General features: G+C 43.3%; 4 protein-coding genes across 6 annotated transcripts; 2 read left to right on the top strand and 2 right to left on the bottom strand.

The window, feature by feature from the left end:
* The first annotated feature begins 73946 nt into the window (after positions 1–73946).
* On the top strand, positions 73947–79155 carry DEGS1 (delta 4-desaturase, sphingolipid 1). The gene is made up of 3 exons (XM_054997034.1): positions 73947–74129; positions 76179–76921; positions 78080–79155. Exons 1-3 carry the CDS (start codon positions 74048–74050, stop codon positions 78224–78226), a joined length of 972 nt encoding a protein of 323 aa, XP_054853009.1. The 5' UTR covers positions 73947–74047; the 3' UTR covers positions 78227–79155.
* An 8185-nt stretch (positions 79156–87340) lies between these two features.
* On the bottom strand, positions 87341–217304 carry NVL (nuclear VCP like). Its single transcript, XM_054979806.1, has 23 exons — positions 217222–217304; positions 214919–214992; positions 195406–195458; positions 185435–185531; positions 183843–183891; positions 177411–177647; positions 175840–175966; positions 175567–175643; positions 174597–174731; positions 172663–172764; positions 159965–160082; positions 156207–156351; positions 149802–150072; positions 144628–144846; positions 141504–141608; positions 139767–139829; positions 139145–139264; positions 132101–132200; positions 129493–129599; positions 114415–114491; positions 105873–105961; positions 92558–92628; positions 87341–89925 (listed from the first exon to the last, which is right to left on the bottom strand). The coding sequence occupies exons 1-23, from the start codon at positions 217282–217284 to the stop codon at positions 89881–89883; spliced, it is 2544 nt and encodes an 847-aa protein (XP_054835781.1). The 5' UTR covers positions 217285–217304; the 3' UTR covers positions 87341–89880.
* A 321-nt stretch (positions 217305–217625) lies between these two features.
* CNIH4 (cornichon family AMPA receptor auxiliary protein 4) lies at positions 217626–225936 on the top strand. Of its 2 annotated transcripts, none has more exons than XM_054976348.1 (5): positions 217626–217987; positions 221059–221127; positions 223108–223220; positions 224043–224183; positions 225711–225936. In XM_054976348.1, the coding sequence occupies exons 1-5, from the start codon at positions 217919–217921 to the stop codon at positions 225736–225738; spliced, it is 420 nt and encodes a 139-aa protein (XP_054832323.1). In that variant the 5' UTR covers positions 217626–217918; the 3' UTR covers positions 225739–225936. The 2 variants fall into 2 exon arrangements, with proteins under 2 accessions (XP_054832323.1, XP_054833049.1); XM_054977074.1 differs by lacking the exon at positions 217626–217987 and adding an exon at positions 221561–221725.
* A 2355-nt stretch (positions 225937–228291) lies between these two features.
* Positions 228292–275898, bottom strand: WDR26 (WD repeat domain 26). 2 transcript variants are annotated; one of them, XM_054979793.1, is made up of 14 exons: positions 275084–275898; positions 273283–273382; positions 273072–273128; positions 258112–258248; positions 256663–256760; positions 255607–255763; positions 243551–243689; positions 239749–239889; positions 238969–239088; positions 238359–238504; positions 237956–238034; positions 237324–237453; positions 234216–234401; positions 228292–232720 (listed from the first exon to the last, which is right to left on the bottom strand). In XM_054979793.1, the coding sequence occupies exons 1-14, from the start codon at positions 275419–275421 to the stop codon at positions 232695–232697; spliced, it is 1854 nt and encodes a 617-aa protein (XP_054835768.1). In that variant the 5' UTR covers positions 275422–275898; the 3' UTR covers positions 228292–232694. The 2 variants fall into 2 exon arrangements, with proteins under 2 accessions (XP_054835768.1, XP_054835759.1); XM_054979784.1 differs by having other exon boundaries at positions 228292–232717; positions 275084–275517.
* Between the last annotated feature and the right edge of the window lie 12460 nt (positions 275899–288358).

The raw sequence follows: 288358 nt of genomic DNA, 5'->3' as shown, positions 1-288358 counted from the left end.
AGACTGACGTCTAAATCCTTTGAGCCACTGACTACTTGTCCTTTAAAATTACTTTCAATCCAAATAACTTTTCTGGTAGCTATCACTTCTGCCAGGAGGGTAAGTGAATTAGCAACACTACTATGCATGGACCGTCCCTTCCTGAAGATCCATGCAGAAAAGGTGGTACTAAGACCTAGCTTGGAATTCTTACCTAAACCAGTTTCCAAATTTCATAACTCATGGGAGTTAATACTACTGGTATTTTTCCTTTCTCCTACATCCGAAACAGAAAGAACACTAAATGTTCTGGACGTAAGGAGGGGTATACTCTTTTATTTAAGTTGTGCAGCATCATTTAGGTCAGATATCCAAATTTTTGTTTGCTATGCAAGCTAAAATAAGGGCAAAAAGGTGACTTCTCAAACCATTGCCAGATAGGTAGTTCAGGCCATTAGGATGTGCTATGAACTAGCTGATTTACCTTGTCCATTGGGAGACCTTCTACCAGGTCACAAATGTCTTCTGCAGCTTTAATCAGGCACTACTCCTTAGAGTAGTATGGCTGCTTCCCTCCATAATAGAAGGGAAGCAGCCATAGGTCAAGCAGTCCTGCAAATGTTATTCTCATGAAGAGCACACTCCTCCTCCATGGGTAAGTGGCTTGTTAATCTCGCATGTGGGACTGCACAGAAAACCAACAATGAAAGAAGGGTTGCACCTACCTGTAACTGTTGTTCACTGAGATCTTCTGTAGAGGCACACATATCCTCCCTCCTTCCCTGCTGTGTGCTGTTCACTGCTTATCTGGAGAGTCTGGAGACCAAGGTGAAACTGGGTATCCTACCAGAGAACAGGTTGTTTTGGTGTGGAACAAGCCACATCTGTGCTCTGGGGGAGGCAGATGCCCCCCAGAAGAAATTTTAGCAGTAGAACCCACCCATGTGTAAGAATACCTCAATTAACAACAGTTACAAGTAAGTGCAACCCTGTTTTCCTCCCTAATTCTCTTACCTCTAGAAGAAATCATCTAGTCTCTTCTCTCCATGTTGCTGGACAAAAGTTCACAAAGCTATGCTCTGTAAAAATTCTCTCCCTCACCCTAAATGGCAGCACCTGTCATTTCTTTAAAAGGCTTATTTATGCAGCAAAGAACAAAGCAAACCATTCACAGAGGCTACAACTGGTGATAATTACTAGCTATGCTATGCTAATTTAACACCTGTAGTAAGAAAAAATTCACAGCTCAAGTTGTCCAATAAATAACAACAACAACAACATTTAATTTATATACTGCTCTTCAGGACAACTTAATGCCCACTCAGAGCAGTTTACAAAGTGTGTTGTTGTTATCCTTATGACAATCATCTTGGGAGGTGGGTGGGGCTGAGAGAGCTCCTAGAAGCTGTGACTGACCCAAGGTCACCCAGCTGGCTTCAAGTGGAGGAATGGGGAATCAAACCCAGTCCTCCAGATTAGAGTCTTGCTGCTCTTAACCACTACACCAAACAAAGCCATTGATGTCTATCATAAATTAGTCACTAACTCAGGGAACTGTCCCTCAACCACTCAAACAGGTGGATCTTTAAAAACCATCTTCAGACTGAAATGTCATAGCCAATTATCCCTCAGTCTCCCATCTGCCCTTTCTAGACAAAGTCACTGAAAGAGCAGTAGCAGATCAATTCTAGGTCTTCTTGGATAACTCTTGTGCTCTGGACCCTTTTCAGTTTGGTTTCAGACGGTGATATGACAGAGAGACATCTCTGGTAGTTTTAGTTCATTACCTCTATCTGAATATAGACATGGTTCCTTTTGTTCCTCCTGGATCTGTGTATAGCCTTTGATACAGTAGACCATGCTAACCTGTTGAGGCATTTGGAGACAGAAGTATTGATATGGGCCTAGGACTGGTTACTGTTGGAGACCAGCTATCTTCGGTGTAGAAGTTGTTTTGTGGAGCTCCACAGGATACAATCTTATCTCCCATGTTATTCAACCTCTATGTAAAGCCTTTAGGAGAAATCATTCATAGATTTGAAATTGGATGTTATCAATACGCAGATGACATCCAGCTCTATATCTCTCTATTCAAGTCTCCTGCTGATGCAGTAGAGGTCTTGAGTTGCAGCGTGACTGCTGTGGTCAAATGACTGAAAGTGAGCAAATTGAAATTGAACCCAGACAAGTCAGAAGTGATGTTGGTTGGGAAGGTGGAGATACTGAAGATCTTGAAGGACACTGTACACCCCACTTCTGATGGGGTTTAGTTGACCCTTGCTAACTTGGTTAAGAGCCTAGGGCTTATACTTGAAGTTAATGCAGCTGTAAAAATGCCTTCTTCCAACTCAGTCTGGCCTGGAAGATTGCCCCCTACCTTGACAAAGCTGATCTGGCCAGCTGGCGCCATGCCATGGTAACATTGAGACTGGATTACTTTAATGCATCCTCCATAGGTCTTCCCTCAAAGTCAACTTGGAGACTCCAGTTCGTGCAAAATGCAGCAGCTCAGTTACTATCAGGAGGTGAATGGAACATGCATATCACTCCCATTCTAAAGTCACTGCATTGGCTGCCCATCAGTTACCAGGATTATTTTAAGGTACCAGCTATCACACTAAAGCCCTTCATGGCTTTAGTCACTCATATCTGCAGGTTGGCTTCTCTCATACTCTGCCACGGCACCTTTACTCATCTGAGCAGTGCATTCCACAGGTGCCACCCAGCAAATGGGAAAAATTAACAATAGCAATAATATTTGATTTATATACCACCCTTCAGGAAAACTTAATGCCACACTCAGAGTGTTTTACAAAGTGTATTATTATCCTCATGCCCCTAGAAGCTGTGACTGACCCAAGGTCACCCAGCTGGCTTCAAGCGGAGGAGTGGGGAATCAAACCTGGCTCTCCAGATTAGAATCTTGAAAGATTCCTACTCTCCGGGCTTTCCACAAACTGTGCAAAACTGTATTATTCAGGAGAGCTTTTTTTGAAAGACAAAGTTCTCTCCTTTTCCAACCAACATCACTTCCATCTTGTCTGGGGTCAATTTTAATTTGTTTGCTTTTAGCCAATTGACAACTGCTGTTAGGCAGCGATTCAGTACCTCTGCTGCATTGTCAGGGGATTTGGATAGCAAGATGTAAAGCTGGGTGTCATCTGCATATTGATGGCATCCAATTCCATAGCTACAAACGAGTTCTTCTAAAGGCTCTACATACAGGTTGAATAACATGGGGGATAATGTCTTCCTCTGTGGAACCCAACAAATTAATTCCCAGACTGAGGTTTGCTGTTCCAATAGCAACCCTTTGAGTTTGTCCCATAAGGAATGATTTAAGGCACATCCCCTGACGCCTAGTTCTGCCTCCAAACACCTCATCAGGATGGTTTGGTCTACTGTATCAAAGGCAATAGATCCAGGAGAAGCAACAATAAAGCATGGCTTTGGTCTACATCCAGGTGGAGGTCATCAACTAGAGCCATCAGGTCTGTCTCTGGCCTAAAACCAGATTGAAAAGGATCCAAGGCATAAGAGTTGTCCAAGAAGGCCTGGAGTTGGTCAGCTACTGCTCTCTCTACCACTTTACCCAGAATTTTGATGAGGTATGGTGATTTTGAGGTCAGCAGCAAAGTACTTTGGCAAACCACTGGTTTCTAAGTGTTGCTGATTTTTGTGTTAGTTTAGCATTCATGTGTTTTATAGAAACCAACTTGCTTATCCTATAGAAATAGCAGAAGGGCACTGCTGGCAGGCTATCATGTCTGAAGATAAGCAGATGAATGAGCCTGTGATGATGTTCAATCCTGTAATAGGGATACTGAGTGAATATAGGATCAGAGGAGACTGAGGTTTGTTGCAGGGTTCAGTGCCTGATTTGTATAGCAACAAATGTGATTGATGAAGTGATTTGGGAGTCAATCTGGCTCAAAACTGAGATACAACTGTAAGAAATAATAGATACTAGGTAGTCCATTTTGGTGAGTAGTTATTTACTTTGGGGAGCTGTGTAAGTTAGGACAGGTCTTAGGAAAGTGGGAAGGGGTATCATTGTCCAGAATGGATTGTGTCTCAATGATACACTGAAAGAGTTTAAGCTTAGGATCTCTGGGTGGGAAAAGAGATTCTGTCACATCTTGTAGCACACAATTCTTGAATCGTAGTCTGGCATTGCCAGTGTTTCTTCTCTTTATTGAGTGGGCAGTGTGGTTTTAAGAATACCCAATATAGATCTTTCAAATGAGTGTTTTTGTCTGAACAGCAACTGAGATTTTGATTTTGAAAGCTCATATCTTGGAAATCTAGTTGGGCTTTAAGGTGCTGTTGGATCTTGCATTTCAGCCTACAGAGTGGATTGTAGTCCATGAATGCTTATGCTATAGTGTATGTGTGCCTTTCATCAGGGAGTGCCTTCTTGTAATACATCTTGTTTCCAGGAACTGCTGAACTGAGAATGCAGTGCCAGCAGTAGACAGAATCACTGTGAGGCGTATGAATATAACTGTGCTCTGAGATGATGGCATGATAAGCTGAAGGAACAAAGGAGGCAGAAAAATGGAGAACAAAAGTAAAAGAAACTATTTACATGAGAAAAAATCTGAAAAAAATCATCTTTGGATTAGATGACCTGAGTTGTGTTTCATTTTCTATTACAAAAAATAAATTCATGAGAACAAATGTTTACTATTCAACAAAAGTGGAAACAGTAGGGAAAGTCCTGGGCCACTGACAACCCAAACAGCTACAGTAGGCAGAGGTTGGACTAAAAACCATGCCTCCCACAGCTGGAACCCATTAACACCACCATAAGGCATCACGTATCTACCGCTAGCCCTACCAGCCATATGAAGTACAGAGGAAAAGTACAGAGACAGATATTATGCAGAAGAATGACACAGGAATAGCATACTGAAGGAGCCTGGTTTGATTCCTACATGGGGAAAGCCCTAAGGCAATCTAGCTGGACTCCGGAGCGCAGCTGAAGTTTTGCCCCATTTTACATATTTATTTTATACTTTTATTGTCTGCCTTTTCTCACTAAGACTTGAGGTGGATTACACAATTAAAACAATTCAGTCAGAAGAGTATAAAATGTACAATCAAAAATGCAATAAAACAGGATTACAGAACACTAAAACAATATACTAGATAAGTAATATAATACATACAAAAAACAATTAAACAAAACTGGATTGCAACATTCGAGAAATAGTATAATGTACAAAGAACAAAACTATGAGAAAACTACCTACAATTTCACAGACATTTACTAGGACTCTATTCAATAAAAGGACTCCTGAAAACTCTGTTTTACACGTACTGCATAATGGTAAAAGTGTGGGCTCTTCAGGCAGGTCATTCCACCAGATTGGAGCCAACAGAGAAAATGTAGCTTCATCATTGTCAGGAGCTTGCTGATGTTGGTTCTGAACTCTTCCTCAGACCCACCTATCTAAAGAACCATCTCTTCTCATAGGTCCCTCTGTGCCGGATGCAGTTCTCAGTTGGTCACCTGCTAGTTGTCCCCATGCTTAGGGTAGTCTACCTAGCATCAACTACAGCTTCCACCTTTTATGTTGTAACTCCCACTTTGTGGAACAGGCTCCCTGAAGAGATGAGGGGACACTGTCTTAGAAATTTTGGGGAGACTGCAAGGCTATTGTGTTTTCCAATGAGTTTAATGGGGCTATAACCTGCAGGTATTTTTTGAGGGATGGGTCCTTTAGGACCTAAGGAAAAACTGCCTAAATCAGTGACTGATTTGTAATGGGCATCAGGATCTCATTAAACTGCTTTTGACAGGATTTCAACAGCTATGATGGACAGGGATCGAGTATATATGGTGGCTTTCACAGATCCCAAGGACATGTCAACATACATGATGGTAATCTGAGCAAAGTAAGCCACCAAGGGATCAGAAAGTGTACTAGATGCTTCTATTGCCTCAACAATATCCAACATGACTGTGGCGAATGAGCCATTAATGCTCCTTGTCTGCCCTACACACTCATAATTTGGGCTTGTGAGCCCTCATGTACCATTTTCCTCCTGTATTCAGAGGGCTTATTACTACTGCCTGCTCCCATTCACCCTAGTGACCTTCATACCTTTTCCTTCCCTGCTTGCCCCCCTTATGGAAGCTGGACACATGGATACATGAAGCTGCCTTATCAGACCAATGGGCCTCATCAGACCAATGGGCCATAAAGGCCAGTCTTTGCTAAGACTGGGACTCTCCAGGGTCTTTGGCAGCGGTCTTTCACACATCATGCATCCTTTAAACTGGAATTATCAGGGACTGAACCTGGGACCTTCTGCATGCACAACAGATGCTCTACTAATGAGCTATGGCCCCTCTCCCAAGCTATAGTTATTGGGTATCAGCAGTTAAGTGGGGAGAGGAGTGGACAACCTGGATACCTTTACCCTGCTCCTTGCAACAGCTACCAGTCTCCCCATTGGGCTACCCCTCAGCTCCCTTGCAATGTGTACTGTAGGCTGAAGACAACTGAAGTAAGGGATAAGAACAGAGCCTAATCTGCTGGGCTCCAATCAAGCAGATATAGCTATATAACAATTCATTTATTGGACATTTATTGGGAAGCTAGAACCAAGCCACATGAATGGGGCTACCACCTCCCTTGTTCTAATGAGGCATCAACGCCTTTACAAACTGTGAATAAGTGTCTAGAGGCAGTTTTGGAGTGGGTGGGGGCTAATGAGCTGAAACTTAATACTGACAAAACAGAGGTGCTACTGGTGGGGTAAGGGCCTGCCCATGTTTACATATGGACATGGCAGTTATAATGATAAAAACAGTGTTGCACTTACCTGTAACTGTTGTTCATCGAGTATCTTCTGAGCAGACACACATTGGGACTGTGTGCGCGCAGGCCAGCCGCGGAGGAGTTTGTATAGCTTTAAAAAACACTAAGGGGGTGCTCTGCCTTTACTGCGCATGCACAGAAATTTCCCATTAAAACAAGGGTATATAAGCTGAGCAGTCCCACACATTCCCTCAGTTCTCCTGAGCCACCGGAGATATAATGTCTTTAAATAACACTCACAGCGGGGTTGGAGGGAGGGAATGTATGTCTGCACAGAAGATACTCGAACAACAGTTACAGGTAAGTGCAACACTGTTTTTCGTTATCGTCCTTCTGTGCAGCCCCACATTGGGAGTATAGCGAGCTCCTCACCAATGGAGGCGGATGTGAGTTGTTACTGAAAAATTGATTGCAGAACTGCAGTTCCCACTGCAGAATCTTTTCTGGCATCTGTGTCCACCGAATAATGTCTTACAAATGTGTCCGCAGACGACCAGGTGGCAGCTTGGCAGATGTCATGGACAGGGACCCCTCGAAGGAAAGCAGCAGAAGAAGCCTGTGCTCTAGTCGAAAGCGCCCTTATTAGGAGAGGGCACTGTAGCCCAGCCTTTCTATAACAAAATTTAATGGCTGAAACAATCCATCTAGATAAAGTTTGAGAAGATGCGGATTGCCCCACCCGATGGCCAGAATAATGGACTAACAAGGATTTAGTTCTGTTAATGTTCTTTGTTCTGTGTAAGTAGTACAATAAAGCTCTTTTAACATTTAACGTGTGTAAGGTATATTCTGCTTCTGAGGAAGGAAATGAGAAGAATACAGGCAAAAAAAACTTTTTGTTGCAGATGAAACTTTGATACTATCCTTGGCAAAAGCTCAATACCTGTGTGTAACACAACTCTGTGAAAAACTGATGAAATGGAGGGTCAACTCTAAATGCAGTGACTTCTCCTACCCTTCTCCTACCCTTCTATCTGACATTACAGCCACTAAAAATGCCACTTTCCAATTGTGGTCTTTGGATAGTTGTTAAGGGGAGATAGAAACTTACATAAGGTTAAAAGGGGGTATATTATTATGTTTCAATGGTATAGTATAGAGTTAGAGAGTTACAGTGTTGTAGTAGTATAAATTTAAGAGAAAGATAGTATAACTATTTGGGAAAGTATAAGATTGAATAACAAGATTGTATGGGTAATAGTAAGTATATATGATATTTTAGGGATGTAATAGAAGTAATAGATTTATAATACAGATAATAGGGAGAAGGAATAGTATATTATATATATATATATATATATGTACTTATTATATGGTTATATAATTTTCATACTCTTAATTTAGATAAGTATTATATTATGATAGTTAATATAAGTAAATAGACTAGATATATATGATATATATTATTATAGATTTTAGGATATGATATATTCTTTAGATTAAGTTGGGGATGGAAAACTGTTGGGAGTCACCAGAAAAAGGGGGGGGAAGGATGGGAAAAATGTAATGGGGTGGAAAATGGTAATGACTTGTATGTTTATATTTGTTAACCCATCTGTCTGGAGCAGGACCTTCCTGCCCCGGACTGGGCCCGACCAGGACCTCCCCCGGCCCGGGGCCCAGCCCTGCCGACACCCCCTCCGCTTGCCGGACCCCCCTTGCTCACCTCACGGCCCCGGGGAGGCCGGTTTGCAGGAGCGCTGACGGGCGTGGCGGCGGAGCGGCACCTGGGCGCGGCGCGGGCTGGAGGAAGTGGCGGGGCCAGGGAATACCGAGCCGCCGCTGCCGCTACGGCCCCCGCTGATGGGCCCGAGGCCGACGCTCCCGACGATGCGGGCGGCGGCGGGTGGAGAAGGCCAGGGAGGCCCCCACCGAGAGAGCGGCCAGGCGGGGACATGGCGGCCGGGCGGGCGAGGCCCGAGCTGGGAAGGGGGAGGGCACGGGTGCGAGCAACAGAGGCGAGGCGGGAGCACCGGACAGCACCGGGCCAGATTGGGGAGCGGAGGGTTGGGAGGGCTCCCCAGTATGAAGAGGCCAGCACAAGAAGGGGGAAGGAAAGGGGAGTGGCAGAGAGCTGGAGAGGGAGGGAGGCGAAGGAGGCAAGCGAGCTGAGGGAAAGCGTGTGGGAACAGACAGGGGAAAGCACCAGTGATGGGGCAGACAGCAGAGCACAAGGCGGGGCGAAGAGGGAGCACGGTGACAGATTGGTAGGGAGGTGGGGAGCTGGTTAAGGTGGTGGCATAAAAGGGAGGAGCCCGAGGACGCCGAGGAGGAGAAGTTGGCAGGGACAGCGAATACGGCCGGAGTGAGGAAGCGAGAGAGAGAGAGAGAGGGAGAGAGAGGGAACAGCCATAGGCTCTCCAGGCAGCTGGTAGGAGGCAGAGGCCAGTGGCTAAACTGCTGCCCCTGCCCAGTCTGAGGCCAAGGGAGCTCCTTTGCCACCACCCCAGCAGGGCCCAAGGACACGGCGGAGCAGGTGAAGGCGGTGGTGGATAGGGCGGGGCCTCACACCATCCAATAAATTTTTTTTAAATAAAAATAAAAATAAAAATGCCACTTTCCACAAAAGGAGTGCTAAGGAACTAAGGCTATGGGCTCAAACAGAGACAGCATCAACTGGGTTAGGACCAGCGGAAGACTCCACTGTGGAACTGGAGGAGCTTTAGGTGGAAATGTTTTCAGCATGCCCCTTAAAAACTGCTTAGCAAGATGGTGTGAAAACACAGTTTTGCCATCTATTCTATTGTGGAACGCGGATATGGCAGCCATATGTACTTTGATGAAACTGACAATGCTTGTCTTTGTAAGGATAGCAGATAATCTAGAATAGTTGCTAAAGAGCAACAGAAAGGAGAAACACTCCTCGGTTGTAACCAGACTGTAAAACGATGCCACTTATGACCATAGGACATCCTGGTCAATAACTTCCTAGCATTTAGGAGTATCTGTATTAGGTCATCTGACAGCCCTGGTTCGGTGGATTGAGTAATCATGCTGTCAGACGTAGAGTGGCGATATTGTGGTGCCATACTTGTTTGTTGTATAACAGGTCTGGTTCCATAGGGAGCTGAATGTATCTGCCTTGAGCTAAACCCAGTAGGGTCGGGAACCACTCCTGACAAGGCCAAAAAAGGGGCAATGAGGATGGAATGTGTATTGAAATGCCAAATCCTGCAAAGTACTCTGGTGATTAGTGGCGTGGGTGGGAAGGTATAGAAAAGACCTTGTGTTCACAGAATTTGAAAAGCATCCCTTATTGATAAAGGGTCTCTGCCTGCCATGGAACAGAATTTCTGGGCTTTGGCATTGAGTTGTGTAACAAACAGGTCCACTGAGGGGAACCCCCATCGTTGGAAGATCGGGGTGAGGTACTTCATATGTGTTAGAAACACCCTGCTGAGTGAATCTGCTCTGGTATTTTCCACTTCAGCTATGTGGATGGCCTGGGGAAATATGTTGTTCTGGATTCCCATATGGCTGTGGCTTCAGCTACTAGTGTGAGTGATGCTGTTCCCCCTTGCTTGTTTAAGTAGTAGAGAGCTGTTGTGTTGTCGGTCAGAATTTGAACCCTCTTGTTGTGCAGAAAACCTGCAAAAGAAGCAAGGGAATAACAAATCGCTCTGAGCTCTAACACATTAATATGTAACTTCTGTTCCTGCGGGGACCACGTGCCCTGTACTGATGAATTCCCACAATGTCCTCCCCATCCTACATTAGAAGCATCCATTGACATGGAGGCATTTGCACAAGGACTGCCAAAAGGGAATCCCTGAATCAAATTCTCAGTGTTGATCCACCAATTCAAAGACTTTAGTACAGGCCAGGGAATGGATAATCTAACTTGTTGGTTGGTGGTCACGGGTTATAGTGTCACACAAACCAATTCTGCAAAGGCCTCATTCTGAGTCTGGCAAAGAACACTACAGAAGTAGTAGACACCATCAGGCCCAGCAGAGTTTGATTAAATAATGCAGTTTGATACCTATGTGCTAAGAATTTTTTTGCCATAGACTGTAATCTAGATATTCTCTCCAGGGGGAGAAATGCTCTTCCCTGTGAGGAATCCAAAACTGCTCCAATAAATTGGATGGTTTTTGAAGGGACAAGAATTGATTTATCTGAATTGACCAGTAACCTCAGGTTGGTCGTGGCTGATATTGTCATTTGCATGTGTTCTCTAAGCAAATCTGGGGATGCGGCTACAAGGAGCCAATCATCCAGGTAAGGATATATGGCACAGCCTTGCACCCTTAGAGACACTACCACTACAGCCATGCACTTTGTGAAAACACACGGTGCTGATGACAGCCCAAATGGCAATACAGTATATTCAAAAACCTCATTGCTACATGTGAAACTTAAGTCTTTCCTGTAACTCTCATGAACAGAAATGTGAAAGTGTGCATCCTTTAAATCTATGATGCCAAACCAAACATCATTCTCTAACAACTGAATGACAGCGGTTAAAGTCAACATACAAAACTTTTCAGGCTTAATGAACTTAAGTTTTTTAGATCAAGGATGGGGCGTGCGCCTCCATCTCTTTTCTTGACTAAGAAGTATCTTGAATAAAAACCATAAGGGGAAGAGACAGCAACCGCTCTTCGAACAGCTCCTTTATCTAACAATAGAGAAACAAGAACAGGTGAACAGCACTCCGAACCAAACGAGGGTAGAGAGAGTGGTGGCATATTGGAGAAAAACATTCGGTAACCAGACTTGATAATAGCTAACACCCACGAATCAGTGATAACATTTTCCCAAGCAGGGATAAAAGGACACAATCTGTCCAGGAAAGGAAGCACAGAATCATGTCCTCTTTGGGCTAGTTGTAGTAACGACACGAGACAGGGAACTGGATGCAAAGTCTGTCCCTCCAAAGATGGAGGCGAGAGTTTTATTAGCTTGTATTCAGGAAGTCCCGGATACCCAAATATGGTTATAGCAACAGTTACAAGTTACACATTCCTTTCTCAGCCAACTAAGCAAAATATGCTGTGATCAGACTTTTGTCTTATCTAGGAAGCATAACGGAAAGAAAGGTACATCATGAGCTTCTGAGCATAGAAGAATATTACTTAGAGTGTATGGGAATGTTGTGCTCTGTGAATGATGAGAGAACAAGATGAAACTATTCCCTGATTCCTGTTGTGGTGTGCCAACTGACCAGAAATCAGGGATGTAAAGAGTTGACAAGGCAAACTGGGTGGTTTGCCAACTCCAGCTAACCTACAATAGTCAGAACAGTGGTTTTTGTCCTTGGCTGGAAGCTTTAGGAGAGTGTGGTTGGTTCTGCTTCCCCCTAGGCCTGGATGGTTTCTTAGACGAGGGGCGATAAGATGAATATGATCGCTGCCCATATGGTTGCTGATATTACTGCTGATAATGGTACTTTCCAGGACGGTGCTGGTAGACCTGGGAAGTATGGAACCGAGATCTGGACTGTTGAGGGTGTTGTGAAGCAATGACACCCAACAACTTGGCTGTCTGATGGTTCTTTTTCATTTGAGTTAGTGATTCATCTGTTTTCTCAGTGAACAACAGAGATCCCTCAAATGCAAAATCTTCTATACAGCTTTTCTTGTCCAAGGGTAACACCATGGAACGTAGCCATGCATGGCGACGCATAACAATAGCAGATGCAATGGATCTTGCTGAACAATCAGCGGCATGTTTGCCTGTAGTCATCTGTTGTTTTGCAAGGCACACTGCTTCCTCTTGCACCAACTTAACCATGGCTTTCTGGTCCTCTGGTAGATCTTGTGTAAAATTAGAGAGTTTTTTCCAAAGGTATAGATTATAAGAGCCCATTATGGTCTGGTAGTGGGCAATTCAATAGTTAAGAGAAGCTGAAGAATAAATCTTTCTTGTTACTGCATCCAACTTCCGACCTTCCCGGTCTGCCGGAGCTGAGGGGGAACCATGGCGATAATAAGCTTGGACTTCCTCAGCGACCAGAGATGACGGTTTCAGGTGAGTGAACAGGAAAGGGCAGTCCTGCTGCTTAAGTTTGTAATATTTTTCAATCTTTTTGGAAGTAGCTGGTATGGTGGCTGGAGTTTGCCAAATTGCCAGCACAATATCCAATAAGTAATCTTCATTTGGAGAGGATGAACTGGACTCCCCCACTGCCTCCTCAGGCGAAGGGTCTGAAGACAACTCAGATGCGACTTCTGAGAGAGATTCTAAGTCCTCCTCCTCGGAATCAGAGAAATCAGGTACCCGCTGCTGTGGAATTGTGGTTGGGGCCGAATGAGTTGTCGGAGCCAACATAGGCGGAGCCAATGAACTGCTTGGGCCCAGGCAATACGGAACTGGCCCTGGAGAAGTAGACGCCATTGGGACCAGTTGAGGAAAAGGAGTTGATTGCATCGGAGGAAAGGAGGATGGAGGAGATGCAGACTGCAACCAAGACAGGAACTCTTGCCATGCATTTGTTCCTCCTGCTCTCGGAGCTGGCTGCAGAGTCGGAACCGATGCAGGAGGTTGTAGTGGTTGCTGTGCCCAAGTCGATAAGGTTGGTACCTGTGGGGTTATGAGCTTGCTAGCCAGAGGCATTACCACCGGAACTGGAGGTGGAGGGGGAATTGAGAAGCCCTCATGCGGGTAATCCCCCATTTCAAGAAATATCGGTGTGGGCAGTGAAGATGGAGTATGTGTGAGTTCCAAGCCCTGTCCTCGGAATGGAAGGGATGTGGGCGATCTAGGTGAGGAGGGCAGGTTTTGACTGTTGCTTTTTACAGTGCTATGTCTTGGTTTTCGTCTTTTTAGGTGGCAGCTTTGAGGCAACCTGTTGTGATTGAGCGACTTGAGTTACTTGCCTCTTGCATTTTGAGGCTTTAGATACAGGGTTGCTTGCAGTGGAACCAATGGTTGAAGCTGGGGCTGGAACCAATGCAGGTCCCTTATCAGGTTCCGAAGTGTTCCCTCCATGAATGGAAGGCGATTTACCCACAGCGGGAGGTAACCCTTTCGCAGCAGATGATTTAGCTGCCGGTGTTGGAGGGCCCTCTAAAACCTTCTGCCAAAGGCTGGCCTTAAGATGGGAAGCTCTGTCTGGTTTCGCCTTGTGGGTAAACTTTTGACAAATCCGGCAGGTGGAAACATGGTGACCGTCACCGAGACAGATGAGGCAAAGGTCATGTTCATCAGTGCGAGTCATTTTTGTCCCGCATCGAGAGCATTTTTTAAACAGATATTTTGAAGACATCACTAAACTAACTTGATTACACTATGAAGGCTAGCTATACTATGAACGTCTCTCGCAGCAGTGAAAGAAGAACTGAGGGAATGTGTGGGGCGCTCAGCTTATATACCCTCATTTTGGCGGGAAATTTCTGCACACGCGCAGTAAAGGCAGAGCATCCCCTTAGTGTTTTTTTTAAGCTGTACAAACTCCTCCGCGGTTGGCCTGTGCACACGCAGTCCCAATGTGGGGCTGCATAGAAGGATGATGACAAATAATAACATTTGATTTATATACCGCCCTTCAGGATGACTTAACACCCAGAGCTAAGCTACAAGAGACGAATTACACAAGGAGGAGCACATGAAGGGAGTCACAGTGTTAGCAGGGAAGCTGAGTTTTAAAAGAGATTGGAAGGTTTTTTCCATTTCCCCTCTCTACAGAGCCAGGGAGATGGTTGTTCAGAGGCTTTGTTAATTTCTTCTTTGCCTCCTAGAAGGGGAAGTGAAACTGACAGAGCCTTCTGATCTCTTTTAAAACTCAGCTTCCCAGCTAACATTGTGACTCCCTTCATGTGCTCCTCCTCGTGTAATTCATCTCTTGTAGCTGACCTCCCACTCAGAGTGGTTTACAAAGTATATTATTATTATCCCCACAACAACAATCACCCTGTGAGGTGGGTGGGGCTGAGAGAGCTCCTAGAAGCTGTGACTGACCCAAGGTCTCCCAGCTGGCTTCAAGTGGAGGAGTGGGGAATCAAACCCGGTTCTCCAACAGTCCCACACTCTTAACCACTACACCAAACTAGTCTCTGCAGTTCTGCTAAAGATGACAGTCACAGAAGAACTAGCCTCAATAACTACATGCCTGTCAGAGGCCAACTGTGCTGAACAAACAACAGTCTGAACAAATTGACTGACTGCAGATTTGGTCAGTATCCTAGACTGAACAGTAGATCGATTACTACCTATTGGTTGAGTGCTGCTATTTTATGTTTTTAAAATATTTATGTTGGACCAGTTGTTATTGTTATTTTAAACTATTTTAAAGTGTAAATTATATTGTAATGTTTTATCTGAGTGTAATCCGCCCTGAGCCTGCCTGTGTGGGGAGGGCGGAATAAAAATCGAAAACAAACAAACAGAGTAGGTGCTTAGGGGCAGAGTGAAAGGTTTGGATGTAAATTTAATTTTTAAAAGCAACCTTTTAATCTCTTAAAAGTTTTTATTGTTTAAATGTTAATAAGCTCATTATGTAGCCCACATACATTGTTGTTGACCCTTCACTCAGCCAGCTCTGTTTATGCCTTTGCAAGAACGTGAGGCAATTTGCCCACCATCTCCTCCCAAGTATTTTTAAAATGTATTCAGGGCAACCATGAGCTCATCTGCCTCCTGGTATTGGCAGCCATCCATCAATTACGGTGTGCCCATGTTTATATCTGGGCATGGTAATAATAACAACGATAACATTCAATTTATATACCACCCTTCAAGACAACTTAACTCCCACTCAGAGTGGTTTACAAAGTATGTTATCCCCACAACAATTCCGTTGTGAGGTGGGTGGGGCTGAGAGACCTGTGACTGACCCAAGGTCATCCAGCTGGCTTCAAGCAGAGGAATGGGAAATCAAACCTGGTTCTCCAGATTAGAGTCCTGCCAGTCTTAACCACTACGCCAAACTGGTGATTCTGCCAGGAGTCTGAAGGGGCTGTTAGCTGCTGGTGGGTCATCTAGTGATTTTCATTCCTGTTTTCTAGTTACTGCTACCCAAAAAATCTAATCCTAACTCTTTTGTAGTTTCTCATGTTGCACACTCATTTCAGAGAAGGGACTGTCTTGGAAGAAGCATTCTTTCCTGTGCAAGAGAGAATATGTTTCTTCTACAATAGTGCCCACTACCAGTTTCTTTTATAAGCATGTGTGTGTACACATATTGTAAAAATCTGCTACCAAATAAATCATGGAAATCTTTTCACTGACCTAAAAGCTTTTAATTGGTTACTCTATTTAATCAAAATCAATTAAACATTGCAACTCTTCTTAGAAATAAATACCACAGCTTTGCTTCCCAGAAAGTATGTTTATGATTAGTGTTCATATTAATAGAAATACAGTAACCAAAAGTTCACAGTAAATTAAATGTTGGTGCTTCAGAAACAAATCACATTGTTGAAAGGACTTTAGCCTTCACTCTTAGCTACAGTGGTATAAAGAGAAGATCATTTTTTAACACGTGCATTTTAAAATTAAGCTTCAGTTTGGACAAGTAATTTAACTTCAAAGGAAGTCAACGGCACGAAAAGATGCTAAAGATATTAAAATTGCCAGTAGGTAATAAAATTTACTGAAAGTTGAATTTGCCAGAATTACTTCAGAAGCACAGATCAGATCTTATTGGCTTATCTCATTGACTTCATAATAATAAGTAACATTTGAATTATTTCATAGTTGTAAAGTGACAGTGCTCAGGTACGTTCAAGAAAACAGTGTTTCACTTGCCTGTAACTGTTGTTCTTCTAGGTCTTCATGCAGGCACACATTGGGACTGCACAGCCGCAGGCCAGCCACCGGAAAGATTTTTCAAGCTCTTAGACACTAGAGGGAGCTCTCGCCCCACAACACGCATGCGCGCCATTTCCCGCCTCGCACCGTGTTGCTGGGCGGAGCAATCCCTCTTCCCTCAGTTCCTCCAAAGCCGCCGCAAGTTAGCCATTCGCTAAGACTCACAGTGGGGTAGGAGGGAGGGAATGTGTGCCTGCATGAAGACCTAGACGAACAACAGTTACAGGCAAGTGAAACACTGTTTTCGTCTTCGGTCTTCAATGCAGTCCCACATTGGGAGTATAACAAGCTACTCACCAATGGAGGAGGGTGCGAGTCTCCTAGGCGAACAATGAATGCAGGACAGCAGTGCCGACAGCCATGTCCCTTCTGGCATTCACGTCCATCGAGTAGTGGTGGATGAACGTATCCGTGGAAGACCAAGTCGCAGCCTGACAGATGTCTCGAAGGGGAGTCCCTCTGATGAAGGCTGTGGAGGAAGACTGTGCCCTGGTAGAGTGAGCCCTGATGGACACGGGGCACGGAACCTTAGCTGCTACATAACTATGCCTGATAGCGGCCACAATCCACCTGGAGAGGGACTGGCGGGCAACCCTCTGTCCTTTACGAGGGCCTGAATAGCAGACAAATAAAGCCTTGTTTTTTCGGAAGGGTCTTGTCCTGTCCAAATAATATAATTAGGCTCTCTTGACATCTAGTTTATGTAGAGTGCACTCCGATTCACAGGTTGGTTTTGGAAACAAGACAGGGAGAGCGACCTTCTGCTGCAAATGGAATCTAGAGACCACTTTGGGAATTCAACACTAGGATAAAGGAGAACCTTCTCCTCAAAAAACTGTAGGAAGGGCGGGTCTACCCGAAGTGTCGTAAGTTCCCCCACCCGTCTTAGGGAAGTAACAGCAACCAGAAGGGTTACCTTCCACGAAAGGAAGTTAAGGTCACAAGTAGCCAGTGGCTCAAAGGGTGGCAACATAAGGCGACTCAAAATAAGAGAGAGACTCCATTGAGGTACGGGGAGAGCCCTTGGAGGAAAGGTGTTTTTAACACCCCTCAAGAATTGTTTGGAGGCTTGGTGGGAGAAGAGGGTTCTACCATCCACAGGCTCATGAAATGCCGAGATGGCCGCAAGGTGAACCTTAATGGATGAGGCCAACAAACCCACCTTCAGGAGGGATACTAGGTAATCAAGTACTAAAGGAAATGGACACGAAAAGGGGGAACACCCTTTGTCTGCTACCCATGTAGAGAACCTAGACCACTTCTGAGAGTAGGATAAACGCATGGATGGCTTACGGGCATTTAAGATAATATCTCTTACTTCTTGAGAAAAGGGGCAGTCTAGGGAAACAGGGGCCATGCTGTAAGCCTTAGGGAGGCAGCAATGTGGTGAAGTACTGACCCCCTGTGGAGGAGGTCCGACACGTCCGGCAGACACATGTGCCTGCCCTTGGACAGTTCCCACAGGATCGGCAACCAATCCCTGTGTCAGAATCTGTTGTTCTAGAGACATGCAACCTGAGTAAAGCCATACTTACTTCTGTAGTTGTTTAGTCTTCCCCTCTCTCTAGGCCCGTGGGATGCCAGGAGCCGTTTCCATGGGAGAGGATACTGCATCTTATCTGTTCTCTTCTCAGCCAACCTTGGCTGGCCAGCGTTCCCACCAAGAATTTTCCTGAACTCTGGGGGGAGGCTGGGCTCTGAGGGTTTGATGTGTAACAACTTTTGTTCTGTATCTCATTCCTAACAAAGCTTTGCTCAGCCAGGATCTGCTTGGTCCTGGAATGTGGACACCTGGGCCTGAATGCTGTCTTTCTAATAAAGCCTTTTGAAATCAAAAGACCTTGTCTTCTTGCAGAAGGGAGGAAGCCAGACTCTAGCCAACTGGGATGCCATAGTCTGACATTTTGTTAGGAATCCTTTTTATTTTCCCCGACGCCTCATCCAGGGAGGATGGATACCAAGGGCGACTTGATTGATCTGTCTGAACTTGGCATTGAGGATGGGGGACTTCCTGATCAGTCTCAGATGGTACCCGACGGTGGATCCGAGACTGTACCTGATCCTGTTCTTAACGTCGTTCCTACCCAAGGAGTGGAGCCTGTTCCTGACAGCAGGACTGAGACCGTGCCCAACAGAAGGGGGGAACCGACTGACCCGGCTACAGGAGGCGCCCAGCGAAAGGTGCGCGGAGTCGCCGGGGAGAACCATTTGATTTCGCTGCTGACGCCGCGGCAGTGGGGCTCCCGACCTCGAGAGGCTAGGGAGAGACGAGCGGGCACCATGTTCTCCCGGTCGATGATAGATGTGAGGTGAACCGTCGGGTCAATGGAGCAGGAGGGCCCAAGCATCGTGTGGGATTTAACTAGGGCTGCCTGCACTCCGGAGGAGACTCTGGCCAGCACTCAGCCTTGGTATAAGTGGGATGCAGAGGCTGGCCGCCTGGAAGAGTGGGACCCACGAAGGAGGACCGAAGATACCCAGGACTGAGAAACCACACATCACGAGCTCATGAGCTGGGATTATACGGATATGAATTCAGCCAGGGCTTGGGAACAAGGGCACACACAGCAGTTGGAGTATCGAGCCCAGGCAGTGGAATCCGGAATTTTGGCCATTACTGGTTTGTCTAAAGGAATACTCACCAGCATGACCATTGAGGAGGAGCAGTCATTGCAAGGTGGAGGAGAGGAAGGTCCGAAACGTCCTACAGGGAGTTTTCATGATTGGAGGTCGGTTGGAGGTGCGGAAGGGCCAACAAGACCCTGGCCCAGGGAATACGTTCCTCCGAGGTCGAGAGAGCCGTTAGAAGTAAGTGACCGTGGGGGAAATGGAACGTCCAACGGAGTTCCGAACCACTATCGTCGGTTGGAAGATAGAATGGGGGCTATGGAGGAAGACCTAGCTCAGGCCATCTCTCATTGGACTATTGGTAAGGGAGCAGCGGGAGGCGCGAGCAGCAGCGGGACAAGCAATAACCCCGCTCGCTCCGTCAGTGGCACAGGGCCAAGTTCCAGCACCGACCCAAGTTCCGCCAGGAACTCAGTCTACTCCAGGGTCAGGGGCTGGCCCATCACCGATTCTTCTACAGCTATTGCCGGTCCAGACAACGCCAACAGCACCAGCTCCACAACCACTGATCCCATCAGTACTACCGACCCCTCCGCAGCAGCCGCAGCCTCCACCTCAACTGACGCCTGGCCAAGTGGCCCCGCCACTGCCACCTCCACAGCAAGTGCCTCCACCACCTCCTCCTCAGCAAATTCCGCCTCCTCCTCCTCCTCCTAGACAGGTTCCTCCACCCCCCCTCCTCAACAAGTGCCCCTTCAACAGGTGGTATCTCAGCAACCACCACCGCCGAGGCAGCCGCCTCTTGTGCAGCCTGCACCGATCCCACAACCGGTCCCACAGCCAATCCCAGGACCCCTTGCACAGGGTCCACTGGGGCAAGGCCCAAGAATTCCACCCCCTGGAGCACCCCGGCCCAGGCCGCAAGGGATTGTAGGACATATACCCCTTTCCCGAGGGCCACAGGACCATCCCCGAGGACTGATGCAGAGGCTCCTACCAGCTGGACCCCCTCCGGCCCCATGGCCAGCACAGCCGGATAGGCAAGGGGTGCCTGAGTTGCCATGGGGGTGGATTAAACTAGAAGCCATGTTTGACAGGGATACGCAAAAACTAGGGTTCTTCATAGTCCAGGCACTTCAATTTTTCAACCGGTGGGGGCATCTGTTCCCGGATGAGGAAAGCCGGATTGATCACTTGGCCTCTAGGCTGGAAGGCAAAGCAGCTGAATGGTATGTGACTTTATATGATTCCCGAGTTGGACACGCTACAGAATTTTGTCTCCACTTTACGAGTCCAATATGAGGATCCGTTAGAAGAAGACCATGCCCGCACAGAATTGCAAATGCTCCGACAAGGTGCGCAACCGATCAGAGAGTATGCGGCCAAGTTCCATCAACTAGCGGCTAAATGTCCCCATTGTGAAGAAGGGACTAAGATAGTAATGTTTAAAAGTGGCATGAACCCTAGACTCCTAGATCGTTCTTTAATGCAAGATGACCCCCCAACGCTGTTGGGCTGGATACAATTGGCCTGTGAAGTGGAAAACCGCATCCAACAGGTGAGATTAGTGGAACAACCACAAGCCCTAGGAACAAGAAGAACTCCAGTGATACCCAAGGGGGGAGGAGCAGGTCCGCCAAGCCACGGTGCGTGAGAAACTCATTGGCGACAAGGACTATGTCTTCAATGCGGCCGCAGCGGACACTTCGCTGCTCAATTCCCCTTTTGTGTACCCACTTCCACCCCCGCTATCCCTTCTCGCCCTATTCCAGCGCCGAGGTCTAGCCACGGATGGGGAATCCAAAAGCGCACTCAACCGGAGAAGGGCCTGGAAGCGGAAAAGGTGTTAATGGACTTAGATATGCAGCCCACCGAAAGCGAAGAAGAGGCACCCAGTCCCCAGTCGGGAAAGAAGATGGATCTGTTGTAAAGGGACCCAACTGGCAGATCGAAAAAAGAATCACTCAGAAAGAGGTGAGAGAAAAAGGGTCTGTATTGTTTCTTCCAGTTATTCTATTAAATCCCAAAAGAGGAACTCATATCTGTGTAGAAGCCCTAATTGATTCCGGTTGCTCCATAGACATTATAGCACCTGCGTTAGTGAACGGCTTGGGATTAGAAACCAAAGAGTTAGACACCCCCATCATTTTTGAACAGATGGACGGATGTAATATGAACCCAGTAACTCTGGAAACTGAACAAATACCCACTGGTATGGAGGAACATTGGGAGAGCCGAAGTTTTGTAATCAGTCAAGCAGCCAAATACCCCCTTATCCTAGGCAGTCGTTGGCTATGGGATCATAACCCTAACATAGACTGGGCTAAAGGAATTGTAATGTTTAACAAAGAATATTGAAAACAGCATTTTTGGCAAGTAGATTGCGGGAGAGACAAACCACCCCTAGTAGATGTGGCTCTCTTAACCCAAGAAGAAATCAATTGCATTCCAAAGGAATATAGAAATCTCAAACAAACCTTCAGTGAAGAGGGAGCCGATAGCCTCCCCCCCCCATCGGGCCACGGATTGCACCATCGAAATAATTCTGGGAGAAAGTCTGCCCAAAGGCAAATTATACTCCATGAGCCCATTAGAAAGAGAGGAGCTATGGAAATTCATCGACAAAAACTTGGAAAGAGGTTTCATCCATCCTGCAAACAGCCCACATGCAGCCCCCATACTTTTTGTCAACCGACTTCAGAGGGACTTTTTGTGCACCGACTTCAGAGGGATCAGTGCTGTGTCAGCAACCAATGCCTATCCTATCCCACTAATACGAGATCTACTCAATGCCGTGGCTCAAGGTAAGATCTTTTCAAAATTGGACCTTAAAGATGCTTATTTCCATGTAAGAATCAAGGAAGGGGATGAATGGAAAACGGCGTTCAATACGCCCTTGGGACAATATGAATACGTATGCCATTTGGCTTATCTGGAGCTCCATCGGTATACATGTCCATGATCAATGAAGTGTTGCACAAATATTTATATAAAGGAGTGGTCGTTTACCTAGATGACGTGTTAATTTATTCAAAAACAAAAGAGGAACATGTAAAATTAGTGCGAGAAGTGCTGACCACTTTAATGTGCCACAAGCTCCCTATCAAACTCTCTAAGAGCCAAACTACAAGTGACGTCTTACACAGGTTGGACACTAGTCAGCTTCCCGCAAGTTTTGATGGGAAATGTAGGCATCCTGGTCTTGCAGCTGTAATGGAGAGCCAAGCTGTAAAACCAGGGCGCCTACATTTCCCATCAAAACTTGAGGGAAGCCGACTAGTGTCCAACCTGTGTAAGACGTCACTTGTAGTTTGGCTCTCAATGTGAGTTTCATAAAACAGAACTGGATTACTTGGGCTACCGTATATCTGGGCAAGGGCTGAAAATGGATCCCGCCAAGATACGGGCGGTACAAGATTGGCAAACTCCATCTACTCGTAAACAATTACAATCCTTCCTGGGTTTTGCCAACTTCTATAGAGACTTCATAGAAGGATTTGCTCAAATTGCCCTTCCTCTGACTGAGCTCCTAAAAACTAAAGATAAAGGGGAGCAAGCAAGAAAACCCACCTCCAAATTAGAGTGGAGCCCACAATGCCAACTGGCCTTTGAAAAGCTCAAAGCTAAATTCACTTCAAAGCCAGTTGTACAGCACCCCGATGAACATCGCCCCTTCATAGTGCAAGTCGATGCCAGCGATACAGTGATTAGGGGGGGGTGCTTTTGCAGAAAAGGGACGATGGCAAAGCCAGGCCATGTGCGTATTTGTCCAGAAAATTTTCGGAATCAGAAAGAAATTGGAATGTTTGGGGAAAAGAAGCTTTTGCCGTTAAAACAGCTCTCACAGTATGGCGGCACTGGCTGGAGGGGGCGCAGCATCCGTTTGAAGTTTGGACTGACCATAAAAACTTAGAAGCCCTTAGAAGCCCCAGACGTCTTAATGCCAAACAGCTCAGATGGGCAGAATTCTTTTCTAAATTTAACTTCACACTCAACTTTCTGCCGAGGAAAACTAATTTTTTGGCTGACGCACTATCACGCATGCCGCAACATCAGAGCAAGAGGGAGGAAACCATTGACACTGTATTCTCCCCCCGTCAGCTAGGAGGTGTGGTCACCACTCACAGCCAAACAGCTAAAAGCCAAATGGAGGGAAAGGGGTGGAGATCAAAAGTGAAAAGCGAGGTGGAAAAAGAAGGGGAGGGAGCGCCCAAAGCAAAAATGTCTCAAACGGAAGAAGGAGACTGGGTTAAAAATGACCGATTGTATATACCAGCCAGCCTTCGAAGGGAAGTCCTGCACCGTTGTCACGATGCCCGTACCGCTGGTCATTTCGGCTACTTAAAAACCCTCCACCTGATACAAAGACAGTTTTGGTGGCCAGGAGTCCAGAAGGATGTATCCCAATACGTATCCTCCTGCCCAACTTGTATAAGTGCCAAAACACGGAAAGGGAAACCACCAGGACTTTCACAACATTTAGAGACCCCTAATCGGCCTTGGGAAGTAATATCCATGGATTTTATTACAGATTTACCTCCCTCTAAGGGGTGTTCCTGTATTTTAGTGGTGGTGGATTTATTCTCTAAGCAAGCACATTTTATTCCATGCACAACCATTCCAACAGCCAGAAAACTAGCTGAAATATTTATGAAACACATTGTGAAGCTGCATTCTTTTCCCTCTAAGGTAATTTCGGATCGAGGTGGGCAATTCGTTGCCAACTTTTGGCGGGAGCTTCTCCAGATAACTGGAATAGAACAAGGAATTAGCTCCGCTTTCCATCCGCAAAGCGACGGACAGTCAGAAAAAACAAATCAAATTTTGGAGCAGTTCCTACGCTGCTATATTAACTTCCAACAAGACAATTGGACAGATCTTCTTCATTTCGCAGAATACGCATACAACAACGCAGTCCATAGTTCAACAGGTGAAGCACCTTTCAAAATTGTACATGATGGCAAGGCATTCCCCTTTGAAATGCAGCTGGGAAATCAACCCACCGGGGACCTTCAGCAATGGTGGATTGCTATTGCAGAACAGTGGGCAGCCATTCAAATAGCTTTAAACAAAGCCAAAGCAGACTATAAAAAATATGCAGATCGCCACCGTGCGGCGCAGTGGGAACTGCGCCCTGGAGACAAAGTTTACATCTCCACAAAAAACCTCAAAGTGGAGCAATCCAGCAGAAAACTAGCTCTGAAATATCTGGGACCATTCCCTATCAAACGAGTAATCAATCAGGTAACAGCAGAAATAACCCTTACAAAGAACCTACGCCACATCCACCCAACGTTCCATATCAGCTTACTGAAAAAGGCCCCTGCACCGGATACATGGCATCCTTCAACAGCAAACCCCATTCCCACCCTGATCAATGATCAAATACATTATGAAATTGAAGAAATCTTGGACTCCAAACTTAGATATAATAAGCTGTACTACTTAGTTGGCTGGAAAGACTTTGAGGTATAGGGAGTGGGTAGAGGCCATCCATGTTAGAGCCCCCCGGCTCCTGAAACAGTTCCATCAACGGTATCCTGAGAAACCGGGTGGAGGAGGTGGAGGGGGGCCTTTCGGGGGGGCAGAATGTCAGAGTCTGTTGTTCTAGAGACATGCAACCTGAGTAACGCGATACTTATTTCTGTAGCTGTTTAGTCTTCCCCTCTCTCTAGGCCAGTGGGATGCCAGGAGCCGTTTCCATGGGAGAGGATACTGCATCTTATCTGTTCTCTTCTCAGCCAACCTTGGCTGGCCAGCGTTCCCACCAAGAATTTTCCTGCAATGTGAACTCTGGGGGGAGGCTGGGCTCTGAGGGTTTGATGTGTAACAACTTTTGTTCTGTATCTCATTCCTAACAAAGCTTTGCTCAGCCAGGATCTGCTTGGTCCTGGAATGTGGACACCTGGGCCTGAATGCTGTCTTTCTAATAAAGCCTTTTGAAATCAAAAGACCTTGTCTTCTTGCAGAAGGGAGGAAGCCAGACTCTAGCCAACTGGGATGCCATAGTCTGACACCCTGCGCGGCCAGAAGGGAGCAATGACAATACAGTGGGTTCTGTATCGTTTGATTTTTCCCAGTACTCTGGGGATCAGTGGAATTGGTGGGAAGGCATAGAACAGCCCCCCCCCACGGGATTTGGAAAGCATCCCCCAGGGATAGAGGATCTGACCCTGCTAGGGAACAGAAGGCCCTGGCTTTCGCGTTGTGTGTGGTTGCGAAAAGATCTATTGATGGAATCCCCCAACACTGGAATATACTGTGCAGGTAAGCAGGATTGATTGCCCATTCATGGTGTGGCTGAAATACCCTGCTCAGGTAATCTGCCCTGTTGTTCCTGATTCCCTCTATGTGGATTGCTTGTGATGAAATGCTGTGATCTGTAGCCCAGTGCCATAGCAACAATGCCTCTGAGCAGAGCGTCAAAGAAGCTGTTCCTCCCTGTCTGTTCAGATAACAGAGAGCGGTAGTGTTGTCCGTTTGGACCTGGACCATCTTGTCTCGGAGAAGATCTGCGAAAGAGATAAGAGAAAAACGAATCGCTCTTAGCGCTAACACATTAATATGCATGTTTCTCTCTATGGCGGACCATTCTCCTTGTGCGGAGAGATCGCCACAGTGCACGCCCCAACCTAAAAGGGAGGCATCAGTGGTAATAGTGATGTCAGGTATCTGTACTCCAAATTGCACCCCCTGGAGTAGATTTGCCTCCGATTGCCACCATGTATGGGGTCTAAGAATGGTCCTCGGGATAGAAAACTTCTTGTACTGAGGGTCCCTGCTCAGGTTAAAAACTCTGAGGAACCAGTTTTGTAGGGGCCTCATAAATAGGCGAGCAAGGGGGGTTACACTTGTGGTAAATGCCATATACCCCAAAAGTTTCTGAATTGAATGTGCAGACTGAAATCTGTTGCTGCGTACTTGGGATATCAAGCCCTGCAGCAACCTAACCCTAGACAGGGGAAAAAAGGCTCTGCCTCTCACCGCATCCAACGTGACCCCAATGAATTGGATCACTCGTGAGGGAGTAAGAGAGGATTTTTTCCAATTGATTATGAGACCTAAGTTGGACAGTGCCTGAACGGTAAGCGTGATGTGGCTCTGAAGAGCCACTCGAGATCATGCCACCAGAAGCCAATCATCCAAATATGGATAGATGCTACAGCCCAGGGTCCGCAGGTGGGCTACCACTACAGACCGCAAAAAACAGGAAAGGCTTCCTCTGACAAGCAACAAAACAAAGGAGAGCCAGATGCTCGAGGAAGTGCACCAAAAAAGCAATAGACACCAATTTTATGAACCGTGCAAATTATGTTATTAGTGAAGAAGCAAGTGCTGTGTATGTTATGAACATAAATTATCAGATAAGTTCGCACAAGTAAGTTCAAAGAAGACAGTTCCAACATAAGATTACGCTGCTCGGTGGTTGCAAAGCGTCAAAATGTTGACGAAAAATATTAACAGCGTCGTCAGCGGTTTCCAAGATCAACAAGTCAATACATTAAGCTCCAAAGTCAACAATATAGGTAACGAGCCGTGCCAGCCTCGATTCTTCACTCGTTTCAGAGAGTTTCTCTTTCTTCAGGCCAGTTATGTCTAAAAACAAACCACAATGCAATAAGCTACAAACCCCCATTGCAGTACATAAATATTTTACATAAATATTTTTCAAGATAACCAACTCACAATAAATATCCATCAAATTCAAACGTCCAATTTCTGTCCATAGAGAAGCATCATCCCATGCCTTGGAAGGGAGGAATAACTTCCCTCTCCCAATTATATATAATGACCAATAAACTTTGTTGGTCAATTAAAGGCACCACTCATTTCAAAGAAGCCCTTTGTAGTAACATTGTTTAGGGACTATACAAAATCATAATTATAAACCCTTATTGAGTACTTACACTGATTACAAATACAGTACAGTTCAATTTGCGGTACATAGACAAATACTTAGGGGGGATAGATATACAAATAAATAGATAAATAGCAATTATATAAATAGTAATAAATAACGATTATATAAATAGTTACAAACTTTAAAATAGTTCATGCTATTTAAATACATCTAATTTAATTTAGAATCTATAAATAATTTATTTAAAAACCCCATAAAAGCATTGTCCTCCCTGTAAGGGGTGTTGTACAGGGCTCAAAGTATATTTTACCCTAGGATATAAATATAACTAATCCTACAAGGACCTTTAGTCTAATTTCATAAAAAAGAGGAATAATCCAATTCATTATTAAGACCATGAGGACACATGGTTTGAAGGCGGAAAATCCATCGTGCCTCTGCCTGTAGCAAAAAACGGTTTGCGTAGCCCGGCTTGTCTATTATTTCCAAGACCGAAAAATTTAGTTCTTTCTCATTTTTATGATAGACCCCAAAGTGCTGTGTGAGAGGAGCCTCTTGATTGCCCGTTCTAATTTTTGAAAGGTGCTCCTGAATTCTGAGTCGGAGTGGCCGCAACGTGCAGCTCACATACAGCAAATTGCATTTACACTGTACGAGATGCACCACATTGGCAGTAGAACAAGTCGAAAAACCTTTTGAGAACAGGGGAATGCCTTGGGCAGGGTGGATGATGGTTTTGAGATCTACACTCAGTGGGCATACGCTGCAGTGGCCACACGGGAAATGACCCCGTGGAACATTGCTAACGATGCCCCTGTCAGATCTGTGGCTAAATAATAGCTGTATCCAGACTACCTTCTGCAATCAGACAAAAGCCCGTTGTTTCCAAAAGATTTACTGAAAAATGCAACCATTATAGTCCACTGGTCCAGATGCAATATCTGGACTGGTACACGTGTATTGTTACGAATGACAGGCAAAGCATAAGGTACAAAGTATCAGATCCCAGCAGACCCTACCTCCCCCCACAGTTCTCAAAACAATATCTTTGAAGCTGAGAAAGCGAAAGTTTCCCAAGGCTGGAAAAGCGGTAGCCAAAACAATCCTCTTCTGTGAGATAGCTGCTTGGATCCTCTTGGCACCTGTGAATAAAGCACTTAGAATACTGAAAGGATTAAAATGGAGTCTCTTTGGTTACATGCACAGGAAAAACATTCTAATCCTGACAGCCCCGATCTTTTAGATCTGAATGTACCAGGATATCTTTCAAACTCTTTGTTTTTCTGAACCCAATTTGTGGGGGAACTGCACATCCTGGGATGTCTAATAGAATGTGCCAATTTCTCCTAATGATCTCTGAAATTTTCCCAGAAAGGGGGGAGAAATCTAAAGCCCATGAAATCCCACCATCTGCCTGGGTTTTACGTTCCCTATATGTTTTTTTTTAAAAAAAATTTATTGGTGAGTTTAAATTTCCAATTTAATACATACATTCCCTTTATATCTCATTTATTCTAATCCCCACCCTTTTCCTCCCCACTCTCTATTGACTTCTAACAGCTTTCCAACCCTTACCCCCTCTTATTACTTAGCTCTATTTCACTTGTATTTTTCTACAACACATATATCATAATATCTCTTACTCTAAGCATATTCTAGTTCTTTTATACATATACTCTATCAAATATACTATCAATATAGTATTTTTTGTATACTATACCATACAATATAGCATAGCATACATTATAATATAACATAAAACAGCCCAATATAGTATACTGCATGATGTACTAACACCATACACCATAGTACGTTGTATATAATATATAGTATACATCCTCTAATATATCCGTTTTACTCTTCCTTTGTTAAACTGTATGTTCTAAATCAGATTTTCTTAAACATAATACTAGCTTAGATTGTAATAATTAAATTTCCCCCTTGATGGTAAAGTCACTTCTCTCTTCAATTTACAACATCACACTTTAGAAATTCTCAAACTGCCACAGTTCTCCTTTTACATCCCATTTTTTCTCTAAGTATTGTTTCAGTTTCCCCCAATCAGCTATATATTGTCCTAGGTCAAGATCTTTAAGTTTCCTTGTCATTTTGTCCATTTCTGCCATGTACAGCAATTTATAAATCCAGTCTTCTATGGTTGGTATTTCTTGTACTTTCCACTTCTGCGCATACAAAAGTCTTGCTGCTGCAGTCATATAGAATAACAATGTTCTATACTGCATTGGAACAACTTCCATTCCCAAATTCAGTAGCAACAATTCTGGGTTCTTATTTATTTGGATTTGTAAAATCTCATTGATTACTTCAATTATTTCTCCCCAGTATTGCTTGGCTACCTCACAAGTATGATACAGTGATCCTTCATGCTTTTTGTATTTCCAGCATTTGTCTGACATATTGGTATTCCCTAGCGCTATTTTCTTTGGTGTTAAGTACCATCTGCAAATCATTTTATATACATTCTCTTTTATATTTGTACAAGTTGAAATCTTCATTGTATTTTTCCACAGGTGTTCCCACGCCTCCATTGTTATTTCTTTGTGAAAGTTTATTGCCCACTTCACCATCTGGATTTTAACTGTTTCATCCTCCATATGCCATTTCAGAAGTAATTTATAAATCTTAGATATTTCTTTCTTGCCTTCTTGTAGCATCACTTCTTCTAGTTCGGAATTTTCCATTCTTATACCTCCTTTTAAGCAGTCCGAATTGTAAAGACCTCTGATCTGCCTGTATTGAAACCATCCATAACAAGGAGACAGCTCTTCTTCTGTTTTTATTCTTAACATTGAATGTTGTACTTGTGTTATCTCCTTGTAGGTTAGACATTGCTGCTCATTATCGATAGTTCTCGGATCTATTACTTCATATGGAACCACCCATGAAGGGATTCCATCTTCCATATAAACCTTGTATTTTTTGCAGACTGTGAAGAGGTGTCTCCAAATGTAATGGTGCAAGAACATCGAATCCGCTTTTACTTTATCATACCACATGCATTCCTTATATGTTAATAGATCTCTGCGGGGAATCAATTCAGCTCTATGCTGGGCTTGTTTAATTACCTGCTCAGGGTAACCCCATGATTCAAAAGCCCAGCTCATAGTTTTGGCTTCAGTGAGGTAATCCGTATATTTTGTAGCATTCCTTCTGATTCTTAGGAATTGCCCATAGGGTATATTTCACTTTAAAGCTGAGCAGTGATGAGAAGAATAATCTAAATAAGACGCTCTGTCAGTTTCCTTTCGATACGGCCGCACACCGAGTGACATGGTTTTTTTTTAATAGATAACAACGTCAAGAAATGTGACGCGTTGTAAACTTCCCTGATAAGTGAACTTAATAATGATGATGATGATGATGATGATGATGATGATGATGATGATGATGATGATGATGATATGTTTATTGCTTTTCCGGCCAAAGCCATAAGCCATACAAACACCAACAAAATATGAACTGTACACTTGAACATACCCAATTCACATAGACATAACTTGTCATTATCACTTTAAACTATCTAAACTCATGAAAATCTCGTTTCTTTATCACCGTGGCTAAAAAGGAAGCCGCTATAGCAGAGGTTTGATTGTCAGGAAAGTTATCAGACAATAACACTGAGATTGCCCAAGGAAGGAAGGGAAGCTTTTCTTTTAACATAATAGGAATAATAAATCTCTCTCTTTCCTTACTAAGTGAACTTAATATTGGGGTCTAGAGTGTTAATCCAATGCATGAAATTCCCCAATTCCTCGGCACTTCTCATGATCACTATAATGTCATCAATGTACCGCCTTATGCAAATTAGTTGGTCACAGAAAGGGTTGGATGTTTTATCAAAAATATATCGATCCTCTAGATGGGCCATGTACAAAATCGCTATGCTGGGTGCAGCGGAGCAGCCCATGGCCACTCCTTTAACTTGGTAATAGAATTGAGACTCAAACTGGAAATAATTACGTTCCATGATCAAATCCAAGAGGTCAAGCAAGAAGTGGGTAGGTGGAAGTTTGGAGGGTCTCCTATCTAGAACATCTCCAATGATTTGCCTAGCTTCAGAATGTGGTATCGAGGTATATAGAGACTGCACATCCATCGTGAGTAGGAAGGCATCATGAGGTACATATAAAGACTCGACAAAGTTAATAATAGCCATTGTGTCTTTAATATATGACTTTGTCTTGACCACAAATGGTTGTAAAATGCCATCCAAGTAAACAGCCAAGGGCTCTAAAATCGAGTTCGAAGCCGATATTATTGGACGTCCAGGGGGTGGGTGGACATTTTTGTGAATTTTGGAGAGACAGTAGAAAATGGGGACTCGTGGATCACGATTTAACAGGTCCTGATGTAAGTTCTGACTGATATAACTGTTCCCTAGAGCCTCATCCACAACAATTTTGATGATCCTGCTGTAGGATCATGGTCTATCGGGTGATAGTAATTTCTATCAGCTAATTGACGTAATACCTCATTTCTATAGACCTCCCTATCCAACAAAACTATACCACCTCTTTTGTCGGCTGGTTTTAAAACCACATTAGAGTCCCTCTTTAAATTGTCCAACGCGCTTTTTTCTGACTTAGTCAAACTCTGCCAAGTTCTATATGGCTTACTTTCTAATGCTGTTACCTCTCTAAGGACAAGTCTTTCGAATGTCTCGATCTGAATATCAGAGACCTTTGGTATAAAAGTAGATCTATGTTTCAAACCAGTATTAATGACACCTCCAGTTGTATTACCAAACAGTTTTTTAAATTTCAATTGTCGAAATAACTTAAACAGGTCAACATGAGTGTCAAATGGACTATATTTCGGAGACTGCACAAAACCCAGTCCTCTATTCAATACCTTATGTTCCACTGCCGTAAGTTCTTTAGAGGATAGGTTAAACACTAAGTCTTGTGTCTCCCTCTTCTCGAAAGGCGGCCCCTCCCCCAAAAAGATCTCCTAGGTTGCATGGGGGGAACTGTACGATTACGGAGGGTACGCCCTCCCTCATCTCCAGATAATTCCATGTCCAAGGGGTCCGTAGTATCAAATTCTACTCCCCCTGTAGTGGAAGGAGCCCAAGTAACCCGCTTTTTGGGCGTTTGTTGTTTCCAATTATAAATGTTGCCTGTATCATAATCATGCGTGTCTCGGTTCAGTTATTTTAATTTCAATTCTTTGAGCCTCAATTCACAGTCTTTAATAACCCTATTCACCTCATTTAACTTGGTGGTAAAGTCCTCCTCGGTGTAAGTGGTCTTTAAATTCTCCTTGAGGGATTCAATCTCTATCCCTACTTCGTCTTTTTCTTGGGCAATTCGTTCTATCAATATAACATCAAATCGAATGAGCATTTGTTGAGGATTGATGCCCAACGTTTTTTAAAAATCTCATCGTCCTTGTACATTCCAGGGGGCTTATGCATCCACAGCCCCCGTGGGATCATATTCTCTTTACTGTATTCAATTAATGATGCAGCATGAAGTGCTCTGAAGGGCCACTCGAGATCGTGCCACCAGAAGCCAATCATCCAAATATGGATAGATGCTACAGCCCAGGGTCCGCAGGTGGGCTACCACTACAGCCATGCACTTCGAAAAGTGCAGGGTGCAGAACATAAGCCAAAGGGGAGAATAGTGTACTGGAAAACCTCTCCCTTAAAGGAGAACCTGAGATACTTCCGGTGATCAGGGTGGATCGCTATGTGGAAATAAGCATCCTTTAAATCTAGGACAGCAAACCAATTGTCTGGTTCAAAGTACTGCAAAACACCAGTGAGAGTCAACATTCTGAATTTCTCAACTTTAATAAACGTATTAAGATAACGCAAATCCAGTATGGGGCGAAAGCCACCATCTTTTTTCTCTACAATAAAGTATCTTGAATAAACTCCAAACAAAGAGTTCTCCGCAGACACCCATTGAATGGCCCCCTTAGAGAGCAGTTCTTCAATGACCGGGGTGAGAACCTCTGCAGGGCATGTAGAAACATTGGAAGGGAGAGATAACTGGGGCAACGGGGTAAACCTTAAACGGTAACCATTTTAAACAATACGGATAACCCAGGTATCCGAAGAGATTGTAGCCCAGGTGTGACAAAAATGGGACAACCTGTCCCGAAACAGAGGCTCAACCTGAGCAGGGGCGGTCAGTCAGAAAAGTTGTTTCTGTCCCTGTGAAGGCTTAGGAGATTGAGAATGCTGCTGACGTGGCCTGGTCTTAAAAGGTCTCTTAGTACCCCCACGAGGGTAGTTGGAGTAGGATCGTTGCTGGTAAGGCTGGTAAGAGTACCTCTGACGGTGGGAAGAAAAGGAATGATTCTGGTAGCAGTATTTCTGGGAATGCTGCTGTTGATGTTGTTGAGGAACAATCACTCCCAATGAGCGTGCAGTTTGCTGGTTCTGCTTCATTTGTTGCAATGACTTGTTGGTCCGTTCCGAGAACAAGGAACCACTCTCAAAGGGAAAGTCTTCTATCTTGTTTCTCTTTTCTTGAGGCAGCGCAGTGGATCGCAGCCAAGAATGGCGCCTGAGCACTATTGCAGAAGCCATCGCTCTAGCTGAGCAGTCAGCAGAGTGTTCACCAGCATACATTTGTTGTTTGGCCAGTTTGGTGGCCTCTGCCAAGAGGGCCTTAATGAGGGTTCTCTTCTCTTCTGGGAGGTCCCGGGTGTAAGTGGACAAGTGCTCCCACAAGAATAGGCTGTATGAGCCCATTATGGCCTGGTAGTTAGCAATTCTAAACTCCAATGCAGCAGAGGAGTAGATTTTCCTGCCCAGAGAATCTAGCTTACGGCCCTCTTTATCGACTGGGGATGAATGAGAGCCAAAACGCTGTCTGGCTTGCGTCTCCTCAGTCACCAGAAAGGAGGGACGTGGGTGAGTGAAAAGAAAGCCACAATCCTTCTGTTGTAGTTTGTAACTATTCTCAATTTTCCTTGAAGTTGCAGGTGACGAAGCAGGTTTTCCCCAAATATGTCCAGAAGATCCTCCACAACTGGGAAGGCTACTGAAGCTGGGGAACTGTTATGCAGTGCCTGGAGAATCTTGCTCTTGGGCTTAGGAGTATCAGCCGCTGTATCTAAATCTAGAGCCCAAGCCATTCTCAACATTTGTTCAGTAAAGAGACATGAATCCTCTGAAGGAAGAGGGGAAGAAGAGTCCCCCACAGTCTCATCCGGTAGCAGTTCCGGTACGAAGTCTAAGATCACCTCCGAACGGGAGCAGAAATCATCATCTCCCTCCAACTCCGAAGGTGGTGAGCCATGGAGGTGAGATGAAACGGACAGAGCGTCGGAGGACTGGTACGGAACCGAAGGGTAGCGGGACAGAGCTGTCCCCACTGAAAGTTGAGTCGGCTGTCCCAGAACCGGTGGAAACATAGGTGCCGATTGCAGCCATGTAAGGAAATCTTGCCAACTAGGAGCTGGAGCTGGCACGGCCATGCCGTAGAAGTGCTCGGAACTGGGGGACAGATGCTTGTTAACTGCGTCTCTCTTGGGTCTGCCCAAGGTGTATTGGCAGGAGCTGTAGGGACAGGAAACAAATCTTGCACCGGTTCCGGTGAGAAGTGTTGGAAGTCCCCCGAGGGGCTACAGTCCTCCCAGTCCTGCTGTAATACCGGAGTAACCGGCAGAGACGGAGTCAAGGGTTCCCGTCACTTATCAGAAGCAGGTTTACGGTGATGGTGTGAGGATCACTTAGAGTGCTTGGTCTTGGACTTCTTAGCTGGGGTTTCATCTTTTTCTCCCCCATTGGTAGAGTGGCGCTTCTTAGAATCCGCCTCCTCGGTTCCGAGCCTGATACTGAGGGTGCGGAACTGGTGCCTCGGCGAGGGTGCCTGAAGGAACCGGTATTGGGTTCCAAGTCGGTTCCAGTGTACTCACCCTCAGAGCGGAGGGCGTCTTGTCGGGGCGTGGTTTAGACTCCTGCTCGGTGGACGGTTTAGCAGCCGGTTTAGCGGAGCCAGTGAGGGCTTGTTCCCAGAGAGCGGCCTTTAAGCGCGTGGCTCGATCGCTTCTGGCCTTAGGGGTAAAACTCTTACAAATCTGGCAAGCCCCTACATTATGCCCCTCACCTAAACACAGTAGGCACAGCTCGTGGCCATCGGAGTGGGTCATTTTAGTCTCACGTTGTGAACACTTCTTAAAATGGGCTTTTTGAGCCATGACGACATCGAAATACCGGAGAGCAAAGGAGAAGAACCTTTCACAGTGGCAGCAAGAAAGGAAGTGAGGGAAGAGGGATCGCTCCGCCCAGCAACACGGCATGAGGCGGGAAATGGCGCGCATGCGTGTTGCGGGGTGAGAGCTCCCTCTAGTGTCTAAGAGCTTGAAAAATCTTTCCGGTGGCTGGCCTGCGGCTGCGCAGTCCCAATGTGGGACTGCATTGAAGACCGAAGACGAACAACTGACTTCTAGTAATGCCAGGAGATATTGAAGTAGGCCTTCATTTTAGGAAAGCCAACTGATTTCTCAATAAAGTAGCCTGCATTAGAGTTGCCAACCTCCGGGTGGTGGTTGGAGATCTCTCAGAATTACACCTGATCTCCAGGTGACAGAGATCAGTTCCCCTGGAGAAAAATGGCTGGCTTGGAAGGTGATCTCTATAGCATTAAACCCTGCTGCGGCCTTTTCTCTCCCCAAACCCTGTCCTCCCCAGCCAAATCCTCCAGGAATTTCCCAACCAAGAACTGGCAAGCCAACATGCACAGCATACTTCTTTTCTTTTTAAAGATCAGTTTAAGGTTAGATTCAGTGATATAAAAGGCAGATCATTTTTTAACATGTGCATTTTAAAATTAAGCTTGTTTGGACGAGTAAGTTAGCTTCAAAGGAAGTCAAACTGCAGACAGACTTTGAAGTTTCACAGATCAGATGCCAGCAGGGCACAGAGACAGACTAAAGGCTTAACTCAAAGTGTATTTCCTCAAAAGCCAGCCTGAGTGAGATCCAGGCAGATTTCTCACAAGCAAGCATGCAACAGAACACACTCTGCCCCACGTACAAAGCAACACTCTAAGATAGACTCTTAAACAGGAAACCTGAGCCAGGCTCTCCACTGCAGGACTGCTGCAGTTAGGCCCACAAAAGCATTCACCAAAACTAGAAATTCACTCTCGTCACAAGTTGGCTTGTCGTACTGTGAAGCGTCCATTGCTTTTTCTCTTATTGGTTGCTGTGTATTTCCTGTATTTCTGTAGCTGCACTCACAACCTTGAAATCAGGTACCAAGACACCAGATAGGATGGGGAAGAAGAACACTGCTGACTGAAGGGATGTGAAAAATGTTTGGTGGGGCATTGCCCTTGTTTGCTCCCTTGATGTTCTTATGTTAAATCAGTTGTGTGAAATGTATTTCAGCTGTGTGTTGAAGAAGCTGTTGGCCTGGGCACAAACTATAAGTGAAAGCCAGCTTAATTCATTGCACAGCAGTCCTGATCATGAAATACTTCCAAGGATAGTTTCACACAACCATGGGCTTATTCAATCCAAACAAACAGAATAGACACCCAGGATTGACAAACATACTTCAAAGGGTCCATGTGAACTGTTAGTTCACTGTGCAACAAAAAAATTAATGAGCAATCCTTTTGCTGTAGTCATTATTACTAAAATTTAACATAATTTAAGTACTATGGGAAAAACTTAATTTTAAAACTACTTTTACCTGGCTCATGTTTATGACAGGATAGCTAACAGTGCAATCCTAAGCAGAGTTATTCCAGTCTAAGCCTATTGAAAACAATGTGCTTAGACTGGAGTAACTATGTTTAGGATTGTACTATAAAGCATGCAAAATGATCTATGAAAACCTCCTACCTCATTCTTATCCAAGGCTGCTACAATGTTTTTCTCCCCATAGCTTTATTATTTAAGTATTTATATCCCACTTTCTTCCAAAAAGAACCCAAAGTGTTGTTATGCCAATATAGATTAAAATCATATGCCAATAATCAATACTGAACAATACTAGGCCTAGCTTCTGTACTCTCTAGATGAACTTTTAAACTTTGCATGAACTTTCAGTGTATTTTTTCTGTGTAAGGTAATTCAGCAGGTATGCTTTCATCCTTTGACAATTAATTAAAATAGTGGACTCTACCGAGATTGATGTTCCTCTATCAGAGATTCAACCAATGGTGATCGCCCAAACAACCAATCAAGCAACCAAGGAAAAACAGTCACCTACAGGAAAAGTGTTTTTGCCATATATCAAAGGAATTACTGATCAGATGGGAAAGCTTATGGAAAAGCATAACCTTCAAGCAGTATTCAGACCCACCCGAAAAATACAACAGATGCTACGATCAGCAAAAGACAGCAGAGACCCCCTCACCTATGCAGGAGTATACCGTATACCCTGCAGCTGTGGACAAGTTTACATCGGGACCACAAAGCGTAGCATCCAGACAAGAATAAAAGAACATGAAAGACACTGCAGACTTGGACAGCCTGAAAAATCAGCAGTGGCTGAACATAGCCTAACTCAAACAGGGCACAGTATCTTATTCCAGGACACCAAAATACTGGACAACACTTCCAACTACTTTGTCAGACTGCACAGGGAAGCCATTGAAATTCACAAGCATAAGCAAAACTTCAACAGGAAAGAAGAAACCTTAAGAATGAACAGAGCATGGGCTCCAGTTCTGAAAAACACCAGGCCAACAAAACACTCCACACCCGACAATAGCCCTGCAGAGAAGATTAGCACATCAAGCACCAATCCATATGCAAAAGAACCTCCTCAGGATTCAGTGAAGCCTCCCGCCATTAGCATTCCACACCCTGGGAAACTCTTACAGAATGACTCAGCTCAACCCCACCCCTCCTGAGTAGATACAAATGACCTACATCTTTTCCACACTGTGACACTGAGAGATCTCTGTCTTTTGGTGCTACACCTCTGAAGATGCCAGCCACAGCTGCTGGCGAAACGTCAGGAACTACAATGCCAAGACCACGGCAATACAGCCCGGAAAAACCCCAACAACCATAGTGATCGCCCAACTTAACTTTTCTTGACACTTGTCAGAGATTTATAGTATTCTCTTGCAGATCAGACTGACATAATTTTTTAACTAATTGGAAGGCTGTACTATGAAATTATGAATATTCAGTGAAGTGTCAAACCAATCAATATTTGTTTGTGCTATCATGTGAATAGACCCTAAATATTTGCATATGATTAGGTATATAATTGCAAACACAGAAAGAATAAGCAGGGTACTGATGGAAGAGATCTCTTGGGAGAATCTAGGTGAGAACCTATTTCTACCTATGTATTTCATAGAAACTTTGAGCAATGTTAAACTTAGGATTTATTGAGAAATGTTAGTGAACTTATTTCTTATTGCCTTTCTATGTTCTGTTGTTATAGGATTCATATTAATAGCCATTTATATTTTGATTACTTGCTTCATTAAAAAACTAGGGTGTATTTCAATAAAGTGAAATAAACTCTAGACTGCTGTCTGTGTGTTTGATAAGGAGTTGCAAAGCAATATTGAACCCTATATAAATAAATGTACTGATAAACAGCTGGTTCAAAGAACTTATCTGTCTGACAGGTCTAAAGACTAACTGCTTTCGCCTTCCCCGGAGAGAGATCCATCTTTCTCCTGGCAAGTTGAAGCTTGGTTTTAGACACGGGCGACCGTCCCGTTACAGTGTCTTACAGCAAGAAAAGCAATAAATAAGTCAGTGGACAACAAAGAAAGTAAAAAGTACAAAAGAAGACCAGTCCTCCTGGGCTCATTGGCTACCTTGACTGAAGGTACAGGCTGAGAGCCACAGGTTAAAAAGCTAACTAGAATTAACTGAAAACAAGAAAACTTCCTCTTTATTATAGAAGGACCTGCCCAAGTCAAAAGGGTGGAGGAAAAGCAATCTTGGAACCAAACACGGGTTTTCATCTGTGCTTCTGAGCTCCACCACACCTTCCTCTTGCTTGCTGCAAAGAAAGGTCGTTGGTAGCTGTATTGGTCCAAAGAAAAATCAATAGTTTTCAGTTCCTTCTACTACAATCAAACAAATTATCACAAAGTGAGAAAGCTTTTGAGATATTAAGAACTTTTCATCAGGCTAGATATTCAGTACAAAAAACACTAAAGACAACTGGAGGAATATCATCTTCCAATGGGATTTTTTTTTAGCTCCTAGGTAATATTATTCAGTTTGACTTCCATCAATTTTTTAGCTAGAGTATAACTTAAAATTTCCATCTTTGTTAATATATAGCATGCCTTTTTCGGCTCTTTGGATTACAAGCAGCCTCATAGAATCATAGAGTTGGAAGGGGCCATACAGACCATCTAGTCCAACCCCCTGCCCAGTGCAGGATCAGCTTAAAGCCTGTGTGATTAACCCCTGACTTTTGTACCCTCAAAGAAAGAATGCTTTTTTAAAAAATTATTTGTCCCAATAGCCTTTGGTGCAATTTGTAAATCTGTTTTGGAGCTGGCTAGAGAGAGCTTTTTCACCTTGTCCCATCATACAAGAACTCAGGGGCACCCCATTAAATTGATGGACAATCGGTTCAGGACAGATAAAAGGAAACACAGATACATTTTTCTGCAGAGGGAATTCCAAAGTTTTAGTGCCACAACTCAGGAGGCTCCGCCGGGGGCGGGGGAGGATTCCCCACCCCCGCCCCCCACAACCCGCCCCCACTTACCTGGCCAGCGGGGGAGAGTGCACCTTCTTGATGTGTGCTCCCGTGCAGTGCAGCTGCCCGGATCCGGCCCATTTCGGGCCACTGCAGAATGCAGGAGCATTCCTGCACTCCACAGCAGCCCAAAATTGGACAGATCCAGGCCAAAATGGGCCTGTTTCAGGCCTCTGCAGAGCACAGGAGCACTTCTGTGCTCCACAGTGGCCCCAAACAGGCACAATCTGGGCCAAAACGGGCCTGAAACAAGCCCGATCCGGGCTGGATCAGTCTGTTTTGGGCTGCTGCAGAGCTCAGGAGCGCTCCTGCGCTCCGCAGTGTTCAGAAACAGGCCTGATGAGGGCCCCTGCAGAGCGCAGGTGTGCTCCCAGGGGCCGCGTGATGATGTCACTTCCCAAAAATGATGTCATCACGCTTGCGAGATCACCCACACGCACTGCGTGAGCTCCCCAAAAGTAAGTGCCAGGCCCCAATCCACCGCCAGGAGGATGAGGGAGCCTGGCAACCCTAGTTATCACACATCTAGCTTCAGCAGCAGGGGCATCCAAACCAGGACCTCCAAAGATATCTGGAGTGAATGTGTAGGTTCATATGGGAGAAAGTTTCTGATAATGATAGTTTCTGATAATGAGATAACCATTCATAGTCTCTATTCAATCCCAGCCTGACTGAGTCAAATTTACATATGAATTCCAATTCAGCAGTTTCCCGTTGGATCCTGTTTTTGAAAGGTTTCTGTTGAACTACAGTGACCTTTAAGTCCTTGATGGAATGTCCTGGTAGATTGAAGTGCTCTCCCACTGGTTTCTGGATGTTGCCATTTTTAATGTCAGATTTGTGTCCATTTATTCTTTTGCGCAGAGGGTGGCTGGTTTGTCCAATGTACAGAGCAGATGGACATTGTTGGCACATGAGGGCATATATCACATTGGAGGATGAACAGTTGTAGGAGCCAGAGACAGTGTAGTTGATACAATTGGGTCCTGTAATTGTATTTCCTGGGTAGATATAAGGGCAGAGCTGGCATCTGGGTCTGTTGCAGGGCCTGGTACCTGTGCTGATGACTCTGCTAGCAGATTCATGACTGTAATTGAGAAGTCATTTCAGGTTGGGGGACTGTCTGTAGGCAAGGAGAGGTCTTCCACCCAGGGCTTCTGAGAGAGAGGCATCATTTTCCAGGATGAGTTGTAGATCACTGATGATACGTTGGATGGGTTTGAGATGGGAACTATGTACTATGTACTATGGGGCAAAATCTTTCCTGCCCAGGAAGTGCCACTGCTGGCTCACCACCAGCTGAAACTAGTGAAAACACCCCTGGCAACCACTGCTATCTGTTTATCCAACAAAAAGCCTGGATTCAGCAGTACTCCCATGCTACAAGCCTGCTCCTTTAGGGAGTATGCAACCACATCAAGAAGAGCGAACCCATTTCCTGGTGTTACGAGGCATCCCTTTCCCAGATATACACTGTCTGCTCTGACTCCAACTTAGCTAGATTCATTGTGGCAGCCATTTCAGGAGCTAGCAATAGTATACTTTGGAGAAGGTAAGGCCAAGGCTCTCCTTAGACTATACTAATAAATGGCCATAACTTTGGGCAAGAGACTGATCCGCTGATGGGACATCAGCATGCCTACCCATTGCCACAGGGGCTTGTGCCCACCTAGATGTATCAATGTAATTTTATTTTCAAGGACAAGTCTTCCTGAGCACCAAATCTGATTACTATCAAGTACCCAGATGGGCTTGGTTACTTGTATTGAAACTGCCTGAATGTCTCCTATCCACCTGTTACAGGCATAGGTGAAGCCTCCATGCTGCCAGCCCCTTTTGCATCCTTCCAGTCTTTTTGTCTGCTCTGCCTAGAGGCAACCACCCTTTTGTTACCTTTCTGGGAAACCTTCCTAGTGCATTTAAATTCAGGAAATGTACAGATTCACACCCAGGGCTCATTCTGAATTCCTGGACTTTATTTCTTTGATATTCTTTTGTGTGGGCTCATATAACTATTGTTTTTTGGCTAGCCCAAGGAAGGCAGCCAAATCACCTCTGCTGGCTCAGAGGCCGCCCACTCCACTTTTCTCTTCTGGAACTAGAAGCCCTGCCTGAAGTCCTCCTCTCTCAACCTCTGGATCATCAAGGCAGGCAACTTACTCTACACAGTTCAGCAGACTGAGGATAGGTAAACTCCAAAACTACAAAGCACCTGTTCACAAGTTACACAGTATTTCTGAGATCTGCTAGTAGTGTGAGATAGAGCTGGGTGTCTTCTGCATATTAGTGGCAACTCAGTCCAAATCTCTGGATGACCTCTCCCAGTGGCTTTACACAGATGTTGAAAAAAGTATGAGGAGGACAGGATGGAACCTGGGTCCAGAGTTGGTTCCTCTAGGAGTGGATGTACCACCGCCTGCTTCAAGGCAGGAGCAATCTCCCTTTCTCTCAGAGAGGCATTTACTGTCTCCCAGACTCAGTTTCTCTGTCTCTCACACACAGCAGATTTAAGCAGCCAAGAGGGCCAAGGGTTGTACAAGCAGGTGGTAGGCCTCAAACTTCCAAGAATCCTGTCCACATCCTCAGACTGTACAAGCTGAAAGTTATTCCACAGAACTGGACAAATCAGCACCCTGGGAACATCCAGTCCTGTCACTGCTAAAGTAGTGTCCAAGATGGAATGGATATGAGAGCTTTTGTCTACAAAATGCATAGCAAAATGATTGCAGTGGACTGCAGAGCAGTCCTCCACCTCCTCTTGTAGGCAGGAACCCAACAGGGCCCTGACTAATGGGAAGACTTCCACAGGTCTATACTGTGTGAATGCAGTGGTGGTGCTCTAGCTCTAGCTCATGCCTTTTTGGATTCATCCTGAGTCTGTCTCCACTGTCAATCTAACCATCTTCCTTGTTTTTTCACCATATGCAGCCCCTAGGTAAACCAAAGAGCTGCTTGGGCTCTTAAACCTGAGAGAGGATGCATAGGTGCAATTGTGTCAGTTGCCTGGGTCATTTCCTCATTCCAGAGGTCAACCAGGGCATCAGCAGGAGCACTGACTATATCAGCTGGAAAAACTGCTAACATCATCTGAAAACCAACTGGATCCATTAGGCTATGAGGGCAGATCATCTTAATCGACCCCTCACCCCTGCGGAGTCTTGGTATCCTTGTAAGCCTCAACCCCAGCAATTAGTGATCTGCCCATGACAAAGTGACTGCCTTCAGTACTCCCACCATCAAATCACCTTTCTCTGGCCCAGAGCAAAACACTAGATCAAGTGTGCCATGCATAGTGTGTGGAGCCAGTTATCACCTGAGACAGGATCATGGTTGTCATGGAAACCATGACATCTTGAGCCACTTCAGACAAAGTAAGCCTCAGCATGGATGTTGAAGTCCCCCAAGACAAACAGCCTAGGAGTTGTCACCTCCAAGACCATCTTCACCAGCCCAGGCAAGGAGACTGTTGGGCTGCAGGGTGGGCAGTACAGCAACAGAAGCCCGGTCCCGCCTCACACTCCCAACTGTATTTATTTGTTTGTTTGTTTGTTTCAACTTCTATTCTGCCCTCCCTGCACAGGCAGGCTCAGGGCAGATTACGCTCCATAAAACATTTCAATAAAACGTATGTATAACAATTTAATACAATATCAAACAATATAATAAATGTTTAAAAAATACAAAAGTCAGCACACTGCCACCCATCAAACTGCCACCCACCGTCACTTAAAAGTTAATTAAAAAGTTTAGATGGTGGATGCTTCAAGCAGAGAGGGACTCGTTCTCATCTATTCAGCCGGTGGGGGCCCAGCTCAGCCTCAACCACATATATATCTGGATGATTGTAATGGCCTTTGGCCCAGGGCCGGTGCCAGAGGTTCTGGCCCCCGAGGCGGTGTGCGTACGCTCTGCACGCGCACGCCACGGACTCCGTGATGACATCATCGCAGATGTCATCACGTGCCGCAGGGGGGCTGGGCAGCTCGCGGAGCCCCGAGCACAGAAGCTTCAAGCTGCTGCTGGGGCGGCGCACGGAGGCTGCTCCGTGCACTGCCCCAGCAACAGCTCACGGCTTCTGCGCTCGGCTGGGGCAGAGGAGTGCATAACGGAGCTGGCGTGGCTGGCTGCAGCAGCAGCTGCAGCCAGCCAGACCCGTGCCACCGCCGCCACATGCCCCAGCCAAGCGCAGAAGCTGCGAGCCACTGCTGGGGCAGCGCGCGGAGGCTGCTCCGTGCGCCACCCCAGCAACAGCTCACGGCTTCTGCGACTGGCTGGGGTGGAGGAGCATGCAGCGGAGCATGCAGCGGAGCATGCACCCCAGCTGGACGCACAAGCCGCGAGCCACTGCTGGGGCGGCGGCCAGAGGCTGCACCTGGCTGGGGTGTGTGGTGGCAGCGGCGGCAGCAGGAGGGAGCTGGCTGGCTGGCTGCAGCAGTAGCTGCAGCCCACTCATGCCAGCTTCGCTGCGTGCGCCTCCGCCCCCAACACCCCCTCCGGCACCCCTCCAATGCCCGCGCGCCCGAGGTCACCGCCTACCTGGCCTCCATGGGCGCGCTGGCCCTGCTTTGGCCACAAACAATAAATTTATCATTCATTCATTCATTCATTCATTCATTCATTCATTCATTCATTCATTCATTCATATGCCTGGTGGAACAGCTCTGTTACACACAAAATGGCTGAGCAGGACGGTGCTGGTGGAAAGGTAACAGATTGGAAAGTTGGAGCTGGGGTTATTCCCTGATTTCCAGAGGAAAAATAACAGGTTGGACTTGAGTGGGGACAGCTCTCTGTCCACTGGTGCCTGGCTGAACAAAATTGGCAAGGAAATTCTGAGCATCCAGAATTTGGCACACAAACTGCTACACACACTTAAGCTAATACAAATGATTTCTCAAGACAACGTTCCATTCTCACAGCAGCTTTCCCAGTCAGATTTTCAATGTGACCAAAACAAGCACCTTCTCCACTCAAATGACAGGAATGCACACACTGAGGTAAACGGGCTGGATCAGAGACCAACAATTTCAAAACAGATCTTAAAACAGGACTTCAGAACAGAATAAACAGTTGCATGCAAACTTCAGGAAATTCCAGATACAAAGGGTGCTGACGACTTACCAGCAAGCTGGGATTGGCACCGAGTGCAAGACGGAGTAGAGGCGGGACTAGAAGGAGAAGGAGGGTCCATCCTGCGCTGGTCCAGCTGCATGGTCACACCTGAGCATCTGCAAGAGCAGTTGGCGGGAGTCGGGCCTGTGGCCTTCCTCCTGTGGCGGTTTTGAGGCATTGGGCCGGATCCCAATAGGGTGAGTGGGCCCTCGGGTCTGCTCACTCCGACGGATCTGGAAGCAAGGGCACCAGGCAGGGCCGGCGACGGAACAACGTGAGCCGAGGTGCCGGCGGGAGGCTAGTGGGTGATGCATCGGTTGGCAGCCAGGCCTACAATGCCAACGGGGATCCATGCCCAGATGCCAGGCTGTACTGTAACCACAGCTTAGAAAGCCTCAGTATCTGTGTAGTCAGAACTATGTACTGTCCCTTTAACAATTGGTACTCATGGGAATTGTAGTCCCCCTCCAATATACAAGTTTTATTGTAGGCTTCCTGTGAAGGTGTTAAAAAGTTTTATGGTCCTCTTCCCTCCTTTGTTCGGACCCTTTCCCTCAAGGATGCAACGGTCATAATGAATTTACCGCTTGTCTGCAACAAATCTGGACCAATAAAGATGTATCTTGCTTATGTTTGAACCATGCCGCGTTCACTGGCTAAAACTGTGAGTAAGGATCCCTTTTACGATCTGGGTTGAGAAAGGCAGCGCGTTAGAGCTATCTGGAAGCCAGCATCTTTCCCAGCTGCTTCCAGAATAGTAAATTCATTAAAAGACTCGTCTTGCTCCTTCAATATCACCATAGTGAATTCATAACTACAGCATATTTTGCTCTTGCAAAGATAAAAAATAACATGTGTGCATGTCTGCATGAAGACGAGAAACAAAAACAAAATCTTAGCTCTCTCTCCTCTTGGCTGCACAAGGCTTCAAGGATTCTCCTTTGTTCTGTAAATACTTCTATGGGAGGCTTTCAGTTGCTAATTCGACTGATCAGCCTGGGAGCTCACCTTCCCTAGCCAGAGAAGGAGACGAGCAACTTAAAAATAATAATGTTTCAGCCACCTGCATGCTTTATTCTCAAGCAGAGGAAATGTTTCATGCCTTCAACCTGTTGTTTGTGATTTGAATGCTTCTTAACTCAAAGTGGAGGAGAGCTCCAGTACGGATCACCTCTCTCACACCGCTTTGAACGAACCTCATGCCTTTGAATTGCAAAACAGCAATATTGCTCAGGGCTATGCTACACGCCAGCCTGCTCTTGTAATCCAGAACGCTTTCTCCACAACCCCTAACTGCTGAGCACACAAAGGGATTCAATCTATGATGAGCACACGCGTTTGAAAAGCAACCCCAAAACCTAAGCTGGGAAAAAGTTGCTGAGCGCAAACAGCTCCTCAATTCAGAATCCTGATTTGCAATAAGCTACCAAAGGGAACTTGCAAGGCTTTTAGCATAAGAAGAGTAGGCACGGCTAGGGAGCACACCCACACCCCTAGTGGTCACTTAGAGCAACTACAACTGAATCCTTATAAAGCTCACTCACTGCGCCTCCGGTGGCCAACCTCGGAAGTGCAGCCAACAATTCTGTTCAAGCTATACAGAAGTCACGTGCTTGCGCTACCACAACAGTGCCACCGCAACACCCTAGTGGTCTGAAGTAGTACTGCGGCTTCAAAAAAAAATTGTTTTTTAAATTTTTTTTTGCCGAAATGGAAACTCCTGTGGGACATCCGGCAGGTGAAGAGGATATCACTGATCCTACCAACACACCCACTACTCCCTCCAATGGCAACAATGAAGCTGAGTCCAAACGTCCACCACGGAAAAGAACACTCACTCGCAAGATGCGAGATTTGTTATCTGCCAAGAAAGCAGAAAGGCTCAAGGAGTCTGAAAAACATTGGATACGGATACAAGAGTATCTGGAAAAACTGGATACGGCGGCTGATGTGGACGATCTGCACGATTTGGGAAGACTTCTGGCTAGCGAGTTTGTGCACTGGAAGGCTCATATGGAACGCGTGCGTAGCATCTTGGATCAACTGGACACGGATGAAGCATTGGCTGAACAGCAGCAGCTTCAAGAGGTGAGTGACGCACAGGAAAAGCTCGTTGATGACGCCGTATCCAATTTGGATAGGCGCATCAAGGAAGAGACTGCGAAACTTCTTGATTCTACCGGTAGTGAACCACGTTCTAAAGCCGGTTCTTCATGCAAGTCCAGACATCCGTCCTCCACTACTTCATCGTCCAAGCACAGTAAGTCAGCCTCAAAACGCAGTAGCTGTTCTCATCGTTCTAATACCTCCTTGCTTGCCTTGGAGGTGGCCAAAGCAAAGGCAGAAGCTGCTGCGGCAACCAAGAGGGCTGAATTTGCCAAGAAGGAAGAACTGATGAAGGAAGAAGCTCAGCTAAGGAAGGAAGCTGCCAACACGGAGGCTCAGCTACGGACACTCCAAATGGAAGCAGAAGCAGCAGAATTACGCGCCAAGGCGAAGGCCCTAGAGGACGGCTTCCAGGATTCGGATTCAGATCACAACCTGCCACAGCTGGAGGAGCTGAATCCAACTCTACGGGTACTGACCTATGTAGAAGAACAAAGAGCCTTCACTAAGGGCCTCGCCGCACTAGCGCTTGACCCCGCTGCTCCGGAGTTCAAACCAGCGGAGCCTACCCAGCCGGTACCTTCCATGCCAGTCCAGACCTCGCTCGGGCTTGTGGAGCCTCCGGACACCCTGGATCCAGGCGTTTCACCCCGGGCTCCGACGGCTATTGCTGCACCCCCGTTGCCCCAACCATCTGCTCCTGGCAGCCCAGCCTCAAAGCCCACCGCTCCTGTTCTTATGCCTGTGTGTGCGCATCGGTGGACAAAGCGGGACCTTGCTGAAAGAGGCATGCAGAAGTTTTCAGACCACCCAGAGGACTACTTGCTCTGGAAATCGAAGTTCCGTAATGCTACTAAAGACATGGGACTACAGGCAAATGAAGAACTCACACTTCTAGCTGCATGGCTGGGACCTGAGTCTGCAGCCCAGGTGGACCGCATTCATGTAGCTAATGTCGAGGATCCCGAAACAGCCTTGCCGCTAGCGTGGGACCGGCTCGACAAACGTTATGGCGACTCATCGGAGCTTGAGGTCTCACTCATGAGGCGCCTGAACAAGTTTCCCAGAATACCCTACAACAAACCACGTAAACTTTGGGACTTGGCTGATCTTCTTACTGAGTTGCAGGCTGCTAAGAAGAATCCAGCACTACGAGGGTTAGCTTGCCTCGATCAGTACTACACACAGAGGAGCATCATAGAGAAACTGCCACGCCCGCTTCAAGATAAGTGGGGTGACACGGTGAGCTCCTACAAAAAAGTACATCGTGGAGCATACCCTCCTTTCTCAAACCTCGTGAGTTTCATCACCTCACTGGCGGAGACACGTAATGATTCCCAATGCGGATATTACGCACATCCCAATGAGCCTATTGATGAGAAGACTCATTCTCGGGACATCAGGACTGTACCTTCACGGGATACCAGGCACAAGCCTATATGGGACTCCAGAGCCAAGACAACTGCTTCGGTGCTAAAAACAGGGGTCTCCATGACGCCGGCTGAAGCCACCGTAAGTAAACCTTCAACATCAAAGTTGCCAGCGCAGCCATCAGCACAGAAGTCGACGGCACGACCTACGTATTTCTGTCCACTCCATATGGAGGGACACTCTGCGAACAGGTGCCCAACTTTCAGGAAACTGCCACTGACAGTGAGGAAGCTCACAATTTCAGAGCTCAAGATGTGCTCCCGTTGTTGCCAATCTCGAGAACATGCCTCAACTGATTGCAAGACTTATATAAAATGCTACGAGTGCGGCAGCGACACACATGCAACTGCCATGCACACAGATGCCACGCCAACACAGCCAGTTGTGCCTGACAACCCTGCCTCCCAAGGGGAGAAGCCTGTTTCGGTCCACTGCACTCAAGTGTGCGGCGTTGGGAACAACAACCGGTCCTGCCATCAGATATGTCTCGCCAAAGTCTTTCCTGCTGGCCAACCTGAACAGGCCATCAAGATATACGTCATCCTGGATAGCCACAGTACCCGGTCCCTGGTCGACCCAATATTCTTTGAGCTCTTCAACATATCAGGGGATGAGCTGCCATACACCCTCAGAACGTGTGCTGGGGTCCAGCGCACAGCGGGGAGGAGAGCCGCCGGGTTCCAAATTGAATCTCTCGACGGCAGTATCCAGTTCTCTCTGCCTCCACTGTTGGAATGCGATGCCATACCAGATGATCGTGACCAGATTCCGACACCAGACGTAGCGCTCCATCATCCGCACCTACAATCAATAGCAGATCACCTTCCTGCCCTGGATCCAGATGCACAGATCTTGCTTCTGCTAGGGATAGATGCTACTGATCTGCTAGTTTGCCACGAGGTGATTGTTGGACCTCCTGGCACCCCACATGCCCAGAGGTATGACCTAGGATGGGTCATAGTGGGGAATGTGTGTGTGGATCGCTTACAGATGCCAAACCAGATGAGCGTCTTCACCACAACCATTATGGATAACGGACGAGCCTCGCACTTGAAGCCATGTCCAGAACACTTCACACTAATGGAAGAGGACTATGGCCTTGGAACTACAGTGTTCCGAACAACCAAAGATGATAACATGCTCGCCCCATCTATGGAAGACAAGCAATTCCTACAACTAATGGAAAAGGAACTTCAGCAAGATGACTCTGGAAGTTGGATTGCTCCACTCCCTTTCCGCACTCCTAGGCAGCGATTGCCCAACAACCATGAACAAGCCCTATCTCGACTCAACACCTTGCGCAGAACCCTGACAAGGAAGCCAGAGATGAAGGCCCACTTTGTGGAATTTATAAACAAGATGCTGCAGAATAAGCATGCAGAGCTTGCACCTCCACTGCGAGAGGGAGAAGAATGCTGGTACCTGCCATTCTTCGGGGTATACCACCCCCAAAAGCCCGGCCAGATCAGAGTGGTCTTCGATTCCAGTGCCCAATTTCAAGGATTCTCGTTGAACAAGGCCCTCCTAACTGGACCGGACCTAACCAACAGCCTACTTGGTGTACTCATCTGCTTTAGAAAGGAAGCCGTAGCCGTCATGGCGGACATCCAGCAGATGTTCTATTCCTTCCTCGTCAGAGATGATCACCGCAACTACCTACGCTTCTTATGGTTCAGTGATGAACTGCATAGCCAGAAGATTACCAAGTATCGCATGCGAGTCCACGTGTTCGGCAATGGACCGTCCCCAGCAATTGCCAACTATGGGTTGCATCAAACTGCACGCATAGGAGAAGGGAAGTACGGCCTGGACGCAAGGCAATTTGTGGAACGGGACTTCTATGTGGACGATGGACTGAAGTCCTTACCCACTCCAGAAGAAGCCGTGGACCTGCTAAAGAGAACACAACAAATGCTGGCTGCAGCTAATCTTAGGCTGCACAAAATTGCATCCAACAGCACGAAGGTGTTGGAAGCATTTGCTCCAGAAGACCATGCCAAAGGACTACAGGACCTAGACTTGGGTGGCGATACTCCCCTCCTCCAACGCAGCCTTGGACTGAGTTGGGACCTGAAGAAGGACACCTTCATCTTCCGAGCACCAGCCCAAGAGAAACAGTTCACACGACAAGGAGTCCTGTCAGCAGTGAACAGCTTGTTTGATCCCTTGGGGTTTGCTGCACCAGTGACCATCCAAGGAAAAGATATATATATCTTTTAGTTAGTATATGTACCTATTATATCTTAGATAATTTTTATACTCTTAATTTAGATGTATTATATTAAGATAGTTAATACAATCAAATAGACTAGATTTGTATGTATTATATAGATATATATTATATATATTATTATAGATTTTAAGAATTTATAGTATATACTCTTTAGATTAAGTTGGGTATGGAAAACTGTTGGGAGTCATTAGAAAAGGGAGGGGGGGAAGGATGGGGAAAATGCAATGGGGTGGAAAATGATAATGATTATTATGTTTATGTTTGTAAACCCATCCAATAAAAATTCTTTTTAAAAAAAACAGATTATGTCACTCTTTTTTTTTTTTTGAAAATTTTTTTTATTGGGTTAGAATCCATTATTTTTACATTTACATTCAATTTTCCCCAATTTTTTCATCTCTAACCCCCTCCCTTTCCCCCCCTTTTGTTGACTTCCAACAGCTTTCCGACCCTTTGTCCCCTTTCCCTTACTTCTATTAGATTCCTCTATCTAAAACAAATATATATTCTCCATTAATCTAAGCAGTACATCCTTAACTATTTTTAACATTGTATGCCCAAACTGTAAGTCTTTGTTTCCATCTTAGATAAACAATTTATCCCATTTTTCAATTTCAAATATTTCTATATATCATAAACCATGTAAATCATACATTCATTTAGATCAAACAATTTGACTTATTCTCTATATATTACTCATTCTATCTTTTTGTAATAATTCTATATATCTCTCATCACGTAGTCAATCAATTTGACTCATCTGTATCTTCAGACATTCAGTTTGGTACATTTTACAAAACTTACCAAAAAAAGAAAATATTGTTAGTTAATCAATCCTTATATTTAATCCTTATAGTTAATTATTTTCTATCTATATTCTGTTTAACCTATATATATCTATATATATGTCAATCTATTAGTCTAACTGCTTATTAATTCACATTTATCTCTTCTCCCCCCGGTAAAGTCTCCCCCCTCTACTTCAGTACTTCAGTAGTTCTCAAACTGCCACAGTTTTCCTCCCACCTCCCATTTCTTCTCCAGGTATTGTTTCAGCTTCTCCCAGTCTGTGTTGAACTGCCCTGAGTCCAGATCTCTCAGTTTTCTTGTCATCTTATCCATTTCAGCCATATACAGCAATTTGTAAATCCAATCTTCAATAGTTGGCACTTCTTGTACTTTCCATTTTTGCGCATACAAAAGTCTAGCTGCTGCTGTCATATAAAATATCAACGTCCTATGTTGGGCTGGAATTCCCTCCATTCCCAAGTTCAGTAGCAGGAGTTCTGGGTTCTTATTAATTTGAAATTGTAAAATTTCACTCATTTCTCTTATTATTTCCCCCCAGTACTGCCTGGCTACCTCACACGACCACCACATATGATAGAGGGAGCCCTCATGCTTCTTACATTTCCAGCATTTATTAGAAGTATTTAAATTCCCTAGCGCAATCTTCTTTGGTGTCATGTACCAACGATAGATCATTTTGTAAATGTTCTCTTTGATATTAGTACATGTCATTGTCTTCATTGTAGTTTTCCACAAGTATTCCCATGCCTCCATTGTTATTTCTTTATTAAAATTTATAGCCCATTTCACCATTTGTGTTTTAACTGTCTCATCCTCGGTATACCATTTCAACAGTACTTGGTATACCTTGGATATTCTTTTCTTGTCTTCTTTAAGAAGGGTCTGCTCTAGTTCCGAATTCTCTATTCGTATACCTCCCTTTACAGAGTCCGAATTATATAAGTCTCTGATCTGTCTATACTGGAACCAGTCGTAATTAGGTGATAGTTCCTCTTGCGTCTTTATTCTAAGTTTGGATGCTTCAGTTTTAGTTATTTCTTTGTACGTTAAACATTGTTGTTCATTATCAACAGCTCTAGGGTCTATCACCTCATACGGAACCACCCACAAGGGAGTTCCTTCTTGTAAATAAATTCTGTACTTCTTCCAGATTATGTATAGACTTCTCCGTACAAAATGATGCAGGAACATCGAGTTGACCTTTACTTTGTCATGCCATAGATATGCGTGCCATCCGAATATTTTTTTATATCCCTCTAGGGCTAATAGTTTCTTGTTCTTTAATGTCATCCATTCTTTCAACCAAACTAGGCAGATTGCATCATGATAAAGTCTCAGATTGGGCAGTTGCATTCCGCCTCTTTCCTTTGCATCTTGTAAAACTTTCACTTTCACTCGAGGCTTCTTGCCTGCCCAAACAAAATCTGATATTTTCCTCTGCCATTTTTCAAATTGTTTAGAGTCTCTGATGATTGGTATTGTCTGTAGCAAAAACATTACTCTTGGTAACACATTCATCTTAACTGCTGCAATCCTGCCCAACCATGACAAATTCAGTCTGTTCCATTTAATCAAGTCCCTCTCTATCTGAGTCCATAGTTTTTCATAATTGTTTTTGAATAAATCTATGTTCTTTGCAGTTAATTCGACTCCCAAATATTTCACTTTGCTTGTTACTTCACAGTCCGTTGTTTCCGTTAATAATTGTTGTTTCTGCTTAGTCATATTTTTACATAATATCTTTGACTTCTTTTTGTTGATATAAAAACCTGCCAAGTCTCCAAACTCCTTGATCTTATCTATCACTCTTGGCATGTTCTCCAATGGGTCCTCTACAATTAACATTATGTCATCCGCAAATGCTCTGACCTTATATGAATAGTCCTTTATTTTTATTCCACGAATTTCCTCATCTTGACGTATTTGTATCATCAGAATCTCCAATACTAGAATGAACAACAATGGAGACAACGGGCAACCTTGTCTTGTTCCTTTACTTATCATCAATTTCTTGGTCAATTCATCATTCACCACGATTGCTGCAGTCTGGTCTCTGTAAATTTCCTTAATTGCTCTGATGAATCTTTCTCCCAATTGTAGCTTTTCCATAGTGGCAAACATAAAGTCCCAGTTTAAATTGTCAAACGCTTTTTCAGCGTCTACAAAGAAGAAACCAACCTCTTTGTCACAACGCTTGTCATAATATTCAATAGCATTGATCACTGTCCTTAAATTGTCTCTTATTTGTCTGTCTGGCAAAAAGCCTGCTTGTTCCTCCTCTATAACTTCCGAGAGCCACCCCTTCAATCTCTCCGCCAATATCTTCGCAAAAATTTTATAATCATTATTAAGTAGCGATATAGGTCTATAATTTTTCACGTTAGTCAGGTCTTGGCCCTCTTTTGGGATCAATGATATGTTCGCTTCACTCCAAGTGTCTGGAATCCTTTGATCCCTTAAAACCCCATTCATCACCTCTTTTAGGAATGGTGCCAGTTCATTAGCCATTGTCTTATAAAATTTAGCCGTAAGTCCATCTGGCCCTGGCGCCTTTCCTAGATTTGCAGATTGTATTGCCTTACTTATTTCCTCGTCACTTACTTCACTGTTCAACTTATTTCTCCAAGCTTCCGAGATTTCTGGAAGTTTGGTTTTCTCCAAATATGACGCTATTGATTCTTTATTTACTTCTTTCTTATTATACAGCTTAGCGTAGAATTTATAAAAGGCTCTACTAATGGTAGTCTGCTCCAAATACGTTTTGTTGTCTGCACAAATTTTATTTATTATTTTCTTTTCCCTTTTCTTCTTCAATTGCCATGCCAGGTACTTCCCAGGTTTATTAGCGCCCTCAAACGCTTTTTGATTCAGTCTTTTAAGATTCCACTCCAATTCTTTATTACTCATTGCTGTTAGCTGTTCTTGAAGTATTTTAATTTCCTGGTATACTTTCTTTTTCCCTGGTCTCTTTTTTAGCTGTATTTCTTTGGCTTTTATTTTCTCCTCAATCTCTTGTCTTTTCTCCTCTTTCTTCTTTCTTGCTCTACCATTTAAGTCCATTAGTATGCCCCTTATAACCGCCTTGTAAGCATCCCAAACTTTATTGGTTGGTACTTCTTTATTCACGTTGTATTGTATAAAAAACTTTGTCTCTCTTCTCAATATTTCCATATTCTCTCTTTCCTGTAACAAGTCCTCATTTATTCTCCATGCTTTCCTTTTTCTCCTTTTTCCTAATTTCCACATAATTGGGTTGTGATCTGAGCCTACCATCGGCATTATTTCTACCTCCTTAGTCCATAACGCTAAGTCTTTTGAGGCCCAGATCATATCAATTCTTGATAATGTAGAATGCCTTGCAGAATAAAAAGTAAACTGTCTGCTTTTAGGGTATTCTCTCCTCCATACATCTTCAAGAGTCTCTTGTTGAATCAACTCAAAAAAAAGCTTTGGTAATAGTCCTCTTTTCTTTTGTGCCGTTGTAGTCTTTTTATCTAGTTCCAAGTCTGTCACTCCATTGAAGTCTCCAGCAAGAATTATCTGGTCATATACAAAATCGTCTAAATGCTTCCTCAAGTCCTCAAAGAAGCTTTCTTTTGCACCGTTAGGTGCATAAAGTCCGACTACCAACACTCTCTTTAAATTCCAAATACATTCCACTGCTACAAATCTAGCTTCCACATCTCTCATAACAAATTTTGGCTGTAGCTCCTCTTTTATGTACAGCACCACTCCTCTTTTTTTCTTATTAGAGGCCGCTACAAATTCTTTGCCCAGTTTTCCAGATTTTAAATATTTTACATCCTGTTTTCTAATATGGGTCTCTTGCAAACAAACAATGTCACATTTTTGTTTTAGTAGCCAGTGAAAAATGTTTTTCCTCTTATTCGGTGAGTTTAGTCCATTTACATTCCAAGATAATACTTTACACTCCATACTCATAATCTTGTTGGTAAGTCTTTTTCATTGTCCTTAATAAATCGCTCCATCTCTCGCTCAGATCTGATGCGTTTTTTGACCCCTCCAAACTCAAAGGACACTCCTTCTGGTAACTCCCATCTGTACCTGATTTTCATGTCCTTCAAAATCTGAATTAGCACTTTGTATTTTTTCCGATCTAATAACACTGATCTGGGCAGTTCCTTCATTATAATGATCGTCTTGCCATCAATCTCCAATGGATCTTGAAACTGTTTTGTCACAATCCTCTCTTTCATATTTCGTGTTGTAAACTGCACAATCACATCTCTTGGTAGTTTCCTCTGGGTTGCAATTCTTGAATTCACACGGTATGCCACATCTAGGATAGCCACAACTTCCTCCTCCTCCTTCCCCAGGTATTCAGCCAACACCTCAGTCATCTGTTCTTGCGCTGACTTTCCTTCCACTTCTGGCAAGCCACGAAAACGTAGCTGCTTCTCCATATGTTTAGTTTCTGCAACTGACATTCTCCCCTTCACCAATCTCATCTCTGTTTGTTGCATGTCTGCTAAATTCTCCATCGCGTCTTCTACTGTTTTAACTCTCTGCTGCGTTCCTTGTAATTCACTTCGTATTGTTTCCATACCTTTTTTCACTTCTGACAGCTCCGATTTTACTGTCTGTGTAACCTCTTTAACCTCTTTAATCAGCTCCAATTTCGTGTCCTTAAGTTCTTTAATCATATCTAAAAGTTTTTTGTCCAGGTTTTTATCCAGGTTTTCTATTGCCGATTGCCACTCTTTTTTTGACATCGTGGGGCTTGCTTTAGCTCGCTCCCACGAATCCGCTCTCTTCCTTAACTCCGTGGCGTAAAATTTAACATTTTTCTGTTTTAAATGTCCCAGTCTTCTTGCAAAAATTAAATTTTAAAGAGTCCAAAATGTCGGGCGTCTTTTCTCTATGGTTTCTCTATAATTTTGTAATCCAAGATGGCCTACTTCCTTTTCCGCTGAAGCCGCGACCCTTCCCCTTTCAAAAATGGCGATTCCCTACCTCCTGCCCTCCAGCAAGGGCCGCTTCTCTCCAGCCGCTCTATTGTTATTACGCACTTCCTGTCTCCCGTCTTCCCACAGCAGATCTCGCGATGGTGTCTTTTTCTCACAGCTCCAAAGCCACAGGTATTCAAAACAATAGTCCGATTTCTTTAATGACTTCTTTAAACTTAGTCTCTTTTCAAATACAATTCCTGCCGAGTCTTCCCCTCCTTTTCGCTAGCCTGTTGCAGTTTAAAAATCTACTTTTTTTCCTCTCTGTTTTTATCAATCTGTCCCGTATCAGAAGATAATGATCTTTACCTTCTCTTCACTTTTCTCGGGTTGTAATCGCTGTTTCGATTTTAAGTTCTCCTCTCAGCTTCTTCCCCCAATCGAAGCTTGGGTATGTAGGTCTTATGCCAGCCGAATTGGCCCCAAAACTGCCGCAGAGATTGTAGCCGACCCGTCGCAAGGTGGGACCTCAAGGATCGGGAGGGGACCCGTTGTGTAGAGCCCCCCCTCGTCCGAGATCTGGCTCACCCTAGGGTCTTGAGCGTTCTTTGCCTGCTCCCCGCCTGAGAGCAGTCGGCCGCGGGCTATTTTCACCCCACCGGCCGGTTAAAACGGCAGTCCGGTCAGCTCCGCAAATGGAGCTGTGTTAGACCTCCATGAATCCCAAACCGGAAGTCCAGATTATGTCACTCTTGAATTCATTTCGATTGACCGCTGTTTTAAAATTTGTGATTTTTATCATCTTATTGTCTGTAACTCTGAAAAACAAACTACTGGTAGAAAAGAGACAGAAATTGTATAAATAAATACAAATCAATAATGTATAATGCCAACAGAGTAGCGCATGATATATTCTCATTCTACTCCTCCATCCCATGATGCTCATTTCTAAAAATGACTTCAGTGGCATAAATAGTAAATTTATAATATTTCAAGTACAGTTTGGGGCTTAAATGTGTTCAGTGATCATCTTATTGGATGGAAATTATAAAATACAGCATTTCAAATATATAAATCAAGTTTTGTGTGTACTTCAATGAATCATTTTTATAGAACAGAAATAACAGAGAATCAGAGGGAAACATTTTATTGCTGTGACTGGCCCTCAGACAAGGATTACTTGATAGAAAACACTGGTGCCAAAAACAGAACAGCAAGAAGATATTGCCATATTTCAATGGGCTAATTTTAAGACTTTGTACTTAGTTCCACAAGCTGATTTCCCCTTCAGTTCTGTTACAGTGTAGGCATCTTAACATTTCTGAAATTATACATTTTCTGAATTATTAAATATTTAAATATAGTGAATAATATTGATCAAATTATTAAAATAATATATTAAATGCATAAGAGAAACGTTGAAAAATAAAATTTAAAAACCAACAAAGATCAGTCTAACTTCTTTTGCAAGACTTTTTAGCTTCTGGGGAATATTTTTCCAAGGCTGTACATTTTTCTGTAATTGCCTGAACTGTGTTTCTCTTGGGTGGATTATCTTATCTGAAACTCATGACAATCCATCACTCTTTGTAACTGAGCATGCCCTAGGTTACATTCTTTTTCTTCTTCGTATTTGCAGAAGTTTATGACATAGTAGCAGTATATTCATTATCAGGCCTATGTATTCACTGTGACTTTTCCATAAGACCACCACAGTACATAATCTTTATCTGGAGACTCTTTCTGGGGAAAAAAACACTTTCATTTAATCTTCTATCATCATACGTTTAGGGATTGTTGAATTAAGAATATTTCTATGGGTCATTGTTTCCATGATGAATTCAGGGAACTATTTTAGAAAAGTTAACAAAGACTTGTGAAACAAAGTGCTATTTTACTTTTAACTTATTAACAACTTCAATAATCAAAATTATTTAAATTAAATTTAAAAATATTCAGTACTTTATATATTTAAATGCACAACAAATGTTTCCCCGTGACTATATATGGCTTATGGTCTTATGTTCTACTGTTATTTTAATGTAGACATTATTGAGCAAAGGAGTTGTACTGGAGATGGAGTATCATTTCATAACCACTGAGGATTTGAAAATATTAAAAAGAACCTTAAGAATGGCTTGAAGTCATGATGGAATATGAGAAAGGAGTGGAATGTTAAGTGCTTGGAAAATTCATGTGAGTAGTGATGGAGGAATTATGAAGCAGAAATAGAAAACATTATGTGGCCATTGTTTAGCACAGGGGTGGGGAACCTTTTTCCTGCCGAGGGCCAACTTTATGTTGTCCCGCGTGGGGAGGGCCCTTTCTCCCATGTGTGTGATGTCACTCCCAGAAATGACATCATGACGCAGCATGCGCGATGACGTCATTTCTGGGAGCAACGTCATGCACACAGGAGAAAGGGCGTTTGTGTCCCCTTTCTCCTTGCTGCCACTGTGGTGGCCTGCTTGTGGCGGCGGCAGCAGCTCTGTCGCCAGTGCCAGTGCCCCCTGCTGTTGCTGCCGCCACCGCTTGCTCTCGCCGTGGTGGCACAGGCCGCTTTCGCCAGTGCTGCAGGTTGCTCTTGGTGGCAGCGGCAGCAGCAGGCGGCACTGGCAACAGCACGCGGTGGCGGGAGCAAGAGTGGCCTTCTTTCGCCGCTGCTGCCTGCTCTTGCAGTGTGGGAGCGCCCCCCAACCAAGTAGGTAAGTGGGAGTGGGGGGAAGGGTGGGATGGGGGGGGAATTCGCCTGCTCTCCACGGGCCCGCTCTCCATGGGCCAGTCCAAATGACTTCGTGGGCCATATGCGGCCCACGGGCCGGACGTTCCCCACCCCTGGTTTAGCACGTCTCTTATTTTAAAGGGCACTTTGCTTTTAAAAATGTATCTAGTTCTACTAGACAAAAAGAGGCTTATCTGAATTTAACTGAAATAAACAATGTATATAAACAGTTATGCACTTAACAGTTTTGGCATGATTGATTTCCTCCTACATAAACAATTTATATGCTGCTTGTTTATAGCTAACATACTAAAAGCCATTTAACATGTACATGTGTATTTTTTAAAATGTCTATGCCCCTTCTCCAGAAAAACCGTACTAAGGTGGCTTACAAAATAATAATTAAAGTTCTTAATTAAATTCCAGCATTTAAAAAACCATCTAGGTCAAAAATAAAATAAAATGCTGAACAGCTTGAAATGAGTTTTAGTTTCCAGGCCAAGCAGACTGTAAAAATCTTGCTAAAAGATCAACTCCTTAATTAAAAGCTAGATAAACAGAAATGTTCTGGCCTCATGCATAAAAGTGAGTAGCATAAGAAACATGTAAGCTTCAAATGGAAGGTGCGGTACCACTACTGAAAAAGCCCTGTCCCTGTTGGCCATCAATATTACCTCTGATGGAGGGGGTGCAGAGAGCAGGGCTTGTGAAGAAGGTGGTATTGCTTTCTAACATCAGGCCTTCACAACTTATGACCCATCAAGTCACAAACAGTCCACCAGCCATGTATTATGGATTGCCAACATGTCCTCTGTCACATGTAGAGAGTATACAGGTGTCTATTTTATTATATGTAGTGGTGACAAATGGGGCATATATGTATTTATTATATGTGACCTTTATTTATTTAGGCATTTTGACCTGGAAGTCCTGCCTTATCTTACTGCACAAGCAAGCTAAGCATTGGCTTGGGGCAGCATTATTTGTAGGGACACTAAGAAAAACAATATACAATTTGGGACATGGTCTCTAGGATCCCTTGCAATGTCATCAAAGGTTCTGGGTGCAACTCTCATCATATTGTACAGATCCTTAAACAATGAATTGTATTGGTCCTTCCTGTTAGTATATGTGAAGAAAAGGGAACTTTAGCAGATGCAACTTTTCTTGCCCATGTATGAAAAACTCTCAAGCCAGAATTCCCCCTTTTTGATAAAGTGCAGGATGACTACCTTCCTTTGTCATCTGTTCACAAAAAACCCTATTCCTTATCCCAGTTAGTACTGAAAGTTGTACTCTTGATTTACTATTACATATGATGCATTAAAGACAAGTTCAGTACTCAGAACCAAAGGTGTAGACTTTCCAATTTCCCGGGGGTGGGGCTGGGGCTGGGACCAAGTGACCAAGGGGGAAAGCCAGTGGCATCACAGGGAGGGGCCTCCATTGCCGCTATCTATGGAGGCAGGGCCATGGGGATTTAGGGAGGGGCTCCCCAAAAATATGGGGGCCCAGGCACCTCTAGGCACCCCCTAACAACACTCCAGGCCTGGACCAAACCTAGGAAAAGGTGGGAGTTGGCCAATGGTTATTATGGTATCTCAGCAATCTCCTGCTGTGTCTTCTTTTTGAAATTCACTTTTGGATAGTCACTTTTGGATCCGCAAATATGCATACCATGTGGTCACAAATTTGACACTAAGAAAGAAAACACAGAAAAGCCTGTTGTGGAAAATTTATTAAGTTTTCCTGGACATTCATTTACAGGAGTCTTGTTTCTGCCTTATTCATAAGGGTGAGTTACTACAGAAATTTACTAAATTATGGCATTGCAGATGTTTTCATTTGGTAAATGCAGGGTTGATGTCTCTGAGCCTGGGCAGAATACAAAACAGTTGCTGTGCTCTCAATTTCTGAGCAATGTACAGAGTTCAGAGTAGTAGCAATCTTCTCACTTCAAACTCATATCCTAAAAGTGAGATGAAGCACATTTTCAAATAATATATATACTGTATTATTTTATTTTGAAATAAACGTGCTTGTTATTTTATTTTGAAATAAAATAAAAAAAGAATCTTGGATGTAGTCTGAATATTTTGGCCTGTACACATGTTATATTTAGGTCCTTAGCAAATATGTGCAAATCTCTGCTGGGACAGGCTTGCCTGGATTGTGCAGGCAGGGTGTAATCCCTGTAGCTTCTAACTTTTTGTAATAGCATTTCAAACCTTTATAGTCCCAAGAACAGACAATTAGCTGTGAGGCCTTTGCTAAGTTTTTTGCTGATAAAATAGCACGAATATGTTTGCTTCAAACAAGATAGAAGAAATGCTTAATACCCCATCTAGCTTATATTTAGACTGCATTGAACAAATTACAATGACAGACCTTAACAGGATCCTAGCATCTATGAAAGCCACTACTTCTGCGCTTGATCCTTGCTCATCTTGGCTGTTAAAATCAAGTAAAGATCAGATAAGTGAACCCAGATAAGTGAACTACTGAGATCTATTGTAAATCAATTGCTAACTCAGGGCACCTTCCCCCGGCCACTCATACAGGCAGCTATTTGTCTGCTAAATAAAAAAAACATCCCTTGACAAAACTGATGTGGCGAATTATCACCCAGTCTCTAATTTGCCCTTTCTGGGCAAAGTGATTGAGAGGGCAGTAGCTGACCAACTCCAGTCCTTCTTGGATAACTCTAGCGCTCTGGACCCTTTCCAGTCAGGTTTCAGACCAGGGTATGGGACAGAGACAGCACTAGTGGCATTAGTGGATGATCTCCGTCTGAATATAGATGGAGATCATCCTCCTTATTGCTCCTCCTGGATCTGTCTGCAGCCTTTGACACAGTAGACCATGCCATCCTGTTGAGGTGTCTAGAAACAGAAGTGGGCATCAAAGGATGTGCCCTGGACTGGTTTAAATAGTTTCTCATGGAATGGACTCAAAGGGTTGTCATTGGAGATCAGCTATTTCCAGAATGGGAAGCATCTTGTGGGGTTCCGCAGGGTGCAATCCTATCTCCCATGTTATTCAACCTCTACATAAAACCTTTAGAAGAACTCATTCACAGCTATGGAGTTGGGTATCATCAATATGCAGACGACACCCAACTCTATATCTCACTATCCTGGTCCCCGCAGGATGCAGTAAAAATCTTAGATCGCTGCCTGACAACCATGGTGAAATGGCTGAAAAACAACAAATTGAAATTAAACCCAGACAAGACCAAAGTGATGTTTGTTGAGAAGTCACATATTCTGAAAGACATTGTACTTCCCACTTTCAATTGAGTTTGTTTGACCCTCACTGACTTGGTTAAGAGTCTAGGGGTTATACTGCATCCAGTGCTACTACTAGAAAAACAAGTTAAGGCACCTGCAAAAAAAGCTTTCTCCAATCTCACTCTAGCCTGGAAGATGGCTTCTTATCTTGACACAGCCAACCTGGCCACCTGGATCCATGCTTTGGTAACATCAAAACTTGACTATTGTAATGCACTATATATTGGTCTTCCATCTAAGTTAACTAGGAGGCTCCAGTTGGTGCAAAATGCTGCAGCTCGACTGTTAGCAGGTACAAGCAGGAGTATGAACATCACTCCCATCCTGCAGTCACTCCATTGGCTATCTATCAGCTACCATGCTCAATTCAAGGTACTGGTTATTACATACAAAGCTCTTCATGGCCTTGGCCTTCATGCTGTGGAGGGACCGCCTCCCTCTCTATGTCCCTCCACGGCAGCTTCACTCATCCAAACAGGATCTCTTGCAGGTGCTAGCCTGCACATGGGCAAAATCAACCGTCGCCTGTACATGGGCCTTCTCTGTGGTTGCCCCTACCCTATAGAACAGCCTGCCTGAGAGCTCCCATGCTCTTGGCTTTCCACAAACAATGTAAAACTGAATTATTCAAAAAGGCTTTTTTTTCTCAGATAAGAGGGCAGTATTGTAGGGAGGGGGTCTCAGATGTTTCGCCAATGATTTGGGAACCATGGGCTCCACCATTATGTTGCTTTATGTATTATCTGTTGCTTTGAATATGTACTTGTATATACTGTTTGTGCTTCATGTTGTCTAATGTCAATCCTAGAATGGATTATGTTCTGTTTCAGCAGTTCTTCAACCTTGTATTGGATCCTTGCTAATGCTATGGCTCTGTAAACTTGTATTCATCTACCCTATGACACTGTTTATGGAAATATCCTTGACACTGTATGGAAATGCCTACCCTTGTCCTTGCTACTGATTGTACTGATCTCACACTATGTAATCCACCATGAGTCTCAGTGAGAAAGGCAGACTATAAATAAATAAATAAATATTTGCCAAAGTGTTTTATAGCTTTTTATCCAAAAAACCACCATGCAGTGCAATAGTACTATTATATATTTGAAACCAGTTCATGTTAGCTGTAGCTATCTAGGTGGTGAACAATTGTCAATACACACCTACTGGCTACTTGACCAACTCTTTAGAGTGTAGACATTTTAAAAAGAATGCTTAACAAGCTTGCTTGGGCCATTAATTAACTTTAAAAAGGAACTGGTTCAGCATCCACTTCAGCAAACATGGAAAATCACAGGTTTGAAGAAGACACAAAATATTTCCCAAAAGAATCCTCAAATCCTATAGCAATCCTCAAACCCTATAGCAAATCCTATAGCAAAACTACATTTGTTGTAGTTTTGAAAGTGCTACTCAACTGTGTTTTTCAATTTCTTCTCTAAGCATTAGCTAGTTGGTTGCTCCTTTGAAACTGTACCACACCATTTTAGGTAACAACAAAATGAAGCACATGAACATATACAGAGTGCACATTCATTGCCAATGTTCTCTCTGGGCTACACACACGGCAAAAGGGAATTTTAAAAAGGACTCTGATCTATTGTTTCCTTTTTATAATCAATATATATAAAAAGGACACTGATCTGCATTACCCTCCCCCCAAATCTTGTTAATGCAGATGGGGTTTCTCATTGCTTTAAAGATACAGCACCCAGGCTGCCATTTTAGGAATTGTCCTTTTCTTCAATAGATAATGACCTCACCATTTAAAAATAGAATGGAAATTGAAAGAGGAGCTTAGGAGTGGCTGAAGCAGCCCCCTTGCCCACACTACCGTGAAAAAACTAACTGTTCTCAATCAAGGATATATAGAGCCATCCCATATCCAGCAAAAAACAACAGCAGCAGCAGCAGCAAGCAAACAAACAAAGCTATTTCAACAAGGAAACATAGTCCCTACCCTTTCTCAGTGTTCCATCCATTCCCAAAATGCAATGTAATGATAATGTAACTGCAAAGTAAAATAAAACAGAGATTCACTTTTCCCCTAATAAAAGGAATAGAAACTGGCCCTTAACAGGGTAGCATTGATTGCAGAGAAAATGTGATGGGTGGTTGTAGAGTGCTGGCTGGTGTGTGTGTGAGAGAGAAATAAACTTACACTTGCCTTAGGTTTAGAAAAGAAGTAAGAGTTCTTATAGGAACTCCATACTTTGATAGGGAAATGGATAGATTCCTATCTACCTATCTGGTCTAAAGATGGATATGGATGGCACGACAAGTCCTGCATCCATGGTGCAAGGAGAGAAAATATAGTTGTATGATAGAGGGAGAAAGAGAAGGATGTAACAGGGAGGAAATCCAGAGCAGTCTACAAATCAAAGGATAGATCAGAGCAATAAAGGAGTAAACAGTAAATAGATGCCCTGACCTGTTTATCTTTCTCACTCTCTAGTTTGTACCCCTCTGAAACCTGAGGGAAGGGACAGCATCAAGTCCTCCTTTTCTAACATTCCCCAAATGTAAATTGGAGCCAAGCAAGTATGTTGGGCCCAACAGAGGCATTGCTGTCTGACTGTTGCTACATTGAAAGCAGGTGGAGCCAGCCAGGGTTTTAAGGGCTAAGCTATTTTGTGTGGGCCATAGACATAGATATTTTAAGACAGTGTATAAATTCTTTCTTTTTATAAAAAATATTTTTACAAATATAAACGGAACAGAAAAAATAAAATTAAAATGATATCACAATTATAATTACATCATAAGAAAAAGAGTAAACATATAATAAACAATGATATTATAAAGGTAAAAATTATATGATAGCAACTATTTTTACTATATCTTCTTATAATAAAACATTATAAATTAATCTCCATCTTCCCCTTCTGCCTCTGTTTTGTTGCCAAGTAATTACTAACTGACGTGATCTGCAAAGGTCTTTAGTTGTATCTTTGCACTCTCTAGATTAATAACTAAAGTTTTTGATATCCATGTTGAACAGCGTGTTCAGCGTGACTGCACCAGCTTTAGGAGAATCCAGAAAGAGTCCACACCTTGCTTGTTTGGTAAAGGTGTATAATACAATTTATTTACAGGTGGATAAAGAGCAATATATATACAAGTTATAGTCCAGAGAGACAAAGTGCTTCGCCTACACCTGGACTCGAAAGAAGCCGAACCATAATGTACACAGTAGCAATTTATACATATAGACAACCAATCAGATGCATGAGTGAGTTTAGCTGAGTCATTCCCTCATGGTCTCCTGACTTTGGAACTTGACCACCTGACTCTCAGTCACCTGATGTGTCCAACTGTCATACAGATCGTTTTGATCTAGAGCCTTTGCACACTGGCTTTTGACATTTAGATTACAACACTCCTCCAAGCCAGTATGAGAGCAGTTTAAAGCATCACGTAATCGTTCGAATTGTACAGTATACAGACTTTTGGTAAACATGTCTGCTATATTGTCACCAGATGTACATCTTAACAATTTTATGAAACCTTGTTCTACAGCACATTTTACATTTAAATACCTGATTAGGATGTGTTTACTTCGTGTTTTAGCCCCACCATCTTGGGCTAAATGCTGTGCTGCTGTATTATCCCCATAAACATCAATAGGTACAGCACAATGCATTTTCATGTCAGACATGAGCTGTTGTATTACTTCCAGCTCTAAAATACCTTGGCTTATGGCTGCGAACTCAGCTTCACAAGATGAATGAGCTAACAAAGATTGCTTTGATGTTTTATGTGCAATGAGAGCACCTCCAACAAAAATAACTAGTCCTGTGGTTGATTTTCTGTCAGGGCGGTCTGCCCAACTAGCATCACAAAACATAGTGACTTGCATAGGTTCAGTAACTTTCAGAACCAAAGAGAAATTGAGAGTAGCCTTAAGATATCTTAATACACGTCTTGCTGCTATCCAATCCCTACGGAAAGGCTTAGCACACCTTTGACATAACATGTTTACTGCTTGTGTTATATCTGGACGGCCCCAACATGAGAGATACAAAAGACTGCCCACCAATGACTGATATCTCTGTACATCTTCCAGGGGAATGTCATCTGGCTCTTTAATATACCCTGTTGTCATTGGAGTAGACACACCATGTGCTTCAGTTAATTTATACTCTGTGAGCAACTTTACAATTTTATCCCTCTGATTCAGTTGGTAAAAGCCGTCCTGGGTTTTTGACACTCGCACTCCCAAATAGTTGGAGATAGGACCTAAATGTTTCACTTTGCAAATATCCTTTGCTATTTGTTTAAACCAGCATAATTGTTCGTCTGTCTCGTATATACACAATATATCATCTACAAAAATAAGGAGTTGGACTTCTGAACCTCCTACCATTTTTGTAAATATGCAGGCATCACCTTTGCCTTGTTCAAAGCCTGCTGTTTTTAGTGATTGTGACAGGTATTGAAACCAAGCTCGTGCTGACTGACGTAACCATACAAAGCCCTGTTTAATTTGAGCACCATATGTTTATTTAACACCTCAAATCCTGGTATTTGCTTCATGTATAAACATTCCTGTAAAGGAGCATGGAGGTAAGCCATACAGACGTCAAAATGATCTATGTTTTTGTGTTGCACCCCTGCCTTGCATAAGGCTAACTTTACTGTTTCAGGCCTAACGGTAGGAGAAAATACCTGGTCATAATCCTGGAATTGTACCTGAGAAAAACCACGGGCTACCAAACGCGCTTTCCTCTGCATATCTCCTGAGGGAAGTTGCTTAACCTTATACAGCCACCTACAGCCAATGATATTGGTGTCTTTTGGCTAATGTACAACTGTAAAAACTTCATGGTCAGTTAGAGACTGATACTCGGCTTTCATGGCCTCGAGCCAAGTCTTTTTATCTTCCCCCTCATAAGTGAGAAGTTCTGAATAGCTAGCTGGCTCTTTAACCAGTACAAAGTTTGCTGCAGCTTCAAAACCATACCTTTGAGGTGGGACACCCTTACTTGGACGACTGGACACACGTATTGGAGGACTAGACCTCTGTGTGTCCTGTGTTACCTGCCTGGCTGGAGAACTAATCTCCTGCTTCACACTCACGTCACCCTCTGGACTTGTTTCAGGCACTTCATCGGTAACTGGCAATGCAATCTGGCTTTCACTCTCATACCTGTGAAGCCTTCTCCAGTTAGAATGTTCGCATACACCGGCCGATCGGCTATATGATATCTTTTTGTTTTCACTGGTAAACCTGTAGGCCTTCATGCCACTCTGGTATCCAACGAATATCAGCTTAGAGGCCTTTGGGCCCCCTTTTCTGCGCTGCTTTAAAGGGATGTGCACCCAAGAATTCATGCCAAACACCCTTAGTAACCTTAGATTAGGATCCCTGTTGAAAAGTAACCTAAAAGGTATTTCATTCACAGCACGGGACCACAGACGATTTACCACATAACAGGCACATATAATTGCCTCAGCCCAGTAAGTTTTTGGCAAACCAGCATCAGTTAACATAGCAGCCATTTTTTCTTGTATAATGGCACCACGCCTTTCTGCCAGACCATTTTCTTGCAGCACACTTGTATTTGCTACCCTGTGCAAGACACCATTTTGATCACACCAGTGAGAGAAATTTACAGACATGAACTCCCCGCCCTGGTCAGACTGGATGGCCTTAATCTCCAGCCCCAACTGTTTTTGTACCTTCTCTGCCCAAACCTTAAACAAAAGTTTGAGACTTGTGTTTCATAACATAAAGCCATGAGTACTGGCTAAAATCGTCCGTTAGGACCAGGCCATAACAATTTTGAGAATGGCTTTTGGGGAACGGACCAATCAGATCCATGTGGATCAACTCGAGTGGTTTTGTAGACACCCGACCACTTTTCTTAGCTACAGGGAACGCCTTTGTTTTGACTGCTTTACAAACAGTGCAGTCTAGGAACTCTGAGCAGCTTGACACCTTTTCTCCCTTCAGGAGTGTTAGAGTTTTGCGTATAACCCCAAAGCTAGCATGCCCTAAGCGCCGGTGCATTAAATGCACACAATTGTCATGGCTACATTTGTTAGTAACCGTGTCAGCCTTTGCCTGCCGATTTTCCACAATATATACATTGTTTTTCAGCTCCCCATTTGCTAGAACCTTGCCAGCTTTGCTTATTAAACATTTGTCCCCTATAAACCGGACCTCAAATCCCTTTTGGGCCAACTTACTTACAGAAAACAGATTATGGTCCAAAGAGGGAACACAATACACAAGTGCAAAGTCCTCCTCCAGAGCTGTAAACTGCAAAGTTCCCATAGCACTCACTGAAGATTCTCTCCCATCTGCCAACAAAACGGACTGCAGATTGCTTTATTATAAATTACACAGCACCTCCTCCGACCGGGAAAAACATTAGGAGGCGCCGCTGTCTACAGTCCATTGGGAACGCGTATCTGCAGTAGATGCAGTGACCAGCCTCGCATGTTCATCCGGAATTCGAGGCTCCTGCACACGTCCTTGCTTCTGCTTCTGTTGTTTTCTTCTCCTTTCCGGGCAAAAGCGACGAAGGTGAGAAGTGGAGCCGCAACTGTAACATCTTCTCATGGCTGCTGCTGTCAGCTGGGTGATCTCTCGCTGTTTGCTGGCAACTCCTCCGCTGTCAGTGACAGAAACCCCTCGATGGGCCCCTCCGTCCAATCGCTGCTCCGTCCTTGAATGCCAGCTCCCATATGTTGAAACACGAACTTCTTCCTCAAGAAGACGAGACCCAACATATGAATAAGTGAGTTTATCCGGCTCAAGGCTCTCCAGGCTTGCAATAAGAGGAAAATATACATCAGGCACACTTGATAACAGAATGTATGCCTTATCAGAGTCTTCCGTGGGCTTCCCACGAGAGGCCAGTTGCTGGAAACATTCAGTTAAACTGTTTATGTGCGTCTGCATGCTCTCCCCCGGTTTGAGAGCAAGTCTGTAGAGGCGACGTGTCAGCATGATTAATGACCCTGCAGATGTTCTGGCATGGACCAGCTTTAAATCTTCCCAGGCCTTTGAACTGGTAGCTGAGTCTCTGATGTGAAGCAATTGGTCATCCCCCACAGCCAGCACGATATGAGCTAAAGCACGCTCATCTGCAATCTTTTCAGCATCAGTGGGGTCCGCAGGGGGATTGCTGACACTTTTCCACAGCCCCTCTCTTTTTAGAAAATGCTCCATACGTAACGACCAAGTGGAGTAATTTGCGGAGGTCAGCTTCTCCACCAACACGACCGTGCTCTGTGCCATACCTGCTGCACTGGCCTGAGGGCCTCCTCCTCCTCCTGGTCACTGGCACTTTTACACAGCCAATAAATCCTCCTCCGAGGGACTTCGGCCGTCAGGTGCCAACATCCACCACCGACTCTTCTGCGTCTTGACACACTTCAGTAGAGCCTCCTCAGCTTAACGCAGTCTATCTGGGCCCATAACCCTGTTGAACAGCATGTTCAGCGTGACTGCACCAGCTTTAGGAGAAACCAGAAAGAGTCTACACCTTGCTTGTTTGGTAAAGGTGTATAATACAATTTATTTACAGGTGGATAAAGAGCAATATATATACAAGTTATAGTCCAGAGAGACAAAGTGCTTCGCCTACACCTGGACTCGAAAGAAGCCGAACCATAATGTACACAGTAGCAATTTATACATATAGACAACCAATCAGATGCATGAGTGAGTTTAGCTGAGTCATTCCCTCATGGTCTCCTGACTTTGGAACTTGACCACCTGACTCTCAGTCACCTGATGTGTCTAACTGTCATACAGATCGTTTTGATCTAGAGCCTCTGCACACTGGCTTTTGACATTTAGATTACAACAATCCAGCACGTATCAATCCTTGAATATGGTTGGTGTCTCTCAGAAAAGCAAGTATAGCCTCTAGTATTTGGATTTTTGATCCTACAACAAGCATCTTCCTGTTGTAACATTTCCATATAATTAAACACATTTGGGGGAAGTTTGCCTTCTTTGGGGTTTTTTCCACCTATCTTTTTTAGATCCATGACTTCATTCATGTCTCTGAAGATCATTCTCTCTCTTGAAAATCTAAAATGGATTGGAAAACATTTTCATAATTTTTTCTCTTTCATTGTTTGAGGCATATATTGTTGTTAGTATGTAAATCTTGCCTTCCGGGAGCCTGATTTTCAAAATCATGTATCTTTCTTCAAAGTCTCTTAATTTTTCTATAACATTTATTTGTAAATTGTTTATATAAGCTGCAACTCCTTTTTTATTATAAATTCTTAATAAACACAAAAATACATACTAGCAAACAGGAACAAAGCCCCAAAGAATCATCGAAATTCTAATATGATACAACAGGAAGGGTAGGCAGTCCAGTGCTTCAGCTGTCATTGGAGAATCGAGTCCCACATATGTCCCTGGTTGCCCGGCCAAATCCTGGGGGGAGGGGGCTTAAGCCCCTCAGCCCCCCCCCAAGTTTATGCCTATGCTCAGAACCTAATTTAAATTAAGATTTACTGAAAGTGCAGCGTATTTACTGAAATACACTGAATCTTTCAGTGTATTTACTGAAAGATTTACTGAAAGTGCAGTGTATTCAGTCAGATGAGGCTGTGGAAAGAAAATAGGTAAAGAGCACTAAAGACCAAATAGGGTTTTCCCCCATTAGAAAGGTTGTTTTTAACAGCTTATGACAGAGAACATGGTTAATTAGGTACAGATTTCTCATCACTGGGCTTAGAAGAATGTAACTCTGCTTAGGACTGGACTGGACCTTTCTATAGCCAGCCAAGTGAAAATTGCCATTGATGGATGATGGCAGGGATGTGTCCTCATTCAGTAGTTTTAAAAAATCCTCAAGAAATAAGAGTTATGAGAACAAAGTAACATTTCACCTTTTAAAAAAATCAATCAGCATCTACTTACAGAGCAATCCTAAGCAGAGTTACACCGGTCTAAGCCCATTGAAATGAATGGGCTTAAATTGGTTTAACTCTGCTTAGGCTTGCACTGTTAGTGAAGTACTAACATAAATATTTTCTTTCTCCCTTTAACATTTTATTTATTTATTTATGTCATTTATAGTCCACCTTTCTCACTGAGACTCAAGGCGGATTACATAGTGTGAGATTAGTACAATCAGTAGCAATCAGGCCTCATGCCCTGATCTGAATCCAGACTGTAAAGGGTCTAGACTAGAGCACTAGAGTTTTCCAAGATCTGGAGTTGGTCAGCTACTGCTCTCTCAATCACTTTGCCCAGAAAGGGCAGATTAGAGACTGGATGATAATTGGCTACATCAGTTTTGTCTAGCAATGATTTTTTAATTAGCGGACAGATAACTGCCTGTTTGAGTGGTCAGGGGAAGGTGCCCTGAGTTAGCGATTGATTTACAATAGATCTCAGTGGTTCACTTATCTGATCTTTACTTGATTTTAACAGCCGAGCAAGGATCAAGTGCACAAATAGTGGCTTTCATAGATACCAGGATCCTATTAAGGTCCGTCATTGTAATTGGTTCAAAACAGTCCAAATATAGGCTAGATGGTGTATTAAGCATTTCTTCTATCTTGTTTGCATCTTGCTGTCATACACAAATGTTTTTTTAAAAAAATAGGGTGAATCAACTTTGCATTATTTTTTTATTTAATCTAAATCAACGAAAGGAAAATTATAGATATGTTTCTGGTAAGCCAAAAAGCATTTGTAAACATCTAAAGAATGTGCATCAAACTACTTCAGTTCTGCAATACTGATCTGAGAGGGAGAGAAAAGTAGGATATAAATATTTAATTAAATAAAAAAAATTGGTTATATTTTTTTAAAATCTGATCAGTTGTATCTCTCACCAGGTTGTTCCAAATTTCATACAGATGGAAAAATTTGCTTTGAGTATATGGTGAATACCATTTAGAGGCTGCATAATTATGGATTGCTAAAATAAGACTGTAAAAATAGCAGTGTGAGAAATTTTGGGAAGCCTACTAAACGAGACAAATTACATGCCTAAAACTGAACCATCAGCTATGCAGATTTGATACGGCCTACCTGGGGCCTTACGAGGGAATGGAAAGGGCTTTCTGGACTCTAGGACTCTATTATCTGCATTGCAATGATCAACTTAGCTAGGAAGTATTTCCACAGCACATTTTTAGAAGCGTGGAAAAATTCCAAAAATTAGTTTTTCAATAACACAAACATCCTCAAATCTGCTTTTGTACTTGCACAAACTTCTAGCTTTGATTCCTGGTTGTTGAGGGAGGTGGGTGAGCACATGATGCCATCAACACACGGTGATGAGAAAGCGCTGTAATTTCCAAAGAACCTCCTGTGTCCAGCTGGAACCACTATAGTACTGTCCTACACAGGGTCACACCCTTTTAAATCCACTGAATTCAGTGGATCATAACATGGTTAAAGAATGTAATGCTCTTTAGTATTATTTTGTAAACTTGAAGCTCAGAGATTCTTGGCATTGATGTAAGAGAGTAGATGTTTCCAGAAGATCAGAAAGAACCTAGTTGGAGAGCAGCATGGTAGTTCTCTGTTCCAGTGTTGGATTAGAGTAGCATAGTGTTCAACTAGAATTTCAAATCAGAAGCTAATTGTTCAGGAGGGTCTTTTAATAAAAGGAACAGGATCATTTCTGTAAAATTTTAGGTCAGTTTCATTGCTTTGTTCATCACATAGATTGTACTGTTGCACTGCTTTTCTAATACGGTAATTTAGTTTGGTTTTATTGTTTATTATTTATTGTATACTGTTTTACTCTATGTAGTATATGGTTTTAATATGCTTCTCTAATTTAGTAATGCCTTTTATTTACATCGTTTGTTGTATTATACCACTCTGTACCTTTGAAATTATACAATCCACCTTGAGTCTCAGTGAGAAAGGGCGACTATATATATGAAGGAAGCAAAAATAAAATAAATGAGCGTGTTAGTTGCTGACTCGGTAGCAACATTCTCCCCCTTGCCTGCTCGCCCATTCCGCTAAAAGATCCTCATATATAGGTAGAGCATCGTCTACGCTCAGTTTCGGTGGCTGTGGTAGGAGAATACCCCTCCAGTCCAGATCCTCAGCGGCACCAGAGTCTGGAAGCGGGACACGTGAGGCGCTTTTGAGGAGGAGGACGCGGCGGCGGCGCGTCAGCAAAACGACCGCCGCTCTTGGCAGGGGAGGAAGCTTGAAGGGGACTTCGGAGCGGAGTTGGGAGGTGAGAGAAAGGCGCAGCTAGCCCGGTCAGGAAAGAAGGTCGGGGGTGGGGAGCCTTCCCCTTTCACCTTCGGATAACCCGCCGAGAGTACTCGTTCAGACTGAACTTACACCTCCATCGCCACATCACCGCACGTTTCCCGGACTTCATCTCTCATTTTATCGGAGATGCTATTGATAGCGGTTAGCTGGCGAGGTGAAACCCAGAAGAAGACGCCGCCCATGTAAACTGGCGGAGAGGAAGAACGACATTCGGCCCTCCGCCTTAGCCAAAACGGGAAGCATCCCGCGCCCCCTGCAGTTTAGGGCTTTTCTCGCGGCCTGGGCCCACGGAGAGGCTCTTCCCCCGCCCCCAGGCTCTTCTCGCGGCCTGGGCCACGGAGAGGCTCTTTCCGTGACATCACCGCCGCGAGGGCCAATGGCCCTTGGCGGGTGGGGCGCGGCGCTCCTCCCCGCTATATGAGCCCCCCCTGTGGAGGCCTCACAGTAGAAGGTTCGCTTACCGTGCCAGTGGTGGGGGGATTGGAAGGCGAGGAAACACCCAGCAGGCCCAGGCGAGCTCCAGACAGGCAGCCATGGGGAACGTCGTGGCTCGCGAGGACTTCGAGTGGGTCTATACCGACCAGCCTCACGCCGAGCGGCGCAAGGAGATCCTGAGTGAGTTGGCCCGCTTACCCCCCACCCCCCCTTTCCTCCTCTTGTTTCCCGGCGCCTCGCGGGTCCGTTCCGCACCTTCCGGTCGATGAGTGTCTGCTTCGCTTTCTGCCCTGAGGATGCGCTTGGGATTCTGCTCGACTTTACGTTGCAGGGAGGGCGCCCCGACATCTCGGCTATCTTCGGAAGGGAGGGGAAACAAGGCCCTGCCTGAGCGTCGAGGCCAAGGAAGGCGAGCCAAAATCTGTGGAGACGTCATGAGAAGAGCTTGGCTGATGACCCGTTAAACGCCGTTCTCCTTTCCTCCATCTCTAATTTCTGCCCAGCTGAGGGAAACCGAATAGAACAGGCTGGATCGTAGCTTCCTTCTCAGTTGCTGACAGGAGGCTTTGGGCACGAAAAAGTGCAAGGGCAGAGATAGTCCGATTTGCAGGCCTAATACGGGAAGTCACCTTGCCAAGGTGGAACTTATGCTAGTTTAACAGGGAATGTCCATTGATTTTTCTACTGTGCAACCCCAATCCGTACAGATTTGGAGTGCTCTCTTTATAGCTGTAGCTCAGTAGTCAAGTATCTGCAAGTAGAAGGTTTTAAGTTCACTCTCTGGTATCTCCAGGTAAAGGCATCATGTTAAAGATGCCTGTATGCCACCTGGACAGCTACTGGCCGAGTATATTGACTTTGCAGACCAGTAGTCTGACTTGGTATAAGGCAGCTTTGTGTTCATGTGGAGACTGGCTAAGCCTACAGAAACTGTGGCTATATGCAAGCGGAGTGTGAACGAGATTATCCCAACCCTCTTTGTAGTTTTGCATAGTAAATAAGGATGACAAGCTGTCTCTCCACTGTTAGCTTTATCCACTATTACTGAATTTCTCATTGTGAGTGCTTAAGAAATTTCTGTTATGCAAAGCAGTTTGAAAACCACTGGGTTGGATCTAGGCTAAATTGCCAGTTTCCACATATTCCTTCTTCCTGCTGTAGTCACTCCTCATACTATTCCTTAAAGCCCTCCTATCCTCCACAAGTAGCATTTTGTGATTAGTGGGCTGCAGTGGGAGGCAGGAAAGTTCTTTTCAGTTGATGAAAATTTAGTCTGGATCCACTTCTGTGAACTCACGGTCGACTCTTATATCCCTTGTGCAAGCTGCTGTCCTTCCACAGTGCTGGGGAGAGTAGATCATGCTTTTGTCTTCCTGTGGGACCACTTTAGGAAAGGAGGTGCTGTTGAACCAGTGCTTCAGCACTCCACTTCTCTAACTTGACTTCTCAGGCAGTTATGATATGATATTCTACTCAGATGATACTTGCATTTGAGTATGGAGTGAAGCATTGGAGCAGCAGTGAAATCATAGTAGACAAAGTTCTGTGGCTGCAATTGTGATTCACCATAGACATGAATATGACATTGCCCACAGTTACCAGTTCGTTGTGTTCTATGAATTTCAAGCAGAAAGTGGACACAGATATTTCCTCCAGTGAAGCTTCCAAATAGCTGACAGAACTTGTGTAGCAAAATGTTAGAGGGTGTAGAGGACAGCAGTGAGGAGGGGGGATCCAGTGAAAACACCCACCTTTTGCAGGCTGCTCCATTTCTGAAGCTGGCTCTGTTGGTGAAACAGGGTTGCAATTTTGCTCGCTCCTTTCCTCTGTAGTGCCCCATGGCATTTTATGCCAGTACAGGTGCATCTAAGGGTGGCCTTTGCTCTGTGTACCTCTTATACATAATTGTTTCTGTTAAATGGCATCCGTGTGCTTGAAGTCTTCAGTGTACCTCTGTAGATTAGCATAGATTCACAAGAATGTGGAGAGGAGTGAACATTTCCCTTCCTGCAGTGAATGGCTATATACACGGTAGTGTTGTCACCATTCTTGTGCTTGCAATAGTCTACAGAGTAGTACTAATGTCTCTTACAAAAATTTCTAGCATGTTTGTGATCTTCCATAGGCAGTAAAATTCAAATATGGGAACAAGTTCTTGGCTAGCTAAAGAGAGCTTATATCAGTTGATAATAGTTTGAATTGTCTCACTGTTGTCTTTTCTTTCAACAGGTAAACATCCAGAGATAAAAGCCTTGATGAAACCAAACTACAACTTGGTCTGGATAGTAGTGCTGATGATTTTTGTACAGCTAGTTACCTTTTATCTAGTTAAAGACTTGGATTGGAAATGGGTTCTTTTTTGGTCGTATACATTTCACAGTTGTATCAGTCACTCTATGACTCTAGCTATTCATGAAATTTCTCACAATAGTGCCTTTGGCAATTGTAAACCTCTGTGGAATCGGTGGTTTGGAATGTTTGCAAATCTCCCTCTTGGCTTCCCATATTCAGTGTCCTTCAAGCGATACCACATGGATCATCATCGTTATCTTGGTGGTGATGGAATTGATGTGGACATACCTACTAACTTTGAAGGGTGGTTTTTCTGTACCCGTTTTAGAAAGTTCATTTGGATTATTCTTCAGCCATTATTTTATGCCATTCGACCTCTCTCTATAAATCCCAAACCAGTCTCCCGACTTGAAATTATCAACCTGTTTGTTCAGCTCCTTTTTGATGTTACAATATATCTTGTTTTCGGAGTAAAATCGCTCTCGTACATGCTTGTTGGATCAGTGCTTGGCATGGGTGTGCATCCTATTTCAGGACACTTCATAGCTGAACATTACATGTTCTTAAAGGGATATGAAACATATTCCTACTATGGACCACTTAATATGCTTACATTCAATGTTGGGTACCATAATGAACATCATGACTTTCCAAATGTTCCTGGAAAGCACCTTCCAGTGGTAAGTATTAAAAGGCTAGTAAATAAATACTTATGGCTAGCTACTTGTCCTTTCACTGAGAAAAGTATCAGTTCCTGTCAAGTAGCTTGTTGCTATTTTGCTGTTTCTAGATTCTAAATTCAATCCTACTTTACAATCTCAAACTTAAGTGATCTACAGACTTTATGCTTGTTTATGTGGAAAAAAGTCCTGTGAGTTCAATGGACTGTATAGTGAAAATACTTGTATAGAATTGCAGCATTAATGGACTAAGGCGTTTTCTGCCAGGTGATTTACTCCTATCTTTTTGAGTATTCTCTTAAGGATGAGATTCATTTTGGCTTCCAACCTTTCCATACACTGCTTTTAATCCTAGTGTGGGTGCCGTCTTCTTTTGTCCACACCGCCATGAAATAGAGGGTTATGTGGTGAGGTGTGAAATATTGAGGACAGCGAAGTACTATCACCATTCTGAGAACGTTTAACTATGGATCATTAGAAATGTTTATTGTTTATGAATATTTTTATCATTATGTTGTTCACCACCCTGAGCTGTGTGTATTCAGGGGTAGGGCAATTGAAATTAAATAAGTAAATTGGTGTCACTGTTAGCATCATCATTTGTTCTTAAACTGAAATGATTGGATTGTTGGGCATTGGGGGTTCCCCATCTCTCTCGAGGGGCAAAGCTGAGCCAATAAGGGCCCCGGTAGATAGCAATATTCTGGCAATGGTAGGAATCCCTTTGGCTACTTGGCCAAGTGCCAGCAACATGAATGTGGCCCATCAGAATAATAGGGAGCAGAAAGGCAATTACGGGGTTAAAACGGAAGGAAGGGATCAAGGTAGGTAAGTATTATGCTGAAGCTACTGACCAGCTCTTAGAAGGGATACCTTCCTGTGAGAACTAGGAAGCTGTGGGTGGACCATCTATTCTTATGCTGGTGTTTAAAAGTCAGAGAGAACCCAATGAGGGTTGACAAGTCTTGGCTCCCACCAGTGGAGGAGCCATTTGGGGAAAAGGAGTAAGCTAGGGGGTGAACTGCAACCCCTCTCCCTTTTCCACTGCTGAGGTCATAAAAAGAGCAGGTAAAGGGCTGTGTACTAGTGGAAGGAAGCCTGAATACAGAACTGAAATGTGTCCACTAAGAGTGAATAATTCTTTTTCTTTTATTGCAGCTAAAGAAAATGGCCTCTGAATACTATGACAACCTGCCACAGTATAAATCCTGGATAAAAGTACTTTATGATTTTGTGATGGATGATACTATCAGCCCCTACTCACGTGTGAAAAGACCCTTAAAGGGTCAAGTTAATCAGGAATGAACTTGCTTAAAAAAACTTCTACAAATACCAAGAATATAGCCTCATGGAAGTTGACACAATGTATCACTCAATAAAGATGTCTTTTTTGGTATCTTGATCTATTTCTGAAAAATACACTGGTACATTCTAGAACAAAAGCACTAAACAATTAAAATAGAGCATTCCTTACAGTTGTCCTGCCTCTACTGGTATAGTTGAAATAGCTTAAAATATCAGTGTTGTGTGCATAATGTTAGTATTAATGTTACATAATGTGTTAGTAGCAGTTCTGTTTATTTTTTTAAAACCTTTTATCCCATAAGAAGCATATGTACTTGTTGACCTTTATTTACTACTTGTGGGGACCCTTTAAATAGGTCATGAAACTGGATGTTTTGCTAACAGAGCTGCAATTTAAGCTGCAAATGTTTTAAATAGTTAAACAGAATGCCTTGCTGCAATTTCTCAGTTTGGTTAATTCAAGTTCTGATGTAATGGAAAATTGTTACTAATTATTGCTGTTGCAGTAAAAAAGGAGTAGTTCCTATTGGAAGTATTATAGTATTTCTGTAATTGTAGAACATAAACCTGTCAAGCTATTTGGTATAAATCACTAGCTCCAAATTCAAATTCACATCCAAAGCAACAGGACTATCTTCAGGAAAAAAATTCACCTTTTTCAGGGTGGTGTGGGGATGTTCGTAAGTGCTAAAGAAAGATCACTGTATAGCTGCATAATGTGAGGCCAGCTTGCAAGCTGGTTGACCTGTTGAAGAAATGTGTGGTAGCATTCAGTTTCACTGTTCTAATGCTTTATGCTTTTTTTTGTGGCTGGGTAAGAGAGCTGAGTAAACAAAATGGGCATCAAATTTATCAACGTCAGCAGTGAGGATGTCAAGTACCTACTTTCTGAAAAAAAGCACATAAATAAAGATGTTTATTTAAAAATATTAATACTAAGTGTAAGTGTATTTGTGGGATGTTCTTACTGAAAACATGGTTGAAAACACAAAAATGGGTATTTGCATCACCAGTTACTTTGATGTACCTCCTAGATGTTTAAACTCCATGTAAAGCTGCTCTAGGGGGGGAAAAACATTAATATAAAGACCTGTTAAATCTGGTCACCAAGCTTCTTTTTGTAAGTGGAAGTAGCCTAACCATGTGATCTCAGGACCACAGAGATGTGAAGGCGGAGTGAAAATAATTCAATAGTTTGCTTAACGTGAAGACAAGAGGTGGAGTAATTGAGGTCAAGTACTACAAAGTTGAAGGGCAACAGGCTTGCTTGTATGATGAGCCAAACAACCTTGGCCATACTTGTGGAGAGCAGTGAAAATGGGATGGACAATTTAGGAGGTTCCTTTGGTTAGAATGATGAACAGGAAGCAGTTCTTGGAAGAAATGTTGAAAGTTATGACCCAGTCTTCCAAGATAAATTGTCTAGCGCTGCTCCATACATGAGGGAAGAGGGTAACCTTAAATATTACCACTATAATAGGCTTGAATGCCAAAACATTGAAGGGATTCAAATAGAATCTAGATAAGAGGTGCATGTGATTTAACTTTAAACAAATATAGTCCAACATTGCTGGGCTGCTGCTAAGCTAAAAACTCTCACCATGGAAAGCTGGCAAGTCTCTCTGTTATTCCTTTGGGTTTTGATCACAGGTTTGAATCAAGTCTATGACTTACACATGCAATGTTTTATACTTACTGTGGCTTGCATGGAATGGTGTCAAAAGGGGCTGGATCTGGAGGTTCCATTCAATGAGTAGTTACCATCCAGAGGTGCAAGGAGCTTTAGTGAAAAAGGTATGTTCCGCCAGTGCACAAAGGAGTACATTAAATTTTGTAGGCTAAGGCCTCTTTTTTGTAAGAACTGGTTATAAAGTACTAAAAAGGAACCTAGTTTGAAGGCCTTTGTAGGAGAGCAGTGAAACCAGAGCTAATTTATGGCAAAGAACATTTCAGAGATACTTAAATGACATGTTCTGCAGTACCATCTAGCATGCTAGTTTAGATGTAGTAACCAGTTTTCATCACTTGGGCCATTTTAACAGGCACTGCTTTCATAAGGTTGCTGCTACTACTACTACTACTAGTAGTAGTAGTAGTAGTAGTAGTAGTAGTTACATTTGGATTTAATTGATGCTTTCATAAAACGCTTCTCAAACTTGGCTGGGATGTAGAAGCAGGTCTCTTACACTTGGGTTTTGAGTTGGGGGAAGAATAGGGTGAACAGAAAAAGCAGTAGGACTACAGGGAGCAGCTGCTGCATTTCCTCTTCCTCTCCTATTGGCCCTGATTTTACTCTTAACGAGCGAGAAGCAAAGCGTGCCATATATGGGTCTCTGAACAGGTCAAGGTTAAAGATGAGTTGAATAACACTTCCAGTGAAAGCAGAACATGCTTTGATGTGCTCGTGCCAATCACAGTGGGAAAAGGAAATTGGCTCATTGTTTAAGGCAGCAAAAGAACAAGAATTATATTCCTTTCATTAAGTACGAGGAGAATGTAATAATGCATACTACCTCTGTTGAAATAAATTTAGTTTCAAAAGTTTTATTCTAAACTGTATAGTAAGGGCAAAGGACTATCGCGTTAATTTCCTATGCAAGCAAAGTGATGCCCAATCTTCTACAGCAAAGACTCTTACCATTTATGGAATGAGAAATTCCAGATGTTCAAGCTGGATTCAGAAAAAAGAGGTACTAGAGATCATATTGCAAATTTACGATGGCTAATGGAACGGACCTTTGGATACTTACCGTGAAGGGTCCTTCTCCTCTGAGGAAAGGAGGGCATCTTGGGTGATTCCCACCATCCAATCAGGGAGGCAGGAACTAACATTCTTCCTCTTCCTGTCTAGCCTGTGGGACCACCCTCTCTTCAGTTCAGGTGACTCCACAAAGCAGTAACATTGAATTTATGATTCAACTGTCAATACTGAGAGAAAAAACACCTGTTGCATTAATATGTACTGTAAATAAAGCATAACCCGGAGGAGGTAGAAGAATGAGGCAGCAGGGTAGAGAAGGACGGAGACCCAGGGAGGGCAAGATGTCCTCCTTTCCTCAGAGGAGAAGGACCCTTCACAGTAAGCGTCCAAAAGTCCGTTCTCCCTCTGAGGCGGAGGACATCTTGGGTGCTCCCAAAGCAGTTTCCAGTTTCTGGGTGGGATGTGGTCTTCGTCCACGATCAAGCACTGCAGTACTTTTCTACTACAGTCAAGTGTCCACTGAATCATATAGATTTGATTTGTAGCATCTTAATAAGGTCAAGACTGACAACCTTGCAGCCTTGCAGACTTCTACAGAAGTGTTCCTGTGTAATGCTGCACTAGTAGTAGCATCCCTCAAAGAGTGAACTGGTATTCCACAAGGAACCTCTACGAAGAGAGTTTTGATAGTGTATGTTTTGCTACTGGCACCTACCACTGCTGAAGACATTTTCTTCCCCAAATTGAGGGGAGATATATTTAAGAGCAGTAAGACTGACTTTCTAATTTAAACTATTCGGAGCAGATAGGCCTTGAGCCTCCTTCTGACATCTAGGTTGTGTCAGAGCCTCTCCTTAGTCTATTTAGGGTACAGGTAGAAATATGGTAACCTTATCTCTTGCAAACTATGCAGTTTGGAATACGCTTTTGGAAGACAGTATGAGGCATCACCTTACCATTGGGAAAGATACAGAGTTCAGGTCTGACTAAATCTTCTGGCAGACGCGAACATAATAAGGAAGATAGTCTTCATTCTCAGCCTTCTCAAAGGGAATATCCTTGACCGGTTCAAATGGATGTTTGGTCAGGGCTGTGTAAAATGTCTACTAAGTGAGGGCTTCCCACTCAGAGTTGTAAGTTCTGAGCATAAACAGCATAAACTCAAGAGTTGTAAATTCTGAGTATAAACTGTTTTCTGAATGCTAGGAGAGTGTTGGCCGCCTCTCAGGAATATCCCCATCTTAGGAAGGTGTTCCTTTCTATTTCCACACTGTTAAGCAGAGTAAGTCTAAATGAAAAGGCCAAATCAGTCCCTGCTGTAACTTGACCGGCAAGGTCAGTAGGATGAAAGGTGGAAATATCACCATCTGTTGGAGGGTGGAAAGGTATGGTCTGTTACTGGTAAGGGTAGTAATACATAGAGGAGGCCTAATGGCCACTGCAATGTCAGGGCATCTGCTTGTGGGTAGAACAAATCTTGTCATGTACCACGGTAGTTGATGGCTGTGTTGGGACACACACAGGTCCATGAAGTGTTGTGAAGTGCAATGTTATGAGATGTTTCTTAAGGGACTATTCCCCTGTTGTCTCCTCAGCCAGACTGCCTGGGCATTGGATATGCCTTTGATGTGTACAGTTCTGATCGAAGCTAGGTGACCTTCCTCCCAGGTAAGTATCCTTGCTGCCACCTTGTGTCGCCTCGAGGTCTTGAATCCCCCCTGCTTGTTTATATATGTTTTGTCTGCAACCTTGTCCATACGGATCTGGAACAGGGCCAGACAAATTGCTCACCTTTCTAAGTCATTGATAGGAAGACATGCCTAACCTGATTCTTACACCTGTAAATGTGTTGTTCTTGAGGGGTCATGAATCTTTTGCTTTGCATTGGGTTGATGACCTTGGCTCAGATGGGTTTTGATCTGAAGTGGTATTTGAATGGGAAGATCTATCTTCTCCATGATCTGTTGTTAATGAGATCTAAGAAAGGTCTGAAGTGGTCTTGCCTATAGACGACCCCAAAGGTTCGTCATTGTAGGTGGCTACTAGCAAACCCATCAGTTTCAGTAGTGTTGTGAGAAGTGATTTTGCAATCTGATGACGGTCTCAATCAGCTGTTTGGTCTTCATGACCTTTTCTTTGGTGAGAGATAGAAAAAACCCTTTTGGTGACTGTGATCTAACCCAGGTGTTCAGGCTTGTAGGAACTGAATGGTGAATTGAGTGTTGTGGTGAGATTTTCTCTTGAACCGATCAGGAGATCTGGGTACAAGTGAACATGAATATCCCGTCTCTGAAACGTATGATGGGGTTGATCATTAATTTTGTGAATACTCTTGGTGTGATGGACAGGCTATAACAGGATGGCTCATAACTGCCAATTGTTTGTTTGTTTTAAACATAAAATCTTAGGTATTGTTGATGGGCTGTCAGAAATGGCACATGGAGGTATGTTTCTGTGAGATCTGTAGATGTCATGTGTTCTTCTGATTGATTGGTCACTGCAACTGCGTGCAGAGTCTCCATTCAGAAGTGATACAATTTGATAAACTTGTTTAAAAAACTTGAAGTCTAATAACACCCTCCAGTCCCTATTATTTTTAGGAACTGAGAAGAAGATTGAGTAGACCTTTCTGGTGGGCAGCTTTCAAATTGTATGGAATAGCCTTGTGAGACTATTTGTAAGGCCTGCCTGCTTGTCAACCTAGGCTTGATGGTAAAGAGTAGTTGGCCTCTCACAGGGACAGCTAGCAAGTCCTGTCTTAAGAGATCTGGTTATTAAAGTTGGATCTCTTTCCACATGTGGAGAACTATCTGTTTGATCTTAGGAAAAGGTAAGCATTATCCCCATAATACAGCTGGAGAGCTGGGACTGAGAGGACTGGTTTATCCAAGGCCATGTGGTAAGTTCATGGCAGTAGTGAGATTTGAACCTGCAGAGTATTGCATCACTGTTCAGTTACTTAACCACTATACTACAAGTGGGGTCTTGAAAAGACCCCTCTTAATAAAGGGCTGCCTAGATTAACCCCAGGGTGGCCATTTGGAATCTTGTCTGGACCTTAGTAGTGTGTGTTGTGAATAAAAGGCTGAGGGCCAATGGATCTCCTCTCAGATGGTTTGAGTGTTTTTGGCAACACATTCTTCTGTCCTAGGTTTCAATCCAGATCTTTCCCAGGGCATCCCCAAATAGCTTGCCTCTCTGAAAGAGGTATGCCAGGATGATATTTTTAGAGTGTGAATCTGCTGGCCATGCTCTTAGTCAAGCGTGCCGGCTTGTTACTGCTGTCAAGACCATAATCCTGGAAGAAAAAGGTAAATGTATCCAGGATGACGTCTGTCTTGAAGGTATTGGCCCTTGCATTTCTGTTTGCCCCTTCAATGGGAGCAGCTATTGTTGTACAGGAGGAGTTGGATCAGTTTCCAGATCCATACTCCTGACACTCTTGAGGCAATTGAGACAATAGCTGTAGCCTTAATAGCCATGGTCACGGCCTCGTGAGCACTTGTTAGCATGGCCTTTCTCCTCTTGTCTAAGTGGTCTCTGACTGATCCTTACCCATCTTCTGACCAGAGCCCAGATGACTGAAGTGTAGCCACTGGAGTTTCCATCGCAGGTACCTGCAACAACTCATAGCAAAGAAAGGTAGTGAGTACAGTTTGTTTTGTTTTGGGACCAAGTTTGGGGATTATCAATTGGTTTATGGTTTAGAGCACTCAGCCTTGAACCTTCTCCCCAAATATTCTGGAAATGGGAGGACCTTTTCTGAGGAACCTTCACTAGGAACACTCTCTCGTTTCCCTGAGTTGGATTTAGTATTCCCAAACTACTCCCCCAAGGGTAATTTCTACAGCTCTAAGGCTGAGAATGTCTTAGGTAGTAAATACTGGTAGACCTCAGATTCAGACAGCTAGGCTGACTGTTCTGGTAGGGATATTTTCTCCGCTTCCACATCAGAAGGAATTCATCCTTCTCCCTGTCATTACAAACTCTATCTGAGGGCGATCCCCCTGCTCCGTGGGGATCCCTGACTGATAAACATTACAAACTGCCTTATTCTGATTCAGACCATCGGTCAGTGTTATCTCCTCAGACTGGAAGCAGGTCACCAGGGTCTCAGGAAGAGGTTTTTCTTCTCATCCACCTAATCTTTTAAACTGGAGTTAATGGGAAACAAACCTGGATCCTTTGCATAAAAAGCAGAAGCTCTTCTACAGAGCTACAGCCTTACTCATGGAGGGAGGAGGAGGCAGATACCACACCACTATTTCCTCCCTCCTGGTTAGTCTTAAGAGTTAAAAGGTTCAAAGACACTGGCAAATGTGCGCCCTTTATACATTACCCATCTGACAGGGAAAGGCAGGGCTAGATCCTGTTGTAAAAGCAGGGCTAAATCCAAAGGGGAAAGGCCTGCTGTAAAAATCTTCAGCCAGGAGATTGGCATGGGCACATTCACATGGTGCCAGGGCTGAGGAGATTTCTGGAATCTTTATAGGGCCAAGGTGCTTCTAACTGGCAAAGTGACAGGATTTCCTCCCTCACAGTCAGTCTAATTGCTGACACAAATTCTGGAGTTATAACACCCACGGGGGAACACTTACGTGGCCCTCCTGGGCTTGTCGGCTGGAGCTCTTTTTTTTTTTTTTGGCCTGTCTTCAGACTTTGCCGCTTGTGCATCGGGGAGCCGGGCCACCCTCGAGGGCTCGTCGGCGCCAACAAGGTCTGTTCCCACAGCCGGCAGAATGACTCCATGGGAACAGTCAGGGATTGCCTGGATTATGTTTCAGCCATGTCTCTCCTGCCAGGAGATTGGCAAGCGTGTCGCGTTGTTTCCTGCCAAAATTGAGCTCCGCCAGGTGGCACTGTTCTCAGCTGGCTGACTGAGGCACGCTGTTTTAACAAGCTCCCTCTGTGGAAGATGGGGCTGTATAGAGGCCTGCGTCTCTTCCAAGGCCATTTCCTCGCCGGAGAACCCATACAGCCTAAGAGGCATGCTGGTGCCAGCTGGGCCTGTTCCTGCCGCCGGTAGGACGGCTCCGTGGGAACAGCCCACATTCTCCTCCATGGAGCTTTCCTCAGAGTCTGATGACTCCCTAGAGACCATATTGTCCTTTTCTTTCTTTGGCAAGAGGAGTAAAAGAGGAGGAAATGGGAGGAGAGTAAGGTAATGAAGTAAGGAAGGAGTAAAGTAAAGAATGGTTTGAGGAAGAAGATAAATAAAGAGATAGAGAGAAAAAAGGCAGCAGAGCTAGTCTGCTGAAGAACTGCTCTCCCTGGAGGCAGGAACAGAACTGGAGAGAGGGTGGTCCCACAGGCTAGACAGGAAGAGGAAGAAAGTTAGTTCCTGCCTCCCTGATTGGATGGTGGGAATCACCCAAGATGTCCTCCGCCTCAGAGGGAGAACATACCAGGAAATTTCAGAAGAAAATCAGCCTGTTTTTTAGAGATTACAGCAAACCTTTTGACTGGGTGGATCATGAATAGCTGTGAAAGACTGTATGGTTATATCCTAATTCATAGGTATCTAAGTGGTTATTGATTCTGTCCACTGGTGTATAGATGTGGAATGGTTGCTCTTCCAAGATTGCTATAGCAGCCCTTTGGCCACAAGTTGGGTACAAGCACTGGATTTTTCAGATTCTGTTTACATGACTAACAGTAACTCTGTTACCTCTGTTTAAGAGTCCACTGTATATTTCCTGCTATTTGTAGCATATAACTGATATGTTGCAAATACCTTATGAGAGCCAGTTTGGTGTAGTGGTTAAGAGCGGCAGGACTCTAATATGGAGAACCAGGTTTGATTCCCTGCTCCTCTGCTTGAAGCCAGCTGGGTGACCTTGAGTCAGTCTCAGCTCTCTTAGAGCTGTCAGCCCCACCGACCTCACAGAGTGATTGTTGTGGGGATAATAATAACATAAACTGCTTTGAGTTGCCATTAAGTTGTCCTGAAGGGCAGTATATATATTGAATGTTATTATATCTAATTTGCTTGCAGAAATAATGAAAAAATCAAAAGTACTATTGTGACTAGTATAAACTTGTGCTGATAAATCTTGTCACACTTCATGGTGCCAATGAAAGCCTTGATGCTAACACAACTACCCACTTGGAATTCTCCAACTCCTTCTCAACTTCTGTATTTGCAAATTACTGAGCAATGTAGATTATCCTATCTAGGCACTACCCAGAAAGATCTGTAGGAAATACCTGATTAAGATAGAAAACTACAGGTGTAGATGCATAAAAAAGTAAATGGTCTAATAATTTTAGTCAGGATGATGGAGTGACCTTTAGTGGCTTGAACACAAATTACAAGATCATTTAGGCATTTGTTAGATTTTGAAGGCAGTAGTAGTGGAAATGAATGTACACCAACATTACTGATGATTTAAATTTCTGCACAGAAAAAAAGAAACCATCCAAACAACAATTTATTCCCATTAGACAATGGATCACTGTTGACACAGATTTCATAAGACCACCTGTAATATCTCATCCAAGTCAGAACTACTGAAATTCATTCTTGGCCCAGTTCACTTAACAGTGGGAAAAGACTTTAATGAGAAAATGCTTTTAAATCAATAACATTGTAATAAATGGGATTGCACATTACATGACTTTAAGAATCAGTTTACAAAACAAAACATATATTTCAAAAAACCTTATACAGGAATAAATTTAAAACGAAGAACATTTTCAGAGTCCATTGTGTTTGCTACCTGAAATAGAAATTTTGTAGTTGTGTTTGGGGCATCAATATGAAGTACACTTAGAGGATTAATTATTTTTATTTTGAAGTGGTCTCTGTGCAGTGAAGTAAAGCAGATTTACTACACAAGCAGCTTTTACTGAACTCTCGCTATCGAAATGTATATGTTCTCTCTTTTCAGCTTCAGACAGAACATTCTAAAATTCTAATGCCATGCCTCCATGGACAAGTTAGTTTGGTATCCTTTAGTGTTCCTAATGAATTACATTGGATTAGTTAGTTCTGAAAGAAGAAACCCAAAGGCTTAGATTTGTTTTCATGCTATTGTTAGGCCCAGTGACAAAAGCATGAATATGTAAACAGTGGTCAAGCAGATGTCCTAAGGATATTAGAGGCAACTGTCTTCCCCATTGGGCCTCAGCATCTAAAGTACAAAAGGTATACTGCCTCTGAACATGGAATAAATTTTATATAATTAATGAACCACAGTTACAGATCCTCATTTATAGCAAGAAAGCTGGGCACACTGCTGTATATGAGGATCTTCACTGCAAAGAAGTGACAGGGCCATCAGCACAGGAGGACTTGAACCAATGGCCATTTCCACATGTCTTACCTGCCTGTGGAACATCGTGCGAAAGACCTGGAAGACAGCCTCTTTTTGGGCGAAATTGCGCCAGGAAGACGCTGTTATCCGGGAGTTTGGTGCGAAATTGCACATGATTTAGCGTGAGAAGACGCTGTCTTCCAGGTCTTTCGCACTACGTTCCACAAGCAGGTAAGACGTGTGGAAATGACCAAGGTCTTGGAGAGCTTAGCTGGCATTAAACTCCTCAAGCTACTGCACCTATTTATACTTTTCCTCCTGTGGAAACATCCATCCCTGCTAAAACGTTCATGTTTTACTTTCCTTTGTTTAGCTATACTAAAAAACAATCCTCCTTGGAGAATGTCACCTAAGTATTTTGTGCCAAAGAATTTTACTCCAGAAAAAAATACGGATAATTTTGAACAATTTTATTCTACAAACGTGGAAAGTAAAAAAATGAATGTCCTCACAAAGGAAATAAACTGTTGCTCCTTCAAAATGTGCTATTACCAGTTTTTATTGCGGCCTAGTTTCCAAACAGCAAATGAATCCTGACAGTTTCATTATATACTGAAGAGAGGATTTATGAGGTTTCTTTTAACACTCCCTAATTCCTACACATAGAAAAACTAGCATGTCAGAAGAAGGGCTAGGCTACATTCCTTTTCTCCAGAATCTAGTTTTCTATGTGCAGGGAAAAATTTTTCTAGAGAGGAACATTAATTCTTTTGAGTGAAACATATGACTGGTGTAGATTTTGCACCACATCTATGTCTGTGAGAAATATATCTTTAAGACTAATAGCAGTTATGAAAGTTGAGAGTTGCTACAAAAAATGTATGAAACTGATGTATCTCAACAGACCACCATAAGTTACTGGTAGGGGACAAGGACTGCTGAGTAAGGAGGCACATACAGTGGCACACTGAAGATTAATATACTATCCACGGAAAGGCTGCAAGTACACACATCAATGGACATACACAATATAGCACAGTGATAACAATCACTGACCTCCTGGAAAATCAGTTGTGAATTACAGTGATGGGCTGCATCCACACATCGTTGGATATGGTGCTGATGAGGCACAATCCAACCAAAGGTAAGCATTCTATGCCTCACTGATTACAAGAGGGAAGACATAAATACATCCTTAATTTCCCCACCATAATGTATAGTTCTTAATTTTAGCCAAAGCAATCCCATGTCAGTCTCTCTTCCAACTACTACGCACCTTTTGCTGGGGTTCTGTTACATGGATCCAAATGTACAACAGCTGGGTCTTCCAGCCTACTTTTCTGAAAGGGAATGGCAGGTAGCAAGGCTTCTGCTGTCATCACAACACTGCTTGATCACCTCCTTCCCTCTCTATGTTGTAGAGCTTAGGCTAGAGCCAGAAGTCCATGAAGATATATATTAGATATGGCTTCTTGCTGCTCATCTCAGTTCATAAGCAGAGCACTGGAAGGAAGTATTTATCTCACTGTACCAAAAGTCAAATGGTGAAATTGTCCATGATCATTGGTGGGGGGCAAGTATAAAGCAGGGGTCAAGTGGAACTAAGTCCAAGTTCTTCAGAAACAAGCTTCTAGAAAACTCTGCCAGGAGAGCTCTTTGTGGTAAGTAAAAGGTCAGCCTCTGGAATCATCCAACTATCACCTGCTTAGTGAGTGGCACAGTTCTTCATACATTATTTGGTCCTAATGAAAAAGAATGGAAAGGGCGGGGCGGGGGGGAGAAGACAGTCAACAAAAATATTTAGAAGCTGACTTTACCCTAACTGTACCATAGCAACCAACCTCCTATGCCTAATGGCAAATATTGGACTATAGTAATTATAAAAAAATCAAGGTAGAAGAAACAACATACCTCACTTCTTAGTTTCTCAAGGCCCCAGGTTTCTAAGGCTATTTAATTATTAAACAGGGGCTTGTGTTAAGAGGCTTCATACTCCAAGTATCACCAAGAGTTTCTTTGAAACATGAAAACTGATTATGTATTTCAGGTACGATGTGTACTCTGTCAAATCAGATTTGTTTGGATGGGAGTGGCGAAACATCGTAAACCTTTAAAAATACACCAAACTTTTTCAAATACTTCATAATTAAATGTTCTGTTGCATATTCTCTCATGAAGCATTTCCAATTGCCAGTAAAAAGAACAGCATCCAGTCTAATAAAATATTTTAAGTTGAATTCTGTTACTTCTGTGCAAAGTTATATTTTCACTCCTACCACAGAAGACACTAACAATTATAGGACTTGAGTTAATTTTGATTAACAAACTCCAGTGGCTGGTTGCAACTAATGGTTGTTGGATTCAGGTCAAAGTATTTAAGACAAATCACAGGACAGTGTTGACTGTGGTCAAACACATTTACCAAGTCAACCTTGCTAGACAGAAAAATACTAAGCATCTTCCCCAGTTGTATTTTCAGAGATCTTTTTAAAATCTGGACTGCAGCTCTAGAAGCTATTCCACTATACCCAAAATTCAAGAAAAAGATCCCTCTCAACCATTTTAACAATTCTTCTGAAAAAGACTTTGCTGTAATAGTGCTCTTTTATATACAAACATATGAACATTCGCTGCCTTATTTCAGGCTAGACCACTGGTCCATCTAGACAGGGTCCCCAAACTTCTTGATATCTGTGGGCACCTCTGAAATTCTGGCACAGGGTGGTAGGAGCAACCACATAATGGCTGCTGCAGGAGGCAGAGCAAAACACAAAATGTCAGGGAGTGAGCTTATGCATAACTCTAACAGTAACTCTCATTTCAGGCAGAAGGTCTGCTTAAGAGGACACCTCTTTAAATGAATGCATAAAATATTTTCTTACTTACACACACAAGCTTATCTTCCGTCATGCAATGACGATCCTTGTACTATAGTGCCATATTGCCAAAACAGCGTATTTTTGAATCTTCACAGCCAATCAGATCAGCAATGGCCAATTAGAAGCCCTGCTAGGCAAAACTCTCACTCGCCCTCTTCCATTTTCTAAAAATAGGTGGTGGGCGCTAGAAAAGGTATTGTCAGCTGCCATGGCACCCATGAGCATGATAATGGGGATACTTATAGTCAGGGCTCATTTGGAGGGGGAACGTGCCGGAACAGCATTCCTGTAGAGCTGAAAAGAGGTCACGTGGATTTTGGCCCCGCCCACGTGATTCCTTTTCCTCCCCTCTGCCTCCCCTGCAAAACAGGGTAAGCTGCTTCAATTCATTCTGCTGCTTTATTTTCATTTGTGACTTGTGAGTGCGAGAGAGAGGAGTGAGTGCAAGTTGGGCTACTGGGCCTGGATCTCCAAAGGACGGTAAGCTGCTTCAATTCATTCTGCTGCTTTATTTTCATTTGTGACTCGTGTGTGTGTGTGTGTGTGCATGCGCGCACGCGCGCGCGCACAAGACGGGCTACTGCGGCTGGCTCTCCAAAGGAGGGTAAGCTGCTTTGAATTCATTCTGCTTTATTTTCATTCATGACCAGTAAGTGAGTGAGTGAGTGCGTCCGTGCAAGTAGGGCTGCTGGGGCTCGCTCTCCAGAGGCGGGTAAGCTGCTTTGAGTTCATTTTGCTTTATTTTCAGGAAATACCTGGAGATTTTGGGGAAAAGGGGCCTGAGGGGTGTTGCCTTCTGACACACTTCTGGTGATGTCAGGGGGTGTGGCAAATGCAAATGAGATATGCTAATGAGGTATGCTAATGAGTTCCTGCAGTTCTTTTTCTACGAAATGACCCCTGCTTATAGTATTCTTTACTATGTCTAGCAGCAGCTCTCCAGAGTGTAAGACAGGGCTATCTGGAGATATCAGGAACTGAATCTTAGACCTTCTACCACTGGGTGGCCCCTCCCCCTTCTATGAGACAACTTAAAGGGCAGAATGCAAATGAAACAAACACAGAAACACAGGTCAGAGAGAATAAAATGGAAATGACAACCTAGTTTGTTTTCAGGTCCTTATTTACAGGATGTTTAGCACTGCTTTTGTGAATAAGTTCTCAGCATAGTGTAAGTACTTAATATATGTTTTTTTCTATTACTGTTAATAAGAGAACCAACTGTCTATAGCACAGGATGGTGCCAAAGACAGCGTGCATCTGATGTCCCTTGTGTGATAATTTGTACAATCACCTTCTACCATCAGAATGAAGAGCTAGCTTTCAATGTTCTGCTGTGTTGTTTTAATATAATCTGCATGTACAGTTTTGTTGTTTGCCACCTCGAGCATACTAAAAGAAAGGCAAAATTCAAACCTAACAAAATAGCTATTTCCCTATTAATTTTTTCCAAAAACTTGTCTCCTCAGCTTAAGTCAACAAGCGGAGAACTTACCTTTCTTGAAACAGAAGATTTCACTTTCTTGAAAGCTTCTTCAAAGTGTTTTTTGGTAATCTTGATTTCTCCTGTGGAGAATATAGCATAATAGATGTAGATAAGCTTAAAAAGATCCCTGCCCCCCAATATCATGTTGAACTGAACCTATTACTTGAACCTGTTAACAAAAGAATTCAAGGGAGAGATTTAATACAACAGAATTTGCCATAGTCTTGCTTTCCCACTATGAATTTCTACCCATTGCTGTGGTGATTCATTCAGAATTGTATAATGAGGCCAACCACGTGTTCTGCTGCTGTAAGCCACCTGGCAGCTCCGGGCTCCTTTTGCTGACTCTTTCCCTCCTGTCCCGCTGCTGACTACACTACCCAGGTAAACTTGCATGAACCTGTCACATGTCGGGTGTCTTGTGTAGTTTCGCCCTCAGTTTGCTCTAAGAGGTCAGTTAATACTCATTACATGAAGAACTTCATGGCCAACTGCATGATCAGAGAAGAGGCAACTAACCTCCTCAAAACCAGCTAATTTCCCCTGGCTACTCTCAAGGGCTAGTAGATTGTCAAATTGATCCTTTAGCAATGAAACAGCATTGTGGAGCAGAGTAAAACCCTCCTCTCCCTACAGATAACCTCCTTTATGAATCAAGCCTTTCGTGTAAGTTCATGCAGCTATTTTGGAGCCCACTCCTCTCCAAATATATGTACTAGGATGCTTATGCCCAACGTATTTCACTGAGATGTTCTTAACATTTCAATTCTGCACTCCTGTTATTCCCTTCTCTCCCCTTTTTCATGGCAGAGGGAAAAAGATCTAAGGTTGTGAAGTATGAAACTTCTTGTTGTATTTGGCTTTTCTCAACTGATATGGCAGAAATGTTGCCTTTTTACACACAAGGCTTCAAGAACAGAGACCAGATAAGCCATCAGTTCTAATCTAACTCTGCATTCCTATTAAGGTGTCACCTTCACTGTGCTACTCCTTCCACAGCCTAAGAGACAAACATTTGGAAAGGCAGAGGTAAGCAAACACAACTAAGAATGTTACACATTCCATATGCTTTAGAGATGCCAAACAGAGGGGGGGGGAAGACTTGTAGTTTGCAACATATACTTTCTAAAGCAGATCTTTTAAAATTTTATCACTACCTGGAATCTATTCTAACATATTCACATTACCATTTAATGACTGGATCCCAGAGGAATGTGCTATTTAATAATTACAAACATAGAAAAAGAGCTCCACCTGCTTTGTCAAAACTTGTGTTTCTAAACAGTTGGACAATCTTATTAAAAAAACCTTTAAGCTAACATAAATACTGTTGAGCTAATATCCTAAATCCGTATTCAAAAATAACTTAGAAAGCCACAGATCTGCATCATATTAAAGGTGGGTAGGTGAGTGGGAATCTTTCTCATTCTCATATAAAGAAGTCCCCACTTCTGCAAACTGAATTCTTTACAGTGATGCTACTGGGGAGGAAAATCTCCTAGTACAAATTTAGCAACTGGGTAAGACTAATTCAGTTTCCATAAACTATTCACTCTTGGATTTTCTACAAAGTCTGAAGACAAAGGAGGCAATTATATTACTGAGATACGCATCTCAGGCTTATTTCACAAAGACTAACTACACAGTAATTCACAGTCATTACTGACAAAGTAGAGCCAACCAGGAGGGGAAAAACTGCCCACATCACATTGCTGAACCCAAGGTGTGCAGAAGAGTTTTTCCTGATCAGTCAAACACATAATGTGTGCAGAAACAGACCTTCCCACATGGAATACCCTTCCACATTGTCTGAAAAGAACCAATGGTTCAACCACCTCAGTACTATACCTAACTAGCAGTAGATCTTCAAAGTCTCATCCCAGATAGTTCAAAGCCCTGCTACTCAAAATTCTTTTAACTGGAAATGTTAGAAACAGAATGCAGGGTGTCGACATCTGGGTCCCTGTACAACATGAGAGTCAGAATTTGCCTCCAACTTCTAAGGCTCTGCATGTGGTGCTCCTGCACTTTCTGACCACATATTTAACCAAAGCTGAAGCAAGAAACCTGAGTACCTTTCTTCTTCCATTAGCAATTATCCACACATATGGCTGTTTTCATGCAGCAGTGTATCTGGTGAGTTTCAGAGGCCTCTGACATTTCCTTTGCTCCTCCTCATGACTTGCAAAAGCAGAATTATTCTGAATGAGGCTAATTCACACTGGTCACAGAACACTGCGCATTTACTACATACATACTAGCACTTCAACACATTTTGACTCCTGGAAATACTCTGCCATTTATTCTTCCTTTATTAAAATATTTCTATTCTGCCTTTCCTCATACCTCCTTGATACACTGGCATACAGGAAGAACTATTTGGAGAAACAGTGCAGAGCATTTCAGAATAAATATTTCTTTCTGCTTTTCTTTCTCGCCACCTCACTCTCACACAGTTGAGGTAAGCACTTGAAGGCAGACACTTTCAAGGAAATATGGCCTAACAGTACATTGAGGAAACATCAGGAGTAAATAAATGATAATTGTTAAAATCCTGAACATGTCCAGCTGCATTACTCTGAAGAGGCCTACTTTTGGCCTATTTCAGAGCCGAAAGTAGTATCCTGTATGAACTGGATTGCTCAGAGACACGGGGGTCTTCCAGACAGCTAACCAAGAGCTGTGAAAATTGCCAAGAAATGTGCACCAAGGAATTCAACTAAAAGAAGAAATGCAGATAAAGTGGCTCCCTTGCATAACTAATGATGAAGTTATAATTGTATTCATTTATTCTATTTACTTCATTTATACCCCCACATTCCATCTCAATGCGGACCCAAAGTGGCTTACACTGTTCTTTTATACTCCATTTTATCTTCACAAGAACTCTGTGAGATAGGCCAGGATGGTTTGTCCAAGACTAAGAAAAATGCTGAATTATCATTAGCAGGATTAAAATGATCCCATGCATCTGATTTTTGTGTTAGAAAAAATGTGAATAATTTGAAGATACAGCCCGTTTTATAGTGTATCAATATTGTTATCTCTGTAATGCAGATGGGGATGACAGGGAATATCCTTAGGGGTGTGTGCTTTGGGTATCCGATTCGGGTTAAAAACCCGAATTGGGCCCGATTTGGAAAGATTCGGTATTTCCGAACATGCGAGCCCCACTTCGGAAATACCAAAGCGGATTATTTCCAAAGCTATTCGGATCACTTCGGAAATATTTGGAATAGCCGGCGGCAGCCATTTTCTGGTTGTTTGCATTTGCAAAGAGCCAGCAAATTTCTGCAGGAAACTAAAGCTTCCTGTCCTTTCTTGGAAGAGGGGAGGGGGAGAGGAGGAGTGAGTGACTCACTACCTCCTCCTCACCCCTCCCATCTAGCAAAAAAAGGCGAGAAGCTTTGCTTTGCTGGCTGTTTGCATTTTCTGGCAATGCGATGCAAGCAGCCAGAGATTCCCGCCTAATTTTCAGGTTGGGAGGGGTGAGGAGGGATGAGTGCTAGACTAGGAGTACAAGGGGGATGAGGGAGGGGGATCAGGGAAGGGAGGGGGGTGTTAGGAGTGTCCAATCCCACTGCAGCTTTCTCCTTCCAGTCAATGGAATCTCTGGAAGGAGATGAAGCAGGCAATTTAAATTAGAGGCTGGCCTTTGGGCCAGCTTCCATTGTGTTCCTGCTGGCCTAGAGAGAGCCTGTGAGAGAGAGCCTGTTTCTCACTGTCTCTGTGTTGGCCTGCCCTGTCTGTAGTGGACTTCTGTTGTGCCTGTGAGGATCATCTGACTGACTCAGCACTGGACTTCAGGAGACTGGTAGGAAAGATTTTCTATTTAGGGGTGAATTTAATTTGAAGCTTTTTACTTTTAATTACTTTATTCTTTTGTGAGGGTGGATCCTTGTGTGTGTGTATGTGTGTTTGTTTGTGATGGCCTTTTTTTTTGCTTTGAGTGGCTGCTGGGTGGGGCATTTGTTTTTTGTTTTGGGTTTATAGTTTAGTTGTGGCTTTTATTTTCCTGTGGGCCTAGGCTTTAAAGGGAGTTGGATGGCTGGATAGGCAAGGACACTGTCACCATGGGATGCATGGTGACGGATGGTGGCCAGAACATGAGGGCAGTGGTGCGGCAGGTGAGCCACAAGCGCATTTACTGTGCGGCTCACAAACTTCACCTAGTGGTGAAAGCTGCGCTTGGAGTGGGCTCCTCCCTGGAACCCCAGGACCCTGCAACTCGTGACTTCTAGTATCTCCTGCAGAAATGTTGGAGGCTCACGAGTCACTTCTCATGCAGTGTGAAATCCACTCACGAACTGCGCCAGAAGCAGGCCAGGGCAGGCGTGACGGAGCATGTCCTGATCTCTGACATAGTCACTTGCTGGAACTCCACCTGTGCTATGCTGGAGCGCTTGGGGGAGCAGCAGGCTGCACTTGAGGCGTGGCTCTCAGAGAGCGATGCTGCGAGTCAGGTGGGTGAGTTCAGCCAGGAGGATTGGCTTACCATATCGCAGACAGTGGAGGTCCTGAAGTCCTTCAAGGACTTCACTGTAGCGGTCTCGTCTGACACGGCAACCCTGGGTCTGGTCATTCCTCTAGTGCACACACTCCAGAGTTCATTGGCCTCCTTTGTGGACCCAGACGCACCACATGCAGACAGTGTTCAAGTGGTGCACGCGCTCGTGAGAAGGCTGCAGCAGGGCATAGCTGCCAGGCTAATGCCTCTCACGCAGAAGGAGTCATACATGTTGGCGACCATGTGTGACCTGCGCATTAAGGGCACTTTCACTGAGCAGGACGGGAACCTCACCCAAGCCAGAGACACCTTCTGTGCGTGGGTGAGGCGAAGGCAGGCCAAGAGGGGACGCCTGTCATCAGAGGGGACGGGCGGGGGACCCAGCGCTGCGGGTCACTCTCGCGCCCCTTCTGAGTAGCCCCCCCCAGCCACCGCCGGAATGTCCATGGAGATGGAGATGCTCCAGCGGCCCCTCTGAGATCATGAGTCATGTAAGAGAGGATTTGGTGGAGGTAGTGGTCAGGGATTACCTTGTAGAGCCCTGCGAGTTGCTGTCCACTGATCCACTAAGCTATGGGGGGTGGGGGTTGTAAATGTTGTGCTCCTGTTGTTGTATGCTGTCTCCCACCCTCAGCCCAGGAACTCCAAGAAATAAAGTGTTTTTGCAAGTACTTCTCTCTGTGTGTTTTTTATTCTCTGATGTGAGAATACCTGTGGTGCTACTGCCCCAGGAGACTGTTGTGATATGTTGTGATGTGCCTTCCATGCTGTGTAACTTAAAGCCAAGAAACAAAATCTTTTTGCAAGTGATTGTGTGCGTGTTGGTGATTCTCTGATGTGAGGATAGTTGTGGTGCTACTGTCTAGGAGACTGTTGTGATGTGACACGTGTGTCATGTGACGTTAATGCTGTAACTGAAACCTAAAAAAAAATTTGAACTTGATTCAATGTGTATTTCTGTGTTATTCCCTGGTGTAAAGGTTGGTTCCCATCATAGGGAACAATGGGGAGTGGCTGGGCAGTGGGGAGGTGGGGAACTTGGGGGGGTGTCTTTGGGTATGTGGGGCTGCTGGGGGGTAGATTGAAAGGGGGATTATGCCTGTGGCCATGGATGTCACATTCCATGGGTTCCTGCTGTGGGAGTCTGGATATTCCCACAACAGAAACCAATGGAGAGTGGCTGGGCAGTTACTGCAGGGGTGGTTAGTTTTTTGTGGGAGGGGGAGTTTGGTTCTGAGGGGCTACTTGGGGTGTGTGTAGTGTAGCCATGCTGTGGTTGTGGCCATTGGCAGCCACAATCCATGTGTTTCAGCTGTGTGGGATTCTTCCCCACAGTAGAAATAAAATGGTGTGATGGGAGAACCACTTTTGGGGGACCATAACATGGCCCCCAAAGTGCTATCTCCCTGAAACTTGGGGAGGGCATGGTAGGACAGGTAGGAGCAGGTCCCCTGAACACTGGGTGCATTTTGCTTGCAAAATTCTACTCCAAGCCACCTAGAAAGCCCCTTTGTTTTTCCCCATAGGGAGTAGTGGAGAGTGGAGGAGGACAGGGGCACCTTTTTGGGAGGCCATAAAATGCCCTCCCCCCAAAGAAGGTTCTCCCTGAAACTTGGGGTAGTGTGGGAGGAGAGGTAGAAGCAGGTCCCCTGAAATTTGGGTGCATTTTGCTTGCAAAATGCCACCCCAAGCCACCCAGAAAGGCCCCTTGTTTTCCCCCTTAGGGAATAATGGAGAGTGGAGGAGGATGGGGGCGCCTTCTTTGAGGGGGGCCATAACATGCCCCCCAAAGTCCAATCGTTCTGAAATTTAGGGAGTGATTAGAAGAGAGTTAGGAGAAGGTCCCCACCAAGTTTGGTTTGCTTTGTAAAGAAAATGCCCCCCCTCGGCTCCCGGAAAGCAGGGAACATGTTCCCCATTGAAAACAACAGCCGAATCTTTAAGAAGCAAACCTGAATCATTCCAAATCGGGTATTCTGAAGAGGAATTCCCTTTATTCTGAATCTTTCCCCCCATTCGGGTAAACTGAATTGGGAAACTCGAATCACCCTGGCCCTGCACACCCCTAATCCTGACTAAGGGCATGGCAGAGAGTTGATGGCAGAGTAAAAGTCAAACTTGGGACCTCTCAGTTCATAGTTCTTGCCTTAGACCAGGGGTGGGCAATTGTTTTGGCTCGGGGGCCACTTTGTGGGAGCGGAGGTTAGCCCAGGGCCGCACCTTTTAAAACGATTGCATTCATTAGTTAACTCTGCATTTCAGAAAAGGTATAAATTGTATCATAAAAATCAATAAATATAAATTAAATAAAATAGTGGTAGTTTTATTCAATTTATTTATTGTGCTAATTTCATATCATCTATAGCTGCAAGCACATTTAATTTTAGTAAATCTTGGTTCAAGGTGGATTTTTCTGACTGTCTTGGCGGGCCACAAAAAACTCTGTAGCGGGCCGCATGTGGCCCGCAGGCCGCAATTTGCCCACCCCTGCCTTAGACCTCTTTTCACATTGCAACCTTTGCATGACTTTTCTTCACTGCTGCCTCATTTTTCTTTGAAGCAAGATGGGAATACAAATTAGTGGCAGCATTTTAATTTGTTTTTTACTTTTCTGTAACTTATGTGCACTTTTCTGTCTTTTTTGTCAGGATCTGCCATGCTAGGGACTTGTAGCCTGTGTAACGCCATATTAATTTCTATAGTTGTTTAAACTTTCTCCCCTCTTGGTTTCTGCAAGTACATTTCCATGGGAGAGGATGCTATGTCTTATCTGTTTCTTCCTAGGACGACCTTGATGAACCAGCGTTCCCACAGAGAAGCTGCCTGCTATGTGAACTCTGGGGGGATGCTGGGATCTCAGACTTTGAAGTGTAACAACTTTCGTTTTGTAACTCATTCCTAACAAAGCTTTGCTCAGCCAGGATCTGCTTGGTCCTGGAATGTGGACATCTGGGCCTAAATGCTGTCTTTCTAATAAAACCTTTTGAAATCAAAAGACCTTGTCTTCTTGCAGAAGGGAGGAAGGCAGACTATAGCCAACTGGAATGCCATAGCCTGACATTGATGGTTGTTGTGGGTTTTCCGGGCTGTATTGCCGTGGTCTTGGCATTGTAGTTCCTGATGTTTTGCCAGCAGCTGTGGCTGGCATCTTCAGAGGTGTAGCACCAAAAGACAGAGATCTCCTGACGTTTTGCCAGCAGCTGTGGCTGGCATCTTCAGAGGTGTAGCACCAAAAGACAGAGATCTCTCAGTGTGACACTGAGAGATCTCTGTCTTTTGGTGCTACACCTCTGAAGATGCCAGCCACAGCTGCTGGCGAAACATCAGGAACTACAATGCCAAGACCACAGCAATACAGCCCGGAAAACTCACAACAACCATCGTTCTCCGGCCGTGAAAGCCTTCGACAATTCATAGCCTGACATTCTTTACACATTTGTACTATGTTGAGTTTCTGGAGTAGATCTTTGATGATTTCTCTGCCCAAGGCATTCAGTGTGCATCCCCTCCCCACCACAAAGCTACTCTTGAGGGTCAGGGGAACAATGTAGGGTGGTGGTGGTGCAGCAATGGGAAGGGGGAATCACTCATCCACTTGAGTGATGTCTTGAGCCAATCCATTCTATAAACATTTCCCATAGGTGGATCTTTGGATCCAAGCCATACAGAGCTTAGAAACATTTATTTGGCTAGTTCATTTGGTCTTGGAAAGTCAAGGATAAAGCTATCTACAATTAGCAGAGCAAGGCATGAGGGAAGGTTGACCACTCCCAGTCTACAGATACATTGCAAGGCAGGGTGGGTTTTTTTTTGCCTGGGAAAGGGAGAGGTTATAGTTTTTCTTGTTTGAACAAGTGATTCAAGAACCAAAACAAACTTCTGGGATTAGCAATAATCCAAGTCAATTTCAGCGGAGTTATTTTATGTTAATTTCCTTTAAATCAAAGAACTCCACTGCCAAAAACAGAGTTCCTATAAAAATTATCAATCTGAAAACACAGTGCTTAGGGCTGCAAGCTTTAATCTATGAATTGATTCATTTACTCAGTATAGGTCAATATTCACTGAGGAGGCTGTTTTCAAGGGCTATGTAGCTCAGAAACCCACCAGAAAAAATATTTGCTAATGATATCTAACAGATCAGTTTCTGATTCAATCAACAACTTCAGGTGATTAACCTGTTTATACTGATTACAGCTTATGGCCCTATTTAGGTTGTGGTGAATAATTAAATTAACAAGGAATGAAAAAGAAAAATATTGAAATGGCCTTTTCTGTTAACAATGAGTTCTGGCTTTTTGTTGATTAAATATAATTTAACTTGTACTTCTTGCAGTAAGGGAAAATACGAGGGTCAAGTTACAACCTAAAAGGTATAATATATTCTAAAAAGATATTTATTATAGGTGTGCACAAAATTCAAATTAAAAACAAGTTAAAAACATAAGGCCTGAATAGCAGACTAAATGCATATGTTAAAAATTGCTAAAACTTTCTCCATACACAGATGATGATACAGTCCAATGACCAACACAAAAACAGACCATATGAGTTTGGGCCCTAAGGCCTTCCTCAGTGGTCAATTGTACAATTTTTATGATAATCACATCCACCCATTCAGAAACCAATATAAAAATGTTCCTGATGTTCGTATCTTTTGCATTGTGTGGTATAATACAAATTGTTGCAGGAGGCCATGGACAGCACTCACACAATGCACTTCATTTGGTACTGTATTCTGAGGCTTGGTTTCCAATGTATTCAGATGTGTTTCATCAGTCTGCAGTTACAGTAAAGTGGGCAGTATCTTATAAAAGGTGCCCAAGTTGGATACATATTTTATGTATCCAACTTGGATAGAGAGAGAGAGTGGACAGAGTGAGAGAGTGGATAGAGAGAACTTTTTCTCCCTCTTCAAAAATACTGAAACCCAGGAGCACCCAATGAAACTGATGGGCAAAAAATTCAGGACAGACAAAAGAAAGCACTTCTTTACTCAACTAGTGATTAAAATGTGGAATTCACCACCAGAGGATATAGTGATGGCCACAAGCATAGAAGGCTTTAGAAAGGGATTAGACAAACGTATGGAGGACAGGTCCATTAATGGCTACTAGGCATGATAACTGTCAGGAAACTCACTTTGTTGGTTTCCTGTTCGAAGCCATCATTTGAAATTTGGTTTTATGGTTGGCTAGATGAACTATAGGGCCTTTTTTCTTTATGGCCCCCTTCCTTTTGACATCTGAGAGAGATTGTTGCTTTGAAGGTTGGGACCATTTTGGTACCACAGCTCCCAGGCGGATAAGGTGCACTGTCTCTGGAGGTGTAAAGGTTTCAAGGCCAAAGGCCTTGGACAGCCCTCTTTGACATTCCAGTTAATTAGCTCAAGGCTTTCTAGGACTTAAAAATTATTTCCTTTCTCACACCTGTGAGGCATAATAACTGCAGTACTGGCCTTGCAGGTTTGCCCTCAGATTGGCTAACTTTGGGCTCACTGCCGGCAGCATGCCTTTATTTTACTTTACTTTAGTTTTGTTCCTCTTGGGGTAACTCCATGGTTCCCTTGAGAATTCCTTTTGCCTTATTGTTTGACTACTTTGCTGAAGATTTTGATTATGGAAGACCATAGCTTTAGCTGGTCTTTCCTTGATTCTTTTAGCCTTTTTGACTTTTGAGGGACTTGTTATTTTGAAGCCTTGCTGAGGTAACATCTGAAATTAGTTTAAGGATTTTTTAAGTGAATGTTATATGGTTTTCTTGCTACACTCTTCTATTCTTTTTGATAATTGGCTTATACTTCTTTATTAAATTTTATTAACTATCATGGGAAATTCATTGTGTTGGTGCTCCAAATCAAATCCAGTTCTTTGGCCACTTTGCCACATGCTACCCAGCTAACTTGTTTTGAAACTCTGTCTGTGGGGTGCTTACCTAGCAGGGCTGACTTTCATTTATTTAGTGCCCTGAGGGCTGGAGGGTCACCTCTCAGCCTCTTGCTGTAGGATAGTTAGAGAGGCTGGTGGTAGCTGCTAGTGGACTTTCTTTGCTGTCTTGTCAGCACGGGATCCTTGGTCTATCCTTTTTTATAGGATCTAGGTTCTTATACAGTGACTAAAAGGAATCTTCACATTAAAAGGCAGCAGTGGCATAGTGTGGCTTGGCAGCGCTTGGGGCAACTTCTAGCAGGAGGTGATGCCCCTGGTACCACATGTGTGTGTGCAAAGTATGCGTGCTCCTGGGACTGCACAATAACATCACTTCTGGGAAGTGACATCATCGCGCAAGGCGCAATTGCCCCCCCCAGGAGCACTCCTGTAATTCAGGCTGCTCGCCTCCCCGCCTCTTATCAGGCAGCCCTCTGCTGCAGCTGCCCACACCAGCTTGGCGTGCTTGTCAGCTGCAGGATGGTCATCTCAGCACTCAGCGAGCTGGCCAGCCCGTCAGCACATCAGGCAGATAGGGCACCATGGGTGGCCTCCTGTGGCGCAGACACAGCACAGGCTCTTCTCAGTGTTTCACCTCGACCCTAATAGCTATGTACTCTCCCCCCACCCCAGGAGCGTGCCCACAATTCGGGCCGCTCGCCTCCCCACCCCTTACCAGGCAGCCCTTAGTGGCAGCTGCCCACCAGAGCAAAGAGAGAACACCGGTGGAAGGCGTTGTCTACTATGCCCTGTTGTTGGCCCCCCAAAGTAACTGTTTAGCCACTGTATATAACAAGATGCTGGAATAGATGGACCACTCTTCTGATCCAGCAGGGGTCTTCATATGTTCTTATGATTAATCAATCAGTTAAAGGACAGATGACAAAACAAATAATGATAACATTTGCTTTTCTGCTATTTCTTTGCCCTTTAATAAAACATAAAAGGAGAGCAACTACTTATGATATAGTTTCATATTGGATCCAGCCAGCTTGAGCAAGGTTGTATTTTTTTTAACTGCTCAAATTCAAAACTGCTATAAGGAAATGCAACATGTTCTACAGATAAATGCAAATAAACGAACTTATGTTTATAATCCAGCTCAATGGCAATAATGTATCTCTTGAACACCACAGTCAACAGCATGTCCTAGATACACACTATTGAGCTGCGGGGAAGTATATTACCTACTATTTATCCATTCATGATGTTGGGGGCAGTTGTATGTTACCACAGTGCTTCTCAAACTGATGTGAGAAACTGGCAATCCCTCCCCCTCCATGTGCCAGGGACCGGTACTACATTTGTGCCATATTCTTATTGTATTTGCATAGGTACGTAGCAGATCAAGAAACCTAATATTCTTCACAGTATTAACAGTAATGTGTGCGTGTATGCCACGTGTAGCGTATTTGCAGAGATGTTCCTATATAAATACATTGAAGATTGACTGAAAGGCTGAACTTCTCTGTGGTTATGAAATTACTATTATTTGTTTACAATCCAAGAAAATAATACTTTAGTTATCTGAAACTGGTGAATAAAGACATTAACAAAAATATTTAATAATATTGTAGTGTTAAATTCTCATATCAGTAGGTTGAGGCGGAGTCCCAAATAACAAATGTGTGTGTGGATTTGTAAAAGTGGGATCCAGCAAAAAAAATGTTGTGGATTGTGGAGACAAATTGTCCCAAGCACCCTTCATTGTTACTGTTTTCCCCACCTTTCCCTGCTGCTTGACCCCCATGCACTCTTTGCTATTACTCGTTACCTCCCAAAGACCCTTAAGCAGATAATCTGACAAAGTTTCTACATTCTTATGTTAACAATAGCCTCATGGAATCAATACAAAGCAGTAACAACTGTTATCCAAACAGGAGGTCTTCTTAACCAGTTGAGGGAATTAGCATTAAGGAGGCAACCAAGAGGGGGTAACTAGGAATCTCCACCAATGTTTATGGGGATTATTCCCTTAGATAATTCTCAAATAAGTCAGACAGATGTTCAACTGGAAAGGTTTTTTTTAAATTAAAGAGAAATAAAAGGGCAAACATACAGAGAACCACACACAGCACACACAAAGCTAACTAAGAAAATCAAAGAAGAAGGGGAAGAAAGCAGTTTTGGGAGGGCGATAGTTACCAGTCTTGAAGACAGATGTTTACAGAGGCAACAGCAAAACAACCAGCATTTCATGAGAAGAAAAGAAGCTCAAACAGATTTGGGGGTGCCAAAGATGTCAGCTTTCCCCAGGGAGCATTTCACCCTATAACTGGGATCCCCAGTCATGTGTTGTGCGTGTGTTTCTTGGGTGGGTCCCAAGAAACACACGCACAACACATGACTGGGGATCCCAGTTATAGGGTGAAATGCTCCCTGGGGAAAGCTGACATCTTTGTCCCTCAAACAATAGCTTAATGGCTGTCTCCAGAGGTGGACAATAAGTTGGGAGAGGTTTCTGCTCCATCTTGTCCAATTTTCCTCCTTATTACAGCCCTTAACCCTCATGACTTTTGGCTATGTAGGTCCCATTAACCCCAGCTTTTGGCTGGTAGAAGGGGAACTCTTCCTCTCATTTTCACCAGTGGAAAAGCTGGCTGGACCCAATACATTGTATACAGCCAATATTCATTTATTTCATAACAAAGTTCAGTGGCCAATTAGACAAATAAATGAGTGGCAATACATTATTATAATCTATATGACTTTTTAAAAAGTTCCATACATTTACACAGCTAAACTTTTCTGCTTATACAAGTACACAATGCATCACTCCTTTTAATGCCCAAGATTTCCCATCCTATAATTTCTGAATATTTCATAACTAATCCCTTCAGGTTTTGTTTTGTCAATACTGAAGCAACATTTAAGAGAACCCTCTCTTTACCTGTCTTGCTTGTGCTGTCCAGCCTCACCATTTCCTGCCTCAGGGCACAAACAGAAGCTTCCCGCACAAGAGCTGAAAGGTCTGCTCCCCTAAAAGTATTGAAAAAGCAATAAGTCACTTTAAAGTGCCATTCCTCATTAAGACAAAGCGTTTCTAGTTGGCGTATTAACATAAAATTATTTGCTTTCTTATTTTTAACTACCATTTTTATATTTTGTAGGACATTCCCATTTATTCCTAGCTAAACTCCTTTTGTTGTTGTGACTGAAAATTAGACTGAAAATGAGAGCCAGAGTGGCGTAGTGGTTAAAGTGTCTGACTGGGATCTGGGTGCCCAAGTGTGAATCCTTCACTCTGACATGGAAGCTCACTCAGTGACCTTGGGCATCCTTTCAGCCTAATCTACCTCACAGGGTTCTTGTGAAAATAAATGGAGAGGAGAAGTGGAGAACTATGTGAGCTGCTTTAGATCCTCACTGGGGTGAAAGGTAGGGTATAAATAAATAAATAAAGCCTTTATATAGATGTATTCAGATAATTTACTAATTTACCTCTCTGGTTGGGTTTCTGGTAAAATTATATCCAACCATTTTTTTATTTTTATTTTTAGCAGAGACCTTAACTTGTGGCCCCTAACATTCTGGGTTGCATCCTCTGTTGATGCTGTACCCCTTGTTGTCTTTGGAACATCCATAGTCTACACCCTTATACTTCTGGCATCATAACCCATATCATCTTGGATTCTGTAAGACAATTCTGTTGCACATGGATTCCTCTTATTTAATTCCTTTCTTTGCTTCACCCCTCCCATCTGGGATATAAAGCCTCAGGGATTTCCAGTCCTCCTTGCATCTGAAAAGGGAGCTTTGACTCTCAAAAGATTACACCCTGAAAGTCTTGTTGGTTTCTAGGTGCTACTGGACTCTATTCCTACTGTAATTTATATTGTTATTGCAGGGCCATGTCTTTCAAGCTGTAAATTATGATCTAGTTATGGCATTGTTCAATCTGCTGGAACTTAATTCCTTTTTCCAAGAAGCTCATCTGTCCATTCGCAAAGGAGCCTGCTGTTTGTGCTAAAAGAAATGGTTTTACCTTATTTCCCACTCATTGCTGCAACAGCCCGTACTGTTAAATACTTAGGGTCAGGGGGAGGGAAAGTCTAAGTGGTAAAGGTAAGGTTAAGGGGGAAATTGTAAGTGTTAGTGTCACAGTCAGGATATGGGTATGGTTAGGATAAGGGGTCAGGGTAAGGGGTAGGTGTAAGGGTAGGGAAAGGGTAAGGCGTAAGGGCTGGGGACAAGTGTTTAGTGTAAGGGTAAGTGTAAGGGGTAAATGTAAGAGTAAGTTACAGGGTGAGGGGAAGGAAGAGGGGAAAGTCTAAGGGATAAGTGTAAGTGCAAGTGTAAGGTTAAAGGGTAAGAGCAAGAGATAGGGTAATGAGAAAGGTTAAGGGGTAAACATAACTGTAAGGTTAAGGCGGAAGTTGTACAGGTAAGGGTCAGGGGTCAGGGTTAGGTTACGGGGGTAAGGATAAGCTCACAAAGGCTTCCCAACCCACCCTCCAACCTCCCAAGAGGATTTACAGAGCAAACAGCAAGCTACTTGGAGAAGGGAGGAAAGATCTGCTCGGCCAACTACCTCCATTTTCCAAGCCATAGATTATACTTGCTTACTGGTCATGTGCCCATGAAACTAACTGCATCAATTTTATAACAGAATTAATCTGGCCCAAATCATTTTCCCTGGAAATGATGCAAACATCATTTTCAAGAGTGGAATATTTACTCAACTCTATGAAATCATTGCGTGTGTTTACCCATACAGAGCCTTCAGGGCTCTCCTGTCATCAGAGGTGAAGCATGAGGCTGAAGGGGTGGGGGGAGAGAGAAAGTCATTCTCAAATGTATATGACCTCTGTCCGGGGTCTGGGTCCCAGCCCCCAGACTTGGTAGGAGGGAACAGCAGGTCAGCCAGGCTGACGGGCAAACAGAGGGGGCAGCCAGCAGACAGCAGGTCAACTGGTCAGCCAGCTGACAGCAGGTCAACTGGTCAGCCAGCTGACAGCAGGTCAACCGGTCTGACTGGCAGGCAGAGGGGGCAGCTGGGGGACAGCAGGTCAACCCCTCCCACAGGCAAATGGAGCCAGAACCTGCCGGTGCCAGGGGCAAGGGGCAAAAGCCCAGGGCCCCAGGAGGCAGGGGGAGACAGAGAGAGGCCAGCGAGTCCCACTCCCCTAGGGAGGGAAAGGGGGCTAGGCAAGGCGGAAGGGGGCAAGGGCAGAGGGATTGGGAGCCCAGCAGTCACCCACCCAAAGACCTTACCTCAGGAGGAGAAGCAGCAGCAGCCCCAACAACCCACAGCCACGCCCCAGCTAGAAAATAGTAGCCTGGCCCAGGGGTTGCCAAAAGCCAAGCCACTCCAGGTGGGGCTATTGGAGGCACTCTGCAGGAAGCCCTGGGCAACCAGCCAAGGAGCCGCAGCTGGACCCACCTTCAGCCATCAGCTCAGCCAGGGAGGCCGGGCTGCTAGCCAGGGGACTGCAGCTGGACAGGCCTTCAGCAATCAGCCAAGGCAGGGAGGCTGGGCAGCCAGGGAACAAGGCACAGCTGGTGCTGGTCAGTGGGGCCAGATCAGCTACCCCAGCTGCAACTGCTTGGTGCAGCCCAAGGCCAGGCTGGAAGAGGGGTGGGGCAGTAGAAGGAAGCCCTATAAAAGCTGGCTGGGAAGAGCCCTGTGGTGGTGGGTGTGAGTGAGGAGTGATGATGTGGAGTGAGAGCAGTAAGATGCAAGGGTGGAGGCTTGGAGGAGAGTTCTGGAAGGAGGAGATGAAGGAGGACGCAGAGGGTAATCAGGCCAGGTTGAGCAGGCCAGCGAGTGGACTGAGAGGGAGTCTGGGTGAGGTATACCGCCCCTCCTTCCACAGAGCAGGGTCCTGCAGAATCCCTGGCCCCCCTGTGATGTCAGGAGCAGACTGCCCAGTGCCACGCCCAGCGGCAGCGGCGGCAAGCCCTGACAAGTTGGTGGCCCGTACGGGGAGAGACGGCGCCAGTCAAGGGGCCAGTCAAGGGCGCCAGCGGAGCTCGGACCGTGGCTGGAGGAACGCCAGGATAGGACGTGGGGAAAGCTGGAGGCAGCCTACCCAGCTGCTCCAGTGGAACTAGCACAGACAGCGGAGCTGCAGATGCAAGCTGGTGCGCTCACTGAGGCCTTGCCAAGGGTTTGCGCCCTCGTTTGGGAAAATAACCCACCGCCTGGCAAGCAGGTGCAGAGTCTATGCGCCACCGTGAAGATAGGCCGGCTGATCCTACAAGCCCTGTTGGACTCTGGGAGTGCAGTCTCAGCAATTCGGCCCCAGCTCCTCCCAGCTGCCACCCCAGTGCACCGCTGGATCCCGGTGACGGATGTGATGGGCCGCACCCAGCCGTACCCTACGGCCCTAATCACGATAGAGTACCTAGGGGTCCGCCACCAAATGGAAGTTGCCCAGTTAGCTCACCTACCCGTACCAATACTGCTGGGAAGAGATGCCCCGGGGTTCTTCAGGCTCCTCCAGCAGGCAGCGGTGAAATTGGGAAGAGACACCCCAGGGATCGCCGGGTCTCGGCTGAAGGCGGCAGGGGAATTGACAGACCCACAAGTTGCCACCGCTCTGCAAGTGGAGGAGGCCAACGACCCGGGAGAGGGTCCCTCCACCAGACCAGGGGCAGAACCACGGACTGGAGACCCAGTTGGAACCCTGGCAGACCGCCCATTCCGTGATGCTCAAGGGGCAGATGAGTCATTGCAGCGCTTGCGAGAGACAGCCGCTCGGGAGGAGGAGCAAGTGCGGGATGAACGGAGGTCCGAACGGCTCCCTCGCATCGAGAAGCAAAGAGGGGTTTGGGTTCGCCTAGCTCGTGCCCCAAATGGCCAGGGGGAGGTCCGCCAACTACTTGTGCCAGCAGCCTATCGGGCAGAAGTCCTCCGCACGGCCCATGAGCACGCTTGGGCCGGGCACCTGGGGCACCACAAGACCCTGAGAAAGGTTCTTGAGCAATTCTTCTGGCCCTCCGTGAATGCAGACGTGAAGGCCCACTGCCGCTCGTGTCCCACCTGCCAGCGGGTGGCAGCCCGCCGCCCGCCGAAGGCCCCCCTCTCCCCGCTGCCCGTCATGGAGACGCCCTTCCAACGCATCGCAATGGACTTCATCGGACCGCTGCCACGCACACCCCGGGGCCATCGCTTTGCCCTGGTGATTGTGGACTATGCCACGCGGTTCCCTGAGGTCATCCCGCTGAAGACCATGCAGACCCCAGGGATGGTACGGGCCCTGTCCAAGTTTTTCGCGATGGTGGGGCTGCCAGATGAAATTTTGACGGATCGGGGGGGCCCGTTCCGTGCCACAGCCATGCGCCAGCTCTGCCGGAATTTGGGGATCCGGCAGGTGTTCACCTCGGCTTACCACCCTCAAACAGACGGGTTGGCAGAGCGGCTGAACCAGACCGTCAAGGAGGCCCTGAAGAAGATGACGCGGGACAAGCCTCACCAGTGGGACTTGTACATCAACCCGCTCATGTTCGCCCTCCGGGAGACCACGCAGGCCTCCACCGGCTTCAGCCCATTCGAGCTGCTATATGGGCGTAAGCCAAGGGGGATGCTCTCCCGGCTGACGGAACGCTGGGGGCCCCGGGCCAGCAGCCCCGCGCCCCCCATACAGGAGTACGTGAGCCGGCTCCATGACCGGGTGCAACAGTCCCAAGCGGAGGCAAATCGCAGACTGACTCGCACCCAGTCAAAGCAAAAGGCCGCCTATGACCGGGGTGCACGGATGAGGACTTTCCAGGCCGGAGAGAAGGTCCTTGTGCACCACTCGGTGTTCCCAAGAGAGGAAGGGGACCCATGGAGGGGTCCCTACCAGATTCGAAGGGTGCTGGGCCCCACCACCTACGAAGTCCAGTGTGGGGTTGGCCGGCGTCGGCGGAAGACCCTGCATGTGAACCTCCTAAAACAGTGGCACGAGCGCCCGAAAGAGGAGTGCGGCGTGGCTGAGGACCCACTAGAGCTCCCTGACAGTGTGCTGCCTTGGACCACTGATGCCCCGGAGTTTGAGGAGCCCAAGGTGGACCCTCAGCTCAACCCAGCTCAGAGGGCCCAGCTACAAGACCTCTGGGCTCGGATTCCCGGGGTCTTCTCCCGCAGGCCGGGCAGCACGAGCCTGATCCAACATGCCATTCCAATGGACCCGGGGCAGACAGCCCGGGCTACCTGGCGCCCCATCCCCAGGAAGCGGTGGGAGGCCGTGGAGAAGGAGACCGACGAGATGCTCAGGCTTGGGGTAATCGAGCCCTCGCGAAGCGCTTGGAGGAGCCCGATAGTTTTGGTGCCCAAGCCGGATGGGACCACCCGATTCTGCATCGACTATCGTGAACTGAATAAGGTGGCCCAGTTCGATGCATACCCCATGCCCCGAGCAGATGTGTTGGTAGACCACCTAGGGTCTGCCCGCTACCTGTCGGCCCTAGACTTGACGAAGGGCTACTGGCAAGTGCCCGTGCGGCCAGCGGACCGGGAGAAGACAGCCTTTGCCACCCCACGAGGCCTCTTCCAGTTCAAGAAGATGCCGTTTGGTCTACACGGGGCAGCTGCCACGTTTCAGCGGCTGGTGGACCAAGTGCTGGGAGAGTGCCGGGCGTATGCAATGGCGTACATAGATGACATCATCATCTTCAGCCCGGACTGGCCCACCCACCTCCAACACTTGGAAGCTGTCATGAGGGCCCTCCAGCGAGCCGGACTACGGGCTAACCCAAAGAAGAGCCACCTGGGGTTCCAGGAACTCCAGTACCTGGGCTTTGTGGTCGGGGGAGGCCGAGTTCGCCCACCACCAGACAAGGTGGCCTCGATAGCTGATGCCCCCCAGCCCCAGACCAAGAAGCAGGTCCGACGTTTCCTGGGACTACTGGGGTATTATGGGCGGTTCATCCCCCACTTTGCCTCCCGAGCCGCCCCCCTGACAGACTGCTTAAAGAAGGGGCTGCCCAACCAAGTCCGGTGGACCCCAGCACTAGAAGCAGCTTTCAAGGACCTGCGGTCAGCCCTCTCTAATACCACAGCCCTGTGGAACCCGGACTTTGACCAACCCTTTACGCTGGCCACAGACGCTTCTGACACCAGCCTTGGGGCAGTCCTGACTCAGGAACGTGACGGAACCGACGTCCCCATCCTCTTCCTGAGTCGGAAGCTGCAGCCCGCAGAGAGGCGCTATGCAACAGTGGAGCGGGAGGCCCTAGCGGTCAAGTGGGCAGTAGGGGCCCTGCAATACTACCTGGCCAATAATCCCTTTGTCCTACTAACGGACCATGCGCCCCTGCAATGGCTCCACCGCATGAAGGCACATAACCCCCGTGTGCTGCGGTGGTACCTCTCCCTCCTCCCCTTCCGGTTCACCATCAAGTACCGCAAGGGGGCGCAGCATGTGGATGCGGACTTCATGTCCCGCATGTTTGAGTCTGACCCTGACCCCCACAACTCAAAGCTAAGTGGGGGTGTGTGTCCGGGGTCTGGGTCCCAGCCCCCAGACTTGGTAGGAGGGAACAGCAGGTCAGCCAGGCTGACGGGCAAACAGAGGGGGCAGCCAGCAGACAGCAGGTCAACTGGTCAGCCAGCTGACAGCAGGTCAACTGGTCAGCCAGCTGACAGCAGGTCAACCGGTCTGACTGGCAGGCAGAGGGGGCAGCTGGGGGACAGCAGGTCAACCCCTCCCACAGGCAAATGGAGCCAGAACCTGCCGGTGCCAGGGGCAAGGGGCAAAAGCCCAGGGCCCCAGGAGGCAGGGGGAGACAGAGAGAGGCCAGCGAGTCCCACTCCCCTAGGGAGGGAAAGGGGGCTAGGCAAGGCGGAAGGGGGCAAGGGCAGAGGGATTGGGAGCCCAGCAGTCACCCACCCAAAGACCTTACCTCAGGAGGAGAAGCAGCAGCAGCCCCAACAACCCACAGCCACGCCCCAGCTAGAAAATAGTAGCCTGGCCCAGGGGTTGCCAAAAGCCAAGCCACTCCAGGTGGGGCTATTGGAGGCACTCTGCAGGAAGCCCTGGGCAACCAGCCAAGGAGCCGCAGCTGGACCCACCTTCAGCCATCAGCTCAGCCAGGGAGGCCGGGCTGCTAGCCAGGGGACTGCAGCTGGACAGGCCTTCAGCAATCAGCCAAGGCAGGGAGGCTGGGCAGCCAGGGAACAAGGCACAGCTGGTGCTGGTCAGTGGGGCCAGATCAGCTACCCCAGCTGCAACTGCTTGGTGCAGCCCAAGGCCAGGCTGGAAGAGGGGTGGGGCAGTAGAAGGAAGCCCTATAAAAGCTGGCTGGGAAGAGCCCTGTGGTGGTGGGTGTGAGTGAGGAGTGATGATGTGGAGTGAGAGCAGTAAGATGCAAGGGTGGAGGCTTGGAGGAGAGTTCTGGAAGGAGGAGATGAAGGAGGACGCAGAGGGTAATCAGGCCAGGTTGAGCAGGCCAGCGAGTGGACTGAGAGGGAGTCTGGGTGAGGTATACCGCCCCTCCTTCCACAGAGCAGGGTCCTGCAGAATCCCTGGCCCCCCTGTGATGTCAGGAGCAGACTGCCCAGTGCCACGCCCAGCGGCAGCGGCGGCAAGCCCTGACAACCTCCTTTCCTCAGAAGGCTCAGCTGTTAATATTGCCTGGCTTTAAGAGTTCAGTAAAAACACTGACATTTCAAAGGGTTTTTTGAGAGGCTGACAACTCAACACTCCCTTGACCTTAAACATAAGAACTTTAATTTAGTTGTGATCTTTGCTGTGTTTGTACTGTGGTCCTGCTGTCCTTGCCATTACTAGTTTTAAATTAACTGTACTCATTATTATCTCTTTATAAACACATGGACTTTGATTTTACTGGTGTGGCTTTATATGTGGCTTGTGAGCTGCCTTGAGGATCCTCTATTTCAATGTCAGAGTGAAGGATTCTCAGGGACAGAAATGTGAAGTAGAAATTTTAAATAAAAAATAAAAAAAAATTCAGAACTCTATACAAATCGCTCTTCGCTGCACTCTTCTGAAATAACACCTTTCATTGGTTCAAAAGTTGTGCTTCATTATAACCACATACAGTAAGGTAAATCAGAAAGGGAAGTGGTCTTTGCTATGATGAGTTTAATACATTTCATTAGTATCAGGATCTGGTGGACATGAGTAGGAAATAACCTGGACATGGAAATTTATTAATGGTTAAAAAGATGCAAACAAAAGAACCCTTGAGCTGAGAGCTGCTGTGGCACAGTGGTTATGTGGCTGGGTTGCAAATCAACACTCTGCTAGTTCGACTCCTGCTACTGCCATGAACGCTGCAGTGGCCTTGGGTAAGCCACTCCTCTCAGCCTCCCCAACTGTTCACCGCTCTGAGTGTGGCACTATTCTGTCCACAAGGGTGGTATATAAGCACGCTGTTATTGTTATTTATTATACCTATATCTTGCTAATAAAAATGCAAAGTTCTAAAATAAAAATGAACAACTCCTATGGGAGGTATAAGGGTAAAAGTAAAAAATTACTCACGTGTAACAGTTACAGCGTGGATCATGAGATATTTCTTCAAGGTCCACATCATCATCAAATGGTGGTTGGGTTCCCCCCTACAAAAGATAAGTTGCTTATATTTAAGGAACACAAAATGCAGTTATGCATCTAGGGACATAGCCCATCTAGGGCTAGCTTACAGTGTTCTGAAACCAAAACTGTATATTCATAAATCTACTTCAAATATGTATTGTCGAAGGCTTTCACAGCCGGAGAACGATGGCTGTTGTGGGTTTTCTGGGCTGTATTGCCGTGGTCTTGGCATTGTAGTTCCTGACATTTCGCTAGCAGCTGTGGCTGGCATCTTCAGAGGTGTAGCACCTCTGAAGATGCCAGCCACAGCTGCTGGCGAAACGTCAGGAACTACAATGCCAAAACCACGGCAATACAGCCCGGAAAACCCACAACAGCCATCTACTTCAAATACTTTAGTAAATACAATTATTAAATTGCTGATGGTCAGACTTGAAAAGACAGTGATTATGGATTCAGCATTGTTTAAAACATTTTGGGTGTGTATAGAATCCAATTTGGATTGTAAACAAGAACAGAAAAGGGTTAATACTTGCACCCCTACACATTTCTACCATTCACAATATCCTCATCCATTTTACTATTTGTTATGAATGGCAAAAGAGACAGGCAAAATTGCTTTTCTTTCTTCCAAAGCTAACAGGAGTACAAGGAAACCAAGTTCAGTATGAAGCTAGAACAATTAAACCCACTTTCCTATGATTTGAATCAGAGCGCCTGAAATTCTACCAGGAAATTCTACCATATCTATCCTAGTGTCCTATCTGTTCCGAACCTTAGATGAAGTAATAGCTGACTTGAGATATTTGGAGGTTCTTAGCTTGAAGAATTTGGTGGTTTATTGCTGCTAGCTTTTTTGTAAACCAGTCACTGTGAAAAGTTAGCATTCATGCAATAGCTTAATGGAGTCTAATCACCCTCTGTCCTCAAGGGTATATGGAACTCTTCTAAATGAGAAGTAGCATGTATTAGGTAAACTACAACAAAAAGCAACACAAAGGAACCATCATATCTATTACCATCTATCCAAGTATATACCCCTAGATATCATAAATGCAAAGAACAATATGTGAAAGTCATTTTGTTCCTAGCAACATGAGAACAGAGCAAAATGATTAATAGGCTTTGGAAAAGGAAGAGCAGAGCTGCAATGCCAGAGTTGCCAGAGTTTAACAATGCAGCAGACCTCACTATTGCGGTTTGCAGGGCACTTCCATATTGATCACTACTTGTATAATAAATACTCATACATTCAGAAGCACTCGTCCTTGCTAGGGATAGCACTGGCATGAATAACAATAACTCATTCAAAGACATTAATGTTCCCAAGGAGAAAATTATTAACAAATCACCTAATCTTTAAGTTGCATGACTGGTCATTAAAATATTTAACTTTCCAGACCAGACCACTCTGATTCAGATTACAACTCAACATTGGTGAGTTTGTACCAACTTTAATAAGAGTGCTGGTACAAATCCAGCTGTAATGAATTGTTTACACCATACATGCTGTTACCTGAATAGCTACCCAAGTTTATCCCATAGCCTCTCAAGGTGTCCCTCTGAACATGTTCAAAGAGCAAACCAACACAACACCACCAGGTGAACTATTATACCAGGACTAGCAACAGAGCCGCTGTGAAAATAAATACAATGTGCTCTAGCAACAGGCTTTAGCAGCTCTCCAAAGGTCCTGCAGCCACCATGGAGGTGGCAGAAGGCCATGCGTGGGGGCCAAGCTCCCCTGCGCTGCATCTCCCTGCTGGCTCTGTGGCCCCTCAGAGGCTTGCCGCCAGTGGCACAGAGGCCTGCCATGGACCTCCCAAGGCCCCGCAGTGGCCATAGGGAGCCCCCCCAGCAGGGCCTTCCTGCTGCCTCTGTGGCACCTGTGGGACTGCACTGTCTCTCTCCACCGGCATCATGGCCCGTCAGAAGCATGCAGCTGGCAGCACAGAGGACCAACATGGACCCCCAAGGTCCTGCAGCCACTGTGGAGGTGGCAGGAAAGCCACACAGGGGGCAGGGCTCTCCCACACTGTGCCTCTCCACCGGCTCTGCAGCCCTCAGAGGCTGCTGTGCCAACAACTCAGCTTTTATCCTGGTGCAGGCACACCCGCAGGCTTGTCAGTGCACCTGTGCCAGGATAAAAGCTGAGTCATTGCCAATATGGCTTGCCTTTTATGTAGTAAGATCTTCCCTGTATATACCAGAGTCCACTGGAAGGGCTATCTCTGATTGTTAGGAGTAACACAACACTTACAAAGGAATGAAAGATCTCATAACTCTCTCCAGTTACAATTTTCTATTGGGGAAATAACATCAGACCAACTTCAAAGGAACCACTTCAACAATTCATAAGTATAAAAATCTTTACTACTCTAGATAGGCATATACAGGCATAATAAGTTGAATCACTGACCTACACACATTCAATAAATTAGAGTAGGTAAGTTTTTCCACCATATACTAAACAAAGGAGCTCAAATTGTTATTTAGGCAACATAGTGTTTCTTTCTTTAATGTGTATATAGGGGTACAAAATACACACACACACATACAGAGCCTAGGAGAATGCTAAAAGTCGTGTATACGCTTATAATGAAAGGTAAACAAGGAATAGGGATAGAAAAGGTGTTGGCGGTTGCACAGCAATGAGATATAAGTTTGCAGAGTTGCAGAGTTTGATAATAGCGCAATGGAAATGAGTAGACAGATTTCTGTGACTCTAGCTCTGTAAAAATACTTTACTACATAATAGGGTAAAAAGGGTACATTTGGTAAGAAAAACAACAGTTTCTGACTACATCTTGATAGTCTCAACTAGGTCCCAGAGAGAGAAAAGCTTAGACTGCATGGTCTAGTGAAGTAGTAGTAGTGTAGTGGCAGAAGACGACTGAACAAAGAGCAATAAAACCTTAGTATATGTTGCTAGCTAACTTAGTATATGTTGCCCCACAATAAGCTGGCTCATCCAATAGACAATCCTGGATTCTCTCATTAAGACTAAAGACACCCACTTTCTCTGGTGGGAACTTCTCTTGAAGCCCAAGTAGTCCTATGTTAACTAGCTATCTGACTAAACAAACAGAGTAACAATTTAACTCTTTCATGACTGAGCGTAGGACACTTGCACAAAGTCCAACAAAAAGTGAGTTACTTAGGAAGAAAAGTAAAATATTTCCAGAAGTGAAGGACTGAGAAAATAGTGGGAAGGAGTGCAAGAGAGTAGGCATGCAGAAAGAAAAGAAGGCAAGCGGGCCCTGAAAGGACCAGGCAAAGAAACAGTCACAGAAGTATAGGATCCAAAGGACATGATCCACAAAGGACATGATCATTAGATCCAAACTGGACAAAGGACAATTCTTGTGGGGTTACTTTTATACTTTTAGAATTAATGTGCCATGTAAATGAGGTTAATTAATATCAACACTTGGTACTTGCCTCTTTTCCCATTACGTACTTTTACAGCACAATTGGATATAGCTATACTAAATATGTGGCAGGAATAGTTCAGAGGCTCTGAGCTATGACACCTGCTGTTTTGCTGGAGTCAAGAAATCAGTGTAAACGTAAGGTGTTTTGAAGTCCCTTATTTGTAAAACTCCTATCTAGTAGCACTGAGGTGTTGAAAGGATGAAACTACCCCAGAAACCCTTTTAAATACACGATCCATCCCTTGATTTCTCTGGGAAAAGGAAAAAGGATTAGACTTATAATATGCATATGTCGAAGTCCTTTGTGATGTCACTTGAGGTAATTTCTGATATGTATCATTATTGTTTGCTGTGCAAAAGACAGAATGCCAACTGGTTGCTATAAGTTCTTCTGTTCTGATATTTCTCAGGAAGAATAATTATTTTCTTGAATTAAAGTGGGGACCAAGCATGATGAACTTTGATCTTTAAAACAAAACAGTTCCCAGTTCACTCTTAGGTATGGTGGCATGAAAACTCCTTTAAATATAAAAATAAAACCCCTTTAAATAAAAAAAATACATCTAACTATGTAAAAAAGCCATATTAATCCTTGTGCTCTTATATGCAATATGCTTTGACGATGAGGTGGGGGGGGGCTGAGCTCGCCTATGCAGCTGTGTCGCTGTATAGGCGTCTTTCCTGTTTTACTTGCAACAAGTGGGGGCTGAAATGGTTCCCTTTCTGTTTGGCTGCTTCTCACATTGATCTTCCTCCATGGATCTTCATGGCCCATTCTGTGAAGGGGTGTGTGTTTCACTGCAGACGTGCCCTGTGTTCCCCTTCTCCCTTGCACTTATGTTGGACTACACTATCCCCTGGAGATGCCAGCTACAGAAGCAAATATTATAAATGTCCTTTATGCTTGAGAGCATAAGATAGCAAATAAAATGGCAGTGATGACATCACATGTCCCAGTAAGTAAACAGTTAACAGCATGCAAATAGATTTGCTCCCTGGGTTCCACTATTAGGTTTTGTAAAACAGATTGAGGTTTTGTAAAACAGATTGAGGAGGTGTAGCAGACTACTCCTGGAATGAACTGTTTCTCAACTGAAATGAATGGTTAATTCAAAGCCTGTGTTGGACAAGCTGGAACACGGCAAAGCCCATTCATTCCCTCACAGCTCAGAAAGATATTCATCATTCTATCCCTTCCACCTTGCACAACACAATCTGTGCATATAATCTTATTCCACTGTCTTGCCATACTTGGAATTAAAGACGTTCATTGATTATATCCTTTACTTTTCTTCTGGCAAAGCATTTCAGAAATCTTTACAAATATGGGCTATAATCAAGGCTACCTCATTATTCTAGAATTAAAGGCCACATCTGATGATACAGTTTGTATCCAGGTACAGATTTTGAAAACAATACTCACAGTGCCATCCTAAGTACAGTTACACCCTTTTAAGCCCATATACTTCAACAGAATGGTATAAATCTGCCTAGGTTGGCATTGGCACTGTTAACTAGCTGGGTAAAACAGGGTTGCACATACCTGTAACTATTGTTCATCGAGTTCTTCTGTGCAGGCAGACATGGGACTGTGCATGCGCGCAGGCCAGCCGCTCGGAAAAATCTTCATAGCTTTTAAAAAGCTCCTTTAGGGGCTGCTTCTCCCAATTCACGTAGCAATCCATTTTCCTGCCAAAATGGGCACGTGATAAAGGAAGAGCGACCTCTCTTCTCTCCAGTTCTCCTGAGCAGCCATGAGCTACAACTGGCTACCACTAGAGAGTTCGCAGTGAGGCAGGAGGCCCATTTCCACTGGGATCAGGGCCAGAATGGCTGGGATCAGGTCAGTGCCGGGTGGGGGAACACTCCCCCACCTGGCACTGACCTGGTCCGGGCTGTTTCGGCCCTGATCCGGGCCAAAACAGGCCCCAAATGGCAATTTTTGGCCATTTCGGGCCCGTTTCAGCCTGGATCAGGGCCAAAACCTCCAGGATTGGGTCGGTGCCTGGTGGGCCCCCCTCCCCAGCACTGACCCAATCTGGGCCATTGTGGGTCCAATCCAGGCCAAAATATGCTCAAAATGGCCATTTTGAGCCATTTTGGGCCCTTTTCGGCCTGGATTGGGGCCAAAACAGCCCTGATCCAGCCACTGCCAGGTGGGGGAACACTCTCCTGTCTGGCAGCAGCTGAATCCCGGCCATTTCAGGCCCGATCAAATCAATTATGCTAATGAAACACTTCTGGTGATGTCAAGGGGCGTCACATATGCTAATGAGTTCCTGCAGCTCTTTTTCTACGAAATGACCCCTGAATATATACATATATAAACATTGCAAATAATCAATTTCCCCTCTTAGGTCTCCTGTGTAATCACCTATAAAGTAAGTTACTCTATTATTGCTCTGTTTAGGTGAACAAAGACTGCAATACAGCTCGTGCCACTGCAACATCTCACGTTGTATCTACATCAACAGCATAGTGTCTAACAAAAGTATAAGAAGAGGAACACATAGCGGCCCTACAGATCTGGGACACTGGTACTCCCCTCAGGAAGGCTAAGGAAGAAACTTGAGCCCTAGTGGAATGAGCTTTAACCTGTAAGGGGCATTGTATACGAGCTCGCTAGTATGCCTTTCTGATGGCAGATACAATCTATCCAGCAATTGTTTGTGAAGAAACACCCTTGCCCTTCTTAGGTCCTCCATAACAAATAAATAAACTGTTGTCAATGCGAAAATCTTGTGTCCTGTGTAAATAAAAGGCCAAAGCTCTCCTTAAATCTAGAAAGTGGAGTGCTCTTTCTGCCTTTGTCTTGTAATCAGGAAAGAAGACAGGCAGCAAGATTTCCGGGTTCAGATGGAAGGGTAAGACTTTGGGTAAAAAGTATATGCTAGGCCTAAGAATTACCTTCCTGCTCTGAAACTTCAGGAATGGGGGATCAGATCTAAGTGCAGCCAGTTCACTAACACGCCTGGCAGAGGTCACAGCTACTAGAATGCTTACCTTGAATGATAACAGTTCTTGTGGGCAAGTAGCCATTGGCTCAAAGGGAGCCAACATTAGCTGGGCTAAATGACAGTGACCACTGTGGGATTGGGGCTGATACAGGAGGATACTGATTACACATTCCCTTAAGAAACTGTCGGCTAGTTTGAGGCAAAAAGACTGTTTTGCCCTCTGTAGGAGAGGGCAAGGCAGAAATGGCTGCCAGGTGAACCTTTAAAGAGATGGTTGCCAAGCCCTCAGATGTTAAACTACAGAGGTATTCCATAATAATGTTCAAAGAGCAGTCCGCAGGTGTTAAATTTCGAGATTGAGCCCAACAGCAAAAACACTTCCATTTGGCCTTATATGACTTCCTCGTAGAAGACCTCCTAGCATTAAGCAGTACCCTTTGTACCTCTAAAGATAGTTTTAAGTCTCTGCGTGGATGTGCTATCAGATACAAGGACCTGGGGTTGTGTTGGTACAACTCCCTTTAAGTCACGACGTCCGGCGTCATTGGCAGGTGTATGTACCTCTGTTCTAACAGGCTCAACAGCCTCGGGAACCAGATCTGTCTGGGCCAGAAGGTGGCTATTAATATGCAATCCGTCCTGTCTGATTGGATTTTGCTGAGTGCCCTGGGGATCAGAGGAATGGGTGGGAAGAGGCAGAACAGTTTGTCTGACCAAGGGATTTGGAAGGCATCCCCCAGAGACAGGGAGTCGCTTCCAGCCCTGAAACAAAACGGGACATTTGGTGTTGCATGCCATGGCAAACAAGTCCGCCTCCAGTACACTCCATTGGGCAAAAACGTGATTGAGACACAAATCATCCAGAATCCACTCATGATTGGTGTCTAACACTCTGCTCAAATCATCTGCTCTGGTGTTGTCTGCTTCTGCAATGTGAATTGCACATAGCAAGACCTTGTTGGCAATAGCCCAGTTCCAGATTTTTGTAGCCTTTGCACATAGAGCTAGGGAGGCAGTACCCCTCTGCTTGTTTATGTAGTACATGGCCGTGGTATTGTCGGTTTGAATCTGGACATTCTTGCCACACAGAATAGCTGTAAAGGAGACAAGAGCAAAGCGGATGGCTTTGAGTTCCAGCACATTAATATGCAATGATTGGTCCTCTGGGGACCAGAAGTCTTAAATGGAAAACAACCCTCAATGTGCACCCCATCCCAAGAGGAGGCATCTGCAGTCAGCAGTATACAGTGCAGAGACATACCAAAGGGCATACCTTGTGTAAGGTTAGAATCAAGGGACCACCAGGTTAATGATCTAAGTACCTGTCTTGGTATAGAGAGCTTATGACTAGGAGAATGCAATGTAGCATAATACCTTCTCATAAACCAATTTTGTAGGGTGCGCATATTCAGGCGTGTATAAGGCACCACTGTCGTGGAAGCTGCCATGTGGCCCAACAACCTTTGTATTCTCCATACAGGTTGAAAATGGTTTCTAGAAAACATAGATACCAATGTTTTGATGGTATGCACCCTTTCAGGAAGCAAATAAGCCTTAGCATCCTCTGAGTCAACGACTGTACCAATATAGTTCACTCTCTGACAGGGTTCTAACTTTGTCAAAATTAATAATCCTATCCACAAAAAAAGTATCAACCACCAAGGAAACATCTCTTTGTAGTCCCTCCCTTGATGATGCCGAAATAAGCCAATCATCAAGGTATGGGAAGATAAAGAACCTTGCTCTCTAAGAGTGTGACTACAAGTGACTTTCTTCACATGGAGAACACTTTATTTTTCTCGTAAGTTTACCTGGGAAGTGAAGTCCGAGTATCCTTCCCCTCTCTGTTAGAATCGCTGCCTGAAGAGCCACAAGAGGGCTTCATTTGGGGGCGGGCAGCTGCTACTTTCTCCAAGGGCGTCCTGCTCCTAGGGAGCTGCTCTGGAGAAAGTGGCCGCATCGGTGAAGCTTCAACCATAGCGACAGTGGAAGGATCTGCTGCAGATTCTTCCGCTGTCGCTGTGGCTGAAGCTTCACCGATGCTACAGCTTCCAGAGCAGTTCCCCGGGAGCAGGCAGCCCGCAGGACGCCCTGGGAGAGAGTAGCAGCTGCCCACCCCCAAACAAAGCCCTCTTGTGGCTCTTCAAGCAGCCATTCTAACAGAGAGGGGAAGGACCACACGGACTTCACTTCCCAGGTAAACTTGCGAGAAAGTCAAGTGTTCTCCACATGAAGAAAGTCACTTGTAGCTTTGCTCTAAGAGGGGCTACAACCAGTGCCACACACTTTGTAAATACCCTGGATGCAGTAGAAAGCCCAAAAGGTAATACTGTATACTGGTAGACCTTGTCTACATACCTGAAGGAGAGATACTTCCTGTGATCCTTCCTAATGGCCACATGAAAATAAGCATCCTTAAGATCCAGTACTGCAAACCATTCACCAGGGTTTAAGAGAGCTAGAACAGCTACTAGCATGACCATTTTGAATTTTGATGTCTTCAGATACCAATTGAGACTTCTTAGGTCAAGAATACGCTTAAGGCCTCCATTCTTCTTGGGGACTAGGAAGAACTTTGAGAAAAGTACCTGGTAAGGATCTGTATTCTCTACCTGTACAATTGCTCCCTTCTTAAGGAGAGCCTCAATTTCACTTTGCAGTTCAGGCAAAATATTATTTACAGATGCCGAAGGCAGAACGCAATCAGGAGGCACCACAAACTCTACCCCATAGCCATGCTTGACAATGGCTAAGGCCCAAAAGTCAGTTGTTATTGACTCCCACTCCTTTAAGTATTCAGACAGACAATCTGTAAAGCAGCAGTCTGGGTTAGAGATGGCAGCAACCAGTCAAAATTGTTTAGAAGGATCCTGGTTGTCCTTCCTCTGATGCTGTTGTTGTTGCTTTGGTTTGTACTGCCTTCCCCTAGTCTGTTGAGTGGGCTGGTAGGAACGTTGATAGGGCCCTTGATACTGCTGCCCCTATACTGCTGCAGGGTCTGTTGTAGGGTTGGTACCGGTGGTACTGATGGCATGGAAAGTACCTGGGTTAATAACGATAATCTGAGGGCAGGATTCCCAGGGATTTCTCTGTTTGTTGGTTCTTTTTCTTTTGCGAGAGAATCTCGTCTATGATAGAAGCGAATAAGGAGGTGCCCTCAAAAGGCATTTCTTCCACTTTGTTTCGTGTTTCAGGCGGAAAACCCATTGAGCACAACCAGGAGTAGCATTGAATCAAAATAGCACCCTCCATTCCTTTGGTAGATGTTTCCACTGAGTGCCTTCCAGCGTTCATCTGCTGTTTCGATAGCTGAATGGCCTCGGGCTGCAGCAGTTCAGTCATGATCTTTTTGTCTTGGAGGGATGTCCTTGATGTAGTCACTCAACTTTTCCCATAGGTAGAGCTGATAGCCGCCCCATTATGGTTTGGAAACTGCCAATCCTTAAGTTGAGCACTGATATGGAGTAATGTCTCCTTTCCAGAGAATCGATTTTCTTGCCCTCCTTGTCAGATTGTTTTGAGTGTGTGCTTGCCCTGTTGCGCTGGACTTCCTCAGTCATAAGTGATGAGGGTTGAGAGTGTTTGAAGAGCAAAGGCCATGTATCTTATTTAATCTTATACATGGATTCAACCCTTTTTGATGTTGCTGGGAGTTCTCCTGGTCTCTCCTATGCCTTCAGTATAATTTAGTCCAGTCCCTCTAGGATAGGGAAGGTGACAGATGTAGGCGTGTCATTATAGAGCCTGCTTAGTAACTTGCCCTTAGCTAGTGATGCAGATGTGGTCATATCCAAGTCCAACGCAGTTGCCAGGAGACATTTGTTCTGTGTAGATGCATTTATCCTCAAAGGGGGACCCAGCCACAGGTGCAACATTTTTATCGGGCGACGACTCTGAAGCTGTATTGGATCCGGCCTCTGACAGTGCTGGCGCCAGTTTCTCCTCATCCTCTGAGTTGTAGGACGCTTATAGTTGAGCTGGAGATGGAAGGGCTAGCCAGGATCTTCCCACTGAAGTGGATGGTCTCAGATCCAACAGGTGTTGAGCCTCCAGCCAGTAGCATTGATAAGGCGGTGGGATGCAGCAGGCATGGCGATGCCTCTCCGCTGTTGAGAACTTCGGTTCCATATAGCGCCTGCTGTTGGAACCGTGCCAACCCCGGCTTGGTGGAGTGGGAGAATTGGAACCCGATGGTCTCAGATCCGGACATGGTGTCGGTTCTCTACTTGACTCCTGTCTCAAAGTAGGTGGGATGACAGGTTGGTCCTCGTGGAACTCACCCTCTGATAGCAATCTCTTGGGTGATTGGAAATACAGTGAAAGTGTCCAAAGTGGAAGCAAAATGGCATCCTCAGGGTCATTAGATGGTTGAAGTGGCTGAGACCTCCTCGACTCTGATCCTGTTCCTGGCTCCAAAGGCACAGCTTTCTTGCTAGATTTAGCAGGGCCTCTTGAATCCGACCTGCTCGACTCCAAGCAGGACCTCGACTCTGACTGAGATTTTGCTTTCGACATAGTTTTCGAGTTGGATAAGGAAAGATGCTTAGTTTTCTTCAGCTTCTTACGAGGCAGTTCCAAAGGTTTGCCCAGCTCTACTGGCATTGGTTTCTCTGTGGGCTTTGACTCTGCTGGTTCTGATCTCCCCATAGACTTAACTGAGGCTTCCAAACCCGCCTTAGAGCAGTGGTCAGAGGTAGATGAGGGCCATGATCCTCTGGCAGTCAGCAGAGGGGCTTGATCCTTAGGGATCGGTGTCTTTGCCGCAAACACCTTTTCCCATAACAAGGCCTTGAGATGAAGCACCCTCTCATTATGGGCCTTGGGAGTAAACTGGAGGCAAATAGCACATGCTCCCACATTATGTTCCTCACCAAGGCAGAGGAGACAGAGATCATGTTGATCCGAGTGCGTCATTTTGGTAGCTCACTAAATGCACTTTTTAAACAGAGTCTTTGCCTCTGTCATAGCAGCCTAGGAATAGAGACTCGAGGAAATGCTGAAATCGTCAGAAACAGAGTTCGAGATCCAGAAGAAAAGTCAAGCTGGTTCATTAGTCAGATAAAGCCAGTTAACTCATGCAAGCCAAGTCTGAAATCTGAAAGAGAAGTCAAGCCGATCCAAGAATTCAAACACGAAATCAGTCAGATAATCAGAAGAACACACAGAGCAAACAAGCCAAGATCCTCTCCTTGCGGTGGCTCAGAGAGAACTGAAGGGAAGAGGAGTTGCTCCTCCTTTATCACGTGCCCATTTTGGCAGGAAAATGGGTTGCTACATGAGTTTGGAGAAGTGATCCCTAAAGGAGCTTTTTAAAAGCTATGAAGATTGTTCCAAGCAGCTGGACTGTGCACATGCGCAGTCCTATGTGGAACTCTACAGAAGAAAGACAATGAATTACTAGAGTTTAATGGAGGGTTTGAGTTATGCATGGTGCATTCCTAAGCACAGTTACATTCTTCTAAGTGTACCCACTTCAATGGATTTAAAAGGATGTATTTTTGCTAAGGGAAGGGGTCATGGCTCAGTGGTAGAGCATCTGCTTTACATGCAGAAGGTTCCAAATTCAATCTCTGGCATTTCAATTTTTAATAAAAAAGCTCAGATGATGTGAAAGACCTGTCTGAGACTCTGGACAGCCACTGCCAGTCAGAATAAACAATACAACAGATCTAGTACCCACTTATTTGTCTTTTTGGCTGTCCATGGCATCTGCAAAACTCTCCTACAGCACTACATTTCAAATGAATCATTTTTTCCCTGTCAGCTTTCTTCACTGTTCAACTTTCACATCCATACATAGTAATAGGGAGTACCATAGTTTGGATTACTCTTTGGTCCCCAGAGGGACATCCTTATCAGCAAAGTATTGGGTAATTTTATTTCTTACTTTGGTGTTCTATCATATTTTATCCATGGGTTTTAACACATTTTGATTTTACAGTTATCTAACTCACACACTGAAATGGAATGAGCTAGAAATCCCATAACATAAAGCTCTAAAAGAAAGGCACCTTGTATGCCCAAGTTTCAAAGGCTCTGTTAATCCATCTCTACACATTGCTTAGATTCTTTGTCTCCCTTCTAGTTTCAAATATCTACAAGTTACAAGGAGAGAAGAGAAAGAACTGGAGTCCAAATTCAGTGTTATGGTGGCTACAGGCAGCAGAGGATCAGCAGCTGTGGAGTAACTGATGAGCTACAGCTCCCGAAATGATTACTGCAAGACTGACAGTGCGATCCTAAGCAGAGTTACACCCTTCTAAGTTCCCTGGAGTAAATGGGCTCAGAAAGGCATAATTCTGCTCAGGATAGTACTGTGACTTAAGCCAACTACACAATACTTAATTCCATTCTCAGAGTACTAATATTTCAGGGCAGGCCTATGGCAAGTTCTGGTTACTCTACTCATTCCAACTTTGTTATCTGCTAGATCATCTCAGTCAACTCAAATCACTCTGAAATTCACTTATAACATTTTCTCATTGCCATTAAAAGCCTACCTAGACCGAACAATCTTAATCTTCCCATCATCAATACCACTGGAATACGATGTCTTGAAATGGCAAAACAAGTCAAAGCCCCAGGTTATAAACCCCAAGCAGTATAACCAGAATTTTCACAATGAAAAATACAGGTTTGTTTTTCCTATTTAAATTAGCAAAGTTTCTTTGGTTAAAGCTACAGAATTGTTCTTCTGCCTGCAACACACTAATTTTAGTTTGACAGGTGACTTATGAACAAAAGTCAGGATCTTCTGGAGTAACAGTGCACAGCTGGTAAGAAAACATTTAGAAATCCTGTTTCTAGCTAATGAGGAGAAACAGAAAAACATGGGAGCAAGTGTCAATAAATTTAGATCTTATTTACATGTCTTTATAATATGCAGATAAAGAGCTATCATTCTGTATTTTTTGTTCAAGAGCATACATACATTAGGGTAGGAGTTGTACAGAGGCATGTGTGATAGTGACACTGAATTTACAGAATGAACATATATGTGGCCATTCTCTCCTCCCTAATCTTGTCCCTTTGACAGACACAAACCTTTTGGTAATTCCAAAGGAAGATACATTGAAAATTACTTTGTATTCTGGAATTTCAGTTTGGTGTAATTTCCCTCAAATCTGAAGAGATTAAGTCACCTCAAATATCAAAATACTGTGATGATTTTAAGTGTGTGTGTGTCTTTAAACACTTGGTGTGGTACAGATGAAGAATGGGGGTGAAAGAGCAGGATGAATGAATTAGATGACTGGTTGATAACTGAAAGTGTGGCCGGAGCAAACTGCTGTTTTTTGTTACTGAGAGAGAGACAAAGAGGCTTTTTTGTTTAAACACGCAAGCTCTGTGCAGCCTGAGAGTGTCTCTTCCAGGTGTGTGATTTGGGATTCCGATCTGGAAAAAACACCTGAATTGCACCTAATTTAGAAATTCGGGATTTCCAAATCGGGTCCAGCATTGCTGGCGCAATTCAGAAATATCAAATCAAAGCTTTCCAAAGCGATTTGGATCACTTCGGAACGCTTCGGGTCAAGCAGGAACAGCCCACAGCACTTTTCTGGCTGTTTGCATTTACAAGTGGTACGAAAAGAGTTGCTTTCAAATGCCCCACCACTTGCTTCCCCCATGGGAGGGGGGAAGCAAGCGGCAGAGTGTTTTAAAGTTAAAGCATCCCTTTCCAGCATGGAAAGGGGGGGTTTCAAACCTGGCGGCGCTTGCTTCAGCTGACAGGCGGGGCAGTCTGCTCCCCACCCATCAGCTGAAACAAGTGGTGTGGGGTTTGAAAGTTAAGTGCCCCTTTCAAACCCTGCACTGCTTGCTTCAGCTGACAGGTGGGACAGCCTTCTTGCAAGCGGCGCGGAAAGGGGTGCTTTAAGTTTCAAACCCTGTGCTGCTTGCTTCAGCTGACAGGCAGGGCAGCCTCCTCCCCGCCTGTCAGCTGAAGCAAGTGATGGTGTGAGGTTTGAAACTTAAAGCACCCTGCTGCTTACTTTACCTGATGGGAGGGGAACGAGGGAGTTCCTGAGAGTGTCTCTGTACTTCTGAGAAAAAACATTCATTCATTCTGTCTAAAGCAGGCAAAATGTGTGTGCGCCTGAGAGAGAGAAAAATAAGCTTTCTGGTTTAGACAGGCAAGCTGTGTGCAGCCTGAGGGTGTCTATCCATTTCTGAGAGAAATACTGATTCTGGTTTAGACAGGCAAACTGTGTGCACGTCTGAGAGAAACTCTATGTAAATTTCAGTGAGTGAGTGATCTATCTGAAGCAGGCAAACTTTGTGTGCTCCTGAGAAAGTTTATGTATATCTGTGTGACTGAGCCCATGAAAAGAAACTTTAAGAACTGATAACTATCTTTGAAACCGTCAAGCTTAAGTAATAGTGTGAAACTGATACACTTCTTGTAAAAATATTTTTCTTTTCATTCCAGAATATATGTTATTCCTATATCATTCCTTTCCTAAGGGCCACATAGTCCCATGAAGAAGCCTGATGCTTGGGCACGTTATTAAAGGGGATATTTAAATTAAGTATTTTGGAATATAATTCCTGGTGGCAGCAATCTACCCAGTGTGTGTAAGAAGAGGGTTAAAGGCAAAAACTACCTGAAAAATAAAGAGGGTCATAATACTTACTTTAGTGATAGTCTTTAAAATGGCAAGGCGATCCAAAGGTGGTGGCAAACCTACATAGAGTGTTTTATCCAATCTTCCTGGACGCAAAATAGCTGGGTCTATAATATCTGATGGAGAATAGTAAAAGAATACCAATCATTAGATAGAACAAGTGGGGACCTGCAAAGACTTGCGGAGGGCGTTTCATGTTCCCCTTCTGCACCATGTCCTCTTTCCCTCTCCCTCTTTACTGCTTCCTTTTCTCTTTCCTACATGAGCTCTTTGTTTTGTTTTATTTTTTAAACCCAATGCATTTTTTTAGATTTCCGATTTTTCAGCTAATCTGGGACATTTTTCAGGCCTGTCTTGTCCTTTCATGGCTCCAGTTTTTAGATTTAAGTATCAACCGATTGGGGCCAATTCACTATTAGTATATAAGACAAGTGGGGGACCCATAAGGAATCGTGAGGGATGTCTCATTTTCTCTCCCTCCACCATATCCTCTTTCCCTTCTCTGCCCCCATAGCCTCTCCCCTTTTTCCTGCTTCCTTCTCTCCTTCCCACCCACCTTTGTCTCCCCTCCCCATCTTCACCACCACCCTAGCAGCCTCTATGCTCCAATGGTGTGTTGCTGGCTGAACCAGGCCCAGTTGCATGGTGGGGAACCTGCAAGGGTCTGCAGGGGTACTTCACGTTTCCATGTAACCCCTTCCCCACACTATTTCCTCCTTCCCTCTTCTTAGCAGCCTCCATAAGCTCACCTTTCCCTGTATCTTTCTCTCCTTCAAAGTCACTAAACAACTTAACTTTTATCTCCCCCCACAACCATTTATATTTCTTAATTTACTTCATTTATTTACTACCTTTCTCCACAATGGGACCCATAGCAGTTTACATCATTCTCCTTGCCTCTATATTATCCTCACAACAACCCTGAGAGGTAGGTGAGGCTGAGGGTGAGTGATGGATCAAAGTCACCCAGTGAGCTTCCACAGCAGAGTGGTGAGTCTCCCAGATCTTACTCTGTAATTCTAACCACATTACACTGGCTGGGGGTGGGTGTTGTTGAGCAGTAGCAAGGAGCCAGGCTTGGATAAGTTATGCAAGTCATGTGGTGTTTCTGGACCTGGTCCTGGCCCTAATGAGTCCTCCCTCAAAGGCCAAAACAGCCCTGTAAAGAGCCCTGATCCCTCCCCTTGCCTTTTCCTGACAGAACCCGAGCTTGGAATATTAGCTAATAGTTGCCTAGCAATAGATACTGAGGGCATTTGGTTAAAATTACAGGCACTGCTTTTATCATTTTGGGTTTTTTAAATTCCTCAAGATTCCTTTAAGATTTCAGATTTTTTTGCAAACCTGGGCCATTTTTAGGTATGTAGGAAGATCTGTCTTGTCTGTTCATGGCTTCATTTTCCAGATTTAAATATCCTCAGATCAGGGCCACTTGGCTATTACTATATAAGATATTGGGGGGGAAAACCCAAGTAGCATATTGTTGGATGTTTTGGAGAGCATGTGCTTTTTCAAAAGAAACCACCTGACCTCTGGTAAGTAAGAGGACTGCTTACTCCCATATGAGTCTGGCTGATTTGCTTTGATGGGCATGTCCGGTGCTCAGGCCGGACTGAGGGAACACCCTAGGGACACCCACCCCAGAAACTAGGCTTGCAGCCCCCCAGTCCAGCCCTACCACCCATAACCCTCACCCAGCCAGGAGAGGACAGACGTCAGAGACACCAACGAGGGCCAAGAATGCCAAAGAAGCCCCAGGTGAAGAAAGTTCAGGCAAAGTCCCAGGTGCAAGAAGCTCAGGCAAAGCCTCAATAACAGAAGGCAGGCTAGGTGACGCCTCCTGGGTCCTAGTGAGTGCCAGTTACCCAGTCAGGGCTCCAGGGCAGCCTTTTCCCTCAGCCCAGGGGAAGAACAACAGCTCAGCCAGGGGGAGAAGAGACAGAGGGCAGAGGCAGCCAGCCAGCACCAACTCAAGCAGCAGGCCAAAGGCAATAAAGGAGGCACTAGGCCACACTACCACCCAGAGGCTGGCAGGAGAGGTGCAGCAGCAGAGCAAACCAACAGGCAGGCTAGAAGGGGCGGGGAGTAGCCTGGAAGAGCCAGCAGCAGAGCAGCCACAGGTGTGGCTGCCTAAGGCAGCCCAGGCAGCAGCTAAGTTGTTAGGGGCGGGGCTAGGAGGTGGAGGCTGGGATTGGTGAAGGGATAAAAGGGGGATTCCCTCCTACAAGTGGGGTGGAGAGAAAGGAGTCAGAAGAGAAGTGTGGTGAGACGAGGAAGAGACAGGAGTACCTTGAGAAGGCAGGGACTGCAGGTAAAGGGGCAGTGGCTGACCCCAAACCAGGGGTGCTACCAACCCAGAGGGAAGAGCGTCACAGGGCACTAGACTGTCTTTTCTGTGCCCCTTCACCTTAGGAGGTTAAGTAGAAGAGCACTAGAACCAGTTCTGTTGAGACATCCAGATTATGGAACTTTTCCCCCTGTAGATGTTGTGTGTGTGTTTGTGTTTACTCAAAAATAATGTATATGATGCAGCTTTCATTTACATTGTACATGTGGCAAAACAGATGTGATGACTAAGATTAGCCAGGATTAGCTCCCATTATTAAATGATTCTCACCTGGCCTGTTGGTGGCTGCCATAATGAAAACCTGACGACGGGATTCCAAACCGTCCATCTCTGTTAGCAACTGGTTCACCACACGGACACTGGCTCCTGCCTGTAAGAGCAAACATGTAAATTCAGCAAAAAGACAGACTAAATAGTAAGGTAAAAAACAGAACTCCAGGCCACCCAGCTTTTCATATCTTTGTTTCAATTTTCTTCTTAATCACTTATATCACTGTTGGTTCTTTTGCTAATTAGTTTGAACCTGTCATTGTAATCACAAAAAAAGCTTTTGTACACAGGATCCCAGCTAAGTAGAAGTTTGTTGCACTAGTCTGAGAATGGAAGATTCTTTTCACTTACCGTGAAGCTTCCTTTCTCTGTGGTCCGGGAGTGGGGCAGTCAGTCCTGACTCTTGGGTAGCTCCTCCTCCTTTCCAGCAGGGTCGGACAAACTTGTGATCCTAGGGGGAGGGGCTCCCCTCAGCACTCTAGTTTGTTTTCAAGCCCAGAATACCCCTCCAGTCTCTTTGCCTATCAGTAACTGAACTCACAACTAAAAGACACTCAAAGAATAATCATGAACAAGGAACAAACTAACTCAAACAGATCTCCAATCCCTTCTCACACCTGTCGCTACATAGTTGGAACAGGTGAACTCTCCTACCATTCCTTCTTCCTTCATATATCTATACACACATATATACATAACTATTATCAGTATTATTACCCAACAATTTTAGGGTGGGATTTGGACTGCCCCACTCCCGGACCACAGAGAAAGGAAGCTTCACGGTAAGTGAAAAGAATCTTCCATTCTCCTGTGGTCCTGGGACTGGGGCAGTCAGTCCTGACTCTTGGGATATATATCTAGCAGTGAATCCCTGGATGGGAGTTTCTCATGTAGATTTACAGAACGTGTTGCAGTACACGTCTCCCAAAGGCTGCCTCTGCAGACGCCATCTCATCTATTTTGTAGTGTCTAGTAAAAGTATGTACCAACTTCCACGTCGCCGCTCTACATATCCTCTCCAAGGAAGGAAAGGACCTGTAAGCCGCGGAAGTGGCCGCCCCCCATAAGGAATGTGCTGTGATCCCTGTGGGCAACTCCACTTTCCTAGCCCCGTATGCCAAGACTATACATTCCTTAACCCATCTACTCAGTGTGGAAGTTGATACCCTTTCACCCATTGAACAGCTCCTAAAGGAAATAAAAAGATTCTCAACTTTACGGATCTGTCGAGTCCTGTCTATGTAATAACTCAGTGCTCTCTTGACATCTAACTTGTGCCACTCCCTCTCCCTGTCATGCTTTGGATTGGCACAGAAGGAAGGCAGAATTATATCCTCTTCCCTATGAAAAAGGGAGTTCACCTTTGGGATAAAAGAGGGGTCTAATCTAAGCACTACCTTGTCATTATGGAAAATACACAATTCCTTATTCACTGAAAGTGCCCTCATTTCAGACACCCTCCTAGCCGATGTTATCCCTATTAAGAAAACTGTTTTCAGAGTCAGTTATTTAAGAGGACAAGTCGCCATAGGTTCAAAAGGCTCCCTTGTAAGAGCTGTGAGCACTAAATTAAGGTTCCGCATCAGAAATCTATGGGCTTGCGGTGGGTTTAGCAACATAGCACCCCTCAAAAATCTCTTAATATGTGTGTGTTTCGTAAGTGATGCTCCCCTTTTGGATCCCATCACTACCGACAATGCTGCCACCAGTCTTTTCAACGTGCTCGTGCTGAGTCCCTTATCCAGTCCGTCTTGTAAGAAAAGTAAAATCTGTTTGACCGATGCTGACATCGGGTCTATACTCTTTTCCGTGCACCAAGAAATGGAACACTTGCCACATACTATTATAGATCCTATTTGTTGAACCTTTCCTCGAAGCCAACATGGTAGAAATGACATTGTGGGTATACCCTAGTTCCTTCAATTGGCTGCGCTCAACTTCCAAGCTGCCAGGTTAGAGGCTCCTGGATTTGGATGATATATTCCTTCTTGAGTTAACAGATCCTCCCTGCATGGAAGTCTCCACGGTTCCATCTGCGACAGCCTCCTCAACTCTTGAAACCATGGCCTCCTGGGCCAGAAGGGTGCGATCAGATTCACTTCTGCCTGTTGTTCTACTACTTTTTGAATTACTCTGTGCTTGTGCTTCCGAGTGGTAACACTCGGAAGTTGAGTGTTCCGAGCCCGTGCGAACAAATCCACTTCCGGTTTCCCGAACCTCTGGCATATTTGAGCGAAGACCAGAGTGTTCAGCCTTCATTCGGCTTGGTCGACTAAGTTCCTGCTCAGCCAGTCCGCCAGATGGTTCTGTTGGCCTGCCACATGTACTGCCTTTAATTACTTTAGGTTTGTCTCTGCCCAGAGGAAAATCTCCTTTGCCTCTGCGCTTAGAGCTTTGAACCTGGTGCCGCCTTGCTTGTTCACGTAAGCTTTTGCCGTCATGTTTGAACCAGAACATGATGGTCCTTCAGACGGCTCTGCAGTTCCTTCAATCCGAGCTTCATGGCTCTTAGTTCTAACAGGTTTATGCTGAAGCGCTTTTCTGTTTCGTTCCAAGAGCCTTGAAACATTCTGTCTTGCATGTGTGCACCCCATCCCATCAGACTCGCATCCGTGGTCAGAACCAACCTTTTCGGTTCTCTGAGTGGCATGCCTTCCATGAATCTGGTTGGATTTGTCCACCACTCCATCTCCTCGGCCAAGGCATCTGGGACCTCCACTACTTTGTCCTACCTGTGTATTCTGATCCGTTGATATGGCCGAAGGAAACACTGAAGTGGACGTGTGTGGAACCTTGACCACTGAAGTGTCTCCTGGCATGACACCATCATTCCCAGCAGTTTTGCCAACAGCATCACATCCACTTGCCTTTTCCTCTGTACTTCCTGAACCATCATTACGATCTTCTGTTGCCTCTCTAACGACACAAAGGCTCTGTCCTTGACTGTGTCCACAATCACTCCCAAGTGAGTAATCTCCTGTGTCGGAGTCAGCATGCTTTTCTGCCTGCTGATTACAAATCCGTGCCTCTCCAGACAATCTATTGTTACCTATACTGCTAGACGGGCTGACTGCAGGGATGGGGCTTTTATCAGGATATCGTCGAGGTATGGAGACAGGGATATTCCTTGAGTTCTGAGAAAGGCTATTAGAGTCTTGGTGATGATTTCAGACCAAATGGCAGGGCTCTGTATTGGTAGTGTTTTCCATCGTAAGCAAAACGTAGATACTTCCTGTGGGACTCTCTTATGGGGATGTGCAAATAGGCCTCCAATAGATCTATGGAAGCAAGAAAGTCCCCTTTTTGAATGGCCTGTATGGTGGATTTCATTGTCTCCATCTTGAATCTGCGTGACTTTACATGGCGATTCAACCATTTCAGGTCCAGAATGGCTCTGACGTCCCCATTCTTTTTTGGAACAATGAAAAACACTGAATACACTCCCTGCCTCTGTTGGCGCACCGGCACCGGTTCTATGGCCTTTATCCTCAACAGATGTTGAATGGCTTCCTTCACCTTGAGATGTTTCTGTTGGAGAGGATTCCGTGGTAACTGTATAAATCGTCGTTGCGGGATCTTGTCAAACTCCAAAGAATAGCCCTTGGATACTATGTCCAGCACCCATTTGTCTGAGATCGTCTGATTCCATTGATTGGAGAAATGTTGTAGCCGTCCTCCAATTTGCGTGACCATCGGTAGATAGTCATGCTTGATTTTGGCCCTTTGCTTGTGTGGCTGATTTTCTGAAGGTGAAGGAACGATGCTCATTTCTCTGTCTGGATTGCCAGCGGTTCCTAAAGGGCCTGTCAGATCCCAGTCTCGGGGTTCTTTTGTTATCCCGAAAGGACTGCCTTCCTTTGTACTTTACATCCCTTTTCCTGGAGGGCAGAACCTTCTTCTTTTCAGTGTCTTCCACCAGATACCTATCCAAGGCCTCCCTGAATAGTTTGCTCCCAGAAAAAGGTATTGCTGCTACTCTACTATGTGCTTGGGGGTCCACATCCCAATTTTTAAGCCATGTGTTACGTCGAGCGGTGACGTTAAAACCTATGGCCCTGGAGGACATTTGAAATGAATCTAATGTGGCATCTGCTGCAAAGGCTGAAGCAAGAGCTATCTTTTTTGCTTCATTTTTAATTTCTTTGGGAACCTCACTCCCTGCTGCAGCCAGGTCTGAGGCCCAAGGGTATGCTGCTCTGGCAAACAGTGATCCCGTAGCTGATGCTCTTAGCGCTGCCAATGATGCTTCATAATTCCTGCGCAGAGCCTGCTCTATCTTTTTATCTGATGGGTCCTTCGGCACTCCCTCTGCATCCATAGGCAGAATTGAAGAAGTCAATTCCGTGATATTTTCTGTGAAAATTCCATGTCCGTGATAAAGGGTAATTTATGCCAGCAATGTGAATACTTTATGGTTAGCTGTTTAAGCTGGAGACTATCAGGACGGTGATCTTCCAATAATTGTGCCCAGGAGGAAGTTGTCAGTACGAAACAGGAATGGTATAATATGCAAGCATAATCCTGTCGACACGTCAGTTTTTCATCTTGACTTGGACTGTGATCACTTTTCCCTCTCTTTGAAGACTCTCCACTTATTTCCAGCGGGAGCATTATTGCAGCTCCCATCTATTTGCTCACTTATGAATAATACGGACTAATGAATGTTCATATTTATTACTTGTATGTATAAATTATATTTATTTGATTGGCACACTGCACTTTTGCACACTTTGCACTAAAAATTGGGTTATAAATTTTGAAGACCTTGTTGATTGTATATTCCCGGCATTCTTTTTCCAGAATTGAAGAAGTAGCAAGGATCGAGACAGGGTCATCCACAACAGGCAATCTAATCTGCTTTGCTGAATCAGGCGTCAAGGAATAAAACTTATTGAATACAGATTGATATGCTTTGGGTTTAGCAGGATTGTCCCATTCTGCTTTGAGAATGCTATGAAACCCAGCTGGGAGGGGCACCCCGGATTGCTTGGGCCCCATCTTAGGAAGTGCCCTTTCCAAGCCTTGTGGGTATAACTGTTCTGAATCTTGAGACCCTGTAGGAGCCTGAGAGATCTCCAGGGTTCTTAGGACCTTAGTCAGCAGCTTACTGTATATCTCTTGGGGAAAAAGCCTGGTTTGCAATTGGCCTACCTCTTCCTCCTCTTCATCTGAGAGCTCTCCTTCCTCGCTCTCTGAGGACTGCTCATGGAGATCTGATCCTGAAGGGGACTCTTCTGATACACTGGAGTCTCCCTCTAGCCATCTCTCCACTTTTTTCCTCTTTGGCTTAGTGGGAGCAGAGTGTTTTGCCTGTCTCTTCCTATCTGGGAGAGCTTGTCTCGTTTTCTCTTTACTGGGGGGGATAGCCTGTTTCTTGAGGTCTTTCACTGCCCCCTCCAGCCCCTTCTGGATTTCTGATCTGATCCATGCTAGTATGTTGGCCTTAGCTTCTTGGCCAGAAAGGTCAGGATCTGCATCCATGTTCCCCCTTTGAACTAAGTGTGGGGATAATGGGGAGCTGGGGGACTCCATACCACTAAGGGTTGCTTCCACAGCCTTGCCCTCCAACGCGTTTGCATCCGCTGCCATTCCCACCAAAACTTTCCCTAGAGAAAAGCGAAAGCACAAATTGCGGGGTTATACTGAGCTCAGCAACCCCCATTCGTTTGCTTCGAGCTCCCCCGTAGCCTGTCCCGGCTAACAAATAAGCACCCCCCCAACAGATCGTTCTTACCCATGCTCTGGCGTTTCGGCACTAACTCTGGGGCCCGCCGCTTGTTTTCCTCTGCCGCTGTTGCTGCGGTCTGTTCCAGCCATGGCCGCACCGCTGCGAAGGCTTTGGCGCCAAAAGCGGCCGCTTCTGTTTTCAGTAACTGCCGGGACTTCCCTGGAGCTTCGCTGCCGCCCCTGCAGAAGCCGGGTCCTGGTCTCTATGGGAACGTTGGCTCTGCTGCTCGCTGCCGTCGTCACTTCCCCAATGCTATTTCGGGTGGGGGTGGTGGAGGAACAAGTCCTTCCTTTTCCCCTGCGAGCAAGCGCCTTCCAATTTGCTTCCCTAGGACCGTTTGCTCCACGGAGCAAAGAAGTTCGCTTCCCTGCAGAAGCAGGGCCGGAAAAAACTGGAGAGCTGAGGGGAGCCCCTCCCCCTAGAATAGCAAGTTTGTCCGACCCTGCTGGAAAGGAGGAGGAGCTACCCAAGAGTCAGGACTGACTGCCCCACTCCCAGGACCACAGGAGAATAAGCCAGGCTCATCTTTATAACAAACAGCCAGTTTCAGATCCCTGATTTAAGACTCTCTGCTTAGTCAATTAAGTCAGACACTGTTCTCTCTCAGTAAGTGCAAATTCATTCTGGAAGGATGTAAAACCTGACCAACTGCTGCCAACTGCTACTCTTGCAAAGCAGAGCTGTTGCATGAGGGAAGATAAGTATTCAGGAACAGAAGTCTACCCCCTCCTTCTCCAAACTTGCTGTCATCCCAGTGGCGGGACCATACTTCCAACCAAGCTAAAGACCTTGACAGACAAATGGCAAGACTATGAATAAGACAGCTTCCTATTCAGAGTGACTGCTATGCAATTCTTTTGCAAAGCAAGAAGGGAGGTATTGATTTAGCTCTGCCCCTGTGGCAACCATTTTGGGTTTATCTCCACCTCCTCAGGCAACAATTTTGGGGTGGTGCTCATGACTCCCTTTCATACTTTCAACAGTGCCTGCAGGCTCAAAAAGATAGGGGATCTGATGTACAACGTCAGATCTCAGAAGGTGGTAGAATTCTTGCCATTTGAAGGAAGGGGAAATCAATTCCCTCACTTTCCCCTAAGTTCCAAAGCTTCTGCCCCATTCCTAGAAAACGAAGGCTCTTCATGTTAGGTAGCATGAGAACAACACACCTTCTGCCCTTACAAAAAATTCACAAACCCACTGGAGTACCCTCACAGGCCCCTGAGGTATCACAATATCCCAGTTTGAGAAATACCAGACATACATCCTACTAGTGTCCTTCACTATTCAATTTGTCATGGAATGGTTTTTAGGCTCACCTCACGGTCTGACCTCCGAGGACACAAAGCATCAATTTCATCAAAGAATATAACACAAGGAGCAGAATTCCTTGCACGCTGGAAAACCTGACGTACAGCACGCTCACTTTCCCCCACATACTGAAACAGGAAACAAAAAAAGTCAACAGTAAAAGTCCATGAAATATAGCTATTTCAACAGATCTTTAGGTCAAGATCTACTCCTAAGTTTCACTGCATTAAATGGCAAAAAGTTAAACACTCATGGGACTTAAAGGGGTTTAATTTTGAATTGTGCCTGAAATAATAATTAAAGGGCAAAAAGCATCTTCAGCAAATTCCTGCATAACTACTCCAGTTCTCCACATTAGGAAACAAATGGAAATAATACATACAAGAGTATATCTCTCTCTCTGAATTTTCTAGTTTCTTTGTTTTGTACAAGATAGGGCCAGTACTGAAATATCAAATTTTAACTTGTCATTTTCTTTTTGCACAAATTAAGTCTACCAATCTTTGTCAGAATGAGTCTTTATAAAATATAAATTTTATTGTACAATTATCCACTTTGGATTAACCCTTAAAATTTGTATTTTCCCCCAAACCTAATTAGTGGCAAACCAGTTCTACACACAGAACTCACCATATTCAGCAGTTCAGGACCTTTCACTGAAATGAAATTCAGCCCAGACTCATTTGCTACAGCCTACAAAAAAAATAAGAACTTTCTTTTTTGTAAAGCAAGTTTTTCATTTATTTCAGATAATAAACTCAAACATTTACACAGAAAGCATAACTACATCATATAATCATCCAAATCATGTATCTACAGTCATCCACTACTTCAATCATCAGTAATCATCTGGATCATATATGAATCTAAGCGCAGCACCTAAATCCTATATGAGAGAAACATAATTGACAAACTACTACCAATTAAATCAAATTGTCATTAAATCATATACCTATATAGAACTTGCCCATATATATTCCTAATCTTCTACTTCTATTTAAACATCTTTCTGTCTATCATCATCATTGTTGGTGTAGTGGTTAAGAGTAGTGGGACTCTAATATGGAGAACCGGGTTTGATTCTCCACTCCTCCACTTGAAGCCTGCTGGGTGACCTTGGATCAGTCACAGCTCTTCTCAGCCCCACTCACCCCACAGGGTGATTGTTGTGGAGATAATAACAACATACTTTGTAAACTGCTCTGAGTGGATGTTAAATTGTCCTGAAGGGTGGTATATAAATTGAATGCTATTATTGATTATTCTTAGTTTTCAGCTACATAATCAAAAAACATTTTGCATTTTTTCTGGAATTCTTGGATCAGCCTATTGTGTATATAAGATGTTAATTTGCCATTGACACATATTCATATAACTTGTTCTTCCATTCTGTCAGATCTGGACATTGTTCTGCTTTCCATTTTGCTGCAAATACTACTCTTGTCACGATTATAATAATAACATTTGATTTATATACCGCCTTTCAGGATGATTTAACACCCACTCAGAGCGGTTTACAAAGTATCTTATTATCCCAACAACAAACACCCTGTGAAGTGGGTGGGGCTGAGAGACCTCTGGAAGAGCTGTGACTGACCCAAGGTCACCCAGCTGGCTTCAAGTGGAGAAATGGCAAACCAAACCTGGTTTTCCAGATTAGAGTCCCACGCTCTTAACCACTACATCAAACTGGCTCTCATATCATATATTTACGTCATTTGCTATGTATTTTTGTAATATTATTTGGTAAAATATTTAATAACATATTTTTGGGGTTCATCTCAAACTTAAACTTTAATATCTTTTGCATTTCTTCATGTATTTCTATCCAATAGTTCCTTGCTTTCTTACATGTCCACCAATGTCGCATCTGTGTTTTGGCATTTAGGTGAGAAACTTATTTTATCTATGCATTTCATAGAAACTTTGATTATGTTAAACTTGGAATTTATTAGGAAATGTTAGCAAACTTATTTCTTATTGCCTTCCTGTGTTCTGTTTTTATAGGATTTATATTAATAACCATTTATATTTTGATTACTTGCTTCATTAAAAAACTAGGTTGTATTTTCAATAAAGTGAAATAAACTCTAGACAGGTGTCTGTGTGTTTGATGAAGAGTTGCAAAGCAATATAGAACCCTACATAAATAAATGTACTAATAAACAGGTAGTTCAAAGAACTTATGTTTGACAGGTCTGAGAACTAATTGCTGAAAGCTTTCCAAGAGAAAAGATACATCTTTCTTTTGGCTAGTAGAAGCTTAGTTTCAGACACGGGCAAAAGCTCGTTACACTTGGGTTGCAATAAGTCGGCTGTGACTTGATAGCACTATGTACCATAGACGAATAATATGTAGTTAATTACCTTTGCAAGTAATGTTTTGCCACAACCAGGAGGCCCAGCAAGTAGCACACCAGCTGGTGCTGTCAGGCCCAGGGCTTTAAACTGCTCAGGATTCCTCACAGGTGCCTGTAACCAAATCAGTTGTCAGCTAAAAAATTTGTATGTAAAAAGATGGAACAGATGAAGGATTCTGAAATAATCACAGTAGGCTGTCCTCAATTTAAATAAATGAACAGATCTTGATTCAGCTGTTAAACGGAACTCAAACGTAATAATGATTGTTAGCACTCATTCATCACAGCACAGTGATACTAAACATAAATGAAAGCTTCAAGGAAGTAGGAAGGATTTGAGATTTTCAAAGAAGGCCATAATGTGTTTAAGACCCTCAAGGAAAAGATGACACAAAAGCAAAAAATGCTGAAGAAGTCCAACTCTGCCATTTTCCCGAGACTCAAAATATTCAACCAACATGAGAAGAGCAGTCAGCATGTATGACAGCTGGCCACGAGGCCAGAGGAACATGACCACCCCAGAGATGGCTGGGAAAGAAGAAGCTAGGAACCCTGGAAACTTGAGTGGCCTCCCAATTTCATGGTGGTGAGAGTAGCTGTAACATTTTCTATAAATGCTGTTTGTCAAGCTAGCCAAGGAAGGAGAGGAGCTTCAGAGAAAAAGCCTGGGAGGTTGTGGCTTTTCAGAAAGCGTGAAGCAGCTGCTTCTCCTTCCTGTTGAAGTGTTTGCCTTTGGAAGTCGTTGCTCAAGCCAAAAGGGTCTTTCAATCTCTCTCAATGTATGTACGTCTCTAAAAGACCTGTTCCTATCCTATATTGCCTATACAAATATTTTTACTTCCACATACTAAAAAAGGGAAATTAGACTGTCTGGAAAGCAAGATGACAAGCTACTGGTCCTCTGGCCGACATGCAAGGCCAAGCTATACAAGGTGCATGTGTGCCTGTGGAATGATTTTGCTGGAGTCACCTCTGCCTTTCTAGTCCGCCTGAGATAGAAAAACTGGCTTGTGAGAACATGCACCCCAAACTAATCTGCCTTGTTCCACTTCACTTGTTGTGAATGGTGGCTGCAGAAAGTGTGCAAGGACATAGGGCCCAAAACTGGTCACCAGTTGCAAAGATAAATCTGTGACCCTCAGGTACTGGGGGCTTCTGGATTTTGTATTTTTAAAAACAAAAGTCTTCCAAAAACGAAGCTACAAGAAAATAATATCAGATGTGCGTATGTTGAGAACATAAGAGTGTCATGGAAGCTTAACAGGCTATTTTGTAAACAATCTTGTATATTCCCTCCTATTGTCCATACTTACAGTTTTGTCTTGCTCTGGTTATTGCTATTACACTGAAACAATCTTATGTACCTTTGCATGCAACAGTACTTGCATAACAATTTCCGAAAAAAATCGAATGTACTATATTTTATCTTCATCTTTAACACATGGTAGTATCTTAGTTCCCAATACCAGAGGATCTTGGTCTTTCCCATGCTTGCCAAAGTTAAATTAAAAGTTCACATTTGTAGCAAATCTTTTGTAGTGATGGAACAGATGTAATTATGGCTTCCTATCACCCATGGTTTGTAAGTTAAGAGACAACTTTGGAGATGCATGCATCCTCCCTTGTTTTAGTTTAAAGTAATCATGATTTAGTATTAGATAGAAACCAATACTAACAATGGCTGCTGCTAAAACTAAGCTACAAGCCCTCCTCGCTTCAACCAGGGCCAGGGCCTTTTCAGTCCTGGCCCCAGCCTGGTGGAACGCTCTGTCAATGGAGACCCAGGCCCAGCAGGACATTATCGTTCCGCTGGGCCTGTAAGACAGAGCTGTTCCGCCAGGCGTTCAGTGCTTGAAAGGGGCAGTGCCATGTCAGCCTCCCACCTTTGGGGTGGGGTGGGGGGTTCTCCTCACCATTGCACTTTAATGTACTTGGTTAATTTATTTTATTATTGCTTATTGTATGTTGATTTTAGAATTACTGTTTTCTTATTATTATTGATTTTAACTGTTGTTCACCACCCAGAGCCCCTGAGGATGGGCGGTTTATAAATCGAAATAATAAATAAATAGATTTCCTCATAATCATGGTTTGCAAACCCACTTCAAACTATAGCTTCAAATTCTGGTTTAGAAGGAAATCATGCTTAGCATTGCTGCATGTGTGATTCTGAACTAGGGGTAACACTGACAGGGGAAAGGAATGGGGAATTCAATCTGGCTAGGAAAGGGCCCTGACCTGGATAGCCCAGGTGAGTTTGATCTCATTAGATCTTGTCAGATCTCAGAAGTTAAGCAGCGTCAGCCTTGGTTAGTAATTGGATGGAAGACCTCCGATGAAGACCAGGGTTGCAGTGGCAGACAATGGCAAACTACATCTCTTAGTCTCTTACCATGTCAACCCCACCAAGGGTCTCCATAAATCAGCTATGACTTGAGGGCACTCTCCACCAAGAGAGAAAGAAGGGGACAGGGGCAACTATAAGGCAGGCTCCCAATCTGCAAAGCATGGATTGGAGGGAGACAATATTGGATTGGAGGGAGACAATATTACTGACAGCATCAGATCTATAGGGATAGGGATTCAATTTGTGTATTAAATCAAAGTTCAAGATTCTTAAGGTAATTTGTTTTCACATACTGCTGGCTCTGGTTCAGAACAGGGTTTTTTTGCATATGTCTGCACTGAGTTGTTATATTTTCCAGAGGTATCTTTGCTGTTCTTTCACTTGTAATTGCTCCCTATGCACGGGTTTACTGTGAGGGTTTTCTAATTACTGGACAGAAACAATTATACAGAAATATACGTGCCATCTCCTTGTACACACTACTACTTCTTTTTTTTAATAGATGCTGGTATTCTTAGGTTACATGCAGGCCTGACAAAGAAAAGTCTTTGTCTAATTCACTATAATACACCTCCACATCAAAATGGAAATTACTGAACCATGTAAATTTGCTGCATATTTCATGGACTTAATTATCAAGGAGTGCAGCTTGTTCCTTTTCATAAAATGTCAGGCAAAGAACACGCAATGCCTTGTGTACACACATCCTTTGATGTTGAGTTGCCAAAAGGGATTTGAGCCTTGCATACATTAGCAGGATTTTATACAAAATGTCAACCCCTACCAGTATTGCCATGGTGAGCTCCTCCCGAATGTCCTCCAGGGCTCCGATATCTGCCCACGTCACATCAGGGACTGTGACAAAGCCTTCCCTCTTGGCAGAGGGCTGCACAGAAGACAGAGCAACAATGAAATCATTCATCTCAATGCAGAGCTTCTGCAGCTGAGCCTTCCCCAGGGGGTCTGGATTCTTTAGCAACCAAAGCAATCTTTGCAATTCATCCTAAATATGACAGAAAAGAGATGGAAGGGAAACATCAGGTGAAAGGGCCAGGATTAAAAAAAGCAAGATTTACATATGGATCAACAGTATTGGAAGACAGGAGTTCAAAGACAACATCCCAGATACATAACACAACTTGGAACTGGTTTAGGATGATAGAGTTGTGAAATATTAAATATCATTGTGCTTCTCTTAAACTAACCTCCTATTCTGTTTTTAGCTTAGTCTGCTGAGATTTCTGATGCGTCTCCTCTTTTAAAGGCAAAACGATGCAATGTTTAAAGAAGCCATTTATCCCCTTGGATTTAATTCTGTCTTACAACAAGGGTGTTTCCAATATTCACTTTCACATGGCCCTTTCAAGCCAGTTTTCTTTTTTAAAAAGTGGCCTTTCTTGCAGCTTCACTGCTTACACTTTTGTTCTCCTAGTTCTTGCTATGAAATGCATCCAGATTTGTTATCAGCACCAATTATCTCCTTTACTCTCAATAATTAGGAAGTGCAAGGAGGAGCTCAAAGCAAGAGAAAGCAGTGAGGAGAGAGGCCTTGATCCTTTTTTTTGTCTTGTAAAAAGTCCCCTCTCCCAAGCTGCTTTCTCAGCTATAAGGGAGAAAGATACAGGATTCTAGTTTCCTTCCTGCTACAAGGAGTCATGTATGAGGAGGATGATTTTGAATGGGAAAATGGCAAGATGGGAAAGTGTTAAGCAGTATCTCCCCCTACCACTCTTTCTGCTCCAAGACTGCTTTTTGTCTTAGAGAAAAACAATTAGATACATTGCCATGTAATTGAGTGTCATGTGTCATTTGGATGGATGCCTTCATCAGGATATGAGGTGTTTAAGCTTAAGGGTTTCTATGCCGAGCGTTTCTCCACTTTCTACTGCAGCTTTCAAATCAGGTATGTGTGTGTGTGTGTGTGTGTGTGTGTGTGTAATCAAACAACTGGGTGTTTGCCCAAGATCTTACCATAGCCGTGCAGGGAATTCAGGCTTGAATCCAGAGATGACAAGCAGAAAAAGACTTTGTGTAGTTTTGCTTGCACAAGATTCTGTGCAACACCTAACACTTTCCTCCTTACATAATATAGTGCCCAGAAATTAATTACTCAAGACCTTGCACAAGTGGTGTAAGGACCACTTACCACCAAATACAGTATGCTAAGTTTGAAACTTTGGTTCAGGCCTCGTCTTGCAGATTTCTTACTAGGCCTGTTTACTTACTAGGCCTCTGTTAATTAACTGCACTTGGGATTGCTTTCTTCCTGTGAGAAAGTGGCCTTGAGAAGGCTGGAGCCTGCTGCAATGCTCAGCTCTAGCCATACTCCCTAAACTTTCACATGCTGTAACTGAGCCCTGATTGGTTCCTGTGAGTGGGCAGATGCCCCCTAGATTTCAAGAAGCCTCAGAGTCTCTAGGCAGTTTGTCAGTTTCCACCTTCCAGCCACTGCCAACCACCGGCAATGCGAGAAAGAGCTTCTCAGCTCCATGCCACTTCCAGGATGCCTAGAGGAAGCTGGCATGGATGGACTTTGTGCTAAACCTTGGTAAGATCAACCAACTTTGGAACCAATTCAGAGAATGTTGGTTAGACAGCTAGTAGTGTTTTAGTTAGTCAGAACATAGCTAGGACAGCAAGCTTATTTATTTTCATGCCTTGCCTAAATGCTTTTAAGAGCAGTTTCCGCTTTGCATACGCTGCTGTGTTCTTTCTTCAATAAACTCCAATAATATTTTACCTGCTTGTGTCCAGTATTGCTTGCCAAGGAGATACACACACTTGAAAGAACCCAGGAAGCTGGGGTGCTTCAAAAGAAATGACCAGAGCTTTTAGAAGCTCCTTGGGGTCCTGAGTGGCTCGGATAGCCATCAGGAATGGAGGTAAGAGTCTCTGAGTCGATACAAGTGGAAATATGTGGAGATACAACAAGTCTGACTTAATGTAAGCAGCTACCCTGGTCTTTTTCTTGCACTTCCACTTGCACAAGAGCTCTAGTACAAGTGGAAATTTTGTGCTAGATCTAACCCATCATTCTTTTCTCCTTGTGTGGTTAAAGAAATATATGATATGGCAAAAAATACAACGGGCTCTAGAAAGGGGAGGACAGGCAGGTGGACACTGCTTCCTCCTATGTAACTGATCCAGGCTGGGTAAAGGCGGGGGGAAGACATTGCCACCTGCTCCGCGCCTGATCCCGGCCAGGTGAAGGGGGAGGGGCATTGACACCTGCTCCGCACCTGGTCCTGGGTGGGTGAAGGGGGGGGCAGGCATTGCCTCCTGCTCCATGCCTGATCCCAGTCGGGTCAAGGGGTGGGTGGGTGGGAGGGCACTGCCTCCTTCAGTTAAACAATCCTGCACAATGGGAGGTAGCTAGTTATTTTCAATGCTAACAGCCGCTGGCACAATGCCACCGCCCCTCAGTGAAACAGCACTCTAGAGGCCAAATGTTGCACTACAAGAGTGAAAAAATTAGGATGTTTCTAGATCATCTACTACACATAGCACTATACTAAAATTCTAATGATGGCAAACCACCTCATCAAATGGTCATCAATAAGATTACTAGGTGAATTAATTCTATGCTTATTAATATTAGAAGCTTCAGCAGGGTAATTCCACCTGTAATTCTCAGCAGGGTATTGTTAACAGAGACTGACACCCCCCTCATGATCTTTGAATATAGTCTCTAAAGTAACAAATGAAGCCTTGCAAGCTAAAAATTCTTTAACCTACATCTTCTACTTATGTTAAAATTGAAATAGAAACAAACACGTAAAAAGGGATCCATCCCAAACAAATCAATTAAAAAATACACAGAATCCCTCCATTCCCCTATCCTACTGGCCAAGTATGCCACTATTAATATTTAGGTTTTCAAAACAGCCTAGGTGGAATTAGAAGGCCTGGAGTATTAATGTTACAGAAATTGCTGGTACTACCTCACTCCCATAAACTATACACAAATAAAAGAGTTACAGAGCCCTGCTTCCTTCCACTGCAGTTTCTTGCACAACTGGCTATGACAGGTGGAGATAAATTACCTAGGTTCAAAGCCCAACATGAGATTGTACCTACATGAATTAAAATATTATTTTAAATTCTCATCAGTCCAGGGATAGTGCAGGTATGCCAAAAGTTTCTTGCTAAGTAATCTTGGGAAAAGGGACTGACATACTATGCAGAGTTAGTACAGTCCAAGCACATGGATTTCAGTGAGTTTAGAATGGAGTAGCTCTGCACAGAACTGCACTGTAACTTCCCGCAGAAGGAGGTGTGCAATTCGGGATTCTGGTTTGGAAAAAAAAACCTGAATTGGGTCCAAATCGGAAAAATTCGGAATTCCTGAATCAGGTCCAGCACTGCTGGCCTGATTTGAAAATACCGAATCAAAGCTTTCCGAAGCAATTTGTATCGCTTTGGGAAACTTTAGGCAAAGCGGCAGCAGCTGCTTGCGCAGCACTTTTCTTGCTGCTTGCTTTCAAACTTCCCACCCCATCTTGATGGGGGAGGAAGAGGGTTCCCAAATGGCAAGTTTGAAAGCAGCAGGAGAAGGGACACTTTCAGTTTCAAACACCCTGCGCTGGCTTCACCCAGTGCACATTGGGTGAAGCCAGCATGGGGCGTTCGAAACTGAAATTGTCCCTTCTCTTGCTGCTGGTGAATGGTTTAGTGGTTGATAGATGAACTGTCTGAGTGTTGTGGGGTGAGTGGATTAGCCCCTTCCTTTTCTTCACTATGATCACCTCCTGTTTATCTGGTATATTTCTTCAGCAGAATGATGGTATTTAGCATGCCTTCAAAATTCATCTTCAGTTCTGCTACAAGTAGTATCTGTTTCACTTTACTTTCCTCCCTCTTGGTGCCTTGCAAACCTTCTGCAGGGTCCCATGATTGAGATTGAGAGCACGAGAGAGAGAGAGACCTGGTTGATCACCATGTTTCATATTTACAAAAGTATTTTTTTCATTTATTGTGTTCTTGTTTAAGAGCATTTATGTATCTTTGCCACCATGGCCAGAGTGTCCCATAATTAGGTGTCTGTCTACTCAGTCCTCCTACAGTGGTGACTTACTTGAACTTTAGTTGGTCCAAATAAATATATGTGTTTCTTGTTCTGTGGGATCAACACATCTAAAGTAAGTCTGAAGATTTGAGGCACAGTCCATGAGAAGTTCTCCTGCACAAACTCTACTGAAAAGAATGAGAGCCAAGGAACAGGAGTGCTCTTGCATAGCCCTTTTAATTTCAGTCGAACTTATATAAGTAGTCTTCTTGATGGCCTTATTGCAATGGGGTTTGTGCAAGCAATATTTCCAGGAGATGGTTTGTGTCATCTTAATATGACAATCATGTGTGCTGCACAGATAGTCAGTAATGGTATAACAGATTGCTGGACTAGGAGCAGGGAGACCCAGGTTCAAATCTCTTCTTGGCATGAAAATTACTGGGTGGCCTAATCTGCCTCACATGGTTGTTGTGAAGATGAAATAAACCAACAGAATAAGCACAATGCCATCAGCTCCTTGGAGTAACAATGGGATAAAAATACACCAAACATACATGCATACTTAAGCCAGGTAGCATAGCAAGAAATACAAAGTCAATATGAAAAATTATCTATTCAAGTTAAAAAAAACAGCAATCAATTTTCCCAGCTCTTTTTGGGACTGATTTGTATAAAATTAGAATTGAGGTGCTAGAGTAGGTCTCAGGCTTGACACAGTTAAAGGATCTCATGAAGCAGGTAGGAAAGATCTTGTTTGGCCAGTGACCCTGGAGAACCATTATCATTCTGAATAGGCAATACTGAGACAGATGAACCAGTGACCTGATTCAGTATAAGGAACATTGGTTGAATCTCACTTGTTCATAAACCTTTTCTGGGAAAGGAATCTTATGTACCCACACTGTAAAATACTGAGACTTACAGTAGACCATAATAAAAAAACTACATACTTTAGTGGGAAGCTCTGGAACTTCAGTATCATTTTTTATAGGCTTGTCTAGTTTCTTCTCCATGGCTGGCCCAGGTTCTTTTTCTTCACTATTTAGGGCTTCAGGTTTCTCCTCTTCCAGTTTAACAAGAATTCTATTCACAGTGGACATAGCTGCTTCACGGCAAAGTGCCATGAGATCAGCACCAACGTAGCCTGGAGTCATATGAGCCAAGTGATGAAAGTCAAACAATTCTGGGAGTCTAAGCTTCCGACACAATGTCTTCAGAATTCTATTAACAACAAAATGGCAGAAGTAGCTGTAATTTTAAGGGATCATATTATGTTTCTACGACATTATGAGAAACTAGTTTTAACACACAAAGTCCTAAGCGTTCTGTGATCCAGGATACGCAAAAGGAAAAACAGTGTTTCACTTACCGTAAAAGTTGTTCATCTAGGTCTTCTGTGCAGGCACACATGGGACTGCGCACGCACAGGCCTGCCGATACTGGAGATTTTTATAGCTCTATACCTCTAGGGGGCGCTCTCGCCTCTCAGCACGCATGCGCGGCCGCTTTCCCGCCGAAACAGCTCCTAAGAGGTGGAGCGCCCCTCACATACTCTCAGTCCTCTTTCGCCGCCCTACAGCAAGGTAAGTACCAAGAGAGTCAGTGGGGAAGGAGGGAGGGCATGTGTGCCTGCACGGAAGACCTAGATGAACAACAGTTACGGTAAGTGAAACACTGTTTTTCATCTACAGTCTTCCTGTGCAGTCCCACATGGGAAGATTACAAAGCTTAATACCTGGGTGGAGGTGACGCAAAAGCATCACATAAAAATTGAATGTAGAACTGCCATGCCCACCGCTGTCTCCTTTCTATCTAGGATGTCCAGCGCGTAGTGCTTCACAAAGGTATCCGCCGAGGCCCATGTTGCCACTCTGCAGATGTCGTGAAGAGGAGAGCCGCTGACGACGCCTGGGACCTGGTGGAATGGGTGTGCATCTCCAAAGGACAAGGTAGGTTAGCAGTAGTGTAACATGTCAATATAGTCTGGACCACCCATCTCGAGATAGTCTGAGACATTGCTTTCCTGCTCTTTTTATGTCCCGCAAAACAAACGAATAAATTAGAATCAAGTCTAAAGGACCTCACCCTATCTAGATAAAAAAGAATGGCCCTGCGGACATCTAGGGAATGGAGAGCCTTCTCTGCCTCCGAGGCCTGGACAGGAAAGAAAACTGGCAAGACCAACTCTTGCGATAGGTGAAAATGAGACACCACCTTTGGCAAAAACTCGATCTTGGTTCTAAGGACAACCTTCTCGGAATGCAGTTTCAAATAAGGGGGCTTGAAAGACAATGCTGCTAACTCCCCCACCCTCCTAGCCGAAGTGACCGCAATCAAGAAGGCCACTTTCATTGACAAGTAACGCAAGGGACACGAGGCCAAAGGTTCAAATGGTTTAGACATCAAACGAGTCAGAACCAGGGGCAAGGACCACTGTGGAACCAGAGCCCGAACTGGGGGAAACAGATTATTTAATCCCCTTAAAAATAACTTTGCAGAATAATAGGAAAAAACAGATTTCCTGTCAACAGGTGAGTGAAAGGCAGAAATAGCTTCCACATAAACCTTAACTGAACTGTTGGCCAATCCCTTCTGCTTGACCTCCCACAAAAATTCCAATATGTCAAAGAGGGAGGAAAGAAAAGGGTCCAAATCCCTCTGCCGACCCCAGGCAGAAACCTTGTCCCACTTAAGAGCATAGGACTGCCGAGTAGACAGGCGTCTAGCATTAAGTAACACGTGAGTCACAGCGGAGGAGAAGGCACGTCCTGTCTGATCAACCAAGCTGTCGGTCTGAGTCTCCCAATGTGGTGAAGTACCCCGTCGCAGGACAGGAGGTCTGGAACCACCGGGAGACTGATTGATTGACTATGCAGATGCAAGAGAGTGTGGAACCAAGGTTGCCTTGGCCAGTACGGGGCCACTAGAATGACAGACGCTTTGTCCCTCTGGATCTTGCTGAGGACCCTGGCTAGAAGCGGGAACGGGGGAAAGGCATAACACAGGGGACTCGACCAGTCTAGTTGAAACGCGTCCCCATGTGATTCTAGGCCTACTCCTCCCCTGGAGCAATAACACCGAGTCTTGCGATTCTCCGCTGTCGCAAAGAGGTCTAGCTTTGGAAACCCCCACCTGGAGAGGATCGGGGTGAGATATTTGTCCTGGAGGGACCATTCGTGATTGTCCCTGTGGAGCCTGCTCAGGTGATCTGCCATAGAATTCTCCACCCCCGGAATGTGCACTGCTTGAAGCCACACAGCGTGTTCTATGGCCCACTTCCAAAGTTTCAGTGCTTCGGGGCACAGAGCAACAGACGGCATGCCACCCTGCTTGTTTATATAGAACATCGCCTTCATGTTGTCCGTAAGGATCTGGATGGACTTGTTCCGTACGGCATATGAAAAAGAGATCAGTGCATATAAAACTGCTCCCAACTCAAGAATATTAATATGTTCCTTACGTTCTGATTCAGACCATAAACCATGAGCGTAAGCCCCATCACAATGAGCCCCCTAGCCAAACAATGAGGCATCTGAAGTGACCGACAGATGAGTTTGTCGATGCCCAAATTCCACTCCCCTAAATAGGTTAGCATCCTCCAACCACCAGTCTAACGAGGACACCACCCTCCTGGGGACCGAAAGTCTTCTATTCTGTGAATCACGGCCCGGAGAAAAGACCGAATTGAACCACGAAGTGGCCGCATGAAAAGTCTAACCAGTGGGACCACTGCAGTCGTGGAGGCCATGGAGCCCAACAGAGTCTGGATAAACCGGACAGACTGAAAGTGACACCTCTTAAGGTTAGAAACAAGTCTCTTAATCTTAGATGCACGGTCCACAGGCAAAAAACCCACATTCCTTATACCATCTAAAATTATTCCTATGAACTGAATGGAACGAACAGGAAGCAGCTTCGACTTTTTTTGATTAACAAAAAGCCCCAAACGGAGACACAAATTTAGAGTAACGGACACTTGATTAGATACATCTGCTGTAGAGTTGCCAACTAGCAGCCAATCATCCAGATATGGAAATATGCATCAGCCCTGAAGCCGCAAGTGGGCCACCACCACTGCCATGCACTTAGTAAACACCCTCGGGGCAGTGGCCAGTCCAAAGGGTAAGACTCTGTACTGAAATACCCGGTGATTGTAAACAAAACATAGAAACTTTTTATGTTCAGGGAAAATGGAAATATGAAAATAAGCGTCCTTCAAGTCAAGGACTGCAAACCAGGAGTGTAGGGGCAATGAAGCCAAAACCATTTGCAAAGTGACCATCTTGAATTTTCGAATTCGGATAAACTTGTTCAGGCCCCTAAGATCCAAGATAGGCCTAAGCCCTCCATCTTTCTTCTCCACCAGGAAAAGGTTGGAATAGAACCCCAACCCAGCGGAGGCACTAGGGACCTCCTCTATCGCCCCTTTCTGCAACAGAGCAGTAAGCTCTTCCAAGATCTCAGACTGTGGGGGTTCCGAAGAAAAAACAGGGAAACGTAAATAAGGTAAGTCAACAAATTCAACTTTATAACCAAACTATACTATAGAAATAACCCAAACATCAGAACAAATTGAACACCATGAACTCCAGTATGCACTAAGCCTGTCCCCAAACGTGGGATCAGGTCCCTGTAATTGTCAGAATTGCTTGTGCAACTGGGTTTGGTCCTTAGCCTGCTGCTGTTGGGAACCAGGCTTGGGACGTTGGCCTTGCCTCCGTCTAGGAAAAGCAGACTGTGGGCTCTGGTCGCTTCTGTGAGGTTGGTAAGCATACCCATGATAGGGTTGGTACTGATATTGTCTGCCACGCTGGAAGGACCGATAATATGGATGAGAAGACTGCTGAGGCGCCTGGTGAAGAACCCCATACGAGCAGGCAGTCAGGCGATCAGTTCTCTTTTTAGACAGATACTCATCAGTCTTTTCTGAAAAGAGTGAGGTGCCTTCGAAGGGTAGATCCTCCACCCTATTCCTCGTCTCCGCAGGGAGAGCAGTCGTGCGAAACCAAGCATGCTGGCGTAATACCACTGCTGAAAGAAGTGACCTGGCGGAGGTGTCAGCCATACTCCTGCCAGCGTTGTTCTGGTGCCTAGAAAGGCGGACAGCCTCCTCTTTAATTACTCTAAGCAGGGTCCGCTGCTCATCAGGAAGCCTTGGGAGGAAGGTAGCCACCTTTTTCCATAAAAAGAGCTGGTAGGCTGCCATCATAGCGGCATATTTCTCTACCTTTATGCCAAACGTAGCTGAAGTGTAGAACTTCCTTCTCATGGCATCGATTTTCCTGCTGTCCTTGTCGGCCGGAGTAGACATCGAACCCTGTCGGGGTCATGCTTGCATCTCCTCAGTCACCAGCGAGGATGGAGGCAGATGGTTTGCAAGGAAAGGATGAGCATCATCCTTGGTCCGATAAAGGTTTTCCACCTTCCTGTTAGTGGCTGTAGAAGATGCGGGCCTGGTCCGTAATTTAGTCCAGAGATCTGCAAAGCCCTCAATCAAGGGAAAGGCAACAGAGGGAGTAGATACCGGGTAGATTTGTTGCAGGATCTTACCTGTAAATTTGGACTCAGCGGATGTAACTTCCAAGTCCAACGCCTTAGCCATCTGTTGAAGAAGTTTGTTATAGGCCCTGAAATCATCGGTGGGCGACGCCTCCTCCGAAGGCCCAATCTCCCTCTCTGGTGAATCCGATAGGGGGGATTCGCTGTACCTGGCTCGGATCCAATGAGGCTCAACTTCTGATGGATGCAGCGTCTGGCCATATTCAACATAGGAACCAACTCTAGGCGAAGGGGATAGCGAAACCCTTCTATATGGTCGGTCCGAAAAGTAGGAACCTTCCCTTTCATAATATGGGGCAAGTGGCTCATCCCGATGTCGGCTTCCTCTGGAGCAGCTCCGGTAGGAATAAGGGCTGTCGTGACGTTCAGACTTGCTCCGCCAACTCCTCACCGAGTAAACTGAGCCCGATTCGTAAGACGTCGATGGAGGCCGACCCGATGGTGTGGGGGGCTTTTCGATCGGAATCACCTCCTCCTCCTGGGTCACCCTCGAAGGGGGGGCAGTCTTAGAGGAAGGGTATTCTGCTGACTCTTTACGTCTCTCCGAAGGATCGGGAGCAGTCATCTCAGTCGGAACCGACGGGGGAGCCGAGATCAGACTCTCCAGCACAGCAGTATCCTGTTTGGTCAAGTGCTTACGTTTTTTCTTTTTCTTATCCAGGTCGGTTCCAGCTTTCAACGTAGAAGACGGAGCCGAAGTCTTCAGATCTGACACAGTCGCGTCCTGAGAGGATGGCGGAGTCGCTCCTGGAACCGAGGGCATCCGACTCTTATGTGCTGTGCGGTCAGGTGAAGCATGAACGGCGGACAAAGTGGAAGGTCAACTCCGAGGACGTCTTGGAACCGACAGGGCCAGTTCCGACGAACTCCGCGCTAGCACTGCCTTCCCGGCTCTCAACTCCGACCGACTCGGGGACGGTTGAGAGTGTGGGGTTTTGGAGCCCGACGCTTCCGGAGCAGGACGAGAGGACCTAGATGGAGCAGAGGAAGACGCCTTCGCCGGGGGATCCGATATAGCCATAGCACGTTGTCAGAGGGAGGCATGCAGGCAATCCGCTCGCTCCGCCCTGGCCTTGGAGGTGAACGCGCGGCAATGCTTGCACGCTTGGGTATTGTGCGTCTCCCCAAGGCAGTATAAGCAAGTAGAATGACCGTCTGACCTTGTCATTTTGTGATCGCAGGTCTCACATCGCTTAAACAAGGCCGTTTCCAACATCGCGTCTCGAAGAGAAGAGCTGTAAACCTCACTCATCGGCGGCAAAAGAGAAACTGAGGGTATGTGAGGGGTGCTCCGCCTCTTAGGAGCCGTTTCGGCGGGAAAGCAGCCGTGCATGTACGCTGCGAGGCGAGAGTGCCCCCTAGAGGTATAGAGCTATAAAAATCTCCGGTATCGGCAGGCCTGCGCATGTGGGACTGCACAGGAAGACCGTAGATGAACTTATATTAGCAAAGGAACCCATCTGCATATTAAAATCTTGATCAGATGCTCATTTTTGTGCATTCTCACATTAACAATTGGGCTGAGACTATGGAACTTCTGGTTTTCCTACTACCATTTAGGTGCTAGGCTATTATGAACATGTTCTTTAGGACAGCTTTTGTGATCCTCACAAATCTATTTGCTGCCACTTTTTGTGCTGGCCTCAGTTCTATGTTCTTGCTTATTTTGCAGAGTAGCTGTGCCATGGTTTTGGAGTGTTTTAGTATGCTTTTAACTGGTGTTTCTACTTTAGCTGTTAGGCACAATGTGCATTTAAACAAACTGAAAGGTGGGGTATATATACATACATACATACTTTTCTCTGGCTGTTTCATCTGGAATCCCCAAGCAAATTTCACGATCAAATCTTCCTGCACGTCTCAGGGCTGGGTCCAGTGAGTCTGGTCTGTTGGTTGCTCCAATGACTAGGACCTGAGCAGCAGAAGCCAGATTATTCAAGTCTGAGGAAGGACAGGAAGAAACAGCAAATTCTTAGGCAAACTGATAGAGACTGTGCTTTACTATCAGGACATCACTCTTTATGCTCCTTTCCAAACCACCTAGATTAGAGAACACACACTCAGGGGTCAAGCTTGAGCGACTTTTAATCCTATGCTGTGCACAGCCCACTTAACAATCAACACAAGTCATACCGGGTTAGGTCAGAGATTCACAATAAACTCAATGATAATAAACTCTTACTGGCCCTTCTCTATGGATTTCCATGTCTGTGTTTTTACTGTACTGTTAAATATTTATATATACATTTTAAATGCTGTTTTAAAGGTGCTAATATCTTTAGCTATTATTCACCACCTTGGGGACCTTATTTGAGTGGGAAGGTGGCATATAAAAGTTTTGAATAAAAAATAAAAATAAAATAGTGAAGCCAAGAGCACCATCATATCCCATGTCTACCCCAAATGTGGCTAACAGAAAGAAAATATTATTAATCGTTCTGTTGTTGTTGTTGTTGGTTATGCATTATTATTATGCATTATTCTTATATTTTAAGTTCAGGCTCCATAGACAGAAAGCTGAGAGCTGCTTGCCCAAGCAGTTTAGTGAGTTCATGGCAACTGTGACACTTGAACCAGGGACTTGCAATGCAATCCTATGCAGTTACTCCAGCCTAAAGGCTCAGACTGGAGGAATTTTGCACAGGATCTCAAGGTTACTGTGCAATCCTAAGAAGATATGCTCCTTTCTAAGCCTACAATTGACTCAGAAGGTGTAACTCGGTTTAGGATTGTATTGAAACATTACACAGCTATTATCCTCAGCTCTGACTTAAAGGAAAACAAGTAGAACCTCACCTACCCACCATATAGGCTGGTTTTCTTGGTGGTTCACATTTTTATTGAGATGTTCTAAGGTTCATTGCAAATGAGAAAACAGAACATAGGATCTTATGTTATCAAGAAGCCTGTCAAAAATGTGGCATTCAACTGCCAATGTTGAACAAACTTGTTCTTGGTTATTCTACCCTCACAAATCCCTAAATGTCAATTTTATTGAAACAGCAAGATACTATATCATAGACATCTATTCTTCTTAGATAAATTATTTTCAATAAAATAGCAGTAATTTGGCCCATTATAAAATAAATTACCAATTCTACAACTTTCTGCCCAAAATTTAACAAAAATTCTAATCTTAAAATCATACAAAGGTTGTGCTGGTATATTCCAGAATTGAGATGGGCACAAACCGAAGTACGAACCAAAGTTTGGCACGAACTGGGCCAATTTGTGGTTCACGAACCAGCGGTTCATCAGAGCCCATTTCTGACAAACTGCCACAAACTTTAGCTTGTTTGTTGGTTCGTTTTTTGGTCCATCACTGCAGACAGCCTGGTGCTGATCAGTTTCCTAGGCAACAGGGGATGGACTTCCTGCAGACCTTCTGCTGATCCAGAAGTGGTCTTCCGTGGGCCCAGAAGTGACCTTGTGCTGACTCGGAAGTGACAAATTTGCTGACCCAGATGTGATGTTTTCACAAACCAAACAAACCAGTTTGCAAACAGGTTCGTGAAAGTTCGTGGTTCGTGAAATGTGATGAACCACGAACCGCACGGTTTGTTTTTTCCGGTTCATGCTCATCTCTATTCTAAAACATTTGATGCCAAAAAGTATTTATTTTAATACAGCTCTGTTTGATAAGTCTGCCTTAGATGATTCACACCTCTTGCAATTATCTTTATCCATACTACATCTGCTGCACTTAGTACAGGTTAAACACCACTGATACAGGAGTTAAAAAGATTCTTTAACTGTGCAGATACCTTTCTAAACAATTATTCCATATTCAACTCTACTTATAATGCAAAATCTTTATTTGGAAATGAATTTACAATCAAGTAATAACAAATAAATCCCATTTTTGTCTTAAACCAATGCTGCTTCAAAGACAGAGTTCCCTTAAAGATGCTCAAATGATAAGTAATGTTTTAATGTTTTGCTCATCAGAAAAGAAGATGGTGAGGGCATTCCCAGGAGACTAGTTGAGCTTGAGGAGGACTCTGGTAAAGTAAAACGACGGTTTTATTAAACAGGGGCAATACTAAACAAGTAGGAAAAGAAATGCTTGTGGGAAACAGTTTAACGGGATACATTTAAAACAAAGGGCAAATTGAGTTGCCAGGTCCATATAACCTCCTGGCAGGAGGGGGGGACGGGACCTGGCACTTACCTCGTATTTCCTGGGAGTCTTTTTTGTGCACATATGCTCCTGGCACTTGCGCGATAACATCACTTCCATCATGCCAGTTATGGGCGTGCTCCTGTGCTTTGCACAGGGTAAATTCAGTCTCTTAGGGGCCAAAACTGCCCCCAGTGAAGTGCAGAAGTACGCTTGTGGCTGGCACAATGACATCACTTCAAGAAGTGACATTGTTGCACACCACCAGGAGCGCAACTGGTGTGCGCTTTCCTGGGTTGCCTGCTGGTGGTGGTTGATCACCGTGGGTTTTGCCACCTTCCACCAATTGCCAGCAATCAGAGGGCAATGGGGCAAATCCCTGGGAAATTGCCTGCCACCAGTAGGCAACTGGAAAGCCTAGGTGCAAAATTAACACATAAAGAAACTAGCTTCTTTTCCCCTCCCTATCCATAAGCTGAGAAGAATCTTGGGAAATGTAAGCCTACTGAGAAATTTACTCTAAGGCCTCAGGTTTTCTTAAGCCCAGGATCATGACAACATGATACACAGATACATCCACTTTGGTGACCACAATGTTCTGTGACAAACTCGGTGCTAGCATAGGGAATCTTTTGCCGTTAAAAAACACCCCATCTTTTAGGAACCACAAAATGCTTCATTGTTTAGTCTGCTGGAGAGCCAGTTTGGTGTAGTGGTTAACAGTGGTGGAATTCTAATCTAGAGAACCGGGTTTGATTCCCTGCTCCTTCACTTGAAGCCAATTGGGTGACCTTGGGTCAGTCACAGCTCTTCCAGAGCTCTCTCAGATCTACCCACCTCACAGGGTGATTGCTGTTGGGATAACAACATACTTTGTAAACTGCTCTAAGTGGGTGTTAAGTTGTCCTGAAGAGCGGTATATAAATTGAATGTTATTATAACACACATTCCTCTGGATTTTGCTGCTATTTAAAGAGATCTGCTACTTAGAAATCTGTTGCTTATAACGTGGCATATTAGGGTTGCCAAGTCCCTCTCACCTCCCGCTAGGAAAGTAGGGACTCCTGGCACGTACCTCATGCTGTCCACGTGTTGACATCACTTCCAGAAGTGATGTCACCACGTTGACTGTGTAAGCGCTCTTGAGCTCTGCATGGGGCCAATCTGGCCTGTTTGGGATCCAAATCGGCCCCAAACAAAGAGCGGGAACAGTCCTGTGGTTGATGCAACAACGTCGCTTTCAGAAGTGATGGCACTGTGCTCCCAAGGAGCGCGTGCATGGTGTGTGTTCCCTGGGTGCCTGCCAGTGATGGGCAACTTCCCCGTGAGTTTGCCCACCACTGGCAGGCACCTGGGAACCCTACATGATACATTTGCTTGAGAGCAAAACTAAATTTGAAAATGTAATTTCACAAAGTTCTGTTGAGAACTGACCATCCATGCAGGTTAGAAGCTGGGCTACAATCCTCCGCTCCATGTCCTTTGAGGCAACTTCTCTCTTGGGCGTGATAGCATCTATCTCATCTATGAACAGAATACATGGAGCACTGGCCTAGAAATTAAACAAAAATCAGTGTAAATCCAGAAACTAAGAAAAACTCTACATATCATGACTTCAGTGTGCAACTGACCAATATCAAACAAATAATGGTCTCCAACACGGTTCCCGTGAATGCCACAGTGCCTGCTGACACCTTTCTGGTGCTTGCCAAGTGTTTTTAGAAAGTGGATAAGGCCAGGTGGGGCTTTTGCCCAGCACAGCTTCTGACTGGCTATACAGATTCAAAAACACTGCTTTGAAAGCAGCTGCCACTGGAGGTAAACAGAAAATATTTTAAAACAATACATTAATTTTAAAAGGCATCCTATTAAGCAGAGCTTCTGCCTGAAATGTTGAAGAGTTATTGTTAATTTAGTTGTTGTGCCCACCACCTTGTGTTAGAATTCCAAAGCTGCCTGCAGGTTCAGAAAGGTTGGGGACCCCTCATATAAATCAGCCTATGCATTTGTAGAAGTGATTATCTGATGGTGAGAGAATAAATTAAAAAATCCAATCCTGTTGCAAAAGTATTAGTTTTGTGGACACACAGGAAATCTGGCTACATTGAATGCTAAAGAGAAGGTGACTTTGGCCCTTATAAATATCACGTACCATTTTTAAAGTTCTTCTTCTATTATGATAAAATCTGCACGATAAAACAGCTTCCTCTTCAGATAATTCTGTGAATGGACAAATCAGCACATCCCCAAGCCAGTGCAATTTGGGATGTGTAAAAGTGAGGAAGAGCACCTCTGAACAACTTGGGGCTATTTTCTCATTTTTCTTGTAAGTGTTGGATCTACATGAACAGTACTATTGATTCTACTATAGATGAATGGAGTAAAAAATGGATCATTCATTGCAAATAATACAGCCATGTTTTGGGCAACATTTATTAGTGTAGAGGAATCTAGAAAACACTAACTACGAACTCAGAAAGGACAAGAGAGAAGCAAGGAGTACTAGAAACCTGTTGTAAACCTTTAGATTAAACATAAAATATGAATCAAGTGTGGCCAAATCAAAGTACATTTAATTACATGTAAACAATTCTACTAGCTTACATGGCACTTTACCATCAACGTTCTTATCATATTCACACATTAAAAATATTTGTATCTTGCCTTTTTAAAGAAATCGTTTTTAAGACACACAGGAACAGCAAATAAAATTACAAATAGTGTCAAACTACAAAAAGGAAAGCGTGAGAATTGACAAATAGGAGAGCAGCAATCCCAAGGGAATAAACTGACACAGCTGATAAAAAGGTTATTCAAGGCATGGGTCAGTTTACGAAATGACCAGTATCTGAAATTTAAAAATTCAAAAGCCAATTGAACCAAAAATGGCTTTACCTATAGTGCAGAGTTATTCCATCTTAAAATCAATGCAGAGTTATTCCAGTTTAAAATCAATAGGCTCAGACTACAGTAATTCTGAATAGGATTGCATTGTCAAATGACAATAGGCAGTGCCAGGCAAAATATCTGCAGGGAGGTGTGACAGGCCCTTTCTTTCCTTGAAACCAAGGAAACTCACTGCCTCATGAATCTGGGGGACATGGTTGGTTTTGAGCTATAACCTTCCACTCAGTTACAAGATGTTCTTAGGGTAGTAAGTGTATAGACTTTAAGTGGCTGCTGTGAGGTAAGTTTTGTATTGACCATGAAAAGTACAGAGATTATTGAAGCAGGAGGTTTAAAAAAACAACACCAAAGATTTATTTAAGTACAGGTTATGTGGTGAATTTTCTTTAATGCTTGTAGTTACCCTGCTTGCTCATCACCAGAGACATGCCTCACAACTTCATCATCTCCCAGGTGTTTTCTGCACCGTCAATTTATTGCAATTCAGACTTCATTCTGCTTCTCTTGATCTCCAGAGTTCCACATGAGAAAAGGAAGCATAAGGCACAGAATCGAACTCTCCCTGGCTTTCCCCTTGTGCATAGAAGGTGACTGTTTTTGAAGCTACAGCTGAGTCACCGCTGATGTGTCTTATGTGCATGCAGAATTCCTAGTTCTACACTGCTTCTCTCCCCCACCCTTTCCTTTCCCTGGGTGCTGATTAGTTGGCCACAATGTGGAAACCATTCCCACCCACCCCCCAGCTCTCCATGCCTCCCTCTTTATTATTATTTTTTAAACAAGGGTCTTAATGCTGCGACATCATTTCTCATACAGATGTATTGTAAAATCAAAACTGCGAATTCATAACCTTGCAAACTGTGCTGCACATTACATGTTTTTTTTCATCTGACTAACTCTGTAGCATAAGGAGAAGCCTGAAACAAACCTCAAGCAACTGAGCATCCACTTCCCCCTTTTTAATTAAGGGAGTGTAGCAATGCTGTGACATTCGTGCATTCTACCCCTTTAAGCACAATGTTCAACCTGTTTCCTGATGGCAATCCACATTCTTGGGTTTACTCTTTTCTTTCCTTTCTTTACAACCAAGGCTCATGTTAACAGTGATTTGGAAACGAGGGTGAGGGACTCATCTCAGAACACAGTTCCCACCGCAGAACATGGTCACGGGATGTGAGAAGGCCAATGAGAACACTGTTTTGTTTGGGCAGTAACATTTTAACATTTTGCACCAAGAAGACAATTCAAACTACACCACAGCAATCTGCTAGGGGAATAAGCAAGAAAAGTACTTTGGAGGTTTCCCCACAGAACTCTGCTGCCACTTGCACTTTAAAAAATTGACAGGCATGGCACTGCCCAATCAGCAAATACAGGGACAGGGAGAAGGAGGGGGATGGTAGACACACTGGGTTCCAACATTGCAACATTACGATGCATGCACTGAAATTTTTTTTTAAAAGCCATGTCAGCCCTAGCCCCCACAAAAGGCAGCTTCAAACAGACACACATCTCCACACATCTGGAATTGCAGATGCCAAATTGCCTTGACATTGTGCAGTGCAAAATGCCAGCTCAAGCTGATTGAGCACTGATCAGTGTGCATACTCAGAAGTGCTGGCATAAAGTGTGCCATGCGGAATGGGACCCAGAGGTGGAGTTAAGCTGCTGTGCCACACCACCAAGCAGAGCTGTATCAGAATATGTCTGCTCCCTTTTCTGAGCAGTTCTCAACTCTTCTGTCTGTACCCTCCCTGAGGCAGAATAGACACCTCCTTCTTTCCCATTCTCCCCGCCCCCACCAAGATCACTGAATGCTGGAGCAGCATTCCTTTAGGCTCAGGTGTGAAACAGCTAAGTGGTTGTTTTTCCTCTCAGCAACAGGACAGCTACCTGTCCATCACAGGGGGCAATTGTGGCATAGTTGTAGTGCCACCACAGAAAAGCCCCATCCCGTCATCATACCTCCCGAATCTCCAGATGACATCTGCCAGTAGCTTCATGTACATTTCAAAAGCATGAAACTTTCTCAGGTGTGCAACTATGCCATCTAACTGGACCAACAGGTAGATTTTGATAGATTAGGGCAACACCTGTGAGCTACGCACGAAATAAGAGCTACATGGTGCTGGGAAAGAATAGAATAACAGGCTTATCTGATGGAATTGGGAAATTAGATCCCAAGTTACATTCCAGGAAGGGAGGAACATGTATAGGGTGATTAATGAGCTGGGAAAGGAAACTGAATCCCATATTCAATTTCACCACTTGGCTAAGTTGTCAAGTTGTCCTAGTGGAATATTACTGACCTCTCCCCTTGGCACACTAAACTCATGAAGAGCAAGGTTCAGGTCCTGTAGCACATCCAAATTTTGCTCTGTTAGACAAAAGAGCATAAGCCAACATATAGAATAAATCAGAATTGCCAGAACATATGTATTTTGTAACGCTTTATGGCTGAGGTGATGTGATACTTGTGGACTGAGAGGGGAACTACAAGAGACGCCTAGCATGTGTTCTTTAAGTGTCGGGTTTTGCCATTTTACTTGGGAATTGTAGTTTTAAAAGAGCTGCTAGGATTGAATCGCTGTGGAGAGAAATAGTTTCTCTCACTGTTTTTGTAAAACAAAGAGTAGAGAGGGAGGGGTGAAAAAGAAAATAAGCTTTTGGCTAGTGCCCTTAATTCCTTCATTACTGAACTACACAGTCTCTCCCCCCCCCCCGCCCACACACACACTCTAAATGTGTCGCAAATCGCTTTCTCTTGCTGGTGCTGTCCTTCCCCTACTTAGAGGTAAAATTTGAAGTTGTTTACTGGGCTGTGAAGCCTTGAATAGCATGTTTGTATTTGTAGCTTTAACTTTCTTAACTTTCCTACCTTAAGGAACATATTGGTTGTGATGTTATCCAGCCAAGTTTAAGTAGAGGGAAAAACTGGGATTTACATTTTCCTTAAAAATGAAACTCACACACGAGGCTTATGGAAGTTTAAAAGATAACAAAAGGTTTATTCACAGATAGGATGGATAGGTAGAAGTGTAGGCCAGTACTTAAAAATTTCAGCAAGTGAGTGGTTTTTACACAGATTACTTCAACTGTGTGAGGCATAAAACACTTGGTCTGGTTAAATTTATTATGCTGGCTTAGGTGAGAGAGGTTGGTGTTATCAGACTCGATCTCTTCGATGTACAGTTCCTCCTTTTCACCCCTTCACCGATTAAGTGCTCCAGTTTCTGCACACACAGCACTCCCTCCCTTTTAATTTTAGACCTCAGAGTACTCCACTGAGTTAAAAAACCTGTCCAGATACTGGGGAGGAGTTATACTCACATCCAAGCTATAACCCGGTTCCTTTGACCGAAGGGGAGACTCCTTTCTACCCACATCGTGGGCCAACTACAAGTTCCCAGATCTCTTTTGTCTAGTAAAATTTAATGCTCTGTTCTACTTTAGTACAAGGACTAAAAGTGCTTCACAAACTTTATGTTTTACTGTAAGGATACACTTTTCCCTTTCTTCCTCACACAGAGGACTCTGGCTGACCCGCTCTGGTCAGATGCTAGACTCCAACTCTCTTAACTCTTCAGTTTTTTCTGTCAACCCCCCCCCCCCCATTCTGTCAGCATTGTCTGTCTGATCATCATTCTATTGCCAACTGCCATTCTCTCTCTGGCTAGACATGGAAGGGGGAAGGGATCTGTCAGTCATTCTCCCTTCCTGCTGCTGTTTCAAGCCTTTACCTGCTTCTTGCTGAATGCAGCATTAGGTAATCCTGACATTTTTATGCCAGTTCCATCACAGAGTAGAATCTGCCAGGTCTTAAAATAAAGTGGGGAGGGAGAAACTGTGTGTATTTCAGCAACTAAGGAGTTAAGGGCACTAGCCAAAGAAAGTTAAAGCTACAAACACAAACATGCTACTGAAGGCTTCCCAGCCCAGTAAACAACTTCATAGGCTTTGGGAGGAAAATTTTACCTCTAAGTAGAGGAAGGACAGCACCAGCAAGAGAAAGCAAAGGATTTGCGACACACCTAGAGTGGTGGTGGTGGGGGGGGGGAGACTGTGTAGTTCAGTAATGAAGGAATTAAGGGCACTAGCCAAAAGCTTATTTTCTTTTTCACCCCTCCCTCTCTACTCTTTGTTTTACAAAAACAGTGAGAGAAACTATTTCTCTCCACAGCGATTCAATCCTAGCAGCTCTTTTAAAACTACAATTCCCAGGTAAAATGGCAAAACCCGACACTTAAAGAACACATGCTAGGTGTCTCTTGTAGTTCCCTTCTCAGTCCACCAGTATCACATTACCTCAGCCATAAAGCGTTACAAAATACGTATGTTCTGGCAATTCTGATTTATTCTATATGTTGGCTTATGCTCTGTTGTCTAACAGAGCAAAATTCGGATGTGCTACAGGACCTGAACCTTGCTCTTCATGAGTTTAGTGTGCCAAGGGGAGAGGTCAGTAATATTCCATTCCCCACAAAAACAGTAAGAGAATCTTTTTTTCTCCACAGCAATCCAATCCAAGTGGCTCTTTTAAAACTACAGTTCCCAGATAAAATTGTGAAACTTGACACTTAAAGAACACATGCCAGGCATCACTGTGTAGTTTAGCTATGAGATAGAACTAAAAAACACGAACTGAACAGCAGAATTAGTAGAGATTTCTCCTCCTGATGTCCGAGATTTCAGAAAGAGACAGGCAAAAACTGTAAGGGATAGTAACTGTTTTTGAATAGAATCTGGGATGGTATGGGAAAACACACTCTCCCTTCTGTGCCTACAAGATTTTTATACTTTATAGCCATCCTTCCCATGATTACATCTTTGTCAATGTCTGTTTCACTATTTAGTGAATTTAGCTAGACGACCTTAGAGAACTGTCTTCTAGGATTGTGGCTATTAGGTATAGCTTTCATATTGTGGATTCCTAAAATGGCTCCTGTAAAAAGCCATTTAGGCTTGTGCTAGATCAAGGTTCAGCAATAGTCTTGAATCAGCTATTTCTATGACCTGGTATGAGAAATGGACTTTTTGACTTGACCTGGCACAGGAAATGGGGCTTTTGGGGCATAAGGGATGTATGTGTTTTCTGAAAAAATGGAATATCCATATAAAAAAATTATGCCAAGTGCCCATGTGTCTTTCAAAGAACCCCAAAACAACAAATTGGTGAAAATCCAAAGATGATGTTATGGTCATGTGGTTCAGATATTGAGCAACTTGGGAGTTTTGTGACTGAGACCATAAAACCATAGAGGTGGACCCTCAATTTAGAGTAAAAGAACAGAGGGGTCTGCCTATGGAAAGTAAGGTGGTGTAGATATACACTTCACTTCCTTGTGTGGTGTGTGTGCACCTTATTTCCTTTGCAGGTATACCTTCTTCAACTCATCTTGAGGAAACCAGGAACTTGCTAACTTGCTAAATAGCCACAAGGCTATTTTCTCACTTTCTATGAGCCTTGCTACAAGTGACATCTTTCACGCGAAGGGCACTTGATCATTTTCGCAAGTCTTTCTGGGTACTGAAGTCCCTCTCCCACACCCCTTTTCCTTCTGTTCCTTCCCCTCTCTGTTAGCACAGCTGCCTGAAGAGACGGAGAAAGCCTACGACAGCAGCTTTTGCAAATCGTCTTGCTGGAGGGGTGGGGAATGCTCTAGAGAAAGCTGACATGTCGGTGAAGTCCTCCCCTCTCTGTTAGAACTGTTAGGATCGCTGCCTTAAAAGTCAGAGAAAGCCTGTGTTTGCAAATCGTTTCTCCAGTCGCAAGCCTGCTCTCCATGATCTTTGGGGGCAGGCAGCTGCAACTTTCTTAGCTTTCTCCAGAGCATCCCCCCCTCCCCGAGCAAGACGATTTGCAAAGTTTAGTCCATTAAACAGTGTCTAAAACAAGAAACAAATAAAACCAAGCTCTAAAAAAGAGCACAGGCCACCATCTCTGGTAAATAAAATAATTTTCTAGCAAAACACAAATGTTACTTGGAGCAAATAAAATAAAAGGAAAAGCGGCAATAGGCAATGGGGCAAAAATGTTTCTCAGGGCAATTCTATACTTGAGCTGTGTTTAGTGGGCAGAAAGAAGACTGCTCCCAAATTTACTTGTGCTGGCACAGCACTATCCAATTCTGGGAGGAAACACATTACAATAGCAGAAAGACACCTTGAGCTGACAGGACTTCATCAGTAAAAGGAGGAAAACTGAAAAAGGTGGTGGTATGGCAATGGAGGTGCTAAGTTAATTGGAATCATATACTCTGGGAGATCAGTTCCCTCACTCAAATAATGTAATGATGCTGAGGCAAAAACATTAAAACACCTTTGGTGAAGTCAATGGGGAGCCCCAAACTACTGCCTTCATACCTCCTCCTTCAATCTCTCAAAGTCACCTGGAAGGATAGAAGACTCAGTCTGCAGCTAATCTCAGCACACTGCCAAGGGGTGGGTGGGAGGGCTTTTCAGAAGGTTCTTTTACAAGAAGACATGTGCTATGGTGTATGGCACTGTTTACTGCATGCACTGACTTTAACTGCACTGTTCCCTTATTTCTGTAATCCAGTTTTTGCATTTCTTATATGTTATGTCAGACTGTTTTTATTGCATTATTTTTAAACTTTATAATACAGCCTTTTAACACAGTTAATTATTTTTATTATACTGTTTCTATTGCAAGGTTTAAACTGTGTAAACTGTGTAAACCACCCATACTATAAAGTAAATAAACAAATAAAATTAAACAGCCCAACAAGGATGAGTGTGGAAGTACCAGAAACTCTGTATCTTCCTGACTAATTACTGATCATGTGATAATAAACCCAACAGCTGAGGTGGTGGGAGCAGAGAAAAATGGATGAAGTGTCTGGGAGCAACAGACATGAAACACAGGCAATTGTGGGGAGGGTGGCATGGCTACATGAGATGAAGGAGGCAGTGCAAATTAAGGGCATAAAGGTTTTCTTTGCAAGGCTATTGGTCCAATACCAGTCATGCTGACTGAATATAAAATATAAAAAGGCACTCCTAGGTGTATGTGTGAGCATTTTCCAACTTTTCCCCCTGAAATCACAACAGGACAGAATCTAGGACCACATGTACTAAGCTTGTGCTTTTCTACTGAGCTATAGCTCCACATGGGGCCTCTTCAGTGCTAGTCTATGGCTAAAAATTCTTGCATGTGATAGGTGGTAGGGGAAGGGGAAACATGTGATGGGCTTAGCCTCTAGGAGATAATAAAGGCCTTGCCATTTTTAAAAAGACTATGGAAGATATGCTGAGTAACCCACAGAATCAAGAGCATTAAATCAATGCTCGATTCAGAAGGGTGTGTGTAAAAAGATAGGAATCATTATGTGGTGGGGACCAGTTGACTCTGCTTTTCTCATACCCTCTTGGAGTTTCAAAGTGAAATTAAATGTATAGCTAAGAAAACAGAGTTGCACTTACTGTAACTGCTGTTCATTGACATCTTCTGTCCAGGCACACATGGGACTGTGCACACACAGGCCTGCCAATACGGCAAGGTTTTAAACTAAAATGCATTAGGGGGCGCTTGCCTACCCAGTGTGCATGTGCAGCGTTTCCCACCTAACATGCCACTGGGAGGCGGCGCCTCCTTACCCTCAGTTCTCCTGAGTCACTGTCCTGGGGTAAATATTGAACAAGCACAGCAGGCCAGGAGGGAGGGTATGTGTGCCTGCACAGAAGACGTCAACGATCAGCAGTTACAGTTAAGTGTAACTCTGTTTTCATTGTCCATCTTCTGTGCAGTCCCACATGGGAGACTAACAAGCTTCTTACCTTGGAGGCGGTTGTACTCTTATTGGAAGAGTGAGTGAAGTACAGCTTGTCCTACTGCTGATTCTTTTCTCTCCATCACATCCAGAGCATAATGTCTTGTGAAGGTGTCCAAAGACGACCAAGTAGCTGCACTGCAGATGTCATGAATGGGAACTCCCCTCCACCATGCAGCCAAAGAAGCCTGAGATCTTGTTGCACGTAACTTCACTTCCAAGAGACAAGGTAAGTGTGCTAATATATAGCATTCCTTAATTGTTAAGGATTGAACTGTCGCTACTTTCCCTTTCCTGGTCCCTGCATAACATACAAATAGTTGTCCCTTCTAAAGGGTGATGTACAATTTAAGTAAAATAATATTGCCCTTCTTACCTCAAGTGTGTGCAATGCCTTTTCCGAGTTACTGGAGGGCGAAGGGAAAAACGCCGGGAGTACTATGTCCTGGGATAAATAAAAAGTACTTGCAACCTTAGGTCTAAATCTAGCACAAGGGCGTAATACCACCTTACCCTGATGTATCTTAAGAAAAGGAAGGTCCAATCTTAGAGCAGCTAATTCACTCATCCATCTAGTGGATGTTAACAGCCACTAGAAAGGAAACTTTCAAGGCTAGATATTTCAATGAACAACTCGCCAGTGGCTCAAATGGTGGAAGCATCAGCCTGGCCAAAACTAACTGCAAGGACCATTGAGGTACAATTTTCTTCACTGGTGGAGAGAGGTTTTGTAAGCCTCTAAGAAACAACTTAAGAGATGTCGTGGGAGAAAACCATCTTCCCATCTATCTCAGAAAGGCCGAAATGGCCACTAGATAGACCTTAACTGACGAATTGGATAAGCCTTCATCTTTGAGCATCAATAAGAATTCTAGGACTTGTGACAAATGGTATTCAAAGGGATCTAACTCTTTTTCTCTAGCCCATGTGGTAAATCTGTCCCATTTAAAGCCGTATGACTTTCTGGTGTTTTCTTGTCTAGAATTGAAGATGACCTCTGCTAATCTATCAGAGAGTTGCCCTGTTGTATTATGAGACAAGCTGTTAGTTTCAGTCTGGGTATGTCGTGATACCATACCCCCGTGTGACTAAGTTTGGTTCTGATCTGAAATGAAAAAGCAAATCTTTGAATAAGTGTTGTATGTGTTGGAACCAAGGTTGTCTGGGCCAATAAGGCGTTACCAGAATTATGTTTGGTCTGCCTCTCTGTATCTTGCTAATTGTCCTGGCAATCAGCAGAATGGGGGGAAAGGCATAGAAGAGGTTCCCTTTCCAGGTTAACTGGAAAGTGTCCCCTAAAGAGTTCGGTCCTAGGCCTCCCCTTGAGCAAAACCTCAGGACTTTCTGATTCCCCTTTCACAAATACTCATGAAACACTTGTTCTAAGTAAGCATCCTTTATGGTTCACTCGTGATTCTCCATGTGGAGTCTGCTGAGCTTGTCTACTACAACATTTGCAGTGCCTGGGATACGTACAGCATGGAGGGTAATATCCCTTTCTAAGGCCCATTCCCATATCAGAATGGCCTCTTCGCACAGGACACTGGAGGTTGTGCCTCCCCTGCTTGTTTAAATAAAAAACAGCGGTGGAATTGTCGGTTAGCACCTGGACCGTCTTCCACTTTTCAGTATCTGCAAAAGTGATAAGGGCATATCAAATTGCTCTCATCTCCAGGACATAAATGTGTAACTCCTACTTGTGTCTAGACCATTTTCCATGAGTCTTGAGAACACCACATTGGGCACCCCAGCCTGATGTGAAGCATCAGTAGTTACAGTCACTTCTATCTGGTGGAACCCAAACTCCACCCCTCTGAATAAGTGGTCATACTTGGTCCACCATTCAAGTGATCTGAGAATCGCCCTAGGGATGGAATATTTCTTATCCTATTTCTGTGTCTCAAAGTTGTGAATGGACAAAAACCACAACTGTAGTCTACGTATATGGAGCCATTGGAGTGACCGCTGTGGTAGAGGCCATCAGACTCAATAGTGTCTGAATAGATATAGCCGACTGGAATCTGCAACGAGTAACCCGATTTACCAAGTTCTGGATTTTATCTGCCCTCTCTTGGGGCCGTAAACCCTTTTTAAAGACACTCTCTAGGACTGCTCCTATAAACTGTGCCTTTTGAGAGGGTTTAAGTACAAACTTCTAAAAGTTAATTAACAAACCTAATTTTGTACAGGTATTGATGACTAGACCCATGTTCTAATAACTCACTAGAGGGGGCTGAAACCAGCCAATCATCAAGACAGGTAGATAAAGCATCCCTTCTTCCATAAGTAAGCTACCACCACAGCCATGCACTTTGTAAAGACCCTAGAGGCCATGGAGGCTTGTCTATAATGATTATCTCAGACTGTTTTGCAGGTCTCTCCTTATGATTTGTCTTGGTCTTCTTTCTTGGAAGCTCAAGGACCTTCAAAGTCCTCTGGCTAACATCCTCTGGTGTAGATCTGGTCTGGTTGTTGGTCTTCGGATCTGAGTCCTTCAGCCCACCAGATCTGATCTTGGTGTTGAGCCCCTCGGAGTCGAGCCTTTTGGATCCTAACTCCTCTGAATTGCTCTTGGCACCAAGCTCTTCTGAGCCGATTTCACCAGAGCCGAAGCTGGTCAGGTTGCAGTCGACTCCACTCACTTCTTTTTTGGCTTCAATGTTGGAACAGGCACTGGCTCTGATCTCGAGGGTGACTTTGAAGGCAGGTGTCGGCTCCGAGGAATCTTCGTGAGGCTCTGGGTCTCAAGTGGGCAGTGCAAGCCTCAAGCGGGATCCAAAGCCGTCAGAACTGAGACAGCCGAGTGGCTTGAGGGATATCGGCTCTGGGCTGGAGACGCTGTTCTGGAAGCAGAGGCTGGTGTGGTTATCCAATCACCACTAGAAGCTGAAGGGATTGATATCTTAGTGATACTCGAGGCTTTCTTGGCTCTTTCCCAGAGTACCACTTTCAGCCTTATGGCTCTCTTAGCCTGAGCTTTAGGGTTGAGTTTTTTGCAATGCATGCAAGTCTGGACATTATGCCCTTCCCCTAAGCATTCCAGACAAACCGAGTGTCCATTTGTTCTGGTCATCTTGGTGGCACAATATTTAAATAAGTCCTTCTCAGCCATATTGACAACTTATCTCTCTCTCCTTTCACTTTCAGAATGAAGTGGATCAAGATGCGAACCTTCCTGACCAGTGGCAAAACTGAGGGTAAGGGGAAGTTGCCTCCCAGTGGCGTGTTAGGCAGGAAACATTGTGCACTAGGTACGAGCGCCCCCTAGCAGCTTTTAGCTTAAAACCTTGCCGTATCAGCAGGCCTGTGCATGCGCAGACCCATGTGAGACTGCACAGAAGATGGACAATGAATGAAACATATACTTTAATGTTAACTCAATAGCCACAAGTCCCATGAAGAAATAACAAAACGCTTTCTTTCTGCTGGACTCACCACAGCTTGATCAAACAGCTCTCTTAACTTCTGTTCTGATTCACCTGACACTCCCGACACTATCTCAGTAGCTGCTACTTTCAGAATTGGTATCTCAAGTTCCTAGAACATAAAGGACATCAAAAACAATTACAATGTTATAGGGAAAATCCTATACTGAGATTCATGGGTTGATAGAAGTCTTTGCAATCAGGGCCAGATTAAGACATGCTGATGTCCTAAACTATATTCAGCTGAAGAAGTCCCATGTCATTGCTAAAAAATGGCAATTTAGAAAATTTAGTAATTTTGTGCCCTCCATGCATGTCTCTCATAATGTGTAGCCCTAAACCATAGTTTACTGAGCTTGTGCATAAATCCAGCTGTTTACAATGCAGAGTTGAGGTGAGTGAGAGCAGGGAATACAACTGTACTCTGTTGTCATAATCAAGACTTTGGAGTTGTTTGGTATACATCACCTAGGCAGCACCATTTAAAATACAGGGATGGGCTACCAATAAGAAAGGCCAAGACTGAGCCTTATGACCTCTCAGGAATGCACAATCTGTGACTGGATATTCATTCAAATATATTAGGAGCAAGAAACTTGTCATGGAGGCAGCTGAACCTCTGGATGACAAAGGAATGGACAGATAGCTTAAGGAAAACAAGAAGAGAAACTGAATTTTTCATAAAGAGTCCAGTAGCACCTTTAAGACTAACCAACTTTATTGTAGCATAAGCTTTCAAGAATCACAGTTCTCTTTGTCAGATGCATGGAGGGCAAGAAGAAACTGGTCAGATATATAGGTGGGGAGGGGAGGAAGCTGCTGTTTGCATCTACTCCTCCCTCCCCTCTCCACCTATATATCTGACCAGTTTCTTCTTGCCCTCCATGCATCTGACGAAGAGAACTGTGATTCTCGAAAGCTTATGCTACAATAAAGTTGGTTAGTCTTAAAGGCGCTACTGGACTGTTTTTGATTCTGCTACTCCAGACTAACATGGCTAACTCCTCTGCATCTATGAATTTTTCATGTGAATCTACTGGAGCTGCTGATTTCAGGAATGGAAGTGATGAGAAGTACTGGACAATCTGAAAATTAACAAGTCTTCAGGTCCAAACAGCATACACCCAAAGGTTTTGGGTGAAACTGATAATCCAGAATATGTAAACTATGTAAATATGTAAACCAAAATATGTAAACCAGAATATGTAAACTGTCACTAAAATCAAGCTCTGTGCTAGATGACTAGGAAGTAGCAAATATAACTTCTATTTTTAAACAGAAGTATACAGGTGATCCAGGAAATTACAGGCCAGTTACCTTGACATCTGTTCAGATAAATTATTAGAAATTATTATTAAATATAAGACCATTAAGCACATAGAGAGCTGCTGTAACATAGTGGTTAAGTGGCTGAGCTGTGAACTAGCACTCTGTTGCTTTGAATCCCACTACTGCCATGAGCTGAGAAGGTGGCTATGGGTAAGCCACTCCACTCAGCCCCAGCTCCCCAGCTGTATTGTGGGGATAATAACAACACTGACTTTGTTCACTAATCTGTCTAGAAGAGCAGTATGTAAGTGCTATTATTATTATTATTGAAGAAGAAAGCTGGCTGAGGGGAACATTCTCCATCAGATTTTTTTAAAGAGTTGTTTGAGAAGGTTAACAAGCATGAGGATAAGGATGACCTGGTAGATGTTATATACTTCAGCTTCCAAAAGGCTTTTGACAAGGTACCTCATCAGAGACTTCTGAGTAAATTTAAAATGTTACACAATACAATTCATGGTAATTTTGGATATAGGATTTGTTCTTATTTGGCAACTGCTATATTATTTATTCTATAGGAATCATTTTCAAAACACAAAGATTTCTGTGGGTTTAGATTCTAAGCTATATATGATTTAAGGCAAAGAAAGCAAAAGCACATGTCAGTAGACTAACCCCAGCAACAGCTTGCGCTAGTAAGGTCTTTCCACACCCTGGTGGTCCATGCAAAAGAAAACCTCGAGGTGGAACAGCTCCTAAATGTTGATATACCTCAGGATGACGCATATGTATCAGCATCTTGCATACTTCCTGCAATAAAAATCGGGGGAGGGGGGGACGGACACAACTTTTCTAATGATGACAATTTGCACGTGAAAATTTGAGAAAAGTACATTCAGCAAAATCTTATTTTAGACAATATAATTAATAAGGCTCTTTGTCTTCAACACAGATGCAAGAAAAGCACTGGGCACTGAACCCAACTTTTATTCTTCAAACAGCTGCCTTGACTTTTTGGAAAGGTTGATTATAAGTTTTTAAAAACAGATAGCACAGAGAAAGTTTCTAGTCCATATGGCTCCAAAAATGTGGATATCTGAGGCAAACTCTGAAACCACAGATGTCGCTATCATATTATGGTGGTCAGGAAGCAGGCACTCAGCATTCCTTCCTATTACTGTCAAAAGCAGAAATATGCAAAATGGTCAGCATTTCTCACTACAGATTTTGGCTTGGCTTGGCGCAGAATTCTGATTTAATTTTTAAGCACAGAGCATATAACATTTCTTGTTATAAAGAATTGATTTCTTAAAAACACCCTCACACCTAAACAATTCCATAAGAAACACATTAATGCACATTAAGTTCCCTTATGCTGGTCAGTCCATTATTCTGTCAAGGTCAATGTTGTCTCTTCTGACTGGCAATTACTCTTCAGGCTCTTAGCTAAAGGTCTTCTCATTACCTACTACCTAATCCTTTTAATTGGAGATATGAGGGATTGAATCTGTGACCTGCATGCAAAACAGATGCTCCACCCTGAGGCAACTCTTACTTTTAGGTGCTTGCCTCTTTCAGTGAATTCATGTCTAGTTTTATTCTTGAGGACCTTTATCCCATTAAGAACATTTAGGTACTATCTAACCTTCAAAATCTCATCATTGCCTCCTACATCCTCAAACTTTACAGAAGAGGTCCGCAGCTCCATTCCTTTTGGTTTACCTGCCAGAGAAGAAGAAATCAGAATACAGTTGCTATACTGCCATAATACATATGGAAACACTGCCAAATATTCAATACAGCATTCTGCTGAATGAATTATTATACTTATAGAACAGGTGCAGGAATTGGCAATGTCATTTAAGGAACAAAGTCTTAGCAGAAGTGAAGAGACGCCTCCTCAAAGAGTTGCTCTTACCTTTCCGTTTCCACAAATCAGATTCTATTTCTTCATCTACATCTTGAGAGTCCTCTTTCCTCCTTTTAAGTCTTTTGTTCTTGGGCTTCTTCCTTTCAATCTTCACAAAAGAAAGGTCTTTCGAATTCTAGAGCACAAAAGAGTCGAATAAAAAAAATATTCTGGATATGCCAACACACTTTTATGCAACAAACAAAGCACAGTAAAATAAGCCTTAAAGTTACTCCAAAACTTTCAGTGGCTTTTCATGTAAGCAAAAAACAAAAGAGCTACCTGCTCAGGGGGAAAGTCACTCTGTTTTTTGGAATATATTAAATACATTTAGATTTATCACAGCTTTTAAAATTCAAGCATGATCTTGTTCTTGTGTATATACAATACAAGGAAGTTAAGAATCCGCACCAAGAGTTAGTTTACAGGTACACTTTCTAGGTGCACTGTTAGCCCTATACAAGGAGGCTGATCAGTAAAATCTTCACCAAGACAAAGCTGATAGGGGAAAAAAAGGACTTGTGCCAGCAATGGGGCAAGTACATTGTTAATTACAGTACGTTACTTAGACTGGATTGCAATACCTAAAAGTCAGCACACAAAATAAGAACAACATTCTGTTCATGTAGTGATACTGTCATGTTATTTAGTGATAATTGTCATCAAAATGAGTTCCGATAGCCCAAGCAGTGCTTGCATGGAGGTTCCACACATCCTAAAATGTAATGCAGCACTCTTGGAACTGCCTTCTTTTGGGTTCGGGAAGTCACTATATATATTAGTGCTAAGTCATAAGACAGTTTGTCTAGTCCAGCATCTAACATGGTATAGATTCTACAGCTACAAAAGAGGTGCTTGCTCCTCTAAGGACTTTCTAGGCACAAAACTACCTTTACTTGCTTTAAAAATAACAGAAAATGAAGATTATCTGCTGGTTTTGTTAGGAAAACAGTATCACTGTAATTTAAACGTAAAGATCTTTATATCTGTGAGCTGGAGAAATCAGCTGCTATGTCAGACCCAGAGTTATCAGGGTGATTCAGCCTGGTATGCTATGACAGAGGACCTTCTAAAGGACTGACAAAAAGATCTCATTGCACACATTTAAAGACAAAAACTAACAATTTCTATCTGAGAAAAACTGTGAACAATTTTTTCATTTTGCAACATAGGGTTGAAAACATTTGAACTATTTAAATCAACTTCTGATTTAAACAGATTGCTGAGATAATGCCAGTGTAACAGTTAAGCTTACCTTTCTGTAACAGCTCAGCTAGACCATCTCATGGCTTAGCATTAATACATGTAGTGGCTTCCAAAGGACCAAAGAAGGCAGTTCCACAAATGCTGTGTTTTACAGTTACGCCATAAGTGATTTCAGTGAACTTAGAACAGTGTAACTGCTTAGGACTGAACTGTTAAGCTATTTTATAGAACAGTTTAAATATGTATTTTATAAATTACTGATACTGTCCTTGAGCTTTTAGAATGGGAAATATATAAATATGAATACATTTGCACTACTGATACAACTATAATTAACTTTATAACTTTTAAATAACTAGCAATAAAAGTGGTACCTCAGCTATCTGTTTGCTACTGTCGCTTTCTTCTTCACACAGATCAATAAAAAAGTTATCCTCCTTTCTGCCTGGGGTTTTATCAATAAACCATCCGCCTTCTGAAATCCTGGTATCAGGGGCTACTTGAGGGGGAGCGCTGGATTTTGTTAGCACATCCATAGCAGTTTCTGGAGCGGAATCTGGATTTTCTTTCCGGTATAAGGTTAATAAAGAATTGTTCATGTAATTGGAGGACTGCAAAATACAATATTTATTTTTAAAAAAGAAGTCAGCAGAAGGTATTGATACTGCTTTGGTCACTTCCATTAACATGACTGAATAAACTCTAACCATTTTCCAGAGTATGCCAGGGCAAATTATGAACAATATATAGAAAATACTTAACGATACTTAAAATACTTAAAACGTCATGATGCGACGTCCCCCCCATGGGTCAGTAATGATTCGGTTCTTGCAAAGGGGATTACCTTTACCTTTACTTAATAGTACTTAGCTCTGACACTTTGAAAGTCACTGGAGCTACAAACCAGAATGTTAGGGTTTCTTTTCATCAGGGGAATGGAAGGTATCCTGAAACGGGTAACACCCCCTGCCTGAAAGACTATGCAAATGATTTTGCAATGCTTCCACTTCAGCTAGGGGGGCACGCCCCAGTTCATGCTTGCCAAGTTGAGAGGAATTCCCTAGTTCTTCTAAGGCAACATTATCCTTTGAACGGGTTGGTAATTCCTCACTCAAAATTTCTCCACCCTTACGGTAGGGAAGGGGCACCTTCCATTCCACTGATGAGAAGAAACTCTCACAGTAAATCCAATGTTTTGTTCTCCATCAGTGGCGGAAGGCATCCTGAAGTGCGACATTGAAAAGCATTGTCATCCTGGGTGGGTAGCCAAAAGAGTGCAGGAGGAATTACTGGGGGGCCACCTGCTGGAGAAGTCAGCTGCTGAAGGCTGCGTCTGCAGACCTGTATGTGTTCAATTTGTAATGACTGGCAAAGACAGAGGTTGAAGTGCAGGTTACTACTTTGAAGATTTCTGCGATGGGCCAAGGCTGCTGAGGAAGCTGCTTGTGAGACCCCGCCCCACCCGCCGCTGCTCTCCTGCCTTCTGCAGTCCTCCTTGGCACCAAAGGGGGGCGAGTTCCCTCTGCCTCAGACTGTGGCAGGGACAGCGGTTGTGCCACCTGGGTCCGTTTCCTGCCAGCTGGACTGGGAGCCTCAGTCTCTCTCACCACTCCGCTCCAGTCCAACTCCTCCTCCCCAGCTTCATCGGGACTCTCTCCCTTTATAGTGCCTCTCCATCCCACCTCCCATGTCATCCACCATTCCCCCTGCCTGCCTCGGACACTGCTGCCTTTGATGGCCAAGGTTGCTGAGGTAGCTGCTGCTCTGGTGGCGCCCCTGGGAATTATTAAATGTTGGACTTCATGAGCTATGACGACGCAAGCCGTGATCCACATTATGATGGTGGCCTTGGATACTTTGGTACCCATAGAAGATGAGATGAAAGAGATAAACAGCAAATCTGTGGGTGCACTGGCTGTGGGCAGAAGGATAGGAGGTAGATTTTCTGGTCTTTATGAAAGGCTGAGTTTACCTTTGGTACAAAGGAGAGGTCTGTTCTGAGGATCTCAGAGCCCTTCTGGAAGGAGCACAATTCTCATCTCTTTGAGAGGGCACAAAGCTCTGAGACTTGTCTCACTGAAGTGATGGCAACAAGCAAGGCTACCTTGAAGGACAAAATCCAGAGATGTACTGATCTGAGTGGTTCAAACAGTGCTTGGAGTAATGCCCGAAGGACTTATGTAGGTTCCAAGAGGGAAAGCAGTGTTTTCTGGGAGGCAACCCTCTGCTTGATATGAGCATGTGATAAGAGGCACCTTGTTCCCATGTAGATGAGAGGACAGGACTGCAACTTGCTGTCTCAAGAGTATTGGGAGATAGTCTGTGAAATAGGCCTTTGTGGAGGAATCAGAGCACCTCCCTGATCTCAGCTGCTGAAGAGTTAACCTTCTCTCTTTGCAGCACCTGTTGAATGCTTTCCATGTTGCTTCATAGATCCTACTGGTTGAGGTTTCCCAGATACGAGCATGACAGCTATAACCTTGGGAGGGTATGCATGCTGCTTCAGGGCTTGCCTTTCAACTTCCATGCAGACAGCTGGAACCAGGCTGACCTGGGATGTAGGAGAGGGCCCTGCAAGCAAATGTCTTGAGCTGGAAGGAAAATCCAGAGTTATCTGCTTGCCATTGAGACCAGTTCCAAGAGTCATGGTTGTCTTGGTCAGTATGAGGTGATGAAGATTACTTCTGCCTCCTCCCTGCAAACTCTGTTTAGTGCCCTTGATATTAGAGGCATTGGTGGGAGTGCTTATAGCAGCCACTTGGCTGTGAGCGTGTCCTGTCCTTCTGCTTCATCAGTCCTGAACCCGGAAACTGGGTGCCTTGTGATTGGTTGAAGAAGCAAAGAGGTTCAGAATGGCATGGCCCAGTCATCTGTTTACTGTCTTGAACATTCTGGGGTTTAGTGCCCACTCACTAGGATTGGCGTCTTGGTAACTAAGCCCTCTTTTAGGCTGCAGATCCCTTGGAGGTGCTGGGGTTGCAAGGAGGCTGTGTAGGTCTCTGCCCAGTGAAAGAGAAGGGCTGACTTATGCAAGAAGTGAGACCTGATCCCTGCTTGCTGGCTGACATGGGCTTTGGCAGTTGCCTGTGAGGATTAGCAGTTGATTGTTCTCTTCCTGGGGCTGAAAGTCTGGAAGTGCCATTTGGATGGCTCTGAGCCTCAGCCACTTGGTGCTGGGACTGAATTTGTTCCATTTGCCCTGAGCCACTTGATGCTAGCAGTGGCTTCCCAGCCCTGAAGGCTGGTGCCTGTGGTCATTTGCACCTGGGTAGAAACTGGGGAGTACCTTTTGAGGGATTGTCTCTTTTTGTCTCCCACAGGAAGGAGGTTACACACCCTTGTTTAGGAGGAGAATTTCTTTGGGACTATGGTGCATGATGCTGTCGGGCCAAGGGGAAAAAAGCCACTGCAACAGGTATGAGTGCAGTCTGGCCCATGGTACTATGCTGATGCAGAAAATCATGAGACACAGCAATTGTGCTAGTGTTATGGTGAGAAGAGTTTGCTAGGGTGAGGAGGAGAGCCTGCTAGAGTTTGGATAGCATCTCCTCTGTGAGATAAATCCTGCTGATGCTTGTGTCTGTGTTCCCAGATGGATCATAGTGACAGGGTTAGTGAGTTTTTTAGGTGGTTGATTAAGAACTCGTACTTTGCTAGTCTCCAACATTTTGTACACATCCCCAGTCCCTTTGCCCTTGGACGCTGATCTAATCAGGAGACTGTCTATGCAGGGATACAGGTGTACTCCTTTCAAACGGAGTACAGAGGTTTGCATCATGAGTAGACTTTGGAGAAGGAAGAAATCTGTCGTGTGTGTGTGGTGTGTGTGTGTGTGTGTGTGTGTGTGTGTGTGTGTGAATTCTATTGTATAGCCATGGTTGATGGTACTGTACATCTACCGATCTTGAGCAGATGGTCTCTAGGCCTTTGCTGGGACAAAGGCCTGGAGTCATCCATCTATGATGGCGTCATTGGCAGAACTCTCTCTTCCCTCCCGTTGGCCAGGTTGGATTGGAAAGCCTTGGGTGGTTTGAGGAGAAATCTCTGTTTGTTCCTGGATGGCTTAGAATATCTGGAGCTTCTGGAATCATGCCATCTGTAGGAGTGGCAAAAGGCGTACTAGAAGCTCTGGTTAGGTCTGTTGGATTTATTTTCCTTTATGAGGACACACTTTTCTTTTTCTCAACTAAAATCTCATCCAGGGCTGCATCCCCAAACAGTTTTTCTCCTTGGAAAGGAATGAAGGAAAGGTTGTTTTGGACAAGTGATCCACTTTCCAGTGTTTCAGCCATAGATTACATCAATTCCTTATGTTGGCTACAAGGGATCTTCTACAGAGTTGTACGGCATCCAAGCTGGCTTCAGCTACAAAGGCTGAGCCTTTCTTGATTTTTAGCAGTACTTATTTTAATTTGATTTGGTTCAGGTTATGCTGAAGTTCATCCACTCAAAGAACCACTGCTCTAGCAAAGACCAAAGCAGATGAGCTGGCCCTCATCGCGAGAGCAGAGACCTCATAAGCCTTCTTAAAGGAGAACTCATTCTTTCTATTCAGAGTCCTTGAGAATATTGCCCCATCCTTACAAAGGGCTGCATCTGATAGAAGGGCAGTTACTGGAGCATCCACTAAGGGAACTTGTGGAGTTTTCATTGTAGAAGCAGAAAGAAAGTAAAGATTTTCAGCCACCAAATGCAGGCTTTTGCCTCTCACAGGCACCACCCATTCACTCCTCAGTCTCTTCAAAAGAGTCTGGAAAAGGCACAACAGATGGAGTCTGAGTGGGTTGGTGAAAGCCCATGGAATTTCCCTTGTTAGAGGTAATTTGTGAAGTCTAGGGAGGCATCTCAGTAGAGAATTTTAGCCATGTAGTGACCTTAGATAGGAAGTGAGGGAAATCCTCTTGTTGAAAGAGCTTAGTGGAAGCTGGGTGGGGAGTTTTGTGCTTTTGTGCCTGGAGGAGCTCCTAGCATCTCTGCCTTGGAAGTGTGCCAGAGGTCCTGCAATGAGTCCTAGAGCTCCGCTTGAATCTTTTGAAGCGGGGAGGGGCAGAAGACAATGAAGATGTCAAAGGAGAGTGGCCCGTGTCTGCATTTTTTCCCCTTCTGCTTTTTAGAAGCCCCTTTTGCATGCCCTTACTGAACTTGCTACTGATCCTAGAGAAAATATCAGGATGTAGGGACACCTCCACCAAAAATCCTTTGACAGAAGGAAAAAGGGGAGCCAGATCCCTGGGAAAGTTGCCCCTCTCCATCCCTTTGCTGGTTACTCACTGTGTGAGAAGCCTCGTTGCCACCAATAATTATGAGCTCCGAAGCCTCAGAAGTACTCCAACCCACTCGAGTTACGCTGAAGGGGTTTGGTGCGTCAGAACTGAAAGTAGCTCCCTCGTGCTCCAACATCGTTTTCTCCATGGCTGCTTAAAAAGCCCCAGCTGAGGCATCAGTAAAGGAGGAGGGGTGAGAAGATCTAGGAAGTTCATCTAATGTGAAGCCAGGCAGGGGCTTGACCCGTAGTTGTAAGTGAAAGCACTGAAAAGTCATCTGTATAGCTTTGCCCACAGAGCAAGTAACCCATTTCCTCCACTGGTACTGAATATATTTTAACTAACTGCAGGCAAAGAAAAAGGCTATGTACTTTAAAAAAAAACAATGACATTTCTATGAGCAAGTTTAACAGGTCTCCTTGCTTAGGAAACAGTGTGACTAAAACGGAGACTAAATTGACAACTGGCACCATTATTACCTCACTTTCTCTTTCAGCTTACCTGTTCCTTCAAAGACTCATCCAACAATTTCTTTCGAGACTAATGTGCTTCTTGCTGATTTGTGTAACTTTTTCATGCAGCTATGTTGGTCTGTAGTAGAACAGGAGGACTTGAGCCCCAAGGCAGAGACCATCAAGATTTTCAAGATACATGCTACTGCAGTCAAAATTCCTTTCTGGTATCTGAAGAAGGGAGCTTTGACTCTTAAAAGCATATACTCTGAAAATCTTGTTGGTCTCTATGATGCCACTGGACTCATATCCTACTTTTCCATGCAGCCACTTTTCTAATACTTTCAGTAAACGGAATTGCCGTCACATTGGCTTCAGACTAGTTCTATGCCTAGAAATGAATTGAAACACAAAGCCCCTAAGAAAGCTGGATCATGCGAAACAATATTGCTAGCGTTTTGTTGGGCTGGGAACAGTGTCCTCGTTACTCCAGGGGCAAGATTGCAACTTGGAACGCGTCGACTGTTGTGGAGGCAAGGGGATTCCTTTGCACACTCAAGCCTGTGGTTGAAAGAACATGGATTTGCACAGCACAACAGTACTTTCATTACTTCTTCCCCACCTAAAAGAGGACCTTCCCCTACATCCTGAATCTTTACTATCAGGTTGGAACATTCTTTGGAGTTGAGAACATATTACAGACAACTTGTGGACGTAGACAGAGAGACATTGTTCTGTATTGATTTGTACATATGCAATTCCACATGTAGTTCTATATTCATTGACTGCGTATTGGTTTAAGTAGACTGTGTATTGGTTAAAGTATTCATTGTGATAGATAAAATAGTTTTTGCTTGTGGCTGTGATTCATATAGGATGTTACAAGGGTGATTTAGCAGTAAACAGACGCTATTGGATTTTTAAATTTTTGAGACCTTCTTGGCAACACTACTCTCAAGCCTGCCTCTTAGCCCTGCTCTGCTGCCTGTCCTTGGCTTGGAAGATCAGATATAAGACCATTGCTGGATATCAAGTAATAAGAGCTACAAGTGTTTCACCAAAATGATATACTCGATAGACTAATACTTACTGGATGTTCAGTATCAGTATCTGAGGTATCCATGCAGCTTTCCGAATCCCTTTAGGATAGCAAGACAGGAAATTTAGCAAAAAAATAAAAAGTTCAACATAATTCTTTAAAACCACAATCATTTGTACAACTGATGGAACATTTTCCCTTATATCAAATCCCTGTGGACACAATTAACAGTACCCCTGCTTCCTCTCTCCCCCGTCCTTTCAACATTATCTGCCCCTTGTCCTTTTAACTAGGCCATCCTTAAAGTCTTGCCTGAGCTTGGCAATGGACTGCATGAGCGTGAATAAACTGCAGTTCAACCCAGTCAAGGCAGAAGTGATGGTAGTATGGCACACTGGAACAAGTAGAAGAGGAAAGGCTGTTTGGAATAGAAAAGGAAACTGAGGGGTTCCTTGAAAGAACACATAGAGTAAGAAACTTTTCTCCCTCTCTTATATGTCCAGAACTCAGCTTCACCTCATGTAAGTGAATGGCAACAGATTCAAGACAGACTAAAGGAAGTCCTTTTGTCGTGCAAGAGGTAGTTGACACATGGAACTTGCTGCCATGAGTTACTGCAACGGACACTGGTCTAGCCAGATTTAAAAGCAGGCTGGCCATACTTATGAGCCATAGCAGGGGACTGGGACCTCCATGTTCAGAGGCAGAATGCACCTGCCAGATGCCAGGGACATGTCAGCAGGTGAAGGCATGAGGGCAGTGCTTATGAGCTTCTCTATGGGATACACCTGGAAGCTGCAGGAGATGAGGTCCTGGATTGGCACTGATCTGATCCAGCATGGCCACCTTTATGTTCTTATCATACGCCTCTTGAGATAGCAAGTTTGAAGCTTAGGTAGTTTGGATCCTGGCTTTGCTCCTGGATTCCCAAGTGGAAACTGTGGCCTGGAATGTGCCTTTTACCAGTTTTAGTTAGTACATCAGTTGCTCTCTCACCTAGAAGGTAGACCACTATCATTCATGCTTTAGATGTAGACCACTATCATTCATGCTGTAAAGCAGCTGCCCCTGAAGATAGTTGAGGGGAAGACTCTGGAGTGTCCAGGGGCATAAGCCAACAGAGTTTGGCCTTCAGTTCTTAGTCTGAGGGTTGTAGCTTAGAGCTAGGAAAAGGATCTACTAGCAGAAAGAGAGAGAGGAAGACCTTTTCACAAGTTCCCTTTTCCTCCCTTCGTCTGTTTTTTTCACCTACTGTATTTCTTGTAGCACAAGCCACCTTGCATCTCCATTGGGGAGAAAAACAGGATATAAATAATCTAAACAGACAAATTGACAAGAATGCCATTGCTTGATTAATGATGGGACACAAGACGGCACAGTCATATTCAATTGGTGTTAAAAAACTGCAATAGTTGCCAGTATGCTTCTGGTCCAATTCAAAGCATCAACATTGATCTATTAAGTCCTAAATGGTCTTGGGATCAGCCTCATAGGAAGCTACCTAAAGATCAAGTTCAATAGGAGAACTGGCTTCAAGTTTCAGTTTAGTCAGAGGCCAGATCTGCAAGTGGCTCACACATAACCCTGAATTACAGAATTTTCCAGAAAGTTGTAACATTTGGAATAAAGTCATTTTAACTTACTCTTTGCCTCCTCTGTGCCTTGCTTTCTTTGCCAAATGTTCATCTTCTACAGTCTCCAAATCCTCAGACTTCAGCTCTTTACTTATTATCCCAAAAACTGCATAGAAAATCAAAATACAGTTTATCAGTCTGAGATACACAACATGAACTCTGCATTCATATATGATGCTGCAGTACTGGACTGGGAAACCTAGGTCTGAATTCCTACTCTGCCACAGAAATTTTCTAGATGATTTTGAGCAAGTCACACTCTTAGCCTAACCCATTTTGCAGGATTGGTATGAAGGCAAACTGGAAGAGAAGAGAGCAATGTAAGATTTGGGTTCCTACTGGGGAGAAATATGAACTAACTAAATTAATCCAGGGTGATCATAAAACAGAAACACCATGAACAGCACAACACATTTACTAAGTACGCCCTGTCCTGATATGAAGCAGAATGAGGTGACAGAATGGACAGTACCACGTCAGATCACATGTGGGGAGAGAGACTTTTGGGGGTATTTTATTTCAACAGGCTAATTACAGGTTATATTGAACAAATATGACAAAAGTTAATCCCAACAAAAAGGTTAATCCCAACAAAACAGCGGTGCTACTGGCAGCTGGAAGGACTTGTGGGCCGGAGTAGGCATGCCACACAGCCTCCATTAATTGCTCTTTTACATTTCTACATTCCTGATCTCCTGGTCAGTTGGCATGCCACACGGGAAGACTCAGGGAGTAGTTTAAATGTGTAACAATAAGTCTCTCACCATTCACAGAGCACAATACTCTCATACACTCTAAGTAACATTCTTCTATGCTCAGAAGCTCATGATGTACCTTTCATTCTGTTATGCTTCCTAGATAAGACAAAAGTCTGAACACAGCAATATTGTGCTTCGTTGGCTGAGAATGGAATGTGTAACTTGTAACTGTTGTAATAGCCATATTTGGGCATCCGGGAGTTCCTGAATACGAGTTAATAAAACTCTCGCCTCCATTTTGGAGGGGCAGACTTTGCATCCAGACCTTGTCTCGTGTCGTTCCTACATCTGGCGCCCGAACAACCAGGGACCCTCCCCCATCTACCAGCGCCTGGAATAGGCCCCATATCGAGTGCACTCCCCTTCTTCAACTGGTAAGCATGGGTACATCCTTGACGCATCCTCAGCGAAGGCATGCGGATGAATTATGTTTTTTAGTCAAAAAGTCAGGAGGGTCTACCACATTTGGAGAGATTGCATGTCTCCTGCGCCACCTAGCTAAATATTGTCCAGCTTACCCGGAGGCTGGATCTTTAAAAGTCAAAGACTGGGAAAAGGTGGGCAGAATTCTACATACAGAGCCTAGGGCACCTGTTCAAATGCTACACACTTGGCACCAATGTCGCCATGCTGTGGACCGTCTTGGCCCACTTTCAAAACACCCGGGAGCTTCTCTTTCTTTTACTCCTCAGTACTGTCCTCTTCAAGTCCTGCCTCCGTCTCCCCCTCACCTCCTACCTTCTTCCGCTTCTGTTCCTTCGGCACCTAAAGCCGAAGATTCTAACTCTGAAACATTTGAAGCTGGAATTTCAAGCAGGGAGTTCCCTGAAAAAGTAGCTCGGGTTGTTCAACCTAAAGGAGGATATCTCAGAGAAAGGTTGCAATCAGCTCTGGAGGACGCTTCAGAGGAGCATACTAGGGAACTCACAGAAATGTTGGCTATCTGCCCAGTACACTTTACAGGGAACAGAGACGCTGCTGGAAATGAATTTGTAGAGTACAGACCAGTTCAGTATAAAGTTCTTCTTCAGTTAAAAAATGCTATACGAGATACAGGCTTAAACTCTCCTTTCACTCATGGATTTCTAGAAGCAATGATCAGAAACAGTCGTATGGTTCCAGAGGATTGGAAGCATCTTTTCTGGATGCTTCTAACCCCTGCTCAATATGTAGTCTGGGAGAGTGAGTTCAGGCAGGAATGCGCTCTTTGCGGAGCTAATTCAGGAGGAGCTTACACAGCAGCTCAACTTTATGGATATGAGGCTTTTGCTCAGCCTGATGTGCAAATAGCTTTGCCTGTAGGGACGCTGGAGCAGTCAGCTCAGGCTGCGTTCCATGCTATGAAGCGAGTTCCAACATCAGGGAAATCTCAGCCTTCTTTTTCCAAATGAATCTTACCAAATGAATCTTACTCTGACTTTGTTGATCGCCTCCAAGAGTCAATCAAAAGGCAACTTAAAAATGAAGTGGCACAGACTGAACTATTGCTTAAGTTAGCTAAGGAAAATGCTCTTCCTGAATGTAGACGAGCAATTCAAGGTTTAGGATACAATCCTGAACTGGCTGAGATGATTCGAGCTTGTCAGGATATTGGCTCTGCTTCTCATAATGCGACCTTGCTGGCAGCAGCACTTCGTCAAGCTAATAAACCAGCAGGGAGGTGTTTTAGCTGTGGTAAACCTGGACATTTTAAGGCAAATTGCAGAGCCAAAGGAGGGGGAGCAATTCAGCCCCGTCCTCATGGAAGTCATCCACGATTCAATCAGTCTTTTCCAAAGCCAAAAACTAAATGCAGAAGATGTGGAAAAGGTTTTCACTGGAATAGTGATTGCAGGTCTGTCCCACAGTCGGGAAACTCAAGACCAGGCCTTTGGTCTCTGGCCCCAGTCCAAACGGAGACAGCACTGGATCAGGCAGTGCAAAATCTGACCCTAGGTTAATTCCATCCCATCTTTCTACAACAAAGTCAGCAACCAGGGGAAGTGCAGGTCTGGATCTTTTCTTACAGACTGCTCTAACTTTCAAATTCCCAGGAGAAGTCTTGGTTACTCCTTCTCAACTAAAAGGACCTCTTCCATCAGGGACTGTGGGTCTAGTTCTTCCTAGGTCCTCTAGTTCTAAACGGGGTATTTTTGTAGTCCCAGGGGTCATTGATAGTGATTATCAAGGAGTTATTCAGATTCAGCTCTGGACTAATTTGCCACAGTCTTTAGCAGCTGGTGATTCTGTGGCACAGCTGATTCTCCTTCCCTATTTTCTCCCCGCAGGGGGACAAGATCGTGATCGTGGGGAGGGAGGCTTTGGGTCCACGGACCAGGCTCAAGCAACACTGGTGGGTCTTACAGCATCCATTTCCAGAGCTCGCCCACAACAGCGTTTCTTTCTTAACGGCCGCTCCTTCTCAGGTATTCTTGACACTGGGGCTGATGTTACTGTAATTTGTGCACAACAGTGGCCTCCAGAGTGGCCACTAGAAGACTGTCCAACTGCTTGGGGGGTTGGAGGACAGCAGAAAGCACGGCAGAGTGTTAATTTTGTCCAAGTTTCTCTACCTGGTTCAGCACAGACTGTGCCTCTCCGTCCATTTGTTCTTCCAGTCCATGTGAACTTGTGGGGCAGGGATTTGTTATCCCAGCTACAAGCTTCTCTCTCTTTTGCAGAATAAGGTTCTATGGCCATTCCACTTACTTGGTTAACTGATGAACCTGTTTGGATTGATCAATGGTCCCTTCCTCAGGATAAACTTAATGCATTACATGATTTAGTTCAGGAACAGCTACAAGCTCAGCATGTGGAACCCTCCACTAGTCCATAGAATACTCCTGTTTTTGTTATTAAGAAAAAAAATGATTTCAATCACCTCTTGTGTAATTCTGTGCAAGTTTCAGACTGTTCTTGCAAACTTTGTGGGAGATGTCTTTTTTCAGTTACCTAAAGATAATAGTTTCTCTCTCCTACAATCAAGTGCCTGTTTTCCTAAGCCGCTGCACGCCGCAGCCAGCACAGTTTTTTTCCTAACAGTAGCCGCTCCAAAGAAGTTATGTTTTTCAGACCGAAGGTCACTGATTTACTAAATATTCTCTTCAAGTTCATCTCTAACTCACATTATGTTTATAAACTAATCAGCTGTCTTCCTGGTGCTTATTTAGCACCCCCTATCAATTCTAATCTTATGACTCTATTTCTACACTTCTTTCACTGTTATAAGTGACATTCTGTCTTAAAAATCTTCTGCCTTGTAGGATCAATAGAAATCCTGGTATCAAAGTACACAGAGCCTAAGAAATTTTCTGAAAGCTCCAAGTCATCTGCCTCAAAAAACTTCTTTGGTTTGATTGGTTGTCTGTTCGTTAATTATTCACATTATCTCTAATCTGTCTTTCTCACTAAAACTCCAAGTGAATTACAGCATGGGTCTGTAAGTTCTTCTTAAAATCTTAAATATCTAAAGCAGTTCCACTGCCCTTCTCCTCTTTTAAAGTCTCAAAAGGTTACTGCTTTGAAGCATAAGGGTTATGCATGCATTCTTCCAACCAAATACTAACTAGAGCTAACCCTGCCTAGTTTTAAGAATTAGCAAGTGTTTACTTTCAGTCAAAAGAAATAAAAGTTCAACTGTTTGTGTTACTTATTTGCATGTAACCACTTAAGTTTTCTAGTGAGGATTCCCACCATGGAAAGGGGAGTCTCTATTCTTCATGAAATAGACTTAGAATTGTATTGTCGAAGGCTTTCACGGCCGGAGAACGATGGTTGTTGGGGGTTTTCCGGGCTGTATTGCCGTGGTCTTGGCATTGTAGTTCCTGACGTTTCGCCAGCAGCTGTGGCTGGCATCTTCAGAGGTGTAGCACCAAAAGATAGAGATCTCTCAGTGTCACAGTGTGAAAAAGATGTAGGTCATTTGTATCTACTCAGGAGGGGTGGGGTTGAGCTGAGTCATTCTGTAAGAGTTTCCCAGGGTGTGGAATGCTAATGGAGGGAGGCTTCACTGAATCCTGAGGAGGTTCTTTTGCATATGGATTGGTGCTTGATGTGCTAATCTTCTCTGCAGGGCTATTGTCGGGTGTGGAGTGTTTTGTTGGCCTGGTGTTTTTCAGAACTGGAGCCCATGCTCTGTTCATTCTTAAGGTTTCTTCTTTCCTGTTGAAGTTTTGCTTATGCTTGTGAATTTCAATGGCTTCCCTGTGCAGTCTGACAAAGTAGTTGGAAGTGTTGTCCAGTATTTTGGTGTCCTGGAATAAGATACTGTGCCCTGTTTGAGTTAGGCTATGTTCAGCCACTGCTGATTTTTCAGGCTGTCCAAGTCTGCAGTGTCTTTCATGTTCTTTTATCCTTGTCTGGATGCTACGCTTTGTGGTCCCGATGTAAACTTGTCCACAGCTGCAGGGTATACGGTATACTCCTGCAGAGGTGAGGGGGTCTCTGCTGTCTTTTGCTGATCGTAGCATCTGTTGTATTTTTCGGGTGGGTCTGAATACTGCTTGAAGGTTATGCTTTTCCATAAGCTTTCCCATCTGATCAGTAATTCCTTTGATATATGGCAAAAACACTTTTCCTGTAGATGACTGTTTTTCCTTGGTTGTTTGATTCATCCTGGGTTTGATTGCTCTTCGGATTTCATTTCTGGAGTAGCCATTTGCCTGAAGTGCGTGGTTTAGATGATTAATTTCCTCATTGAGAAAGCGCGGCTCACATATCCGTCTTGCACGATCCACTAATGTTTTCATTATGCCTCTTTTCTGTCGGGGGTGGTGATTGGAGTTTTTGTGTAAGTAACGATCAGTGTGAGTTGGAAAAACAGTCACCTACAGGAAAAGTGTTTTTGCCATATATCAAAGGAATTACTGATCAGATGGGAAAGCTTATGGAAAAGCATAACCTTCAAGCAGTATTCAGACCCACCCGAAAAATACAACAGATGCTACGATCAGCAAAAGACAGCAGAGACCCCCTCACCTCTGCAGGAGTATACCGTATACCCTGCAGCTGTGGACAAGTTTACATCGGGACCACAAAGCGTAGCATCCAGACAAGGATAAAAGAACATGAAAGACACTGCAGACTTGGACAGCCTGAAAAATCAGCAGTGGCTGAACATAGCCTAACACAAACAGGGCACAGTATCTTATTCCAGGACACCAAAATACTGGACAACACTTCCAACTACTTTGTCAGACTGCACAGGGAAGCCATTGAAATTCACAAGCATAAGCAAAACTTCAACAGGAAAGAAGAAACCTTAAGAATGAACAGAGCATGGGCTCCAGTTCTGAAAAACACCAGGCCAACAAAACACTCCACACCCGACAATAGCCCTGCAGAGAAGATTAGCACATCAAGCACCAATCCATATGCAAAAGAACCTCCTCAGGATTCAGTGAAGCCTCCCGCCATTAGCATTCCACACCCTGGGAAACTCTTACAGAATGACTCAGCTCAACCCCACCCCTCCTGAGTAGATACAAATGACCTACATCTTTTTCACACTGTGACACTGAGAGATCTCTATCTTTTGGTGCTACACCTCTGAAGATGCCAGCCACAGCTGCTGGCGAAACGTCAGGAACTACAATGCCAAGACCACGGCAATACAGCCCGGAAAACCCCCAACAACCATAGACTTAGAATTCTCTATTAGACCACTCCTCAGAGGAGAAAACCTGCATTTCATGTTCTTTCCCATCTCCTGGGATATAACACTGACAGTTACTCTGGGATATCACAAAATTAAATGTTTATTTTTCAAGAAGCATATTGGTTTCATAAAAGTAGTTCTTAGTTCTTAAAGTTACTTCATCCAAACTCATTCACACACATCACTTATAAGGTTTTACACGCAGCTATCCTCTCTGACTCTTATTCACAGATAACATTTCTCTCATCACCACTTCAACATATTCAGGCAGCGCACAGCCAGCCTGCTTTCTTCTCACCCCCCCCTCTCCCCCTCACTTCCACAAACAAAGCTAAGTTAGTGAACATTCCTGAGGTGGGAGATGCTTGACTCTCAGCTTGCCAGCCACTGTTTCCAAGCGGCTCAGAAATTGTTCTTACTCAAAAAATCCCTTACAATTCTACAGGTCAGGCGATTGTACAACATGCCAATCGCTCTATTAAAACCCTCCTCTCTAAACAAATAAAACAAGGGGGGAGGAGGGTCCCAGCTACCAATGCTGGGAATGACTATGCAGCAAATTCATAAATGTTTGTTAAATGTTTGTTCATGTACAATCAGCTTAATTTTTGCAGCCACAAGCTGCTGCCTCCTCAAATGCTTCTGCCTTTGATAGACATTTCTGGCAGAAACCAGAGTTACCTACTCTGCAGGTATACTATCGAAGCCTGCTAGATAAGACCTGGCAGGGGCCAGTCCCCCTGTTAACGTGGGGAAAAGGGTGTGTTTCTGTTTTATCCACAGGTCCTTGCCCTACCAGCCAGCTCACGCCAACCCGAGATGGAAAAAAGTCAGCCTGGAACAAGTTCAGATGGAAAAAGCTTCAAACTGCAAATTCACTTCTCATTCCTTGTGTGCCGTGCTGTTTCCCTCCTTGCAACTTAATGTCTCACAACTTTTGCCTTGAGGAGTCTGCGGATTAATTGCTTCTCTGTTGAAAAGTGCTATGCTAGATTCCAGCTGTGACTCTACAGTGAACCTCCTAAGTGATGAGAGGCCTTGTCCCTTGCAGCCTCTCTATGATGGTCTTCCAGTGCTCACCATTGTGAACCATCAAACTCTTAGCAAAATAGCTTGCAACTTCTATTGTAATTGCTACCCTAAATGCTGAACTCATAGAGCTCAGACATGCTGCTTTGGACAATCGTGCTGCCCTCTTTGTAGACATTACTGCAAATTCTACACTCATTCTGTGTGTGCTTCTCTGTTCTTTGCCAATGACTGTACACACTGACAGCCCAGCCTTTGCAGGACTATCTTCAATACAATTTGTGGAAACGGCTTGCTGCACAAGTGAATAGTTCCAACTTTTGTTTAAAGCAGACAAACGACATGAACTTATTATTAGCTTCTTGCCTTATTCCTGTGTGTACCCCTCTTGCCTTATTTTTGAATGATACATCTTTAAGCATGTTTATGAAACGTAGTAACATAAAATATACTCAAATGTATGATTGGGGTCCAACAATGCCCTGACTTCCATTGTTTGCAATGTCTCTTTACACTCCTTATGTAGCTTCCAATTCATCAGCAAATCAAACTGTCTGCACTCAAATAGTAAACTGCACCAAGCACAAATCCAAACCTCACTGTCTTTCTGTAGGACCAAATGTTCTTAATTGTTCAAAAACAGAAAATGTTTCTTTTGCCTTTGCATATACTCAGTTACCTCCAGGTTGGTTCTTTACCTGTGGCTCAAGAACTTTTAATTACATACCTGCTAATTTGTCTGACTCTCTCTGCTGTTTAAGTCGTTTAACTATTGCTTTGCCTTCAAAAGCCATGTTTACTGCTTCTCGTGAGCATCGTTCAGTCAACCTTGATGCTACATGCTCTGAGGAAACTGCTCTTGTTAATAAAGCTGAAGCTGTTTCTTTAGGGGCCTCGCTTATAGGGGTTCCAGCTCTTGCTATACTTAATGCTAACAATTTAAGGCACTTAGCTTGCAATTTAGCAAAAACTATTAATGCCACTTCTATAGCCTTAGCAGCATTGAATTCTGAGCAACAAGAACTTCGCAATGCTGTTTTAGATAACAGAGCGGCAATAGATTATCTCCTGTTGCTAAATCATCATGGGTGCGAATCTGTAAAAAATGTGTGTTGTTTTAATTTGTCTGATAATTCAAAAACTGTAAGCAAGCAACTGCAACAACTATCTCACTTACAAACTTCCATAAAAGAAGATGTTTTACCCTCCTGGTGGAAAGCTGTGTGGGGCTGGCTGCCAAATGGCTTATTGGGAATGCTCTGATAGTGCTTATTGTAAGTTGTTGTTGTATTCAATGCATTCCTTCCCTTATTGCTTTAATAATTCCAAAACCACATCCTGCTGCATATTCAGTTACCACTTCAATATCTAGTTACCCAGCCTCTTGGTTTACATCCTCTGATGATGATGAGGATGAGGAAGAATGCTCTTGGAATGATGCAGAGAATGGCCCTTTGTTGCCACTTTAATTAAATAAATAAAACAGAGTGAAAATGTGGGCCGGAGTAGGCATGCCACACAGCCTCCATTAATTGCTCTTTTACATTTCTACGTTCCTGATCTCCTGGTCAGTTGGCATGCCACACGGGAAGACTCAGGGAGTAGTTTAAATGTGTAACAATAAGTCTCTCACCATTCACAGAGCACAATACTCTCATACACTCTAAGTAACATTCTTCTATGCTCAGAAGCTCATGATGTACCTTTCATTCTGTTATGCTTCCTAGATAAGACAAAAGTCTGAACACAGCAATATTGTGCTTCGTTGGCTGAGAATGGAATGTGTAACTTGTAACTGTTGCTATAACCATATTTGGGCATCCGGGAGTTCCTGAATACAAGTTAATAAAACTCTCGCCTCCATTTTGGAGGGGCAGACTTTGCATCCAGACCTTGTCTCGTGTCGTTCCTACAAGGACTCACCTGGGAATGGAGGCATCTCCTGTTATGGATGGGGTTGCGCTTTCCCTAAAGAAGCAGATTTGTAGCTCAGCAGGGGTAGCCAAGAGTGCCTTCTACTAGGACTCTACCCAATGAACCCACTGTGGCCTTTTCTGGGTAAAATAAAGCTTGCCACTGTGGTGCTTGCCATGGTAACATCTAGATTAAACTGCTGCAGTACACTCTGTGAGGCTACTCCTGAAGAGTATTTAGAAACTACAATTTGTACAGTGTGCTGCTGCAAGAATGCTGGCAGGGGTGGATCATAGGGATCATATTTCTCCCGTCTTGTTCCATCTACAATGGCTCCCAATTTGCTTTTGGAGCCAACTGAAGGTAGTAGTGTTGACTTATAAAGCCTTTATTATATGGCTCATCATATTGATTGTATCAACTTACACTGAGCTTTGCATCTCAATGAGAAAGGCAGACTATAAATATAATTATTAATACACAGAGTTCAGTGGCACTTATGCCCAAGTAAACCCACATAGGAACGAAATCAAAGGGTCAGAGAGGCTGGAATCTTAGTGAATGATTCCAGATCAATTCAGATGTGTGTGACAGAGAGTTTAATTATCATGGACAATCTTCACATTCAAATACAACATTCTTACCTTTCTCTACCTGTATTCTAAAGGCATTTCTTTTTCTTCTTCCATAATCTGCACTGAAAATCAATTTTAAAAATTAGAGTCTCACCAAGAGCTTTTCTTTGCACATTCTGTATTCTGAATGGAGAAAAAGAACGTAAATATCAAAACTAGCCTAATCCACAATGATCCAATTTCTTACCAAGGGTCCAAACTATGTTCTTTATAAATACATAGGGCACAAATCAGTCCACTGTGGGCTAGATGTGAACATTTTGATTTTAAAAATGCTTTCTTTCTACTTTTTCTGTAATGACTGCCCCCGCCCCCATCTCCTGCCAATGGAAAAATTGAGGGGGGAAAACTTTTAATGATTTTTTTTTTCAGAATGAGTAAAACATTTCTTAAAGTGTGGTTATTCTCACTCAAAATGTATAGCATAAAGAAAGTCTGAGGACTATTTCAATTTTTCTAATGGAAAAAACTGGGGTATCTGGGGGAACTCTGAAAAAAACTGCTATGATTTTTCCACCATTAGGAACAAGTGAAATGAAAGAAATGGTTTTGCTCAATCTATGTATTATGAAAATTCTTATAAAAGACAATATACAGCATTAGATAATGACCATTTTAATATACACTTTACATCAGGGCCTCTTTTCTGCTGTTCCAGCAGTTCTCAAAACTGCCCCCTACTCTTGGCCATTTCGGGCTCGAAACGGCCAGGATCGGACCACTGCCAGATTGGGGGAGTGTTCCATTTGGGGCCCAAAATGGCCAAAATGGGCATGGAACGGCCAGGATCAGGCCTCTGCCGGGCAGGGGAACACTCCCCTGCCTGGCAGTGGCCTGATCCTGGCCATTTAGGACCCAATCCTGGCTGTTTCGAGTCCTCGCCTGAATTTGGCCCAAGATGGCCAGAATCAGGCCCAAAATGGCCAGAATCAGGCGTCTGGTGGGCGGGGGAACATGCCCCCGCTCAGCAGCGGCCCAATCCTGGCCATTTCAGGCCAATTTTGGTTTTAAATGGCCAGGATTGGGCCCCAAATGACCCAGATTTGGCTGCTGTCGGGCAGGAGAGTGCTCTCCCATGTGGCAGCAGCCCATTCCAGGCCAATTTGGGCCTGATCCTGGCCATTTAGGGCCCATTTTGGCCCAATTGGGATGCTAAACATCCAGGATCAGGCCGCTGCCGGGCAACGGAGTGGTGTCCCACGTGGCAGCGGCCATTCTGGGCCCAATTTGGCCCGAAACAGCCTGGGTTGGGCAACTGCTGGGTGGGGGAGTGCTAACATAGCTTCATTCTTTAATGTTTAACTTAATATACAAACAAGCAGAGAGCCTTACCTACTGTCACTGTCCAAGCGGGTTCCTGTCCAAAAAATACACTGGTTTTTTTCTATTTACTTTTCTACCTTCAACGTTTATTTTTTCCTATCTCTAATTTGGTAAACATTAAAGATACATGTGCTATGGTAGCATAGGATGCAGCAGTTTGCAACTTCTTCTCAAGTAGTGTGTACTTGCAATGTTTCTTACAGTAAATGAAGATATTTACACTTCTAAATTCCATAAATACACTAATTAGAAAAATTATATATGCTAACGAAGTTATAAATTATGCATTATATGTTGTTAAAACACTAAAAGAAGTTTAATTTTGACAGGAAAGAAAGTATTGCATGCATTTTAATTTTCTACCAAGTTTTCACCTCCTGCCCCCCCCCCCCCACAAAAAACACCCCACAGCAAAAAAATTTTCTCCGTGGCTTCAAAATTTCCAGAAATTTTACATCTCCACTGTTGTCATAACTGACCATTCACAGAGAATCCCAGTGGGACCTAGCACAGCCTTGTTTTTTCCTTTCCCCTGCCTATACACACACAAAAGGTCGTTGGGAGCATAGGAGTTTGATACTCACTATTTATCTTACAATGGAGCATGGATATTACTCCCATATGAATCTATTGTTAGTGACCATTTTCTTGTTCTTCGGCAGCCGGATATTAAAGCAAACCATGCCCCTGGGAAGCTAAACCTTGATTCTGAGCCACCATTTTTCCTGATCCCATGGCAATGGGATGAAAAGGTCAGAAAGGAAGTGGCTCAGTTACTTTATGCAGAAGAAATGCTCATAAAGAAGAACAAAGTGATAGTTTCTATCTCTGTTTAAGAGATTTTAAGGGAATTTCAGGACATGCTAGACCAAATTAAACCTTTACTGGTGAGGAGGGGTAGTAATAAACCCAAATGGAAAAATGAGAAGATTTAGTTTGATGCAGAGTGCAAAAATAGCAAGAGGTATAGGAAGGTCAATGGTTAGGCACACCTACCTTGGCCAAGGGACATTCTGCCGATACTCTAAAAGCTTAATAATACAAAGTGTCTTTCTGCTACGTACAGTTTTCCTGTCTCTGCTAGTAACTGATTAGCAGGGGCTCAGCAAAGACAGACATCTCTTTCCTTATTCATTGTTCCTGGGGATTATGCAAGAATGCACAGGCTATGCTTAAATAAACGACCACTGCCCAGTGGGGCAGACCGGTGTTCAGAATTTCAACCCTGTGTCATGTGATTCCTACATGTGGCGCTCCGAACAGGGACCCCGCTCATCAACGCCTGGCATAGGCCCCTTGAGTGCACTCCTTCGTCGCTGTCTCAGCGACCCCTTCATTGGTGAGTATGGGAGGACAATTTTCACATGCCCAGCGCAGGCATATGGAGGAACTATGGTTCCTGGTTCAGAAGTCCGGCGGGACCATGACTTCTAGTCAACTTCGTTCCTTGTTTCGGGAACTTAATAAGCTATGCCCTCGGTACCCAGAGGACGGTTCTCTCTGCCTCAAGGACTGGGAGAAAATCGGCCGGGTTCTTCATACCCCGCCACGAGCTAATGTAGAGTTGTTGCATACCTGGCACCAATGCCGGCATGCAGTGGAGAAGTTTACACCCGTTCCCACACCTGCTCAATTGTCTAAGGAATGTCCACCAAAATATGCTGATGTGCAATTGCTTCCTCCGGCACCGCTCAGCTCCCCATCCCCTCCACAACCTTCTGCACCCCCCCCGGTAAAGATTTTAATCCTCCACCTTCCGCTGGAGGAGTCCTAGGGCTCCTTGTGCGAGAGGTACTGGAACGTGAACTCAGTGTCATGGGCTGGGCTAGCCCAAGCAGGGTGGTGCAAGTCCAAACCTTAAGGCCAAAGTCAAAGGGGAGTTCCAAGAGCGAAAGCCAAGTCAAACCGGTGGTCAGAGCACGAGATAAAGCCAGGAGTGAGTCCAGAGTCCAAGAACGAGGTCAGGCACAGTCCAAGGTCAGTCACCGATAGCGTCAGGTCCAAAAGCAGGCAAGGGCAAGGTTCGCAGAACACGGAGTAGTTGCAGGCAATAGACACGTTGCTTCCACGCCCGGCAGTTCCTCCAGACTGGCTCTTATAGCCAGGCATGGTTTTCAGCCAGCTGCCGGGGCTCCATCCGGACGGTACTCATCGTCACTCTCCAGCAGCTGACATTGGCTCAAGAGGCGAGCATTGCGCCGTCTCTCCTGCAATTCCAGTCTCTGGCGCTGCCTGCGGGGTTCCTTGGGCGTGGGTGAACCTGGGGGGGTGGAGGCTCTTGGCTGCGCTGCACCTGCAGAAGTCCCTGGCTGAGCTTCCCCTGTGGTATTGGAGCTAAAGGGTGCTGGTGTCTCAGCTGCTGGCTGCAAACTCTGATCAGCCAGCAGGTGTTGCTCCTGATTGCTGGCTTCTGCTGAATCAGGGCCAGGGCTGGCTACACAGGGCTCCTCTTCTCCTGAGGAGTCCTGGCTGGCTATACGAGGCTCCTCTCCTCCAGAGGAGACCTCACTCTCAGACTGGGCCATGACACTCAGGCAGGCAAAATCCGAGGATGTGACAGAATTAACTGAAACGCTTGCTATCTGCCCAGTTCATTTTACTGATCAGGTTGATGATCAGGGCCGCCGGATTGTGGAGTATAAGCCTCTCTCTTATCCTGTTCTTACTGAGTTAAGAAAAGCTATTCGAGACATGGGATTACAAAGCAGTTATGTACAAGGCATGCTTGAGGCTGTCATGCGTAATCATACCCTAGTTCCCAAGGATTGGAAAACCACGATTTGCATGCTTTTAACTCCTGCACAATATGTGGTTTGGGAAAATGAGTTCCGCCAACAGTGTATATTAAGAGGCGCCAATTCTGGCGGAGCTTACACTGCTGAGCAACTTTATGGAGCAGGAGATTTTAGTGACCCTAATCATCAGATAGTCTTACCTGCTGCCACTCTGGAGGTTTCTTCTAATTGTGCCTTTTGTGCTTTTCAGCGTGTCCCATTTTCTGGCAAACCCTCGCAAACCTTTTCCAGCATTCGCCAAAAAGCCACAGAGCCTTACACAGACTTTGTTAATCGCCTTCAGGAGGCTCTTAAGCATCAAGTTGATAACGCTGAAGCCCGAGAGGAGCTGTTAATTAAATTGGCTAAGGAAAATGCTACCTCTAAATGCCAGAGGATTATCACGGGTCTGGGAAAAAGCCCGGAGTTGGCAGAAATGATTAGAGCTTGCCAAGATATAGGAACTCCCTCACATCAAGCCTCTTTGCTTGCTGCCGCTCTCCGCCAGGGTGTAAAGCCAGGGGGAAAATGTTTTAACTGCGGCAAATCTGGTCATTTCAAAGCAGAATGTCGGGCTCCTGGGGGTGGAGGTGTAAAACCGAAACCTACCAGCCCAACTGGAAAAGGAAAGCCCCAAACCAAATGTCCCAAATGCGGCAAGGGATTTCATTGGGCTAGTGAGTGCCGCTCGGGAAACTCCCGGACGGGCCCGTCTCTGGCCCAGGTCCAAACAGAGGAAAGTCTGGGCTAGAATCCTTGCCTGCTTCTACTGTTTTCAATTCCCCAAGTGCCACTAAAGGCAGTGCAGGGATTGATCTTTTCCTACAAACCGATCTTACTTTCCAGTTCCCCGGAGAAGTGCAAGTCGCACCTTCTCAGCTCTCTGGTCCTTTGCTTCCTGGCCATCTGGGCCTGATCTTACCTCACTTCTCTAGCGGAAAAAAGGGAATCTTCGTAGTCCCTGGGGTTGTCGACTCTGATTATGAAGGAGTCATACAAATACAACTGTGGACTAATTTGCCTCACACCTTGCCTCAAAATTCTGCACCCGCTCGGTTAATTCTTGTCCCCTATGTCTTGCCCGCAGGGGGAGCCGACCGTGAGCGTGGCACGGGAGGTTTTGGGTCTACTTCCACTGATTCACTGGTAGGACTGACTACCACTATCTCTTCTGCACGCCCTCAGCAACATATTTTTATCCAAGGCCGTAAGTTTAAAGGTATTATAGATACTGGAGCTGATGTTACTGTTCTCAGCCGCTTGCAGTGGCTCCCTGAGTGGCCTCTAGAGGCCTGTCCCAGTGCTTGGGGCGTAGGGGGAAAACAGGGAGCTCAACAAAGTGTACATTTTCTTTCTGCTTCTCTTCCTGATTCTGATCGAAGGGTGCAGTTTCGTCCTTATGTTCTCGATATTCATGTTAATCTGTGGGGACGAGACTCGCTGAGCCAATTTGGCACTGTTGTCACAGTGGGGGAATGAAATGTCTCCCACTGCTCTCCCCCTCAAGTGGCTCACGAATGAGCCTGTATGTGCTGATCAGTGGTCTCTCCCGTTGGACAAACTTTCTGCTTTACAATCTTTAGTTTCTGAACAGCTAGCCGCTGGTCACATTGAACTAACGACTAGCCCATGGAACACCCGTTTTTGTCATCAAAAAGAAAAGTGGCAAATGGCGTATGTTGCATGACCTCCGTGCTGTCAACACCTGCATTCAGCCTATGGGTCCCCTGCAGTGTGGGACTCCAAATCCTAACCTTATTCCTCATGATTTTAAATTACTTATTGTAGATCTTAAAGATTGCTTTTTTACAATCCTGCTCTGTAAGGCAGATCGGGAGTAGTTTGCCTTTACAGTGCCAGTGGTTAATCATCAGGCTCCCACCCAACGTTACCACTGGAAGGTCTTACCCCAGGGTATGTTGAATAGCCCCACTTTGTGTCAACAGTTTGTTGACCGGGCGTTATGCCCTTTTCGGGAAAAGCATCCACAGGCTCTTGTCTACCATTTTATGGATGACATCCTGGTGGCTGAGCCCCAGATTCCACCAGGGTGGTTGGGAGACCTTATTCAGTCTCTCCAACCTTATGGCCTCATTGTGGCCCCTGAAAAGGTGCAAGTTGTGGAGCCTTATACCTATCTTGGGCATCGGACGCTTCACTCCTTTGCTGCTCCGGTGGTTCCTTGTTTAAAGTTTCCGTCTCTGCTTACCCTCGTTGCCTTGCAGCAACTCCAAGGCACCCTTAATTGGGTGCGACCTTATTTTTCTTTACCTACCAGTCTTTTGAGCTCATTGTTTTCCTTACCAACTACTGCAAAACATCCCAGTGATCTTATTACTGTTCCCCTGCAAACCCAGGCAGCTTTACAAAAGGTCAATGAGATTTTAGCTCAACAGTGTGTCAATAGAATCCCCGCGGGGCTTGATGGGCTCCGCCTCTTCATCCTTCCCACTCCCCAAACGCCCACTGGAGTTTGGGGAATGCTGCATCATGGGCAAGTCTTTCTTGTAGAATGGTTGTCTCTCTCTCATGGCTCTCACCAAAATGTCCTTCCGTATCCTCATGCCACGGCCGATCTCTGTGCCATAGCATGAGAGCGTGCTGTTGTACGCACTGGTCATGATTTGCTGTCTATCACTATGCCTTTTCCTAAAAATGACTTCAATCACCTTCTGCATACTTCTCTACAGTTTCAAATGGCTCTTGCTGACTTTGTGGGAGAAATCCTCTTTCATTTGCCCAAAGATCACCGCTTTTCTCTCCTGCAATCAGCACCTATTTTCCTTCAATCTCTTCAGTCTCCTCAGCCTGTGAGCGCAGCGGTCACAGTTTTTTCCGATGGTGGCCGCTCCCGAGGGGCCATTGTTTATCAGAGCGATGGTTGCTGGATTACTAAATATTCTGTAAACCAGGCCTCTCCCCAGCGAGCCGAGCTTGCTGCGGCTATCCTAGCATTTCACACCTTTGCCCATCAACCTTTCAACCTTATCTCTGATTCACACTATGTTTGCAAGTTAATTAGCTGCCTTCCCGGTGCTTACTTGGCGCCACATATCGATTCTAATCTTATGGCTCTGTTTCTTACTTTGAAAGCTCTCCTTGAACAATGTTCTCATGCCTTTTATGTTGCCCACATCCGTAGTCACACCTCATTGCCTGGACCTTTAGCAGAAGGCAATGCCCGTGCTGATAAAGCGGTCCATTCTGTGTTTTCTGATCCCATCTCCAGCTATCAATTTTTTCACCAAAATGCCAAGGGCCTCACTCAGTTATTTAATATTCCTCTGTCAGAAGCCCAAGCCATCATGTCTGCTTGCCCTCACTGTGCAGGTTTCTCACATATCCCTGAAGGGGGGGGTCAATCCTCGTGGCCTAGGGCCCAATGAGCTTTGGCAAATGGATGTCATTCATGTTCCTGACCTCTCCCCATGGAAGTTTGTTCATGTATCTATCGATACCTTTTCTGGAGTACTTTGGGCCACTCCCCAGAGGGGGGAAACCGCTTCTCATGTTATTTCACATCTCCTAGCCGCCATCACTGTTGTAGGCCGTCCGCAGTGGTTAAAAACTGATAATGGCCCTGCTTACTGTTCTTCTACCTTTCAACAATTTTGTGATCAATGGAATATTTGTCTCTCTCATGGCATTCCCTATAACTCCACTGGCCAAGCTATTGTTGAAAGGGCTAATCGTTCCTTCAAAACCATGTTGCAAAAACAATTAAAACAGGGGAAATATAGAACCCCAATTTAGCGAACATTACACAGCAAGTCCATAAAGTTCTTTTTACTTTGAATCAATTAAATTTCTCTCAAACCCCAGGAACCATGCCTTCTTCTCCCTATGATAGACACTTTCGGGAATGACCGCAGCTTCCGCAGCTGTTGGTGCTCTACCGAGCCCTGCCTGACCGGACGTGGTTGGGTCCTGTTCCCTTAATAACCTGGGGTCGAGGTTTTGCTTCTGTTCTTACCCCTACAGGTCCTTTGTGGGTTCCTGCAAAGTGCGTGCATCCTGCTCATGGTGTGGCATCAGGCAGCAAGCAACCTGGTGCCCGAAATGGAAAAGGTCAGTCTGGAGCAAACTCAGCAACCCTTCCACCCCCTTCCGAAGGGGCTAAGGGCACCGCAAGCCCCATTGGTGACATGGGGAGCTGTCAAGTGGACCACCAGCAAAGCACAACAGGTCCTGAGAGCCAACAATCAGCCGGAGACACCCGAGAATCTGTGTGCTGCCATCTTTGTGGTTATAACTGCCAATTTACTTCTCAATCTTTGTGTGCTGTGCTGTTTTCTTCCTCCCGGGAGAGCAACCTCCCTGCATGACCGTTTAGATTATAACCTGTGGGAGCGGCTAGCCCGGCAAGTCAACACCTCGACCTTTTGCCTTGAGGAGTCTGCTGACATGCATATGCTGTTAGCCTCCTGCCTTATTCCTGTTTGTACCCCACTGTCCTTATTTCTCAATGATTCAGGGCTTGGTGCCTTTATTTCAGCTTCTAAGATGAAGTACAGCCAAGCCCATGATTGGGGTCAGACTGGATATCAGCTGCCCCCTAACGCTTTATCTTTATATACTCCTTTTATAGCTTCTAATGGCTCTGCCAACCAGACTACGTGCGCACACATTGTGAATTGCTCAACCAATCCAAACAAGCCTCACTGTTTGTCAGTTGGCCCAAATGTTATGAATTGTTCCACTGTTGAAAATATAACTTTTACCTATGCTTATACTATTTTGCCCCCTGGATGGTTTTTCTCTTGTGGCTCCCGAACCTTCAACTATATTCCTGCCAATTTGTCTGATACTATTTGTTGCTTAAGCCGTCTTACTGTTGTATTCCCCACCAAACAAGATTTGTTAACCCCCAATCGAAGACGCCGAGCCACGACACTAGATTCCAGCTGTGATTCTACAGTGAATCTCCCAAGCGATGCAGAGGCCGTGGCCCTTGCAGCCTCTCTTGTCGGCGTTCCAGCGCTCACCATTGTGAACCATCGAATTCTTAGCAAAATAGCTTGCAGCCTGGCAAAAACAACAAACGCAACTTCTATTGCAATTGCCGCCCTGAATGCTGAGCTCATAGAGCTCTGCCGTGCTGTTCTGGACAATCGCACTGCCATTGATTATTTGCTGTTGTTGCACCATCAAGGTTGTGAATCTGATAAGAATATGTGTTGTTTTAATGTATCTGATAATTCACAAAAATATCTGTTCAGTTGAACAATTTACATAACCTTGCTGCCGATATTAAGCAGGACCTCCTACCCTCTTGGTGGGCAGCCTTATGGTTGTGGTTGCCCACTGGATGGATAGACTTATTGATTCAATATGGCCTGTTATTCTGCACCTGTCTCATTGTCTTGTGTTGCTTTATACAATGCCTTCCAGCCCTTACTCAGATGGCTTTATGAAAATGTACAACGCAACCCAGTTTTCCCCCCGTCATGTCTACTCAAGCAAGAATGCTAGCAAAACAGCTTAAAGCGTACACCTCCGATCTGGAGGTTGATAGCGAGCAAGAATGCTTGTTGTAAAAGGATTACTGCTTCTATACTTAAAAGAAAAAAGAGTGGGATATAGGAAGGTCAATGGTTAGGCACACCTACCTTGGCCAAGGGGCATTCTGCCGATACTCTAAAAGCTTAATAATATAAAGTGTCTTTCTGCTACGTGCAGTTTTCCTGTCTCTGCTAGTAACTGATTAGCAGGGGCTCAGTAAAGACAGACATCTCTTTCCTTATTCATTGTTCCTGGGGATTATGCAAGAATGCACAGGCTATGCTTAAATAAACAACCACTGCCCAGTGGGGCAGATCGGTGTTCAGAATTTCAACCCTGTGTCACGTGACTCCTACAAAGAGGCAAATCAGGAAGGACTACTATAAATTTAAGAAATCTAATAACATTGCTATGCAAACAATATACCTCAGCTCAAAGCATAGACATAGGATCCTTCTTAGGCACAAGTAGTACTGTGATATCTGGTATCACAGATATCTTTTTAGCATGCAAAGCCTCACTCTCTTGGGCTTTGCATGCTAAAAAGATATCTATGAAAGCTAAGAGTAAAGCTGCAATTTTGAGGACATTTTTTTCACCACAGGTGCTCAATATGTCCCTGCAGCTTTGGATGTATTTCAGGCAAAAAATAACCTGTTTTTGTATGCTGTTCCAATGTGGATTGGTAGTATGAGTACATGCTCAGATATACTCCAGACAAATTTCCTTAGATCAATTGTAGCATGTCCTAGATGCATCCTAGGTATATCACTGCATCCTCCTTGTTAATGGAAACTGGGCAGAAGATAATCTCTCTTACAGCCTGGTTAATGGTTATTAAATACTGGCTTACAATTAATCGAGAGAGTAACGAATCAGTAGTTTCACTCTCAGCGTTAGATTCCTTTAAACCTGGATGGGTTCATCCCTCACAGATAAGCTGATTTCACTTGATCTCGATTGTTACTCTTCGCTGGCCTTAGGGAAGATTGGTGCTTATAGTCTGGTTAGTAGTCACCTTCTGGCAGAAGAATGGCACAGTCTTCATGAAGGGAAGCGGCGCTTATGTTTGCCCATGCACTTTGGATACTCATACTTTAATCAATACCAGTTACCATATTATTTCTATAGTATTAAGGTACCATGTGACTAGAGGGTTTTTTTCTTTCAATAATGAATTCACTTCCACCTGCTGTCTAACAAGCCAAGACAGGGGATTTAGCATCTGCATCTGTGATTATTCTTTGGTAGAAACTATTGGGCATTTCTTCTTTTTCTCTGTAATTTATTTGGATCTGAGATTTCTGGATCCTCATCTGAACAAGAAGTCTGTTAGTTCTTTTAATTATCATTTAATGACTTTGTTAGTGGACCTGATTTTTAATATAACATTAGATGTGAGTGAATATATAGCTGCTGCAATTAAACACCGTTTTTAATGAATATTGAACAACAATAAGTTTTTTGTTATATTGCTGTCTTTTTCTGGTTGATCAGCCTATTGGCTTTAAGACCTAGATGTGATAGGATAGACACTACTCATGCTCCTGAACTAACAATGGAGCATGCACATTACTCCCATTCTGCAGTCACTCCATTGGCTACTCATTGGTTCCTGGGCTAAGTTCAATGTCATGACTACCACATTCAAAGCCTTTCATAGCCAAGGCACCTCATATCTGCAGAACTGCCTCTCTCTCTATGTTCCACCATGGCAGCTTTGATCATCTGAACAAGGCCCTCTACAGACACTACCTTGCAGCTGGGCTAAATCAACAACTGACTAGACAAGCGCTCTCTCTGTGGTAGCTCCCAGCTTGTCAAATGGCTTGCCTGAGGAGGTCAGGAAAGCTCCCAGTCACCTGGCTTTCCAAAGACTATGTAGGAATGAATTATTTAGGAAGGCTTTCTACTCAGATTATAGGTCTGTGTCATAAGTAAAAGCTCAGAGAGATACCTTGGTACAGGACAAGGACAATAGCCTAGGCTATTGGATACTGTACGCTGATGTAGATCCATTCCTACTGGGTAGTTCGACATTGCTGAAGACATCATGCGAATTACTTACACTTAATTCAAAATGGTTTCATCTATGCATTTGGCTTTCTGCTAATTTTTCAAACTTGCAGCTACTGTATCTTATTGTATCTGTTTTCACTGAATATCCTGTTGGTCATGTTGTATTTTTGCTCTGCAAATGTCCTACCCATTGATTATATGGTATTCATTTACAGTATTATAATCTGCCTTTGATCTCAGTGAGAAAAGCAGACTATAAATAAACAACAATAAAAAATAATAACGGGGGGGGCTGGATGGGGATATAGGAGATACACTCAAACTTCCCGTTTATCCTAATGGCCATTGTGCTTCCTGTACATGTAACCATGCACACATGCACATGGCAGGAAGAGGGCGGGGTCTGAGCATTACTGAGACACATTAGCCTCTTCTTACATGCATGTGCTATGTTCACTGTAGACTGGATCACATTAATAGTTTACAATATGCTAACAGATAATATGACAGTGCTATAAATTTTGCTTTTCAATCTAAATGGCAGCTCAATATGTACACACTAAGGAAAATGTCATGTAAAATGCACTTTACATCAAAGAGAAATTAAACATTGCTGACAAATATATTTCATTTCCCGGATCTCCTTCAGAGCTTTCAAAAAAATTCCAGTAAAAGCACATGGGAAGATTTAACCATAACTGAGAACTTTCTAACAGATATTTGGAAGAAATCCAGTTATTTTAGCTTCCATAAATTCTTTGACTGGGGCCACACAGGAAGAGTACCTCCTTAGAACACTTACCCTCTTTGCCTTGGTTGGTGAGGCTTGGTGATGGAAGGGTTCTTTCTTTCTCTTAAGAAATGGCTAAATGAGCACAGCACATAAATCTAGAGGGGGAAGAGCACCCCCATCAGATTTCCTCCCATGTGGCAGCTGGGTCTTCACGTGCTGAGCACTGGCTCACCAAGAGCCCTTCCTCCAGCAATGTCCCACTTTTAATCTAAAGCAAGGATGGAAGGGCTGACTGAAGCAGGTCTGCCTTCTCCCCTACCCCCACATTTCTGAAGATGCACATCCAAATTCCAAAATCCTCAATCGGTTACCTTGGTCTTAACAAAAGTTTGCTACCTCTGCCCCAAGCAAGTTGCCTAGCAGGAGGAGGAGGCTTATTTTCTTTAATTAGTATCTTTCTGTCACAGACACTTAAATTTAATTTTCTGAGGTTGGAACCACACATAAGATGAAAACTGGTAATCCTCTTTGATGACATCTTTAAATTTTATACAATGCAGCTACTGGGGCTGAAATCCAAAAGGGGAAACTGTTGTGGAGAAAGGGAGGGTTCTTAACACCTTCCTCTTGTGCTGTCTGTTCACCACCTTCAAGCTGCATTTACCTCTGTTGTAGAAAACTCAAAAATTTTCCACTGTAGGCTAAATGCATGGTATATGTTTTCAAGCGTCAATTTTCAGCAGAATTTCGACTTCCGGTTTGGGATTCATGGAGGTCTGAAGCAGCTCCATTCGCGGAGCTGACCAGACTGCCGTTTTAAGCAGCCGGCGGGGGAAATTTAGCCCGCGGCCGACTGCTCTCAGGCGGAGAGCAGGCAAAGAACGCTCAAGACCCTAGGGTGTGCTAGATCTCGGACGAGGGGGGGCTCTGCGCAACGGGTCCCCTCCCGATCCTTGAGGTCCCACCCTGTGACAGGTCGGCTACGATCTCTGCGGCAGTTCTGGGGCCAATTCGGCTGGCATAAGACCTACATACCCAAGCTTCGATTGGGGAAAGAAGTGGAGAGGAGAAGTTATAATCGAAACAGCGATTACAGCCCGAGAAAAGTGAAGGAGAAGGTAAAGATCACTATCTTCTGATACGGGACAGATTGATAAAAGCAGAGAGGAAGAAAAGTAGATTTTCAAACTGCAACAGGTTAATAATAAGGAGGGGAAGACTCGGCAAGAGTTGTACTTGAAAAGAGACTAAGTTTAAAGAAGTTATTAAAGAAATTGGACTATTGTTTTGAATACTTGCGGTTATGGAGCTGTGAGAAAAAGATACCATCGCGAGACCTACTGTGGGAAGTCGGGAGACAGGAAGTACGTAATAATAATAGAGTTGCTGGAGAGAAGCGGCCCTTGCAGGAGGGCAGGAAGAAGGGAATCGCCATCTTTGAAAGGGGAAGGGTCGCGGCTTCAGCGGAAAAGGAAGTAAGCCATCTTGGATTACAAAATCATAGAGGAACCATAGAGAAAAGACGCCCGACATTTTGGACTCTTTAAAAATTAATTTTTGCAAAGACCGGGACATTTGAAATAAAAAGATATTTAAATTTTACGCCACGGAGTTAAGGAAGAGAGCGGACTCGTGGGAGCGAGCCAAAGCAAGCCCCACGATTTCAAAAAAAGAGTGGCAATCGGCAATAGAAAACCTGGACAAAAAACTTTTAGATGTGATTAAAGAACTTAAGGACACGAAATTGGAGCTGATTAAAGAGGTTAAAGAGGTCAAACAAACAGTAAAATCGGAGCTGTCAGAAGTGAAAAAAGGTATGGAAACAATACAAAGTGAACTACAAGGAACGTAGCAGAGAGTTAAAACAGTAGAAGACGCGATGGAGAACTTAGCAGACACGCAACAAACAGAGATGAGACTGATGAGGGGAAGAATGTCGGTTGCAGAAACTAAACACATGGAGAAGCAGCTACGGTTTCGTGGATTGCCAGAAGTGGAAGGAAAGTCAGCGCAAGAACAGATGACTGAGGTGTTAGCTGAATACCTGGGGAAGGAGGAGGAGGAAGTTGTGGCTATCCTAGATGTGGCATACCGTGTGAATTCGAGAATTGCAACCCAGAGGAAACTACCAAGAGACGTGATTGTGCAGTTTACGACACGAAATATGAAAGAGAGGATTGTGACAAAACAGTTTCAAGATCCATTGGAGATTGATGGCAAGACGATTATCATAATGAAGGAATTACCCAGGTCAGTGTTATTAGATCGGAAAAAATATAAAGTGCTAATTCAGATCTTGAAGGACATGAAAATCAGGCACAGATGGGAGTTACCAGAAGGTGTGTCCTTTGAGTTTGGAGGGGCCAAAAAGCGTATCAGATCTGAGCGAGAGATGGAGCGATTTATAAGGGACAATGAAAAGGACTTACCAACAAGATCATGAGTATGGAGTGTAAAGTTTTATCTTGGAATGTAAATGGACTAAACTCACCAAACAAGAGAAAAAGTATTTTCCACTGGCTATTAAAACAAAAATGCGATATTGTTTGCTTGCAAGAAACCCATATTCGAAAGCAGGATGCAAAATATTTAAAAATGGGGAAACTGGGCAATGAATTTGTAGCGGCCTCTAATAAGAAAAAAAGAGGAGTGGTGTTGTATATAAAAGAGGAGCTACAGCCAAAATTTGTAATAAAAGACGTGGAAGCCAGATTTATAGCAGTGGAATGTACATGGAACTTAAAAAAAGTATTGGTAGTCGGAATTTATGCACCTAACGGTGCAAAAGAGAGCTTCTTTGAGGATTTGAGGAAGCAATTAGAGGATCTTTCATATGACCAGGTAATTCTTGCTGGAGACTTCAATGGAGTGACGAACTTGGAACTAGATAAAAAGACATCAACTGTACAAAAGAAAAGAGGATTGTTACCAAAGCTTTTTTTTGAGCTGATACAACAGGAGACCTTAGAAGATGTATGGAGAAGAGAAAATCCTAAAAGTAGACAATTTACTTTTTACTCTTCAAGACACTGTACACTATCGAGAATTGATATGATCTGGGCCTCAAAAGACTTAGCGTTATGGACTAAGGAGGTAGAAATAATGCCGATGGTAGGCTCAGATCATAATCCAATCATGTGGAAATTAGGGAGGAGGAGAAAAAGGAAAGCATGGAGAATAAATGAGGACTTGTTACAGGAAGGAGAGAACGTGGAGATGTTGAGAAGAGAGACAAAGTTCTTCATACAATATAACGTGAATAAAGAAGTACCAACTGACAAAGTTTGGGATGCCTACAAGGCGGTAATAAGGGGCATACTAATGGACTTAAATGGCAGAGTGAGAAAAAAGAAAGAGGAGAAGAGACAAGAGATTGAGGAGAAAATAAAAGCCAAAGAAATACAGTTAAAAAAGAGACCAGGGAAAAAGAAATTATACCAGGAAATTAAAATACTTCAAGAACAGCTGACGGCAATGAATAATAAAGAATTGGAGTGGAACCTTAAAAGACTGAATCAGAAAGTGTTTGAAGGAGCAAATAAACCTGGAAAGTATTTGGCATGGCAACTAAAAAAGAGAAGGGAAAAGAAAATAATAAACAAAATATGTGAGGACAATAAAACGTATCTGGAACAAACTACCATTAGTAGAGCCTTTTATAAATTTTACGCTAAGTTATACAATAAGAAAGAGGTGAATAAAGAATCAATAGCGACATATTTGGAGAAAATGAAACTCCCAGTAATTTCGGAAGCTTGGAGAAATAGACTGAATAATGAAGTAACGGATGAGGAAATAAGTAAGGCAATACAATCTGTAAATTTGGGAAAGGCGCCAGGGCCAGATGGACTTACGGCTAAATTTTACAAGACAATGGCCAATGAACTGGCACCATTCCTAAAAGAGGTGATTAACGGAGTTTTAAAGGATCAACGGATTCCAGGTACCTGGAATGAAGCGAATATATCACTGATCCCTAAAGAAGGCCAAGACTTGACAAACGTGAAAAATTATAGACCTATATCGTTACTTAATAATGACTATAAAATCTTTGCGAAGATACTGGCGGAGAGACTGAAGGGGTGGCTTTCGGAAGTTATTGAGGAGGAACAAGCAGGCTTTTTGCCAGATAGACAAATCAGAGACAACTTGAGGACAGTGATAAATGCTATTGAATACTATGATAAGCGTTGTGATAAGGAGGTTGGTTTCTTCTTTGTTGATGCTGAAAAGGCGTTTGATAATTTAAACTGGGACTTTATGTTTGCCACTATGGAAAAGCTACAAATGGGAGAAAGATTCATTAGAGCAATTAAGGAAATTTACAGAGACCAGAATGCAGCAATTGTGGTGAATGATGAAGTGACTAAGAAATTAGCTATAAGTAAAGGAACAAGACAAGGTTGCCCGCTGTCTCCGCTGTTGTTCATTTTGGTATTGGAGATCCTGATGATACAAATACGACAAGATGAAGAAATCCGTGGAATAAAAATAAAGGATTATTCTTATAAGGTCAGAGCATTTGCGGATGACATAATGCTAATTGTAGAAGACCCAATGGAGAACATGCCAAAAGTGATAGAGAAGATTAAGGAGTTTGGGGACCTGGCAGGTTTTTATATCAATAAAAAGAAATCAAAGGTATTATGCAAAAACATGACTAAGCAAAAACAACAATCGCTAATGGAAATAACGGAATGTGAAGTAACAAATAAGGTGAAATATTTGGGAATTGAACTGACTGCAAAGAACATAGACTTATTTAAAAATAACTATGAAAAACTATGGACTCAGATAGAGAGAGATCTGATCAAATGGAACAGACTGAATTTGTCATGGTTGGGAAGGATTGCAGCAGTGAAGATGAATGTGTTACCAAGAGTAATGTTTTGCTACAGACAATACCAATCATCAGAGACTCTAAGCAATTCGAAAAATGGCAGAGGAAAATATCAGACTTTGTATGGGCAGGCAAGAAGCCTCGAGTGAAAATGAAAGTTTTACAAGATGCAAAAGAAAGAGGCGGAATGCAACTGCCCAATCTAAGACTTTACCATGACGCAATTTGCCTAGTATGGTTGAAAGAGTGGATGACGTTAAAGAATAAGAAACTACTAGCTCTAGAGGGATATAAAAAAACTTTTGGATGGCACGCATACCTATGGCATGATAAAGTAAAGGCAAACTCGATGTTCCTGCATCATTATATACGGAGAAGTTTATATATAATCTGGAAGAAGTACAGAATCTATTTACAAGAAGGAACCCCTTTGTGGGTAGTTCCATATGAGGTGATAGACCCGAGAGCTGTTGATAATGAGCAACAATGTTTAACTTACAAAGAAATAACTAGAATTGAAGCATCTAAACTCAGAATAAAGACTCAGGAGGAACTATCACCTTACTACGATTGGTTCCAGTACAGACAGATTAGAGATTTATATAACTCGGACTCTGTAAAGGGAGGTATACGAGCAGACAATTCGGAACTAGAGCAGACCCTTTTTAAAGAGGACAAGAAAAGAATATCCAAGGTATACCAAGTACTGTTGAAATGGTATACTGAGGATGAAATAGTTAAAGTACAAATGGTGAAATGGGCCATAAACTTCAATAAAGAAATAACAATGGAGGCATGGGAATACTTGTGGAAGACTACAATGAAGATAACGACATGCACCAGCATTAAAGAGAACATTTATAAAATGATTTATCGTTGGTACATGACACCAAAGAAGATTGCGCTAGGGAATTTGAATACTTCTAATAAATGCTGGAAATGCAGGAAGCACGAGGGCTCCCTCTATCATATGTGGTGGACGTGTGAGGTAGCTAGGCAGTACTGGGGGGAAATAATAAGAGAAATGAGTGAGATTTTACAATTTCAAGTAAATAAGAACCCAGAACTCCTGCTACTAAACTTGGGATTGGAGGGAATTCCAGCCCATCATAGGACGTTGATATTTTACATGACGGCTGCAGCTAGACTTTTGTATGCGCAAAAATGGAAAGTACAAGAAGTGCCAACTATTGAAGATTGGATTTACAAATTGCTGTATATGGCAGAAATGGATAAAATGACAAGAAAACTGAGAAATCTGGACCCAGGACAGTTTAACACAGATTGGGAGAAGCTGAAACAATATTTGGAGAAGAAATGGGAGGTGGGAGGAGAACTGTGGCAGTTTGAGAACTATTGAAGTATAATAAAGTGCAGAGGGGGGTGACTTTACCGGGGGGGAGAAGAGGTAAAAATGAACTTCTAAGCAGCTATGTTATTAGATTGATATATATAGAATAATAAATAGAATATTGATAGAATATAATTAATCATAAGGGTTAACTATAAGGATTGACTAACTAATAATATTTTCTTTCTGATTTTGTATAATATATCAAACGGAAAATGTTTATATGAAGGTATATATGAGTCAAATTGATTGATATCATATATAGATCTATGATTGAAGGGAATAGAAATATCAATGTAAACAAATATAACTAAAACAGAAAGAAGAAGATAGAATGAATAATATATAGAGTATAAGTTAAGTTGGTTGATTTATATGATTGTATGGCTTATATAGTTTACATAGTTTACGTTATACAGAAATATTTGAAAACGGAATTATGGGATAAATTGTTTATCCATTATGGGTACAGAGCATTAAAAATAGTTAAAGAAGTATTGCTTAGAATAAAAGGAGAATATACATTTGATTAGATAGAGGAATATATAAAGAGTAAGGGAAAAGGGACAAAGGGTTGGAAAACTGTTGGAAGTCAACAAAAAAGGGGGGGAAAGGGAGGGGGTTAGAAATTGGGAAATGGGAAAATTGACTGTGATGTGTAAATATATGATCCTAACCCAATAAAAAAAAATTTCAAAAAAAAAAAATTTTCAGCAGAATTTCTCCTGCTCTGTCCTCTTAAATTGCAGTCCCAAAGGTTGCACTATATACAATTTTTTAAAGTTGATAAATGTGACTGTGGAGTATCACATAACATAAAGTTCAGATCAAGGAAAAGTAGATTAGTTCTCACTAAACCATTTCAATAGAGAAGGAGTCTTTTATTTTTTGTGACTTGCAACTTCTGTTAATTATGGTGTCTGCCTTACAGAGCTCTCTGTCATACAGAGAGAAATGTATGGGTTAAATCTTTTACTCACCTGTATGTTTTCTGTAGATCAGCTGCTAAAATCCCAATATCAACGTACTGGCCACATTTATTACTGCTCAAATACTGTAAAATGAATATATTAAATAAAAGTTACAAAATGTTTAGCTTCTGCAGAAATAATACAATTGTAAAAGTTATCAATGAAAGTTTTTATAAATCAAACAAAAGAATGATAAACTGTATTTTCTTAGCCCTGCAGGTTCCTGCACTGGACTTTATACAGGTATACAAAGAGAAGTGAACAAATTCTTTGGAAGCAGCCAGGTAAGCTACCCTGCAGATGGAACTAACAAAAACATTTAGCATTGATTTAAGTGTTCATAGCCCTTAGGAGAAATCATTTATAGTTTGGGGGTTAGTTGTCATCCATATGCTGATGATACCCAACTTTTAAGTAGGGGGGTCAGCTGATCCTTGCAGACTTGGTTAAGAACTTAGGGGTATTCTGTACCCAGTACTTCTATTTCAAAAGCAAATTAATGCAGTTGCAAAAAACAAACAAACAAAAAATAACCCCCCAAAAGCTTCTCACAAACTCAGTCTAGCCTGAAAGATGGCCTCCAAGTCTTGACACAGCCAATTTGGGTAACACTGACACTTGACTAAAGTAACCCAATCTACATAGATGAACCCAGAGGTTCTATTTAATGAAGAATGCCACAGCTCAATTATTACCAGGAGCTAGCCAGAGCATGCACATTACTACCATTCTGCAGTCAATCCATTGGCTACCCATCAATTACTGGGCTCAATTCAAGGTTTTGATTGTCCACATACAAAGCCCTTCATAGACTGGATCCCTCAAATCTACAGGACTGCCTCTTTCCTTACACACTGCCTCAGCAGCTTCACTCACCTGAACAAGGTCTTTTTACATGTGCTACCTTGAAAATGGGCAAAATCAACAACCTGTACATTATCTGGGGTGTCTCCAACCTTACAGAATGGCTTGCCTAATGAGGTTAGGAGGGCCCTCCTCTCCTTGCTTTCTGCAAACTATGCAAAACTGAATTATTCAGGAGGGCAAATCTGAATTATTCAGGAGGGCTTTCTTACATAGGTAGGATGGCTGTACTGTAAGGAAATGGTACAGGGTCAGGGACAGTGGACTATACTATTGTGCACCTATTGAGAAGTTTTGTGTCATTTAAGTTGCTTATGTTTTAAATTACGTGTGTTTCGTGGCTTTTGTAAGTTGTTTAATACGTCATTGTTTCATCTGTCATGTTAAAGTGCTTATGCTTTTCAAAGCATTGTCTGTCGGTTCTATATAGGATTCTGTCTGTACTCAAATTTCTGCCATCCATACCCTATTGCATTGGTTTTGAATGTTTGATTATATTGACTTACACTGCGTAATCTGTCTTGATTCGCAATAAAAATCAGACTATAAATAACTTCAGATGTTACCTTTTTGTACTATAAAGTGCAAAAACTGATAAAAGGTGGCTATGTTACAGAACAGATATATATTGACTCTCCTACTTTAAAAAAACAACATTGTAAAAAAAATCAGTTATGTGCAGCTAGGCGTTATTTTATACAATTTGGCTGTAATATATCCTATGTATTTGGGAGTAATCTGATTTCAGAAGTATTTAGTAAATACTTAGCATTCACGTTTCAGAAAAATCCTTACAATAGAGTTGTAAGATAGATCATTTGACGAAGAGAACTGTGATTCTTGAAAGCTTAGGCAACAGTAAAGTTGGTTAGTCTTAAAAGTGCTACTGGATTCTTCTATTTTGCTACTACGGACTAACACAGCTAACTCCTCTGTAAGAGACCAGTATTATTATCCCAAATACTTCAGACGACAGACTAAGGCAGAAAGATAACGGTTTGCTTACGAGTTTGTGGCTGAGAAAAAAATTACAGTGCTATCCTAAATAAAGTTACATCTTTGTAAATCCATTTAAGCTCGTTGACTTCAAGGTATAACTCTGACTAGTAGTATGGCATCATTAGATTTCTGAGCAAGCCTGCACAGGATAGGGCTGCCTCTGCCTGACAGCAACCCACACTTATGGGTAAAAAAATCCTGCTGAATTCGCTGGCATTTATTTCCTCGTTAACCTGGCAAAGACCAGCCTCAGAGAACATGCTGTTATGCATGGTAAAACCGCTGGCTTTATGACGACCTCTCCACGTACTAGATACGAGTGGGAAACGCTTATAGCTGTTCAAAATGCGCATCTGCCTCGGGGCTCAGCGCCAGTGGACCCTGCCTAGGCCCGCACTAGATCTTTCAAGAGGGTTGGAGGTCTGGGGGACAACCAGAGAAAGCGGCACCTGCTTAACTCGCTGCTTCAGCCTCGGGTCTCCCGCCGGGTAGCTTCCTCCCCGACTCCGCATGGCAGCTCCTAACAAGCAGAATTCCGCCCCTCCACCAAAAACCAAGCTCCGCCTTTCTGCGCAGAGTGGGCCAAACCCAACGCTGTCTACGAAGTGCCTTAACGCACCGAGGGTAGTTGTGGCTTTATGGGCTTCCTCCCGGAGTATCAGAGCTCAGTTTCCGCAGGAGAAAACCTCGGAGTCCCCCTGCGCCACGAAAGGAGAAGGCAGAACAAGCAGACGGATTAGTCACTTCCATACAGGCATGACTTAGACAGCTAATGAATTTACTCATCTGGAAGCATTCCCATGGGGCCATTCTCGGGCGTTTTCTCTCTTCCTGTCCTGTTTCTTTCCTTTTCTCCCCTCCATACTTATTCTTTATGGTCCTAAGAAGACCGACTGGATGCCTGTGATATCTTCTTGCTTTTCCTCTGGGAGAACATTTCGCAGCTTTCTGTAAACTGAGTAATTACAGCGCTCGACAAAAAGACTACAAGTCCCAGCGTGCAGTGCGAATCGATCATTTTGGAGCATTGTGCGTTTGTTCAAAACAGGAACCAAAAAGGAGAAGAAGGTGGTAGTGGTACGGTGGCTGTGAAGGGAAAAGTAGGCGTGGTGATGTATGGTAGCCGGGTAGGGCAGCAGAGGCAGGATGGAGTCGGTGGTGTTCATATTTTCGTTAATTGACTGCTGTGCACTGATTTTTCTTTCCGTTTATTTCGTATCCTCCGGTTTGTTTTGCAGGGAGGACCTGGAAAGAAGAGGAGCTGGGCAAGGCCCTCCCGGGACAGAGGTGGGGGTGGTGGGACGACGTGGGGCTGTAAGGCCAGGGATGTTGCGGGTTGCCTGCAACGGGGTAAGGGTGAAATAATGGTGTAAAGGTAGGGAAGATTGTAATACCCTTTTGTGGAGCTGCCGCGCTGCATCGTTTGCCATACAGTGTATAGTTTCTGGTTACTGGTCGCAAAAGAATATTGTAGAGCTCCAAAAAGTACCGAAGGTGCCTGAGATGATCTAACGGGTGGGAGCACTTTTCCTATGAGGAAATGCTAACGAGTCTGGGCCTTTTCAGTCTAGAAAAAAGACGCCTGAGGGGAGGGGAAATGTGGTAGAGATTTATTAAATTATGCATGGGGTAGAGGAAGTTTTCTCACTTCCATAATTCTAGAATTAGGGGCACCTAATGTAGTTGATGGCAGTAAATAAAGTGTGGAATTCACAGCTAGTAAAGTAGTGATGGCAACAAATTCAGGGAGGATTGGTCCATCAGTGGTGAGTAGAGGAAACCTCCATATTCAGAAGTAGTAAATCTATGAAACTTGGTGCTAAGAGGCAATATCAAGAGAAGGCCTGGCCCCTATTCTTTGCTATTGATCCTTTATGGCAACTGGTAGGCTGCTGTGTGAAACAGGGTGTTCTTATTAGTGTCTGTGTTGGGGGCAGGATGACCAAGATAAGTTTGCTATAGTCTTTCCGGCATAACACAGAGTATAAACTACAATCCTAAAAATGCTGTCAAAATTATATTCAGATGCAATTGTGTATTGTAATTTCCAGAGCATGACTTGTATTTGGTCTGTTGCAGTAAAAATATAAGTGGGGTATTGTGGCATGTTGAACTAACAGTGCAACCCTATGCAGAGTTACTCCAGTCTAAACTCACTGATTTCAGGAGTAACTCTGCAAAGGATTATGTTGCTGTAGCATTAGTTTATGCTATAATAGTTCTGTTGTCCTGTTACAAGGCTTATACCTGTTATGCATTATACATAGAAGGTTTGGGAATAGCTCACCACTGACCATTTTGTGTACAATTGAAAAGTTCTACTATGCTGTGGATTCCAATTTTTTTAAAAAATGACAATGGCTTTTTTGCTTTAAATGTGAGTGAGAAGCAAGTTGTTGTCTGTGAACCTGCTAATTCCTGACTTACAGCCTAATAATATGGAGTACTCAACCATCGGGGGTTGAACTAGATGACCCTAGAGGTCCCTTCCAACCCTGTAATTCTATGATTTGTGCATGAAAGTTTTCTCATGTTCCTTTCCATTCCTGTAGTCCCTTCTTAATACAAGGAATATTATTCCTGTGCTTTTGGGAATCCTTCAGGTTGGTGGGCTGGAGAGAGGAAGTACAATGATAAAATTGGCCCCTTTCATCAGTGGAGCTACAGTTGTACAACACCTCATCCCCCACCCCATTTGTTATTCCTTTGTGCAGTTCTTACAATTGTGGGAATGATCTTTCATGGGTAGGGGTCAGATAAAGCTCTGGGAAGAGACAGGGAGCTGTGTCCTGTGCACAAAGTGTTAGGATATGAGACATTAGAACTGACTGCTGAAACCAAATTTCTGTAATTTGATTAGAACTTAATTCCAAGTAAGCATGCCAAAGGTCACAGCCCTAATTATGTCATCATCGTTCCTCCATTTTACTATTTGTGTAGTGACTTTAGAGCCTTTTTTATGACTTACTAGGATACAAAGGGCACTTGTTCAAGCATGGGCTTATAGAGACTTTTCAGACTGAAATATGTCAGGTTTATCTACTGCTTTCTGTGTGGTTTTGTTTTGTCGTGCCTTTATGTTAAGTGGTGAGGCCTAATGTTTTTCTAAAAGGAGAATAAGCTTCTGTCTGTCTTTCGACATTTTACTATCAAGTCTTCTCTCATATTTTCCCAGAAGTGTATAGATATTTCAATGAGGGCTGTGTAAAAAAGAGTTGTTAAACAAAAAAGCCCTGAAAGTCTTTGCATATTAGTGCTGTATAGGTATTACATAGCTAATTTGTCCAATAATTTTTAAAAGAAATTGTCATGCAAGTCTAAGATGCTCAGATTGAAGGAACTTATTGTTAATAAAGGAAAGGGAGATAGCAATGCTGGCTGTATATCTTTATACGTTTGATGAATGTAGAAGTCAGTCTCATGAAACTGGAGGTTTCCAGGGTCACACTGAAATTGAGTGTGTTATGAGTAATTATCTCCAATTATTGGTTGCATGAAAGAGTGGTATTGATGACGGTAATTGTACTGCTAAAGTGAAGTCTAAGACTGGACACGTCTGTTGGCTCATTACTTTAGCACAAGATATGGTTGTATGTTCACGCTTCAAGCTGCTAGTCACTGTAAATGTTCAGTATAACCAATAAGCGTAACATAGTATATGGAATGAAGGCTTAATCCACAGTCCTGTGCTGGAGCAGTTACTCCCTTGGTATCAGAAACTAAGCTTCAGCAAATCCTGGCCATACTTGAGATCCTCACTGTTCATGCAATCACTGCTGATTGGAGCCTTTGTTAGAACACTTGGCAAGACTTGCATTCAGGAGTACTTTGGATTGCAACTCCTCTCTAGCAACTAATGTGATTGCTCTGACCACTCACAGAAGCTTTGGTCATTGTTGTCATGGATCTTTGCAGTGGAGTATCCAGGATTTTATCAGGAGCTTTCTGAGGCTTGGATGCTTAAGTGTCAGGGTGAAGAAAATGCATTAGCATTTGCAAATTGTGCTCTAACCAATGAGGTTTCTGAAATTTTCTTTTGCTTGTTACGTCTTACTTTATTTTATTTATTTGTAGCCCACCTTTTTCACTGAGACTCAAAGCAGATGTTTTAGCCCATATTAGAACAGTGGATTCTCCTATACACTAATATTTACTTCACTTCTTCAATGTTGTGCAGCAAAAATTGTAGTACTTAGAATTTTAGGGGGTTCTGGCATTTACATAAAATGGTCATATGGAGAACTGCCAAGAGACATGCTTTGTTAATTCCTTAACTTAATCGTCAGATAATTACACTATCAGATTTGGAATGTGACTACATTAATGCAAGATCTTGCTGCTCAAAATTAAATAAAGTAAGTTTTCTTTATAAAATTAGTAGAATTTAACACTAGGGTTAGAAGTGATAAATTGTGGTGAATGTTAGTGCAAAATACTAGAATTGTGCCCTTTTGTGGAGTCATTTGCAGTACTATTAATAGTGTTCATCTGATGCATCCTAGCTTGATTCCAGTTATACATGCCTCACACACTCCTCAGAGTGGTCAAAACCCACAGATATTAATTCCCTTTTGGAGACCTGGAGTCAGAAGCCGGCTTGTCCCGATAGGGCTAAGGTCTGTCTTAATCCTCATAATCAGACTTGACTTTGTTCCTTCTCCTTCTCACTGCTGTATCTTTCCTATGGGAAACCCATCTTGCTTGTCCATGTTCTGCTTGTTTTATGCCCTTTGCAGACCATTTCTCATTCCATTATTTTAGGCTCCTCTCTTATTTTGCCTCCTACAGCTAGGAAGTTCTTCAGTTCATTTCCACAATCTCATCACTCTCCCTTTGGCAGCTATTCCATGATCTGATTACCTCTCCAGCTTCTGCTTCTGATGGCACAAACCCCTTTCTCATCTAGTTGCTCTCCAGAGTAAACTTTCATTGTGCTCTTTCCCGTTCATCTAGGTCAGTAGTGTCTGGAATCTGTTCACTTAAAAACTTCATGGTTAACAAGTTGGCTGGATTTAGAATTCATTCCAAACAAGTGGCAAAACTTTGTATGGTTTTAAAGTCTGCTTTTCTTTCCATGCAGAGTTATCTTGACTGAGAATATTTGAGTTTTTAAAAAAGCTTTCATACTGTTTGTGAAGCATTCTCCTTCTTTGGAGCCCTGTTGGAACATAAGATCTGGGCCTCAAGGTTAAGGACAAGCGATTATCCTTTCCTTAGCTGGGATACCTGCTGGCGAACTGCTCAAACATTAGAGGAGGTGGAAAGAACCCCCGTCTGGTGCTTGTGCTGATGAAATGTTGCTGCTTGAACTAGAAGTGTGAGGTATTTCTTGCCAGCCTATTCATGACCAGAAGGGCTAAAAACATAATTTTAAAAAGGGCCTCTTTGGCCTTGGAGAGGTTCCCAGATACCTTCTGCCAGCAGTACTGTTCATAACTTTATTTACACAAATGCAGGGATGAATATTGCAGATTGGTCCAGATACTCTGATGAAAAAACACAGGCTCTCTATGTCAGCAATACAGCCAATCTTTTCTTAATTCAACATAATAATAAACAACAGTGCACAATATGGAAGTGTGAAAAATAAATTGATTACATCATCATAATTGTTGAATCCATTACAATATACATAGTCATTCATCTAGATTGAGAATATTCAAGGCACAACACATAAATTCAAATAAACTTTTGGCTCCAAGTGATGAAAGACAGGTTATAAAAGCTACAATTCTCAATTAATTTCAGTTAGCAACTGTGTGCAAGTCTCTCAAGGAGGGTAGTAATTGCAGTGGTCTTCCAGCTCTTTCCAAGCCGCAGATAAGATAAGTGTCCCGTCAGCCTGACAATCAGCTAGCTTGCAATGATTGTTTCGCGCGAGCACAAATGTGCCTCAGCTTTCTCAAGAGCACAGGGAATAAACCAGTAAAGCATTCAGTTCAGATGTGTTGTGTTGTGCACTGTTGTTTATTATTATGTTGAATTAAGAAAAGATTGGCTGTATTGCTGACATAGAGAGCCTGTGTTTTTTCTTCTGTATCTTGCTTGCTCTCTCTTTAAGAGCCTCTGTTCTAGCCAGATACTCTGATACCTTGGTAGACAATCCTACAGTCTTTTAGCAAGACAACTCTGAAACATGCAAGGGTGGTTTACATCTTGGGCCCCTTGATGCCAGTTACAGCATCAATTAATGTAGGTTACAAAGAGCTGCTTTATCCACAACTAATAGAAAGTTTTGTCATGCACAGTTAACAGGAAAGTATTGTCGTAAAATAGAATCTCCCATAGAATGTTGCATAAAATCTTTTATTTTAAAAAAATGTTCTCTCTCCTAGTGGGTGATCCCTGAATTGATTGGCCATACCATTGTCACGGTATTAATGCTTATTTCACTGCACTGGTTCATCTTCCTTCTCAATTTACCTGTAGCAACCTGGAATATATATAGGTAAGGGTCATTGGGGGCATAGATTGCTTGAGGATCCTTCTAAAACATTTGTTTGTTTTTAAGTGTTTCTGAAGGTGATTGGTGTGAAATGTCTTGAAACTTTGCGGTTCTTTGTTTAATATTTGTAAAGCACATGCCTTTTAAGAAAGATATTCACTGTAGCTTAATACTTGCTTGCCCCAATCCATATAAGGAGCTCTGTACATGGAAATAGATTCAGGGACCAGTGGTACACCTCGATTGATGAGGTCCTCTATCTGTACAGCATTCCTTTCAATGGGAGGGGGAGGTGCATACCTAAGTGTGTCTCTTTGTATCCTGGCACAAATATTCACTTGCAAATACAGCTGGATTGGAATATTTATGTCTGTGAAAGTGGTATGAGAATTCTCAGATGTATGAGATTTAAAATTCCTTCTTTCTGACATAGCTTTTGGGGCATATGGCAGTGTTTGATCCGTATCAGTTTTATGGTCATTCCTTCTGTTGCTTTGGCTGTGACCATCTCCCCTTACTCTCAGTCCTCCTCTCTCTGCCTCCAGCTCAGCTGTACTGTTTCTTTATTTATTCTCTCATTTGCTCTTTGTGCCTTCAGCCATGATCCTTTTATAAGGAGAGCTCCTAGCTATCAAACCAGTGCTGCAAAGCCAGGCTATATTAGACCTTCCCCCCGTCCCAATTGCCTATGCTCTTCTTTCTGTCTCTTTGTACCTTTTGTATGGTTTGTTGGTCAGATTTTTCGCACACTGAGTTTGAATTGTGTTGCTTCTATATTAAAACATACAACTGGTACTAAAATACTTTCCTGTCAAAATTTTCCAGGTACATTATGGTTCCCAGTGGAAACATGGGGGTATTTGACCCCACAGAGATTCATAATCGAGGACAGCTGAAATCTCATATGAAGGAGGCCATGGTTAAGCTTGGCTTTCATCTCCTTTGTTTCTTCATGTATCTTTACAGGTAAGTCCTGTGTCTCGCAATCTGGGATGGTCATCAGCAAAACTGTTAAATTTCCTGTTGGTGTGTCAAGCTGTCTTAAGAGTTCCATTGTCTTCTGTGCTTTGCTGAATTTTTTGCTACAGTGGCATTTGGCAATAGTGGACTCTGTATGCTTTCTTTTCATTTTTTTTTCTTCCTAAAAGGAGTAGCCTTTCAATTTCACTGTGTGCTCCTTCACTCATGTATTTTGTGAATAAAAGGTAATAGCTGTATTACAACGTATTGGTTAAGGAAGGCATTTTCATAAAGGGAACAAGAGCATAGACTGTCACTGGGTACATATATATTATCAGTTTGTTTTATGTACCATCCTACTCTTACTGCATTGTTTTCTACTTTAGTGATAACATTTTCTGCATTGTGACATATTGTTTCTAATTTTTTGCTTTGTTTCAAATTTTTGTAAGCCTGTCCTATTGCATTGCTTATTAGATATCCCATCCTTTTGAATTGCTTTTACTTGCATAGTATAATCTGCCTTGAGTCTCAGGGAGAAATGTGAACTATAAATAAAGTAAATAAACATCTCATCTATCTGGTTATACCTTGTTTAGATGGGGAGAATGTGGTTGCATCCACATGGGGATTTTTCTCATGTGGCTTACATGCCATTTCCCCTTCCCTATAAAAGCAAGATTCATGTCCAGTAGCACAAGATTTTCAGGGTTTAAGCTCTTAAGCATCAAGCTCCCTTTTTCAGATACCTTCATTATCTGATGAAGGAAACTTTGACTCTTGAAAGTTTGTCTGCTGAAAATCTTGCTGATTTTTAAAGTGCAGCTGGACTTGAATATTGTTGTTCTAATGCAGACCAACACAGCTACCCACCTGAAACTATCCCTATAAAAGGTTTATTTTCCCTTTCTCTGCCAAGACTAGCACATTCATTTAAATGTGGGTGGCGGACTATAAATCTAAGTAAATAAATAAATAATAAAATAAATAACATGAAACTTGGGGTTGTCTTAACTGCAGCTCCTCCAAGCAAGATGTAAGACCTGGATTTATCCAAAATAAAGTGGCAAAGCAACATTATTGCTTTTGAAACATGGGTATTTGGTCTTTTTATTGTTTGCGAGGATTATTGCCATTTAGTTGATTTTTTTATTCTCATGTAAAGCTAGTAAACAAGGTTTCTCAAGCTTTCATAAGCTATTGTTGGTAACTTCAGTGGATAAAAGATGGATTCACATGATCATGCTTGTCACATGGTGACAGCAATTATCATATAAGGGCTTCCCTCATTGCTTTCCTAGTGCCATCAGTGAGAGGCACTTAGCCCCGATTTGATTTTCACCATGCAGTTTGGTAATAATGGATTGTCTGAATCCATTCTAGATATAATTAAGTTTGTCCAATTTGATTCACAAAAATGAAACAGAACAAATCTACTGTTTATGCTGGTATATTAAAGAAGCAAGTTCCAGAAGATGGTTAGCTCTGTTTAAAGTAATTTGTTAATGTACTACTTTTGCTCTATTTCTGCAGTATGATCCTGGCCTTGATAAATGACTGAAGTCAAAATGGAGATATGGTTGCCAAATCTTCGGTTGTCACTCCATTGAAACATTGTGGAACCAGGTGCAGCTTTCAAGTAAACCTTGATCTGTGTTGTCATGCAGTATATTTTTTCCTCTTTGAACAAAAATATTTTTGCTGTATTTTTTAACATAAAATATTAAAAAAAACATGATACTGTTTTTGGATCCATTGACTTGTCTGCTGTCATCTATGCTCCTATTTATCAGTTTCGATCTGTAGCTGCCCTGTGACGTTATGGACATCAAATGTTTTATCTTTTGAATATGCTTCCATATATCTACATGAGAGCCTTTTTAGTAAGGGGTGACCTGCAATTATACAGATGACTATATTAGATGTAATCCATTCATTTATCTACTTAAATCTATCAGTTCATGACATAGTCATCACATAGTCATGAACAGACCTTTAAGGTCTAGAGCTCCTAGTGGTCACAGGGCTAAATTCAGTGATCCTCTTCTTTGAATGTACACTTCATTTGAATAGTTTTGGTGCGGCGTGATGGAGCACATGCTTTCTATATAAAAGGTTCTATATTTAGTTTTCAGCATCTCCAGTTGAAAGGACCGCAAGAACACAAAGGGGCTTCAGAAAGCCTCTGCTACACAGATTATATGCATCAGTTTTCTGAGTTGGTATAACCTTTCATTTTAAATTTGTATACTTATTTAATATTCTGTGACTCAACAAAGGGACTACCTGCTGACACGTGAAAATATATTTATTAGTGATGCATACTTGGACAATCTAGTCAGCAGAAAAGAATATGGAGCTGGACATCATCTTGGAAAAAAGTGGCAATGAAATGACAGAATGTGTCATAAGAGTGTAAATATCAAACTGTTTAATTCAAATGTTATTAAGCAAAGTATCATTAAAAATTATTCCAAAAGGGCTTCTTCTTGAAGTTGTCAGAATAACAGTTTATGCCCAAAAATTCCAAGAAAACAGGCTTTATTAGTTGTCTTGATGAGCTGAAGCCCCAAGAAGAATCTACAGACAAATTACACTGTCATGGGGAACATTTACCAGAAAATTCAAGGATAGTCTCTTGTTTCACTATACAGCAACAGAAAATGGATTGGCTGTATCCTATATGTGAGGAAATGGTGAACTTGGGCAACTGTAAGGTAAATTTGAGCTATTAGTATGACACTGAGTGCAATTCTTGCATATCTTTTACCTGTATGGGAGCTAATACAAATAATATGCTTGTAAACTGTCAGTTAAAGGTTAATTCTGATAAGATGAATTTGAACTGGAACAAATGTTAAAGCTAATGGTAGTCAGAGGGAGCAACAACCAAAGTGGCAGACTTCAGCAGCCTAATTAAAGTAGACAGGCTGCAGGAGGTACAAGATGGACTGGGATACTTAACGGGAAGGAAAAACCCTTTTGTTAGAAGTATATGTTCAGTCTGTGCTATAGTGTGAATTGCTCTCAGAATATTCACTGAATGAAATCTTAATGCAGTCAATAGTTAGGGATTACTGTCATCAAGAATTCTCAATATTTTGTAAGGCATTATATTGCTGGTACAAATAATCTGCTTAAGAGCTTTTGACTGAAGTCTGTTTGCTCCTGGGAGCCTAGGGAGCTGTTTAGACGTAAGGGACCTGTTTAGTCACTGCGGCTACCAACAGTTCCCGATTGTAAGTCACTTAAACTAGTCTACAGGATTACTAAGTATATAGATTAATTGCAGGGTCTGGTCTTTTTATATCTACAAAGAAGTTTTGCCTAGACCAAGTAAGCATGAAAATGCCAGCTCAACATCTTAATAAGCTATAGGCATACTGATTAGGTACACACTAGTCAATTCTGCAACTGTTAGAACAGCACCACGATTAACATGTCAGACAGTAGTACAATTAAGATTATTAGCATGCAAGATAGCGATTAGCACTTTTTACTTATTAGTTGTACCTTATACTTTATTTAAAGGGACAACTTATATATGACAGTTGACCATCCATAGATTCCCCACTTGCATCTATTCCATAATACAAATTGCTGCATGTAGCTCTGAGGTGGGGAAAAGAGGCTAGTCTTTCTGGCAGCAGTTCCACAGGCCAAGTCCAAACTCAGACAGTATGCTGGCACAGAAGACTGCATAATTATATTGTAATGCATATTGAATCCCCCTCCAATCTGAGGTGGTTTTGATTTTAAATAGGAGCTGCACAACTTGTAGCACCTTAAACTTCCAGAGCCCAGCATTCAGACTGGTAAATCTTCTGTCTGTGGTACCTGTCTGGGATTGTGAAGGGTGAATGATGGTACAGTAAATGATTAAGTACAGGAAACAGACATGGGGATGACGTAAGCCTCACTGTATCATAAATGGGAATCACAGGTACATTTGTCCAGAAGTGGCACAGAATATCTGTCTTAACTGTACAAGAATGATGGAGAGCAGTCTTAAGGCCTTGGACTGGAATATCTGCTCCTTCTGTCTGTGTGAAATAGAAATTCAGAGGACAGCTATAGCATCACTTAAAGCTCATAAGGCTAAGAACTATTCAAGTCCAGTTATCCATTCTGTTTATTGAATTGGAAAGAAAGGGAATACAAATATTTGTTAAGTGCTATGCACCAACATGGAAAAGTGTAATTTTTTAAAAACCCCATAAAAACAAATCAGAAATTAATTTGTTTGAACTAAACATTTTAAAGATGTTTAATATACTACATATTTATAAAATAAAAAGGTGTTCTGTAAATAATTAGTAAAACAAGTGAAAATAAATATGGAGACCCAAATTTCTTATGTTTTAATGTTATATAGTAAAGAAATTTTTAACTACTTAATATAATTCAAGAGGAAAGTAACAAAAATCCAGAAAGTTTAAGAATGCAATCCTTTGAAACATTTAATATCAGTCCATAGCAAATAGTCATTACATACCAAAAGCTCTAAGTGTTAACTAGTTCCACCACAACTCCATATAAATCTTGACAATTTAGAAATTTGAGAACAACAAAAGTTCTTTTCTTGATCTCTACAGCTTGGTTTGTAAGTACACACATGCTTTGAGGATCTGTTTCTTCCTCATACATTTTCAAGGAGCCGATACACTTTTTCCATCTGTGCCAAGAAGTGTTAAGAATTAAATCTAGTACATTTATCCTAACAATGAAACACTTAAAAGATGGGGCACACTGAATTTCAAATTTATAAAAATATATTGGTATTAACCAAAATCTTAATAGTCAGAGGACACTTCACATACACACATGACTTAAAGTATGCAGTAAAACATGACATGTACCTAGAACAATTGGTTCCATGACTTTGTGTTTCACGCACACACGTTCATACCACACGCACGCACACACATTTTTGCTGAATCCAAATAATCTGAATTAGCAAGCAAGAAATGGGTTTCTACTTTGTGTTCCAGCAACTAGAGCAGCTACTGCAGACAACACTGCACAAATCAATTAAGTCCACCCTGTTCAAAAAGTGTCAAAGTGTTTCCAAAATTCTACTAATTGTCAAATGAGCCATTTGTTCTATGGCAGCTGAAAATGGACTCAAGCCATGTAATATACATTTTGATCATATACAGGATTTATACTCCAGTTTAAACTGTTTGTTTGAAATGTATCAAATTGAGGCAACTTGTGTGCTTTGGGGTATTGACAAAGGGCATCAAGTCTTAGTAAAAATGGGTTCACTTCCTACCCCAAATTACAAACTAGACATTCTTCTGCTGTTAACTAAAAAAAATTTTTTTACAACTCTCCTTCCCCATATATATGTATTGTGAACTTAACATTTTGACTTAAAGCCTTCTTTATCCTTTGGGATGGGAGATTTTATTTAAGATGGCACTCAATACCTAGTATTAGATTAATTACATTCAACAATACCTGCTTGGAAGCCAGAATGTATTTATTGGCAAAATTGGGTAGCATTCATTGACTTCACATTAAAAGTTGTGTTCTGCTTTGTGTTTCAAACTAAACTTTAATAAGGGAACTTAATAAATTAAAGAATGTTGAGGGAACTAATCATTTACTTATTTTTAAGGGCAGTATAAAAATTAAATCTCATTTCTTTTGTGCTCCTAAAAAAAACTTACCTGATCAGCCCTGAAGTACTGTGGTAAGGTAGAGTAGTGATTTAGAGTCAGTGTGCATACTTTGATGGGTGCAAAAACCTAAGGCAAAATGTGAACTACATTATCTCCTTCACATGTAACACCTTCTCTGCCCAGGGTATGATATGGCCAGCTATTAGTGATTGCTCCAGCCTTTACAGTGTACAACAGCCTTTACTTTCATATATGAACGTTGCAGATACGCCTATTCCTCATCTACGACTACCACAATTGTCTTAACTTTGGTTTATCAGAAATATGGTAGTGGTGCTTTTAATCAATCTACACATTAGAAATGCATTAAGAAGAATTTAGGCTGGCTATCTCTGTCTCAGAAAGAATTTCAGCAGTTATTAGTACAGTCAAATTTACTGCAAGGAAATCCTGACTTGGTTTCATTTGGTTCAGTGTGTTGTCTTACACTGGTGAGGACTCTGTCCGGCAGCTCAAGTACATTATCCCATCTGAAGCTCTTCCATTAAAGTTGCATAGCCTATATTACATTACTAGGTTTATAAGTGGATCTGTTGAAACACATGCTTCTCATTTAACTCCACAGTATGAAGTTCTTTTTAATCCTGGTGGTCCTTAATAAGGAAAGCATGAGCAGTAAGTTCATTCTGGTGTTCTCAACTTACTTTCAGCTGGTGTTAAGCATTCTGAAGAAAGCAAAAGGCTCAAAAACATGTAGGAGGCTTACACAGGCAGTCTCAACTACAAGCCTCAGATGAAAAAGCCTATAGAAATCAGTGAATGCAAATCAAACTGATAATTGGTATATGCTAGATTTCATCCTTGACTTGCTCTCTAAATTTCTGAAGATACTTTTTGTGTTAGCAAGCAGTTCTAGCACCATGTCAGAAATACATGTGTAAAGTTTTAGCATACAGAATGGGAATATCTGCAAATATTTTTATACAGGCTGAAAAGTAGACTATAAAAGCCAGTAATAAAAATCTTAATGTCAAATTAAGAGGTTACACATGAATGGACAAGTGAAAAGTAAACATTTTCACAAAATAATCTGGAACAATTTAAAGGAGCTCACAAATAGATATATGGTTCTTTTCTGCTCCTTAATCCATTATAGGACAGAAGAGGAAGGCATTCTTTAAAAAAAAAAAAGGATTTCTCTGTAAACGTGGCCTGCACATGCACTTTTAGGTGTTACTGAAAGAGTGTTTTATTTGTTCAAAGAATCTTTGAGATGAACTGAATTGCCTGTATTAAGTTACCAGAATACTCCTCCTGGTTTAAAGGTTTAACTAGCAGTCTCTCATCAAATCAAAAGGCCCTGAAGGAAAACCAAAGCAAATGAGACAAGGGATATACACAAGTGCAATGACCACTCTATATCCTATTCCTCTGCATTTAAAATAAATGAGCACAAATACAAACAAATTTCCTTCCAATTCTGGATCTCTCTTCTCCTGAAGCCAAAGACTTCTTGCCATCTTTGTTTTCTATCCTATCTGATCTCACAAAATGTTGTAGTTCTTTTCATTATGAGTTGCTTTCTTGCTAGTTTTAAACTTGAGGATGGCCTTAAGTAGTATTTTCATCCTTTAACTGAGGGGTAAGTCAAACCTATTCTGAAGTAAACAGAGCAGACACCAAGCTATGTTTCTTTCTTTTTTTAGTATTACTATTTTGCACACAGAAAGTCAAGGACCCTAGTGCCAGGCAATGGATAGGCACTATCTCAGAAAAGGGCCCTGGACAGTGGGCAATGTGGAAAGCTTGTACAATGTATGCATTTCAATTAAGGAGACACATCTTATTAATTTTTGAAGATAGTGTTACATGTACTGCCCTCAGTTTAGAACTTTTAAATAAGAATCATTGCACAAGTTAAGGCCAATTTGGAATTCTCATTTATTAACTTCAGAAATTACATTGTACTTCTTTAGTTGGTGATTGTGAAAGTTCCCAATTTTTATAGTAGTAAACAAGGTTTCTTTTTTAAAATAATACTTCATATAATCTGTGTAAAACTCCTGCCATCCAAATGGTCTTACATAACACTCCAGAGGAGCACCAGTTATACTGCATTTACTTGTAGATGACACTTTTTAAGCTGGTTTAAGTTCCAAATGTATACAAATGAAGTCATTTTAATGCTATAAATAATTTACTTTGTTAAAAAAAATTGTGCTGTTAACCCATCTATGGGGCAACAAGCTATGTGAAAAGTACAAAACCTTTTGTCAAGTGTGATACTGAGAGTGCTTGTCTTGTCATTAACTGGTTTAACATCTGGGTTTAGATATACTGCGCAACGGGCAAGGCTAGAATCCATGAACCAAGCTGCAAAGATCTCAAGCTAAATAAGGCAGAGAGAGACTCAGAGAAACAAGAGAAGGAAATACTTTCCTATCCAACATGTACTCTTCAGACTAAAGCACTCTTTCTATCAAGCCTTCTAAACTGTTAAATAAAAAGGTTCTCCAAACAAGCATTTAAACTTCATTACACAGAAGAGCAACAAGAACAGTAATCTGCCTGACAAAATGGCAGAAGGGAAAATGTATATACGGAGTTCAATGGTTAGCCTGAATGTAGCACAGTTCTTCACAACCGATGGGGGGGTTACTTCAACATGGTGTCCAACAACGTTCTAACGACGTGCTTCATCTCAACTGTTTACTATGAAGCAAGGTGGTAAAATGTTTGGCCCCAGTCGGGCTTCAGAAATGGTTCTTTTTTTTTTCATGACGAGCATGTCTGTCCAGCTATCAATCATGTTTGTTTGCACCAAATCCCAAGCCATTTAAAATACGACTAAATTTAAGTTAAACAGAAGTCGTCTGCTCCAAATTCACCATCAACTATCCATGCTACTGCATTCTTCTAAGGGGAGGGGGAAAGATGGAATGTAAAGAGAAAAAAAATATAAAGAGAAAAAAATAAGACTTTTTAATAAATTTTAACCTCAGCCATGATATAGAAACAATGTATTCATATTTAAGCAAGGCATGCGCTTTAAAAACAAAGAAACTCATTCACAATAACCTAACAGTGAATTTACAGTCACCATGTTACTAAATCTGCATGTCCAGCAGAAATTGCTTGTTTAACATACTAGTTTTGAAGTCCTTTGAAAGTGGGGATTGTAAGCAGGCAGGAGTTTTTCACTTTACGAACTGAGGGTATAATTACTGAAAGTCTGTTCACCAGGCAAACAGCTGTAAACCAATTTCTAATTGTGATGGTGATCTATATATGCCTTTACATTTTTTTCCAAGGGAAAACATCTTGACCAGCAAGAAGAAGACAAGTTCTCTAAAGTTTAGTCTATTAACTAGATAGGACGTCTCTGTTTTAGAGGTACCAACTAGGTTTGATTTTAAAACTGACAGAGGCAATAAGGTTCCAAATGAAATCTAAGTAGTAACTGAGAATTAAAGCTCTGTTTTGTTCTAGTTATTCAAGTTCACTTCTTCCCATGTAATAGATACATCTGCAATAAAAAATGCAAAGATACCCTTTCAATTTCAAAAGTTCATTCCAGAACTAGAATTCAGATTTCATGTTTTCTCAGACTGACATTTTAGAGAAAACACATACATTCTAAAAAGCATTATAATACCTTATATTCTCTTTACCTTTAATTGCCTCAGCACAGAACTTGTAATTTCAATTAGCTACTAATAATGGACACTAACATCAAGTATTGTACATCAGCTGCAGAGTTCACCACTCTTTCAGATAATTAATGTTAGATTTTACTCTATCCTCTCTGTATTCTCCTTTCAACAAATTGATAGGCAGCAGACTTTCCATGAACCACAGCTTATGATTTTTAAAGAGTTTTGGACTGTCAAAAGCTGCATCAACTTTAGCCACAAGGAGGCATTTCCCTCTTACAAAAAGGATGTATTAGCCCTTCTTTCTTATCCTGCTGCGATCCTAAGCCAGTTCACTGTAAACTAGCAACCTACAGTCAAATATTTCTGTCTGCAATCATACAGGGACAGAACCGAACACCCACTGTTCTGAACATATAATCAGTCGCCTGCTGTTCATGCAGCTTGGTCATTGGTATTTTATTCTGCCCCAAATGGGAATACATTCATTGTGAAAAATGGGAATGCACATTCTCAGATGATTTTGAGGTAAGTACCATCATGCTACTCTGAGTTTATGGGAATTGCAAAAAACCCTGAGATTTCTCAAAATGAAGGTGCTCTACAAAAAAAGTAATCTGAATTTCTATCCCATATCAATTCATCAGAGCCCAACAGATGTATGTTCATGATAACTGAGCCGTAAAATCCAATAAAATGATCATTATTAGTTCAAATTTTCAAAGTTTCTCCTTCCAAATAAATTAGATTCTGTTTACCTTCAATATCCTGGTTGTCTATAAAAGGTGCTGGTCCCCATATTCTAACAGTGCCGTCATCAGAAGCGCTGGCCATCATGGATGGAATCTGTGGGTTCCAGCTCACGCAGTTGACTGTTCGCGTGTGCCCTGTCAGCTCCGCAATTGGCAGCTCACTACGTTTGTGCCAAATATATACTTTGTGATCTAAGACAGACAGATTTGAAGATACATGAGAGCCATCCTAAAATTTAGATTTATATACAAGTTGGCAACATGGCACAGATCCAGACATTCAGTGTTCTTTGCATTAAAATTCCATTCATGTCAGAAAACTGCTTTAGATAGGCTTGCTTAATGATAGATCCAACAGCTGCAAGAAGTTTCTTTCTGCCCCTTCGGAATGTCACATGAAACAAACAGCAAGTGCTAGCCTCCTCTGCAAGGTAAAGATATGTGCAGCTAGCTGGAATATATTTAAAACAGGCTTTGTATGTTCCAGATAAAAATTGCTTAGATGTTACTTTCTCCGCCAAGACCTCTAGATAAAATACACTGAAACGAGATTAAAGCCCTGGACTAATGAACGTCTCTACTCTCTTCCTGGCTTTCTCTACGTATGGTATGGGGAACTCCTACAACAGACAGTTCTGAAGTTATGTAAATTGGGTACCCCTTTCAACCATGGATATTGAAACCTTTTGTTCTAGTTGTTTTTACTATCCAGAGCTATGGGAAATCTTGTGTTCAAAACATCCATGGGATATCTTATCCCTTCCATGCACATAAAGGAAAAGGGGAGGAAGTAGACAAGCTAGTGAATACTTTGGATCTCACCATACCTGGAGGAAAGCGAGGGAACATAACATCCAAATAGTTGCCAGTATTAAGTATCTTATCCTAGCAAAGCAATTTCTATCCATGTATATTAGGAATAAAAATAAATTCTGAAGGCCTGCAGTTAGACTGATTTATACTATGTATATATAGCAGCATTGGTGCTGTTGCAGGTTAATTGTATCACAAAAGTATCCATCTGTACATTTATACAACATGGGGCAACTCTGTGCCATCATTGGTCCTGTCACTGTACAAGCACCAACACTGATTACAGCACCCATCTGAATTGTAGATCACACAGGATTGACTGAATGTCAGATGTGCAACTGTCTGTTACTGAAAAACCACAGGTCACAGTGATTAGCAAAACGTAAGTTTTCTGCTAAATACTGAACATCCTACAATGATTTTTAAAAAAAAATACTTATTCTTGTGACAAGGGAAGCTACCTGAAGAACTTCAAGATGTCTTTTTACTCAGTATTCTCTCTCAAGAAAAACTTTTGGCAATGAATTAGGATCTAGAATGTTAAAATTGGTTCCTGAAGTACTCAAAACCTAATCTCAATCCCAACCCTTATAAATCATGTTATGACCTACTTCCTATAATCATTTGATCAAGGAACTGCTTTCAACCTAGATCACGTCACAGTTGATTTTTAAAATTAATATAAAGTTGCTGCAACATTGAACTTGCATCAAACACCTCTGCTTGTATTTACATTTTTAATCTCCCAGTTTAAACTAATATTCACTCTGTGTAGCTTCAAGTCATTGCAGTATTCGCCTTAAGGTCGCAACACTCAACACTTACTCTCAAAGATGAGGCCGCTTTTCATGCTACTTTATGTTCACATACACAGAGTCAGAAGTCAAACTTTATTACCAAGGGCAGACGACCCTTTAATGTTTGGGGCTGGTAGGTGAAATGCCTACCTAGCTGAGAACATACCTTTACATTTAAGAGGTTATGACATTTAAATCTGTTACTTTTTTTGTACATAGAGACTTTCACAGCAGCCACATTTGCAACAATTCAGTGCAAAGAGGCAAGAGCCTCAGGCAGTCCGAATCTAAATAAGGTGCCATCAGCTTCAACTACAGCTGGGTAGTTTTTAGACACTGAAAATGAAAAAAATAAAAAGCTGTTCTAAGTTGACCTGGATAAATTAATCTTTACATTCATGTCAAACAAACAGTAGGTTGTAACTAAGAGACCTGTCCATGCTGCTCTCTGGCGTAGAAACGAACTGACATACCAAGAGCCAATAGAATTGGACAGACATCCCTGGGTTGGAAACTGTTTGGAAGGGTAAGAATTAAGGCATGCATGAGAACTGACAAAGCTATTTATAATGACAATGCGTTGAAGTTACAAGCTAGCTACAAAAGTGCAGTTCTTCAGTGAAAACTAATCACCAATTCTAGGCAAAGAAGAAACTTTGCTTCTAGATAGTTTATTTGGAGAGCCAGGCAACAAGATTAGGCATAATGGTTGTTGTGGGTTTTCCGGGCTGTATTGCCGTGGTCTTGGCGAGACCGTGCCAAGACCACGGCAATACAGCCCGGAAAACCCACAACAACCATCGTTCTCCGGCCGTGAAAGCCTTCGACAAGATTAGGCATACTTCCTGCTCAGACCAAAACCTGTTTTTCTGGAAGTTTCTGTAAGCTACAGTAATACTGTTGCTCGCTCTTCATTAATCAGTGTACTATTATCAATACAGAGCAAGTCAGCATCCTTATTGCCTAGAAAAGCTGCTGAACAAGCCACTAAATGCAACTGAGACAATGTTAAAAGAAAGCTGTGTTTATTTCAGGTCACTTACTGTGTATTCAACATGCAAATAATCAAAAGATACAAGAATGCTAGATCTGCTACAGGATATGAGACTTGTTTCTCTCACCGTAATTAACTATGCTTGAGATGACAGAACCCATCTGGAATTACACAACCACACCTACCTTTGAAAAAACAAATCTATACCAAATAAGGATTGTTACTCACCAGAGTCACTTGACCAAAAGTATCCCTGTATGCCACATATCCTACCAAAACTAAGCTTTAGATGTAAACAGGATCACACATGCTACTGCCCATCCCATTCTGTGAAGGAGTGTCTTTTTCTATGAGCAATTTATTTTTATGGCATTGTTATAGGGAGCAGTCACTTTTCTAATTAAAACGTGGCAACAAGAGGACTACAGTAACATTTACTAATGCAGGAAGCATATGCTTGAAATGTAAATGTACACATACAAAGTCAAATTTTAAAAAGCAAAATGTTACCTTCACTGCCGCTAGCGATGAAATCTTCATTATGGCCTCCAAAACATGAGTGAATCGTGTAAAAACCTTGTGTAACACCTTGGTACTTTCTCACTAAAACTCTGTCTTGCAAATCCCATAAATGAACTCCCTGAGAACAAAGACCACAATAGAGATTAATGACAGGCACAATAGCCTTCCTATAATTAGATTTCACCATACACTGGAATACCAAAAGGAAAAAAATAGAAACACAAAAAAATTTAAAAGAAAAAGAAATTAATCATTTTTAGGTGTCTTGATGGCTTGAACTGTTGGCTGTAGTGCAAGCCACTCCCTCACGTATGGCTTTAAAGCACCTTGTTGCTTTAACCAGACCAGCCTCATATGCTACAAACGGCTGAAAGAGGCAGACTTCGTTTTTTGCCTTATGTGCAGCAAATACAATTAACCATCCCATAAGATTTGCAAGCCCAAGGAAATGGAACAGGGCTGGCAGAAATCTCTTTTGCACCAGCAAGATAGAAAGAAAGCATAGCTAGAGATCACTTGGTTGCTTGTTGGAAATTCTTGTAAGACTGCCAGATACCCTTCTCTCTCAGACTCTCAAAATATGAGAGTATCTTCCCACTCTTTAAAATCTGTCCACTTACCTGAGTTGCTACATTTAACAAAGCTAACCGGCCATTTTTTGAAATAGTGAAAGACATAATTGGATGATCTTCTTGTACTCTGAAAATAAAAAACATAATTCAAAGTTAGAGCTATTACTTTTTATTCAAGTTAAAATTCCTGCACAATTCTTTGTTTGTAGTATCTTCATTCTTTCACAACAGCATTACTACCAAGACTACGATGATTCAAAAGCTCTAATTATGTCTGCACCACCAGTCATACTGGAAGAGCTATATTCTATTAGGGCTGTTTTTAGAAAAGTCAATTTAGAACTGGCATATGAAATACAAGAATGGAATTAAGTCATTAACACAGATTTAATGTTTTGCAAAGCTATACAACAGAATATTAGATATGTAGCATTAAAGAAGAGGTAGTTACATGTTCCTGTCTGTAAGGTCCTCAAAGTTATAACCCCGAATTCTCTGGTGTGTATCTGATGCCAACACAGTCTTCCCATCAGTCAAGCACCATAGGCATTGCACTCTCACTCCTTCCCAGGAGTCCAGTAGATTACCGTCTAAATCCTAGACAAGAAACACAGTGATGGAATTAGAAAAAGCTAGTCACCAAGAACATGAAAAAAGTTCTGTTTTGGCCCATGATTAGTTGTCAGTGCAGGAGGATGTTTACACAGAGAGGAAAAAGTTCTGAGAGATTAAACGCTAACACAACCCAACAGTGTTTATAAGGTCTTAATGCCCTCAACTGGGAAGTGACTTTCATTTGTTGACTGCAACACTGGTATGTGGCTGTATAAAAGCCATTTACAGAAATTTTCAAGGATTCAAAATTAATTCTCCTTAATAAGCACCAATACAGAACAGCTCTAAATATGTTTAATTTTTTCCCAGTTGGTAGTAGGATTCTGTAACTTGTCAACTCTAGGAAGATGTTCACTGAGAAAATCCTTACAATGGGTATTCTAGTATAGAATATACTCTTCCATATGGAAAGCCAAGAACAATTGTGTAAGAAAAGGAATACTTACACACTGGTAGAACTGTCCACGCTGCCCTCCTGTTACAAAACGTTTTCCATCTGGATTCCAGGCCACACTGGTTAAGCTATCTTCGTGAGACTGGCTCATCTTCGTCCTCAGCTCTCCTGTCTATAATAAAAAATTAAAGAATAATTGATGGCTGGAATATGTGAATGTAAACATTTATATTCTGACATCCCCAGCCTACAAGGAGGGTTTTAAAATCCAAATAGGTAAAACAAGGCTTAAGAGACACATAGATTAACAGTACAATTCTAAACAGAGTTACACAGTTCACTGAAGCCAGTATACCATAAATGCATCAAACTGTGAATTAAGAAGACCAATGTGGATTTGCCCCTTCATTTTTGTTGCTGGTTTAGAGACTAAACTGTACTATGTCAAATCTCTTATTTTAAGGTTTTTTTAAAAGCTTATGAGGAACAGTTAAGATTGCTCTTCCAAGTGCAGAATCAAAAGGGCTGGAATCCTAGTTTGTATATAATGCAGCAGTGAATGACAAGTACAAAAATGGTAAGTACAAGACTAACAATATTGCTTAGTAGCTCCAAATGTGGCAATATTCTGATTTTACTTGTAATAAAGGAACAACAATAATTCCTTTTGCATCAGAAGCTGCATGCTAGCAAGCTTGTATTTCTGCAGTATGCAGAGAGCATAGCACAAGATTTTGCTTTATACATGTCCAAAACCCCCAATTATACTTCCTGTAATTCTACTGGTGAATAGGATGTGACAATACTGAACTTTCACATTAATACCCCTTACTTGTACATTCCAGAGCCAAAGCTCAGAGCAGTCATCTGGGCCACAGGCAACCAGATAGTTGTCATCTGGACTCCAAGCAATGTAGGAAACACCATAAGCATGGCCTTCCAATGTCTTGAGTAGTTTTAGCTGGTGTGTATCCTATAAAAAAGGAAATACTGTAATTGAGTATTTCTAGCATCTTGGGTTGGAAAGATGTTATATAAAGATGTTAGAACCTAATTTCTCTCCTCCTCTACAAGCAGTTTAACTAAATCACAGATAAAGGATTAGAATTTAGAAAAATCCTTGTTTTTAGGTCTACTTCGCCTTACAGTGGGCACGCGCGCACGCCCACACTTATTTTCTGCCTCACTGACAAGATACAGTCTAAGAAAAGCATTAGCATGGCAAACAATGCACAAAAATGCAAGAGGTAAGCAAAAAGCTATACAGAGAACATCCCTTATTCAAGCCCAGGGAAACCTAGATGTTCTCAGATGTAGATAGAGATAACATGTAGATGTAGAGATAAGATTATAATCTTAAAAAGGGTGGCCAAAAAAAAAGAAAGAAAAACCGGTGGAACTAAGGACAAGGACTGACAAATTTAAGCAGCTAGAACCTGGCATAACAAAGTTTCAGCAAAATTACAAAGAAAAAGAGCCTTTTAGAATAAAGATATTATTTAAACAACATCAAGAGTGCAGTGGAAGAAGATTTTAAGATATTAATAGTGGTATTCAGATCAGAATGGGCCATAATTAGAATCACGCTTGCAGAACAGATCTTTCCTGTCTGCAACCTCCTATGCTCTGAAAGTCTGGGAACTGTGGCAAAGGGATTCAGCAAAAATCACACACACACACACTCTGTGGACGTAGGAATGCCATTTTGTTTGTGGAAGAGGGACTTTGATTCCACCTGATATTTATGGAAGACAAGTGGTGTCCTAGCAGACAATGCAATTCTGTTTAAAGCACAGTCTTGCTTCAACTGGCCTATAGTAAATCTGGTCAACATGCCTGTTTAGTGGCGACAAGATCTTAATCTAAATTGGAATGTACGAACTATACTAGCAACAAAGCCCATTGTGGGAAAAAATACAATGGGCTCTAGAAAGAGGAGGTGGGCAGGCATTCTTTCATCCTCCATCACTTATCCCAACCAGATGAAGGCAGAGAGGACGAGCATAGCCATCTCTTCTGCACCTGATTGCAGCCAAGTGAAGGGGGGGGGCGGGCACTGCCACCTGCTCTGTGCCTGACCCTAGCTGGGTGAATCGAGGGGGGGGGCAATGCCACCTGCTCCGCACCTGATCTCGACTGGGTGAAGAAGGGATGGGCATTGCCTCCTGCTCTGTACCTGATTCCAGCTGGGTGAAGGGGGGGGCGGCCACCTGCTCAGTACCTGATACCGGCAGGTTGAACGGGGGAGGGCATTGCTTCCTGCTCCACGCCTGATCCAGGCTGGGTGAAGGGGGTGGGAATTGCCTCATGCTCTACTCCTGATCAGGGCTGGGTGAAGGGGGCAGGCATTGTACCTGCTCCTCGCCTGCTCCTGGCTGGGTGAAGGGGGGGCAGGCATTTCCTCCTGCTCTGCACCTGATCCCGGCTGGCTGAAGGTGTGGGGGGCACTGCAACCTGCTTAGCTCCTGATCCCAGCTGGGTGAAGGTGGGGGTGAGCATTACCACCTGCTCCCCTCCTGATACCAGCTGGGTGAAAGGCAGGCAGGCATTGCCACCTGCTGCACTCCTGATCCCGGTTGGGTGAAGTCAGGGGGCAGGCATTGCCACCTGCTGCGCTCTTGATCCCAGATGGGAGAAGGTGGGGGGCAGGCATTGCAGTCTGCTCCATACCTGAATCCAGCCTGGGCTTCCCACCATGGTGTACTCTCTGGAGGTCTGGCTGCTCCATCAGTGCTTCTCAGCGCCCTCTGGTGGCACACCAGGGTAGGAAGTGAGTTGTCTTGAGTAAGCTTAGCTTTTTATATACTAGGGATATAAAAATTTCCTCTTAACAGTTCTGAAAATTCCCACTCTAAAAACAGCAGAAGATACTGACTCAAATTCATATCATAGTACTGAAAAAACCTTTAAAATGATGTTCTTAGATTCAGCACTTCAGATATGAATAGACAGAACGATCAGCTACTGTTATCAATATGACTAGCTGTGACTGTTGCAAAACGATGCTATTATTGAAATTCTAAATTACACATACTGAGAAACATTATATTATTCATATACTATTTTTGCTTCACGAATAATTTTGCCTAATTTTATATTAAATGTGTTCCTTTATAGGAAAATTAGTTATCAGTAGCCAGCCAGTAGTTTTGAAAAAAACAACAGAGAAAATGTTAAGGAAAGGGAGGGCAAACTGACTATTTTTGAATATCTAAAAGTATTTTTAAAAGAAGGAACAAAGGAAGATAGGAACATTTTTTGAGGGTGGAATATAACATAAAAAATGAAATGCGACTCTCAAGTCATAGCTGACTTATGGCAACCCTTGGCGAGGTTTTCATGGCAAGAGACTAACAGAGGTGGTTTGTCATTGCCTGCCACTGCAACCCTGGTCTTCATCAGAGGTCTCCCATCTAATTACCAAGATCAGGCTCTTCTGAGCTATCAGGTCAGGGCAGAACATAACACAGAGGATTTAAAATTAAAGGATGGTGAATATCACATTATAATGTAAGAGCTGTTTAGTGATAAAGTGATAAAGTATACTGTCTAACTGAAGAATGTCTTTCATTAGAAGACTATGAAGGAAAAATAATGGTCAGACATCTGTTGAAGACATGATCTAAGAAAAATTCAGCTTCAGGGCTAGAATGGGAGTGGTTAGTGCTATGCAGAGGTAAGTCCAACTGAATTTGGACTTACTTCCAAATACGTGTAAGATTTTAGTCTAAGTACCTAGTTCAGCATTGGGAGAAATTAATATACTCTACTGTTGGATCCTAAGGTGTCTTTGTGACAGCAGAAGGAATTTTTACACTCACTAGGGGAAAGTGTTTTCTGTAGTGTGTGTGAGAGACAAGAGCTTTCCATTTAAGAGAAACAGGCATCGGGGGCGGGTGGGGGAAGAGCCATAGTAGAAAGTGAAGGAGCAAAATATCCTTTTTGTGAGTGCTATGCTGCTTGCAGATTTTAGGATCCAGACTTATATAATCCAACAGAGTCCAGAAGAATGAGTCATCATTTCCCAACATGCAATTCCCAATTAAGCATTCAGATCCAGAACAGAGTACTACAAGCAGAGACCAGATATACTGGGAAAACAATACCTGCCTGCAGTAACTTCAGAACTCTCAAAGGGAGTCATACTACAGAGGAAGAAGAATGCACACACCCAGGGTTATTTGTTCATGAGAAATTTTCATTTTCATATTATGCATCTGAGGAAGTGAGGTCTGACTCATGCAAGTTTATGCTGAAATAAACTTGCTTAGCCTTAAAGTGCTGTTTGATTTGTTTTACTTTGCTACAAGAGACTATCATTGTTATTCTTTTGAATACACTATTACCAAGTGGGAGGAGATTCCTTCCCAAATATAAGGATCACATACATCCTGATTTTTGAAAAATTACAAAGACTGCCTAAGCAAGATATTTCTCAAACAAACAGACTTTATTTCTATTGTATGCTTCTCAACAAAATCAAATCAAGCTATTGATAAAAAAACCCTACAGAGCCTGGCACAGTCACACGATAAAAGTAAAAATACTACCTGTCTTCTAGCTGAATGATTGATTGATTTGCCTCACTGTATGCTTTACAAAGTACATTTTAACATAAGCATTTACATACTTACTGGATCAACCTGCCATATAATAACAGTTGTATCCTTTGATCCTGTTGCTAGTTTAGTGCCATCATTGGAGAATTTACAGAACCACACTTCATTACAGTGTTCTGTAAGTATCTGTTGTGTGTAACATGGGAACTGTTTTCTGAAAAATATAAAGGGGAATACAAAGAATAATTAAGCAACATAATCACAGTTCTTCTACTTGAGCTAGTATAAACAGCTAAAGTGAGCATGAACACTGGCCACAGCACCATCATGCAAGTCATCTTTAATGTTATCTGGTGATGGCAGAGAGTGCTATCAAGTCACAGCTGACCTATGGCACCCCCTGCTGGGGTTTTTGAGGCAAGAGTTTGCTGTTGCCTGCCTCTAAAGTAAAAATGTACAAATATACTACATCTGACTTTGCATCTCTGTGCTACATCCTCATTTTTCAAGTTGTCAAACTTGTTCTTTTTGTACATGTGAACTATCACACATATTTGTCAGGCTCCAAAGAATACTGCAAAAAGTTCCATGTGCCCAGGAACCTTTTGAGTATGTTGTTCTTCAGTGGCACTCTACAGTGCTGCAAGGTAAACTGATTGTGAAATTGAGATAATTTTGAAAAGTAGTTTGTAACCTGCCATGGGATTCTGCAGTTCAAAATCATAACTCTGGCTGCCTTATCAACTTAAAATAGGTCTTTACATTTTTGGCCACTGAAAGTATGAAAATCAACCAGCCTCAAGCTTTGACCAGAGTCTTGGGTTCTAGCAAACTGTAATTTTGTGCCTCAAGTTTCATTGCTGAACTGTTGACAGCATTTGTTATCCTGCTGTGTATATTCTGCTGAATAATTTTTTAGATATTGTTTTTGTAATATTGTTACTGTAAACTACTTTGAACATTTTGTAGAATGTAGCTAGCATTTATCTTACAAGATTTCATGTCAGTGTTTTTAGTGCTTAACAAAAGGAATTCTCAATTACTTATAAACAGGAATGTCAATTAAAAATAGCAAAGCCTTGACCCTGCAAGCTACAGATCTAAGTAAAACCTCGCATTCTGACATTGAAAACTGAAATTGTGTTGAAGTAAATGAGGTTTTTCATCTTAGCTGTTCACCAAACTGCCACCTAAGCTACTACCCATCGTTTGTCATTTCTAATATCAATACTAAATCATATTCAACGTAATTACCGAGCCTTCATTTTTCAGAAAGTGGAGAGGTAAACAAGGGGTTCTGCTATCTTGGATTTGATTCTTACCAACAGGGAAGAACTGGTTGACGAGGTAAAAGTAGTGGGCACCCTGGGTAGCAGTGACCATGTAATTTTGGAATTTACAGTCTTGGGGAAGGGAAAAGCTGTACATAGTTAGACATATAGGTTGGACTTCAGGAAAGCAAATTTTAACAAATTGAAGGTTATGCTGGGTAGAATCCCATGGTCAGAAATACCTAAGGAGAAAGGCGCTCAAGAGGAATGGGAGTTTCTTAAAGGCAAAATACTGAAGGCACAATTATAAACAATTCCCATGAGAAAGAAAAATGGAAGAGTCTAAAGAAGTCAAGGTCGTTCAATAAACAGCTTTCTAATGAAATGAGAAATAAAAGACTCATTTAGGAAATGGAAGAAGGGCCTTAGAAAACCAAGGATGAATATAAACAAATAATCAATGTTTGTAGAGAGAGTGTTATAAAAGCTAAAGCTCAGTATGAGCTTAGGTTAGCAAGAGATGCTAAAAACAACAAAAAAGGTTCTTTGCTTTATGTTCAAAGTAAGAAAAAGAGCATGGCAGGCCCATTGCAGGGACAGGTAAGTGAAATTGTAACAGGCAATGAAAAGAGGGCAGAACTGCTCGATTCCTACTTTTCCTCAGTCTTCTCCTGTGAGGGAAATGGTGTTCAACATGGCAATAACAGAACACATGATGAGGAAAGGGAGTTACAGCCTAGGATCGGCATAGGGGTAGTACATAAAGAAAAAAGGTGGTCCCCTGTGGAAGTACCAAGTCATTACTGACCCATGGGGGGACGTCGCATCACGACGTTTTCAACACCTAGTTTCTTTAAATGAAACTAAGTCCTCAGGGCCAGATGAATTGCATCCAAGGGTACTAAAAGAACTTGCAGACATAATTTCTGAGCCTCTGTCCATCATTTTTGAGAATTCTTGGAGAACAGGTGAGGTGACAGAAGATTGGAGGTGGGCAAATGTTGTTCCCATCTTCAAGAATGGGAAAAAGGAGGATCCGGGTAACTACCAACCCGTCAGCTTGACGTCTATACCTGGAAAAGTTTTAGAACAAATTATCAGTCAGTCCTTGAGCATTTAGAAAGGATGGCTGTGATTACTAAGAGCCAGCATGGGTTTCTCAAGAACAAGTCATGTCAGACTAACCTTTTTTTGAGACAGTTACTACCTTGCTGGATCAGGGGAATGCTGTAGACACAGCTTATCTCGATTTCAGTAAGGCTTTTCGTAAGGTTCCATATAATATCCTTGTCGACAAGTTGGTAAAACATGGTTTGAATCCTATTACTGTTAGATGGATCTGTAACTGGTTGACAGATCACACCCAAAGAGTGTTTGTTAATGGTTCTTCATCTCTTGGAGAAGAGTAAGAAGTGGAGTTCTTCAGGGACCCATCCTGGGACCTGTTGTGTTCAAAATTTTTATAAATGATTTGGATGAAGAAATGGAGGAAATGCTTAATAAATCTGCAGATGATACTAAATTGGGAAGTGTAGCAATATGGTCGAAGACAGAGTCAGGATAAAGGATGATCTTGACTGGCTAGAAAACAGGGCTAAAACAAGTGAAATGAATTTCAGCAGAGATAAATGCAAAGTTCTGCATTTAGGAAGGAAAAATCAAATGAATAATTAAAGGATGGGGGAGACTCGTCTTGGTAGTAGTATGTGTGAAAAGGATCTAGGGGTCTTAGTAGACCATACACTGAATATGAATCAGCAGTGTGATATGGTAACTAAAAAGGCAAATGTGATTTTGGGCTGTATCAACAGAAGCATAGTGTCCAGATCTAGGGCCGTGTTATCATTTCTCTACTCTGCTCTGGTTAGACCTTACATACAGTACTGTGTTCAGTTTTCAGCATCACAATTTAAGAAGGATATAGACAAGCTGGAATGCGTCCAGAGGAGGGCAACAAAGATGGTGAGGTGTCCTATGAAGAAAGTCTGATGGAGCTCCGTATATATAGCCTGGAGAGGAGACAACTGAGAGGTGATATAACTATCTTCAAGTATCTGAAGGGCTGCCATATAGAGGATGGTGCGGAGTTGTTTTCCACTGCCTCAGAAGGTTGAACCAGAACCAATGGTTTGAAATTAAATCAAAAGATTTTACAGCTAAACATTAGGAAGAACTTCATGACGGTTAGAGCGGTCCCTCAGTGGAACAAGCTTCCTTGGGAGGTGGTGGGCTCTCCTTCTTCGGAGGTTTTTAAGCAGAGGTTAGATGGCCATCTAACAGCAATGCTTTTTTTTTTTTTTTTTTTAGAAAAATTTTTATTGGGTTAGAATATTATTATTTTTACATTACATTCAATTTTCCCCAAATTTTTCATTTCTAACCCCCTCCCTTTCCCCCCCTTTTATTGACTTCCAACAGCTTTCCCACCCTTTGTCCCTTTTCCCTTTCTTCTTCTATTAAATTCCTCTGTCTAAAACAGATATACATTCTCCATTATATTAAGCAGTACATCTTTAACTACTTTTCTTATTATACACCCAAACTGTACGTCTTTGGATAAACAATTTATCCCATTTTCCAGTTTTGAATATTTCTATATATCATAGACCTATATATCATAAACCATAAAAATTTCCCACATTTTAGTCAAACAAATCAAACAATTTGATTTGTTCTCTATATATTACTCATTTCATCTTTTTATGGTGATTCTATATAGCTCATCACATAATCAATCGATTTGACTCTTCTGTACATTCAGTTTGGTGCATATAAATCTTATCAAAGAAAGAGAATATTGTTAGTTACTCAATCCTCATATTTAAACCTTATCATTAATTATTCTCTATCAATGTTCTATCAGTTAACCTATACATGTCTATATATATATCAATCTATTAATCTAACTGCTTATAAATTCACATTTCTCTTCCTCCCCCGGTAAAGTCACCCCTCTCTTTTATACTTTTATTATACTTCAGTAGTTCTCAAACTGCCACAGTTTTCCTCCCACCTCCCATTTCTTCTCCAGATATTGTTTCAGCTTCTCCCAGTCTGTGTTAAACTGCCCTGAGTCCAGATCTCTCAGTTTTCTTGTCATCTTGTCCATTTCAGCCATATACAGCAATTTGTAGATCCAATCTTCAATAGTTGGCACTTCTTGTACTTTCCATTTCTGCGCATACAAAAGTCTAGCTGCTGCAGTCATATAAAATATCAACGTCCTATGATGGGCTGGAATTCCCTCCATTCCCAAGTTTAGCAGCAGGAGTTCTGGGTTCTTATTTATTTGAAACTGTAAAATTTCACTCATTTCTCTTATTATTTCCCCCCAGTACTGCCTAGCTACCTCACACGACCACCACATATGATAGAGGGAGCCCTCATGTTTCTTACATTTCCAGCACTTATTAGAAGTGTTCGAATTCCCTAGCGCAATCTTCTTTGGGGTCATGTACCAACGATAAATCATTTTGTAAATGTTCTCTTTGATATTAGTACATGTCGTTGTCTTCATTGTAGTTTTCCACAAGTATTCCCATGCCTCCATTGTTATTTCTTTATTGAAATTTATAGCCCATTTCACCATCTGTGTTTTAACTATCTCATCCTCAGTATACCATTTCAACAGTACTTGGTATACCTTGGATATTCTTTTCTTGTCTTCTTTAAGAAGGGTCTGCTCTAGTTCCGAGTTCTCTGTTCGTATGCCCCCCTTTGCAGAGTCCGAATTGTATAAGTCTCTAATCTGTCTATACTGGAACCAATCATAGTTAGGTGATAGTTCCTCTTGCGTCTTTATTCTAAGTTTAGATACTTCAGTTTTAGTTATTTCTTTGTACGTTAAACATTGTTGTTCATTATCGGCAGCTCTCGGATCTATCACCTCGTATGGAACCACCCACAAGGGGGTTCCTTCTTGTAGGTAAATTCTATACTTCTTCCAGATTGTATATAAACTTCTCCTTACAAAGTGATGCAGGAACATCGAGTTGACCTTTACTTTGTCATGCCATAGGTATGCGTGCCATCCAAAAAAATTTTTTATATCCCTCTAGGGCTAATAGTTTCTTATTCTTTAATGTCATCCACTCTTTTAACCAAACTAGGCAGATTGCATCATGATAAAGTCTCAGGTTAGGCAGTTGCATTCCGCCTCTTTCCTTTGCATCTTGTAAAACTTTTACTTTCACTCGAGGCTTCTTGCCTGCCCAAACAAAATCTGATATTTTCCTCTGCCATTTTTCAAATTGTTTAGAGTCTCTGATGATTGGTATTGTCTGTAGCAAAAACATTACTCTTGGTAACACATTCATCTTAACTGCTGCAATCCTGCCCAACCATGACAAGTTCAATCTATTCCATTTAATCAAGTCTCTCTCTATCTGAGTCCATAGTTTTTCATAATTATTCTTGAACAAATCTATATTTTTTGCAGTCAGCTCAACTCCCAAGTATTTCACCTTACTAGTTACTTCACAATCCGTTGTTTCCATTAACAGTTGTTGTTTCTGCTTAATCATGTTTTTGCATAATATCTTTGACTTCTTTTTGTTAATGAAGAAACCTGCCAAATCACCAAACTCCTTGATCTTATCTATCACTTTTGGCATGTTCTCCAGTGGGTCTTCTACAATTAACATTATGTCATCTGCAAATGCTCTGACCTTATATGAATAGTCCTTTATTTTTATTCCTCGTATTTCCTCATCTTGTCGTATTTGTATCATCAGAATCTCCAATACTAAAATGAACAACAATGGAGATAACGGGCAACCTTGTCTTGTTCCTTTACTAATCGTCAATTTCTTGGTCAATTCATCATTCACTACAATTGCTGCAGTCTGGTCTCTATAAATTTCCTTAATTGCTCTGACAAATCTTTCTCCCAGTTGTAGCTTTTCCATAGTGGCAAACATAAAGTCCCAGTTTAAATTGTCAAACGCTTTTTCAGCGTCTACAAAGAAGAAACCAACCTCTTTGTCACAACGCTTGTCATAATATTCAATAGCATTGATCACTGTCCTTAAATTGTCTCTTATTTGTCTGTCTGGCAAAAAGCCTGCTTGTTCCTCCTCTATGACTTCCGAGAGCCACCCCTTCAATCTCTCCGCCAATATCTTCGCAAAAATTTTGTAGTCATTGTTAAGCAGTGATATAGGTCTGTAATTTTTCACGTTGGTCAGGTCTTGGCCCTCTTTTGGGATCAATGATATATTCGCTTCACTCCAAGTATCTGGAATCCTTTGATCCCTAAAAACTCCATTCATCACCTCTTTTAGGAATGGTGCCAGTTCATTGGCCATTGTCTTATAAAATTTAGCCGTAAGTCCATCTGGCCCTGGCGCCTTTCCTAGATTTGCGGATTGTATTGCCTTGCTTATTTCCTCATCAGTTACTTCACTGTTCAACTTATTTCTCCAAGCTTCCGAGATTTCTGGAAGTTTGGTTTTCTCCAGATATGATGCTATTGATTCTTTGTTTACTTCTTTTTTATTATACAGCTTAGCATAGAATTTATAAAAGGCTCTACTAATGGTAGTCTGCTCCAAGTACGTTTTGTTTTCTTCACAGATTTTATTTATTATTTTCTTTTCCCTTTTCTTCTTCAATTGCCATGCCAAATATTTCCCAGGTTTATTAGCACCCTCAAACGCTTTTTGATTCAGTCTTTTAAGGTTCCACTCCAATTCTTTATTACTCATTGCTGTTAGCTGTTCTTGAAGAATTTTAATTTCCTGGTATATTTTCTTTTTCCCTGGTCTCTTTTTTAACTGTGTTTCTTTGGCTTTTATTTTCTCCTCAATCTCTTGTCTTTTCTCCTCTTTCTTTTTTCTTGCTCTGCCATTTAAGTCCATTAGTATGCCCCTTACAACCGCCTTGTACGCATCCCAAACTTTGTTGGTTGGTACTTCTTTATTCACGTTGTACTGTATAAAAAACTTTGTCTCTCTTCTCAGTATTTCCATATTCTCTCTTTCCTGTAACAAGTCCTCATTTATTCTCCAGGCTTTCCTTTTTCCCCTTTTTCCAAATTTCCACATAATTGGGTTGTGATCTGAGCCTACCATCGGCATTATTTCTACCTCCTTAGTCCATAACGCTAAGTCTTTTGAGGCCCAGATCATATCGATTCTTGATAGTGTAAAATGCCTTGCAGAATAAAAAGTAAACTGTCTAGTTTTAGGATATTCTCTCCTCCATACATCTTCGAGAGTCTCTTGTTGAATCAACTAAAAAAAAAGCTTTGGCAATAGTCCTCTTTTCTTTTGTGCTGTTGTAGTCTTTTTGTCTAGTTCCAAGTCTGTCACTCCATTGAAGTCTCCAGCAAGAATTATCTGGTCATATACAAGATCATCTAAGTGCTTCCTTAGATCCTCAAAGAAGCTTTCCTTTGCACCGTTAGGTGCATAAAGTCCGACTACCAACACTCTCTTTAAATTCCAATTGCATTCCACTGCTACAAATCTAGCTTCCACATCTCTCATAACAAATTTTGGCTGCAGCTCCTCTTTTATGTACAACACCACTCCTCTTTTTTTCTTGTTGGAGGCCGCTACAAATTCTTTGCCCAATTTTCCAGATTTTAAATATTTTACATCCTGTTTTCTAATATGGGTCTCTTGCAAACAAACAATATCACATTTTTGTTTTAGTAGCCAATGAAAAATATTTTTCCTCTTATTCGGTGAGTTTAGTCCATTTACATTCCAAGATAATACTTTACACTCCATATTCATAGTTTTGTTGGTAAGTCTTTTTCATTGTCCTTAATAAATCGCTCCATCTCTCGCTCAGATCTAATGCGTTTTTTTGCCCCTCCAAACTCAAAGGACACTCCTTCCGGTAACTCCCATCTGTACCTGATATTCATGTCCTTCAAAGTCTGAATTAGCACTTTATATTTTTTCCGGTCCAATAACACTGATCTGGGCAATTCCTTCATTATAATAATCGTCTTGCCATCAATCTCCAATGGATCTTGAAACTGTTTTGTCACAATCCTCTCTTTCATGTTTCTAGTTGTAAACTGCACAATCACATCCCTTGGTAATTTCCTCTGGGTTGCAATTCTCGAGTTCACACGGTACGCCACATCTAGGATAGCCACAACTTCCTCCTCCTCCTTCCCCAGGTATTCAGCCAACACCTCAGTCATCTGTTCTTGCGCTGACTTCCCTTCCACTTCTGGCAGACCACGAAAACGAAGCTGCTTCTCCATATGTTTAGTTTCTGCAACTGACATCCTCCCCTTCACCAATCTCATCTCTGTTTGTTGCGTGTCTATTAAGTTCTCCATCGCGTCTTCTACTGTTTTAACTCTTTGCTGCGTTCCTTGTAATTCACTACTCATCGTTTCCATGCCTTTTTTCACTTCTGACAGCTCCGACTTTACTGTCTGTGTAACCTCTTTGACCTCTTTAATAAGCTCCAGTTTCGTGTCCTTAAGTTCTTTAATCATGTCTGCAAGTTTTTTATCCAGATTTTTATCCAGATTTTCTATTGCCGATTGCCACTCTTTTTTCGACATCGTGGGGCTTGCTTTAGCTCGCTCCCACGAATCTGCTCTCTTCCTTAACTCCGTGGCGTATAATTAAACGTTTTTCTTTTTTCAAATGTCCAATCTTTGCCAAAATTAAATTTTAAAGTGTCCAAAATGTCGGGCGTCTTTTCTCTATGGTTTCTCTATGTTGTTGTAATCCAAGATGGCCTACTTCCTCTTCCGCTGAAGCCGCGACCCTTCCCCTTTCAAAAATGGCGATTCCCTACTTCCTGTCCTTCGGCAAGGGCCGCTTCTCTCCAGCCACTCTATTGTTGTTACGCACTTCCTGTCTCCCGTCTTCCCACAGCAGGTCTCGCGATGGTGTCTTTTTCCCACAGCTCCAAAACCACAGGTATTCAAAACAATAGTCCGATTTCTGTAATAACTTCTTTAAACTTAGTCTCTTTTAAAATACAACTTCTGCCGAGTCTTCACCTCCTTTTCACTAGTCTGTTGCAGTTTAAAAATCTACTTTCTTTCCTCTCTGTTTTTGTCAATCTGTCCCGTTTCAAAAGATAGCGATCTTTACCTTCTCTTCACTTTTCTCGGGTTGTAATCGCTGTTTCGATCTTAAATTCTCCTCTCAGCTTCCTTCCCCAATCGAAGCTTGGGTATGTAGGTCTTATGCCAGCCGAATTGGCCCCAAGACTGCCGCAGAGATTATAGCCGACCCGTCGCAAGGTGGGACCTCAAGGATCGGTGGGAGACTCGTTGGGTAGAGCCCCCCCTCGTCCGAGATCTAGCTCACCCTAGGGTCTTGAGCGTTCTTTGCCTGCTCCCCGCCTGAGAGCAGTCGGCCGCGGGCTATTTTCACCCCTCCGGCCGGTTAAAACGGCAGTCCGGTCAGCTCCGCGAATGGAGCTGCGTTAGACCTCCATGAATCCCAAACCGGAAGTCGCCATCTAACAGCAATGCTGATTCTGTGAACCTAGGCAGATCATGAGGGGGCAGGCAGGAAGGGTTACATAAGTTCTTAGTTCTCATGGCCCCTTCTAACATGCCCAGGGTAAGTCTGATTGCCACCTTGGGGTCAGGTAGCAATTTCCACCAGGCCACTTTGGCTACGGAACCTGACGGTGTTTTGCCATCTTCTGGGCATGAAACAAGGGTCACTGGGTGTGTGTGTGGAGGCAGGGAGGAAGTTGTGAATTTGTCCAAGGGGTTGGACTAGATGACCCTTGAAGTACCTTCCCACCCTATGATTCTAATCAAAATCAACAAAGGCAGTCTCTGCAACTGGAAAAACATCCAAACTAGTTCATACCAATCTTACAAGTCTGGATGAACAGCACCAAATATTTATATGGAACAAGACCGATGTGGTTCATTCTCAGTTGGAGGACAGAACAGGTCATGAACAAATAAAAGTTCTAAATAAATTCCCTTACTAAAAAAGACCCCATCCCCCCACACCCAAGACTGGTATTTCCCGAGTCATTTATGAGAGCCAGTTTGGTGTAGTGATTAAGAGTGCCAGGACTCTAACCTGGAGAACCGGGTTTGATTCCTCACTCCTCCACTTGAAGCCAGCTGAGTGACTTTGGGTCAGTCACAGATTCCCGGAGCTCTCTCAGCCCCACCCACCTCACAGGGTGTTTTTTGTGGGGATAATATAATTTCTAAACTTCTCTGAGTGGGTGTTAAATTGCCCTGAAGGGTGGTATATAAATCGAATGTTATTATTATTGTTATTGTTATTAAGATCCTCAGAGGCTAAAAACATCTGAGGTAAACAACTGATGAAGACAGATGAGGAAAGTCATGGATGTGTGTTTCAGCATGAAAGGGATTAATGGGACAAGCAATATTTCAACTTCTAAGGCGTCAGAAACAATTTTTAGGTGACTATATAACATATAAATCAGTTTCCCAGAAAGTTTCTGGAATTTATCACAGGTTTTTTGTTCATTTTGGAGTAAAATTAAAGTATGACATAACAGAAAAAATGGTTTGCTGCTATGTGAACAAGACTTGAAGATGCTTCACGCTGTCTCATGCAAACCTTGCTCTCTCTACCCTCATGTACAGTAATATAATTATGTTTTGCCACAAAAGCAGAAGCTGTTACATCTAAACTGGGAAACTATGGCTAGCACTTCTCTGGTAAATCAAGATTCCACAGGTGTGATTATTGGTTGCCAGCTACAGTTTATTGATATGAATGGGACAGAACTAATTTATCTTACTGGACACAATAAAGGGTGTGTGTGTAGGGTTTGCGCAAACAAGCCTGAAGCTCCTAAAAAACTTGTTCATGTACCAGCAAATCATGACTGTTGTGACATCTAAACCATGCCTATATCAATATAAGCTCAATGCATCTGCCATAGCAAGCCATCACTTTTAGGCCCACAGTATGGAAGTTACAAGTACTAAGACATATCCATAATGGTAGCCCCAGAATTTGCCCAAGGCATTTCTAGGATCATCTCCAGACCTGGGACCTCTTTGTAAGAGTGCTTCTGGATTGTGTCTGCGATAATCAGTGCTTATACAACAGGGATGTTCAAGTGAAATTGCAGCAGCCTTTTCCCAGTGGCTGTATGAACAGCCCCAATGAGGGCCCCATTCTGACTTCACGTCAACACTGCTAACAAGAAGCCTGGCAGTAGCCACCCCCAATTCCTGAATGTGCACACTGGGGGTGCTGTTAGTGGGAAAACACTCTTAAGAAAGAATACCTTAGTTAAGGCCAGGTTTTCAAATGTAACTCATTGTGCTGAAAAAGATTTTGAGCAACTGAACATTTCAATGTGATGCAGTTTGTTTACTATGCTAGCAGCACAAAGATACTATGTGCAACATATATCCCAAAGCACTTGTTTTTAAGTGGAATGCTGGCTTAAAAGTCATTGAAAGTGCCTCTGTTGTTACAGGAAGTAGCTTCCCCATTTACAATATTTAATGCTACCTTATTTGCTAAGTTAATTCAGCACAAGCGATTGCTAGATGAGCAAGGGTTATGACTCTTCCAGCATTAATAACATACTTTGTAAATCGCTCTGTGGGCATTAAGTTGTCCTGAAGGGCGGTATATAAATCAAATGTTATTATGTTATTATTATCTAGAATTCAGTCTGGACTCTGCACAGAGATGCAACACAGAGACTCTCATCTATTACATTTTCCTAACATATTCTAAAATAATAAATGTAATATTCCTGTGTCAGCTAGCAAGAAAACCTAATTTTCCCCCAACTGCCAGTTATTCAAACTGGAAATACATGACTCTTCCACAAAGGAGTAAATTTTTAAAAGAAACATTGTTGCACTAGAAGGCACTGTTGCTGTCCTTACAAACAAAGTGGCTCTCTTACCTACTGCAAACATGGTCTATGAGCAGCGATACAGACTCTAGATTGTTATCTAGTTTGGTATTGTGATAGAGGCACCGGTCTCGTTGTAGCTCCACAGCTTGACGCAGCAGATTCTGCAGACGCCTTGGGGGGAGCATCACTGATGGTGGTAAATAAGCTTCAATAAGAAAGTAATTTCAGTGCAATTAGTAATTGTTCAAGTCAATAATTTAACACTTTACTTGGGACATCAAGGTTTTTCAACACCTATCCCCTCAATGGACTATACCAACTCTAATTTATGCCAACATTACCTATAAGCTTAGATAATTAAGATGGCTTTACACTATTCTGAACTCATTCTCCATTTTTACTAAGAGAAGCACATGATTGTTTTATGCCAGCTTATTACTGTGGAAATTTCCACTTGCCACTAACTGTGCCCCAAGAGATTCCAAGCCACCAGTCAGGACAATGCCACTAGCATCCTGCTGGTGTGTTTCTCTGACACAAGGAGTCTCTTGTTGGAGGACTGGACTCACACAAGATATATGAACACATGAAGCCGTCCTATACTAGCCCGGTACAGATGATAACTTCACATATTCACTGAACACATGCCCCCCACCTCACATGATCTCCTGGTCATCAGCAGGATGTAACAGCATGGAGAAACTGGCCATACATATCCCTCACTCCCAGTGATGCTGTTTTTCAAATGTTGCTGATCAAGAGAAGCAAGACTTTATACTGGTCTTTCACATCATCTGCTACCTAATCTATTACATGGAAATGATGGTGATGGAACCAGGGACCTTCTGTGTGCAAAGCAGAACTACCAGATGTACAGCCCCTCCCCTTGGATCTAACCCAGTATATATGATTAGGGAGTAAGTTATACGGAAGCAAAAACAGCTAACAAAAGATAGTTAATCCTATTTTGTCTTTATGAGGTACTCCTAGTCACCATTATCTAGAATTATATTTTTACAGAAAATATGCTATCGGCAATTAGTCTCCTCAGAGTGGGATTTACTCAAGATTTAGGCAGGCAATGGAACATAAAGGTTTTCTTACTCTGGAGTTTGTCCAAAAGTTTAGATCTGGAGGTTGTTCCTTTTCCTTCCCATTCTGCTTTTGCCCGCAGGTCTTCTGCATGACTGCACATCAGATATCTGCATGGCAGAAAAAAATACACGCTGGAAATGTTTCAGACCTATAGATTTTCCCCGAGTTTGAAGAGTCAGATTCCAGTGTCCTCGCTAACACAATGAAGGAACCATAGAGAAGCTATTAACATAGGACTCCAAGTTTTAAACATTAAGGTCTAAACCTCCAGTTTTGTCAATTAATATTGGAATAACAGCTTGCTCCATTATACACCTATCTTCTCTTTGAGATCATCTTCCATGTTCCTGCTCCAGGTGCTCCTTCCACGGTTGGACAAATAGTAACTAGGATTTTTTTTTTGTACGAGTGGCCTACCTGTGGTATTTCCTCCTCCAAGAGAGGAGAATCAAATTTTTATTTTCTTAATCATTTGAGGACTGATTAGTTTCAATATTACTTAAAATGTCTGTTTAATTTTCATGTTTTTATGCTTTGGCACATTGTTTTGATTGTTTATATATTTATTTAGTGCTAATTTGTTGCTCTGAAGACATTTTAAGTAGCAAAGCAGGTAAAAGTTTTAAACAAATAGATAAAATTAAAATGCTTTGATCTTTCAAGACCTTACAATGTCTACGTTCTAGTTAAGATGATCCTCTACTATACAACTGGTGATGAATCAAGAAACAATGAAGATTTAAGGGCAGAGCCAGCGCCAGAGTTTCTGGCACCTGAGGCCGGGGGGGGGGGAGGCAGGACTATGCGCACGCACCCGGACTGTGGGAGGGCTGAGAGGCTGCCGGCCCAGCCATGCATGGCGGGTGGCTGGGGATGCGCGCGTGCGTCCTCCCAGCCCTCCCGCTCCATTGCTCCACGCGCCGCCCCAGACGCCTGCCGCGCCTGGCTCACAGCTGCTGCTCCCGGCCAGGGGGTGTGTGTTGGCGGCAGCAGCAGCGCAGGAGAGCTAGGAGGCTGCAGTAGCTGCAGGCCAGGCATGGCAGGTGGCTGGGGTGGCACGCGGGCAGCTTCCCATCCCTCCCAGTCAGCCGCCTGCACGCTGCTGTGGCCAGCTCTGCAGTGCGCACCCCCCGGCACCTCAGCGCTGGAGGCGATCGCCGGGGTTGCCTCAATGGAGGTGCCAGCCCTGTTTAAGGGCATATTAAAATCTCATTAAATAAAATATTTCAATTAAAATCACAGATTTAAATTTAAAATTATTATGCTTCTCTGACAGAAGCAAGCAGGGAATATTCTTCTCTTGATTCCACAATAGTTTTCCTAACTTCAACAGTAGAAGCACCGCTCAACTGAAATAAACATCTTCAAGAAGCATTTTCACTTTTTAGAAGCCAGACTATACAAAACTGTTAAAATCCTTAGAAAATGCAAGTGCTGATCCCTAACCAAAGCACTTACCCACTGAGGATATGAATACGCTCTGTGTTGTATTTCAGCGGTGTCAATTCACAACGTAGAACTTGAAGTGCCTCCAGAACCTTACCATCCTCCAGATATTCTAGATACTTTTGTTGCAGCAGCAAAAACTTCATTCTCTGACATGACAGAAAGCAGCATTCAGGTAAGTGGGAAAGGATGACTGAAATTTCATAAAATATTTGAGCCTAAACAAGAGAGTATAGACCATTCTACTTTCTGCCGTTTAAAAACAGAAAAATGCAAGCTTTCATTGACACAGGAATATTCTAAACAGCCTCCTGGTATCACCAAGACACAATGTTTCAAAAAACTCATCAATCAAGTCATCCCAAATGAATGTATGAATTCGTGTTATACAGAGAAAGACAACTGTAACATCTAGCTCAGTACAGTCTTCTCCAACTGGCAATGGCATCCTCAGGTATCAGGCAAACAAAGCTCTTTCACAACACTTGTTCACCAGCAGCCCTCTGCATACAAAGCAGGGTTTCTGTTAGTTAGCCATGACCCCTCCTCCTTAGATTTGCTAATTTGAAACATATGCTTTTACAAATGCAAGACTACCTAGAAACTCAATGGACCTCAAACGTATCTTCTCAATCTTCCTTCTATGGGATAATAGTTACCAACGTACGGAAGGAATCCCCTTTACTTAAAAACAAACAAGTATTTTAGATATAATGACAATACAGAGAATTCATGCTAAACTGACAGGGTTAGTCCAGAAGCTAGATTTGTATATGTTCCAGGCCTAAGGATTGCATGCACAATATATAAATACAGACACTGCAAATTAGAAAAAAAGATTCAGGAACTGGCTCAACTTAAAGTATTAATTTTCCAACTTGGTCTCCAAGGAAAGCAAAGAATACCTGCTCTATACATTTAGAACTCAACTCAATGTTCTCCCTGTGATTACTGCTAGCACTGGCAATGTGACCTTCATGCATTTTGAAGATTAGGTCTTTCCTCAATAGCTATGACTGATTCTTACCATGTTCATGGATACAAGATTAGGGGGATAGTGAGGAAAATATTTGATACTGGTATAAAAAGGTCAAATGGCAGTATGCAACACCATCAATTTACTTGCTGTTTTACAAAAAGAGCAACAGAGTCACATCTCTGCCCCAGAGAGTTTATAATCTAGTTTCAACAAAAGGGAGACAACAAGGAGAGGGAGTGACAAGGGAGACGAGAGGGAAGGATAAATGAAAACGAACATCTGAACATTCAATGACACCAGTTTAACTTTGTTTATACTGCTGGAGAGAACGATTTCTGAATATTTTAAAGATTTTATTTCTTTAATGATTGGAAATAACTATTTGAAAATACATAAAATGTATAAAAGAAACAATGGCTACTGTATCATGAGGGTTCATATGCCTATGTCAGGACAATAATAAAAATCAAGAAGAAAATCAGCATAAAGCAAAGCAGAATTGAACTAGAAATCCCACAATGCAACTTGCTAATCTGCACTTTTTAAAAAGCTGTTAGTTGTGGCTAATGAGATACTGATCTCAAGTCTCAGCTTCAAGAACCCCAATACCAGCAAGATTCTAAACATGCATGTATTTCAACAAAGATTACTATCACCATTAGACATCACTGCCACCACTTCCTCAATTCATGATGTTTTTACATTATATCAAAGTATTGTGGCATCTTAAAAGTATAACAAATGTATTGGGGAATACTGTAAATCAAGCTATAGCATCAGAGAACACAGGCTCTTGTGCATTAGAATTACTGTCTTTACTTTACTTTAATTGAATTTTTATACCGCCCATCTCCCGAAGGACTCAGGGCGGTGGTCTCAATAAATCTGTTAAAGTTCAATCTTGCACCACTCTCGCTGTACCCAAGGACTTCTGCTTCAAAGTTAAGGAGTCCTCACATAGCAGAAGTGAGTCTCAGGATCTCTTGTCTTTAAGGTGTCATATGACTTTCTCAGGCTGTAGCTATCCCTCTCAAACTGGTTTTTATACTTTGATTCCATGATAAAGTTACTCAATTTTTTCAAAGTTTTGTTTGAATAAGTAACATAGAAAAGTATTTCTAAAAAACTCCACAGCAACACAAATAGCCACTGTATTATTGTTTGCTCTGAATACACCGGGAGCAATTTTATTCCCTATGTTATTCCATTTCTATGCAAAGCCTTTAGGAGAACTCATTCATAGCTATGGAATTGGATGCCATCAATATGCAGATAACACCCAGCTATATATCTCACTATCCAAATCACGGCAGGATGCAGTAGAGATCTTGGATTGCTTCCTAAAAGCTGTGGTCAAATGTCTTAAAGCAAACTGAAACTGAACCCAGACAAGACAGAAGTGATGCTTGTTGGGAAGGCAAAGATCTTGAAGGACACAGTACGTCACACATTTGATGGAGTTTATCTGACCCTTGCCAATTCAGTTAAAAGCCTAGTGGTTATATTGGATACAGTGCTACTACTGGAAAAGCAAGTTAAGGCAGCCGCAAAATACGCTTTTTTCAACCTCAATCTAGCCTGGAAGACAGCCCCGTACCCTGACATAGCCGATCTAGTCACTTGGATCCATGCCATGGCAACATCCAGACTTGACTACTGTAATGCACTGTACTTACCTCTCCCCTCTAAGTTAACTCAGAAACTTCAGTTGGTGCAGAATGCTGCAGCTCATTTATTAACAGGAGCTAGGAGGAGCATGAATATTACTCCCATTTTGCAGTCACTCCACAGGCTGCCTATCAGCTACTTGGCTCAATTCAAGATATTGACTATCACATGCAAAGCTCTTCATGACCTTGGTCCAGCATATCTACGGGACCACCTCTCTCCCTATGTTCCACCACAGTAGCTTTGCTCATCTGAACAGGGCCTTCTCCATATGCCAACTTGCAGATAGGAAAAATCAATAGCTGCCCATATACATACATTCTCTCTGGTGCACCTCCCCACCCCACCCCAAATGGAACGGCCTACCTGAAGAAGTCATGAAAGCTCCCACTGAACTGGCTTTCCACAAACAATGAAAACTGAATTATTATTCAATTTTCATGGGCCATTTTCACACTGTCTATAAATCGCACAAGACTCATGGAAGGCTGCCGGCTTTCTTGTGCGATTTTGGACGCCATCTGTTTACAAAACGCCACAAACAGCGATTTACGGCATTTTGTAGGCAGCCTTCCATGACACTCGCATGGTTTATAGACAGTGTGAAAATGGCCATTGTTTGTGGAATTATTATTAAGGGCTTTTTACTCAAATAGGAGGGCTGTGATTTAAGGAAGTGGTCTCAAAGAAATGCATAAGTAAAGGGATCGGGACTACAGACTTTACTACCATGTACTGTCTATTGCTTTAAGTATGATCCTACTGGATAGTTTATATATTTTTTGATATGTCAGTCTTAGAACTGCTTATGCTCTGTTTAGCATTTCTTCAATTCTGTATTAGATTCCTGCTAGTTTTAAAGCGTTGCTAATTCGCATTTATATACCCTATTACATTGCTTATTGAAATATCTTTGAAACTGATTATACTGACTCACACTGTGTAATCTGCCTTGAGTTTCAGTGAGAAAGGTGCTATAAATAACAAATGAATAAACATTAATTGTTGATTAAAAATACTATTTTTTCCCAACTTATCAGTACCATATCAGTACAACAGCAGCAGCTGATTTTTGACTTAACAATTTACTATTTTCAATTCCCACTCTGCTACAGAAGCTCACTTGGTGACTTTGGGCCAGTCACACACACTCAGCCTAACTTGCCTCACGGGCAGGGGCGGCACAAGTGTTTGTGGTGCTCGCGGCCGGCTGGCTGGGTGCCCCCCCTGTGCGCGTGCACCAGCTTGTGTGATGACGTCACGTGTGACGTCATCACGGGAGCGCGCATGCCGCCGCCAGCCCGATCGCTGCAGCAGGCAGCCTCTGAGATCTCCTGCTCGGTTGCCTGCGCCGCCGCAGATGCCTGCCCGTGGCGGCTGCGCCCAGCCGGGGGCTTGTGCTGGCGGCGGCACAGGGCGGGAGGGATAGGAGGCTGCTGCTTTGTGGCGTGCGCTCCCGCCCCCGCACCTCCTCCGGCACCCCACGCCTGAGGCCACCGCCTACCTGGCCTCAATGGGCGCGCCGGTCCGGCTCACGGGGTTTTTGTGCAGATAAAATGGAGAAGAGGAAAACATTGTAAATTAATCTGGGCCCAAAATAGGAAGAAAGGAAGAATATAAAAGAAGTAAAATAAAAATAAAGTTTTCATCCAAGAGAAAGACTGCGCTATCGGTCATTGATCTGGAAAGTTATGAGCACTTACTTTTCAAGTGGTTAGAGTTTCTATACGTACATACAAAGTAAGAGAATTTCAAAATCATTCACTTGTCCCTCAGTAGATATAAATTCTGCAGTGAAAAAAGCATAACTTCATCTCCAGTGGTTTTAGATTATTCTCCTAAGTAGTATAAACACTTCATTTTGTGCAAGTGATTTGTTGTAATTGTTGTAGCACCAAATGTGTACTCATGACTTCTGGAGAGATATGAATTTAAAAAGGTATTATCTGATTTAAAAATTAGAATCAACACATTATCTGGATGGGAGGAATCTGTATGGCTACAAAACAGCAAAGTCTCCCCACATAATCAGATGGCTCTGTCTATACACTCTCCTCCCTAACACCTCACTGCTAGTTTCAGTTTAGAGAACTAAAGCAAACCAAGACAGAGTTCATTTTAAATAAGTTTTTCTCCCCTCCTTGAATAGAAGGGTTTTACCCTTTAAACCAGGGGTCTTTAATATGGTGCCAGTGGACACCATGGCACCCGTAATATCTTTCCTGATGCCCACCAAGTGTTTTTAGAAAGTGGACAGGGCTAGGCGGGGCTTTTATCCACAGGACCAATTAAAGTCTGTTTGGCTGTGCAGAATTTTGAAAAGTTGCTTCAGCAACAGCTGCCACCACAGCACAAGGATCTTCATTGCCTTGTGATGTTTGTATGCAAGAAAACGTTTTTTAAGAAATATGTTCATTTTAAAGGCAAACACAGCTTTTACCTGAAATGTTGAAGAGTTATTATTAGAGTTCAGCAGAACCTTACTCCCTGACATTTTGTACCTGGCTCTACCTCGTGCAGTAACCCTTCTGAAGTTGCATCCACCATCTTGTGCCAAAATTCCAAATGTGCCCACAGGCTCAAAAAGGATGGGGATCCTTTTTATAAACCATCAGTAAAGGCACCTCTATCCAATAAGAACAGCATTCTAGATCAGAATTAACATCTATCTAATCTACCATCCTGCTTTCTGCAGCAGCCAGTCCTGCAAGAAGCCAACAAGCAGGGCATGATAGCAATAGCTACCTATGCCCCACCCACACAGTTGTCCCCACAGCAACTAGTGCTCAGAGCGTAAATATTTCATTAACAGTAGTTAAGGAACAGCATTAATTTAAAAAATCAAGTTCTGTTTTAGTGAACAAAGCAGACATCAGCTGGACATTCAGCTGTTACTGAAAACTAAAGCAAAGTATCTACCAAAGAACTGCTAAGCCATTTACCTTTTGCGTATGTTACTATCTGGAGAGATATCCAGAAGCCCAGACAAAGACTATCAAGATTTCATTATACTGCTTACCTCTTGGATGCACCAAGGTGCATCCACAAGAGCCTAGAAATGCCTACAGCCCCCCAAGAACTTTTGCACATAATCTGCTTTATAAAATATATTCAAATATAATACCTAAGGAAGACTTATTAAAACCAACAGTTATGACTTACTGCCTGCATAGAGCCTCAATATATAAACTGCTTTAAAATTAATCTAGCAGACTTTTCAGGAGTATTACTTGAATGCTGAGCTGTTATTTCTACTATATAAAAGGCTAAGCGTATTCAAGACAACTCACTTCCTACCCTGGTGTGCCACTAGAGGGTGCTGCTGTAGAGGGAAGCCCAGACAAGGCAGCAAGATCTTCAGAGAGGGTGCCACAGCGGGAAGCCCAGGCCGGGATCACGTGCAGAGCAGGTGGCAATGCCTGCCGCCTTGGCCTTCGCCCAGCTGGGATCAAGAGCAGAGCAGGTGGCAGTGCTCGTCCTCTGCCTTCACCCAGCTAGGGTCAGGAGCAGAGAAGATGGCAATGCCTGCTCCCCATATTCACCCAGCTGGGATCAGGAGGAGAGAGGGGGCAATGCTCTCCCCTTACCTTCACCCAGCTGAGATCAGGAGTGGAGAAGGTGGCAATACCCTCCCTCCCGCCTTTACCCAGCTGGGATCAGGAGCAGAGCAGGTGGCAATACCCGGCTGCCCCATTCATCCAACTGAGATCAAGAGTGTAGGTAGCAATTCCTGCCCACCCATTACCCAGCTGGGATCAGGCACAGAGCAGGGGGCAATACCCAGCAGCGGCGCCAGGGTTTTTGGCGCCTGCAGCCAGCCAGTGGGCCGGGCACCCACCCGCATGCGCGCGCACACCAGCCTGCGTGATGACGTCACGTGTGATGTCGTCACGGGCACACGCACTCCGCCGGCCCGATTACTGCAGCGGGAGGCTGGGACGGTGCACAGGTGACCTCCCAGCTCTCCCATTCGGTTACCCTGCATTGCCGTGGACGCCTGCCCACGGCTGCTGCTCCCGGCCAGGGGCATGTGCTGGCGGCGGCGTGGGCTGGGAGGGCTAGGAGGCTGCAGTTCCATGGCGTGCGCTCCCACCCCCCACGCCTCCTCCGGTGCCCCCTCCGACACCCCATGCCCTGAGGCCACCACCTACCTGGCCTCAATGGGCGCGCCAGCCCTGGCAATACCTGCCCTCCACCTTCATCCAGCTGGGATCAGGAGTGGAGCAAGTGGTAATACCCATCCTCCACCTTCACTCAGCTGGGATCATGAGCAAAGCAGATGGAAATACCTGCTCCTCATATTCACCCAGCTCAGATCAGGCGCAAAGCAGGTGACAATTACCGCTCACTCCTTCACCCAGCTAGGATCAGGAATGGAGTAAGGTGGCAATGCCTATCCTCCACCTTCACCCAGCTTGGAGCAGGATTGGAGCAGGTAGCAATGCCCGCCCTCTACCTTCACTCAGCTGGGATCAGAAGCAAAGCAGGTGGCAATGACCACTCTCCACTTCACTCAGCCGAGATCAGGAGCAGAGCAGGTGGCAATGCCCACACCCTGCCATCACCCAACTGGGAACAAGTGCCGAGCAGCTGGTAATGCCCACCCACCCCATCTTCAACCAGCGGGTATCAGAAGCGGAGCAGGTGCAATGCCCACCCTCTTCACCTGGCCGGGATCAGGCGAGGAGCAAGTGACAATGCTCGCCTCCTTCACCAGGATCAAGAGCGGAGCATGAGGCAATGCCCCCCCTCATGCAGACTGGAGCAGAGCAGGAGGCAATACCTGCCCCCCCATTCAACCTGCTGGAATCAGGCGCAGAGTAGGTGGCAATACCCTTCCCACTTCACCCAGCTGGAATCAGGTGCAGAGGAGGAGGCAATGCTTGTCCATTCATCACTCAGCCAGGGTCAGGAGCGGAGGAGGTGGCAATGCCCACCCCCACTTCTCCGAGCCAGGATCAGGTGCGGAGCAGGAGGCAATGCCCGCCCCCCATTCACCTAGCCAGGATCAGGAGCAGAACAGGTAGCAATGTCCGCCTCTCTCTTCACTCAGCCTGGATAAGGTGCAGAGGAAGTGGCTATGTTGGCCGCCCCCCCCCCTTCATCCAGCTGGGATCAGTGATGGAGGAGGAAATGCCCTCCTGCCCACCTTCCCCTTTCTAGAGCCCATTGTATTTTTTCTCACAACAGGCTTTGTTGCTCGTAAAGTAATAATTTTTCCTCTGCCTCTATCAATATCTTTTGTCTAAAAAAGCTCTAAAGCTCAAGTGATGGTCAGCCATTTGACCTGGGATCACCCCTTAATCATTTCATACTTAGATTACATGTACGACAACAATAAAACCAAGGCTGAAACAATTGTGAACAATTTTTTTTTAAGTTTAAAATCCTTTTGGTCACACTATGTAGAAAAGGTAGTTTAAAATGTTGGTTCTAGTTCCAGAAAGAAGAAAGCCTGTTATTTGAAGCCCAGCCTCTTTAGCAAAAGCTGTTCTTCCAAACTCGCAAGTATATAATTTACAGAAGTGCACACAAACACCTGAGCAATGAAATATACTAATTAATTGTACTGTTCTCTAAGCATGGCTTAATTGTTTAACTCAACAGAGTGAAATGTAATAGACACTAGGGCTGTTTCCCCCTCCCTCCCCCATCATCCCAGGCATCCATTTTAATGCAGGGAAACTATGCGTTATGTAGTTACATCCACACACTCCTGGGCTTAGGGAACTTGTTCTTTTGGGCTTTTAATATAACTGGTGGAAGGACAAACAGTTCAAAATATTCTCTTTTCAAGGTCCAGGTTAACCTTCCTGCTGCCTCTTAATTATATCCATCAGCATAAGGAGCAAAAAGTCTGTGTAGAAATAAGGGGATCTCTCTGTGGGAACTGTGACATTCATATAGTATGACACAGCAACTGGGGGAAGCCTTCAACAGAGGCTTTTTACTCATAGCTAAGCCCAATCACAACTATAGAGTAGCTCTGTTCACATATTACAGAAATTGCACATACAACCTGCATGTGTGTATATCTGTTTGTGAGAAAGCACCAATGTGTGTTCACTTGACAAATGAAACTGGGGCCCAGTACTTAAATAAGTGTGTAGTTTTAATCAGTTCATGCACAAAATGTAACATGAGAATTAATAAATGCATGTATAAAGAAAAATCAAGTGTGCACTGCACATGAATTATAATTCACTAACTGTGAACAGGGCTACAGTGAAAGTGTGCTGGAGTAGCATGTAAATGAACAGCACATAGGCCAAGTTAGTTACAAAACATTACTACAACCTAAACTGGGTTTAAAACTTGTTCCCAGCACCCTTCCAACTTTCTATGCTTTTGAGATGACCTAGTAATATGTTTGAAGCTGCTCAATATAAAAGTGTGTGTGTTTCTGTATAAAATAATCTAGACTATTAGCTTAAACTGCTATAATATCTTCCGTAACTAATTTTTCAATTGTCAAGTTTGAAAATATTACATCCAAAAGATGAATGTCAAGTTTATACTGGTCTCTAAAGTTATGCTGATGTTACTCATGCAATATATGAACGTTTCAGGTGGGTAGTTATGTTGGTCTGTGGTAAAAGAGCAAGATTCACATCCAGTTGCATCTTAAAGATGGACAAGATTTCTAGCCAATAAGCTTTTGACAGTCAAAGCTTCCTTTGTCAGATCCGATGAAGGGAGCTCTGTCTCTGACTAAACCCTGGAAATCTTGTTGGTCTTTAAGGTGCTGGTAAAAAAGTATCTGAATTAAGTAAACATCAATTTATGTTAATTCTAGATTACTAACTGCTTTTACTCATAGCACATATAGACAGGAATGAAGGATTAAGTTGTATTGCAGCACCAGTGAACTGATTGGGATCCAAATGGTTTTAATAAAAATCTCATATCAGGCATGGACTCTTCTCAGTCATTAGTTTATATGCTGTAAGACCATGAATAGTTGTGATGAACAGTGCAATCCTATACAGAATTACTCCACACTCAACTACTTGAAATAAATTATTGGGGTGGATCCAACCACCCTCCCAGGAGGCTTCCTCCAACTTACGTGGCTCTTCTTCCAAGAGAGGGCCACTTAAATTGGAAAAAGGCACCTGAGGCTGGAGAAGGGCTTCAGACTTTGCTCAGTAGAGTAGGAGGATAGGAGTAGAATCCACCCCACTGTTACTACTCCTCTATCATTTCTTCAATTTGCAGTTACAATTTAGTTATTTATTATGAGAAACCTTGCAATAACCAGGAAAACTAAAACAGGAAATTAACAATGTATCAGCTGATCTTGTCTATCAAAGCCAAAGAGGTATTTGGAACTACATGGGCAACCATTTGCCAAGTGGGCTCAGTCCCATTCTAGCAAGGGAATTCTGGTAAGCGGGAACTCCAGTTCTCAAAAGATACAGATCCCTCAGCCAACTACAGCACTATCTCCAGCCTTGCAATTTAGTAAAGATTTGCTGGATGTCTAGCAACATGAACATTTAGCAACTTCAGGCAGATATATGCAATGTATCCATTTTCTGGCATCAGTAGGGCACCAACAGCCGGCTTCTGATTGTGGTTAATAAGCTCTATCTAGAAACCCATAGGATACAGTAAATTTGTCAGATCCTCTTGTGTTCTTTGATGCCACAAATAGCATCATGAATATAAGGCTGGATAGGTTTTCTGTGCTTTTATTTGTTTGGAGAAAGGTGCCTTGAGGATGGCAACAGAAGATTATTAGCTAAGTCTTTACTAGTTTTCCCTCTGAACTCCTGCTGAAATTGCAGCTATTGGGCAAACAAATATGCTATATAAGATGTTAACAATGTTTGGGACACAAAGTTATATTCACCACACTGAAAGCAAAACTACAAGGTGAAGTGGTTAGAGTGATGGACTTAGGGTTGCCAGTCCCCCGCAGGGGGTGGGGGATCCGCTGCTCCCACCACCCGCTCCCACTTACCTGGCCAGCAGGGGAGACACGGGCCTCACAAGCGCACTCTCGGGGAGCATGGTGCGCTCCTGCAGGCCAAAAACAGCCCAGATTGGGCTACTGCCAGGTGGAGGAGTGCTGCCCCGCCCAGCAGTGGCCCATTCCAGGCCGAATCGGGCCCAATTCAGCCTGAATTTGGTCCCCTGTGGAGCACGGGAGATATCAAGAAGGTAGGTGCCAGGGCCCCCATCTCCCGCCAGCAGTACAGGGGGACTTGGCAACCCTAGATGGACTAGAACCTGGGAGTACCAGGTTTGAATCTCCACTCTGCCATGGCAGCTTGCTGGATGATCTGGGGCTAGCCACACAGTCAGCCTGACCTACCTCACTGGGTTGATGTGAAGATAAAATGGAGGAGAGGAGAATTATGTAAGCTACCTTGACTCCCCAATTTGGAGGAAGGTGGGGTATAAATGGAGTAAAAAAACAAACATGCAGGTTTTTTTTAAAAGGAAGACCAAAATGCAACTATGAGGCTATGATCTAAAGAAAGACACTGATTTGGAGAAGGAGAAAGATTAAAATTTTCCATTCAGTCCACCACCACCCTCAAGCTGCTTATCCCTCTGCTGAGGAAAATTTACTGAACTGTCCCCACTGAAGGTATAAGTTGCCTGGTGGAAAAAGTTTTCACTGGGACAACAGCATGATGGGAAAAGTTATATAGCTTCTTCTCACCACCAGTCTCCCCCTTAAAATTATGGACTACATAGCTGTATTCAAGAAAAATAGTCATGGAACTATATGCAACATTGAATTCTGCCCTCAAGTTCTATCGTCTTACTGCTCTGGAAATGAAGTCATAGCAATATTCCTCTGATCACCAGGTGCTGGGGACATACAACAGGGGAGGGCTGTTCCCTTCATGTCTTGCTTGTAGGCTGCCCAGGGTAATCCATCTGGCCATTGTCGGCAGTTTTTTAAAAAAAATCATTATGTCAATACACAAATGTGTACCAGGTTCTCTAAACACCCAGCTTTCAAATTTTTTTTAAAAAAGTCTTATATTCTTCCAATGCAGAGATAAGAGAAAAGATGCTGAACCGGATGGACCCTAATTCCAATCTTGCAGGGATTTTCTATGAAACCAGATGGTTGCAAACCAACTTAAATTGAATCTACACAAGACTATAATAATAATAGTTTGTAAATTTCATACACAGGGTATGAAAAAAGTGAGAGACTAATAACGTATTCAGCTTTCCATAGTTACTTAGGTTCACAGACTACAGGAGCTTTTGGATCATCATTGTGTGGTATCCCTATTCATTGTGTGGAATCCACCTCCACCACTAAGGTCTTCAACTGCATGCAATCAGTGTACAGTTCTCTTTCAACCATGTGAAGTGGACTTCAGTGACATGCCCTGACTTGGATAGCCCAGGCAAACCCAATCTCATCAGATTTCAGAATCTAAGCGAAGTTGGTCCTGGTTAGTATGTAGATGGGAGACCACCAAGGAAGACCAGGGTCACTATGCAGAGGCAGACAATGGCAAATCACCTGCTAGTCTCTTTCCTTGAAAACCCCAGCAGGATCACTGTCAGTTGGCTGAGACTTGATGAAACTTTATACACACACACACACATGTTCAACATACTTTTTCTTTCTTTGACCCCAGAGATCAACTGAACACAACCTTTTAACAGTGACACACAAAAGTATCATCTCCCATGTGAAACTCCCTTTCCTTGAAGATAAACCACAGCCAAGCCTAGGCATCTTTTAAAAGTACAGTGAATGCTCATAAGGCATCCATTTTCCCTAACCCTGTTCCTGCAGCAGCAATTTTCTCCCCCAGCCTTCAGTTTTTTAAAAAAATCATTATGTCAATACACAAATGTGTACCAGGTTCTCTAAACACCCAGCTTTCAATATTTTTAAAAAAAGTCTTATATTCTTCCAATGCAGAGATAAGGGGAAAGGCATATATCTGCTAAAGAAAAAGGTAGAGGCTTACTTTTTAAATGAAAGCTGGGAATTCAGAGAACCTGGTACACATACTGATATATTGTTATACTGATACAATATTCTAGTACTGAGGGTTTGTTTTTTAAAGCCCTGGTGGTCTGGATGGCTGTTGGATGGGGAACTGGGGCATGGAAACAGGAGAGAAACCTATCATATGGAAGCCCCATTGCTGATGCAGCCACACCAGCAACAGGGAAACCATGGAAGCGCCCTTGTGTGGAAACTACTTAAGATTTCTAGTATCTGACTGTTCAGTCTAAAAAACCCTTCTCCAACCTTTTCCTTAATATCTGCTTTCAAGGCTGTCAGATTTCTTCCCTGCAACAGCCAGGTATATGATCAAATAAATATGATTTCAAGTGTCTCTAATTCTTAACTGCTAATACTGAAGCAAACAGTTTAGGATTAAAAGATGAATTTATTTCCAATGGGTAGTACTGCTGCTTCCATTTTCTAAAATATAGTCAGGGTACATCTAGGCCCGTACCCTCCCCATCAACCAACAGTTTATTTAGAACTGCCTTGAAGGTTTCCAGACTATACACCTAGTATTCATATCTAGATAGATCTCTGTCACAAATCTTAAGAATTGAAAGTATTTCCTAATAGTTTGCATCTGACAAAGAGAAATGTGGTTCTCGAAAGCTTATGCTAAGTTGGTTAGTCTTAAAGATGCTACTGGACTCTCTGCCATTTTGCTACTACAGACTAACACAGCTAACTCCTCTTGTCCTAATAGTTTGTGTCTTGTACTACTCTACACAATTAAGTCCACCTTCATTAGATGAACAGAAAAACATAAGGTTTTTAACAATCTATTTAAAACAGTTTTGATTAAAAGGCAATACTACCCTTGCAAAACTTACCTTAATACATTTCCCAAAACTGGCCTTTATGTTTCTTTTTAGCCTTCAGCTAAGTAGGCTCCTTGTTCTTTTCCTCTTACGAATTAAACACTTAAGCAGAATGCCAATCCATATTGAACTATTTTATGACAACGTTTACAAAAATTAAATAGAAATTGCATTAAAAGATGTGCAGCATCAACTATCAGCTCCAAATATTAACAGCTGAATTGTAATACCTTAGAGACACACATGTATTTAATTCCTGCACTTTTAAAATTCTTGTATACTACCAAGACAGCATGTGGTGTCATGCCATCATTGTCTACTTGTATGTGTTTACTAAGAAGGTAAAAATTTACTTGTTTTGAGAGGAAAGGTTTTGACATGGTTAGACTTTGACCTGGTTAAAAGAACAAAATATAACAACTTTCAGGCAACAGCTGAAGCTTACTATAACATCTGTTTTTCCATACTTCACTTCCTGCCTGGTGGGGAAAGGAAGAAAGAACAGGAAAGTATCCTTCTGACAACATATGAATCAGATAGAAGAAAACTAAGCAGATATAAGCTGTTTTTACAGTCACTAACAACAGTACCACTATATTTTCCACCTGAAGAAAAGGAAAAGCCACCATTGTAAAAAAAGACCACTGGATGCATGTAAAGAACTACTGTATTGAAGAAGATAAGTGTGATATGAAATACTTCCTACCCTTTCTACTCAAGTACTATAGAAAATACAATCAAACTCGCACAAACAATGTGTGTGACAGCAGGACACAGCAGTTACAACATACAGAGAGAGCTGAAACAGGATTTGAAATGAAAAGATCACAAGACTGATCTGTTTTAATTAAACAGAATGCTAGATATAAAGAACTAAATTCTAGATGGTAATACAAATGCAGAACAAAAACATAGTAGTATTGTTTGGTCATAGACACTGCATGTCAATGACATTTTATTCAAATATGCCATACCTTCCCTGTGAATATATATTTCCCAAAGACAACACACATAGAAATAACATTTTCAAAAACACATTAAAGAAAAATTTCTAGAGTCAACCTCAAAATCGTTCACATTCCTAAACTATAAGTTAAATAACATACAAAAAAGGCTCTTCTCTTTTGCAATTCTGATCACACGCAGTCTCTGCCACTGTCTTCCACTGCAGCCCAAAATACCCCCTGAAATGCTGCCCCTGGGGCACAAAGTACCCTCAGGAACAGCATAGGGAGAGTGGAAGTCAGAGATCTGTTATGGGAGTGCAGTAATTGTCAAACCTTACCACGACCCAATCAGAGGACATTTCTGTTGAATCCAACCAATTAACTCACTGAACTAAGCAATCATATTAAAAATTGTTTATTTCAAATACTATCAATAAGCAGGAAACAGAGGTTAACACATAACTGATCTGACATATATACTTTCCCCAATGCCAACCAATAAGAATTATTATAATAATTCTAGCCCACATTTGAAACAGTTCAAGAATGTATCTTACCACAATCGCATGAGGAGAGTGCACTAAAGGCTTGAGTTCATTCAGGTCATTCTCAGCCTACAAGAAGCAGTTTTTTAAAAAAAGAAAAGGGTAAGCCAAGTACTGTGAAATACACAACATATACAAATTTGTAGCCCAATCCTATGTATGTTTATTCCCTAGTAAGTGTGCATATAACTGCAGATCAGCTGTAGTTAGATGGCCCCATTACCTTGTCCCACTCTCCTTCCATGACATGATTGCGGAACTTGGTAGCAGAAGGATGCTCTAAACGACACCCTGATTCTTGCATTAGAAGATCAACAGTTTGGCTGCAGGAGACATACAGTATTTAAAAAGACAAAGTTGACCAATTTTATTTTTACAATTAACCTTTCCTTTGCTCCTACAGACCAAAATATTCAGGGGCAAAAAGCTGTTTCACCCGGATATTACAGTAATATTCAACAATAGGAGACAAACACGTCTAAACTTGTGCTCTCAGAACTATGTATGGCTTATTAACATCCCATATGTACAAAAGGTGTATTTCCTCATCAATATAAGAAAAGAAAAACCAGGATCAGTTGAAAGTATTTTAGCAATAATTATCTATATGAAAAGCAACAGAGCTAACATCAGGTCAACTTTAAAGAATTAGGAACTTGAAGCACTAGTCTCTGAGCTATTCATAAACGTATTTCCTGCCTGTTTCATCTCAGGTGACCATCAGATTGGGTATTTAATAAAAGAAGCCAGTCTGTAAACATGCAATCCTCCCCCACTACTTTTAAAACTAAAAATAGCACATTTACTATGGTGTAGACTATGAACAGTCACGAGCTGTCGCTTGCTGCTGTAAACTTGCCTTATGTCAGTGGTGTGCTTATTTTGTGTACTAAGTTAATTAAAACCAATCCATTCCTACAGTGACATCAGCTCTAATGGCATATATGAAGCCTTAGTTTTCCAAGGACACAAAATAGAGACTTTCATGAAGTTTCAGTAAGTATCTAGGTATCATTATGCTGTACTTTACAAGTTGGATTAACAAAACAAACTCCAATTGCTTACGTCCTGTATTTATTTGCTTTTCACCCTCCCCCACCCCAGCTGCATGCCTATTACTCAGCTCAAAGTACTGCAGTGCTGCAAGCTGAAGTGTCAACACATTTGACATTAATTTTTTAAAATACACAAAGTATATCGAAAAGCTCTATTAAAACTAGCTGTATTCAAACTAGTTTATGATCATGCCCACTCAAACTAGTGTGATGCAGATATTTTCCAATGAAGCTTGTCAAATACATTTATCGTATTCTTTTGATTAAATATATACTTGTGTGTCAGAATCATATAAACAAAGATCTCCATATTTAATTGTGTTCATAACACTTCATCAGCACTATCTTTGCAGCAATTCATTTTAATGATCAGTTGGGCTCTGGTACTGTCAGAAGATCTTACCTGTACTCTTAGTAGGAAGTTAAAACTGGCCTAGGCCAGAAAAATAGGCCCTTGGTTTCACTGCCTTCATCACTTCATTTGCTAGATTTACCTCCTCCCCCACATTTCCCTCTTTCATGTTAAACAGCAGTAGGATAATCTGTGACAGAAACTGCCTTCCCCGAGAGAAATATGGACTAACACACACAAAGTATTGGCTTCTCTCCCTTGGGCATACAGTGAGCCCTAAAATAAACAAGTCTGCCAGAGCTATTATTCTCATCAGTACAAAGCTAGATCCACTCAGTATCCACCTCCCCCACGAAAAGACTTTGCTTCATTCGCAATAATAGGCAAGTCATCAACAACAGTGTCATCTACCTCCGCTAGACCTAGGTACCCCCCCCCCCCCGAGTTAGCTGTACTGATAGCCCAAAAGGCAGAATTATTGAGGCCATGAAAAGAAGGGAGAAAAACAGATCCTCCTGATGCGTAATCGACCGTCCGCCAACACGTCCCAGGGAGATTTAACACAACATATTGTTGTGGTTCGGGGGGGGGGGGTGCGCTCGGCTCGGCCCACTTACTTGAGGCCCAGCCCGTGAAGGTGCTGCCCGATGAGCCGGATTACGTCCTCGTCGGACTGGGAGAGCCGCTTCTTCTTCTTGAGGGCGCTGCCGCCGCTGCCTCCCCCCATCTCGGCCGCGGACCCCCCGGGGGCCGAGACCCCGTTGTTGACGCTCAGCCCGCCGCCGCCGCCGCTGTTGGCCGAAGGCAACAGCCCATTGGCGTGAGCCAGCTGCTCCCCGGCGGTCGAGCCAGACGAGGCCTCGCCGTTCTGGGCGCCGAGGCAGCCCAACTCGGGACCCTGCGACGACGGCGGCTGTTGCTGCTGCTGCCCCCCTCCTGCCCCGTTGGCCTGCATGGCGCTGCTGGTGGTGCTGCCGGCGCTGCCGCTGGCTCTGAGGGGGTTGGCAGCAGGAGGGGCGAGCCCGGCGGAGAGCGAGGGGGACGGGGACGAGGTGAGGCCTGCTCTGCCCGCAGAAGCCCCGGGCTCTCCTGCTCCCTCCGCCGCCGCCGCCGGGGAGGCCCGCGCTTTCTTCCGCGGTGGCGGGGAGGCGCCGCCGGTGTCCGAGTCGGAGGAGGAGGAAGCGGAGGCCAGAGTTTCCTCGCCGAGAGCGGCCGTGGTGGGAAGCCGGGGTGGGGGGGAGCAAGGAAGGGGAGGCGGGGGTAGGGTGGGATGGGGGGAGGTGGCGGGGTAGGGAAAGGGGGCTGGTCCCTCTTCCCGGGTCCCTCGGGAGGCAGCGGCAACCGCCGGTTCTAGGGTCCCCCCAGCTGTCGCTGCCTGGTAGCCCAGGCACCCGGCCTGCTCCTCTCCACTAGCTGCTGGGTTTGTAGCTTCTCTGCCTAGCTGCAGCCTAATGGAGTCCGGACCGGGACGTCACAGGAAATTCCTATACTGCCCCCTACACTCACTTCCGTTGCTGCCTGGGGTAGACTTCGGGGTGTGGAGGCTATAGGGGCAGCCTGGGGGCTGCTGGTGACGGGGCCTTTGGCTGCTCTGCAGCATCCCCAGCCAGGAGGGCGAGGGCGGGGGTGTCATAACACCTGTCTCTGTGTGTAGCTGGGCTGCTGATTATTCCACCGTGCTTATCTCATATGCCCATATAGGGAGAGGCTACAGGCGTGTATTTATTCTGTCTGCCTGTCATTTGGACTTGATCATAAAAGCCATGCATAAACAGGAACTAAAATGTTGTTGCCCAGCTGTTCTACAATTACTTTATTTTCAGAGTGAAAACTTTGTTTTGACATTTTTTCCCATTTCTAGTTGTAGAAAGATAAAAAATTGAATTGTTACAACAAATTAAACACTACACACAAGAAAATTGTTAGGGGAAAAAAACCTGACATAGTTCACCATTGTAGAAACAAAACAGTTTTCATTCTTAAACAAAATATTCCTTGCCCTTTCCTGAAGCCAATGGTATAATGTTTCCACCTAGTATGTGAGGATTTGGCAAAGTCTAGCTGCAAGGATAATCTTTCCCAGTTTATCACAGTTTTGGTGCCTGAGAAATTGGGTAACTGTGCATACAAAGAACACAATATAGGGGGGAAATTCGGCAGCAGGGGAGGCTGCAGGGCAAAGGATAGCCTTGGCAATATTTGTTGTGTGTAAGTGTATTTCCATGCTTGAAAAATGCATTAAAATTAAAAGAAAATTACTTAAAAGTGCCCAAGCTGGTGTGGACATGAGGGGAGAAGTATTCTGACATTGCTATGACATCTTCCATGTTATTCAATAGATGCTTATGACACAAACAAATTTATCAACACAGCAATAATTGTGTTTAAAAATGTTACTTGTATAAACCATGTTGTATTGAGCAGAAGAGTCTATGTGAGTCCTCCAAATATGGAACACAAGATGTTTATTTGAGTCCTGGATCAGATCAAGGGTTTATCTAGTCCTTTTCTTCACTTTAGCCAACCACATTCCCTCAAGAAGCTCACAAAAGGGTGTGAAAACATAGCCCTCCCCTCCTGTCCTCCATAGTGGCATGTTGGTTCTCAACACAAGAGGTTCCGTTTACCCATCACAGCTAATAGTCATTGGTAGATCTATATTATATGTATTTGTCTAGTCCCTTTTTGAAGCCATACAAGCTAGTGGCCATCACCAGGTCTGTGGCAGTGACTTCTATAAATTCACTGTTATTGTAAGAAGAAATAATTGCTTTTTTCAGTCTGAATTTATTACCAGTTGATCTCAGTGAATGATTGCAAGTTCTATTCTGAAAGTCAGAAAAATGTTATCTTGATCCATTTTCTCAACTTAATTTTAGAAACCTTTGGATTGTCTTTACATTTGGTGTGGTTGCCAACTCTGGCCTGGAAATTCCTGGAGATTTGGGGGTGATACCTGTAGAGGGGGGAATTTGGGGAGGGATTTCACCTAGAATCTGTAGTATACCATAGAGTTTGCCCTCCAAACCTGCCATTGGGAAACATCTCTGTGGTCTGCAGATCAGTTGTAATTTTTGGAGAACTCCAGGCCCCACCTGGTGGTTGGTAACCCTAGCCTTTAGTCTTCTTCTTCCTCCCCTCCCCCCCCCGCCCAGCTCGACCAGCACTAAACAGAATAAATGAAACAATTTTTTATTGGACAATTAGTCTTGAAACCTTTTTTTGAAAAAAGATGGTATTTCTATTCCTACAATCAGAAGACTTCAAACTGTGAAGCTTCCCACATAGATGAGCTGTCCCATTGCCACCATTATCAGATCTATGACATGGATCAAAAGAACAGTAGGCATATATACAAATACATAGGCTGTGATGCACTAAAGGACAAATCAAGAAAATGAAAGAATACAAAAAGAGAAAATGTATTCTATCTATATCAACTGAATCTCATTCACTTACCATCATTTTGGAGAAGCATCAAAACACAATTGTATTTCTTTTCAATGAAGCTTCTATGATTTTATAAGGCATGCGCTGCCTAATCCCATTTTGTAAAATGTAATTACACTAGCAGTCGACCTAACTAATACTACCAGTTTCAAATGAATACAATATTCTTTCTCACATCCTGCCATTAAATTGTTGTGTGGTGTCATGCAGTAGCAGTAAACAACCATCACATACTATCTGCCTGATTAAGGATGATTGCTGTCAAAATGCCTCTGGTCTGTCATCATAAATGCTGTGAAGCAGCAACTGTTTTCCCACTTCTTCAGGTAGTATGCACTCACAGTAGAGCAAAAATTTAGAAGCAAGTCTTATGAGCAGGTGGGCTTCAGTGAATGTTGTCCCAAATGCATCACCTTATTTCTACTGTTCTAAGAAAAAGGTATCGCTACCTTATCTTGGAGATGGGTGTGTATGTGTGGGGGGGGAGGTGCATTCTATTTTGAGACTTGGTTTTGTAAAACCACCTGCTTAGTTTTAAATGTTTTTCTTGGTTAGTAGAAGACTGGCAAAATGTGGAAGTCAGTTGCTCCAAGCATCATCATTCTTGCCAATAGATCTGTCAAATACCAACCATCAAAACTTTGTAAATACAAATGGCCTTTGTAATGATTTTAAATGTGTGTGTGTCTTTAAATGCTTGGTGTGGTACAGATGAAGAGGGGGCGTGAAAGAGAGGGATGAGTGAGTAATGTGATTGGTTGATGACCGAGAGTGTGGGTTGAGTGAATGCAGTTTTTAGACAGAGAAATATTGTGTCAGGTTTGGACAGGCAAGCTGTATGCAGCCTGAGCATTTCTGAGAGAAATATTGAGTCACTCTGGACAAAGCAGGCAAACTGTGTGCAGCCTGGGTGTGTCCATGTATTTCTGTTATGAAAGCCTGAACTGTGTATGTTTGTGAAAGAACATTCAGTCAGGGCAAGAGAGGCAAACTCTGTGTGTGCCTGAGAGAAAGTCTTATGTGTATTTGAGTAAGAATCTGATATCAGAAGCAGGCAAACTGTGCGCAGCTTGAGGGAAGTTCTGAGTGACTGTGTCTATGAAAAGTAAAATTAAGAACAAATAACACTCTTTTGAAACCATCAACCCTATGAAATAACATGAAACCGATATGCTTATTGTAAAAATAAATGTTCTGGGTTTTTTTCCAACCCAGAGTATCTGTTATTCCCATATCCCATTCCTATCCTCAGGGCCACATAGTCCCACGAAGAAGCCTGACACTTGGGCACATTATTAAAGGGGAAATTTAAGTTATTTTGTAATATAATTCCTGGTGGCAGCAATCTACTCATAGGGGGCAAGAAGAAAAGGGTTAAAGGCAAAATCTAACTGAGAGAAAGAAAGGGGTCGTAACAGCCTTCTTGACCAGAGACAGTGGAATGGCTAGCTCAGACCTTGGCTGGAAACTGACATCTGAAAGGAACACAGAGAACTGGGAGGTACAAGGAGCTAGATGGCATCTTCTTGGAAATTTCAGGAAAGAATTCTTTGACCCACGAGGAGGTGGCAAGACAGAAGAAATAAAATCTGTTGGCATGAAGAGACAGCCATTTTTGTCTGATTCCATCTGGAGGAACTCTCTCATTTGCCGTGTGAAGTAGACAAGGGGCTGCCTGCCTGAACAAAGACTCCAAGATAATGGGAAGCTTTTAGCACACTGTAACTTCTAAGCTTAAAGAGCCTACCTTAGAATAAGACCAATTAGGACATGTATTGACTCGAGGGATAGAGACATGCATGTTTACTACTTTTCTTTCTCTTCCTTGCTCAATCTGTTGCTGTGCAGAGTATGTGCAAGGAATTTTTGATTTTTAATAATTTCTTTACTAATTTAAACTCTGGTAGTTGGTTCTCTGTACCATATAGACCTCCACTGTTCCAACACACTATTCAAAAAAGATCGCAAGGGAAGGGAGGTGGTTGGTTGCTAGATTGCTAATCCACTGAGAATGCACAAGTGTGGTAAACTGCCTCCATGGTAACCAGTTGCTGAGTAGCAGGAGGCACAGACACTAGATGGAACCTTTAATTAGCACCACGAAAAGGCAGCTATGAGTGCTGGCCCTCTTGGTCACTAATTCCCCAAATGAACAACTGGTGGCAGTGTACTGGAAGAGAAATGAGATGAACCCCTCCAAGCATTGTGTGGACCAGGAGAGTGGCAAGTCACCATGCTGAGACTTGTGGGAATCACTGGTGCCAAGAGGCCATTGTTGGCTGGAATGGAGTGATCCTCTTATGTTAGCAGGGCTGTTCCTCCACAGGGAGCTACAGACTTCCTTGTATCCATAATATGTAATTACTAGCAACAGAGCCTGTTGTGAAAATAAATACAATGGACTCATAACAGCGGGGCCTTGGGAGAGCCGTGGTGGTGCAGCTCTCCCAAGGTCCTGCAGCCACTGCGGAGGTGGTGGGAAGGCTGTGCAGGGGGGCAGGGCTCCCCCACGCTGTGCTTCCCTGCTGGCTCCACAGCCCCTCAGAGGCCTGCCTCTGGCAGTACAGAGGCCCAGCACAGACCTCCCAAGGCCCCGCAGCAACCGTGGGGAGCCCTGTCCCCAGCACAGCCTTCCCGCTGCCTCTGTTGTGACTGCAGGACCACGCTGTGCCTCCCCACCAACTCCATGGCCCCTCAGAGGACTGCCACTGGTGTCCCAGAGGCCCGGTATGGACCTCTCAAGACCCCGCCGTCGCTGCGGAGGTGGTGGGAAGGCCATGCAGGGGCGCGGGGTTCCCCATGCTGCACCTCCCACCAGTTCTGCGGCCCCTCGGAGGCCTGCTGCTGGCAGCACAGAGGCCTGGCATGGACCTCTCAAGGTCTTGCAGCTGCCGCAAAGGTGGCGGGAAGGCCACATAGGGGGAGTGGGGCTCCCCCACACTGTGCCTCCCCACCAACTCCACAGCCCCTCAGAGGCCTGCCACGCCAACAACTCAGCTTTTATCCTGGCGCAGGCACACCCACACGCCCCTCAGTGCACCTTCGCCAGGATAAAAGGTGAGTCATTGTCACTATGGCTCTCCTTTTATGTAGTAAGATTTTATGACGCCCAGGGAAGGCCCATCATTAACATCCTGTACAGACAATGATAACACATGTATTAGATACATGGGGATGGGACATGAAGATAACAACAGAAACAAGGATGCTTTGGTACCTGTTTAAATGGTTAAAAGGCATTATCGTTTGAATTTGTATCAAATGGATGCTCACTTTTGACAAATGAGGGTAAATTCTCCCAGCAATTTTTTAAAACGTGATTGTTTCACATTTATACTATTTTTAGCTGTATTTCATAGTAAACAAGATACTTAGCATTTATCTAGTTACACCCTTTGAAGCCCATTGACTTCAATGGATTTAGAAGGGTGTTCCTCATATTAGGACTGGAGTGTCAGTGTTCAGAGTACTTCAGATATTATTCCCATAAAGTAGGCCAGTATTATTATCCCCATATTACAATCTGTGAGGCTGATAGATAGAGAGGCTTGCCTGAGGCCACCTACTGTGCATTCTGTAGAAGAGTTACACCCTTCTAAGTCCATTGACTTAAATGGACTTAGACAGATGTAAATCTGTTTGGGATAACACTTAGTGATTCCATGGCATAGGCAAGAGTTGAACCAAGTAAATCCAAGGTTACAGCTCATTGAGGGTGTATATAGATGTTTGTGATTGTTTTTAGAATTTTCATACCCTGATTTGAACTTTAGAGGAAAAGTGATGTAAAAGACTTTTAAATAAATTATGACCTTCCCATTTATTTTTAAATAAATACACTCTCCCAAAAGAGATCTGGGTCCTGCAGGATTTGTTGCAATTCCACAGAATCTGTAAGATGGAGATAGCTGTATTGATGATCTGCTCCTCCTGCCTGCCCCTGCCCTTTCTATGCCTGCTATACCATACTGCCTGGATGTGATTGGTAGATCCATCTTACTGTCTGCGCTTTATGGCTTTGTTACAGCCTTTTTGGGTATGATGGTAGATACCTTTTAATTACTGATTTTATGCGATTTATCTCTTTTAAAGTTTATTTAATTGTATATGATTTATTACTGTTGTGACCCGTCCTGAGCCTGCTTATGGGGAGGATGGGATATAAATGGAATGTCAAAACTGGAGGGATGTAAATCACAGATGTTTTCTAGTTTATTAGTTTGTGATCTAATAATGGCCACACATCTGCTTTTGAACTGTCTCTTCTGTTGCTCACACCAATTTTCTTACAGAGGTAAACATGTTTTTACCCAAAATTCTTTAATAGAACATGCTACCAATCCTCATAAAAGTGGCTTTTTGTTGCTTGTAGCTGTTGGTACTACTACTACTTATTACTTCTGTTACTACTTATAAATGTAGTTCTGCTGTGGAAGAGCTGGATAAAAATATTGTGTGTGTGTTTATTTTGTAGGCACGTTTACATTAAACTGTTCCATTAACATAAAAAGGGAATTCATTATCTACAGTCAAATGTGGGAGGAATATGCTTTGGGAGTGATGATGGAGAAAACACTGCACCTCTATTCTGATAGCGCTATTATTGTTGTTGTTTATTTATGGTCCACTTTTCTCACTGAGATCCAAGGTGGATTACATACTGCAAGTGAATACAATATACTCAAATAGCTAGGATATTAAGAGAGCAAAAATATAATGTGATAAACAGTTAGGACATTCAATGAAAACAGATGCAGTAGGCTCTGGTAGTCACACATTTGAAAACTAGCAGAAAGCCGAACATATATGTCACAACTCCCTTTCTGTCGTGGTTAGATTTTGCCTTAAACCCTCTTCTTCTTACACCCTCTGGGTAGATAATGCTGCCACCAGCAATTATATTCCAAACTAGTTATTTTAAATTTCCCCTTGAATGATGTGCCCAAGCATCTGGTTCCTTCATGGGATTATGTGGACCTGAGGATAGGAATGGAATATATAGGAATCACATATATACACTGGGATGAACAAAATAAAAGTTTATTTTTACAGGAAGAGTATTGGTTTCAAGCTTGATGGTTTCAAAGATAGTTATTTGTTCTTAAAGTTTTTTACATAGGCTCAAGTCACACAAAGTAATTTTCCACACAGGTCTTCTTTTAGAGAATAAACTCCACAGACTTAAATTCATTCAGGCCTTTCCACACAGTTTGCCTGATTTAGGCCGTTTCCACACGTTCCAATTTTTTGGGGTTTTTCCTGTCCCAAAGCCACATCTTCCTTTGAGAACTCACCAAAGCCACTTTGAGAACTTACCTTTCACATGTATCATTCTCATGCATGTTTTGTGGGTGTTTATCATGAAAAAGCCCCAAAACATAAGTGACTGGAGGGCAAAACTGTTTGCCTCCCTACTGCCTCCTTGGGGCCTCCAGATGCCCAGAACAGAAGGCCCTGGTGTGGCTGCAGGAAGGCTCAGTGTGGTGGTAAGGCCTTTCCAAGGTCCCATAGCAGGGTGTGGGGGGGTAGGGTTCCCCACTGCCTCCATGGAGCCTTGGAAGGGCTGTGCACAAACTGAGCAGTGGCTGAGGGGTAAAGGAGGAAAGAGCCCCTGCTCTCTTCCCCAATCCCCCCCTTGACTGATGCCACGAGGGGTGCGAGGGGAAGCACTGCTAAGGCCCGTTGTATTTGCCCAAACAACAGGCCTTTAGTTTAAAATAAAATCAGAAATGGCATTCCATTCTCAATGTTTTTCCTAAACTGATAGTCTGATTACTGAGTGATCCAATGTAGCAAGCACTGCAGTATGATTCTCTTTGTATACGTAGATATTGTAATAGTGCAAAGACCATTAAAAAAGTTTAAAAGGGGGGAATTAAATGATTGCACATGTGAGCCAGACACATGTGATGTTTAAAGGAGGGGTAATGACAAGAGGAGGGGTTGGAGATTTGTGGGAAGGCTCTTCTGAAGCACCAAAAAAGCCTCCTCATGTATTGATATGGTAGGATAATCGCATGGAAAACCTGCATAAAAAATAAACAGGTCTCACAAAAAATGCTTAAAAACCGGGATCATCATGACCTGCTTGTGCATGGGAAACGATGACATGTGTAATGAGTGAGATAACCTGACAGAGTTCTGTTGGCAGGCCGTCTGATTAAGGACATGTGGAAGCGACCTTAGACAGACCAATCTTTCACTCAGGGCCAAGCTACACATGACGAATGACACTTGAACGGCAAGTGGATTGAGTGGAGGGCAAGTGAACAGGGAGAAATACACTTGCTGTTCAAGTGTCATTCGTCATGTGTAGCTTGGCCCTCAGATATATAAAGACTTTCTCTCTCAGGCACGCAGACTGTTTGCCTGCTTCAGATGGATTAATCTCTCACTCAAATATACATAGACTTCCTCTCTCTGGCGCACACAGTTTGCCTGCTTTAGACAGAATTAATTTTTTTTCTCAGACACACACAATTCAGGCTTCCACACAGGTTGTCTAACTGAACTAGAATGAGAATCCTTTCAGGCTTCCACACAAATTGCCTGCTTTGCCCAGACTGTATGTTTTCTCTCAGAAACACACAGTTCACTCCGCCCCTAGAGTACTGCTACTGTCCAATCAGATTTCACTGTACTCACACTTCTCAACTCCACCTATGCTCTCAGTCATCAACCAATCACCTCACTCACTCATCCCTCTCTTTCACCCCCCTTCCTTCTTCAATAACACACCAAGCATTTAAAGAAACACACACACACTTAAAATCATTACAACACAGATGAAACCTTTCTGAATTAAAGCATAAGTAATTAACTTGATGTTTTTAGCAATGTCAAACTACCCAGCAGGATCGTATCTACATCAGCAGACAGTACCCAATAGCCTAGTCTATAGTCCCTGTCCCTAACCAAGATATCTCTTTGAGCTATTTCTTATGACACAGCCCAATAATCTGAGTAGAAACCCTCCTGAATAATTCAGTCTTGCATAGTTTGTGGAAAGCCAGGAGAGTGGGAGCTTTCCTGATCCCCTCAGGTTATTCTTTCATCCAGGGCTTTTTTTCAGCTGGAACGTGGTGGAATGGAATTCCAGAACCTCTTGAAAATGGTCACATGGCTAGTGGCCCCGCCCCCTGATCTCCAGACAGAGGGGAGTTCAGATTGCCTTCTGTGCCACGCTGGAGCAGCGTGGATGGCAATCTAAACCCCCCTCTGTCTGGAGATCAGGGGGCGGGGCCACCAGCCATGTGACTATTTTTACTGAGGGCGATTTAAACTTTTAAAAATCCCCCCCTTGTTCCAGCTGACCCAAAGTGACATAATTGGCCCTGGGAGCTTGCGTGCACTTTGCGCGCACACATGTGGTACCAGGGACACCACCTCCCACCAAGAGTTGCCCCCTGTACTGGCAACCCTCTGAGTTCCACCACCTCTTTTCCCAGAAAAAAGCCCTGGGTTTTAGTATGTATATGTACAATCATATGATGCTTTTAATCTAATCTATGTTTTTCTATTTAACTTTATACTGGTGTTTTTAATTTATATTTTTAGTTGGTTACCCTTGGTTTGTGTCAGACTGTGGCTAAATAATGTCCCTCCTACAGGTTCTCCTCTACAAGCAAACAAGAGTCCATCGTTTGAATAAGGAAACTTTACTGCAGAAATGACCCATTATAGTCCACTGTCCTGAATAGGAGATTCAGGATGGTACAAGAGCATTGTTACCAATGAAGGGCAAAGCATGAGGTACAAAGTAACAGTTCCCAGCTGAACCAGCCTCCCCCCACAGTTCTCAAAACAACATCTTTCAGACTTGGGAAGCTGGACTCTCTCAAGGCCAATCTTGGGTGGAACGTTGTTAGACAAAACAATCTCTGTTGGTGAGAAGTCTGCTTGGGAACTTGTGCACCTGTGGAGAAAGCACTTAGACACTAGAAGCATTAGAAAATGGAGTCAGTACAGCTCATATACACACTGAACCTGACATTCTGCCCCCCTTAAAATAAATCCCCCCCAGGTTTATATGGATAACGAGTATGAAAAGCCTTGGTTAGTCTAGGAGCATGAACATGTACAGAATTCACCCACTCATCGAACCCAGAGTCAAAGTCCTTCCATCTGATGAGGTAAAACAACTGGTTGCGCTTAATTTTAGAGTCCAAGATTTGTTGCACCTCGTAGTGTATTTGGTCATCTATCAAGGTTGGAATGGGTGGAGCTTTGACGTGCCATTTATCATCTGTTGGGGCCTTTTTCAACAGGCTGACATGGTGTCATGGACATGGCGTAAATTTTTGGGTAAATTTACAGCAACAGTCACTTTGTTGATCACTTTGCACACCGTAAAAGGTCCGAGGAACTTTAAAGCTAATTTGCGGCTGGTCTGGGCGAGTTTCAGATTTTTGGTGGAAATGTATACATGATCTCCAGGTTGTAAATCCCATTCGGCCGCACGATGGCGATCTGCGTACTTTTTGTAATCCTGTTTGGCTTTCTCGAGGTGTTGTCTAATAAGAGTCCATTGCTGGGCGGCCTCCCTCCACCACGACGTCACCTCTGATGAATTTGTTGAGCAGGAAGGGGGAGCGTCCAATGGGAAAGGGTTGAAATGGGCTCCATACACAATCTTGAACGGGGCCTGTCCTGTAGAGGCATGTACACTGTTGTTGTACGAAAATTCAGCTAGAGGGAGGAGATCCACCCAATTATCTTGTTGGAAGTTGATGTAGCAACGAAGAAACTGCTCTAAGATTTGATTAGTTTTTTCCGACTGTCCGTCGGTTTGTGGGTGGTGGCTTGAACTGATTCCTTGTTCAATATTTAACATCTGCAAAAGCCCCCGCCAGAAGTTGGCAACGAATTGTCTGCCGCGATCCGAAATCACCTTGGACGGAAAAGAATGTAATTTTACGATGTGTTTTAAGAACAGATCCGCCAATTTTCGAGCGGTGGGTATAGTAGTACAGGGAATAAAATGGGCCTGTTTGGAAAACAGATCTACTACCACTAGAATACAGTTATGCCCCTTAGAAACTGGCAAATCAGCAATAAAGTCCATGGATATCGTTTCCCAAGGTCTGTTGGGCGTTTCCAATGGCTGTAAGAGACCCGGAGGTTTCCCTTTCCGAGTTTTGGCACTGAGGCAAATAGGGCAGGAGCCTACGTATTGAGAAATGTCTTTGCGCATGCCCGGCCACCAGAACTGCCGTTGTATCAGGTGTAACGTTTTCAAGTATCCATAATGACCGGCGGTGGGGGCATCATGACACCGCTGTAAGACCTCCCGATGGAGGCTGTTGGGTACATAAAATTTGTTTCCCGCTAGCCAATCCCCCTGCGGGGATTGGTTTAGTTTGGTTTTGGGCACTTTATCCCCCTCCTTTTCCACCTCCGTTTTAAGTTTCGATTTCCACTCCTGACTGTGCGGGAGGGGCTGGACTGCGCGGCTGCGGGTAGTTACCACGCCTCTCAATTGCGTAGTGTCTATAGTCTCCTCCCATTTGCTTCTGTGCTGGGGCATGCGCGATAGGGCGTCTGCAAGAAAGTTAGTTTTGCCCGGGAGGTAATTCAAAGTGAAATTGAATTTGGAAAAGAATTCTGCCCACCGTAATTGTTTGGCATTCAATCTGCGGGGGCTTCGAAGGGCCTCCAGATTTTTATGGTCTGTCCAAACCTCAAAGGGGTGGCGCGCCCCCTCCAACCAATGCCGCCAGTTAGTGAGGGCTGCTTTTACTGCAAAGGCTTCCTTCTCCCACACATTCCAATTTCTTTCAGCCTCAGAAAACTTCCTTGATAGGAATGCACAAGGCCGCAGTTTTCCATCCTCCCCCTTCTGCAATAATACTCCTCCAATCGCAGTATCGCTGGCGTCGACCTGCACTATGAAAGGGTAGTTCTCGTTGGGGTGGCAGAGAATGGGTTCTGTTACAAATTGCCCTTTCAGGCATTCAAAGGCTGTTTGGCAATCGGGTGTCCATTGTAATTTGGAGGAAGGTTTTTTTGCTTGGTCCCCTTTATCTTTGGTTTTTAACAGTTCTGTTAAGGGGAGCGTGATTTGCGCGAAGTTTGCAATAAAGTCTCTATAGAAGTTGGCAAATCCCAAGAAAGACTGCAGTTCTTTACGGGTAGTGGGAGTTTGCCATTCTCGGATCGCTTGTATTTTGGTTGGATCCATTTTTAAACCCTCTTGAGATATACAGTAACCAAGGTAAGTGAGTTCAGTTTTATGGAATTCACATTTAGATAGCTTGATGGGCAATTTATTACTCATTAGAGTGGCCAGAACCTTTTGAACCAGTTGAATGTGGTCCTCCTCAGAGTCTGAGTAAATCAACACATCATCAAGATACACCACCACTCCTTTATATAGAAATTCATGTAGTACTTCATTTATCATGGACATGAATACAGACGGGGCTCCCGTCAATCCAAAAGGC

This window comes from Eublepharis macularius, chromosome 1 (assembly GCF_028583425.1).
Source record: "Eublepharis macularius isolate TG4126 chromosome 1, MPM_Emac_v1.0, whole genome shotgun sequence".
Classification (NCBI taxonomy): Eukaryota; Metazoa; Chordata; class Lepidosauria; order Squamata; family Eublepharidae; genus Eublepharis; species Eublepharis macularius.
Note: the sequence above shows the minus strand (reverse complement) of the source record. Positions and strands in the feature narration are given on the sequence as shown.

Coding starts and splice junctions, on each gene's coding strand:
- WDR26 (XM_054979793.1), bottom strand. CDS start 275,421: ATGCAGGCCAACGGGGCAGGAGGGGGGCAGCAGCAGCAACAGCCGCCG. Junction 239,089..239,748: donor TTTGGCTCTGGAATGTACAA/GTAAGGGGTATT, acceptor TTTTTATTATAG/ACAGGAGAGCTGAGGACGAA. Junction 238,035..238,358: donor GACCTTACAGACAGGAACAT/GTAACTACCTCT, acceptor TTTTATTTTCAG/AGTACAAGAAGATCATCCAA.
- NVL (XM_054979806.1), bottom strand. CDS start 217,284: ATGCGGAGTCGGGGAGGAAGCTACCCGGCGGGAGACCCGAGGCTGAAG. Junction 175,967..177,410: donor GTAGCAAACAGATAGCTGAG/GTACCACTTTTA, acceptor TTTGTGCTCTAG/AATTCGAAAGACCTTTCTTT. Junction 156,352..159,964: donor GCTTCTAACCTGCATGGATG/GTCAGTTCTCAA, acceptor GTCCTTCCTCAG/ACTTGAATAATCTGGCTTCT.
- DEGS1 (XM_054997034.1), top strand. CDS start 74,048: ATGGGGAACGTCGTGGCTCGCGAGGACTTCGAGTGGGTCTATACCGAC. Junction 74,130..76,178: donor GCGGCGCAAGGAGATCCTGA/GTGAGTTGGCCC, acceptor TTCTTTCAACAG/GTAAACATCCAGAGATAAAA. Junction 76,922..78,079: donor CTGGAAAGCACCTTCCAGTG/GTAAGTATTAAA, acceptor CTTTTATTGCAG/CTAAAGAAAATGGCCTCTGA.
- CNIH4 (XM_054976348.1), top strand. CDS start 217,919: ATGGAGTCGGTGGTGTTCATATTTTCGTTAATTGACTGCTGTGCACTG. Junction 217,988..221,058: donor TTTTTCTTTCCGTTTATTTC/GTATCCTCCGGT, acceptor CTTAATCGTCAG/ATAATTACACTATCAGATTT. Junction 221,128..223,107: donor GCTGCTCAAAATTAAATAAA/GTAAGTTTTCTT, acceptor TCTCTCTCCTAG/TGGGTGATCCCTGAATTGAT.